Genomic DNA, 228805 nt, shown 5'->3' with positions numbered 1-228805 from the left:
GAAGGGCTTGGCTGGGCTGCTCTTGAGATTAAAAAACCCTTCCCTCTCCAATGCCCCAAGACTGGAAGATGACAACTAGGAAGTTGCTGCTGCTTCCTAAGGATCTGAAGCAACTACTGGTAAAGCAGTTAATAGAGCCTTTGAGGTGTCTGGAGGTTATTACCTTCCCCTTCTTAATCTCACTGGGATGGACAGCATAGAGCCTGGCCTTGGCCTTTCATCAATAAATGTTACTAGACAGGAGCTGGTGCTCTTTAGAAACATGAGCTCATTGGCCAAAATAACCAGATGCTGCCTGGGGTGTACAACCCTCAGCCCCAAAGACAGCAAACTAAATACACACATTAGTCGAGAACTAAAAATAAAGCAAAATAAATGTACAGGGAAACATTAGCAGTGTGAAACAGGAACAGGAAGTACAGGGAAATACCCAGGATGAAAAATATAATGAATGGGATAGAGTGACAGATACAGGTCAAAACAAATCAGCATCCTGAGGATCTTTACCACCAGAAAGCAGGAAAGGAAAAAGACAGCAGTCCAGGGGCAGAACAGAAGTGCCGACATGTGAGTAACTGGGAGTCCTAGAAGGAAATGGAAGAGGTAGAAAAGGAAATATTTGATGTAGTAAGACCAGAATTAAAGAAAGATCAAAGAACTCATGGATAAGTAGGGGAAACGTACTGAAACCAGAAACACTGTAGCAAGACAGCGAGAGATGGTTTTAAAGACCATCTAAGAAAAGCAAAAATTCTGAAAGCTCCCAGAAGAGAAATAGATCGATTACAAAGGGAGAAGAATCAGACTGACATCAGGTTTCTCAACAGTATCCTTATGTGAGAGACAAAGAATCACATTTCCAAAATGCTGAAGAAAAAGAACTTTGAGCTCAAAATTTATATCAAGAAAAACTCATTTGAGAATGTAATAAAAAATATTCTCGGCTGGGACACTTGGGTGGCTCAGTTGGTTGAGCGTCTGGCTTCAGCTCAGGTCATGGTCTCGCGGTTTGTGAGTTCGAGTCCCACGTCGGGCTCTGTGCGGACAGTTCAGAGCCTGGAGCCTGCTTTGGATTCTGTGTCTCCCTCCTTCTCCGCCCCTCCCCTGCTCATGGGCTCGCTCTCTCAAAAATAAACAAACATTTAAAGAAAAAAAAATATTCTTGGAGCACATGGCTCACTCGGTGGAGCATGTGACTCTTGATCTTGGGGTTGTTGAGGCTGAGCCCCACGTTGGGGGTAGAGTTTACTTTACAAAAATTCTCAGGAATATAAACCTTCAAAATTATTTTCACAAAAGATCCATTTAAAAAATATTCTTGGAAGTGGTCAAATACAAAAAATAAATTTAGACATGAGAAGAGATATAGGAAGTAGTGGCGAGCAAATAAAATATTCTGGCAAAGTTTGTAATCTGAAACAGCTAGGGCCAATGGAAAACAAAATGAAGTATATCAACAATACAAAACCAAAATTCCAAAGAATACCAACATGGTATGGTTAGGAAGACCAAGAACATAAGAGTATAATGTCTTGTCAGGAAGACTTAGATGGCAGTTAAACCAACTGGGGTAAACAAATGATTACTATTGAGTAAAATCGAAAAAAAAAACTGGAATGTATTACCACTTTTTATTTTTTAGTAACCTCTACACCCAACACGTGGGGCTTGAACTCACAATCCGACATCAAGAGTCGCATGCTCCCTCAACAAAGCCAGCCAGGTGCCCGTGGCATGTATTATTACTTTTAAGCAGGTAGAAGAAAAATTTCCATTGCTACTCAATGAAAAGCAAGAGGGAAAAAATATAGTAAGTAGAAACTGAAATAATAGCAGAACTAGCTTGGCTGGGAAGATGACAGAGTAGGAGGACTCTAAGCTTACCTTGTCTCACAGATACATAATACATCAACATAAATAACCCAGAAAATGATCTGCAGATTGGCAGAACAAATTCCACTAAAGGTAGAGAAAAGACCACACCCGAAGAAGGTAGGAAGGGTCAAGATGTGGTCCACAGTGGGAACGGAGCCGGTGGTGTGGAGAAGGGCAAAAAACAGACTTTCACACCTGGGAGCCCATGAACAGGGAAGACGTATACCTCGTAATACCTGCCTTTGAAAGCAAGAGGGGCAGAATTTTGTGAGTAACAACTCACAAACCAGCTGGATTTAAAGCCTGGAATTTTTAAATTCTGCAGGCTCTGCTCTAGGAGAACCTGGAGGGCATTAGGAAGCAGAATTCACCCCCCCTAACCCCCATCCCCAAGAAACTACACAGCCAGTGCAGATACAGCAAGGAATCGGTAGTTTGAAAAGCACCAGGGGCAGCTGAGAGATGAATAATTTGCTCATCCTAGAGCATGACCTGGAAAGACAGGGACAACCAGGAAGATGGCTCTAGGAACAAAGGAGCTGACAGGTACCATCTCCCTACTCCACCCCCAAGTATAAAAAACCCAAATAGCGGGGTTCTGGCTCTGACACTTGTTACCTAAATCGCCTGCACCAACACCCTCCACCCCTCCTCACTTCTGTGGACTCATCCTTCCCACTCATCCGCCTTAAGTCGTGGAGTTGTGGGCTGTACCCCAAAAGGTCAGTGTAAACCCTGCCAACACATCTCTTGACTCATGTTTTGCGGGACCTCAGTTCTGGAGGTGGCAGTTGAAGCGGGGGGAAGGTCAGGTCTCACTTCCCAAGCAGACCACTACACACACTGTTAAAATGTGTTCCATCTCTACTGGGGACCAAACACTGCCCACAATAGGCAAAGAAAGCCTCTGCAGACAGCTGGACTGAAGAAAGAAGAGGCTAAGACAAAACCACAGAGAAGATACAACACACATAGAAGACACTCCTTGAAGTGCCAGGCCCTGGGGAACAGGGGACACGGCACTGCAGGACACTGAAGGACCTCTTCTTCATAAGGCTATTCTTGTTAAAAGGAAGAGAAGTAGCTGACTTTCCTAACAGAAACAGACACAGAAAGTTAGACAAAATGTGGAGACAGAAAAATATGCCCCAAATGATAGAACAGGACCAAACCACAGCAAGAGACCTAAGCAAAATGGATATAAGTAATATGCCTGATGTAGAATTTAAAGTAATGATCATAAAGATACTCATTTAACAAGAGTGAATGACATCAATGAAACCCTTAACACAGAGATAAAAAAGAACCATGCAGGGGACACCTGGGTGGCTCAGTCGGTTAACCATCTGACTTTAGTTCAGGTCATGATCTCACGGTCTGTGGGTTCGAGCCCCGCGTCGGGCTCTGTGCTGACAGCTCAGAGCCTGGAGCCTGCTTCGGAATCTGTGTCTCCCTCCCTCTCTGCCCCTCCCCTGCTCATGCTCTGTCTCTCAAAAAATAAACGTACAAAAAAAAAAAAGAACCATGCAGAGATCAAGAACACAATAAATGAAACTTAAAATACACTTGATGGAATAAATAGCAGGATAGATGAAGCAGAGGAATGAATTAACAACCTGGAAAACAGAGTAATGGAAAGTAACCAAGCTGAGCAAAGGAAATAAAATTATGCAAATTGAAAACAGCCTAAGGGAATTCAGTGATACCATCAAGTGTAGTAACATTCACATTATAGGGATCTCAGAAGAAGACAGAGAAAAGGGGGCAGAAAATTTATTTGAAAAAGTAATAGCTGAAAACATCCCTAATCTGAGGAAGGAAACATCCAGATCCAGGAGGCACAGAGATCCCCCCCCCCCAATTCAACCTAAGGAGGTCCACACCAAGAAACATAGTAATTAAAAATAGAAAAAAAAAAGTTCTAAAGAAATTTTCAAAGCAGCAAAAGAAGGCAGTTACATACAAGGGAAACCACAGGAGACACTCAGCAGATCTTTCAGAAAAAACTCTGCAGGCCAGAAGGGAGTGTTATAACATATTCAAAGTTCTGAAAGGGAAAAATCGGCAGCCAATAATACTCTATCCAGCAAGGTTATCATTCAAAATAGAAGGAGAGAGAAAGAGTTTCTCAGACAAAAACTAAAGGGGACTCTGAGTGCAAAGGAAATACCCTGAGGGACAGTATGAAAAGTAAAAAAATCAGAAAAACAGTAAAAACAAGTATTTCTGTAAAAATCACTCAAGGGATTCATAAAAAGATGTAAAATATAGCAACATATACATAAAAAACGGGGAGGAGAGGAATAAAGACTAGGTTCAAACCTAAGTGACCATCAACTTAATACAGATTGTTTTACGCAGAAGATGTTTTATACAAACCTAATGGTAACCACAAATAAAAAAATCAGTAATAGATATGCAAAGAATCAAGAGAAAGAAATCCAAATGTACCATTAAAGAAAGCCAACAAACCAAGACAGAAAGAGAAGGTTCAGAAAAAATCTCTAGAAACAACCACAAAACAAGTGACAAAATGGCAATAAATACATATCAATAATTACTGATTATAAATGGACTAAATGCTTCAATCAAAAGACACAGGATAGGGGTGCCTGGGTGGCTCCGTTAGTTGAGCGACCGACTTCGGCTCAGGTCATGATCTCATGGCTCATGAGTTCAAGCCCTGCATCAGGCTCTGTGCTGACAGCTCAGAGCTTGGAGCCTGCTTTGAATTCTGTGGGTCTCCATCTGTCTCTGCCCCTTCCCTGCTTGTTGTTTCTCTCTCTCCCTTAAAAATAAATGAACATTAAAAAAAAATTTTTAAAAGACACAGGGTAACAGAGTGGATCAAGAAACAAGACCCATCTATATGCTGCCTACAAGACACTCATTTCCAACTGAAAGACATCTACAGATTGAAAGTGAGAAGACGGGAGAAATATTTATCATACAAATGGATGTCAAAAGAAAGCTGAAGTAGCAGTATTTATATTGGACAAAACAGACTTTAAAACAAAGACTGTGGAGCACCTGGGTGGTTCAGTAGGTTAGACTCTTGATTTCAGCTCAGGTCATGACCTCATGGTTTGTGAGTTCGATTTCCATACTGGACTCTGCTGACAGTGTGGAGCCTGCCTGGGATTCTCACTCCCTCTTTCTCTGCTCCTCCCGTGTGTTCTCTTTCTCTCAAAATAAACAAACAAAGACTGTAACAAGAGACAAACAAGGACACTATATAACAATAAAGGAGACAATCCAACAAGAGGATATATTAATTGTAAATATTTACGTACCCAACATGGGAGAACCCACATACATGAAAGAGTTAATAACAAACATAAAGGAAATAATTGATAGCAATAATAGTAGGGGACTTTACCACCAAACTACATTGATGGACACAACATCCAAACAGAAAATCAACTTAGAAGAAATGGATAAATTCCTAGAAACATATAACCAACCAAAACTGAACAGCAGGAGGAAACAGAAATTTTGAATAGATCAATTACCAGCAGCAAAACTGAATCGGTAATCAAAACACTCCCCGAAACAAAAGTCCAGGACCATATGGCTTCAGAGGCAAATTCTACCAAACACATAAAGAAGAGTTAATACCTATTCTTCTCAAATTATTCCAAAAAAATAGAAGAGGAAAGAAAACAGACAAATTCATTCTTTGAGGCCAGTATCACCCTGATACCAAAACCAGATGAAGACACCACAAAAAGAGAACTATAGGCCAAACTATCTCATGAATATAAATGCAAAACTCCTCAACAAAATATTAGCAAACTGAATCCAATAACACATGAAAAACAAAACACACCACAATCCGGTGGGATTTATTCCCAGAATGCAAGGGTGTTTCAATATTTGCAAATCAATCAACATAACTTTATCAATAAGAGAGAGGGTAAAAACTCTGATTTCAACACCTGCAGAAAAAGCATTCAACAAAGTACAACATGCATTCATGATTAAAACAACCTCTGCAAAGTATGTCTAGAGGGAACATACTTCAACATAATAAAAGCCTTTGTATGAAAAACACACAGCCAACATTATATACTCAATGGTGAAATACTGAGAGGTTTTCTCCTAAGGTCAGGAACAAGAGAAAGATGTCCACTTTTATTAAACAGTAATGGATGTCCCAGCCATAGCAATTCAACAACGTAAAAAAATAAAAGGCATCTAAATTGGTAAGGAAGAAGTAAAACTATATTTGCAGATGACAAGATACTATATATAGAAAAACCTAAAGACTCCACCAAAAAACTAATCATGAAGCAGCAAAAGGAGAAATTAAAAAAGCTATCCCATTTAAAAAAAATCTTTTTTAATGTTTATTTATATTTGAGAGAAAGACAGTGTGTGAGCAGAGGAGGGGCAGAGAGACAGAGACAGATTCCGAAGTAGGCTCCAGGCTCCGAGCTGTCAGCACAGGGTCTGATGTGGGGGCTCGAACTCACAAGCCATGATGATCATGACCTGAGTCGAAGTCAGAGGCTTAACTGACTGAGCCACCCAGGTGCCCCAAAACCATCCCATTTTCAACTGCACCAGAAACAATATAGTATCTTAGAATAAACTTAACCAAAGAGGGGAAAGGCCTGTACTCTGAAAACTATAAAATACTGATGAAAGAAATTTAAGACGATGCAAAGAAATGGAAAGAAATTCCATGTTCATGGAATGGAAGAACAAATATTGTTAAAATTTCTACACTACCCAAAGCTATCTACAGATTTAATGTGATCCATATCAAAAATACCAACAGCATTTTTCACAGAACTAGAATAAACAGTACTAAAATTTGTATGGAACCATGATATCTCGAATAGCCAAAGCAATGTTGAAAAGAAAAAGAAAGACAAAACTGTCGGTATCACAATTCCAGATTTCAAGTTATATTACAAAGTGGTACTAATTAAAACAGTATTGTACTGATTAAAAATAAACACACATATCGACTGAGTAGAAACCCCAGAAATGAACCCACAATTATATAGTGAATTCATCCTCGACAAATGAAGAATGAATATTCAATGAGAAAGACAGTCTCTTCAACAAATGGTGTTAGGAAAACTAGACAGAAACATGCAAAAGAATGAAACTGGACCACTTTTATCATACACAAAAATATCCAAAAATGGATCAAAGACCTAAATGTGAGATCTAAAACCATAAAAATCCTTGAACAGAGCACAGGTAGTAATTTCTCTGACACTGTCTGTAGCAACATTTTTCTAGATATATGTCTCCTGAGGCAAGGGAAATAAAAACAAAAACTAACTATTAGGATTACATAAAAAGTTTGTGCACAGTGAAGTAAACAAAACTAAAAGGTAACCTACTAAGTGGGAGAAGACATTTGCAAATGATGTATGCAATAAAGGGTTAGTATCCAAAATCTATAAACAATTGACACAACACCACCCCAAACACAAATAATCCAATTAAAAACTGGGCAGAAGACACGCACAGACATTTCTCAAAAAAAGACATACAGGTGGCCAACAGACACCTGAAAAGATGCTCAATACCATTCATCATCAGAGAAATGCAAATCAAAACTATAATAAGGTATCACCTCACACCTGTTAGAATGGTTAAAATCAAAAACACAAGAAACAACAAGTGTTGGATGTAGAGAAAAAGGAACCTTCATGCACTGCACTGTTGGTAGGAATGCAAACTGGGCAGCCAGTGTGGAAAACAGTATGGAGGTTCCTCAAATTAAAAATACAACTACCCTACAATTCCGTGATAGCACTACTGGGTATTTATCTAAAAAATACAAAAGCACTAATTCCAAGGGATGCACATACTCCTATGCTTATTACAGTATTTACAATAGCCAAACTACAGAAGCAGCCCAAGTGTCCACTAATAGAAGAATAGAATATTATTCAGCCATAAAAAGGAATAAAATCTTGCCACTGGCAACAACATGGATAGATGCAGAGAGTATAATGCTAAGCAAAATAAGTCAAAGAAAGACAAATATCATATGATCTGATATGTGGAACTTAAGAAACAAACAAGCAAAGGAAATAAAGAGACAAATCAAGAAACAGACTCTCGACTATAGAGAACAAACTGATGGTTATCAGAGGTGAGGTTGGTGGGGGATGAGTGAAATATGGGATGAGGATTCAAGAGTACACTTATCATGATGAAAGGAAAAGCAACATCAGAAATAAGTTCTAAAAGCAGTAGTTAAAATGAATATAAACATTTTAAACTTAACTGAAGACAGACTCCCACCCCTCTTTGCCATCTTCACCTGCTCCCCCTGCAGACACATCAGCATTTGAGAAAGTAAACGCATGGAGTAATTGGTGTGCCTGGAGCCCAGGTACAATGGTGAGGGGTGCCACCGTGAAGCAGCCCTACTGCAGAGCAAATGAGGTGGTAACTGGCTGGAATGGTAAGGAGACTGATTACATTGTACAAATAAGTGATTCGGAAATTAAGTACATATACTGAGAATAATGGGAACCAGATTTTTCACTGTTCTGTAAAAGGATTTATGAATATTTAAAGGGAAAAGGCTAGAAAGAACCCCAATGTTTTGAATTGAAATTGGAAGAATTGGTAAGAACTCACAGGCTAAACAGGTAGATGGATAGTTGTATATAGTTATATTTATTTGTTTATGGATTGACTGATTCATAGGAAAAGAAAATTTTCCTTAGTAGCAATGAGCACCAAGTGCTAAGGCATTAGGTTCCACTACTGATTCCAAGATTATGGCAGGGAAGTACACAATCATCTTGGAACATCTTGTTTTGACTAAGTAAATGCTGAAAAAATGATGGGGACATATCAGAAGGACATAGGAGCCAGCCAGAAGAGGCTTCCACCGGTTAAATCTATTTTAAAACAAATAAAGAGAGCATCCGATTATAACCTAATGAATAAAATAGGAATCCATGAGTCTATACTGATATAAACAAGAGAGTAAAAAAGACGACTATAAATTCTTTATAAAATATCTAACAACATGGGGCAAAAATGATGGGAAAATACTACCAAGCAAACATTAACTAAAGGAAAGGTAGGGGATCAATATTTATAGTGACAGAATTCAATGCAAAAAAGAAGGGTTAGGGATTATATACTGATAAGAAAGAGAAATTAATCAAGAAAAATGGATATTAGAATACCTTTTCAAAAACAGCCTGAAAACTCACAAAATTTCAGGCAAGGAAAGGGAGGGTGGATAACGCTTAGGTTAAAAACAGAAATGAGAAAACACCTACAAACAGACTAATGATAAAATCTTGTCTGAAGGTGGGAACACCACTAAAGAACTAAGAAGGAAAAATTGATTTGAAATCATTTTCATGAAATCATTTTTAGCAATAAGAATGATTAATAATGAAGGAAGCAATCATTCAACAATTTAAAGAATGAACTAAAAAACAAAAAGAATGGTAATAAAAATGGTAAAACCAGAAATAAGTAGAAAAGACAAGTCTGACAAAAAAAAAAAAAGGTTCTTTGAAAAGACCCTTAGATAGCAAATACAGAATGGAAGAAGGGAAAAATTACAAACCATGTTAATAAAACTGAACATATAGATGAAACTTATGAAAATTACAGAGAACTAGAAAATTGCAGAGAAAACATAAGATATAAAAATCCAAATTGACATCAAAAATTTGAATAGAACAGTGATCATTAAGTGAATTAAAATGGCAAAGACCTCCCCTTTGAGGGATAAAAAAATTAATAAGAATAGTAATTTTTACAGTTTGAGTATACTTTCAATAACAGAAATTTTCTATACATTCCACACAATGGAAAAGGAATAAAACTTGCTCACTCTTTTTGAGTCTAGTCTAACGGTGATTCCAAAGTCAGTTGACAATTCAAGAAAAAAAAAAAAGTATTTCACCGTGAGTACAAATACAAAAATAAAATACTAGTTACCCAAACCCAAAGGTATGTACATATTTTTAAACTAATAAGGGTTTATCCAGGGAATGCAAAACCACTGATCATAAGAAAATCGATGTGTTTCATAACATTAATAAAGGCAAAAAAAATGACTATTACAATAAATGTCAAAAAAAGCATTTGACAAGTTCAACACTTCTTTATAATTGAAAGAAAAATTCATGGCAAACTAGGAATAAAAAGGAATGTCCTTGGTAAGGGTTATATATCTAATCCAATAGTATATATATAAAATACATGAACAATTAAGATTTCATTAAGGAATGCAAGGATGGTTTGATATCAGAAAAATCCATCAACGTATTTCACTAAGGATACAAATTATATGATTATATAGACACAAAAAATGCATTTGATAACAATCTTTTATTTAATGGATGGAGGGGAGATTTTTTAGTAAAAGCTATCAAAACCTTCTTAACTTGATGTTTAAGATTGCTTTCCAGAATGGATATACAGTTGACCCTCAAAAAAACATGGGTTTGAACTACACAGGTCCACATATACATGGATTTTTTGGTAGTACAGGGCTGTAAATGTATTTTCTCTTCCTCATGATTCTCTTAATAACATTTTCTTTTTTCTACCTTACTTTATTGTAACACAGCATATAATACATAAAACATGCAAAATATGTGTTTAATCAACTTTTTATATTAACAGTAAGGCTTTTTATATCAACAGTAGGCTACTAGTAGTGAAGTTTCTGGAGAGTTAAAACTTATACTTGGATTTCCAACTTGGATTTTCAACTGTGCAGAGATAATTGCCCTAATCCCTGCATCATTCAAGGGTCAACTGTACAGTTCATTTATTCTTGCAATATGTAAGGGTTTTTAAATCCCAACAACAGTACACTTGACATTATCCATTTTTCCAATCTGTCCAGTCTCAAGGACATGAATTGATAGGTCTGAAGAGAAACTCCATGATTACTAATGAGTCTGAACATTTCTTCATATACTTGTTACCCTTTAGGTTTTTCTTCTATGAAGTATTTGTTATTCTTTGTTCAGATTTCTTTACAATTCAGCACTCTGGGGTATATTCTAAATATATATCATTGGGTAGTTTTATGTATACGGATTCCTGCTTTTTGAAGGTTTGTTAGGCCACTTTATTTTTACAAAAGACTTACATTAGCACGTGTTTTTGCTAACCGAAAGATATCAGAAGAGGATTCGCACTCTTACAAAAAAAGGCACAATGCGAAAACAGTGTTGAGTTTATTTTACAGCTAGCCCTTACAGAGGCAGTGCGCATCCCAAGGAATGAGAGTGGCCTGCCAAGCTCCTTTCCCAGGAGCACACTCAGTGGCTCAGCATCAACCATCTAAGTCTCCATAGCTTTGGATGTGTCTGTGAGCATCGGTGCTTTATCTTGATTTATTTTCTGTATCTGTTAGCAAGATGTGCCCTGAAATGTCAGGACAACCTAAGAGAGGTTATTTTGGGGTCTGGGAGTATTAAAAAATTTTCCATTACAAATTAATGGTAATTGCTTCTTCATTCTACACCATTTTGGTTTACTAAAGGTTTCATAGGAACACTTACTTTCAGATAGAGGGAAAACCTGTATCTTCCCTAAGCCTGTTATTTGTCATCTTTTATTGACAAACATCTTTAATTTTGATATAGAATTAATATCTAAGTTTTCTCCATATAGTTTCTGCTTTGGAGTTTATTTAAGAAGCTCTTTCTGTCCCCCAGATCACATTATTCTCCATATTTCTATTAATTTTATAATATTACCTTTCACATTTAAGACCTTTAGTCCATTGAGAGACCATCTTTGGACATGATCCGAGTTAGGTATCCTGTTTTTCTCCATGTAAAAAGCCAGTTTACCAACACCACCTACTAAAACAAACACAGGATATTTGTATATTACTTAATTACTAAATACTTTACAGCTTTCACTGCTACTGTGAATAGTATCTTTTCCTTTTAATTACATTATCTAACTGGCTGCTGCTCTAGTGTTTTTTGTAATACACACATGCACCTGAACCTCTGAAAATACGACTTAAAAATAATGAGTTTCAGGGATGCCCTAGCTGGCTCAGTTGGTGAAGCATCCAACTCTCGATCTCAGGGTCATGAGTTCAAGCCTCGTTTTGGATGTAGAGATAACCTTATAAATATAAATAAGATAAAGTAAAAATGAGTTTTATTTCTCTTCCCAATACTGATATTCTCTTTTTCTTTCCTTATAGTCTAAATCAGAATTTCTAGTTCTATGTTAAGCAGTAACAGGATACTGGGCATAGTAAGTCTTAGTTAGGATACCAGTTTGGTAACCAAACTTTACTAGAGACCAAATAACAATGACTGAGTAAGATGGAAGGTATCTTATTTCTTTTTAAATGTTTTTTTATTTTGAGAAAGTGTGCATGTAAGTGGGGGACGGGCAGAGAGAGGGAGAGAGAAAATCCCAAGCAGGCTCTGTGACGTCAGCGCAGAGCCTGACACAGGGCTCAACCTCACCAACAGTGAGATCATGACCTGAGCCGAAACCAAGAATCTAAGGCTTAACTGACTGAGCCACCCAGGTGACCCAAAAGGTTTCTTTCTTATGTGAAGGACTGAGCTAGCAGGCAGTTCAGGAGATACGTGGCTCTGCCTTATGAAGTTTAATGTGCTTTTGATATTCTGCCCTTTCCCACATAGATGAAACAAGTTTGCCATGAGCACACACACATTCTGGCCCGTGGAAAAGAGGCAATTACAAGACGAAGGCAAGCCCTTTCCTTTTAAGGATGTGGCCTGCTAGTTGTAAACTACTGTTTCTATCCCACTGGTCAAAACTCAGTCCCATGTTCCAGTTGCAAGGTAGCCTGGAAAATACTGTCTCTTACCAATGAAACTACTGCCTAGCTAAAATGTGAGGGAACAGGGTTTCTGTTACTGAAGGAAGAAGTGGGGAGACGTATACTGTACAGCTGTCTTGCTCCCAAGGGATGCTATATAACCATTATCAAGTAAACGAAATTTCATTAGGAGTTTCTCTAATTGAAAAAATGTATACCACATATATCTTCTTTGCAATGTAGTAAGTAGATCAATGGATTTTTGTGATGTTGATTACTATTCGTATGCATATAGGCACATGAGTGAAGAACTTATGACTGTACATAGTATTTAGTTATAACAAATATTTGACTCAAATCATATAGGGAATTCTGTTTTGCAGAACCTGAAGCACCGAAATAGTGAAAATTCAGGCTGCAGGAAGGGGATTAACATCAATTTTAAATCTTGCTATACATGCCTAGCAATCTGCATGTTATAATAAGAAATCCATAACATCTGAAAGCCTACCATGAGCCAAACTTATAAAAGAGTTATTATTATTCCCACTTTATAAGTAAACTGAGGCACACAAAAGTAATTTACTTAAAGCTATACAACCAGTAAGTGAAAAGACTAGGCTCCAAAGCCTCAGCTCTTCCTACTCTGTTAACAATGCCTCTCAGTGATTATTTTTTTCAACAGTGGTAACACATAGGAAGAACTGGGGGAATCAGTGCCTAATTCTTCCCTAAAATTTCAACTCAGTACCACAGGGAACCTTTTTATCTGCATGTAAAATTAAATTCTAATTTCTAGTAGAAAACTGGGATTAATATACAGAAATTCATTTTACTGTAGACTTTTTGGAAAACTCCTGTTTTATAAAATTAGGGATGCCAAAAGGCAGCAGATAGAAACAGTCCGTATGGAATTTGAAGGTGTTTGTACAATACCAAGGCGGAGCAAGAATCTAAGGAAAATGCAAGTTAGTCTGACATTTCCAAAATAAATATATATACATATATATATATATATATATACACACATATATATATATATGTATATATATACACACACACTTAGGAATGAGTACATATTCTTTATTCCAGTCTCTCAAGTTCAAAATCACTCAAGGTAAAGTGATGCAAGCAAGCTTTGTAAATCTCAAAAAAGTTTGCCTGAAATGAAATATATATGTGAAATCTGGGATTACTGGCTATCAAGGCTTTGCATATAGTTAACTAAAAACAGGCACAAGTCTTTTGATGGAAAAAGACAACAAGTGAAAAGACTTTGCAATGAAACAGTCTGTTTACTGGACTTAAGTAAACACCAAATAATTTATTTCCTGAAAACTGCTCTTTCTTTGTAATATACCATCTGTTGGCTCATACCAATAAGGCTAAACAGAAAAAAATATTTAAAATTCGTTCAAGACAAAGAAAAGGAATAACTCACCCATCAAATACAAATATACTATTTTATTCTAAGGGAATATTTCTGTGGTTTCTGCAAGGGGAAAACCCAAAGTGGTTAAAAAACAAAAAAGAACGGAAAGGATAATTTAGATGTTTCTCTCGTTTGTATGATGTTTTCTCCCCTGGAAATAAAAATGCAATTTTACATAATTTTAATAAAATTTTAAAAAGCAAATAGTCTGACACACATATCAACAGCTACGCTTATGAAGAATGACCAATAATTAATCAAAATTTTCTTTTACGAATTTAGGATCTGGACAACTCTGCGGACTAACATGCAATTGAAGTCCTGATACAGTCATTTACCTGGGTATTGGCTGTTCTCAGTTAAAAGATACAGATTTCTTTTTCTCTCTGGTGTTTTATAACAATGTATCTACTATGCCAACAATATTTGTTCTTGATACAACTACAGAAGGGGAAATGTTAGTGTTTATACAAACCATAAAATTTGTATAGTGGGGGCTATTACACCTGATGTTTCTGGATAGTTTATTGGCAGACTTATCAGACAATCCAGTTGTTTTTCCTCCATATCAAACAAGATCTGGAAGTAAGAAGTTTTCCAGTCAGAAATGACAAACACAGATGGAATTAATCATACAGAATTGGGGCAGATTTACTTCTTTCACACAGTTCCTGGTAACCAAAATGAAATTTGTTACAGGCAGAGGGACAGAACCATCAAGTACACAACGCCAAGAGGCCTACTTTAAAATTTTTATTTTACTTAAATGACTTCCATTTATTTTAAAAAACCAAAACACCTGCTACGCCCATCTAAAAAAATGGGACAGATTGAAAAGTTTTCCAAGGTTAAAATTACTAAGAGGGTTTTTGGACTCTTCTCATTTCCATTACAGGGTCAAATTAACCTCAGCTAAAGAAATTCTGTGACTGGCCAACATCAGAAAAGCTTTGAGTCAAAATTTGGGGGGGAAGAAACTGCGAATGGAGATGAGGGAGATGGACTGATATGCCAAACACACCTATGACTTGCAGTCCTCATAGAACTAGTAAAACAGCTAGAGTTTGGAATAATGCTAGAAGCCCTGCTGTGGATATGCAAGACAGTCCATGTCTTTGTATCCTGACCCCAGAATCCCTATTTTCAAGTTTCTTAGGACAACAAGGTCATCTTCCAAATGCTTTATAGGAACGTACTAGGACCTTTTCTACCATAATTCTGATAACTAAGTAATACTGTGTCCTTGTGGAATCATCCACAGGTTTGCCAGAGTGAGAGAGACTTTTCTTTTTGAAATGACAAGGGCCTCCAGAAACTGGTGCAAAAGACAAATAAGAAGATTTGGGAAATAGGAAGATAAAACAATGGGAGAAAAGCTGCCATTTTGGGATAAAATGAAAACAAAAGGAGAACCCCCATTTCTGTGTACCACAGCTCATGCTATGAGACAGCAGCAATAAAGGCTGACACCCAGAGAAGTGGGCATTTTAGTGGGTTTTCTACAAACATTTCAAGACACTTGGGGTCTAATGGGCTCCACAGATTTTCTGTGTGCATAATCAGTTTGTGGAGTATCAGCCCCTTTACCTCAATTTACCCACAGCCAGACCCACAGCTGAGAAGGCTAGACCCAGAAAGTGAAAGGGACATATTACTCTGTGAACAGCAGTGAAGGCCTTTTTCCCTGATGTGAGGGGCCTATGGCAAAAGCACCAGAGGCTTCTATCCTTCACAGAATTGGCTTGGCAGTGAAAATCAAAATCAAGACCACTTCACTCTCTACCTTTTAAAAAAAAAGTTGAGTATTTTTATTGGGTCTTCAAGTCTGGGTCCCACGGTCCTCATCTGATGTCACTCTTAGCTCTGCACTGACGTCTCCCCTGACGTGCACATAGGGCTTGCCTAAGTAGCCTACTGCAGCCAAGGTCTTACTCCAAAGCTACCTCTCTAAGGTCTAAGGTTACTATGGTAGAGTTTTATACAACAGTTTTCCTTAAAAATATTCCACAATTTGTTATTCCCAAACAAAATAAGATTATGCACCACTCAGAGAAATTGGTTAGTCATTCTGAAGATGTCTAAGAACTATATCACTGCCAAAGAACAACATTTCTTGGTTCATATTCTTTCCTTCAATTTTCATTTGTACATCCACACTGTGGTTCACGAGTCATCTGTTTTCCATTATCTTGTAATCAAGTCAAGAGGACTTGTACTTGTACATCGTTTTCCAAAGCTGGATGCATTCACAGTTTGGTGCATACCCACGTGTATGAAAATAGGAACCCCACGTCCACTTTAATCTGATAACTCAACATCAGAGTCTTCTGATTTGGCTTTGGCAAGTTCTTCGTGTACCTCCCTCACCATGAGAATACGTGTTAACATGGTGTCCAGGGTCCCAGGGTCTATTGGGAATGTGGAGTACCACATGGGGCTGTTCGGAACACAGGAGCGCTCAGGTTGCAGGTAAAACACGTCATTCCTCTGCTTCACACTTTCAGAACTATCCACAGGGGATAAAAAAGAAAGAAAGAAAGAAAGAAAGAAACTAAGAAAATTGAGGATCAGAAAGTATAGGAAATACATAACTACTCTTTAATATAATGACTCTCACCTTTTTCCCTACTGTGACTAATGTCCTAGATAAGCAATGTACCCACTGAGATAAATCAGTTTACAGGCATCTTCCCCCCAGGTGCAACCGGTAACTGCACATTTTTTTTCTCCTACGCTCACTGGAGGTGAGTGTAATGTTAACAGAAGACAAAGTGTAAATCGTTCACAAATTGAAAGATTTAAAACATTATTAGGAGTAACAAAAAATTCAACTCACATGTAACACTATGGCTGAGAACCACATATCCTCAGTGCCCAGTATCCTGGAATGACCCCCAAGAGCACTCAATACACATTACCATGGGGCAAACCCAAGCCACTGTATTTCTTTGAGAAAAAAGTGCTTTTGTGTGGATCTTATAACTCTAAAGTCTTAAAGTTTCTGAAAGAAAAAGACCTCAAACATATAAATTCCTTAAAAATAAATTGTTTTTCCATTTATAGGTTTAGGAGTACAACTTCTCCTCTAAATTTTTCTATATAAACAGTAAAATCACAACAGTTTCATTATCACATAAAGGCTGAGCAACAGTTGTAAAGATCAAACTACAGCTGTGATTCTTGATTTTGAAGAGCTTTTCAGGAAAAAAAAAAAATCAAGATAAAGCAATGTGTTTTGGGGTCCAAAATCAGGCAGATATGAGAATAGGGAAAAAAAGGAAATTAAAAGGACATCCTTATCTACAGTCATAAGCTGGCTACATTTCTGATATTCAAGCATCTGAAATCGGAACCATGCTAACTACTGTTTGAAGTGTGCTGGATCTAGTCCAGAGGAAGACTGCTTACCATTTTGACAGGTAAAACTCATAAAGTCGGACTGGGCATCTTAGTGGATTGTCAGTATTCTCTGCCATCTCCACACCCACTGGGACCTCGTCATCTTCATTTCGTTTCCTCTTGCCAATAGCCAGTTTATCTTGAGATGGGAAATAATTATCAAAAGATCAGAAAAATCTTTACTCCCATGCTCAAGACATCCACTGAGCTTTGTCTCCAGTCAGAACTGTCACTCCCTTTCTCCTCCCTTTCACTTAGTCATTCAACAAGCATGACCTATGCAGGTGCTGGAGAGTAATGTAAGTACTAGGTAATAGCACTGAACAAAACAAAGTCCCTGTTCTATAAAATTTATGTTCCCCTGCTTACAAAGTGAGCCAAATGCATGGTACTAGAGAGTTAGGTCTTACTTTTGAGCCTGACTTTGTTACGAAATTTTATCACGTATATCTTAAGCCATAGCAAGGTAAAGCAGGAACAAAAAGGGTTCAGATAGAAGAGATCAAGGTATAAGTTGTCACCTAGTTATCTGAAAATATTTTCACTGTAGAAAACGGTTTTTCAAGTTTCTTTTATTTGTCAGTTTTATGAGAAATGGGATCTTTGCTGGGAAAAGAAATTCTCAGTAAAGTTGGCCATTTGGTAAGAAAGGAGCAAATCCTTTTTCACCAACAGAATTTTGTGGAGGCTAAGGGTTATCAAAAAGAAACCAGGGTGAAAACATGGAAAGTAAGGCTTTTTCTTTCCCACCTTCTCCATTCAGGCTTCAAGAGAATAGCAGTGGGTGGTGGATCTGCTGTGAACCTGAGGAAAAAGGTTTTCTTCTTCTTTTCTTACAGCTGCTCTGAATAGCTGGCAAAGAACTTTCCCCAGCTTCCTGTATTAGTTATTACTTAAAATTCACCCCAGTCTTCTATTTAGAGGATACCTAAATATAAAGAGTTGCTCATTCAGAGAAGAAGCTAAACTTACTACCAATCTTGTCAAGCACCTCAACAGAAAGCAGAAATGTAACCTGAATGCCTCTCCCTCCCACAATATTTATTAAGAGCACAAAATGGGTTATATATGAACAAAATGAAGGAGATAGGACATAGATATAATAATAGAGTTATATTTTCTAAAGAGAAAGGGCAAATGACAAAAAAGTTAACACAAACATGAACATCACAATTATTCTTTATAGATTTTAGTTTCAGTGATTTTAAATGCTCACATTCAAAATATGTATTTCACTCTTATCCCAAGGAAGTAATAACTTGATTTTGGGAATTTTAGAACTTACAATTTTGGTCAAAATTGATACATTTAATTTCTAGTTCCATAATACATTTTTTTTAATGTTAAAAACAAACTATTACTAAATAGGCTTTTTTGGAATGTAAGATAAACCTTCTACGAAAATTGTCACTGCTGGTATTATTCTACTGTGTACAAAAGCAATACAGATCTTCCTTGACCACAATGGTGTTACAACCTGATACAGCCATCCTAAGTCGAAAATGCATTTAATACATGTAACCTACTGAACATCATAGCTTAAACATGCTCAGAACACTTATACAGTCTACAGTTGGGCAAAATCTTCTAATACATATAATAAGCCTATTTCATAATAAAGAACTGACTATCTCATGTAAATGATTAAATACGGTACTGAAAACACAGAATGGTTGAATGGGTGCAGAATGGCTGTAAGCATATGGGTTGTTTACCCTCGTGATCATGGGGCTGACAGGGGGTTGCAGACTGCTGCTGTCAGCACCACAAGAGAGGATCATACTGTATTCCACTAGTTTGAGAAAATATCAAAAGTCAAAATTCAAAGCATAGTTTCTACTGAATGTATATTGTTTTCTCAGGATTGTAAAGTTAAAAAATTATTAAGTCAAACTCCATCTGTATACTCTAGGCCAGGTTCTAAGGTTCTGCAGAAACAGTTAATGTGAACTAAAAAGTGGTGCTCTGGTTAAAAAAAAAAAAAAAAAAAAAAAAAAAAAGATTTAGAAACAGATTTAAAAATTAGGCAAGTTCCTTTTACCTAGCAATTGGCCACTCTGTTGCCTCTAAATCAGTGATTCTGATCCTTAGCTGCAGATTTTAATTCCCTGGGAAGTTGTAAAATGCAAATTATTTGAGGGGCACCTGGGTGGTTCAGTCAGTTATGCGTACGACTTGGATTTAGGTCATGATCTCACGGTTCACAAGTTTGAGCCCCGTGTCAGGTTCTCTGCTGTCAGTGCAGATCCTACGTCAGATCCTCTCTCTCTCTCTGCCCCTCCCCCACTTGCACATTTTCTCTCTCTCTCTCTCTCAAAAATCAACAATTAAAAAAAAGAAAAGGAAAAATGCAAATTATTCGGGCTCTAATCTTGACCAATTAAATCAGAATTTCTAGTTTATTTATTTATTTTTTAATTTTTTTTAACGTTTATTTATTTTTGAGACAGAGAGAGACAGAGCATGAACAGGGGAGGAGCAGAGAGAGAGGGAGACACAGAATCTGAAACAGGCTCCAGGCTCTGAGCTGTCAGCACAGAGCCCGACGCGGGGCTCGAATTCACGGACCGTGAGATCATGACCTGAGCCGAAGTCGGACGCTTAACCGACCAAGCCACCCAGGCTCACCCAGAATTTCTAGTTTAAAAGCCAATAAAAGTATAGGGAGGCAAGTGATTCCTCTCATTTTGTGGCAAGCCTTTAACCTAACGCTGACAATAAAAAAGCATCTAAATTTTAAATTAAAGTTACACTCTTCCATGTCTAGAGTTTACAGTTACTCTTCTGTGATAAGTCTATTTGAATACCAACAGGGCTTCAAACGGAAATCTCACAAACTCCCCCACACACCTGGTTCTGACTCCTGCTTTTGTAAAGGTGGGAAGAACCTCAGATATGTCATCTTGGTGCTGTACTTCAGAGTCCTGGTCCGTCTCATCACATGGGCAAAGGAAAGCTTCAAGTGCTCAGTAACATTCTTGAGTTGAAAGTATTTGGTATTGAAGAAAAGGAGGGTGTTCAAGAGGACAATTGGTGAGTAAGCGCCCAGCTGTTTGCATTCCCACAAATGCTCTTCTTCAATGCGAGAAAACATGTAACCTGCACCAGAAGGAGGACAGAAGTAACAGTACTAAGCTCCTGCTAAACAGGACTAAATAATTTCTCCAGTTCTCAGATAGGAAGATATAAAGGAAATGACCAATTGCTCCCATCTTTCCCCTGCTCCCTTATATGGAAAACCAAAAAAGATACCACAAAAGAAAAAAAGATGTCTGTCTGAGGCAGACAGACACTGGGAGCAACCCCCTGAAACAGTTTTAATCTATTGTTATTTTAGACCAGGGTTTGGCAAACTTTTTCTATAAAGAGCCAGATGTAAATATTTTAAGTACTGTGGGCCATTCAGGCTCTGAACAACTTTGTTGTTATTGAAAATAAGGGGCAGCAGAAAACACATAAACAAATAGCTGTGGCTATATACCAATTAAATTTATTTATACATACAAATATGAATTTTATATAATTTTCATTTACCACAAATTATTATTATCTTTACATTTTGTCCCGACCATTTTTAGCTCATGGACTATCCAAAAACAGGCAGCAGGCCAGATTAAGCAGTTTGTAGACTCCTGTTTCAGAGTATTAGGCTTACTGTTAACTGGTTCAGTTTTATTTTAGCTAAGAACATTAGAAAGCAGATAGTTCCCTCACTCCCTCACACTCCCTCGTATTTTAAATTTACATTAAGAGTAATTACTTCATGATGACTTTTATGGGATTTTTCTCGAAAAGCAGATGTCTTACAGAAGAATTAAGATGAGTATACTGTTAAATGTACACTCCTCATGTCAGCCCTTAAATGCAGGTCTTCCCTTATGTTCTCTGAATAATCCTCTTTGCTGCTGCTTATGCATTCTATTCCTGGGAGCCTAACCATAAACATGAATTTATTACTTCCAACTCTATCTCCCTAGCTGCCTCTTTGGATGCTAACTGCATCAAGCCACCACCCTACTCAGAATCCTTCAAAGTTGCTCTACAACCCAACCAAAGAGGCAAAAATTCCTGAACATCACATTCAACCTCTCCATTCACAGCCAAGGAGCCTAAGACTAGGAGTAAATTAGGGAGCTGTCCAACAACATATGTCAAAGACAATTCACGGATGAAGATTTAACTCTTGTAATAACCCATACAGGGTATTTATAATAAACTGCTGAAGAAGGACCACTGCTAACAGGTACAGTCTACAAGTAAAGTATGTGCCAGCTACTGGTATAGTGTGCAACTACACTACCAATATCGGACCAAAAATGGTTTCTAAGAAGTAAATACAACCTCCAGTTGTTTTTTTTTTATTTTCAATGGTATATACCTATACATACACTATATGGAAGTTATAATTCTACTTAAATAATAAGCCAAAGACTTCCTCCTCAAAACTCCAAATATCTCATGAATCAAGACAGAAACATAAATGAACAGTTTATAAAAAGATAATCATAAAAATTAAGCAATTTAAGAATGCATATCAAGAAAAGAATCAAAATAAAAAATAAGCATCCTACCATTAGGAAGTATTGTAGGTTCCCATATTTTCAAGAGTTTGGTAAGTTCAATCATAAATCTGGAATAGGGCTCAGTAAAAATATTATCTATTCTACCATTTTCAAACAGGTACTACAAGAGAAAAAATGGAAACATATATGTTGATACAAAGAAAACACAAGTTTTTGGTTTTTTTTTTAAGATTATTTTAAGGAATAAAGTTGACCCTTAATTTTTGCCGTTAACGTTATGAACCATTTTAAGAACACATCTTAAAATACCAGGATTCAAGCTATAAAGGTTCTTTTTTTTTTTTTTTTAAGTTTATTTATTTATTTTGAGAGAGATAGAGATAGTATGAATGGGGGACGGGCAGAGAGAGAGAGAGAGAGAGAGAAAGAGAGGGAGAGAGAGAGGCTGCCAGTGTGGAGACCAATGTGGGGCTCAAACCTGTGAAGGCATGAGATCATGACCTGATCTGAAACCAAGAGTCAATGTTTAACCAACTGAGCCACCCAGGTCCCCCTATAAAGGTCCTTTTCATATGAACTGTCCTTGTCTCAAGCACTGAGCTTGCAAGGTAAAATTTTCTCAGTTCATAAAACTGATATACCAAAAATTGGTTCTAGTTTGGGTATTTTCCAAATCCTTTTCGAATTCAAAGGATCTATCTGCAAATGTGTTCTCAGAAGGTTTTGGGTTTTTTAGCACAGTTACAAGATCCCTTCCTGAAATAATATAGTTAGCTAGTGTCAGGTGACCTGAGGATAGCCAAATTTTAAACCACAGCTCTCAACTCTCTACCCCACAACCCAGACTTCAAAAAGTTCAAGTCTAATTATAGGATGTAAAACTATGCTAATTATAACCATCAAGAACCATATCACAGAATGGGGAAACAAGAAACAGTTTGGGTAAACTACTGTTAAAAAACATCTTGAAGGTGCAGGGTAGGTCAGATGAAATCACTCAGGGAAATACAACACAAGGTATAATTACATGCTTAAAATCTTTTGGTGTTTTTTATGATTTGGGATTTCTAATTTATTTATCTATAGATATTTTGGTTTTCTGCTTTTCTAGCCAATGTATGACCTGGAGAAAAATTGTATTGCCAGTCAAATCTTGTTTTGGCTAATAAAAATTATATACCATTTCAACATGCATTTCTATAGGCCTCTTCAAAGGCAATTCATGCCACTGCCAGATTATAGTTTTATTGTTGAGAAGTGTTCATCTTTTTCTTCTTTTAAAGTTATTTTCACAATGTAAATATAATAAATCTTCATTATGGAAAAAGTTTAAAATACAGAAAACGTGGAAGAATGACATGCTCCCAACTCACTAAACATGAGAAACACACAGAGTTGAGTTTTATACATTTACTCAAACATATGAGTACATATAAAATCCATGTTTTTTAAATTACTTCCCCCTTAGATCAGGAACACGACAAAACTGCCTGTTCTTGCCACTTTCATTACTGTACTTGAAGTCCTAGCCAGAGTAAGCAGGCAGGAAAAACAAATAAAAGGCATTCAGACAGGAAAGGTCCTAAGGAGTAAAAATATCTCCATTTACAAATGACATGAGCCTATATAGGGACAATTCTAAAGAACACACACATACACGCGCACACACAAAATTGTTATTAGAGTTAATAAATGAATTCAGCAAAGGATACAAGCAACACAAAAATCACTTGCAATGAATAATCCAAAAAGGAAATTAAGAAAACAATTCAATTTACAATCGTATTGTAAAGAATACTCAAGAATAAATTCAACAAAGGAGGTACATGACTTATACACCTAAAAGTAGAAAAAAACAAAAACAAAAACAAAAAACTGCTAAGAAATTAAAGACCTAAGTAAAACATCTCATATTCATGGATTTGAAGATAATATTGTTAAAATGGAAAAATTCCCCAAAGCACTCTAAAGATTCAGTGCAATCCTAATCAAAATCTCAATGGTTTTTTTTCTTTTCTTGCATAAAGGGAAAGAAAGGCCAATCCCAAAATTCATATGGAATTACAAGGAACCTCAAATCACCAAACAAATCTTGAAGAATCATACTTCCTATTTCAAAATTTATTACAAAGCAACAGTAATCAAAATAGCATGTATCACCATAGGAATAACCATATAGACCAATGTACCAGAATTGAAAAGTCCAAAATAAACACATAAATTTAGTCAAATGTTTTTCAATAAGGATGTCAAGACTGTTCAATAAAGAGACAACAGTCTCTTCAATAAATGGTGGTAGGAAAACTGGATATCCACATATACAGTTATCCCTAAGTGAGATGTATCCCTACCTTACGTGAGATATAAAACTGAATTCAAAATGGATCAGTGACTTAAACATAAGAACTAAAAGCCAAAAACTTAAAAGAACACATAGAGGTAAATCTTTATGAACTTGAATTTGACAATGGATTCTTAGATGATGACACCAAAAGCACAAGCAACAGAAAAAATAAACTGAACTTCATCAAAATCCAAAATTTCTGTGCCTCAAAGTAGAAGACTGAAAACTCAGAGACTAAGAAAAAATATTTGCAAATCACGTATCTGTCAGAGTTTAATATCCAGAATACATAAGGAAATCCTACAACTCAACAACAAAAAAACAAACAACAAATTAAGAAATGGAGCAAAGGACTTAAATATTTATCCAAAGAGGATACACAAATGGCCAACAAATACATGAAAAAATGTTCAGTGACATTAGTCATTAGGAAAATGCAAATCAAAACCATAATGAGATACTACCTCATACCCATCAGATAACTTTAAAAAAAAAAAGGCAATTAACAAACATTGGCGAGAACGGAGAGAACAGACCCTTTGTACACTGCTGCTGGCAACATAAAATGGTGCAGTCACTGTGGAAACTGTTTTGGTGGCTCCTCAACAAGCTTATCATGGAGTTCCTATTTGACCATGTGGTTCCACTGGTAGGCACAGACCCAAAAGAAAACAGATGTTCAAACAAAAATTTGTACATGAATGTTCACAGTATCATTCACTATTTGTAATAACCAAAAGGTAGAAATAACTCAAATGTCCACAAACAGATGGATAAGAAAAATGTGGTATATCCAAAAATGAAATAATTCAGCCATAAAAAGGTACTGATTCATGCTACACAGGTTAAACCTGGAAGAAGCCAGACACAAAAGGCCACATAATTGTATAATCCTGTTTATATGATATATCCAGAACAAGGAAATCCACAGAGATAGAAAGCAGATTCATGGTTGCCAGGGACTAAGCAGAGGAAGTAATAGGGAGTGGCTGCTTAATGGGTTATGAGATTTCCAGTTAGGAAAACACAGTGATATTTTGGAAAAACAGTGATGACAACTGCACACCATCATGAATGCACTTAAGGACACTGAACTGTACATTTTAAAATGGTAAGCTTTATAATATGTGTATTTTGCCACAATATAAATAAATATTGCACAACACATAGTCGTGCAAGTTACTTTAAAAATATGTCTCTTGGGGGCAGGCACCTGGGTGACGCAGTCGGTTAAGGGTCCAACTTCTGCTCAGGTCATGGCCTGATGGTTCACAATTTCCAGCCCCACGTCAGGCTTTTTGCTGATAGCTCAGAGCCTGGAGCCTGCTTCAGCTTCTACGTCTCCCTCTCTGGCCCTCACCCACTCAACACACTCTCTCTCTCTCAAAAGCAAATAAACCTTAAAAAAACTTTTTTCAATGTGTCTCTAAGAGTTTTCCATGCAAAAATGTGTAAGAGCAATTCATTGCTTTTTAACTATTGTATGGTATTTAACAGTACAGACATATTATAGTTGATTGAACATTACTGTTTTAATGAACACATAGGTGGTTTCCAATTTTTTGCTGTTGAAAACAACGTTATAATAAAAATACCAGTCTATGTACATGTGTGCATTTCTTGGGGGAGAAATACTGATCAATGGATTTGCTACACTGAAGAACCTACAAGCATATTTTTTAAATGTTTATTTATTTTTGAGGAAGAGACAGACTGTCTGTGGGGGAGGGGCACAGAGGGAGACACAGAATTAGGAACAGGTTCCAGGCTCTGAGCTGTCAGCACAGAGCCCGATACAGGGCTCGAATCATGAACCGAGAGATCATGACCTGCGCCGAAATCGGATACTTAACCAACTGAACCACCCAGGTGCCCCGAATCTACATGCATTTAATGTTTTATTTGCCACATCAACTTGCCCTCTGAAAAGGCCTCCAACAGTAATATGTTTTCATTAATACTTGGTATTATTGAACTTCTCAACCTTTCAATTTTTAATCAGTTTAATGGGTGACATTTTTCCTTGATTATAGTTAAGTAACCTTTTACATCAGGGAGATAGTCCAACACAGTGATCTTAAGAATGGACTCTGGGGGCGCCTGGGTGGCTCGGTCGGTTAAGCGTCCGACTTCGGCTCAGGTCACGATCTCACGGTCCGTGAGTTCGAGCCCCGCGTCGGGCTCTGTGCTGACAGCTCAGAGTCTGAAGCCTGTTTCAGATTCTGTGTCTCCCTCTCTCTCTGCTCCTCCCTTCTTCATGCTCTTTCTCTCTATGTCTCAAAAATAAATAATCGTTAAAAAAAAAAAATTAAGAATGGACTCTGAAAATAAATTACCTGGATTCACATCCTGGCCCTGCCACTTACTACATTTGAGGCCTTAAACAATACTTTAACTCACTGTGCCTCAACAGAAAATGGTGATGATAACAGTCCTTATGTATCAGAGGGGCACGCTCACAAGTGAATGAGTTAATATATGAAATAAGCTTATATTAATAATACACACAGCATACACAGTAAATGATTGTTAGACATTCTTAACACATTTTGCCTGTTAGCTGTATGTTAATTTTGCTATTTGCCTATTTATTTCTTTTTGCCAATTCCCCTTCTCAGCTAATGTTAACAGTGGTGGTACAGGTGTTGATATTATGGTTGGGTTTAATTTATTTCTTTACACTTTAATGTATTTTCAAAATTCTTTACACTTAGCATAACCATTTTTATAATCAGGAAAGAAAACAAAACAGGAAGCACATCTAAGATGTGAGCTTAAGTTACATTTTAAAATTCCTTATGGTTAAGGAAAGTTTATTTCTTGTCAGAACTGGTAAAAGGTTTATAGTATTTACTTCCTATCACCTATAGGTAAATATTGTTAACTTATAACCTCTTTTTAATAGTATTATTATAAAAATCATTTATTAATATAAACAACAGGATAAATACACTAGAAAAAACTTTTTATAAGGTTATGATTTATCTCACAAATTAGAGTATATTTTATAGATAGCAGAGTATCTGGTATGTAAAGCAGTTTGTGACTGAATTCACAGCAATGACCACACGTTTTGATTATGTTCAAGTCGGAATATGAATCACTGCCACAATATTTCTTACTCCTTGACACCTGCACTGATAAAATATGAGAATGTTTTTAGATCCATAATATCATAAATTCTAAAAGCTCAGAAAGTGTTCAGAATCTTCAAAATTTTTACCTAACCAAAATGCGTGTGTGGTACATAGTAGGTGCCCAATACATTTTCATTGAAAGAGCCTATAAAATTCCTCTCATGTGTTGACTTTCTTTTTTGTTTTCTTTTATTTTTATTTTAGAGACAGAGTGCAAGTGGAGGAGGGGGGAGGGAGGGAGGGAGGGAGGGGGAGAGAGAGAGAGAGAGAGAGAGAGAGAGAGACAGACAGACAATAGGAGAGAGGGAAAGAGGGAAAGAGGGGGAGAAGGGGAGGGGGAGAGGGAGGGAGAGAGGGAGAGGGAGAGAATACCTTAAGTACTGAGCATGGGGCTCAATCCCACAACCCTGGGATCATGACCTGAGCTGAAATGAAGAGTTGTATGTTCAACCAACTGAGCCACCAAGGCACCCCTTGTATGTTGATTTTAAAAACATCTTTTACAATCTAGAAATTGTATCAAAATATAATGGGAACAATATTTTAATAACAAAGGTGCTATTTCGATTCTGTGGGGAAAATGAATGCTACCTGTGTAACTAGATAACCCATCATAAATGTTATTCATCTGAAATAAACGTGTATCATGCACAAAAATGAATTCTGGATGTATTAAAGATATCAATATAAAAAGTATGTATTTTAGAAAGAAATCTATGAGAATTTAAATTTAAACACATAAGTAGGAAGACCATCCTAAGCAACACAGAAAAATCAGGAATTATAAAATAAATGCATATTATTAAACTGTGTAAAAAGGAAAGCTTTCTGAATGGCAAAACAAAACTGAAAGGCAAATATACACTAGAAAAATTTAACTCAAGCACTTAGAGTTCATATCCCCAACATAAAAGAGATCCTACAGAAAGAAAGGAAAATCCAAATGACCAACAGCATACAAAGACATACTACTTCATAAAATTGGAAAATAAAAATTGGAGCCACCAGATGCCATTTTTTTTAATCCATCAGAATAATAAATAGTAAAAAGAGTAGTGGTAAGAATTCAAGAAATGGGCGCACACAACACTGCTGGTAAGACTGTTAATTACTATAATCATTCTGGAAAGTTATCTGAAAACATCTTAAAATTAGAGAAATCTATATATGTTTTAACCTAAAAATAAAAGCCCCAGTTCATCAGGTATGCAAACAAAATATTTACTGAAACACTGTTTATAAGAATAAGGGGGGAATATGGACTTCAAGCTGTACTACAAAGCTGCAATCATCAAGACAGTATGGCACTGGCACAAAAACACACTCAGATCAATGGAACAGAACAGAAACGGACTCACAAACGTATGGCCAACTAATCTTTGACAAAGCAGGAAAGACGAGCCAATGGAATAAAGACAGTCTCTTCAGCAAGCGGGGCTGGGAAAACTGGACAGCGGCATGCAGAAAAATGAACCTGGACCACTTTCTTACACCATACACAAAAATAAACTCAAAATGGAGGAAAGACCTAAATGTAAGACAGGAAGCCATCAAAATCCTCAAGGAGAAAACAGGCAAAAACCTCTTTGACCTTGGCTGCAGCAACTTCTTACTCAACACGTCTCCAGAGGCAAGGGAAACAAAAGCAAAATTGAACTATTGGGACCTACCTCATCAAAATAAAAAGCTTCTGCACAGTAAAGGCAACAATCAGCAAAACTAAAAGGCAACCGACAGAATGGGAGAAGATATTTGCAAATCACATATGAGATAAAGGGTTAGTATCCAAAATCTATAAAGAACTTGTCAAACTCAACATCCAAAAAACAAATAATCCAGTGAACAGATGGGCAAAAGACGTGAATAGACACTTCTCCAAAGAAGACATCCAGATGGCCAACCGACACATGAAAAAATGCTCAACATCACTCATCATCAGGGAAATAAATACAAATCAAAACCACAATGAGATACCACCTCACACCTGTCAGAATGGCTAACATTAACAACTCAGGTAACCACAGATGTTGGCAAGGATGTGGAGAGAGAGGATCTCTTTTGTACTGCTGGTGGGAATGCAAGCTGGTGCCGCCACTCTGGAAAACAGTATGGTGGGTGCCTGAGTGGCTCAGTTGGTTAAATGGAAAACAGTATGGAGATTCCTCAAAAAATTAAAAATATACCCTATGACCCAGCAATTGCACTACTAGGTATTTATCCAAGGGATACAGGTGTGCTATTTCAAAGGGACATATGCACCCCAATGTTTATAGCAGCACTATCAACAGCCAAAGTATGCAAGGAGCCCAAATGTCCATCATGGATAATGAATGGATAAAGAAGATGTGAGATGTATATATATATATATATATATATATATATATATATATATATATACATATACACATATATGTATATACATATACATATACATGTATATATATACATATATGTATATACATATACATGTATATGTATATACATATTTATACACACACACACAAACACACACATGAAGTATTAAATGGCAATCAAAAAGAATGAATTCTTGCCATTTGCAACTACGTGGATGGAACCAGAGGGTATTATGCTAAGCGAAATTAGAGAAAGACAACAATCATGACTTCACTCTTATGAGGGCTTTAAAGATACAAAACAGATGAACATAAGGGAAGGGAATCAAAAATAAAATAAAAACAGGGAAGGGGACAAAACATAAGAGACTCAAATGTGGAGAACAAACAGAGGGTTACTGGAGGGGTTGTGGGAGGGGGGATGCGCTAAATGGGTAAGGGGCATTAAGGAATCTACTCCTGAAATCACTTTTGCACTATATAACTAACTTGAATGTAAATTAAAAAAAAAAAATTTAATTAAAAAAAAAAAAAAAAGAAGGGGGGAATAACCTGAATGTACAAAAGAAAAAATGGTGAATAACTGGTATATTCATACTCTGCAGTATTATGCAGCTTTCTGTATAAAGGAAGAAACTTCATTTATATTCAATTGGAGGGACAAACAGATTGGGAAAAATAAGCTGCAGGGGTGCCTGGGTGATTCAGGAGATTAAGGGTTGGACTCTTGATTTCAGCTCACGTCATGATCTCATGGTTCATGAGATTGAAACCTCCATCAGGCTCTACACTGACAGAGCAGAGCCTGCTTGGGATTCTCTCTCTCTCTCTGTCTCTCTCTCTCTCTCTGCCCCTCCCCTGCTTGTGTGCATACTCTCTCTCAAAATAATAAACATTTAAATTTAAAAAAAAAAGTAAGCTGAAAAAAATGTGTATGGTATGAGCTCTATTTTGCTAAACAGTAAGCAAAACAAGAATAAATGTATAAATGCATAAATGCATAATGCATAAGAATAAATGCATAAATGTATAGCACAGAAGAAGGTACATGAATGACAGATGTTACAATACTGGTTACCTCAGAGACTGGGAATGGAAGTAGATAAAATTTTCCTTAAATGCCTCACTGTTTTAATAATTACAGTGAGCACAAACTACTTGTATAATTAAGAAATAAACTTTAATAAATGCCTAAATAAAAGAACCCACCTCCCCCATCATACAACTGGAAGAAAATTTGGCAAACAGAGAAAAGTCAACAATACCCAAGGCACTACCACCCTAAGACGATAACCACGATAACTGCTGTCAACATTTTTTTGGTGCATTTTATTTTACTATGTATTTATATGATTGGGTTTTAAATCACTATGTGTTAACATGTATTCGTACTCTCATTTTGTTCATTTAGTCCTTTAATACTAATATTTTTATGTTACTAGAAGTTACTTTGTAAACAATTTTTATTGGTTATGTAATATACTTTATAAATATACTATAATTTACTTAAACATAACACTCTATCCACCTTTGATATAAACATAACACTAATATCTAGCTTTGACAGACTCCCAAAAAGGGAATTACTTGGTGAAACAGTATGAACATTTGGTGTGCTAGATGGCTCAGTTGGTTGAGCGTCCTACTTTGGCTCAGGTCATGATCTCGCGGTTCATGGGTTCGAGCCCTGCATCGGGCTCTGTGCTGACAGCTCGGAGCCTGGAGCCTGCTTCACAGTCTCTTCCTCTCTCTGCCCTTCCCTTGCTCACATTCTCTCTCTCTCTCTCTCTCAAAAATGAATAAACGTTAAAAAAATTAAAAAAAAAGAAGTATGAACATTCAAAAATATTCCTGAAACATATGTTCAAGTGTATACTAATTATCACCAGCTATGAAGGCAAATCCCCTCCTCACAGAAGTCCTATCAACAATAAGTGTTATAATTATTTTATTCTTGCTAATGTGATAGACAAAAAATGGTAACCTGTTATTTTAATATGCATTTAAAGTACATACATATATATACATATTCACCTATATTACTTTTTTGTGAATTGGCTATTCTTGCCTTTTTTGTCCATTTAATAATTAAATGCACCATCCTCATTTTCTGTTATTCTACAAAGAGTCTCAATTTGGCTTACAAAAGACTATATAATCAAGACTTTTAAATCAGGGTCAGTGGTTCATTAGAACAGAATATAAAAGTAACACCAAACAACCAATACACACTATAGTTTTTCAGTTTGAATCGTAAGTTCTATGAGAATTATTAAAAATGCAATACATTTTAGAACAATTACTGAATTTGATACCTGCTGAATTCCAAGGCACAAGTATAAGATACTGTCTGGATCATATTTTTCACCATTTGGTCTCCGCACCTCTTGGATAAACTGGCATAAACCCAAACTCAACTCAGCAAAAGTGCAGGACAGAATATCTTCCTTCAGCTTGATAGAACGGACTATGGAAAGGTAGAAAACATCTGAAATATTAACTTATAAGAAACACAGTAACACAACTTTATTCACTAAAAAACACTGACCACTAATGTGCCCCCAGGAATTGCAGTGAACACTGGTGAATACATGGATTACAGACAAATCCAGCTCTCAGGGCTTTTTCAATTAAAGAAATGAAAACAATGTAGTACCAGGTGCTATGACAGAGGTTTTATTTAAGAAGGATTCTAGGAAAGCAAATAAGGAACATCCAACAGGGAAGGGTCAGGTGAGATTCTGGAGGATGTGATACTAATGCCAGACCTTGAAAGGTGAAGAAGAATTAAACAGGTGAATAAAGAATTCCAATCTGAGGATGTAAAAATTTTTCCCAAAGCATATTCCACAAAATACTAGCAATATGAGAGCTGGACAAACCCGGGTTTCTAAGATCTGATAAATTTGGAAAACAGCAGCATATTATATTTGCCTCTAAAGAATTCACAATGGTATATAAAAGGCTTATGAAAGGTTCTGGGAATATCTGCATTAAAATGCTGTTTAACTTTCTCTAACTCAGATTTATGTGCATATAGAACACTTAAATAACATATAAAAATGTCATGTCCTTAGAAATGCTGGAATACACAAAAAATGAAAAGGTTCAGGGGATTTAGATATACCGGAGAAAATCAAGAAAGGCAGATGGCAGCAGATCATGGTAAACCTCACATAGCATATTAAGGCTTTGAAATCAACTAAGAACTGAATTAATTTTGGGAGAGTTACCCAATTTGATTTGTAGAGATACTACTTCAGTAGAGATCCTACTTCAATTCAGATTAGAATTGAAACACTCTTCCTAGTCACTGCTCATCTATATTGAGACAAGACTGCATGTTTCCAAAGATACACTTGAGTTCCCCTGAAATGATTTTGCAAAAGGTAAAAGTGGTGGCTCAGAGGGCAAGGACCATGTTTGACCTTTTCACCAAAGCACCTAACCACTATGTCTGCTAACCACCTAGCACATAAATTCAGTAAGTATTTTTTTGATGAACGAGTAGCAAAAATGAGTAGGCATCCCCTGTGGCTATTGCATTTAGGGCTGGTAGTCTAACATAGTATTACCTCTTCATTCTCATTATCCTTCTTTCTTTTTTAAAACAAAGAGTGCTGTGGCTCAAAGTGGTTGGTAAAGGGACCAATAAACCTCCATAAGAGGAGTATATTTATATAACTCTGTAGAGATTACACTTGATCTGTAGGAACTGAATGAGTCATAGACCACAGCAGCCACTAACTAAAAGCCAGCAGGATACACTGAGGTGAAGCCAAGAGTGCATGCAACTACTAAGTTGTTAGATAGAAGCTATAGTTGGAAAGAGGCAAAAAAAATCTAGTGATAAGGACATACTCATCCATTCCTGCCCTATCTCATTCCACAAAGATTATAGTAAGTATATTACATAAAACAAAGATAATAAAAAAGGAAAATATAAAATGAAAACAAAAGTTTAGAATAGGAATTTCAAAACCAAGGCAGGGGCAATGGGGGAGTTAATGTGGGCTCTAAAATTATACACTGTTGTTCTATGTGAAGTGTTTATTGGGTTCCAAATTTCCCAGCACCCAGTCTCACAGAGCTTGTTATTAGGAAAAATTTCTACAGAAGAGGCAAGGCTTTTCCAGGTACTTTTCTTAACACCAACACCAACAACAGAAGTTCCATGTGGGTTAGGTTACAGATACAGGGCTCAAGAAGGCAGATTTGAGCCACCCTCATAGTGTTGGAAAAAGGAACAAAATTCCTCATATTTGCATAATGAAATCATGCCTGTACAACCTTACCTTTATAGAGCTTGTGCTCTTTATAACTGAGAGTAGGATATTAATTTCTCTCTTTTACCATAAGACTTCAAATATTAAGTATTCCATTTACAAATTTAAAATTGACAATAATATTAAAAGTGATTCAGAAAATTCAGATTACAAGCAGAGAAATGATTTTTACCTCTACAGCCTGGCTCTGAGGATTCTTGAGAGAGTACATGGTCTTGAGCACTTCCTAAAGGGTCAGAACATGGGCTAGATGCAGCATGTTCAACACCTGACAAGGAGAAAAAAGAAATAAGAAGTTAAATAAAAGTGGGAAAAATTTTAAGGCAGGCCAAAACCAAAGTTTTATGGGATTTTTGACCTAGTATGTATCCCTTTTGTGTAGATTAATGACTTGCACTCTATCCTCCCAACCACCTTAAGATACAAATTCATGCTGTGTATTTACCGCCACATTTCAGATCCCCCTGATCTTCCTTGGCATTTTTCCACTGAACCCAGTTCTTCCAGGCATTTACCCCGTACATGTATTTCAGTGTCATCCCAGACACTGAGCACCCCTGAAAGGCTCCTTGAATAAGACTTCTGGGCTCCACAGCCACTATAGACTTCTTCCGTCCCTGTAAGAATTCCAAAAATTTATAAAATGTAAAATTTAGTTTCGAATCTTTAAGAAACAAGCTCTCAAAGAGAGAAGGGAAAAATTTACAGAATATGCAATTTTTATTAGATCCTAAAGATTCAGAATTCTTAAAGCTAGAAAGAAGCTTTAGAGATTAATCCAATCCATATGGGAAAAGAAAAAAAGAGAGTTAAATGCAGAACTGTAATGATTACTAACACTTAAATACTCACTATATTCCAGATACTGGACCCACCCAGTGAGGTATGAACAACCATTTTTACCATTCAGGTCTATTTCATGAAAAACAAGAGTAGATCATATTCTGGGATAAAAAACAAGCCTCCATAAATTCTCTAACTATAATCAAGTTAAACAAGATACCAGTAGTGGAACAATATTAAGAAAATCCTCAAAAATTGGAAATTAACCCACACATTTATAAATACTCATGGTCAAAGAAGAAACCACAAATGCAATTAGAAAATATTTTGAACGTCAGTGAAAACAAAAACCAAGCATTTTTTTCCCACAGTGCTAAAGCTTACAATGACATTTATAGTATTAAAATGTGTCTATGAAAAATAAGTCTAAAATCAATAATCTAAGCTTTATCTTAAGAAACTAGAAAAAGTTGGGGCGCGTGGGTGGCTCAGTCGGTTAAGCGTCCAACTTCAGCTCAGGTCACGATCTCGCGGTCTGTGAGTTCGAGCCCCGCGTCGGGCTCTGTGCTGACTGCTCAGAGCCTGGAGCCTGTTTCACATTCTGTGTCTCCCTCTCTCTCTGACCCTCCCCCATTCATGTTCTGTCTCTCATGCTCTGTCTCTGTCTGTCTCAAAAATAAATAAACGTAAAAAAAAAAAAAGAAACTAGAAAAAGTAGACCACATTAAAACCCAAAGTAAGAAAAATAAAAGAAATAATAAAAAGGCACACACATTATCAGGGAAATACAAATCAAACCACAATGAGATACCACCTTACACCTGTCAAAATGTCTAACATTAACAACTCAGGCAACAACAGATGTTGGCGAGGATGCTGAGAAAGAGGATCTCTTTTGCATGGTCGGTGGGAATGCAAGCTGGTGCAGCCACTCTGGAAAACAGTATGGAGGTTCCTCAAAAAACTAAAAATAGAACTACCTTACAACCCAGGAATTACACTATTGGGTATTTATCCAAGGGATACAGGTGTGCTGTTTTGAAGGGGCACATGCACCCCCATGTTTATAGCAGCACTATCAACAATAGTCAAAGTATACAAAGAGCCCAAATGTCTATCGATGGATGAATGGATAAAGAAGACGTGGTATATATATACAATGGAGTATTACTTGGCAATCAAAAATTATGAAATCTTGCCATTTGCAACTGCATGCATGGAACTGGAGGGTATTAGGCTAAGTGAAATTAGAGAAAGACAAAAATCATATGACTTCATTCACATGAGGACTTTAAGAGACAAAACAGATGAACATAAGGGAAGGGAAACAAAAATAATATAAAAACAGGGAGGCGGACAAAACAAGAGACTCATAAATATGAAGAACAAACTGAGGGTTACTCGAGGGGTTGTGGGAGAGGGGATGGGCTAAATGGGTAAGGGGCACTAAGGAATCTACTCCTGAAATCACTGTTGTACTATATGCTAACTAATTTGGATGTAGATTAAAAAAATAATAAAATTAAAAATATATATATATATATGAATAAATATGTCAGAAGAAAGTAAGGTACATCCCACAAATGCAAACTTAGCTTATCATTCAAAATATTAATACATATCATCATTTTTAAATTTTTTCTTAAGTTTATTTTGAGAGAGAACACATACACAAGCAAGGGGAGGGGCAGAGGAAGCACGAGAGAGAATCCCAAGCAGGTTCTCCACTGTCAGTGTGGAGCTCAGCATGGGGCTTGAACTTACAACTCAAACTCACAAACTGAGATCATGACATGAGCCGAAATCAAGAGTCAGATGCTTAACACACAGAGCCACCCAGGTGCCCCTGTATGTCATCATTTTAATAGACTCAAAAAGAAAAACCAGATGATCATTGCAATAAATACAAGAGAACCACCTGACAAAATTCAACAACACAATCATGATAAAAATTCTCAGCAAATTAAAAACAGAAGAGAACTTCCTGGACCTGACAGAGGACAACTAGGAGAAACCCACAAGTAATATCATACTTAATACTAAGACTGAGGGGCACCTGGCTGGCTCATTTGGTAGAGCGTGTCACTCTCAATCTTGGGATCATGAGTTCGAGCCTCATGTTCAGTATAGAGATTACTTAAAAATAAAATCTTTAAAAAACAACACTGCAAGATTGAACACTTGTCCTAAGATTAAGAATAGACATGAAGATCTGCTTTCACCACTAATATTCAACATTGTACTAAAGAGCCTAGCTAGTGCAATATATCCAAAAATAAATAAATAAATTTAATTTAAAAAAATAAATAAATAAAATAATAGAGGCATTAAGATTAGAAAGGAAAAAGTAAAACAATCTTGTTTGTTTTTTTTTAAACATTTATTCATTTTTGAGAGAGAGATAGAGCATGAGTGGGGATGGGCAGAGAGAGAGGGAGACACAGAATCTGAAGCTGGCTCCAGGCTCTGAGCTGTCACCACAGAGCCAACGCAGGACTCGAACTCACGATTTAGATCATTATCTGAGCCAAAGTCGAATGCATAGCCAACTGAGCCACCCAGGCGCCCCAAGAGTAAAACAATTTTTATTCGCAAATAATATGATTGTCCATGTAGAAAAGCCTAAAGATTTTGATTGAGCAAAATCACAATACATAAACTCTATATAGAAAAAGTAATCTCTATTTTTATATGACAATGAGGAATATTAGAAAATGAAATTAAAAATAATACTGCTTGGGGCACCTGGTGGCTTAGCTGGTTACGTGTCCAACTTTGGTTGAGGTCATAATCTCACAGTTCATGAGTATGAGCCCTGAATCGGGGTCACTGCTGTCTGCACAGAGCCCGTTTTGGATCCTCTCACCCCTCTGTCTCTGCCCCTCCCCTGCTCATGTGCAAGCTCTCTCTCTCTCAAAAATAAACATTAGAAAATTTTTTAATAAAAATAATACTTAACACAGGGTCAAAATAAATTTTAAATACTTATTAGATAAAAAGTATGAGACTTGAACAATATATAAAACATTGCTAAGAAAAATTAAAGATGATCTAAATAAAGGAGAAAAACATAATCTTCATGTATTGAACAGCTCAAAATTGCAATTTTATGCAAATTGATCTTTGGGCTCAGAACAGCCCCAAATTTCCAGCAGTCTTCTTTATAAAAATTGGCAAGTTATTCTAAAATTTATATGGATATACGAATGACAATTTTGAAAATGAACAACAATGTTGGAGGACTTATACTCCTGATTTCAACACTCACTGTAAAGCTACAATAATCGAAACAGCTGGTACTGTATTAAAATAGACACATAAATAGGGGCGCCTGGGTGGCTCAGTCGGTTGAGCGTCTGACTTCAGCTCAGGTCACGATCTCGCGGTCCGTGAGTTCGAGCCCTGCGTCAGGCTCTGGGCTGATGGCTCAGAGCCTGGAGCCTGCTTCCGATTCTGTGTCTCCCTCTCTCTCTGCCCCTCCCCCGTTCATGTTCTGTCTCTCTCTGTCTCAAAAATTAATAAATGTTAAAAAAAAATAAAAAAAAAAATAGACACATAAATCAATGCAGAATACAGTTTCAGAAACAGACAGACATATATACAGTTGGCTGATGTTAACAGAAGTATAATTCAATAAGGGAAAGGACAGCCTTTTCCCAGATGGTACTAAAACAGTGGGACACCACATACAAAAAATAACCTTGACACTTGCCTGAACTCATATATAAAAATCATCTTAAAATGAATCAGAGACACATAAAATCTAAAATATAAAACCAGAAGAAAACATAAGATAGTATCTTAGTTGCCACAAGTTAAGCAAAGACTTTTACATGGAATTCTAAAAAGCATGAATAATAAAAGAATTAAAAATTGATGAAAACGGACTTTCACAAATTCAGAAAGTTCTGTTCTTTACCATTAAGAAAATAAAGAAAAAACAGCATAGAAGCAAAAGTCAGTTTGAGAAAAGAATTACATCCATGATAAAGAACACTTACAACTCAGTAAGAAGGCAAACAACCCAATAAAAGAAATGTGCAAGAGGGGCACCAGGGTGGCTCAGTTGGTTGAGCATCCCGACTCCTGATTTTGATTATGATCTCACAGGTCATGAGATCAAGCCCTGCATTGGGCTTTGCACTGACAGTGAGTAGCCTGCTTGGGATTGTCTCTCCCTCTCTCTCTGCACCCCTACCCCTGCTTGACATACACTGGCTCTTGTTCTCTCTCTTTCAAAATAAATACTTAAAAAAAAATAATAAGGTAGTTTTTTAAAAAAAAATGCACAAAAGTTTTGAATAGACACCATACCAAAGAAAATACAAGAATAACAAATATACACATGGAAAGATATCCAACATCATCAGTCATTAGGTAAGTATAAACTAAAGCCACAGTGAGATACCACTACACATTCACTAGAATGGTTAAAATTAAAAATACCAAGTATTAGCAAAGTCATGGAGCACATTGGAACTCATACACTGCTGGTGGGAATTCAAATCAATACATTTACTACCATGGAAAACAGTTTGATAGCTTTCCTACAAAGTTAAAAATACACATACAATAAGACCCAGCAATCCCACTCCTGGGTATTTTTCCTCAAATGAAAGTATATGTTCACACAGAGATTTCTATTAAAATGTTCACAGTAGTATATCTGAAATAGCACCAAACTGGAAATAACTCAAATTACCATCAACTGTTAAAGAAACTATGGTTTGTCCATTCGATGAAATGCTACTCAGAAATAAAAAGGAATGAATGGCCTTACTGATACATGGAACAACACAGATGAATCTCAAAACCATTATGCTAAGTGAAAGAAGCCAGACAGGGAAGACGACAAATCACAAAACTCCATTTATATGAAATTATAGAAAAAGCAAAGAGGTACCATTTCACATCAATGTGCAAAGTGGATCGGTGGAACTGGAAAGGACAGACTACAAAAGGTCCCAGGGAGTGTTCAGTACAGTGGAAGGGTTATGGTTGTGATGGTAGTTACATACTTAATATATCTGACAGAGCCTCTCAAATATTACACTTAAAATTTATGAACTTTTAGGGGTGTGTGGGTGGCTCAGTTGGTTAATCATCTGACTTCTGCTCAGGACATGATCTCATGATTTGTGAGTTCGAGCCCAGCAACAGGCTCTGCTGACAGCTAAGAGCCTGGAGCCTGCTTCAGATCTGTGTCTCTCTCTCTCTCTCTCTCTCTCTCTGCCCCTCCCCTGCTCACTGTCTCTGTCTCTCTCTCAAAACTAAACATTAAAAAAATTTTTTTTTAAATTTATGAACTTTTAGATGCAATTATAACTCAACAGAGCTAATTAAAAAAACTATAAGGCCATTATTCTTTTAATTTTAGTGTGGGAAAGCCCTGTCAATATGAGAAAATGTCCAAGTGAATTTCACTATTATACTATATTATATAAAATAATAAGGGGTGCCTGGGTGGCTCAGTCGGTTGAGCGGGCCGACTTCGGCTCAGGTCATGATCTCGCAGTCCCTGAGTTTGAGCCCCGCGTCGGGCTCTGTGCTGACAGCTCAGAGCCTGGAGCCTGTTTCGGATTCTGTGTCTCCCTCTCTCTGACCCTTCTCTGTTCATGCTCTGTCTCTCCCTGTCTCAAAAATAAATAAAAAACGTTAAAAAAAATTTTTTTTAATAAAATAATAAACTTCATTATTATATGTAAAAAAGGCTAAATTTAGAGGTTTTTTTAAAAAAGTGTACAATGAGGATTTTAAAAAGCTTTTTAAAGTAAAACAGAACAAAAACATCTCTAATTGTAGAAACAAAGAGAGCCTAGTAGAAGAAATATAAAGTAAAAGATAATGGTTTTTTTTGTAACAGCAGTAGTCTGCCAAATATTATTTATTAATTTAAGTTAATCAAGTGTTAAAACAAATACATTTATAAAGTTTTATAAATCTATAAAAATTTCATGATTATGTAGCACATACACAGGTGTGGTATCATATGCTATTTAGAGAGGCAGGAATGCTGTCTTTTCTTGGGTCTATATGGCTGAAGCATGGGCCATGACTCAAAATATATGCTCAGGAGCTCATCAATCCCTACTGAATCCTGAATGACTTTCTGTAACACAAGTGAGTAACAAAACAGAGTAACAAACAATCCACCAGGAAACTATAAACTTGCCTGGTTACCCTTCTACCAGCTGGAAAAGGTATAATGGTGATAGACACCATGACATTCACAAGAAACATCTGAGCAGCTACATAATAACAACCACATACTAAGCATTTGCCCAGTGCTGTGCTGGGAGACTTGTCTCAGTACCTCTACTACCATAACATGAGGTTTACACATCCCTTTAAAATATCCAAAAGATACAGTTCTTGATTATAAGAAACAAAATAAAGCCATAAAAATACAAGGTTCTGTAAAACAATATACGGAATACTGGGACGATGGCCGTTACAGAGCTTTGTAAACAGCAAGAATTAATAAACACCAAAGAAAACGCTAGAAAAATTAAGCTACTGCTTACTCTTCGTCTGGGCTGAGGGAAGCCATCTCTGTGCCGTCGTCTTGTTCGGGAACGTGCCTGGATTCCCTGTCCTTTATTCAGTGGGTCAAAGGATTCTATTAATAATAAGCAGAAAGCATATTATGATATAAATAACTCAGATTTATATAGAGACTTTGGGGGAGAAAATATCAGGTAATCATCACTATATTATTTTTTTATGATCAAAAAAGGTGGATATAGCATTTAAATAAAAACTTCATTAATGATGAAGGAAACCTCCTGCAAGATTACGGTGTGAAAGGTTAAAAAAAATTAACCACTTTATTATTTAACCTTCAAAGGTAGAGACCATTTGTGCCTTAGGTTATCAGACAGTATAACTGCTTCATGATATCAATTCAGAGTTCTACCAATCTTCTAAAACCAAGAGTATTTTATGTTGCACAAACCTGATGGAAAATCTGCTTCCAGATCCTGCTCAGTTTCCCCTTTTGAGAACTGCTTCAATTCTGAATCTGCCTCTTGCACAGCATTTGACTTTAAGGCATAATGATTCAACTCTTCCTCCCAGCTATGTGGCGTAGATACTGCCTCTGATTCAAGATCACCACTGTATGTACTTCCTTGGTCTGAAATATACAGAAAACAAACAAATGCTCAAAATGAGATGGACCCTATACATGCTCAGAAACCCTCCTGAACCCCTGAATAACAAAACCAAGATACACCTGCTGATTTAAGTAGATACACTCAAAAGATGAAGTAATTTCTTCACCAGCCTCACAAAACTGGCTTCATATTCTTGGTAAACACTTTAAAGCATTATTTTAATTAATCCTTAAAACCAGTATCTGAGTTACCTTTTATTATTCTCATTACACATTAGCATACAATCATAGACATCTGATGCCCCTTATGAATAGCTGAAAATACAAATATTAAATCCAAGAATACTAATACTTTATGGTTTCTATGACTGAGAATAATATTTCTAAGATTTGAAATATATGTAGAATTACAAACCTTTTTCAAAAATCTTGGTATCTAAAAAGAGCTCCTGTTCAGAAGTTTGGGATCCTAAGGGGAAAAAAAGCACATAATTAAAGAACTTACATGAATTCACAAAGCAAACTGCATCTCAAATGAAATGACTACATTATATAAATGAATCATACTAGGGAATGCTAAAAAAATAGCCTTCATATGCAGGGCACCTGCGTGGCTCAGTCGGTTAAGCATCCAACTTTGGCTCAGGTCATGACTTCATGGTTCATGAGTTCAAGCCCCACATTGAGCTCACAGAGCCTACTTAGAATCCTCTGTTCCCCTCTCTCTCTGCCCCTCCCCCACTCATTCTCTCCCTCTCTGAAAATAAATAAACTTAAATAAAAATAGACTTCATATGCAGAAAGAATAATTCATTAATAAAAATAGGCATTAGTGATAAATGCAATTAAATTATGACCCCTAACAGTGTTTATATTTCTAAGGTAGCAGTACAAGAGAAGTCATGTCAAGAGGGACCTTTATTTTAGATTTACAGTCCTGTGCTTTTTTTTTTTTTTAATGTTTATTTATTTCTGAGACAGAGACAGAGCATGAGTGGGGGAGGGGCAGAGAGAGAGGGAAACACAGAATTTGAAGCAGGCTCCAGGCTCTGAGCTATCAGCACAGAGCCCAACGCAGGGTTAAACTCAGAAACCGTGGGATCATGACCTGAGCCGAAGTCGATCGCTCAACCAACTGAGCCACCCAGGCACCCCATACACTCCTGTGCTTTCTGAATTTATTTTTTACCACGAACCACAAACACACATACATAATTTATTTACAAACTGACAAATATGCACTGAATTGCTTTTTCCTCCCAAAACATATCTTAACACTACACTGAGAAGTCACTAGACTTAGAATATAAATACAAGTTACATGAACAATCAGCACATGAATGAAACCGAACACAGTTCTATCAATTAACTATTTTAAAACTAAAATGCTTAAGGTTTTAGGGGCGCCTAGGTGGCTCAGTAGATTAAGCATCTGACTTTGGCTCAGGTCATGGTCTCGCGGCCCATGGGCTTGAGCCCTGCATTGGGCTCTGTGCTGTCAGCTCAGTCTGGAGCCAGCTTCAGACTCTGTCTCCCTCTCCCACTACCATTCTCCCATGCACATGCGCGCTCTCTCTCTCTCTCTCTCTCTCTCTCAAATGTAAATAAACATTAAATTTTTGTTTACTTTTAAAAAATAAAAGTAAAGAGCTTAAGGATTCAAAGTAAAAAACAAAACAAAATGCTTTTTAAAACCCAGGACTACAGCTTCTTTTCTCTGAAATCAAACATAAATTAGCCAGTTCTCTTCAGTAGGAATAAATTTCTCCCTCCTTTATGTTTCTAAACGATTAGATTTTACTTACACTCTAGTGATTACAACTATCTGTCTTAAGGCTTAGTTTTAAAAAGTTTTTTCAGTCTGACTCAATTTTTAGGTTAAGAGAAAGTCACAATATTTGTTCAGAGGAAGCACCTAAAAAATGTTAACTATTTTTTTTTAATGTTTATTATTTTTGAGAGAGACAGAGAGCAAGCAGTGGAGGGGCACAGAGAGAGGGAGACACAGAATCTCCTTCATGATTGTGAGATCATGACCTGAGCCAAAGTTGGATGCTCAACCAACTGAGCCACCCAGGCACCCCAAAATGTAAACTGTTAATGTGAGTGGAAAGCCAACTTAAAATGAGGTTTATTTTCATGAATTGCTAAACTTCCAAATTAACTATCAGAAATTATAAGATCAAGCATAAGGGGCAACATTCTAAGACATTAAAATCTACATATAAATGGGTCAGAATTATGAGATTATACACTAAAGACCAAAATGAGACCAGAAACAGAATAGTAACAAATAACCTTTTTATGCAACTCTGACAATGTTATGATTTTAAAACTTAATGGCATCACTAGAGATGTGGGTACTTTTATTAAAAAAGCGCTACAGTGTTTGGGGTGCCTGGGTGGCTCAGCTGGCTAAGCATTTGACTTTGGCTCAGGTCATGATCTCACAGTTCTTGGGCTCAAGCCCCCATATTGGGCTCTGTGCTGACACTCAGAGCCTGGAGTCTGCTTCGGATTCTGTGTCTTGTCTCTCTGCCCCTCCCCCACTTGTGCACTGTCTCTCTCTCTCTCTCTCTCCCTCTTTCTCTCTCTCTCAAAAATAAATGTTAAAAAAAAAAAGTTACAATGCTCAGAAAATCACCCAGCATTTATTATGCAAAAATCTAAACCTCAGCTTTGTAAAAACCATCAATAAAAAAAGAAAAAAATAATTTCTTGACTCATCAGTGATACAGGAAAAGGCCTTTGTATATTTTGACTATCCAAACACAATTTTCTCTATGTCTTCTTATATCCCAAAATCAAGAAAGTGCTAAGGCCAGAAACCTTTCTGGATATGTCCTGCTAGTATTGGTTACTATCATCAACTTTGGAGGAAGACAGACCTGAATTCAACCTCTAGTTCCGTCACTTCCTGATTGTACAACCAGGGCAAGTAGGATATCCTATTTTTCCAAATGAGGAATCTAAAGTAAACAGTACCTTCCTCATAGGGCTGTTGTAAAGGTTAAATGAGGCAATGCACACAGTGCATTTAGGACATGCCTATGGTATGTAAGCACATAACTACTGTTCTTATTGTTATTCCACCCCACAGAGGGGGATTTATCTACAGGTTATTTTGAGCTGAATGGTTTTCCATCATAATATTCTATTTACCTTCTATGAACATGCTGATTATTATATACTAAGAATTCTTACATGGGGATCACGGCTTTGAATACAGGAATGAAGTCAGAAAATAATCATAAAAATGGATTTACAGGCAATTTTTCTGGAATCATTAAGAACTAAAAACTGTATTGACTATAGATATGTAGTTTCATAAAAAGGAAAAAAGTTTCACAGGTATCAACAAGTTTAACAAATTCGGTATTTAAACACAAATAAAGCTTTTAGAAATATCTTGACTACCCAATACTTAAAATTACTTGAGCTACCTGAAAATTTGTGTGTTTTCTTTCTTTCTTTACTTTACAATTATACCAACCTCCCTGGGATAGAGTCTTCTCCTTCTCTTCATCTTCTGCAATCATTTCTGCCATCTCAAGGAGATCAGCTTCAAATGGATGTGAAGGAAGCTTCTCCTTAATGTCTTCAATACTTTCAGTGACTTTATCTTCATTATCCATTGAGGATGGAATAAGCATAGGGACAGGCATCTAAAAGACCAAGGACAGTTTCTTGGGAACAGGTTTGTCATCAAAACTATTATTTGTGAGATGATTTAAGCACTAAAATAATGAACAAATTCAGATATTTCTATTGCTAATGATTAAAATAGTCTTGCTAGTTTGTTTTTATAAGACAACAGCCATTTAAATCAAAATTCAATTAAGTGCTTTTCTGGATAGTCAACAAAATGTGTTTCTAGCTCATCTAAAATAAGTTATCTAATACACACTAGTTTCTGATTATATTTCTTGCTTAACATTTTCAGTTTCACACAACTATTTTCCTTAAGAATTCACCAAGGAAAGGGGCGCCTGGGTGGCTCAGTCGGTTAAGCGTCCGACTTCGGCTCAAGTCATGATCTCATGGTCCGTGAGTTCGAGCCCCGCGTCGGGCTCTGTGCTGACCGCTCAGAGCCTGGAGCCTGCTTCGGATTCTGTGTCTCCCTCTCTCTCTGACCCTCCCCCGTTCATGCTCTGTCTCTTTCTCTGCCTCAAAAATAAATAAACATTAAAAAGAATTCACCAAGGAAAAATATATTTCCAATACAAAATGAACACATTTTTTAAAATAGTGAGAATAATATAAATCACAGTATTTATTTTTTCATCCTTGTTAGACTCTAGAATTTTAACACACATACACATGTCTGACCTTTTTCTATTTAAGTGGTCTTACTGTGTATGGAACATTATAAAAAGGCTGTATCATAGCATTCTCTGAGAAGGCAGGGTATAAATACAAGCAGCCGTTAATATACTCCATATTAAATAATACAGTAATATGATAAGAGCCAAACACTTTTTTACCAAAAAGTGAAGTTTTTAAATTGAGCTGTAACATTTTAATTGAGGAAAATGTGCACTAAATCAGCCTTCATCTCTACATGATTACTCACGGGAACTGGAATTCCAAACGGGACTGGTGCATACTGAGTATAAAGATGAAGAGGTATGGGCACAAACACTGGTACGGGAACTGGCACCACAATGATCTGGGGCTGACTTGGAGTGTCTTCTAATGAAAAATAAATAAATTAAAAAAAACAAAACAAAGAGGGTTAGAAACATCTTAATATAAATTTTTTAAAAAGCAATGGGGATTTACAGTTCCAAAGAATTATAATTAAAAAAAAACTTTTTAAAGCACACAGACCTATAGTTCAAAAGTGTAATTTATGACACTGGCAGTCAAAAGAAGAAATAACTAAACTAGCAAAGAAAGGTTTGAGTATAGCAAAGATAAAAAGCAGGCAACAAAACAATGAGCAATGATATGAGGATACAATGAATGAAGGATATAATGTGGATTAAGGCATGTAAAGAACTGGAACAATTATCTTAGAAGAGGGTTACAGAAAACTGCTAACATGAATAAGAAAGGTATGTTAAAGATGAGATTAAATAGGGCCATTTTTGTGAAGCTATAATGAACTTTAAAATAAATGTTTATGTATTCTGGAGGGAGGGGACAGAGAGAGAGGCAGACAGAGGATCTAAAGTGGGTTCCACGCTGATAGCAGAGAGCTTGATGTGAGGCCCAAACTCATGAACTGCAAGACCAGGACCTGAGCTAAAGTCGGATGCTTAACCGACTGAGTCACCCCGGCACCCCTATAATGAACTTTTAAAATCATTTCTAGTAGATAGTGTGGAGTTACTGCAGATCTGTTAGCACAGAGTAATATGATGAAAAGGTCACTAAAAAAGATTAATTTGGAGGCCATCTTAGTATGGAATAAAAAGTATATGAAGTGTAAAAGGAGCAGGCAATTGAAGTATGTACATACAATGAAGACGATGAGGACCTGGACTAGGGTGGTTATGATACCTACAAAAATGAATAAATACATACAAGCAGATTTTCTTTTTTTTTTAAACTTTTTTTTTTTTAATGTTTATTTATTTTTGAGAGAAAGAGAGAGAGACAGAGCACGAGCAGGGGAGGGGCAGAGAGGAAGGGAGAGAGAATCTGAAGCAGGCTCCAAGCTCTGAGCTATCAGCAGAGAGCCTGATGCGAGGCTTGAACTGTGAGATCATGACCTGAGCCAAAGTCGGATGCTTAACTAACTGAGCCCCCCAGGCAAGTGAGCCACATACACATATTCTAAGGTATTAAAAAGATGAAACAGAACTTAGAAACCTAAATGAGAATAGGGAAACTAAGTGAGAAGGATGGAGAATTTATCCAATGTTTAACAGGTATCCTACAGGGTCCTTTCTATGTACCAGAAAAATACCCTAGATGATTATAAAACCATTAATATAAGAGAAAGGTAATGCTAGTGAGAAGAAGTGAAAAGCTGACAAGTTGAGTAGGGTTAGAGGTAGGAAATAATATCGGATCAATTTTACCATGGTCTAGTGGACATTAAAAATTACCTGTCAATGGGAATGCAAACTGGTGCAGCCACTCTGGAAAACAGTATGGAGGTTTCTCAAAAAACTAAAAATAGAACTACCCTATGACCCAGCAATTGCACTACTAAGGTATTTATCCAAGGGATACAGATGTGCTGTTTTGAAGGGGCACATGCACCCCCATGTTTATAGCAGTATGTTGTTTTGGCTATCAACAATAGCCAAAGTATGGAAAGAGCCCAAATGTCCATCGATGGATGAATGTATAAAGAAGATGTGTTATATACAGACAATGGAATATTACTTGGAAATCAAAAAGAACGAATCCTTGCCATTTGCAACTACATGCATGGAACTGGAGGGTATTATGCTAAGTGGAATTAGTCAGAGAAAGACAAATATCATATGACTTCACTCATATGAGAACTTTAAGAGACAAAAACAGATGAACATAAGGGAAGGGAAACAAAAATAATATGAAAACAGGGAGGGAGACAAAACATAAGAGACTCATAAGTATGGAGAACAAACAGAAGGTTACTGGAGGGGGTGTGGGAGGGGGGACAGGCTAAATGGGTAAGGAGCACTAAGGACTCTACTCCTGAAATCATTGTTGCACTATATGCTAACTAATTTGGATGTAAATTAAAAAAAAAAAAAAATTTCTTAAATTACCTGTCGATAGGAGTCTGGGCAAAATGGGTGAGGGGGAGAGGGAGACAGAGGTCTCCAAATTATGGAATGAGTAAGTCACAGGAATAAAAAGCAGAGCATAAGTAATACAGTCAATGATACTGTAATAGCGATATGATGGGGACAGATGGTAGCTATACTTGTAGCGAGCACAGCATAATGTATAAACTTGCCAAATCTCTAAGCTGTACACACCAGAAACTAATGTAACTGTGTGTTTCAACTATACGCAAAAAATAAAAATAAAAATAAAATCACCAGGATTAGAGATGTCTGATAACCAAGCTACATAATACTAAGTAAGTCACTATTAACTACAATACAAATATAGGCTGAAGTCATCTGTAACATTACTATTCAATGTGGTCCATGGGGGCTTTAAGAAATGCAAAACCTCAGGGGCGCCTGGATGGCTCAATCAGTTAAGCATTTGACTTCAGCTCAGGTCATGATCCCACAGTTCTTGAGTTTGAGCCCTGCAGTGGGCTCTGTGCTGACAGGGTGGAGCCTGGAGCCTGCTTCAGATTCTGTGTCTCCCCCTCTCTCTGCCCCTCCCCTGCTTGTGCTCTGTCTCTCAAAAAACATTTAAAAAAACAAAAAACAAAAAAAAAAACCCAACCACTTAAATTCTTTACAAATTGTCCTAAGGGAATACAGCAAACAGACATTTATTTGAGAAAATCTACCTAAATACAGTAAGAATAGTGGGAATCTATGACATGTGCTCCACTACTTACTCCATACCCCAGCTCAGCCAGCTCAACTTGACAAAAGCTCTGCTCTGGGTAGGTGTGGCCAGGAGGAATGGGATCCTATTTCTTCAGCTCCCAAACAAGGGTTACCATATCTCACCAGGGGGCTGGCCACCATCATTTCTCATTCCCTCCAACTCCATATTGAAAAGTTTAATTTCCTGGTGAGTACAGCCGACAGGCTGGAGTCTCCCTTTCTCCACCCAGCTGCCACCCATAGGGTAGAAGCCCTACTGCAGGACTGGTAGGCCAAGAATATGAGGTCCCAATCATCCTCAGCCCAGATCATTTGCAGGGCAGAGATTCCAGGCCAGGAGAGGCGAGCTGAGAAGAGCAGAGGACTGCACCACACCAGCATCCAGAAAAGTAGATTAGAGGATTTTGCTTAGGGATGGCAATTCAAAAGAAAAGAAAGCCCCCTGCCCTCACAAAAACCTGACTTTATTTGATACAGAGGGTAGAAAAGTTCTAACATAAGGATCCTCTATGAAACTACAACTCCTATTAAGAGCATGTCTATATAATTCCAAAGTCTACCCTTATTCCATAAAATTACACTGTCATTAACAAAAGAAAATGAAGTGTTCACAGTATGGTATTATCAATTAACTACCTTCTCTTTGGCATAACTTAATTTTTAGAGGGTGAAAATACCTAACTGACAGGAAAAGTCACGAGGATGCAACTGGGTGATGTACATAAGCAATCAAACACATCACCCAGGGCATAGGCACTCAATTAATGTAAGCAAATCTAGCATTCCTTCCCCACTAAAAAAAATATATACATATATATATAAAAATATATACATATAAATATATATACTAAATATATATAAATATATAAATTTATATATGTATAAATTTATTTATATTTATAAATATATATACTAAAAATATATAAATATATATATAAATATATATATATATATATATAGAGAGAGAGAGAGAGAGAGAGAGAGAGAGTATATATAGAGAGAGAGAGAGAGAGAGAGAGGAAGTGCAAGGAACATACCTGTCTGGCATTCTTTGTTTTGGGTATGTGGTTTGCAAGAAGTGGCTTTAGTCTGTGTGATAGGTTTACATAATAAAGCTTTATTCTTCAAAAGTCTTGGGGGCTGGGAAGGTGGCAGTTTCAGAGCATCTGTTTGTGTACTTGCCTAGAAAAAAAATCAGAAACCAAAGAGGTTTCAAAAGCTTATCATTAATTAGAAGAAATACTATAATTTCAAAAGAAACACTATATTGGAATTACATGGAAGACAAAGAACATAAATATTCAACTAAATATGTAAGAAATACAATATTCCTGAAATACCAATAGCTATATAAGAATATTTTGATAACTATATACTGACTCTGAATGTATCTAATTACCAATTCTATTTACCAAGAAAAATGCTATTTCTATTATAAGACATTGCTGGTCAATCTGGCTATGTTTAAAATGAGAACTGTTATTTCCTGACTGAGATGAGTCTTAAAAGACTTAGGTTCAAGATAACTAGAAATAACATAAACACTTATGATCATTTAAGTAACCTAAAAAAAGATGATGTGAAAGTTATCTAACAGACCAGGAAACACTTCAGAACTGCTACTATTCTAGTTGTAAATTTTTCTCCTATTAATTTTCTTCTAAGAAACAAAGCAAAAATTATTGAGGAAAAAAAAAAGAGTGCTTACTTAAGGATAATCTGCTCTGGGTGGAAACAAACTGTATTTTATAAATACTTTATTTACAATCTGACTACATTACAAAATGTCCCAAATACCTTTATGCCTGAATTCTGTAAAATTTTATTATCTACTATTAAAAACAACAAAAACAAACCAACAAAAATAGGCTTCAGTAACTATGCAGAGATAGCAAGTATTCAAAGAAATCAAAGTACATTAAAGACCTAATTAAATAACCACAATATGAATCAATCAATAAACAACCAGAATATCTTATTCCTAAACAAAGGTTATGAGCTTATGAAAATTATTTTACATAATAAAGAATAAAGCATGGAAAGTTAGCACAGACATATTCATACTGTACAAAACTGGAAAATAAACACAGTAGCAAGCAATACCAGTTAAAAGAATAAAACTTACATCCCCAATGATTTTCGCTGTTACTGTTGGAACTGCACCTAATATAAATTAAAATAAATATTTAGGATCTTACACAATTATTTAAACATAAACAGCAGCATTTAAAGCTGATGGTGGGATAACAGACACAAAATCTCCAAATAAAAACAGGTATTATCTTAATTCATGGGAAGACTAGCATCTAAAGTATCACGTGAGAAAAAGGGACAAAAACATTGTTTAGTGCCCAACAGCCCACAGAGAGCCACCACTCATAATATAAATGTGTCAAATATTTGAAAATGACCAGTGATGGAAAAAAGACAGAACCCCTGTACTCAACCTCAAAAGGCTACATAAATGCTTTCAAATCAGACATACCTTGTAAGACACTGTTAGAATTCACTGTGGGCTGAGCAGCAGGAGCACTGGCTAATGATACCACATTGGCTATAACTGGAGTTGAATCTTTTCTTAGAGATGGGGGCCCTGCTGAAGCAGCTGGCACCATGGAAATACTTGCTGATTAAATAAACAAAAATAAAAAGACCTCATGTAATTTATATGCACATACATAGAAACCAACATCTCAAGGAGGTTAAACAATGCTTTCAGTAAAGTTAAATTCTGTCAGAGCAAAGAATCACGTTAGGATTAACTGGGGTTTTTTTTTCCTATTTTTTAATTAGTGAAACTTAGAAGTATTCCATGTATTTTCTCTTGTAAAACTACACACGTGGTGTATTTAAAAGGCCATGTGGGGGCGCCTGGGTGGCTCAGTCGGTTAAGCGTCCGACTTCAGCCCGGGTCGCGATCACGCGGTCCCTGAGTTCGAGCCCCGTGTCGGGCTCTGCGCTGATGGCTCAGAGCCTGGAGCCTGCTTCCGATTCTGTCTCCCTCTCTCTCTGCCCCTCCCCCATTCATGCTCTGTCTCTCTCTGTCTCAAAAATAAATAAATGTTAAAAAAAAAAAATTAAAAAAAAAAAGGCCATGTGATTTATATTCTATGTCCTTTGTTACACTCTCAAATCCTTGTTTAAGGAAGTCAAGGTGTATATACCCATTACAAAATATTAACTGCCATTCTGTCCCATAGTTCTTACAGAGTTTATTTAATTAAAAATGTTCAGAGAAAACTAAATGAACTCCTTTCTACAAAGATTTAATCTGTTAAACAAAAAGGGATTCAAATGTTAATGTCATTTGAACAGAGTGAAATTTGCATTTCATGAAATTATTAACAACTGTTTAAAGTTCCCATTCTGTAGAACAGTAGTTGGTCCCTAGCACTGATCAAAGACTATAAAGTTTAATTTTACCTGCATTGTTTTGTGAAGGTGGGTCACACATACTTTGCTGATTACAGAACATCAAGATACAAAGCAGGTTACAGAAATGTTTCATTTCTCCTCGCCATTTCAAGGACTCACTGAGTTTACCCTGTCGCTTACAACCATCACATTTGGCCATCTAAAAATGAAATAAGATAGTAAAAGAGTAAAATACAAATTATCTCTGGTCTGACAGAATAAAAGGAGTTCACACATAACAAGTGAGGAAATTAACTTAGAATTTAGAACATAAAAATGAAAACCATCCTAAAATGGTAAACATTTATCATTTTTCAAATCATTTACACTACATATTAAAAGTCACATTATAGGGGCGCCTGGGTGGCTCAGTCGGTTAAGCGTCTGACTTCGGCTCAGGTCATGATCTCGCGGTCCGTGAGTTCGAGCCCCGTGTCGGGCTCTGTGCTGACAGCTCAGAGCCTGGAGCCTGTTTCAGATTCTGTGTCTCCCTCTCTCTGACCCTCCCCCGTTCATGCTCTGTCTCTGTCTCAAAAATAAATAAACGTTAAAAAAAAAAAATTTAAAAAAAGTCACATTATAAAGATGCCAATAAAGAGTAATTAAAAAACATAGTGAAATGAAAATAAAACCTATCTTCTTCAAAAACTTCAGAAGACAAATTCATTTTAGTTAAATAATAAATAGATAAAATGCTAATTTTAAACTCTTTAATGTCTTAAGACTGATACGTCTTCTACAAGGAAATTAAAAACAACAAGAACATAACTTCAGTGACATTAAAGTCATCTTAAATCTTACATTAATACCGCAGGACAACATAATACATTTAATACTTAAAAGTTTTAAAATCATTACATTGCCCTTCATGCTACTTTAAAGAATAAAAGAAGGGAATAATGTGTGCCTTAATTTGAAAAACCCCAAGGATATTAATTTTAATTACCTGATAGAATAGAACTGTATATTTGGACATGCATTCTTCACAACAGAACTCTTCTACTTTCCCCCCCAAATTATTCTGTACCAATTTGGGAGATGTCTGTAAACAATAACTGCACATTTTACAGTGATTTCCCCAGCGTTTCGCCAAGTCATGTTTATAAAGCAATTTGCAACCTAAAAACAGGAAAAATAAAATTAACATTAGAAAAAAATTAATTAAGTACCTACATCTTTAAACTTAAATGCTCTAAGACAATGTTTTCACAGTTGGATCCTTACCAGTTAGTAGACCAAGAGATCAATTTATAGAATCTATACTATCATTTTCTTTTTCAAACAAAATAGGACAGGATAGTAAATATTACAGAGCATCACATATAATAAAAGTCAGTTTTGTTTCCTAAAACTTTGTTTTACTTGGGTAGGTGATAACATACTGGGTCACAATGTAAAATGTATTTCTTCTTTTGTGTTGTGGTCAAAAGGTTTGAAAGCCAATAGTCTAGGAGGTTAATCATGCACAGTTTTAGAATAAAACATTTTAAACATACAAAAAAGTCATCGAAATAGACAATCTACCTCATACTGATTTGTCTATTATATTCAGAAATATAATGACTATTTAAAACAATAAAAATATAATTTAGGATGCTACTAAAATGTAAGAAGTTCTATTTATTTATGTTTAAATGTTTGCTTTTATTTATTTATTTACTTACTTACTTATTTATTTAGAGGGTGCGCACAAGCAAGGGGAGGAGCAGACAGAGGGAGACACAGAATCCGAAGCAGGCTCCAGGCTCCACACTGACAGCCAAGAGCCTGATGCAGGGGCTCAAACTCACAAACTGTGAGATCATGACCTGAGTCAAAGTCAGACACTTAACCGACTGAGTCACTCAGGTGCCCCTAAGAAGTTTCTCTTTAGAAATAAGCGCCAATAACTAAAAGAATCCCTATCAACCTAAAAACATGAAATGTTTTTCACATCACCACCATCTTCTGTAATACACTTCAACAATCTTTTCCTTCATTTTAACATCTATATGATATGAAGGACTAGCTCAGTAAAAAGCAAACCAAATGTAAACAAAACAAAAAGCTTTGTTACACAATGGATAAAACAGATAAACTTACAAAGTAACAGCTTAAATTATCAGTTACTTTTAAGAGGACCAACATGATTAGTAGGTAAGATGATCTTGTCTTTACCTTCACTACAGAATGACTTGTCAGCACCTGAGAATCGCACAGTCTCCTTTACAATTTTCTCAATTTTACAATATTCACACATTGCCATTACATTATTTATTTTCTTATATTCATCAGAACAATTCTTGCCACAGAACTGAAACATTTTACCCTGTAAAGAAATAATCATTAAGTACTAATGAAACATTTGGTTTATCTTTTGGAAATCCTTTATTCCCTCTTATTTTAAAACAAGTAGTGTAATTTTTAAAGATGAAAAGCTAGAAATGATTTTATAGATAGACCATTGTACACTCAAACCCTTTATCAGGATCCTATACTTTACCTTATAGTCAAGAAGTTCTGGCTTTGTGGCAAAAAGACGGTTACAGTGCTGACACTTGAGTTTTACAACACTTCGTGCAAACCCAACGTGCTGGGATTGGGCAGCAAGACGCTGGAGGCCAGCTGCAGCAGAGCTACTGATGGAGGTGGGGGAGACAGCAGAGGTATTACTCCCACCTGCTGACACTGTTGAACCTGTGGGAATGCTTACAATTACCTGGCCCTGAGACAAGGGCACTACTGAAGAATTCATTCCTGTTGGTTTGTTGAACAAATTCTGAAAAATGAAACAAAACAAGATAATCAATGTAATCATTTGTTCAGTCAAATGAGCAGCGAGTGCCTAAGTCTGACAAGCACAATTCTAGGTACATAAGATACACCTGTGAACAGGCGACACTCCGTGCCCTCGAACAGCTTAGAAGTGAATGGATAGAGTGTCATTTATATGCAGAAACTAAAATAACTAATGATCTCTTTAAATTTTTTAAACTTTTTTTTTTTTAAGTAATCTCTACATGCAACATGGAGCTCGAACTCAGGACCTTGAGATCAAGAGTTGCATGTCTACTGACTGAGCCAGCCAGAGGCCCCAAACTAATAATCTCCTTTAAAAATAATACCCCCATGGCATGGCCTGGGTGGCTCAGTTAGTTAAGCGTCCGACTCTTGGTTTCAGCTCAGGGCATGACCTCATAGTTCATGGGATAGAGCCCTGCACTGGGCTCAACAATAACAGTGCAGAGTCTGCATGGGATTCTCTCAGTCCCTCCCCTGCTCACACACTCGCTCTCTCCCAAAATAAATAAACATTTAAAAAAAAAAAAGGTAAATTAAATAAAATAAAAATAATATCCTCCCGGGGCACCTGGATGACTCAGTTGGTTAAGCATCCGATTCTTGATTTTGGCTCAGGTCATGACCTCATGGGGGTGAGTTTGAGCCCCATGTCGGGTTCTGTGCTGACAGCACAAAGCCTGCTTGGGATTTTCTCTCTTCCCGCTCTCTCTGCCCCTACCCTGCTCGTTCTCTCTCTCAAAATAAATAAATACACTTTTAAAAAGTTAACAAAAAATAAAAGTAAAATAAAATAATAACATCCTCCCAATAGATAATCTGGGTAGTAACAGTACCATTTAATTTTACAGGAGGCAGTTAAATGACATGCCTCCAAACACATCAAAAATCAAAGAATCCAAGTGTAATAGGACTGAGAGAAAAATTCAGGCAATCCAGGCATTAGCAAACACCTAACAAGTTTATATACGTTATGGTAGGCAACTCACTGACAGGAGAGGAAGATTTCTGAAGCCGTACCTGGAAAGCTACCACACAACTGTAGCTGCAGAAGTTGCGTATACTTCCATCTGACATGGCTAGGTGATACTGAGGGATTGCTGAGGTTTTACAACTGTTACATTGAACTTGTACACCTTAGTAAATCAAAATAAAAACTAATGAGTAATATATACAAACGTATACAAATGTATGAGAAAATAAATATTATCCAATATATGAAATTCAAGGGCCAGGTCAAGTTGCAGCAACTGAAACTAAATCATGTCACATACAGACAAAAACTAACTTAACATTAAAAATATTTCTTTTAATGTGAAGTTGGCATGGTAGATCTACCCTGAAACTACAAAATGAACCCTGAAATAAATCAGGTGTGGATAAAAAAAATACCTTAAAGAAGTCAAATGGAATTCTTTTGGTAAAGGGGAATGCACAAATAGGCAAGCAAATAAATAAACATAAGTTAAGCAATCAAGGCAATAGGTAATATTTTACAACACAGATCTGAAATATTTTAAACTTGCCTTAAAAATCAATTAAATCTGGACAAAAATCTGTACTATACAAAAAGCAATAACCATAATTTTGTCAACTATTATATTTATATAGTTTATGAAACCAGTATTACCTGCAGAAGTAACCATTTTAACTCTGTAAGCAGATAAGCAATTAACAGAACAGAAAAGCTCTGTCTTTCCCAAGCTATTGGTATTTTCAATCATTTCTGCTGAGGATCTCAATGATTTGCAAAGCGCACATGGTGTAATTTTGGCTGATTTCTATTAAGAGAATAAAATAACATTCATTTTTACCAAATGATAAGTAAAAGCATAATTCTTTGAAATGTTTATACTTAACACTGTTGAAATATTTTAAATTAGTGGCTTTCAAACTTTTATGATTACAATCCTCAGTAAGAAATAAATTTTACAAAGTGACCCAGTACATACTTCTGAACTTTTGTGTTTGTGTAGTATACATGTATATAAAACTGAAAAAACTTTCATAAAACAATATAAATCATGATAACATGTGATGCATTTTTATATTTTCCATTATATTCTATCTCATTAAAAAATAATGCTGAACGCCACCTAGCAATTAATTTGGGAATCTACTAATTGATTGTAACTATAGTTTTAAAAATAGTATTTTTAAAAAATTACAAACAGGGAATTCATGCTCTTACACTATGCTAAAAATTAGAAGAACCCCCCTACAAAAGGTGCTATATGTGGCAATAAAATGTGATTTCAATAAAATTAATAAACTTATTAGGAAAGTCACTGCCAACTATTCTATCACTAACAACAACAAAGCACACAAAGCAATAAAGCAAGTAAGCAATAAAGTGGGAGCAAACCTTGGATATCACAAATTTTCAAATATAAGCAATCGAACAGTCTATTATTATCTTAAGTTTGCGCTAAATTAGGCATTCAGCAGGGGTGCCTGGGTGGCTCAGTGAGTTGAGCGTCGTCTGACTTCAGCTCAGGTCATGATCTCACGGCTCGTGAGTTCGAGCCCCGTGGCGGGCACTGTGCTGACAGCTCAGAGCCTGGAGCCTGCCTCTGCTTCTGTGTCTCCCTCTCTCTCTGCCTCTCCCCTGCTCAACACTGTCTCTCTCTCTCTCTCTCAAAAATAAATAAACATTAAAAAAAACTTTTTTTAATTAGGGATTCAGCAGCCAGTAATACTAAATACTACTAGTATATCATACATTCAAGATAACTTGTAAGTATATCCAGCATCCATTATCTCTGTGAAGTTTTTGCTGATAGTCTCATCCTGTCCTACCAACTAGAACTGACCATGTTTCCTCTGTGCCCCACTGAACACCATAATACTTCCACCATAGCATCTCTACTCAGTTTTATGTCTATCTCCCTCAGGAGACATGGAGCCCTTCAAAGCAGGAATCGCATCTAATGTTTCTTGAATGAATTATATATAAGGAAAAAAACAAAACAACAGATACGACCATTTTCAACATGCCAGGTTCTATACTAGGTGCTTTCCCATTCTTCCTTCACATAATCCTAATAGCATCCCAGTGACAGTAGTAGTATAATACCCATTCACAGATAAGAAAAGTTAAACCCAGAGAGTTTAACTGTTTATCCAAGGTAAAATTCTATTTGAATAGAGAATCAAGATATCAAACTGAGATATGCTTTACTTCTAAATCAAATTCTTTCTCTATACCACAGTACATATCAATATGTGAGAAATTTAATAACTAATGGCTAAATTAAATATAGTAAATAAATTAAAATTAAGATGATTCAACCTATTTCTCCTTCTCTTGTGGAATATAAACCATCTTTGAATGGACTGAATCCAAGTAACTTTTAGTACTTGAAACATTTATCAGGAAAACAGTCTTTTGAACAAGGATAAACTCATGAAGATATTGGCTTTTTTTATCCCCTGTGAAAGCAAAAACAAGGAGTTTCTAAAGGAAGGAATAAATAGTAAAGCTAAGCCCCTTTAATGTACTTGAATAATAACAAGAAATAAAAGGAAACACCATATAATGTTTAAAATTCCAAAATCACTGCAAAGTATTCAGAATTTAAAAGGAATTTCTCAATTGACATTATTACATTCATGAATGTTGGTAGACTGTATAAAAAGTCACTATTTTAAGAAAAAGAATGATCAGCTATCATGCTACAAAAGAAAGGCATTGTAAAATAAACAAAAAAGATTATCATATCTTTGGATTTATGAATTCTAAAATCTAATTTTTGATCAAAATTTGCTAACAAATTACAAATATGGTAAAAACGAAGCTGCATTTGTCATACAGAATTCATTCAATTCATCTTCTATAAGCCTCATCTATTCACAAAATAATATATGACCTACATTTATTTTTTTCATATTTCATGAAGAAAAGGAAAAACCCTTATAAACAAATTAATGGTAAGATTTTCAATTTCTGAATTGCAATTTCAACTATATGGATCTGATTCAAGAATATGTACGTAACCTGGACCTTACCTTGTCCAATAAAAAAGTATATTATATGCAAACCAAATATATTTCAAAGAAGGCTACACACCAAAAAGATAAGACTGGGTATCTCTGGGATATGCATTATTTTTCTTCTTTGTGTATTTTCAAAATATTATTCAAAAACATGAATCATATTTGAAATAAAAATGTCATGCCCACAAGCATGTATTTCAAATGCATGAAGAGAAATATGCTATTTACAAAACTCTATACCCGGGTTTTTAATAACATTCATTTGACAAATCCTATTTATATGTAAAGTACATCAATTAAGCTAATAATAAGATCTTAGTATTTCTGCGGCATTTTCATAAGTAAGTACTACCAAAAAACGTAGGTCCTCCTGAAATGAACAAAGACATCGGGGTTAGATACAGTCATGTACCTGCTTATACGCCGTGACACATGCTGAACTACAGAACTTCTTAGACTGGCCCTCTATCTGAAGCACGTGGCACTGCCCAGAGCCACTGTAGCAGTAGCCCCCACAGTTCTCACAACAGTTCATGGTGAGGTTGTTGGCAGAGCGAAACTTAGAGAAGCAGGCATCACTGCAAAGTTTATGTACCACATTCTGGTAATTAACTTCATGTCGAATCTAGGAATTAAAAAACAACAAACAAATCACAAGCACAGACCATCAAAAGCTGTTCTTGGGGTGCCTGGGTGGCTCAACAGGCTGAACGTCTGACTCTTGGTATTGGCTCAGGTCATAAGCTCAAGGGATCAAGCCCCTCATCCGGCTCTGGGCTGACAGCACGGAGCCTGATTGAGATTCTCTGTCTCCCTCTCTCTCTCTCAAAAGAAACAAACATTAAAAAAAAAAAATCTGTTTTAAGCACAAACATTAGATTTCCCCCACACACACCCCAATACAGTAAAAAGATGACTTACAACAGCATTCTTCTGACACATGCTGCATTTGGTTGAAATGCTATTCGTATTTATGGTGACAACAGGTTTCCTTTTCAGTTCGTATGTTGACAGACATGACTGACTGCAAAAATCTTTACTAGCTGTGGTATTTTCAAACTGGGCACTGATCACATCCTTTGGATTTAAAATGTCTCTAAAAATGATAACAAAGATAAAATAAGCCACAGTATCATTTGTATTTTTCCTTTTTTGTGAGTTAATAAGTAACACAGAGGCCATTACAGGTGTATGAAAAGGGCACTGTTACTTAAATGAGAAAGCCTCAGTTTTCCTGGATAAACTGATAAATTGCTCTGATCCTTAAGTTCTGTTCCATAAAACAGAACTTCTAACACATGACTTATTTCATAGAACTGTTGTGAGGATTAATATACTATATTTTAAGACTAACAGACTACACATCAAATAGTTCTCATTCATTATCTCTAGCAGGTGGGATTATAAGAGATAGGAATTTTCTTTTTTAGGCTCTTCTATATTTTCAAAGTACTCTTTAAAAATAATTAAAACTATTTTTAATTTTACATACACTTGAAAAATCAAAAAAGAAAAAAAAACAAAACACTATCATTTAAGAGTAAAAATACAGGGCCGCCTGGCTGGCTCAGTCAGTACAGCATGCAACTCTTGATCTCAGGGTTGTGAGTTCAAGACCCACGTTGAGTGTAGAGATTATTTAAATAAAACCTTTAATGAATGAATGAATGAATGAATGAATGAAAATAAAAGTACATTTCAAGCTACAAAGTGTATATTCTAGCATGGTTATACAAAATAGAGTATTTCCATATCTAAATAATTTAATTTACAAGTATTAGTAGCAAAGGCAATGAATATTAAAACCTTTTAAGGCTCCCTACCACTCCACCCTTTATCTTACCCCTAAACCACTGTTCCTAAATAGTAGTTTATCAGATAGTTTAAGTGTAAAGCATTTTAAAAGCCAATGGGAAAACAATGCCTTGATGAAATTTTCCAAATAGTGTCTCTCTCATGAATACACATACACATAATAGTATATAAGCCATTATATTCATTCTTGCAACTTAAATTATACTAATAGAGCACTTTTTAGAAAAGATGACAAATATCTCTGATTCAATAAAAGATAATAGTAAACATAATGGGAATCATCACCAGGAACACCTCATATGCTGTAATGTATAACTTCATACCTCATCTTCTATACTTAGTAGCTCCAGGCACCTCTAGTTTCTGCATTTTTTTTTTTTGCCTTCAGTTATTTTTTAAGTAGATTTTAATATATTTCATTTATAGGGGTATTTACTGAGCACTTATATTGAGCCAGCCACTAGCTACATCCTGTATAAAAATATGGTACAAGCATGCACTAAAGGCGCTCACACTATATTGGGACAAACAGACAAATGACATAAAATGCCATAACAGAAGCATTCTTAAAATATAAAAGTGAACTAATTATGAAAAAATATAATGCACAACAGAAAGAGAAATGAAGAAACAATTATTTCAGACAATATGTAACATGAAAGGCTATTTTTGCTATGTCTTAAATAGGAGTTTTCCAGAAGGTCAAGGAAATAAGAATTGGGGAGCAGCATTGATCAAAGCAATAGAGTATAAAAGTAGGTATTTCTCACTCGCCTTAGTATGCTTAGCATCCAACTACATTACATCTTATCATAGATTTTATCTGATTCCAAACAGTAAAAATTCAGAAATGATACAGACAATCCCAAAATAGTTACTTCTCTATCATTGTATCAAGTAATTTTATCTAAAAGCATTAAAAAAATTACCCTCCAAATTACCTCTTTTAAGTAGGATTTTGAAACAGATTTTTAAAAACTAAGCATTAGGTCCTTATTACTAAGGAAACCTGAAAATTAAATGATGATTAGCTAAAATATATTTAGAATTTAGGTTAAATTCAAGATGCTAAGAAATATGGTTAATAAAAGATTAAGAAAAATAAAACGTAATTCAAAGAGCTAATGAGTTTTTTTTGTTTCTTTTTTTTTTTTTAAATCAACCTAAGTGCTGCTGCTAGATCTCTACTGGTCTATAAAAATAGCAGTGGCTATCAGGATGGAAATCTTTTCTAGCTCCACCCATTCAAATTAAATTGAAATCCTTCTTGGGCTCCTTCAAGGGATTAACTTACAAATTAAACCTGTTTGATTATATGGAGTGGCAGGGGCAGGCGATGCATTTGCCAAAATTAACCAGCTATGTGACACAGAGGAACTCTTTTAATTTCTTTGAATCCAATTTCCTTATACTTAAGGTACGATCCAATTCAACAATATTATAGTCAGATAAATCAGACCATCCTAAACTTCTGCAGTCTGACTGTGTAAGAGGAAAACAAGGGGAGGAATGGTTAAGTGGTAAAAAGGAGATAAAAGAGTAGTTCAGGAATAAAACAAAATGCAAGGAAAAACAAGACTGATCAGTGGTTGAGGACTGAGCAACAATAGAAAAGATATCCTGTAAAATGAGAAGGGGAGAAAAGAAAGAAAATGGAGAAGATCAGGCAGGTAAGGAGTACCTGAAAGGACAGTAAGAGGCAAATGGAAAAGAACGAGGGATTTAAAAAAAAAAAAAAACAAAAAAGGATAATAGAATACGTGAATGAAGAGGTAGAACAGTTAAGAGTCAAGAAATGACAGGATGCAAAAATGGAAGATTTATGGATAAGACCAAACATAACAAAAGAGAAATGCAATCTTAAAGGATAACCAAACTACATAAGATCAAGATAGGTAAGATATGATATGTAGGTAAAAATGACCTAAAATAAAAATATGTATGCACAAGAATTTAAAAACAAAGAAAGAGGGCACACATCTTAAAACTTCTATGGGTTTCTGGGATGCCTGGGTGGCTCAATCAGTTAAGCATCCAACTCTTGATTTCAGCTTAGGTCATGATTTCATGGTTTCGTTCATGGGTTTGCACCTGCACTGGGCTACCCACTGACAGTGCAGACGCTGCTTGGGATTCTCTCTCTGCCTCTCCCTGCTCACACCGTCTCTCTCAAAATAAATAAAAAACAAAACAAAAAAACAAAAACCCCTTCTGTGAGTTTTCTAAGGTCATTTTGAAATTCACTGATAACATCTCTGAACTATCTAGGGCTATTATTATGAAAGAAGAAATAGAATCAAAATTTCAGAAAGTGCCTATCACTAAAGTAGAATTAAATAAAGAAGCATAAAAGGAAGTTATATGAAATTGTCTCATGGCAAAACAGAAAACAGGAAAAAAAACCCCTATAAATATAATTTTCAAGTTGACTTAATCTTAGAATCTGATGATGAATATACTAGAATATAGAAAAGAGGTACACACTTTCAAAAGCATGCTTTATAATTCAAACAGTATAAATAAAGAAATCTATTTTTGCCAAATCAAACATGAAACATAAAGGGAAGCCCACATAACTAACTTCCAAAAAGACTTCTAACCACGTTCAAATTTCTTTCAAGTCTCTAAAATGCCTTTTTCCATTTAAACCAGAAGAGGGAGCATCTCTTTTCCCTTTCCAGAGAAAGGGAAGGATCCGCGTAAGGCACTATAAACACAAATATCTAAACTAATATATCATGGTTTGAACAGTTTAATAACAGGCCAAAGTGTTTCAGAATGAGAGCATTATTCATCTTTTTCTGACCTATTTAAACAGTTTTAACAATCACCTTACCAAATCAGCCAAAATTAGTTCATATTCTTCAAATATATCAGGATGATCTCATCAAGGTCTAAGGTCATATTCTTTTGATATTAAACACTGAAATGGTACCTCTGAGGCAGTTCAGAGATATTGAGGAGATAAAAATATATATTGGAGTCCTTTTTTCTTTTTTTTACACTGGAGTACTTTTAAAGATAAGAAAGGTATTAAATGAATTCCAATTAGATAACAGGATACATAACTTTAAATAATTTTGGATTTCAGTATCTATTACCTACAAATAAAATATTGTGGTATTATATGACCTAAGTGGTGTAGTTTTTGTTTTATGAAGCATGTCAACTAACATGGATGTGAAAGGCTGGTTTCAAAAACATCTCAATATATAAAAGGCACATTATTTATAATTAAAATAAGCTGAGCACCTAAGATCCAGAAAAACTGAAAGCAACAACATACTGTGGCAATTACCAAAAAATATGGAAATGTAGAAAACTAAACAATACAAAGATAAGAATGAAGTGTTTTAAAAGGAAACAGAAGATAATTTAGAATTCTGCTATACTTTGAGCAACTTGAACAAGTTTTCTTGGTGGGAGGAGGTGGTGGGCGGGCAGGTGGAACTGTATATCCAGTGAGGCACAGTGTAGAACAGAAGAGCTGAGTCGACCCCTTCCTCTGGTAAGCAGTTTGCCCCTTCTGGAGGATTTTTTTACAACCAGAACAGGAAACTCGAACAGCTGTGGCTGGAACTGAAGGAAGCATTTTATTCATGCCAGATGACGCCAGTGAAGGCTGAAAGCCAGTAGTCAACTGTGGAGCTTAAAAAAAATTAAAAGAAAAATGTTTTACTTTTCATCATGAATTTTATGTATATATCCTTTCTTCCTTTTCCATAACCAGTCTTGAAACCCCAAACTAATTATCCAATATAAATGACAGCCATTCTAAATGAGCAGAGAACTGCCTAGCTTACTAATACAAGTAGATACTTCCTCTCACTCATACTGGTCAGAATAAATAAACATGATTCATTTACTCAATTCTGTTTCTTACCAAGAGGACTGCCACTGACTGAAAACACAGCACTAATTTTCAGTTCCCCTTCTTGAGCTTTTTGCTGTTGGCCATGACTATACTCCTTTAAAAAAGAAAATAAATAAATAAATACTTAGAGAAAAGAATAAATATAAAATATCTAAAGAAATCCAGATATTCAATAAGTTTTGTTTTGGCTACATGGGTGGGAAGGTGGGGAGGGGAATTTATACTACATTACCATTAATAAGAAATAATAGCAAGCAAACTATAATTGCAATAAGGGTATAATAGGTTTGTATATGCTGAGAAAGAAATAAAAAAAAAAAAAAATGAAGGAAGCTACCCAATTAGCCTTGTAGCACTACCAGATATTTATTTTTGACAATTATTATTACAGTATTTTAAGTTGCTGTTTATCTATTATAAAAGTAATACACAAACTATATTTTGTATTGTAAAACTATACAAAATTTAGACAAGCAGAAATAAGGAAAAATTCTAATCATATTTCTATCACACCAAAACAACCACCATTTTCTCTTGGTATATTTCTTTCCAGTCTTTTCCCCTCCTGTAGTCAGAGATTTTATTTCTCTACATAGTTGTAATTAAACTGAATATATCATTCTAGTAAAATGATTTCTTGATCACTTGAGTCAGTGAAACATTTGCATATTATTACATTTTACTCCAAAATCACTTCAAGTGGCTAAATGTCCGTGTTTTTTAAGTTGGAGTCCAAGAATCCCTGAGGTCTACAGATGTACTGTAGGGAGTCTGAGAATTCTAAGAGAATATTTTTAAAAACTGCATCTATTTCAATGACTTTTTTGGTGAATGTAAACTTATTTTTAGTCATGAATAACCACATATAACTGAGTTATACTACAAGTTTTCAGTGCTGTTATTTGCTTTAACAATTCTATTATTGCACTGTGAAAACTCTAAGTGCCAGATTTAACTTTTATTTTAATTAATTGCTTATCACAGTGAAATCTGCGAAACCCCAGCAGATCTCTTATTCTTGGAATTCTCAGGCAACTCCAAAATATCCCCCTTTTTTTGTGGTTAAGAGGTTTCTGGTACATTACTCAAGTTTGAGAAGTACTGATAGATGTGTATTATTTAATAGATATACCAGATTACACAGGGATCAGACTGGGATAGGGTGAGTGAGGCATTTGCCTCAGGCACAAAGTTAAGGTACCAAAAATCTCAGTAATCAAGATAAATTAGTGTTTCAATGTGGCATTTTTAAAAATGAAAAAATGCAAAATCCATGAAGAAAATAACAAAACTTAAATAAATAAAGACAGGATCAGTATTACTGATTTTTCCTTTGGCCTCAGTCTCCAATTTGATGGCCCTGCATAACACTATGAGATTATATGACCATAACCCAATGTCAGTCAGTCCATTTGTTTCCTCACATTTGGTATAATTAGAAATGCCATGATGAATATCTTAAGTGAATATTCATACCCTCATACTTAGCATTATCTTCTAAGGAAAGGATTCTTGAAGTGAAATTACTAGGTAGAAAGGCACACAGTAAATGTTCTTGATACACAATGACAGGTTGTTGTTTTTAAACTTCTGATTAGATTTATTCTAGCAATTTGTGAAAAGCCATTGAAAAGTCTTTCCCCACTATTTCATTTCAATCTGCAATTCTTTTTGTAATATCCACTTACAAAAAAGCATTATAATATAACAATATTAACCCTGTATAGCATGTTATCAACATTTCCTCATTATGTACTTTTAAAACTTTTTATAAAGTTTCCATTTCTATGCCAAAAATCTAGTTTTTACCTTTGTGACTCCTTCGATTCTTATAAAGTTCTACTTCCAAAATAAAACACTAAGAAAATGGTTTCATTGTTTCTAAAACAGTCCTTTCATCCAGAGGTCAGCAAACTTTATCTGCAAAGGGCCGGATACTAAATATTTTTTTATTTTGGAGGCCATACTACCACAACTACTCAACTCTGTCCTGGTAGAGCAGAAACACCCATAGGTAATATGTAAATGAAATGAATGTGGCAATGATCCAATAAAACTTCATTTACAAAAACAGTGTGCAGAAAAACAAAAACAAAAGAGAAACACAGAAAGCAGGCTGGATTTGGCATGCTGCTGCTAATTTGCCCAATCCCTAATTTAATCCATCTGGAATTTATTTATTTTGATGTTTAAAGGGCTAGTCTTCTTTTTCTTTCTCTGAGTAGTGAATTCCTTCCATTCACTGTTAACAGATCAGATTGCTTTGAAAATGTCTCTTTTGTGGCAATCTATTCTGTATCATTATCAGCCGTATTTTTTTTTTTTAATAAACTCTACCCCCAGCATGGGGCCCAAACTCAAGGCCCCAAGATCAAGAGTCACATGCTCCACCAACTGAGCCAGCCTATTTTTAGGATATCACACTATCCTAATAAACGTAATCATGAGAGGTTTAACCATTTATACAATAGTCCACCACTATCAACCTATATTTTTAGAACACATGTCTAATGTTTGTGTGGATGCCTATTCTTCAAAACATTAGAACCTACTGATATTGTCATCGGAACTGTTATCAAAACTGTATCTTAATTTAGGAATAACTAATATCTTACATTTTTTTAAAACTCTCCATTCTATCAAATTGTCTTTCACCTGACATAAGTACTTTCTAGTTGCTCTGCCAAGGGGAATACCAAATATTTTCATCATATTCTCTGAGAAACAAGTGATTTACAGAAATATTGCTTTCATATAACTAAAATTCAACTAGCTACTCCACTATACTTTCATGAACTCTATTAATTCTCTAATAAAGATCCTTACCAGTAAACGATGACAATTTTGTCTCCCCTTTTCCATTATTTCTTCTAATTTCTTTAACATGTACTGGGTCGAAAATCCAACAAGAGTTAAATAATAATGCTGACATCAGTAATTTGTGTTCTTTTAGTAATTATTAACAGGTTTCCATCATTTTACTCTTAAATTCAATGATTGTTATTGATCTGAAGTAGATATTTCCTTACCATGACCAAGAGAGTATCTATTACAAGAAATGCACAGTAAATTACGTGAGATGTCTTTCTGCATCTATCTATCCAGTCTTATTTGACCAGTTGAAATTATGTATTAAAAGATTTCCTAACATTGGCTCCTCCTGACATTCTTACATTATACAGTATATTAAAGCAAATTTCAAGTAAAAAAAACTTTTTTTAATCTCAGAAAACTCCCGAAAAAAATCAATACTTATCGACATACTTTAATGGTCTCCAGTCAGCTCTTTTTCACTGTTCATGACAATTATTCCAAACTTCTGATACGTTCCTTAAGCCTCAAGTACATATTACTTATATACTATAGTAAAATAAGTATATCTTAAGTACTCTACTTATAGACCGCACAACGCCTTCAAAGCAGAATCATGTTTATGTTAGTATCCCCCTAATAATGACTAACTTTATAAATATTTAATTATAAACAATGACTAATAACTTAAGTGAAAATCTGATGGCTTCAAAAACTTTCAGAAGGAGAAAAACAGGTTATCAAAACAAAACAAAAAAATCCTTTACCAATAGCTTCACCTTCCCTTTGTTTACCATAAAGGAAGAATTGTATCCGTATCCCAAGACAGTATTTTAGAAACGAAGAACCCAGTACCTATAGCCAAGTTAATCTGATATACCTTAAAAAAGCCCAGCATTTAATTACTGCATTCTACTTTCTAAAACTCTATGACTCACTATTGTGAAAATTTATTTGCTTTCCCATCATAATCCATTTACTTTAACAAGAGATAAAATTAGCTCTTTTAATAAGAGGAAAAAGAAAAGAAAAAAATCATGACGTTAATGTAGTATTCACTGAATTTCCAATTTTTAGAACCAATTGAAAAGGGGAAAAGCAAAAATAGGGTCTCTGACTCTTTAAATTTTCTATTTTAAAAACCTTCTCCAGGCAGTTTTAAACATTAAACAACTTTTATTTATATAAAGATTGTTAGGATAATAATAAAATGACCTTCATTATGGCCCCATAATGGTTCCTTCCAACCTTTATGAACTTCAGTTCCCTCATCTACAAATGGAGTTAATACCACCTATTATGGCCTTCTTATACAGAAAGATGAGGCAACACACTACACACTGTATAGGTACACTGTACCTATAAAACACTACAGAAAATATAGTCACATGCAGGAGGGATCTGAATAAAGAAATGAAACTGCAAGACCAAATGATATTATGCTGATAACAGAGGTAGGAAGATGACAACTGGTGACCCCAGAAAATCATTAACTGATGAAATAATCAAGAACAAATGGGTTGAGTCTTTAAATATATATACACACATTTCAGCACCCCAGGTGATTTGGAAAGTAGAGCAAGTATGGAAAGTAAAGAAATTAAGACCAAAATGAATTGTGTAAAAAGGAGAATTAGGAAGTGAGCTGAAAGTAAAATTACAAGTTAAGCAAAGAGAAAAGCCAAAGGAGGTTTTGATAAGGTGCCATGAACCAAAGCTATGATCTTATTAAATCATGACAAAAGTTACTACTGGTAACTGACAGTCAAAAGTAAAGCCTGACCACAACTGTAAAACCTATCAGTATTTTAAGAGAGTTAGGTTAATAGTACTGTTTTAGAAACTGTTAATATTGGGACTCCTTTCACCAGTCTATGGGAAATGTAAGAGTGAAAGCATTAGTCAGTACTGAACAGCAAAGAATACAGATTTCCAATGGTCACGGGAGAGAAATACCTAAAGGAAGAGGGCAATGAAGGAGAGGAAGTGGGGAGGGAAAGGGGAAGGGAAAGGGAACAGGAAGGAAAGATGAGGGAAAAGAAAAGACCAGGTATCTGTGTCTAACATAAGTTGCCCAGAGGGATATCTAGAAGAATTATGAAAAGGTCTGATCCTACAGAATTGGTGTGGCTGATACAATAGAAATGATTTCTCAGAGAAAACCTAACTTTATCGGGGCACCTGGCTGGCTCAGTCAGTTAAGTGTCCGACTTTGGCTCAGGTCATGATCTCGCAGTTTGTGAGTTCAAGCCCCAGGTCGGGCTCTGTGCTGACAGCTCAGAGCCTGGAGCCTGCTTCGGATTCTGTGTCTCCTCCTCTCTCTGCCCCTCCCATGCTCATGCTCATGCTCTGTCTCTTAATAATAAATAAACATTTTGTTTTGTTTGGTTTGGTTTGGTTTGGTTTTGAAAAACCTAGCTTTATCTACTCACGTGCTCGGACTGCCCCGTTGTAGGGTCAGGGTAAAGAATGTCTCTGGACTGTACGCCCAGGACCTATACACATTCCTGCTTTGTTCTCAAGAGTCCAATCAATCAAGTGCTGGAACTTTTGAGGAATTTCTTCCCCAAAATCATGATGAAACTTCATAATCAGCATTTTATAACATATTACACTTTCAATAGTGTATAAACATGTAGTTGTTTATGACAATTCCATCCTATTGGTATCCCCCCAACCACCGGAAATGCTGATTGCTTTCAAAAAAGTAATATAAATTATCCTTCCTGATGTTCCCTTTCCCCCAAGGTATTTGGTCTTTGCTATAACTGCCTTTTCATCCTAAAGGAAGTGTTACTGGGTCATATACAGAGAGAAAGTAATGCTTTTGGATCCCTGCCAGGATTATGATTTCTTATGAATGTCCCATGTCCACACTGGGGCATGTAAAGAGACAGGAAATCTTCCCTGTATACGGATGTGTTTGTAGTCTTCTGAGGCATGAACTTTCCCTAGGTTACCAAGATATTTCTTTATCCCTAATACCAACAATCAAGATCTCCATTTTGCCTGCTTCTGATAACATGCTTTCAATCTACCTTGTATTTAACTATTTTCATATTCCTGCTCTGCCATCTTCTTTGTTACCTTCACACTCATAACCATCCAGTTCCTACAGTTTTATCATCACTACTCTATACTGCTACCTTCCACTGAGCACCAAGAAATTAACTGAACATCAATGTGACTCATACAAAACATCTATTCTTACATCTCCTTATTGTAAAACAGGTGGTTCTCAACAGCAGACAATTTTGCCCACCCCCCAGGGGACATATGGCAATGTCTGCAGACACTTGGGAGGGTGGAGATACTACTGGTACCAAGAAGGTGGAGGCCAAGGATGTTGCTAAACAAATGTACTACACTGCATAGGACAGCCCCTCACAACAAAGAATTATCTGGACCAAAATGTCAATAGTGCCAAAGTTGGGAAACCGTGCTCAGAGACATGTGAATAAAAAAATCTCTTCCACAGAAGTCTCACACATTCAGCTCCCCAAAATAATAGAAACATATGGAAAAGGAACCTGTCTTTAGATCAACTATCATGTCGAGAAATAGCTAATTCATGGTATCTTTACTTCTCAGCCTCTGAATTCATGCCCTTTGTATAAAACATAGACCACCCTCAAATAATTGATTTTGTGTATTCATCCCTCATTTCCCTTTGTACACTCCAAACTTATTACAGCACATAACTTTTTTCTTACATCCCAACTACTGTAATGTCATTAACTGCATAGATATCTTCACTGATTTCAGAACTTCAGTTACAGGATCTCTGTAAATTTTTCCTCCAGAGGAATCTTCAATAGCAGAGCTGGGTCCTCCCTATTAATTACAGATCTCAAATTTGGAATCCCATTTCACCCATCAAAGCCTCCTTTACCTTCTACCCATTGATCAAATGAACTAGTTCTTCAATCAATTAACCCTTTCAAAGATAACCTGTCCATTACTTCCTCCCCCAAGAAACTTAAATCCACACACGGTGTGTACTTCATTATCAGTAATTGCGCAAGGCTTACTACCTTGTATAAACTCAATCACAACATAAACTCATAAAAACCATAAACCTTCAGCCATGTCTGCTGCATCAATCTCAAATCCTTGAAGACTCCCCTTCCCTAATCCTGCACTGAAATTGTAAAAATCATAGAACAGTGACATTAAGGAACAAAGAGGATTAAAAGCCTAAATTACTACTCAGGAGAATTTTCATGTAACTCTTGATTCCTTAGCATTACTCTCAGAAGATAATTCAAATTGCCTTAACCTTCATGAAGTCTCCTCTCACACTGTCAACAAACTACTCCACTTCTTAATCAAGAATTTCCTCTCTCAAATGAAGAATTCACGTGTGGAACAGAAAAGAAGGGGGGGAAAGTAAAGGTGAAATGTTTACTTGAGCATTGTCAGGTTCATCTTTAATTTTGTCTAGTAGTCCCTGCTGTGGTGCCATTGCTTTGTCATACTCATCATCCAAAGGTTCTTCTTTAATTCTAATATTTGATGCAAAGGAATTCCCCAGTTCCGAACCAATGGATTCTTTATTGGCAAATGGATAGCTGGAATCCTAAAACACAATATAAAGTATTAATAAATATTCAGATTTAAAGATTACTCCTCTTCAGGTGTTAACACCCAAAGATAAGCTCACTGGAAATGAAGAACTCTATGGATACGCATTAGAGTCCCTATGCCTAAAAGTAAATTGGTCTATGTCTAAATATCAAATACAAATAAAGAAACTAAGAGCTGAGGCTTCTCAGAACATCTTCAAAGATGTCCTTACCAAATAATAAAGCAAATTAAAAAAACAATCCGTGCTCTACCTAACACATATAGTTACAGTTTAGAAAATGACACAGAGAAAACTTTGACACTTGCCACAGTTACAGCAGTCTGCATACACACTGAAAACTTACCCTAAAGTTTGTTTCTGGGGTTTGTGGTAAATGGGTATGTAATGTTTCTTCAACTTGATTAGCTATTGAAAGAAAAAAAAAACAAAACAAACACATGTATATGAATAACAAATCTTATAAAGAGTGACCTAAAAAGCTATCATTCGATAATCACCTCTCTTGTCAAATAAAGATGCTTATTAGAGTGAAGTGGGTCCCCAAAAATACCCAAAAGATAGTTTCACTCAAACAAAAGTCTAGCCCCACTTTCCTTTTAGCCTCACCTTACACATTTCCTTGCTCAAACCTAAATAACGTGGTTATCTTATTCACTATACTCTGCAAATTACTTGTGTTTGTTCCTCCCCATTTCTGCTTATATCATTCCAAGACCCCTCTATCTATCCATCCATCTATCTATCTATCTATCTATCTATCTATCTATCTATCTATCTCTATACAGACTTCTGATTCTGCTCAGTTCAAAATTCACCTCTCCTCTATAAACCTTCCCTGGCCACTGAGTTAAAAAGCAGCTCTTTTCTAAGAATACCTAAAATACACTGTTTCAGTTACCTGAAAGAAATCTTCTTGTATGGCCTATGACAAATTCTTCTACCACTGTATTTAATTATAAATTAAATCTTACACTATTTAACAGGTCATTGATACTTCTACTACTTGACTTTTCCCTTCTACTATTAGACATTATGCTCCTTGGGCATAAATGCCCTCATAATTTATCCCCCATAGAGATATCAAAAATATAAATTTAATAATATATATTTAAAAATATAGTATACCCTGTTCAGCCTGGTACATAATGGATATGTAAATTAATTGCTCTTTTTAATAATACTGACCTAGTCTTTCTACTATATTTTTCCAGCATTGACAGAAGAAATGTAAGGGTTGATATATGGCACCTTGCTTTCCTTCACATCTATTGAGCATTTATTGAAATATTACAATTTTCACTGCACCAAGTTAGGCCCTAAGAATGCAAAGATGAATATGATACAACCTGGCCCTCAATAAACTACACTGGTAGGTACAACAAAACAAATATAGAAGTATAATAAGTAATGTAAGTACTATAAATAATGAGGTATGAACAAAATGTTATGTAAATATAGAGAAGGAAACAATTCATTCTTCAGGTAGAGAGGTTAGAGATGACTACAGAGTAGAAGAGGTTTATGTGTTAGGCATTGTTGGATAAGAAGTACTTTATAGGCATATATAAAAGAAAGAAAAGGACATGCAGACAAATGGAACAGCAGAGGTAAAAGAAGGCAAAGAAACAAGAAAATATGTGACATATTCAAGAATGGAACTGAAGCTAAAGTATAGGGTACTCTGGGCAAAGAGGCTCAAGAAGGGCCTCAAGAAACCTCTAGAACATAAAAGAGAAATGTTATCAAATAGAAAAACCCTCCCTAATTTGGACTAATTGGTGGGACAGCAGTTTGAATTAGTGCTTACAGCACAAAGAAGTTAAATCCAACTTGAGGTTCCAATGTTCAACCAAAGAAAATGAACAGGTGACTTGAGTATCTTGCCTTCTCATCAAAATATTGCAACCAGGGGAGGGAGAAATGAGGTTTAGAACTATTTTTCAATCATTTTTACCATTACCAAAAGTTACTGGGAGAAATTCAGTCACTCTGCAAAGAACAAGGATAAAAGAAAAATGACAAGCTTACAATGAATTTAACTGTTCATATTTTGCTTAGAATCAGAACTAATAAAAGCTATATTATTATCAGTACGTAGTTATTTATTGTGTTTTGTGGCTCTATTCCAACAATTATTACCTGCTTTATCAAAAAAACTGCTTTTCAACCTTGAATCCAACTCTTTATGGGGTTTATCCAATCGTTTTTCACGTTCATGATAAGTTAGGTCTCTATTTTTCTCCTTTCCAGAAAATGTCTCTTTGCTGTTTTCTCTTACTAGACTAAAATCTTTCCGTATTGATTTAAAGACAGAAACCTGATCAAACTGTTTAGGAAAGTCTTTTTTTAATTTATTTTGAATCTGTATTTCATTTTCATTGTCTGATTCATGCTGTGTGACTCTTCTCTCTACTTCCAAGCTATCATCAGTATGAATTGAAGAAACAAGATTGTCCTTTGAACTAAAATCCTGTTCATCCTCATTGTCACTACCAACGACTGGAATTCCTGCAAGATCCCCAGAGTTCAAAAAATAATCATCTTCATCCAGCAATGAATTTTCAGATCCTGTTTGATTCGGCATTCCATAAGGCATGCTGTCAAGAGTAGGAGTTAAGTTGTGGTCTATATCTTCAGACATTTCTGTATCCATGATACCACCACCTTAAAAAGTAAAATACTGTTTAGACAAACGATAGTGCTAAAGATGACCACATTTATAAGGTCTGTCTGGTATTTAACCAAATATATAATTTCTCTTTTCAAACAAAATATAGATAATAATACCACAGCATTCAATGAGCAATTTGATATAGGTGTGATAGGACTATCCTAATGTGACAGATAAGGAAATAGGGATCTACAACTTGAGAAGCTATTTGAGGTTAGAAAGGAGGCAATGTGATGCAGAAAAAAAAGAGTACCAACTTCAGAAACAGACATATCTGTGCTGGAATCATAGTATGATCGCTAAAAATCTATGTGATCCTGAAAGGTAAACTCTCAGGTTTCTTTATTTGTAAAACAGTGTAATACTCACCTTAGAGATTAATTTGTGGTGAGGATTAATGATAGTATGTATAAAAGGCCTATTAACACAGTGACTAACACACAGAAGAGAATATAAAACTTCATTTTAATTACTACAGTGATTATTCTGGGGAACTGAGATTAGAACACAGGTCTCTGCTCTTAAAGTCTCACTATCTCTGTACTAACTCTAATAAACACAGCAGTTAATGTTTACAATGCTAAATATTTAAACATAAAGAATAAAATGTATCCAAGCCAGAAAAAATTTAAAAACTATTTACTGTTTGAAACTACAATGCTCACATCTCTTCCATTCCAAAATAAAATTTAAAAAACCTCCCAGCTCTCATTTCACCATCCCTTCACAGTCAAACCTCTAGAAAAAAAGTCTACATCGGTTTATATCTACTTCATCTCCCAGTTATTAATCCTCCAAACTTAATGCAACCTGGGTCCCAACTTCTCATTGGAACTGCTCTCATTAAGATCATCAAGAATTTCCTAATGGTCAAATCCAATTGATTTTTTTCAATCCCTATGTGGCATATATGTCCTGAATAAAAGGCCTTTGGTTTCTTTGACACTATACTTCTTCCTACCTTTCTAATTAGTCTATTAATTTATTTCATATTCCTCTTCCTCTGTTTATGCTCTCAATATTCCAATTCTCTTATTTTATACACTCAGACTATTTTACTCACCACCATAGCTTTCACCATTGCTGTGAATTTCCTAAGCACTTTCTTCCAAGATTCAAATCTCCATATTCAACAAGCTCCTATAAGTCCCTAGGGATCTCCAACTTAGTACTTTTAAAACCAAGTTCATCATGTTCCCATTCCAAGCATACTCTTCTTGTATTTCCGTCACCTGATTAACAGCATCAGCAAGCCAGCAGTTTGCTCATGAAAAGAGAAATCAGTCCAATTCTCTTTCCCTCTGGACAAATTCTGTAAACTGTCCTACTTAATATCTCTCGAATCCATCTCCTCCACAAGGCACCACTCTAACACTCCACATCTCTTACTGTGGACACTGTACTAATTAAATCTACATGGACATCTAGGAAGCAATCATATTCTTACAAACCCTACCCCTAAACCACATTTAATTGATCCATGAGCAGGCAAACTGAACCTAATAAAAACACAGAATGAAGGAAAGACTAAAAATATTGGTGGTACCAACAGCCTTGTTTTTATTTGTTCCTGAAGCCCAGATCAACCGTTCGTGAGACTGGTTGGTTCTTCAAGTCATTCCCTGGATTCCATGATCCAGGATAAATTCCTTTTTTTGTTTAAGTTTGTTTGAGTTGGATTACTTATAATCAAATCCTAATTGATACAAAGTCTAAATAAAAGCATTCCTCAAGTTGCCCCCCTCCAGAAAGACACTAGATTATCTTTCTAAACCATAAATCATTCCATATTATATCCCTTGAAATCCTTCCACAGCTTCCTACTGCCTAAAGTACTCATTCATTCAGCATGTATTTATTAGGAAACCACTCTGTGGTTAAGTATTGTGATAAGTTCAAGGGATAAAATGATTAAAAAGATAGCTATGGTTCCCCCTCCTCAAGAACTAGAAAGACAAACAGAATAATAAAACAAGAAAATCATCATTTACTTAATTAAATAATAATCAAACAATAGATGCTAAAATCTTAGGAATGTCTACAGCTTACATTCACACAGTATATATATAACACAGAGAGAGCAGCAGGGAGGAATCAGAGAGCATGCACTACATTACAGATATTCAATATACTATTCCTTCAATTGTTCTGTGTACTTGAAAATTCTTACAGTAATAGAAAGTTAAGGAGAAAATATAAATAAAGAAGTGTAGGGTGTTGCACACACACATGCATATGGTGTGATAAATCTACCAGACTGTAAGCAACTAAAGGCCAGGGATCCTTAGTACCAGGCCATACAGCACATGCTCAGTAACTGTTTCATGAATGAATACGCCTTTCATGTGGTCAGCAGCTTAATCTAAATTTTACAGTATATGAGAAGTAAACACTAAAAAGTAATATTGCAAGCAATTTTCAAAACCTCTACATTTAAATTCAGGATATGGTATTGAGAGAAAAGGCTAGCCACTTGGGAAAAGTAGATCCTTAACTCCTATCAAAATAATTTCCAGATGTTTTCAAAGTTTAAACATAAAAAATAAAACACTAATATAAAAAATATGGAAAAATTATTTTTAAGTCTTAATAAAGTGGGGAAAAGCCTTTCTAAAAATGACACAAAATCTAGAATAAAAGACTAATTTATTGAGTAAAACAATAACAGGTCAAATGTGACCCAAAAACTGCTACAGAGAAGACACAAACCAAACCAGAGATTAAAGATTAACCAGCTAAAAAGATTTTATTGTATTTGATATCACAAAGGGTCATTTTGGATACAGATAAGATTCGTATGCCTCAATAAAAATACAAACAACAAAATACATGTACAAAAGAAAAGGATTTGAACAAACATTCCAGGAAAGGACACATGAAGGATGAGCTTTGTTCATAAGTGAAATGAAAATTAATAATGCAGTGAGATACCATGTTCACAAGCAGGTTGGTAAGGACAAAAGGTTTTGATAACAGCCTGACAGCCATGCTACAGGCCAAAGCTGCCAGAACTATGGCCCAAGGCCAAAACATATATACAAAAAACAAAACAAAACAAACAAAAAAAACTTGTGACATGGACTATATGTGAGCTGCAAAGCCTAAAATATTTACTCTAGCCCTTGAAAGAAGAAAAGTTCACCAACTGCTATAGTCAAATACTACTAGTAGGAATATAAACTGGTACAACTCTAATAAAGAATAGACAGTGATATTTATGATACTTTAAATACACATACCTCTTGAGCCAGCATTTCAACTTCTAAGATTTTATTCTAGAGATATAATATTCTTTTTATTTTTTAATTCGACCATAGTTAATATACAGCGTTTTATTCTATGTCTTGCAAGGGAACTATGAAAAAAGAACAGTTACAGCAGCAAAGTCTGGAAACAGCCTATCTATTCATCAGTGAGGCTAAATTAATTATAGTACATACCTACAACAGAGCATTATGCAGTTATAAAAAAAGAATGAGGTAGCTTTATATGAATTTCCAAGGTTAATTAAGTAAAAATACCTAAGTGACAAAGAATAAATACATTAGGCTATCACTAATGTATTTTTTAAAATTTATGAGTATAAAAAATATCTTCCATTGATCTTCTATGAAAATCATAACTGGGTAGCTAGAACAGAAACACAACTTTTCAAAGCATATTTTTTATATATTTTGAGTTTTGAAGCACATGTATCTATTGTTTTTTGAAAACGAATTTTTTATCCTTATTTGAAAATGCACTTGAGATTTAAAGCTTTTTCAGAGATGGCAATTTCTAACAAAGCATCTAATTTGAATTTGAAATTTTGCTAGTGGGGTGCCTAGGTGGCTCAGTTGCTCAAGCGTCTGGGTAAATGTCTAACTCTTGATTTCAGCTCAGGTCATGATGCAGCAGTTCATGAGTTTTAGCCCTGCATCAGGCTCCACGCTGTCAGTGTGGAGTCCGCTTGGGATTCTCTTTCTCTCCTTTCTCTTTGCCCCTCCCTCACTTGCTCTCTCTCAAAAATAAACTTAAAAGATTTTTTAAATGAAATTTTGCTTGTTATCCCACAAGAAATATACAGGCTGAACAAATCTTAATGTAAGTACTAGTTACATTAAGATACATAATTAACAGGGTGCCTGGGTGGCTCAGTTGATTAAACCTCCGACTTTGGCTCAGCTCATGATCTCTCAGCCCATGAGTTGGACCCCACGTCGGGCTCTGTGCTGACAGCTCAGAGCCTGGAGCCTGCTTCAGATTCTGTGTCTCCCTCTCTCTCTGCCCCTCTCCTACTTGTGCTCTCTCTCTCTCTCAAAAATAAGAAACATTAAAAACAATTTTTTTAACAGATAATCAACCGGACAAGAATTCTCATCCTTGAGGCCCATTTAATCAAACAAAAGAAATAGCTCGTGTTTCTCAAAGCCTAGATATACAAAACAAAGCAGGACACTGCATTTATTGGGGATCCCAGTAGCCAGTGAAACACTTGAAAGTACCAATTTCTCATGGAAGACTCCTGGCTGTTAGACACTGTGAACAGGATTGGCATATGTGAGGAAAAGGAAGGACAAATGACTGGACCTGAATGAGTGAGAGGAAGAGTGCTAAAAAATGAGAAAAGAGAAAAAGCCAGAGAATAGGTCTATTACAAATTTGCAGACCATAGGGAAAATGCAATATATTTAAGTGTGAAAGGAAGTCATTAAAAGATCCTGATGAGGATTAACATGATTTATATTTTACAAGGATCACCCTAGCTTCTATAGGACTCCTTTAAGACTGTTAAATGTTACAGGGAATGTGACGCCTAAGTGGCTCACAGTCAGTTAAGCGTCAAACTTTGGCTCAGTTCTTGATCTCATTGCTCCTGAGTTTGAGCTCTCCATCGGGCTCTGTGCTGACAGCTCGGAGCCTGGAGCATGGAGCCTGCTTCAGATTCTGTCTCCATCTCTCTCTGCCCCTCCCCCATTTTCTTGCTCTCTCAAATATAAAATAAAACATAAAGTTTTTAATGTTAAGGGAATGAAGAATGGAATGGAAGTGGGAAGAACAATTAGAGGAGATTATTGCAATAATCCAAGGAAACATTGGTGGCTAAGGCCAGGATAGTAATGGTGGATGTAAAGGAGAAACAGTCTGATTTGGGTTTAGAGGCATTCCCTGATATATAAGAAGCTGGATATGAAAGAAGCAAAGGATAATACAACAGGGTATCATTGCTTGAGATGGGAACACTAAGAGAGGAGCAGACAGGAAAGAGGTAACTTGGTTTTGGGCCTGTTAATTTTGAGAACTTTATTAAATCTTCAACTGGAGATAATAAGATGGCAATTAGATATATTAATAAAGAGGAATTAAAAAGGAGACTCTTGCCAAGCAATGACATACATATTGGGGAGTCAATGAAGAGATGGCACTTAAAATTAATGCGGCAAGATGAGATCACCTAGCAAATTTATTTACTACTGATGGAAGAGAGCTAAAGAGTCCTCTGCACCATTTGGAAATCTGATAGAAAGGAAGGAATAAGGAAAAGAGACTAAGATACAACAGCCAATGAGGCAAGAGGAAAACTAGGTGACTGATGTCAAACAAGCTATGTAAAGAAAGAATTTCAGCAAGGATAGACTGACCAACCAAAACAAACATTGCTGAGCTGACACAGAAGATGAAGACTGAGAAGGATCAGTAACATTTGCAAAGCTGAAATGATCTTCTAACTTGACAAGAGTATTACCAGTGAACAAATGAGTGTACAAAAGCTGGAGTGGGGTGATCCCAAAAGACAGAACTGAGGAACCTTAAGTACAGACAACTCTCTGTAAGAGTTTTGCTCTAAATTAAAGAAAATGAGCAGAAACAGGGTTAAAATCTGCAGTGAAGTCTTTTTCCGACCTGGTATTTTTGTTTTGTTTTCCTCATTGTTTTACTTTTTTGGTGAGGTGTTTTTTTGCTTGTTTTTATGATGGAGAATATTGCAGCTTGTAGTCTGCTTATGAGAATGATCCAACAAAGAGGGAACAACTAAGGAGTTTAAAAGGAAAATCTATGTGCAACAGTGGATGTGGTCAGTACATAAATAAACTTCCTCAGTACAAGAATGAAAGGAGTACATGTGTTAAATGCAAGTAAGTTGTAAGATTTTGTGAACGGAGAACAATGGTATCTTAAGCAGTTTTAAGTACAGTATTTGTATTCGACAATGAAAGCAAATTTCATGGTAGGTCAACTTTTACTCCAGGTCTTCCTGCTGAGGCTTTGCTTTAAGAGGCAGACTGATGTTTCTATACTATACCCAAGGATCATTTTAAGGCACAAACATCAACTAAGAAGTCCAATAAACACATAAATGAACACTGTGAAAGGGCTGTTAGCTACTTTCATTGCCAATACATTACTTGATTCCTCCCATACTTCTTTGTTTTTAATCAAAGCATAATTTTCAGATATTAAATAATATCAGTTATAATTTTAACTTTAGAAATCTTAGTTCTCAAACAATTCTGAAGTTGCTTTTCTCTCTTATATAAAATAAAGAATCAAAAAAGAAAAGGAAACATAAACTCTGAAGAATGCAAAACCAAGTAATAACAAGCATAAAAATGAGGTAATCTATGGGGTGCCTGGGTGGCTCAGTCGGTTAAGTGTCCAACTTTGGCTCAGGTCATGATCTCGTGGTTCACAGGTTTGAGCCCCACGTCAGGCTCTGTGCTGACAGCTCAGAGCCTGGAGCCTGCTTCATGGATTCTGTCTCCCTCTCTCTCTGTCCCTCCCCCACTCGTACTCTGTCTCTCTCTGTCTCTGTCTCTCTCTCAAAAATAAATAAAACATTAAAAAAAATTTTTTAAATGAGGTAATCTTGTTCATTTTAAGTGAGGTTCATTTTAAATAAAAGCTTACAACATTAGAATTTTGTCACTGATATATTTCTAAGATGATTTAGTGTTATTCAATAAAATGCAATTTGCTGAATAATAAAAGCCTCTTCGAACTAGATTAGGAATACAGTTTAATAGTTAAAACTCCAATAAAGCCAGGAATCATTAACAAATGAAACATACATGTCTTACACATTTATTTTTATTTGGGATATATAAAAGCATACTGACCATTTGAGATCAACCAAATCTTGCAGAATGTGCATGCTAATTTGAGTTCTTTCTTGAACAAATTACACCCATAATGTAAACTCCATGACTGCAACTGTGGTTTCTTTAAAGTGGAATGACAAAATACAGACACCTGCACCTCCATGTTTTTACTGATTTACGTAGTAAGTATTTCCAAAGCATTCAAATTATTCATAGAAACAAGTCACTTGGAGTGCATAGGTGGCTCAGTCAGTTAAGCATCCAACTCTTCATTTTGGCTCACATCATGGTCTCATGGTTGGTGAGACTAAGTCCCATGTTAGGCTCTGAGCTGACACAGAGATTGGGATTCTCTCTCACTCTCAGCCCCTACCCCACTCAGCGTTCTATCTCTCTCAAAATAAGTAAATAAATATTTTTAAAAATTTAAAAGAAAGAAACAACTCACTTTCCAGAGTAAATTCCATTAGTGTAAAAACAATTTAAATTATACAATTACAATGACAAGTAGTACTAAAAGAAACAGGTTTGGAAACAACGGACTCTTGGTAAACATACAATTCATCAACAGCTGAACTTATGTGGCTTTGTCTTAAACTAGTAGACGCTTTTCAACAGCCATTCTAGCTTCTGCCTTTATTGACAGACCCCGATTCTCATCAGGACACACTTACAGTAATAGAAAGAATGATAATTTGTATTTATGATCCTAAGATGAAAAGGAATCTTTGCTATTAACAGGCCAGTAACCAACAGAAAACTTTTCATGGAAATGGGATAATAATTAGAATACAACAATCCAGTGTTCTTTCAAACTGCAGGTATCACCCATTAGTGAGCCAGGGCCAGGAAATTGTTTTTTAATAAGACAGGGTAGAAGGGGCACCTGGCTGGCTTAGTCGGTAGAGAATGCGAATCTTGATCCCAGGGTCATGAGTCTGAGCCCTGTGTTTGATGTGGAGATTACTTAAAAAAAAAAAAAAAAAAAAAAAAAACTATACTAGAAAGCAAAGTGCATTAGTCAGAGTAACAATAAGCAATGCTATAAAAAATGTCTGTACACACATAGGTCTCTGTAAAATATATTTCTATCAGTGTTTCAAAGTTACAGTGAATAAGTGGTGATGGGTATTAACGAAACTAATTGTAGTAATCACTTTGCAATACATACATACAGCAAATCATTATGTTGTACATCTAAAAAAATTATGCAATGCTGTAGGTCAATTTTACCTCACTTTTAAAAATTTTAAAACAAAAACAAAAACCCCTAGATAATTTTGCTTCTGATACACAATAATTCTTGAGGATCACTGAACTAAAGCAATGCTTTCTCAATGATTACCGGCCATCAGAATCTCTTGGTGAGCTTGTTGGAAACAGATACCTGAGTTCCACACCACACCCAAAGATTCTGGTTCTGCAGGTAAAGGATGACAGCTAGAATCTGATTTCTAACATACTCCCAGGTGATGCTAATATTGCTGATCCACAGACCACACCTTGAGTAATAGGCTCTAGTTTTTTGTGAACCAGGCATAAATCACCACACCCAGAGGCTGAAAGCAATCTTCAGATTCATCAAGTCTAACTTCTTATCAGATGGTTGAATTTCTTTCACAAAATCCCCCTGAATGTTCTACCAACAAAGACAAACCACTGAATGCCCTACCATACCAGAGATGAACCATTTACTTAAGTCAGGTCAATCATCAACGATCCATGGTAAGTACTAACAAAGATGAATGAGCTTCCTCAGGAAGTCACGACTACAGACTATAGCTCTCTTATTTTCATTCAAATATGTGTTGTTATTGTAGAACTATTCAAGTATGCCATTGTAACCTCTACACATTCAATAAAGAGAGATGAGATTCATAGGTGATAGTCACAGGACTTACTTTCACTAATTTTTGCTTTTATTTGTTCCCATAGGAAAAAAAAATAGCTCGAAACCAGTGGAATATTCACAACAATTTGATTTTATAACTAATAGATTTTATTACTAAAAGGTGACCAACAAATGTTGACACTTGAAATACCTCTGATAGAAATAAGTTACAATTTCAATAATCCATTTGAACACGATTAAGACTAAAAAAAAGTGATTTTAAAGAACAGATAACAACCGTTTGTTATAAAACAACCATTTGTTCTTCACTATGAGGACAACTAAAGACAACAGACTTTACTTTTTTGAAGGTTCACTGGTATTTATACTACTCTAAAAGTAATGATCAAGAAGAACAGCGAAATCCATAAATTGATACATTTGGCATGTACCTAAAAACTGTCCAGGGTCTATTAAAGTTGAAACATATCACTATAACAGAATATCATACACTTTAATGAAATAAAACATTTATGTATTTTTATAATATTTCAATATTTCAGGGCATATTATTTTCATAAGCAAAATAAAATGAAATTTTAACAAAATAATAAAAGTGGAAGTAACTTATGCCAATAGTTCCAGAAGCACAATGCCACAGAGATACAAGGAAACAGTCCCAAATCTGTCCCAATCTACACTTTCAAATCTTCTATCCTTCCAATTCTAAAATCTCTGTAACATGGTTATATTATTTATAAAGTGAAACCTTTAATTTTCATCTTCTCTCCCATCTTGCCTCACCAGATATAGCTGATATCCCTTTCTATTCAGATAAACAAGGATCTGTTCAAGTCCTGAATCTAATTTATCCTACCCCTTATAACTAGAAAGAATTGCAATGCTAAAGGAAATCATTTTAAGGGCTATAAAACTGTAGAAAACAGAGTAAGCTGCACTTTTTTCCCCTCAATGGCATCAGTAAAATTATAATAATTTCACTTGTTATTCTTATGAGATCATTAAACATAAGATACCAATCCTAATATTTGCAAAAAAAGCAAATTCTGGCACAGGCTACAACCTTATGTTATGTGAAATAAGTTAGTCACAAAAAAAAAACCAGTATGATTCCACTTATACGAGGTACCCAGAGTAGTCAAATTCATAGAGGCAGAAAGTAGAAGGGTGGATGACACAGCTAGAGGGAGAAGGAATGGGGAATTATTATTTAAAAGGTATAGAGTTTCAGTTTTGCAAGATGGAAAGCGTTACAGAGATTGGTTGCACAGCAATGCCAGCTTACTTAATGTTACTGAATTGTACACTTAAATATGGCTCAGATAGTAAATTTAAGTTTATGTATATTTCAGTTAAAGTATTTTTTTAAAAATTTATATGAAGAAGTTGAGAGACAGAATACAAAATTAATAATATCAGGAATGAAAGGTATAGCACTAAAGACTTCATAGAAATTAAATACAAAGTGAGAAAATATAAACATTAATAAATTTTAAAATGCTATGAACAACATCATGACAGTACACTTAAAAATTATTAAGAAGTTTATAGAAATAAATTTGACAGCTTAGACCTTCAATGTCCAACATGGGAAGCCACCAGTCACCTATGTCTATTTAAATTAATCAAAATGAAAACTTCAGTTCAGCACTTGTTACATTTCAAGTGCTCAACTGCCAAGGGTAGCTACCTAGTGGCTACTATATTTTAATAGTATACATACAAAACATTTCCATCATCACGCAAAAATTCTATTCAACTGTGCTGACTTAAAGGAAATGCCTTGAAAGGTGCAAATTACCAAACCAGACACAAAAGATAAAGAAAATCTGAACGCACCAGGACCAGATGACTTGCTAGTAAATTAAATATTTAAGGAAATAACACCCATCTTATATGTATTCTTTCAGCAAATATAGGAGAAAGGAATATTTCTTAACCAATTTTCTGAGGCCAGTATTACTCTGCCACCAGAACCAGAGAAAGATACAACAAAAGACAACTTTACACCAATATCCTTCATAAACATAGGCGCTTAAAGTATTAGCATACTTAAAATACTAGCAAACTGAATAAAAATATAAAAAACAAATAATAAGTCATGACAAAGTAGGATTTATCCCATGAATATAAGATGGGTTGAATATTCAAAAATGAATTTACCACATAACACAATAAAGGAAAACACAGGACTATCTCAATAATGAAGAAAAATAATTTGACAAAATTTAATATTCATGCATGAAAAAAATCTTTCAGCAAACAAGAGAAAATCCTCAATCTGAGGGAAGATATCTACAAAGATAGTAAAGAACATATGGAGACTGAAAAAAACAATTTTCTATTTATAAGGTAATAAAAAATAGAAATAAGGGATACTACATTTCAAGTAAGTAAAGAAAGCATGATTATTCACTGACCTGGGAAGGAATAATTGGCTATCTCTATGGGGGGAAATTGTCCATCAATTTATCCACGAACAAAAAATCCAGACAAAATATTGGAAAGAAAAAAAATACATATATATATATATATATATGTATGCTAAATTTTATAAAATATGCGCAAACTCTATAAACTAGGAACTACAACAGATTTAGAAATTTAGTAATAATTTAGAAATTAGAGATTTAATATACCTACATTGTGTAGGTATGATTCAATATATTTAAGATATCAATTCTTCCTGAAATTAATCTATAGAATATGCAATTCCAATCAAAGTCCCAGTAGCTTATTTGTATAAATTTACATGTAAATCTAAAATATATATACATAAATGCAAAGGACTTATACAGACAAAACAATTTTTAGGAACAGAGTTGGACGACTTGTACTAACTCACTTTGTAAATCAATAATCATTTCAAAATGAAAAGTTAGGGGCACCTGAGTGACTCAGTCAGTTAAGCATCCAAATCTTGATTTCGTCTCGAGCTGGAAGTCAGGGGCTGTTAGCACAGAACCTGCTTTGGATTCTTTCTCCCTCTCTCTCTGCCCCTCCCCTGTTCACACTTCCTCACTCACACACTCTCTCTCAAAATAAATAAGCATAAAAAAAAAATTTAAACTAATTTTTCAAATATGGTAAATTTTGCTATCTGTACATTATACCTCAACAAATTTAATTTTTAATCATTTCACTTACAATAGCATAAGAAATTTAAAATATATAGGAATAACAAAATATGTACAAGACCTCTACTTTGAAAACTACAGATCATTGCTGAGAGAAATGAAATAAATAAATAAATAAACCTAAATAAACTGACAGGCATATCATATTCATGAATTGGAAAACACTGTTAATTAGATGTCAATTCTCCCCACACTGATCTACAGACCCAACAGAATCACAATAAAAACCCCAGGAAGCTTTTTAATAGAAGTTGACAAGCTGCTTCTAAGAAATTGCATGAAAATGCAAAAGATCTAGTACAGTAAAACAACATTGGAAAATATGACTTAGAATATCTGATTTAATATAAAATTAAAAGAATCGAGACAGAGTGATATTGGCCTCAGAACAGATATATGTATATATAGATCCATGGAACTTATAATGAGTCTGGAAATAGACTCAATATACAGATCAACTAATTTTCAACAAATGTACCAAGGTGTATCAATCAGAATAAATAATCTTTTCAATAAATGCTGCTGACTCAACAGATATCCACACACAAAAATTATACATTTGACTTTTACATTACACTATATACAAAAACTAAAATGACATGGATGAGGACCCTAATTGTAAAAGCTAAGGCTAAAAATATAAAGTTTCTAGGAAAAAACAAGTGTAAATATTCATGATCTTGGGACTGGTATCTTAGAACACAAAGAACAGACCACACAAATACAGTAGTAGTAATAATAGTAACAATAATAATAATATGAGACTTCATCAAAATTAAAAACTTGTGCTACTCAAGGACACCACTGAGATCATAAAAAGGCAAGCCACAAAATGGATGGATGGATATGAAGGGATTTATAGACACAGATACATGGAGATGGATATCCCCACTGATTTCAATCTACTGATCCACATGACAGAAGACTTGTATCCAAAATATATAAAGAACCTTTATCCTAATAACAAAAAGACAAACAACCAAAATGAAAAGTGGGCAATAATTTGAACAGACACTTCACAAAAGAACATTAAGAATGGCCAATACACACAATAAAAAGTTGTTCCACATCATTAATAGGGAAATGCAAATTAAAACAATGAGATGCCACTGTCCTTCCCACTAAGTTACCTCTAATTCAAAAGACAAAGAGACCACTTAAATGAAATGGACAACTTCCTTGAAAAATACAACTTACCAGAACTGACAAAAGATGAAACATAAGGGGCACCTACATGGCTCAGTCGATTGAGCATCTGACTTCCGCTCAGGTCACGATCTCGCAGTTCGCGAGTTCGAGCCCCACACTGCGCTCTCTGCTGTCAGCACAGAGCCCACTTTGGATCTGCAGAGCCTGCTTTGGATCCTCTGTCCCCTTCTCTCTGCCCCTGCCCTGCTTGTGCTCTCTCTCTCATAAAAAAAAAATAACAAACATTAAAAAAAAATTATTTTAAGACTGTTTCTTGGTTTGTCTCTCTCTACCTTAAAAAAAAGGGGGGGGGGACATAAAATATGAAAAACCTTATATTCCTATTTGAAAACTTTACTTATAACTTACAATCTCACACCAAGAAATCTCCAAGCCCGGATGGTTTCTCTAGTGAATTGTAGACAACATTTAATAAAGCTACATACAACTCCAATAGTAAACAAACTTTACCAGGAAAATCCTTAACAAAATATTAACAAACTAAATCCAGTAATACATAAACACAAATATTCTTCAACCATTCCACAAGGTAAGATAGGAATATTTTTTTTAAATGTAATAAAGACTAAGCTTATGTGACAAAAACTAACAATTGGCCCTAAATTAACAAAATATTACAACTAATTAACTAGAATTAGAAATTAGTCAAAGGTGACAACTACCACGATTGTTTATTATAATCCCACAATTTATAGTAAAAGAAATTAATTACATAATTTGGGCAGTCACTGTGAAAAAGAAAATATTTTCAGTTGATATGGCTTCATGTCTGGATAACTACAGTCTCAAATTTTAAAAGTCTACTATATTTAATAAGGGATTTCAGTAACATAGCTAAGCTATTCTTGCAATAAGAACCTACAAATAAAAAAAAATACTTTCTTTTTTAAATGTTTATTTTTGAGAAAGAGAGAGCGACTGGGGGAGAGGCAGAGAGAGAGGGAGACACAATTCGAACCAGGCTCCAGACTCTAGCTGTCAGCACAAAGCCCAATGCAGGGCTTGAACTCATGGACCATGAGATCATGACATGAGCTGAAGTCAAATGCTGGACCAACTGAGCCACTCAGGCATCCCTGAAAAATAGACTCCATTTGCAAAGGTGACAAATAAGATACTTAACAAATGACACACAAAAAAACACAATACATACTACTTGACAACCATAAAATTTAAGTAAATAGCATAAAACAAAATCTGTATAACAATAAAAATTGATTCTTCCAAAAGTAATAAATAAATGCATGATTTTTATAATTTTCTTTAAAAATTTTTTTAATGTTTTTATTTATTTTTGAGACAGAGAGAGACAGAGCATGAGCAGGGGAGGGGCAGAGAGAGAGGGAGACACAGAATCCGAAGCAAGCTCCAGGCTCTGAGCTCTCAGCACAGAGCCTGACGCGGGGCTCGAACTCATGGACTGTGAGATCATGACCTGAGCTGAAGTCGGACACTTAACCGACTGAGCCATCCAGGCGCCCCATTTTTATAATTTTCTTTAAGAGAGTGTGTGCACATACACATGGGAAGGAGGGGCAGAGGGAGAGACAGAATCCCAAGGAGGCTCCATGCCCAGCACAGAGCCCACAGCAGGGTTCAACCTCACAACCCCGGGATGATAACCTGGGTCAAAATCAAGAGTCGGACACTTAACCGACTGAGCCACCCAGGTGCCCCTTAAATGCATGCATTTTTAATTAGAATTGCAACAGAGTAAATTTGGGAAACTGAATAAAATCATATTAAAATTTAGTAGAGCCATTAGCAATGACATGGATGGAGCTAGAGAGTATAATGCTAAGTGAAATAATTAAGTCAGAGAAAGACAAATATCACGTGATTTCAATCACATGCAGAATTTAAGAAACAAAACAAGGGAAAAACAATAAGAGAGAGACAAAGCAAGAAACACACTCTAATTTATTATAGACAACAAACTAATGGTTACCAGAGGGGAGGGGCAGGGAGGGGTAAAACAGGTGAAGATTAAGGAGTATACCTGTGATGAGCACATGGTGATATATGGAAGTGCTGATTACTATACTGTACACCTGAAACTAATATAATGCTGTATGTTAACTAGAATTAAATTAAAAACTTAAAAAAAAAGATAAACTTGGTACATCCAACCATTTCAACCCTATGTATTTACACAAGAGAAATAAAAACCTTTCTGCAAGAATACAAAGTAAAATTTAATGGAAGGATAGTTTAAAGAAAAGCTTTACTTTAAAATTTTTTTATGTTAATTCATTTTTGAGAGACAGAAAAAGGTCATGATCTCACAGTTTTATGAGTTCAAGCCCCACATCAGTGCAGAGCCTGCTTAGGATTCTTCCTCTCTCTCTCTCTCCCTCCCTCTGTCCCCCCCTCCTCCCCGTTCTGTCTCTGTGTCTCTCAAAATAAATAAACTTAAAAAAATTAAATACTGCTAATGCAAAAACTTTAAAAAGACAAGTCATAAATTAGGAGAAGTTATTTGCAATAGCTATAACTGACAAATTTATTCGTCGGGATATTTAGAGAACTCCAACATTTCAGTTAAGAAAACACCAACAACCCAACAGCAAGTGGGCAACAGATTTAATTAGGCATTTTGCCAAAGAGGTAGCAGAAATAGCTAATAAACATGAAAAATATTCAAATTATTAACGAAGGAAATAAAAAAATTAAGTATTAAGTCCATGTTATACCTACCAAACTGACAAAATTTAAGTCTGATAACGTCAAGTGTTGGCCAGATGCCAAAACTCTAGTTAGTGACGCTAGACAGTGACCAAAACTCTAACCACAATGTGTCAATGTATACAGATAAAACTTAGGAAAATAAGTTTTGGAATTCTGATAAAGTTGAGAATGTACATAGCCTAGGCCTGAGCAATAACCTTCCCATATATACCTTACAAGAATAGGTAAACTATGCCTGCATGCCAAATGCAGAAGCCACCTGTTTTTTGCGGGGGCACTGGGGAGGAGGGCTTATACAACCCATGAGCTAAGAATAGTTTCCACATCTTTAAATTGTAGGAAAAAGCCATCAAAAGAAAAGCATTTCTTTATACATGGAAAATTATGTTGAATTCAAAATTCAGTGTCCATGGTTTTATTGCAAACACATTAATTCCTTTACATACATGCTACAAACGCAAAGTTGAGTTGTTGCAACATAAACAGTATGATCTGTGACTACATTAAGACACAAGTTATGTTTTCATCACAGCAAATTTATTGCAGTGTTGACAAAGAGACCTGTAACATTTTCTACTAGGCTCGTGGAGTAAAGTGGAAGTAACAGACTTTTCAATACTATAAACAATTAACGAATAACAATTTTAGATCATTTTCCAAAATAACAATCAATGTACTTTCTACAATTTGACTTCTAGGGCCCTAAAATAAAGAAACTGGATCCCAACAATTACAGGTATGGAATTTTTGAAGTATGTTCATATTCAAGTGGAGATCAAAGAAGCCCAATTGAAAGAACTGGACTGACAGTGACAATTGTGGACTCAACAGAAGTTCTTGTAAAAGGGCTATTTTGAGGGGCACATGGATGCCTCAGTCGGTTGAGCATCCAACTTTGGCTCAGGTCATGATCTCATGGTTCACTGAGTTCGAGCACCTGCACTGGTTTCATTGCTGTCAGCCTGGAGCCCGCTTTGGATCCTCTGTCCCTGTCTCTCTCTGTCCCCTCCCCTACTGATGCGCTCTCTATCAAAAGTAAATAAACATTTAAAAAAAAAAACAACCCGGTTATTTTGAAGATTATGATTATGACTTTGGAGAACTACAATGACTGGCAGGGGAAGGAATCATATGTAAAATTCCTTAAATAAAAATTTATTGGGGTGTCTAGGTGGCTCAGTTGGTTAAGCATCCAACTCTTGATTTTGGCTCAGGTCATGATCTCATGGTTCATGAGTTCGAGCCCCACACTGGGCTCTGTGCTGACAGCACAGAGCCTGCTTGAGATTATGTCTCCCTCTCTCTTTGCCCCTCCCCCACTCACACTCTCTCAAAAGAAAGAAAATAAAATACAACAAAATAAAATAAAAATACCGACTTTAAATAAATTTGAAAACAAAACAAAACAAAAAACAGCATGACCTATAAAGCCTAAAATATTTTCTGTCTGACCTGTCAGAGAAAACCGTTTGCCAATCCCTGACTTAAGAAATAGATTCTGGGGGCACCTGGGTGGCTCATTTGGTTGAGCATCCACCTTCAGCTCAGGTTACGATCTCATAGTTTGTAAGCTGAACCCCCACATCAGGCTTAATTGCTGTCAACCTGTCAGTGCAGAGCCTGCTTCAGATCCTCTGTTCCCCTCTCTCAGTCCCTCCCCGACTTGTGCTCTCCCAAAAAATAAACAAATATTAAAAAAAAAAAAAAAAGAAAGAAACAGATTTTAAACTTGTTTCTAACAGGGGCACCTGGGTGGCTCAGTTGGTGAAAGGTCCCACTCTTGAGTTTGCTCAGGTCATGCATGATCTTACATTTCATGAGATCAAGCCCCCATGTCAGGCTCTGCACTGACAGTGTGGAGCCTGCTGGGACTCATTCTCTCTCCTAATCTCTCTGTCCCTCCCCTGCTTATGCTTTGTCTCTGAATAAATAAACATTTTTAAAAAAATAATAAGCTACTTTTTGACAGAGACCCACCATAATAAATACATTTTACATTGAATTCCATACATGGCACTTTCTTGTATATATCCTGAAATATATAATGTTCATAAAGAAAAAACAGAAGAATGAGGAACAACGAGAAGTATATAGACATTAGAATGATTTTAAAGTTCTGATATATTTTAAGCAGAAGACCTAAAAACTCCTGAACGAACACACACACACACACACACACACACACACACACACACACACACATATATATACCACAGCTTCATGTCACTGAATTTGGCAACAATTTCTTGGATATGACACCACCAAAAGCACATGCAACAAAAGCAAAACTAAACAAATTGGCCACCAAATTTGAAAAACGTCTGTGCATCAAAAGGAACCATCAACAGAGTGAAAAGGCAATGTACAGAATGGGAAAAAAACTTTCGTAAATCATATATCCGATAAGGAGTTAATATCCAGAATATATAAAGAACTAGAAATCAACACGAACAAAAGAATCAAATAACCCAAGTCAAGAACAGGCAAAGGACTTTCAACAAGCCTATGAAAAGATGCTCAACATCACTAATCATTAGAGAAAGGAAAACCAAAACTACAATGAGGTTATCATCACCTCACAACCTCTAGGGTGGCTACTATCAAAAACACAGAAAAGTAGCAGTGTTGGCAAAGATGTAAAGAAATTGTAACCCTGTGCACTACTGGTGCAAATTTAAAATGGTACAAATCACAACTGAAAATAATATGGCAGTTCCTCAAAAACTTGAAAACAGTATTATATAAACCAGCAATCTCCATTTCTGGGTATACAGCCAAGAAAAACAAAAGCAAGATCTTGAAGAGATATTTACACACTCATACTCACTGCATCAACACAAGAATGGATAAACAAAATGGTCTAACCATACAATGGAATATTATTCGGCCTTAAAAAGGAAGGACATTCTGACATGACATTCTGACATGTTACAACACAGATAAACCTTAAGGGGGAAACAGAATTTTTATTCAAGAGCTATTAAAAATTTGTTTTGCAAGATAAAAAGTTCTAGAGATCTGTTGCACAACAATGTGAATGTACTTAAAATACTGAATTATACACTTAAAAATAATTAAAGTGGTAAATTTTACATTATATACTTTTTACTACCATTTTAAAAAATAAATAAATTGTAATGTATTTAATGAATAAATACACATCAGTGATGAATGAATGAGAGCTACATGCAACACTACATTCAAATCTCAGGAATATACGGTTAAAAAAAAGAAAGTGGTAACATATACAGTGTAATTCAAAAACAATACAAAATCTATTAATAAGCAAAACTAAATAATCTCTTGATTAATAATGTAAATGTGGTAAAAACTATTAAGAAATGCAAGGAATTAAGCAAAATTGAGGATAATGGCTGTGTAAAGAGAAGAACAAAATGGGACCGAGGGATTGGCACGAAAGGCATGATCGTGCACATTTTTCTACAGCTGGGTGGTGGTGAAGTCAGAGGTTTTATTTTTAATATATCTCACATGTTTTAAATATTTTTTTGTGTTTAACACTTTTTAAAAATATTTTTCTAAATACTCCAATAAACTCTAGGATAACATATATTCAAAGGGTGAGGAAAACTTTTTTAAACCAAAACTGAAAACCATGATGTTAAAAAAGACCAAAATTTTTTATATTAAAAACATTTGTTTAGGGGCGCCTGGGTGGCTGTCGGTTGAGCGTCTGACTTCAGCTCAGGTCATGATCTCATGGTCTGGTCCATGAGTTCAAGCCCCGCATCGGGCTCTGTGCTGACTGCTCAGAGCCTGGAGCCTGTTTCGGATTCTGTGTCTCCCTCTCTCTCTGACCCTCCCCCGTTCATGCTCTGTCTCTCTCTGTCTCAAAAATAAATAAATGTTAAAAAAAAAAATTAAAAAAAAAAACATTTGTTTAGGAAAAGATGACACAAGCAAAAAGAAACAAAACAAAGGAAATCAACCCCCTCTACTTCATTATTAAAAGAACTTTAAGTTATCTTTTCTAAAAGTTAAATTTCCTGAGTGAATGTCTATCTTTTTAAAAGTATACCTGAACCTTCTTTCAGTTTTATCCTTTACCATGCCTACTATCACTCCCCTTAACAACTATGATTATGATATTACAAAAAGCCTGTAATGTGTCATGAAAAAAAACTTTAAAAAATGGGCAAAGGGTATTCATTTATTTAACAAATATTTACAATTCGACAATACAGAGGAGCCAGTCCAAATGTTGAAATTATTAAAAACTGCTTAAATTCAAATTCAATAGGAGTTAAGAAAATGCAGAATAAAGTTAACACTGTGCTATTTCACATCCATCAGACTGCTAAACATGGAGAAGAGCTATAATGGACATTAATGGGGTGAGGAGGTATTCTTATACATTTCTGATGGAAATGTAAGACAGTCAAGTTTTGAAAAGCAGGACAGAAACATCTATTAAAATTACACATACCCTTTACCAAACAATACCCACTCTCTGTAATCTATGCACACATATAAAACTAATATATAAGGATATTCTTAAAGGATTTTTCATACTTCATTGGTTATCATGGTAAAAAAAAACAACTAAAATAACATCAGTGTCTGAAAGGGGAAAGGGGAAAGGGGAAACGGGAAAAGTTGACTTGCACATCTAAACCCTGTGATGTTGAAGCTATTCCAGTCAAGATGGAAGGAGATCATAAAGTACTCCTGAATGAAAGAAGCTAGGTAGAGAAATCTATGTATATGATGATCTCACCTGTTAAACAAAAAATAAAAATCTTCAAAACCCTTACATATACACATATAAATATGTATATTTGCATATATTATATATATATTTATACATGTATATGTTGTATATACATGTATATATATTATGTGTCTATATATGTATATATATGATAATGATTTTAGGAACACTGGAGAAAAACGTGAAAGGCTACCTACAAAGGTACAGGGTAGGGGGCAATAGGGACAATGATGATATGGAAAGGAATGACTAAGTCAAAAAAAAAAGACAAAATGTTACTCATAAAATATCATGCATGATCAGCTTCATCAGTTTCTGTTTCTGTATTACAGGAGTGGTTAATGTTATGAATATCCACATACAGACCTAAAGAATGAATTTCTTTTTTAAGCCATTTTCTAGTTTAGAATAAAATATCATGTGAATAAAATATCATGTGACAGCATTATATCCTGTGAATGCAGACTGGATTTTCCAAATACGGCTGCAACAATATCTCCCATCTACATTGTTTTCTACAATGTGACCTTGACCCTTCTATCAAGAAGTAAGGTCTAGGGGCGCCTGGGTGGCTCAGTTGGTTAAGTGTCTGACTTCAGCTCAGGTCATGATTTCACGGTCCCTGAGTTCAAGCCCTGCATTGGGTTCTGTGCTGACATCTCAGGGCCTGGAGCCTGCTTCAGATTCTGTGTCTCCTTCTCTATCTGCCCTTCCCCCACTTACACTCTGTTTCTCTCTCAAAAATAAATAAACAAAACAATTTAATTAAAAAAAAAAAAAAAAAAAGGTGAGGTCTGAATATCCTCTTCTCCTAAATCTGAGCAGGCTTGTGACTCCCTCATACCCAAAGGATGTAGTAGAAAGGACACTGTGTGACTTCTGAAGGTAGCTCAGAAAAGATGCTCATTCTGCTTTCTTCACTGAATTACTCTTTTGCTTGGAGCCTGAGCCACCATGAGAGAAGTCTACCTGGAGGCTGCCATGCTATAAGGAAGGCAACACAACAGGGAGAACATGTACAGGGGCTCAAGTCAGCAGTTCCTGTCTTTGTGCTCTCAATAGCCCAGCCTAGACATGAATGAACTCCAGATTATTCCAAGACCATTAAAGATCAAGAGAGCTAGCTACCTCTCAATATGTACTCTATAAAAACCTGTTCTCTCTCAAAAAATGTTAACAAACTAATTCCAAAGAAGGTACTCACAGATCCTACTACTGGGACTTAAGAAAAAATTAAAAAAGAAATGCATATTTTCCTTGACTTACTAGCTCTAGATGACAAAATTTATTCTTCATGAACAAGCACACAAACATCCTTTGATGATTCAGCAGTTCAATTCTTAGAATTTATTCTACAGAAAAGGATACAGTCCCTTTGTCTATTTCAATAGAAGTAGACAAAAATGTGTACAGGAATACATACTAAATATTGTTTGTAATACTGAAAAACTGAAAAGAATACATACATATATAAAAGAGGAAGATGGCTAAATTATAATACACCCATACAATAAAATACCGAGTAGCCACCAGAAATGATGCAAAAGGTCAAAATCCATTGACATACAGAGATGTTAAGGCAGTTGAATGAAAAAAGCAAGAACAGTATCCACAGGATCCCTACAAACATATATAAATCCCCACCTGTCATACATAGATCTATATACATCCACAGAAAAAAAGTCTGGAAAGATATATATTAAACTTTTAGAAGTGGTTATCTTTAGAGAATAAAAAACACAAAGGCTTTCATTTTCTGCTTTTTTCATTTTTGTATTGTAAAATTGAATGTATTACTTTTATAATCATAAGAAACAAAAAAAAATTTTTCAGAGAATCATGTAACATAGAAAGAATACAAACAGAAAATTAAGAAGCCCTGTAAACAAAGTAGAAATCTTTACTGAATGGTTAAGTCTAAACTTCTATATGGTTAATACATACACAAAGCTTAGCTATATTTCAACGTTAATATCTGTGAGAATAAAATATTTACTAAAAAAAGGAAAAACTCTTAAAATTAAGATTAACTTGCTGAAAATACTAACAGAGTGATGATTTCTAAACTATATCAAATTGGACCATCGCATTAATCAGCCCAAACTAAACCCTGTTAAATGTTAAGCACTGATAAATGCTCTATCTAGACTCAATTATTATCTACATAAAGACATGAGTGGTTTTTTTCTAAAGTGGTACTTACAGTTCTCTACAATTTCATCAAAAACTGCACCAGTTTTCTGCTCAAACTGAAAAAGCAAAAAAGCAAAGAGAAAAGTAACATTATTGTCACATTCTATCATACTTTCTGGTATCCCTCCTCACTCCCCCAAAAGCTGTAATTTTCAACCCAAAGTACACAAAATCACAAGATAAACAAAATACTGCCAAGTAGACTAGAATATAATTTATAATGAATAAAATAAACTCTCACGTGAAAACCCCCAAACCAAAAACAAAGAGACAAATACATGCCCTAATATAAACTTATTTTTAAATCACTTTTGCAGCACAAAATATAGTCCTATGTATTTATAATAATAATAATAAAGACAGCCAACACTTACTGAGAACTTACTAACACTGATAACTATATAAAACTTCTAATCAAAATTAAACAGAACAATCAGCATCAAATAGGTTTTTAGCTGTCCTTCAAAAGAAAGTTAGTCCTGTTATAGAAATGGTTCCTATTTCGGTATGTTAGGGCCTAGGACAGAAGCAGAGCCAAGTCTGAGGTAATTTTGGATCTTTAAAACACAGGTGCAGGGGGAATGGTAACTGGCTCAGTTAGTAGAGAATGCAATCTCCGGGTCATGAGTTTGAACCCTACGATGGGTGTAGAGATTAGTTTAAAAAAAGGTACACACACACACACACACACACATATGTATATGTGTATGTATAAATAAAAAAATAAATAGGGGCACCTGGGTGGCTCAGGCTCAGATGGTTAAGCCCCCAACTCTTGTTTTCAACTCAGGTCATGATCTCACAGTTCATGAGTTCAAGCCCCACGCCAAGCTCTACACTGGCAAGAGTGGAGCCTGCTTGAGATTCTGTCTCCCTCTCGGCCCTCCCCTGCTCTCTCTTCCTCTCTCAAAAATAAATAAATATTCTTTAAAAATAAAATATAAATAAATAAATAAGACAGAAATGGGGGGGAAGGGGGGAATGGAGTACAGCAAAAGCAACTCTATCCAGGAGCTAGAAACACTCACATGCTCCACCCCTAGTATGTAAAGAGCTCCTCATTTTGGCAAGTGTGAGCATTCCAGCCTCATGCTTTCCCACCTACTTCTCATCAATGAGACAAGAACACAAGGAAGGCTGCTTCTTGATAAACCTTACCCACTAAAAGCCAGAGTATGTCTCCCCATTCAAGGAGAAACTTTTAAGGAAAAAACAACCACCTAGATACCTATGTAACTACAGAGGAAACACAACAGCTGGCTATAGTAATTAACAGTATCTGAGGATGCCTGGGTGGCTCAGTCATTGAGCATCTGACTTAGGCTCAGGTCATGATCTCACATTTCTTGAGTTCAAGTCCCACTTCGAGTGAGTCTCACATCTCTCCTCTCTCTCTCTTCGCTCACTTGCACCCTCTCTCTCTCTCAAAAAAAAAAAAAAAGATAGTATCTGATATGTATAAATGTGAAGAGACAACCAATGACCCCCAGGTTTCTGAAATAAACCGTGTGAAGGAGAGAGTTCAAGGTGAATAAACAGAACCACTCAGAAGGCAACAATTTACAGAAAGAAAACTTCTAAAAAGTATTTTAAGTGGTATCTGAGATATGAGAGGATAGAGATGCAAAAAAAGAAAAAAAAACACTAAAAACCAAGAAAAGGTGACAAGAGACAGGAAAATGACTACAAAAATTAAAATTTTATTGGAAAGGGTAGTGATAAAATTCTCAGGTGGAAAAACAAACAAAAATAAATATAACAGTCAAAAAGCTAGAAAAGATATTCTATATGATGCCCTGTTAAGACTGAACTAGCAGGGAGGCACCTGGATGGCTCGGTCGGTTAAGCTTTTTTGACTTTGGCTCAGGCCATGATCTCACAGTTCGTGAGTTTGAACCCTGCATCGGGCTCTGTGCTGACAGCTCAGAGCCTGGAGCCTGTTTCAGATTCTGTCTCTCTCTCTCTCTACCCCTCCCTGGCTCGCACTCTCTCTCAAAACTAAATAAACATTAAAAAAAAAATTTTTTTTTAAAAAAAGACTGAACCAGCAGGTCAAAGAGCAATCTCAAAGGCATCCCAAAGGAGAGAACAATGGAAAGGTGAAATGATAGAAGAAAATTTTCCTAAAAAACTATTTGAGACTGAAAGGGCCCACTATCTCCAAGAGGATATGGAAAAAAGATACATCCTGGTGAAATTTCAGAATTTCAAACAAAAACTGATGAGGAATAAAAAGAATTATAGCCTACGTGATTCATAAAACACATTAAACATACTGATTTCAACCATATAAAAATGAAAAAGAAAGCAAAACAGTAAAGGCCAACCAACCACCCAACAAGTTATGCTCCAGAATAAAAGAGAAATTGGGACATGTGACTTGGCAAGCCAAAGACTGAAATAGTACTTGCCTGCACTGAGGGGTTCCCAAGTGTTTAAAGATAATGTACATTTTGTACAATACCACCCTGGACACTTTGCATGCACAGCCAAAGAAACTATAATCTTACTCAATGATAGAAAATAAAAATATAGTAGTGACATTACCAAGGGTGACATACCTATACTTTATGGGTGACTTAAAGAGATTTTCTAAGGTAATTTGGATTATGTACCATTTCATTTTGTGAACTGATTATAAAACCCAAGAAGGGATAATCCAATATTATAATTTAGTCTCCTAACTAAGATAAGACTGTGTTCTATAAGAAACAAGAATCAAGCTGATACCATACTTCTCTGCAAGATGAACACAAAAGATAAATGATTTTCACATTCTAAAAGGAAAAAAAAAAAACCTTGGAGTTTAGACCAAATTTTATTATGAAAAATATATAACAAAATGGAAATTAAGTACACTAATTAAAATTATACTGGACATGAGAAACAGGAGCCAACGGATTATGACGCCAAAGAAATGAAAACAATGGAAAGAACATAAGAAGACACTCTTCAGAAGACACTCTTTTGCAAGGCAACAATTCTAGGATTCAGTGATCTTCTCTATGGCTCAGAACAAAACCTTTGTTTTCTTACTTCCCCCTCTCCCTCCCTCTCAAACAGAAAACAGAAACAAAGACTAAATATATTGCCACTGATGCCAAACAATTTATAGGTTTGTTTACAACAGATACGGTATCGGTCAGCAAGTCCTTTGTTGACAATGGGTACACATTTCAAAACCATAGGACAAAATGGATTAGTGCCCACCTAAGACTAAGGAGAAAGATCTGAGAATACTGCTAATGAGTAAAGGATTGCTTTCTTTTTTTTTTTAATAATGAAGTATAGCTGACACATGATGCTATTATTAGCTTCAGGTGTACAACACAGTGATTCAACAACTCTAAGTTATACATTATGCTATTCTCAGCATAAGTGTAGCTATTGAAGTCAATAATATGATACGATTAAAATACCTACTAACTGTATTCTGTTGGCTGTACCTTTCATCTCCATGACTTATTCATTCCACAACTGGAAGCCTATACCTCCCGCTCCCCTTCACTGCTTTTTCCCAAATCCACCCCCTCTGACAATCACCAGTTTGTACTCTGTGTTTATGGGTCTGTTTCTTTTTGTTTGTTCATTTGTTTTATCAGATTCCACACATTAAGTGGGGTGCCTGGGTGGCTCAGTCGGTTAAGTGTCTGAATCTGGATTTCGGCTCAGGTCATGATCTCATAGTTTGTGAGATGGAACCCTGTATTGGGCTCTGCGCCATCAGCTACTTGGCATTCTCTCTACCTCTCCCAAACTTGTGTACACACGTGCTCTGTCAAAATATATAAACTTTAAAAAAAAAGATTCCACATGTAGGTGAAATCATATGGTATTTGTCTTTCTCAGACATATTTCACTTAGAATACTCTCTAGGTCCTTCCATGTTGTCACAAAATGGCAAGATCTCATTCTTTCCTACAGCTGAGTAATATTCCATTGTGTATGTGTACATCTTCTTTATCCACTCAACTATCAACGGACATTAAGGTTGCTTCCATATCTTGGCTACTGTAAATATGCTGCAATAGACATAAGGTACATATATCTTCTCAAAGTAGTGTTTTCATTTTCTTTGGGTGAAGACCCAGTAGTGGAATTACTAGATCCCATGGTACTTCTATTTTTAGTTTTCTGAGGAACCTCTATATTGTTTTCCAGAGTGGCTGCACCAACTTACATCCCCAAAAACAGTGCACAAGGGTTCCTTTTCCTCCACAACCTCACCAATGCTTGTTTCTTGTGTGTTTTATTTCAGCCATTCTGACAGGTGTGAGGTAATATCTCATTGTAATTTTGATTTGTATTTCCCTTGTGATTAGTGATATTGTGTATCTTTTCATGGGTCTGGTTGGCTATTTGTATGTCTTTAGAAAAATGTTCAGGTCCTCTGTCCATTTTTTAATCGAATTATTTGTTTTTGTTTTTTCATGTTGTTATATAAGTTCATTATATATCAGAGGTATTAACCCTTGTCAGGTATATCATTTATAATATCTTCTCCCATTCACTGGTGTCTTTTCATTTTGTTTGTTTCCTTCACTGTGCAAAAAGCTTCTTATTTTGGTGTGTTTTATTTTTGTTTCCCTTTTCTGAAGAGACACATCTAGAAAAATGTTGCTAGGGTCTAAGTCAGAGATTACTGCTTATACTTTCTTCTAGGAGTTTTATGGTTTCAGGTCTCACGTTTAGGTCCTTAATTCATTTTGAGTTCATTTTTGTGTATGGTGAAAGAAAGTGGTACAGTTTCATCTTTTTGCATGTAGCTGTCCAGTTTTCCCGGCACCATTAATCTAAGAAACTTTTTTCCCCCATTGTATATTGTTGCTTGCTTTGTCATAGGTTAACTCACCAAAGTGTAGACTGGTTTCTGGACTCTCTATTTTGTTCCACTGACCTATGGGTCTATTTTTGTGCCAGTAGCATACTGTTTTACTACAGCTTTGTAGTAGATCTGGGTACAGGGCTTCCTTTTCCAGGTGATGAAAATGTTCTAAAATTGATTCTGGCTGCACAATTACGAAAATATTAAAAACCACTGAATTGTGTGACTACTCAACAATGTGCAGGCAGGTAACATTAACACTGCTTTCAATTAAATGACAGGCAGGACTCCAAAACACCTATCTGGCCTATAATCTCACCAACTGGTTAACAAAAAATTTAGACAAAACACTTAGTTTTGTGATAATATAATGGTTTCACTAAACGTGTTTTCAGTGCTTCTTGTCCAATCAGTATATTTACAAATAAGAAATTAAATCTAAGCAGTCACAAATTTACCTTTGAAATTAATGACCTACTAGTCAGCCCTCAGGTTTCATGAAAGATTTAACTGAATTCAAAAGCCAAGCCAATTTTATTTTTAAGAGTCTGTAATAACTATTATATATATGCAAGGATTTTCTCAATACTATGAAACCAAAATTAAACCAAATGAAACCAATGAAACGAAAAATCAAAAAAATAAATTAACATGCATGGTACTGACAAAAAAAAATACCAGTTCCTTTTTAATTGTTGAAATAGTCTTGTGGGTTCTGCCCATTAACTTTAAAACATGTAACCATTAGGGGCGCATGGGTAGCTCAGTCCATCAAGCGTCCAACTTCGGCTCAGGTCATGATCTCATGGTCTAAGGGTTCAAACCCTGCATCAGGCTCTGTGCTGTCAGCTCGGAGCCTGGAGCCTGCTTCGGATTCCGTGTCTCCTTCTCGCTCTGCCCCAGCCCCACTTGTGCTCTGTCTCTCTCTGTCTCTCAAAAATAAATGTAAAATTAAAAAAAAAATTTTTTTAATAAAAATAAATAAATAAAAGAAAACCTCTGGGCAAATGACTCAGCCCCCTATATTCCAAAAATTAAGCACTGGGGATAAAGTACATTTTTACTTATAAAACAAAATACTCACATTCCCTAACCCTGGAAAGAGAAAAAAATTCCAAATATACTGTGAATTGGCAAGCATACCACCCACACCCACCTGCAAAAAAAAAAAAAAAAAAAAAAAAAAAAAAAAAATCACAATAGCCAAATCAATAAATTTAATTTTTAAAAAGTTAATGTCCTTGGGGCGCCTGGGTGGCTCAGTCGGTTGAGCTTCGGCTCAGGTCATGATCTCGCGGTCCGTGAGTTTGAGCCCCGCGTCAGGCTCTGTGCTGACCGCTCAGAGCCTGGAGCCTGTTTCGGATTCTGTGTCTCCCTCTCTCTCTGACCCTCCCCCATTCATGCTCTGTCTCTCTCTGTCTCAAAAATAAGTAAACGTTAAAAAAAAATTAAAAAAAAAAGTTAATGTCCAATTTTCTATCCTTCATACATAATGACATAACTGATAGGATAAACATAATACCATAACGTACATGAGGACAGAATGACTAATACCATAAACATTCTCCAACTGTGATAAGTTTAATAATTTGAGAGTTTATATGATAAACTTATTCAATGACAACTAAGTAATAAACCAAGAGCTCTAAAACTGTTTAGGGAACTGAGGCAAGGTTTTCAATAATTAAGTAGAGACTGGGGCGCCTGAGTGGCTCACTCGGTTGGGCGTCTGACTTCAGCTCAGGTCATGATCTCGTGGTTTATGAGTTCGAGCCCCATGTCGGTCTCTGTTCTGAGAGAACAGAGCCCCAACACCCTAAAAGTCAAATGAGAACTCCCAAAATTAGAGGTTTTCCCCCATTTCTTTCAACTGGTCAATAGTAAGAACCTTCATTTCTATTTCTAAAACATCTCTACCATGATGAGCTATCCGATATAAGAGGTCAGGAAAAGCAAAGGAACTGCTCCTTAATTTAAGATCTGAAGGATGACTAAGAATCAAAACAGGTGAAAAGGGGGGTGCCCAGGTGGCTCAGCTGGAAGAGCATGTGACTCGATCTTGGGATTGTATTTTGAGTCCGAGCCCTGTGTTCGGTGTATAGACTACTAAAAAACAAAAATAAGTTAACTTTAAAATAGGTAAAAGTGGAAGGGAAGATTCAAGAAAAGAACAACTAATGTTCAAGGTTCTTAGCAGGAACAAGAAGAAAGAATCCAAGAAATAGAAAGGCTAGGTGAATTAATAGAATTCTGTGAGTAAAGCAGGCCAGACTGTAAGATAAAGCTCATGACATGTATAGAACCAGAAAAGACCCCGACTAGCCAAAGAAATCTTGAAAAAGAAAACCAAAGTAGGAGGCAACACAATCCCAGACTTCGGGCTGTATTACAAAGCTGTAATCATCAAGACAGTATGGTACTGGCACAAAAACAGACACTCAGATCAATGGAACAGAATAGAGAATCCAGAAATGGACCCACAAACGTATGGCCAACTAATCTCTGACAAAGCAAGAAAGAATATCCAATGGAATAAAGACAGTCTCTTCAGCAAGTAGGGCTGGGAAAACTGGGCAGCAGCATGCAGAAAAATGAACCTGGACCACTTTCTTACACCATACACAAAAATAAACTCAAAATGGATGAAAGACCTAAATGTAAGACAGGAAGCCATCAAAATCCTCGAGGAGAAAGCAGGCAAAAACCTCTTTGCCCTTGGCCGCAGCAACTTCTTACTCAACACGTCGCCGGAGGCAAGGGAAACACAAGCAAAAATGAACTATTGGGACCTCATCAAAATAAAAAGCTTCTGCACGGTAAAGGAAACAATCAGCAAAACTAAAAGGCAACTGACGGAATGGGAGAAGATATTTGCAAATGACATATCAGATAAAGGGTTAGTATCCAAAATCTACAAAGAATTTATCAAACTCAACACCCAAAAAACAAATAATCCAGTGAACAGATGGGCTAAAGACGTGAATAGACACTTCTCCAAAGACATCCAGATGGCCAACCGACACATGAAAAAACGCTCAACATCACTTACCATCAGGGAAGTAAATACAAATCAAAACCACAATGAGATACCAACTCACGCCCTTCAGAAAGGCTAACATTAACAACTCAGGCAACAACAGATGTTGGCGAGGATGTGGAAAGAGAGGATCTCTTTTGCACTGCTGGTGGGAATGCAAACTGATGCAGCCACTCTAGAAAACAGTATGTAAGTTCCTCAAAAAATTAAAAATAGAACTACTCTACAATTGCTCTACTAGGTATTTATCCAAGGGATACAGGTATGCTGTTTCAAAGGGGCACAGGCACCTCAATGTTTATATGGCAGCAGTATCAACAATAGCCAAAGTATGGAAAGAGCCCGAATGTCCATCAATGGATGAATGGATAAAGATGTGGGGAGTGTGTGTGTGTGTGTGTGTGTGTGTGTGTGTGTGTGTGTATGGAGTATTACTCGGCAATCAAAAAGAATGAAATCTTGCCATTTGCAACTACGTGCATGGAACTGGAGGGTATTATGCTAAATGAAATTAGTCGGTCAGAGAAAGACAAATTATCATTATGACTTCACTCATATGAGGACTTTGAGACAAAACAGATGAACATAAGGGAAGGGAAGCAAAAATAATATAAAAACAGGGATGGGGACAAAACATAAGAGACTCTTAAATATGGAGAACAAACAGAGGGTTACTGGAGGGGTTGTGGGAGGGGGGATGGGCTAAATGGGTAAGGGGCATTAAGGCATCCACTGCTGAAATCATTGTTGCACTATATGCTTAAATAAAATAAAAATAAAATTTAAAAATAATAATAATAAAGCTAATGACAAATCATAGGCCAAACACTGCAGGACATTCTTAATACACAGGGTGACCACATATTCCAATTAGCTGAAAGCACCTCTATTTACACCTATCATATCCATGTAATTGTTAATGTGCTCCCCTTTGCTCTCAAAACTGTCTCAGCTTCTCAGTTTTGTCACCCCTAAGTATTAGTCATGTTTAGATACTAACTTTATCCTAAGAAAAACCACTGAAGGAGATGGCAGGAAACAATTCCTGTGGCTACAGAATAAAAGTCATTTCTCACTCCCACCCAAAGTTCTAATCGTACCATTCTCCTATAGTTTTCTCCCTACTGGGAATAGACGTCTACCTGATGAAATGCCACTGCTTCTTCAAAGTGTAGCTCTTCAGGGAGTACTTTTCTGACAACCCATTTAGAATTCATGACTCCTCTGTAGCACTTAGATTTAATTTCATTTACAGTCACTTGTGGCACAGTTAACTTATGTATATGTCAGTATTACCTTCTAGATAAATCTTTTTTCATCCTGGGATACCAACAGACCCTACCATATTGTATGGACTTATTGTAATGTATTAGCTCTTTTTTATTAACTGAATGCCATAATTTTCCACTTCTCAATATCTGTTATGCAAAACCTGAAAGATGAACTAAGATAAAAAGACTCCTGTGACCAAATAAATATAGCAAATACACATCTCTTTTCAGTGTAACAATACTTGTTAATTTACTAATTTCTTTTTTTTTTTAAGTTTATTTATTTATTTTTTGAGAGAGAGAGGGCACATGCAAGCAAGGGAGGAGCAGAGAAAGAGGGAGAGAATCCCAAGCAGGCTCAGCGCTGTCAGCATGGAGCACGATGCGGGGCTCCATCTCACAAACCGTGAAATCATGACCTGAGTTAAGCATCAAGAGTCAGATGCTTAACTGACTGAGCTACTCCATGCCCCTTAATTTCTAACTAAAGAAACCTGTACTGTTTTGTTTCGCCCATCGTTTTCCAAATGTACTTTGACCACAGAACCCTTTTGAAGGATAACACTAACATATTACAGCACAACTGTGGGAAATGAGCCTAACTGCTGCTAGCATTAGAAGTTTGTATATTTCTATGCACTTTAATACAAGATCATGTTTTAATTAAGTAATACACTCCAAAATAACAGTTTTTACGTTTCTTCTTTAATCTTGCCATTTGACCATCTGCAGTTTTCACACCTATTGTATGAGGACTTTTCCACTTCATAGTTTAACAAATACATAAAACAGAATGTAATTAACATAAAACAGAATGTAATTATTTAACGTGCTAAAGAATCTCAAATTATCAGCTAAATTTAATAAAGAAATGTTAAAGACAGTAAATACTCCATTCCTAATACTCTCTTCCTTCTAAACATCTCCTTCTACCACTAATCAATCACAGCAATCTTTCCATAAAATATAAACATGTTATCAGAATTGTTCTCAATTCAAAATTCAGGTGTCCTTAATAGTCAATTGAAATTGGCAGGCAAGATCAATATTTACTAATTACCATTAAAGTGGTAATATTACCAATATCATACCTTGCTCTAGAAGTACTAGTCAATGCAATCAGAAAAAAAAATGTAAAGTGTAAAATAGTAAAAAGCAAACAAAGTTATTTACAATTCGCTTGTCTACTTGAAAAGTACAAGATAGCAGAAAACGTTTTAGGAATCAGAATACAGGTCAATAGAGTAACTCTTTACAAGACTGAACATTCAAGAAATCAGTAGCATTCCTGAGAAACAACAACAATTAGTTAAAATATAACAGAAAAAAAAGGATCCAATTTACAATAATGACACATAAAATATCATAAGAATAAACTTTGAGAAATGTATAAAATCATTGTTTAAAAACTTACAAAATTTTCTGGAGAATAAACAGGTGATATACCATTTTTACCAAAGGGAAAAAAAAATCAATACTATGAAGAATACAATTTCCTCACAAAAAAGAGTGGGGTGAATAGATAGAACTAAACAAAACAATCATCAAGTACATCTGGAAAAATAAAGATAAAAAGAATATCAAACAAAATGTTGAATTATATTAGTAACAAGAAGAAAAATGTGCCCTACCATATATCAAAGGTACAATAACTAAAATATGGGGTACTGGCATGGCAATTAATAGCTTAATGAAACAATAGAAAACACAAAGTCCCAAGTATACTTAAGAATTAGACTATGACCAGTAACCACTTTGGAGGAGAAATCTTGGATCACTACCTCACACTTTACACCAAAATAAATTCCAGATAGATTATAGACAAATTGGCAAAATAAATTCCAGATAGATTACAGACAAATTGGAAAAAATGAAAACAATAGAAGACACGAAAATCTTTTAACCAGAAAAAGAAACAAATCCTTATGGGACCTTGATGACACTAAAAACAGAAATTGGAGAGATGCCCAGGTCGCTCAGTGGGTTAAGAGTCTGACTTCGACTCAGGTCATATCTCTCGGTTCGGGAGTTCGAGCCCAGTATCCAGCTCCATGCTGACAGCTCAGAGCCTGGAACCTACTTCAGATCTCCTGTCTTCCTTTCTCTCTGTGCCCCTCCCCCGCTGGTGCATGCGCTCTCTCTCTCTCTCAAAAATGAATAAACATTAAAAAAAAAAACTGGAAAAACTTAAAGACAATCTGGGGGGAAGGATGTATTAATAATATGACAATGTTAATATCCTACTTATAAAGCAGTCTTAGACTCTATTAGCAGCATCCTAATAAAAAATGACTGAAGACCAGAAATAAGCACAAAACATTCAATCTCACCTGAAGTCAAAACTAAAATAAAATCCAATTTTCTCTCAGATCAGCAAAAATACAAACAAAAGGACAAATAGAAATTCCCCTCCAATTTTTTTTAAACCTAAATATATCTAGGAAATTTCTCATTAAGCAGAGACTTAATTCACTTTTTAGTCACTACATAATCTTTTGTTATATTATAGTAATGGACATTTAGGTTGCTTTGAGCCTCTTTTTCAAATGCAGTATTATAGCTGTCATCTTTATACATATAAACTGGCTTGTGTGTGTGTGTGTGTGTGTGTGTGTGTGTGTGTATAATCAGTTCCTAAAAGTGGAATGAGATTAAAGGGCATAGGTGAATATGGTAAATTTTTAATAGATGTTACTCAATTGCACACTAAAGCATTCCACCAATATATACAAATACCAATATGGTGAGTCCCTGTTTCTTTTTTTTTTTAAGGTTTATTTATTTATTTTTAAAATGTTTATTTATATTTGAGAAAGAGACAGAGTGCAAGAGGGGGAGGAGCAGAGAGAGGGAGACACAGAATCTGAAGCAGGCTCCAGGCTCCAAGCTGTCTGCACAGAGCCTGACATGGGGCTCGAGCTCACAAACCACGAGATCATCACCTGGGCCAAAGTTGGACGCGTAACTGACTGAGCCAACCAGGTGCCCCCAAAGGTTTCTTTATTCTTGAGAGAGAGTGCAAGCAGGGTACGGGCAGAGAGAGGGAGGGACAAAGGATCCAAAGTGGGCTCTGCGATGACAGCAGCCACCCCAATGTGGGGCTCAAACTCACAAACCATGATATCATGACCTGAGCTGAAGTCAGACACTCAATTGACTGACCTACCTGTGCCTGGGTTCCTGTTTCTTAAGAACTTCTCCACCGGGGTGCCAGGGTGGCTGGGTCGGTTAAATGTCTGACTCTCTATCTCGGCTCAGGTAATGATATATATACATATACATACAAAGAGCTCTGAAAAAGTCTCCCTAGAAAAATGTCCAAACTTCTGACTCTGCAAAATCTGGCCCTACCTTCCTCTACTGCTTCACCTTTTCCTACCTGCATGTTCTCACTGCATCTTCATCCCCAAAGCAAATGCTCTAGTTATTACTAGATGACCAGTAATTACTAGATGTATTACTGTATTACCAGTATTACTAGATGACCATAACTAAATGACCAGTAGCTCACCCAACCTTTCAGGTACTTTCATGCCTCTGAACCATTATACACAGTGCTTCAGCTTTTCCAGTCATATTTCAATAGTAAACACCTATTCAGCTTTCATGACTAAGCTAAAGTTACAAATCTTTAATGATGTCATAATCTCACACAATGCACATACACCCAACTTTCTAAACAAGAAGAATTCACAACTTTCTTTCCTAGCACTACCACAGTAGATGTATCTATGATAGCAACTATAAAAAATTTACTCTAAAGTTGGGGATGCTATAAGGAATGAAGTAACCATACACCTTTCTGAAGCTATACCATGAAATGTCCCATTCTTTCCGTAGACCTACTGACAAATAACAGGGGTTATACAAACCTGGAGTTTTTTACCCCATTTTGGAGACTATCTCAAACAATTCAGTAAAAGTAAACACTGCTTTTATACAAAATCCTTTAGAATTATACAAAAATTAAAAATAATCTAGTTTCTTTCAACCTAAATGAAATCCAGATTCTAAAGAATTAGAGATTCCACATTTCTCAAAGCAGGGAGCAGATTAAAGTATATCATCGTTTAGAGAGTTTTTTTTGTCTGTTCCATACTGCTGTAAGCCGACCTCCTACTATATAACAGAAGCTCAATAAATGTTTGCTGAATAACAGAATTATCTTTATTACAATAAAAACTTATACACCCTAAGAGTATACTTTAAAAATTACAAGACTCTTAAAGATTAAACAGAAGCTTCAAATATTTTTTTATGCTGGCCCCAGACCTCTCCAAATTAAATATCCAATCCTCTCCCTTCAACCTGAAATGGTAATGTCTGTCTCTCCCTATTGCTATTCCAATGAACATCTTGTACTTTAACTTTCAAATTTATTCATACTGACAATCTTTATAATCATTCTATCAAGTGAGAAAATATACAAACTTGTTATGGAAAAAACATATTATTTATACAGGCAGTACTCACTTTGAACTGTAGCACAGAACCATGAAAAAGACCTTGATAGCTGAGCAATCTTATTAATCAAAGGGAAAAAAATCACAATTGTTCTGTAAACTTTAAATTTTTACGTAATATTTAAAAACATTTAAGACCCATTTACTGTCAATTATAGCACAAGAAAATGAAAAATACTGTGTGACTAGTATTTACTATTTTGGAATAGTAAGAACATACGGACATAAAACATAAGAAACCTTGAGAATCAGAATGTTCTGTTTCTTTCGAAAAATACTTACCAAGAGTAAACAGTTCTTGCCTTCTCATTTTCCTCATATAATTTATGACACAGAATAAGCATATTTTCTATGCCTTGGCAAACTGTCTCAATCCTTTCAAAGTTTGGTTCAGGTTCCAACATTTTTATACCCTTTGCCCTATCCATCTTATCAAATATTTCCAAGAGTTTCTTTAATGCAAAATTTTGCTGGAGTCACTTCCTTTGAGATATCTTGATCCTTTCTGTCACAACCTTCCTCATTTGTTGATAAACTCACCTTTACTAACTTCCTAGGGCTTCATACGTATACCGTTCCCTTTATGACCGCTTCACAATCTTATGTCTTTCATCACATTAAGTTATTGATGGGATTGCATTAAAAAACAGACCTATCTCACATTAAATTGTTGGTTACCATAATTACTTGCTCAATTAATCTTTGGAATCTGGGCGCAACATTCATAGCATTATCCCTACCTGCTCTAGCAGCTTCATCCTGGCAGCTGATTCTGAAGAGAAACCAACCTACACTAGCAATAAAAAGCTCTTCATTCTCTTTGTACTTAATTTGTTTTTATGTAGCAATTAACTTCAACACTTATGAATGCTACCCAAACTGATTTGAGTTCTGTTCCTGTTACAATGTAAAATTGATGATGTTAGGGGCACCTGGGTGGCTCAAGCTGGTTGAGCGTCAAACTCTTGATTTTGGCTTAGTCGCGATCTCACAGGTTTGTGGGTTCAAACCCCATGTTGGGCTCTGCATTGACAGCACAGAGCCTACTTGGGATTCTGTCTCTCCATCTCTCTCTGCTCCTCCCCCATGCTCTCTCTCAAAATAAATAAACTTACAAAAAATTTTTTTTACTAAATAAAATTAATGTTAAAGCAATTTTACCTTGTTTTTCTATTCTTCCCATTGATTTATTCATTCATTCATTCATTCATTCATTCATTCATTCATTCATAGACAGTGCACATATGAGCAGGAGAGGGGTAGAGAGAGAGGGAGAAAGAATCCCAAGCAGGCTCCTCACTGTCAGCACAGAGCCCAACACAGGGATCGATCCCACAAACTGCGAGATCATGACCTGAGCCAAATTCAAAAGTTTGGATGCTTAACCAACTGAGACACCCAGGTGTTCCTTTTTCCAAATTCATACGTACCTTCATGCAGGCCTAGCTCTTATCCTATCTTCACTTGCCTGACACTATTTTCAAATCTTCACGACATCCAATTATTCAGATTTAGTGCTACCACTTTTCATTTCTTTGCTGCACTTCCATCTTTGTTAGTCAATTCTGTTCTTTGATTATGCAGATTATGTCTTTGTAAAATGACAAAGGCATTTGTCATCTTTGTAAAATGGCAATTATGATTATGTCCTTTGCAAAATGTCACACAGATTTACCACTGGACGACAAGGAAGTAACACAACTGCATACTATGCTGTCTGTGCAAGAATTGAATTAACAGACACACAGTGACCAATCTCCAACAGACTCTGAGAGAAGTAATGTGACTGGTCACTGATCATGACGGACGTCTGTTAATTACATACTGATTTGTAACTCAAGAGCTAGCACAGACTGAGAGTTCACATACCATGCGAACTGACATCTGAAATGTGCTGTTAGCAGATTGGTATTATTTAACAAAACCATGGCAACAGAAATCCAAGCAAAGTGATGACTAAACAAAGAAAAAAATTTAAGTAGCTACATGTGGGAAAAACTGATGTCAAATACATGATAGGTCTCAAGAAAGGCTGTAAACATCGGTACGTTCCATTCTAGTCACTGATATGCTAAGAATTCATAACAGACTTCAAACAAGAAATGTAACTCCTTTGGGCCTCAAATTCTTCAAACCATATAATTAATGAAATGGGTCTATAAAATCCTAAAAGTTCTCTCCAAACTTTGAAACTTAATGCTAGCAATTCACTTCAAGTAAGGCACAAAGAAGAACTCAAATTGGTATAATGGAGATTGAAAACGTCTTAAGAACACAATAAAAGTAGATTTCATTCTCTCTCTGTAAGTGCATTTCCTAACTAAATAATTTTTTTAATACAATAACAACTCCTTCCTATAAAATAGAATCATATCGGGGCACCTAGGTGGCTTAGTCAGTTAAGATCTGACACTTGATTTTGGCTCAGGTCATGATCTCAGGGCTTGTGAGATCGAGCCCTGTGGCAGGCTCTGTGCTGACACCACAGAGTATGCTTGGGATTCTCTCTCTCTCTCCTTCTGCCCCTCTCCCCTTCTTGTATGCTCTCTCTCCCAAAATAAATAAACATTTTAAAATAATAAAAACTAAAATGGAATCAAATCTATCTTCTTTTCACATTGTTATTCATTGAAAAATGTAAATTAAACAAAATTATTCCCAATAAAATTGCTTTGACATAAACTAAAAATTAAATAGACTTGACTTCTCCATAAAAATAAGACTCTCAATCTAGTGTAGACATACTTAGCATTTCTGACTCATATTTCATGTGCTACCAGCATGCTTTATTAGTGTTTCTTAAATGCTATACAGAATTGGGGCGCCTGAGTGGCTCAGTCAGTTAAGCATCCAACTTCAGCTTAGGTCATGATCTCACAGTTCGTGGGTTCGAGACTCACATCCAGCTCTTTGCTGACAGCTCAGAGCCTGGAGCCTGCTTCAGATTCTGTGTCTCCCTCTCTCTCTGCCCCTTCCCCACTAGCACTCTTTCAAAAATGAATAAAACCGTTAAAAAATTTTTTTTTAATGTTATGTACAATAAAAACCAAAGTTCTAAGTAGAAGCAGTTGAGGTAAGTTGGATTTTACAAATTTATAATTCCATAAAATGAAGCAACTGAATTAATTTCAAGTTCAGAAATACACTGAACAACTCAGCCATTAGAAATGTATTATTAGGGGGGCACCTTGGTGGCTCAGTCAGCTAAGCGTCTGACTTTGGCTCAGGTCATGATGTCATGGTTTATGAGTTTGAGCCCCACGTTGGGCTCTGTGCTCTCAGTGCTAAGATCCTCTGTCCTCTCCCTCTCTGCAGCACCCCACCTGCTCTCTCTCTCAAAAATAAGTAAAACATTAAAAAAAAACCTGTATTATTAGGGGTGTCCTGCTGGCTCAGTCGGTAAAGCATGCAACTCATGATATTAGGGTCATGAGTTCAAGTCCCATGTTGGGTACAGAGCTTACTTAAAAAAAGTTAAAGTTAAAATTTAAAATAAATAAATAACAAAAGCTTTAAGAAAATTTTTAAAAAAAGAAATGTATTATTAAGACTCACACTTACCAATAAATGGTGTTGGGAAAAGTGGACAACTGCATGCAAAATAATTAAAATGGACCACTATCTTACACCATACAGAAAAATAAATTCAAAATGCATTAAAGACTTGCATGTAAGACCTGAAACCATGAAACTATTGGAAGAAAAATAGACAGTAAGCCCTTGACATCAGTCTTTGTGGTATTTTTCTGGATCAGTATCCTCAGGCAGGGGCAACAAACACATAAAATAAACAAATGGCTATACATCAAACTAAAAAGCTTTTGCAAAGCAAAGGAAACCATCAACGAAACAAAAAGGCAACCTACTAAATGGGAGTAGATATTTGCAAATTATACATCTGAAAAAGGGTTAATCTCTAAAACATATATGTCTCATACTCATATTACACTATACACCCAATATTTTAAAAAACCAATTTAAATAATAGAAGACTTAAACAGACATTTTTCAAAAGAAGACATGCAGATGGCCAACAGGCACATGAAAACATAGTGAACAACACTAATCACCAGGGAAGTGCAAATCAAAACTAAAAAGTGCTATCACCTCGCATCTGTCAGATTGGTTATTATCAAAAATACAGAAAATAACAAGTGCTGGCAAGGACACAGAGAAAAGGGAACCCTTGTACACTGTCAGTAGAAATGTAAATTGGCAGGGCGCCTGGATGGTTCGTCAGTTGAGCATCTGACTTCAGCTCACGTCATGATATTGTAGTTCATGAGTTTGAGCCATACATGAGCTGCTTAGGATTCTGTCTCTCCTTCTCTCTGCCCCTCCCCCACTTGTGCTTTCTCTCACACATGTGTGCTCTCTCAAAATAAATAAACTTAAAAAAAAAAGAAAAAGAAACTAATCAGAACAAGAGAGGGAAAAAAAGATTTAAAAAAAAAAAAAGAACAGAGCCTCAGAAACCCATACGACAATATCAAAAGGAATAGTGTTCATGTCATCAGAGTCCCAAAAGGAGAGAAAAACTATAGTGCATAAAGAGTACCTAAAGAAACAATAGCTGAAAACTTTCCAAGTTTGGAAAATGATATATATCTGCAAATTCAAGCTATCTGCAAATCCCAAATAGGATAAATCTAAAGATATCCACACCAACACACTCACAATGAAACTGCTGAAAACTAAAAACAAAGAAAAAAATCTTTAAAACAGCCAGAGAAAAAGGACATATTACTTATCACTGCAAATTTCTCATCAGGAATCTTGGCTATCAAAAGAAAAGAAAACACTTTTAAAGGGCTGAAAGAAATGTCAACCCACAAAGCTACATACAATGAAAATACTCTTTAGAAATAAAGATATTCTCTGAAGAAGCATTCACTGTCTGCAAACCTCCTCTAAAAGAACTGTTAAGAAAGGTTTTTTATACAAAAGTGGAATAACAAAAGAAAATTTAGAATATTAGGAAGAAAGAACAAAATTGGTAACAATCTGAATAAATGTAACGATTTATTAAATGCAGTCCATTCTTCTACACTTGAGTTCTTTTACATACGTTTGACAGCTAAATGTAAAAATTATAACATTATGAGACGAATTTGTTATGTATATATGACGACAATACCAACATAAAGGTAAAGGGTAAAATAACCTATATGGTGGGATCCAAATTTCCATGAAATGATAAAACACTGATTCTAAGAAGCTAGTCTCAAAATGTTAAATACTTTATTAATCCATTTATGACATTCTGAAAAAGACAAAACTACAGTGACAGAAAACAAAACTGTGGTGGCCAGTGGTTAAGAGGAAATGAAGAATATGACAAAAAGGATAGCATGTAGGAGTTTCCTGGGGTGACAGAATTGTTATTAATCCTGTTTGTGATGGTGCTTACAGGAATCTATAATTGTGCTTAATATTATACAACTATGTACCAAATTATAAAAAAAGGAATGTTAGCTAGTGTATGTTCATTTCTAAAATAAAATACGTATAGGGGTGCCCAGGTGACTCAGTTGGTTAAGCGTCCCACTTCAAATTCAGTCAAGATTTCACAGTTTGTGAATTTGAACCCAACGTTGGGCTCTGTGCTGACAACTTGGAGCCTGGAGCCTGCTTCAGATTCTCTGTCTCCCTCTCTCTCTCTGCCCCTCCCCAACTTGCGCACGCACTCGCATTCTCTCTCTTAAAAATAAACAAATAGTAAAAACAAATTTTTAAGTACATATATGCATGCAAGATAAATGTACACATAATTATAAATAAATACACTAAGTAGTGGTATTACAAGAGATTTTTATCTTTCCTTTATACTTTTTAAAATCTTTCAAATCATCTATAATGTCTAAATGCTGCCTTTAGAATAAAAATAAGATATTCAAAAATAACTACAATATACTTAATTAAGCTAAAAATATGCCACTTCAATACAGTTTCCTAATACTACTATTTGGAAACGATAAATGAGAACTTTGCAAAGTATTCTGAGATCTCCAAGTGTAATCACTTGGATTACATAATCATAATAGCAGGCAGCTGCAATCCCCTTCCTTGACTCTCTCTCACACCCAATCTCTCTCAAAATTTACTAACAGATATGGCTGATCCTTGAACAACTTGAGGGTTGGGGTATTGACTGTCCCAACAGTCAAAACCCACATATAATTTTTGACTCCCCAAAAACTTAACTACTAATAGCCTACTATACTAGAAGCCTTGTCAATAACATTATCATCCCATTAACACATATTGTATATATGCACTATATACTGTATTCTTACAATAAAGTAATGTAGATAAAAGAAAATATTAAGAAAATACAAGGAAGGGAAATTACATTTACAGAATTATACTCTATTTATCAGATAAATTCTGAGTATAAGTGGACCCATGAAGTACAAACCCACATTGTTCAGAGGTCAACTTTACTGAGATTCTGAGAAGATGGAAGAGTAAGGAAGCCCCAGGATTCTGTCCCTCCACCTAGAGAATAATGACACAAGCATAATCTGTCTGATATAACTGGTTTTTGGAACTCAAGTGTCCACTGAAAGCTTGCAATTTCCAGGGAGTAGGTTTGGAAGGGAAATTTTTCATCAGTTGGTTAAGCTTTTAGCAGGGGAGCAGCTACACATCCTCCACCTCCAACTACATGGCAGTTAGTTGTACATATCTTCTATAAGCAGTTTGTGAGAGCTTAGGGTGGGCAAAAATGACTGTGTCCTCCATGTATTGGAGATCTGTGCCCTAATTCCTCATTGCTGCTTCTGATCACAGAAATGAAGACAAAGAGGCATAAGTCCATTTTTTTTAAGGCCATTTTTGTTGCACCAACTCCCACTGCTACAGTTCCCTCCCTTTTTGCTTGTACTCTTCCGTTCCCCTTCATTTTTCTCAATTTTCCCCTTTGGGAGCCAGACATTAAAGACTAGGACATTCAAAAGCAACTGCCCATACAGAAGAAATTAGAAATCAGAAACTCACCATACATATCCAGGGAAAAGCAGTAACTGAGAAAAGACCTGAGAACTTAAACTGACACCTCAGGTTGATCCTAATCACAAAGATAGGCTACAACAGTCAAAAAACCAAAATATTGTGGGGAAGGAAGAATCTGATTTTCAGAATTACCATATTATTATATTGAAATGTCCAATTTTCAGCAAGAAAAAAAATCACAGGAAAACAGGAAAACATAGCCTACACAAAGGAAAAAACAGGAACTATTCCCTGAAAAAGACCTGATGGTAGACATACTAAACGAGACATTAAAAAAATTTGTTTTAATGTTTACTTATTCATTTTGAGAGAGATTTAGAGCACCAGTAGAGGAGGGGCAGAGATAGAGGGAGAGAGAGAATCCCAAGCAGGCTCCACACTGTCAGCGCAGAGCCAGACGCAGGGGCTTGAATTCACTGTGAGATCATGATCTGAGCCAAGAGCTGGACCCTTAGCCGACTGAGCCACCCAGGCGTCCCTAAAATAACCGTCTAAAAGGAGTGCCTGAGCGGCTCAGTTGGTTATGTGTCCAAATCTTGATTTTAGTTCAGGTCATGATCTCACGGTCATGAGACTGAGCCCCGCATTGGGTGTAGAGCACTGGGTGTAGAGCCTGCTTGAGATTCTCTCTCTCCCTCTTCCTATCTCTTTGCTCTTATTCCACTTGGGCCTACATGCTCTCTCTCTAAAAAACATAATAAATAAATGTCAACAAAGCAAAGGAAGATATGGATAAAGTCAAGAAAACAATATAGAAACAAAACAGAAATATCAACAGATAGAAAACCTGTAAGGAAACCAAAAAGAAATTCTACGGATGAAAAGTAGAAGAACTGAAATGAAAAATTCAGTATAGAGATTCAAAGGCAGAAAGGGGCAGGCAGAAGAAATAATGAGCAAGCTTGAAGATAGGACGATAAAAATTACCAAGTCTGTAGGACAAAAAGAAAAATGACAGAAGCAAAATGAACAGAGCAAGATACCCAAGGGACACCAATAAGCAGACTAACATGGAAGTCCCAGAAGGAGAAGAGAAAGGGGCAGGGAGTATATTTGAAAAAATAATAAATTGGAAACTTCCCCAAACTTAATGAAAGACATGAATATAAACATCCAAGAAGCTCAATAAACCCCATATAAGAATTTGAAGAAATTCAGAGACACTTTGGACAGCCACAAAGAATCTTGAAAGTAGTGAGAAGTGATTCACATACCATGGATCTTCAATAAGTATATGAGCAGATTTCTCATCACAAATGTTGGAAGCCAGAAGCCAGTGAGCTAATGTACTCAAAGTCCTAAAAAGAAACAATCAAGCAAGGTTCCTGTATCTGGCAAAACTGTCCTTCAAAAGTTAGGGAGAAATTAAGACCCTCTCAGATAAACAAGAATGCTCAAGGGTGTACAGGAGTGTGAAATGAAAGGACAGTAAACAGCAATTCAAAGCCATACTGAAGAAATAAGGATCTCAATAAAGGCGGCAATTATAAAAGCTAATATTATTCCAACACTGTTTTATAATTCTAAATGCTGTTTTCTACAGGATTTAAGAGACTAAATGCAACTTAAAGAATGTTGCTTACTTTATGATTTTGAGTACACAATGTATAAAGATGTTACCAACAACCAAAGGGGTGGGGTTGGAGCTGTTAAAAAGCGGTTATTCTACATTACTAAAGTAAAGGTGCTATAAATTCAAATTTGAATGTTATAACTTTAGGATGTTAAATGCAATCCCCAGGGTAACCACAAAGAAATTAGCTCTAGAATATACACAGTATGAAATGAGAAAGGTGTTTAAACATTTCACTACAAAAAATATCAACTAAACACAAAAAAATAATGCACAAAATCAAGAACAAAAGGCTACAAAACATAGAAAACAATTCATGGGTGCCTGGGTGGCTCAGATTATGATCAGGTCATGTGAGTTCAAGCCCCACCTGAGGCTCTCTGCTGTCAATACAGAGACAGCTTCAGACCCTGTGTCTCCCTCTCTCTCTCTGCCCCTCCCCGCTCACACTCTCTCCCTCAAAAATAAATGAACATTTAAAAAAATTTTTTTAAAAAGAACATGCCCATAAAAACAAAAAAATGGGATGCAGCAAAAGCAGTGCTGGGAGAAATTTATAGCTATAATCAGCTTATACAATAAGGAAGATCTCCTATCAACAACGTAATGTTGAGGCGCCTGGGTGGCTCAGTCAGTTAAGCGTCCGACTTCAGCTCAGGTCATGATCTTGCAGTTCATGAGTTCAAGCCCTGCATCAGGCTCTGTGCTGGCAACTCAGAGCCTGGAGCCTGCTTCGGATTCTGTGTCTCCTCTCTCTCTGCCCCTCCCCTCCCTGCTCACACACTGTCTCTCTCAAGAATAAACATTAAAAAAAAAAAAAAATTTAAAAAAAAAAACAATAATGTAATGTTACACCTTGTAGAACTAGAAAAAGAACAAACTAAACCCAAAGCAAGCAGGAAGGAAATTTTAAAAATTAGAGAATTTTTAAAAATAGAGAATAGAAAACAAAGAAAAATTAATGGAACCAAAAGTTGATACTTTAAAATACCAGCAAAACTGAAAAAACTTTAGCTACACGGACTAAGAAAAAAGAAAAACACTCAAATTACTAAAATAAAAAGTGAAAGTGGAGACATTACTGGTTTTACAGAAATGAAAAGTACTATAACAGAGTACTATGAATAATTTTACATCAACAAATTGGATAATCTAGATAAAATAGACAATTTCCTAGAAATACAAAACCTACCAAGACTAACTTATAAAGAAATACAAAGTCTGAATAGACCTATAACTAGTAAGAAGATTGAATCAGTAAACAAAACTCTCCTAAAAAAGAAAAGTCCGGGGCACCTGGGTGGCTCAGTCGGTTAAGTGTCAGACTTCGGCTCAGGTCATGATCTCACAGTTTGTGAGTTTGAGCCCCACATCAGGCTCTGTGCTGACAGCTCGGAGCCTGGAGCCTGCTTCAGATTCTGTGTCTCCTTCTCTCTATGCCCCTCCCCAACTTGTGCTCTGTCTCTCTATGTCTCTCAAAAAATAAATAAACGTTAAAAAAAAAAAAAAGTCCTGGACTTGATGACTTCATTGGTGAATTCCAAAAAACATTTAAAGAAAAATACCAATCCTTCTCAAACTTTTCCCAAAAAAAACAAAAATTAGGGAACAACTTCCTAATACATTCTCTGAGGGCAGGAGTACTCTGATACCAAAGCCAGACAAAGGCACCACAAAGTACTAGCAAATCAAATTCAGCAACATATTAAAAAAAATTATATACCATGACCAGTAAAATTTCTTTCTAAAATGCAAGGATGCTCAGTCGGTTGAGTGTCTGACTTTGGCCCAGGTCATGATACCGCGCTTTGTGGGTTCGAGTCCCGCATCGGGTTCTGTGCTGACAGGCTCAGAGCCTGGAGACTGCTTGAGATTCTGTGTCTCCCTCTCTCTCTCTCTCTCTCTCTCTGCCCCTCCCCCACTCCATCTCCCCAAAAAAATTAAACATTTCAAAAAATAAATAAAATAGGGGCGCCTGGTGGCTCAGTCGGTAAGCATCAGACTTCGGCTCAGGTCATGATCTCACAGTTTGTGAGTTTGAGTCCCCCGTTGGGCTCTGTGCTGACAGCTCAGAGCCTGGAGCCTGTTTCAGATTCTGTCTCTCCCTCTCTCTCTGACCTTCCCCCGTTCATACTCTGTCTCTCTCTGTCTCAAAAATAAATAAAATGCAAGGCTGGTTCAACATATGAAAACCAATCAACAGGGGCATGTGAGTAGCTCACAGTTGGTTAAGTGTCTGACTCTTGATTTTGGTTCACAGTTGTGAGATCCAGCCCCATGTAGGATTCTGTACTAAATGTGGAGCCTGATTAAAATTTTCTCTCTCTCAAAAAAAAAAACAACAACAATTTTCTCTCTCCCCCTCGGTCCCCTCCCCTGCTCATGTGCACACAGGTGTGCTCTCTCACTCAAAAAACAGATAAATAATGTACACTTAAAAAGGGGTAAAATGGAGGACCTGGCTAGCTCAGTTTCATACAACTCTTGATCTCGGGGTCATGAGTTCAAGCCCCATGTTGGGTGGTATTTATTTACTTGAACTTAAAAAAAAAAAAACAGGTAAGATGGTAAATTTTAGGTTATGCGTACTCTACCACTATTTTATTTTTTAAAAAGGCAAAATAAAGAATTTTCCAGATGTACAAAAGCTGGAAGAATTCATCACCAGCATATTGGCCTAATAAGAAGTTATTAAAGGTATCTGAAGAAAAAAAAATGACACCACATGGAAATCAGGGACTACCCAAAGAAATGAAGGGTACTAGAAATGTAAATATCTGACATTACCAATTATAAATATATTGCCTCTCAACTCCAAATCCACTCCTCTCTGCCCTGCTTTGCAATAATGAAGCTGGTACCTGTAAACATTTCTTCTCTGCCAGCTGGCAAAATGTTAACCTTCTCAGCAGATGGCACTCGAGGAAGACTCCAGACAGAAGTAGGTTCTCTTCCAATTAGTGTGCTCTAACCTGCTGGTTCCAGTGGAGAACAATGGTATGCAAAACACCCAACAGCCCTCTCCCCAAGCTCCAACTTCCCATCAAGTCTCAGCGACACATATGCAACCCCATGAGTAGTTTCCCGGCAAGTTTTGTCAGCACCCTGCACTGACAGCTGTGCAGCAAGTTTCTGCAGCACTCTTATGGGCCAAACACTTCCCAAAGAATTATGCCATGTTCCAGCTGGCTTCTTAGATTGAGAAAGGGGCTTCCTAGTAACTTTTCTCAGTCCCCCAAAAGGGGGTTTCTTGCTTGATAATGAAAATTTGCAGCACTTCACACTTCTCCAGCATCCAGTGTAACACACCCTTTCCAACAAGATCTGAAAGTCTCAGCCTTCAAACTGGAAAATTCGGCATCTTCCAGATTTGTTCCATCCATCCTTGCTACCATGCCCCAGCCCTAGAGGTAGTGGTTGCTCATTCTATTGTGTATACTTCACAGTTCTCTTTGCCCTCTAGGGTTAACTCTCTGTTACTGGTTAATAATTTTTTTTTTTTTTTTTTGGTTAGTAATTCTTTATATTAAACTTCCCTGTTCAAATTAATGTGTGGTTTCTGAGTTGGTACTGCAATGGTCACAGTAAACATACCTACAAAGATGGGATTTGAAGATTGGCTTGGTTGTGGCCTCTGCCTCAAACAGGAAATAGGATGCTAATAACCCCCAGCATGCAGTGGCATCACAGTTAATCAAGCTATCAACTGTGGTTGACTGTGATGAGGTGCCAACAGAAGCAAGTGCCTTAGGACCCCAAATGGCTATTGTACTGAACTGTTAAGGCAGTACAGATGACTACAAGGTCTGCTATATGAGATGGATTCTCTAAATGCTCTTGAACAGGTACACAAAAAATAAGTTCAAGTCCGTTAACTGTCAGATTAAATCACAGTCTGAAAAACAGTACTGTCATGACAGTATTAAAGAAATCTCAGGAGCGCCTAATTGGCTCAGTTGTTTGAGCATCTGACTTTGACTCAGGTCATGATCTCGAGATTAGTGACTTTGAGCCCCACATCAGGCCCTCTACTATCAACACTGACCCTGCTTTGGATCCTCTGTCTCCTTCTCTCTCTGCTCCTCCCCTGCTCACACGCACGTGCACGCTCTCTCTCTCAAAAATATACATTTAAAAAATCTCAACACCTCTTTATTCTTATAACCTCAGATTCATATTGCTAAAAATCAAATGCAAAATTTGATTCTGCAAGTAGCTGAATTATAACAGGTGAATTCATAGCCTAAGTTTCTCATGTGAAAGTAAGAGCAATGACTAGGGGAAAAAAAATGGAACCCTGAAACTTAGACATGTGGTCGAATCAGAATGAAAAAAACAACTTCATACCTCCAGTGGCACTAACTTACTCTTCTGTATATAGAGAGCAGCTTTCCTTTGCTGAAAATCCTGTGATATTGTTACGTTCTGCAAATGACTTGGAAGAGGATGCTCATTCTCCTCAAGACCAACTACAACCAACCCTGTTGACACTACACCCATAACTAGGTTCAAATCTCAGCACGTTCTAGAGGAACAGATATACGTATTCATGACTCAAGAGAAAATAGCTTAAGCACTAAAAAAATGCCAAAATTCTGTTAATATATAAAGGAAAAAACCTGAGGAATATGTGTGAAAATCGATGCTAAGGGTATTAAACCAAGGAGATTAGAATTCATCAATATGAGTGAGCTTACCACAGATTCTATGATAACTTGTGCAGTTGGAGATGGCTCTAATAGCCTACTTGTTGACTGAAACTTACACTCAACAATATAGCTGTAATCATTAAGGAAATGTAAATCAAAATTAGTCTAACACTGCCAATGAATATTAAATGAGGTTTAATGAGGCTGAAATACTAGAGCTCCACTGGCATTATGTGGAAGAGAAAATCCAAAGGTTTAAGGAGACAGGAATATTGAAGTGGATTTATCCTCTGCAACCTACTACCCAACTACATACCCTGAGAAGGCCCAGAAGACACTATAATTAGTGAGGGAAGCACCACATACTTGAAAAGGCTGTGTGGCTGCTCTCTTTTAAGTCAGGTACGACTTCAGGGAATGTCACCACTGAGATGAGCTCCCTGATCTCACTGAGGATGATGGGATCCCAAAGTAGCAGAGGCCAAGTGGCAGTACTTAACCCCAAAGATAAGGGCAGCGAGGACGTACCGGTAATCAGAACGCTTTGGCCCGCAGGGATCTTTGGCAGTGGCTAATTGATCACGATGTTCCTAGGAATGAAATAGATGGGCAGTTTAATCTATATAACAGAAAAATGCCTAAATCTGGTGGCCAAAAACCGACTTGAATCATCATAGTGGAAGTCATGGGCATTTGCCCACTTTCCAGACCTGGTCAATTCACAGACCCACAGCCTTTTGTAACTGAGGAGAGACTGGGTCCACCTGAGGAAAAGCTCTGCACCATTACAGCAAGGACACACCATAAATATTCCTCCAAAGCCTTCCTCAAAGGGACTACAGCCATTTAGTAGAGCAGTGGTTTTTAAGCAAGGGCAATGTTGCTTCCCAAATCTAGAAAATTTGGTGAAATCTGGAGGCATTTTTGGTTATTACAACTAGGGAGCTCTACTGACATCTAGTGGGTATAGGCCAGGGATGCTGTGAACCATCCAGCAATGTATACTATAACCCCTACAACAAAGAATTACCTGGTCTTAAAAACCTCTCCAAGATTTAGTTACCTCCCTGATCTCATCTCCTACTACTCACTACCTTACTCACCTACCTTCAGCTACCACCACTTTGCTGTTCATAAAATATACACAGCATTCTCCTGCGTCACAAACTTTGGATTTCTTGTTCCCTCTACCTGGAATGTTCTTCCTCTTAAGATACCCCTGTGGCTGGCTTTCTCATTTCCTTCAGATTTTGCTTAAATGCCTCTATCTAAAACTGCAATGCCACTTCCACAACAGCACAATGTATACCCTTTTTCTGCTTTATGATTCTCTATAGAAGTGTCCCATTTTAAATGTTCTGCATTAATTGACTAATAGTTCTCTCTCCCATCAACAGAATATAAACTACGTAAGAGCAGAGATTTTCTCCATTTTATTCACTACTGTATCCTCATTCCTACAATGGCTCCTTGTGTGTAACAGACACTCAAACATTTGTTGAATGGAAGCATGAATGGTGACTGGATGGAAATTAGGGATGTGGAGCACTGAGGAATTCTAAGATGACTCCTAAAGTGGTTATCTGCTTTTATCTGCTGAGTACCCCATTCTTCTGAAAACAGTCACTTCTGATTGTCAGATATTTTGAACACTTTTTCCTTTTTAAAAATGTGACAATTTTTTCAATGTAGTCAAATCAATTATTCTTTGAATTACCTTTTTTTGGTTTATGCTTAAAAAGGCATTCCCCGTATCAAGATGTTGTATTTACCTGTATTTTCTTTGGGGAATACCTTTATTTTCTTATATCCATATATTCAATCCCTCTAGAATTTGTTTTGGTATCTGGAGGAAAAGAGCTAACTTTATCTTTTGCCCAAATGACCAGAAAACTATCCAAACACAATTTAAAGAATAACTTACAACTATATTCTTATACACAGAAATGAATCTCTTTATTTGTAATAATTTGAGCATACCTATGTCAGTATTATATTCAAAATCCTATAAAACAAGGTACTCACTTCCTCTACTCCTCCACTCCCCCAATACTCTTCTAATTCAAAACTGTTTTGGCTATCTTTCACCTACTTATAATTCCTAGTGAAGTTCATCACTGTTTTCTCAAATTCTACCCTCCTTACCATGAAAAAGAAAAACAAAATCCTGTTGGGACACCGATATAATAATATTAATTTTATGAGACATATATTTTGATTATATTGGATTTTCCCATCCAGGAATATGGTATATCACTTATTTTTTTCAAGAGCCATCAAAGCATAATGGTTACAGATTCTCTGGAGTTTGGAGTGACACAGCCTGAATGGGTTCCAATCCCATCATTCCTTATCCTAGCATCTAAATTACCCTGACAAGGCATTTTACTTCTCTGTTACCCTCAAACATAACACTGTATTATAAGGTCACTTTGAGAATTAAATGAATTGAGTGTTTAAAACAATGTTCATAAAGATTACTTGTGTTGTGACTATTATTTTTTTATTACCATGTCCTTAGGTAAACTCTTGTCATTTTAAGTCTCATACTTTTTAGGTTTATCCCAAGGAATTTAATTTTTTATTGCTTTTTGAATCACTTTTTAAAAATATTTTCCAACTACTTACAGTCAAAGTTACTAAGTTTCATGGGATTTTTAAAAATATTTTAATGTTGTAACTAGACATTTTACAATTCCCTGTTACAACTCTAATACATTTTCTCTTTTCCTCCAGATTGCTTTCACTTTTGAATTTTTACTTCTTAGCCCTAAAATATTTTCTACTGATACTCTTGAGAATTCCAGGCAAATAAGTGTGTCATCAGAAAATAATCCTAATTATGTTCTCCAACTTTCCAAGATTTATGCCTTTTTTCCCTCATCTAACTATATTGCCCTAGAACTTCCAGAACAGTCATAGCCATGGTAATAGCAGGCATCCTTCCTAAATCTCAAGGAATGACTGCTGGATTCTAACACATATGTTTTATTATGTAAAGGAAAGAACCCTCTATTTTTAGTTTTATAAAAAAGAGACTTTATTGCTAGGAAATGAATACTAAATATAAAAAGATCTTTAAAAAAAAAACCTTTTTAATGTTTGTTTATTTTTGAGAGAGAGAGAGACAGAGCACGAGCAGCAGAAGGACAGAGAGGGAGACAGAATCTGAAGCAGGCTCCAGGCTCTGAGCTGTCAGCACCAACTGAGGTACCAAGGCGCCCCTAAAAAGGTCTCTTTTTTATTTATCTTGAGAGAGAGCGCATGTGTGCTGGAGCAGGGGAAGGGCAGAGGGAGTGGGGGGGTGGGTAAGAATCCCAAGCAGGCTCCACGCTGTCAGTGCAGAGCCCAACGCAGGGCTCAATCTCATAAAGCATTAGACCATAACCTGAGCCAAAATCAAGAGCCAGATGCTTAACCAACTGAACCAACCCATGCACCCCTATATCAAGATCTTTATTAGCATCTTGGTATGAGACCTTTTCTATTTTGGTATATATTATTAAAAACATGGAAATGGACTACTCCTCAATGGTACAAAGAAAGATTAGAAACGGGGGGAGGGGGGCAGGGAATGGCTGTTCTTTGACATTAACTGCCATTTCTTAAATGGTTACTGGCCTATTCAGGTGTTCTATCTTTTGAATCAGTTTTGGCAACTTATTTCAGAAAATCTTCCATTTCATCTAAAGGATCGTGTTAATTATATCTTAAAAAGTTTAGGGCACCTGGGTGGCTCAGTCAGTTAAGGAACCGGCTCTTGATTTCAGCTCAGGTCATGATCTCACAGTTCATGAGTTTGAGCCCCACAGTGGACTCTGCACTAACAGTGCAGAGCCTGCTTGGGATTCTCTGTCTCTGCCTGTCCCACATGCTTTGTCTCTCTCTCTCCCTCTCTCTCTCTCAAAAAATAAACTTAAAAAAAAAATTTCAACATATTATCCCCAAACTATTTATGGTTACAGCCTTTATTTCAACACTATTTGTTTTCTTTTCTTCAATTAGACTTGTCAGTAACTTGTTTATTGGTCACTTCACAAAGAATCTGATCCTTTTTCAGTCTATACATTTTCTACTTAATTCATTTTTTCTCACATATTATTTTTTCTTGTCACATATTTTTGACTTTATTAATTCTTCCCTTGTGCTTTCCTCAGGTTTATTTCATTGTTCAAACATATACAGCTAATACACACTTTTTTTTTTTTAACTAAAAGCATTTAATGCAAAATATTCTCTTTGCAGTATAGCTCTGCTTGTATCCCAAGATATGGTTTGCTCTCATTGTTACATTCTTTTGCTGTTATTATTCAGGTATAACTGACATACTCGTCATATACTCAACTGTCTGTAACTGAAGTTAGCTTCAACTTGTTTAACCCAAGAAATGCTTAGAAGTTCTAAAATTTCCAAGTGGTAGGGCTGTGTGAATTATGTGTCACTTATGATTAAATTTTATAAATGTTCCATGAAAATGTTTGCATGAAAATGTAAAGATGGTCATGTTTTTCTCAAAGTGTACTAAGTTCAGTTGAACTTCAGTTCCTCTAAACTATTAAAACTTTTGATTTATATATGCCAATACAAAGGTTTTCGATACATAATGATTCATGGCAGTTATATCTTCAGTGTGAATTACAGCTTCTACAAAGTCAGAAAGTACTGATAGTTAATTACTTTTGCCATGAATAATTTTATTTTAATATTAAAATTCGATTTTTTGCTGTATTTGCAACTTTGACACATTGGCATACTTTTATTTTTAACTTTTATTAGTTTTATTTCAGTTTAGATTTTTCTTATAAATAACCTAAATATCATATTCAATATAAGAATCTTTGTCATTTAACCTTTTTAAATGGTCCTCAAATGAATCTAATTATGAACATGAAAAATACTTAAGTCCCTACCTAAATACTTAGGACACTTCCTACATAGACAGAAACTTAAGATGGTACAACTTTAAAAAGTTGTCAAGTGTTAGGGGGCCTGGGTGGCTCAGTCGGTTAAGCGTCCGACTTCGGCTCTGGTCATGATCTCGTGGTTCACAAGTTTGAACCCCAGGGCTGGGCTCTGAGCTGGAGCTGACTGACAGCTTAGAGCCTGGAGCCTGCTTCGGATCCTGTGTCTCCCTCTCTCTCTGCTGCTCCCTTGTTTATGTAAACACTCACGTGCTCTCTCTCTCTCAAAAATAAACATTAAAAAAAAAATTTTTTTTTTTTTAAGTGGTCAAGTGTTACAGTCTCTTAATACCATTTCCCACTAAAAGGAACCAGACCTCCTGGAAGATATGGCTGATTTCAGGTCTGGAGTAGGGATTATACAGATGAGTTTGATTTATCTTGCACCAGAAAGCAAGGAAATTATCAAAGACTACGGCAGTCATGACAAAATGACAGAAGAGCTAATCTGAAGAGGCTTTTATCTACCAAAGATGGCATAATAGACTACAATTATAAATAAATCTATTTATAGTAATTTACCATGACACTGCCTTTATCCCCCTTACTTCAAAAAATAACTCTCACTGGTCATTTGTGAAGGCTGTATCACTTCATCAACTCATTCTTAAAAACAAAAAAAGAGGGGCGCCTGGGTGGCGCAGTCGGTTAAGCGTCCGACTTCAGCCAGGTCACGATCTCGCGGTCCGGGAGTTCGAGCCCCGCGTCAGGCTCTGGGCTGATGGCTCAGAGCCTGGAGCCTGTTTCCGATTCTGTGTCTCCCTCTCTCTCTGCCCCTCCCCCGTTCATGCTCTGTCTCTCTCTGTCCCAAAAATAAAAAATAAACGTTGAAAAAAAAAAACAAAAACAAAAAAAGAATCCAGCATTTATCTTTTCTTCTTGTTTTGGGGCTTTTTTTTTATATATCTTGTCTTGTCTTTGTTTTATATTAATGATATTTTACGGTTACAAAGAAACCAAATGTTAGTTGATAAGGCAAAGTTCTTCTCTATAAAATAATCATAGCTAATAGACACTGGAGAAATAAAAGATTTAGGAAATCATCATTTTATAACCCCTAACGAAACGGTGAATCAAGAAATAATTATTGGGCGCCCGGTTGGCTCACTCAGTGGAGTGTGTGACTCTGGATCTCATAGTTGGGGGTTCAAGCCCTGCACTGGGTATAAAGATTACTTATGGAATAAAATCTTTTAAAAAAAGAATTAGTTAATGAATGTTAAAACCATTCAGGTAAAAACTGAAGGGGAACTTTTAAATATATGGTTTACGCTGACATCCCCTGAACTAAGATGAATGCGATGGTTCCACTAGCGGTGTCATACCAATAAAGAATTCTTTCCAAAAAAGACGAAAAATTTAGAGTGCATGGCTGGCTCAGTGAGTGAAGTGTGCAACTCTTGATTTTGGGGTTGTGAGTTCAAGCCCCACACTGGGTGCAGAGACTACTTAAACTAAAAAAAAAAAAAAAAAAAATTTAAGACAAGAAAAAAAAATTTTGAACCTAAATCTAATCACACTTCTACCAGTTACAGGAAACATGAAGAACAGAGTAATATGTCCAATGACACCAGGATATAATCAACAAAGCCCAGAATGTGGGAAATGCTGCAGAACAAATCAGCTAGTGTTTTCTAAAAATAAACAGTTTTTAAAATGGGGAGATTTACTGATTAAAAGAGGCTGCAGATACATAACGCACAAACCTTATTTTATTTTATTTTAATTTTTTTTAATGTTTATTTATTTTTGAGAGACAGATCATGAGCAGGGGAGGGACAGAAAGAGAGGGAGACACAGAATACAAATAGGCTCCAGGCTCTGAACTGTCAAGTCAACACAGAGCTAGATGCAGGGCTTGAACCCATGAACCATGAGATTATGACCTGAGCCGAAGTCAGATTCTTAACCGACTGAGCCACCCAGGCGTCCCCACAAACCTTGTTTTAGCTACCGACTTTGTGAAACAAATAAGAAAGTTGTACAAATATCAGGTGACATTAAGGAAGCCTGTTGATTTTGTTCCATGTGATAATGTTATTTTGATTTTTTTTTTTTAAAAAAGAGACTGTGTATGTTAGAAATGTATACTTGTGTATTAAGAAGTAAAACAAGGGCCACCTGAGTGGCTCAGTCAGTTAAGCGCCTGACTCCTGGTTCCAGCTCAGGTCATGATCTCATGGCTCTTAAGATCAAGCCCTGTGTTGGGGCTCTGCATGGACAGCACAGAGCCTGCTTGGGATTCTCTCTCTCTCTGCACCTCTCCTGGCTCACACTCTCTCTCTCTTTCTCAAAATAAACAAACTTAAAAAAAAAAATGAAATGAAATATGTCTACAATTAGCATTAAAATGCTATAGAGACTGGCACAAAAACAGACACTCAGATCAATGGAATAGAGAACCCAGAAATGGACCCACAAACGTAGGGCCAACTAATCTTTGACAAAGCAGGAAAGAATATCCAATGGAATAAAGACAGTCTCTTCAGCAAGCGGGGCTGGGAAAACTGGACAGCAGCACGCAGAAAAATGAACCTGGACCACTTTCTTACACCATACACAAAAATAAACTCAAAATGGATAAAAGACCTAAATGTAAGACAGGAAGCCATCAAAATCCTCGAGGAGAAAGCAGGCAAAAACCTCTTTGACCTTGCCCGCAGCAACTTCTTACTCAACACGTCCCCAGAGGCAAGGGAAACAAAAGCAAAAATGAACTATTGGGACCTACCTCATCAAAATAAAAAGCTTCTACAAAGTAAAGGCAACAATCAGCAAAACTAAAAGGGAACCAACAGAATGGGAGAAGATATTTGCAAATGACATATCAGATAAAGGGTTAGTATCCAAAATCTATAAAGAACTTCTCAAACTCAACACCCAAAAAACAAATAATCCAGTGAAAAAATGGGCAAAATACATGAACAGACACTTCTCCAAAGAAGACATCCAGATGGCCAACCGACACATGAAAAAATGCTCAACATCACTCATCATCAGGGAAATACAAATCAAAACCACAAGAGATACCACCTCACGCCTGTCAGAAAGGCTAACATTAACAACTCAGGCAACAACAGATGTTGGCGAGGATGCGGAGACAGAGGATCTCTTTTGCACTGCTGGTGGGAATGCAAGCTGGTGCGGCCATTCTGGAAAACGGTACTGAGGTTCCTCAAAAAATTAAAAATAGAACTACCCTACGACCCAGTAATTGCACTACTAGGTATTTATCTAAGGGATACAGGTTTGCTGTTTCGAAGGGGTACATGCACACTTATGTTCATAGCAGCACTATCAACAATAACCAAAGTATGGAAACAGCCCAAATGTCCATAGATGGATGATGACTGGATAAAGAAGATGTGGTATATATACATATATATACATATATATACACACACACACAACAGAGTATTACTCAGCAATCAAAAAGAATGAAATCTTGCCATTTGCAAGATGGATGGTATTATGCTAAGCGAAATTAGAGAAAGACAAGTATCATATGACACTCATATAAGGACTTTAAGACACAGAACAGATGAACAGAAAGGAAGGGAAACAAAAATAATATAAAAAACAGGGAGGGTGACAAAACGTAAAAGACTCTTAAATATGGAGAACAAATAGAGGGTTACTGGAGGGGTTGTAAGAGGGGGGATGGTCCAAATGGGTAAGGGGCATTAAGGCATCTACTCCTGAAATCACTGTTGCACTATATGCTAACTAACTTGAATGTAAATGAAAAAAAGAAAGAGACATAAAAATAAAATAAAATAAAATAAAATAAAATAAAATAAAATAAAATAAAATAAAATAAAATAAAAATAAAATGTTACAGGGAAAGACGTGAGAGGAACGAATAAAACAGGCAGAAAGTTGATTACTGTTTAAAGAAGATGAATGACAAATACAGGACCATTAGTCGAACTATTTGCTCAACATTTATATTTTAAAATGTCCATTATCAAAGGTTTTAAAAAAGTAGTGATCAACTAGAAACATCTTAAATACAGAGTTGTATTCCTCACACTAAACAAGAAGCTTTTTTCCTAATATAATTTATTATTTAACGACCCTGAAAATAACTCATTATTTTGGGGCCTGTGTTACTTTCTTCCAACAAATGACAACTAAACAAACAAAGTAAATCCTTCTTTGATGCTAGATGCAGCACTTTTTTTTCTTGTTCATAATTATTGAATGCTGCTTCATTTAAATTAATTTTAGATGGAGCGCCTGGGTGGCTCAGTCGATTGAGTATCTGACTTCGGCTCAGGTCATTATCTCACAGTTCTGCTCTCTCTGCTCTGCCCCTGCTTGTGCTGTCTCCTCTGTCTCTCAAAAATGAATGTTAAAAAACATTTTTTTTAAATTAATTTTTCGGGCACCTGGGAGGCACAATCAGTTAACCGTCCAACTCTTGATCTTAGCTCAGGTCATAATTTCACAGTTTGTGGGTTCAAGCCCTGAATCAGGCACAGGGCTTGCTTGGGATTCTGTCTCTCCTCTCTGCCCCTCCCCCACTTTGTGCGTGTGCATGTGTGTGCACACATGCTCTCTCTCTCTCAAAATACATTAATTTTAAAAAGATGTAAAAAAATTAATTTTCCATATACAAAAACACAGGAAAATATTTACTTCTCTTTTATGTTAAGACATCAATGGGAATGCAAGCTGGTGCAACCACTTTGGAAAACAGTATGGAGGTTCCTCAATTAAAAATAATTAAAATTATATTTTAAATTTAAAATACTATTAAATTAAAAATAGAACTACCCTACGACCCAGCAATTGCACTACTAGGTATTTATCCAAGGGATACAGGTGTGCTGTTTCAAAGGGACACATGTACCCCAATGTTTATAGCAGCACTATCAACAAGCAAAAGTATGGAAACAGCCCAAATGTCCATCAATGGATAAATGGATAAAGAAGATGTGGTGTATAAATATATATATACAATGAAGTATTACTCAGCAATCAAAAAGAATGAATTCTTGCCATTTGCAACTACGTGGATGGAACTGGAAGGTATTATGCTAAGTGAAATTAGTCATTCAGAGAAAGACAAAAATGATATGACTTCACTCATATGAGGACTTTAAGAGACAAAACAGATGAACATAAGGGAAGGGAAACAAAAATAATATAAAAACAGGGAGGGGGGTAAACACAAGAGACTCAAAACTGGAGAACAAACTGAGGGTTACTGGAGGGGGTGTGGGATGGGGGAATGGGCTAAATGGGTGAGGGGCATTAAGAAATCTACTCCTGAAATCACTGTTGCACTATATACTAACTAATTTGGATGTAAATTTAAAAAAATAAAAAGTAAAATTTTTAAAAATAATAAAATAAATAAAATTAAATTAAATAAATAAAAAAACATCAAACATGAAGAAAAACCGAAGGACAGTAAGTATGCATATTTTCTATAACTATCTTGAGAGAAATACTTCAACTGACATAAATTCTATGAACAATCCTATGACGATCATATTAAAAAGCAAGGAAGTTACTATGATATAACGGAATTCAAGATCAGAAAACATCATATTCAATTTCAGGGGAACAAAAAGGTTGAATGAAAAGAAAACTTGGAGCCAACGTTTACTTCTTTTTTTTTTTTTTTTAACATTTATTTATTTTTGAGACAGAGAGAGACAAAGCATGAACGGGGGAGGGTCAGAGAGAGGGAGACACAGAATGTGAAACAGGCTCCAGGCTCTGAGCTGTCAGCACAGAGCCCAACGCGGGGCTCGAACTCACAGACCGTGAGATCATGACCTGAGCTGAAGTCGGCCACTTAACCGACTGAGCCACCCAGGCGCCCCCGTTTACTTCTTAAATAATTCAAGTGTTACATAGAAAGGAAAGCAAGAACAAAGTAATGTTCACTCTCACTTCTAGGCAATGACTTCGAAGGTTTCCATGACATTATCCTTGGCTCCAGGTCCTTCCCCCTTTGCCTCTAGAAATTACCACCTAGTATATGCTAGTATTTCCTGTGCACTAACCCACTCAAACCCACTAAGAGTTAGATTTATCTCTTTTTATTTTATCCTTAAGGAAACAAAAACCAGGTTACTGTTAAAGACCAAGGTCAAATTCTGTGACGGTGGCTCCTACTCTGCAATCCCCCACCTAATCTATTTCAGAAGGTCTGGGATAGATAAGGACTACACATTTGTGTATTACACAGGAGCAGGGATGGAATTCCCCCAGGGGATTCTGAAGCATATTGCTAATTAAAAACAAATACACCATGATATGTTTTCTCCTGGGTACTCTGCTGTTATCTATCTGATTTCTACAAAATTAAGTTTGTGTCTCTGTATATGGGTATATTCATCAGCCTCAATCTCAATTTCTGCTGTTTGAAGAAAACAATGTTAAGAAAATGAAGATGAGTCATAGTCCAGGAGAAAATATTTGCAAAACACATATCTAAGGATTTGTATCCAAAATACATAAATAACTCAAAACACAATATGAGAAAACTTCTATCACCCAGCAATCCCACTCCTAATTATTTACCCAAAGGATATAAAGACACGTTTACACAAAAACCTAGACACGAGAAATTGAGACTACTTTCTTCTGTTAGAAAGAAAATGTTACTGAAGACATTGTTCATTACTCTGTCTCCTACTAAAGATTCACATCTGTAACTACTTTTAGAATCAGTGCTAGAAAATGCTGTTTCTTCACAGTACAGTAATATTTGCTCTATGTGATATGGGCCATATTTAACTAACTCTGATCAATCACAACATTAGAATTATCATATCTATATTTTCCTTTACCATGGTCCTTAATTCTTTTAATCTTCTTTTGTATATCTTTTTGTAAAACTACCCCAAATTCTTTGTGGAAACAGCTAAATCTGGACAAATACACATAAAGAAATTGTAACCAACATAATAAGCTTTCTCCTTCTATTAATCCTTCTTGGAAATGAAGGGGTTTTTTTCCCTTTTTTTTTTTTTGTTTAAAGTTTTTATTTAGTTAAGTAATCTCTATTTCCCACGTGAGGCTCAAATTCACAACCCTGAGATCAAGAGTAGCATGCTCTTCCAACTGAGCCAGCCAGGTACCCCTTTTATTTTCCTTTTGTATATGCTATTTTAAAATTTTGGAAATAGTAAATTATTACAAGTAGTGCAGCTGACCTTTGAACAACATAGGTTTGAACTGCACAGATCCACTTATCCACTTTTATCAATAAATATGGTACAATACTGTGGATGTATTTTCTCTACCATAGGATTTTGTTTTCTTTTTCTTTAAGTAGGTTCCATGCCCAGCATGGAGCCCAAGCCCAGCATGGAATCCAACACAGAGCTTGAACCCACAACCCTGAGATCAAGACCTGAGTTGAGATCAAGAATTGAACATTTAACCAACTGAGCCACCCAGGCACCCCTCTCTACCTTATGATATTTTTAAAAACATTTTCTTTTCTTGGAGCGCCTGGGTGGCTCAGTCGGTTGAGCATCCGACTTCGGCTCAGGTCATCATCTCACAGTTCGTGGGTTCCAACCCCACGTCGGGCTCTGTGCTGACAGCTCAGAGCCTGGAGCCTGTTTCAGATTCTGTGTCTCCCTCTCTCTCTGCCCCTCCCCTGTTCACGCTCTGTCTCTGTCTCAAGAATAAGTAAACATTAAAAAAAAATTTTTTTTCTTTTCTCCAGCTTACTTTATTGTTAAGTGTATAGTAGATAATACATATAACATAAAAAATATGTTAATCAACTGTTTATGTTATCAATAAAGCTTCCAGTTAAAATTGGGTATTAAGTTAATTAAGTTCTGGGGGAGTCAAAAGTTATAGGCAGAGGTGCTTGACTGGTTCAGTCAGCAAAGCACATGATTCTTGATCTTGGGGCTGGGAGTTTGAGCCCCATTTTGGGTAAAGATATTATTTAATACTAGATAAAATTTAAAAAATTTTTTTAATGTTTACTTATTTTTGAGAGAGACCGGAGTGTGAGCAGGGGAGGGGCAGAGAGCGAGGGAGACACAGAATCCGAAGCAGGCTCCAGGCTCTGGGCTGTCAGCATAGAGCACGACGCAGGGCTCAAACTCACAAACCACGAGATCATGACCTGAGCCTAAATCGGAAGCTTAACCGACTGAATCACCCAGGCGTCTCTAAAATTTTTAAAAAGTTATAGGCAGATATGACCAGGGGGTTGGGGGACAGTGCCCTTAACCCCCATGTTGTTCAAGGACCAACCATACACACATATGGTAACGCTGAGCTTATAAATTAGAGTAAGAGACTAACAACAATAAAACGATTATAGCACTATACTGCAATAAAAGTTAATGTGGTCTCTCAAAATATCTCACAGTACTGTATTCACCCTTCTTGTGTTGACATGAGATGATAAAATGCCTATGTGATGAGATGAAAGGTGAATCTAGGCACTGTAACTTAGCGTTATACCACTGACCTTCCAACAATGCAACAGGAGGATCATCTACTTCCGGAAGGACCGTGGTTGACTGTGGGTAACTGAAACCACAGGAAAAAAACCACAGATTTTTTTTTTGGGGGGGGGGGGGGCAGGGGGAAGATGGAGAAAATACTGTATTGGTTTATAATTCCCTCCTACTATACTCAACTTTTGATAGTCTTTAAAAGTCATAACCTGAGGGGCACCTGGCTGGCTGATTCAGTAGAGTATGTAACTCTTAAACTCAGGGTTATAAATCTGAGCCCCATGCTGGGTGTAGAGATTGCTTAAAAAAAAGTCTTTAAAAGTCACAACCTGATCTCAGCTGTGCTGGGTGGAATTAAGCGAAGATTCTATCTCTACATCAGGCTTATAGGGCCAAGCAGGACCCCTACCAAGACTAGCATGACAGTAGCAGAGAAAATCAGAAAAAAAACTTTCCCGTGAAGGAAAAGTACATTTCTAGGAGAGAGAGTCAGAGCTGTGAGGCAACCTGCCTCTCGCCACAGGAAGAGAATGTGAACAGTACCTACCTTGGGGAATTGAAATATTATTAAGGGAACCAAATTGTTACCATATAGATGAAGAGATTTTCATTTCTGAAGATAAATCAGTCTCCATTGAATAAAATGAATGGGGGAAAGGAACACTAGAAAAGGGAGGGAAAAGAAGAGTGTTTAAAGGCAAGGAAAGCAAGAAGACAAAGCAAGCAAAATGAGTACCATAACCAGGCTGCTGGCAATAGAAATAAAGTTTTACAAATCATGTGTGAAGTTACCTCAATAAGACTCACCAGTTAAAATTGGATTGATAAGGTAAAGAGGAAAAAAAATGACTGAGCAGTTTCTAACCAGGGTGACTAGAAGAGGGTTAACTAAGAGAATACAGAAAGAACAACAGGTAGGGAAGGAATGGGGCACTATTTGTGAGAGCAAGTGCTTACAAGGGGAATAAAGAGTCCATTGTAGGCACACTAAATTAGCAGTATTTGTTAGCACAAGTCAAAGCATACATCTGAAAACACAGATTTTGAGTTTTAGACACACACATGCAAAAGAAGCAAAGAAGTACAAGGGAAAATCACATATGTATTTAATGGGTAGTGGTTAAAACTACTGTAGGTGATTACCCAAGAAAAACAGAGACCAAGGAAACATTTATTGGGCATGCAGAAAGAGTCAAAGATGACTGAAAAGAAACAATTCAAGAAAACAACCATGAGAATGCCACCTTATAAGTAAGGGAAAAGTTTCAAGGAGGAAATGGACAACAGAGTAAGATGTGTAAGAGATCAAGTAAGAAAAGCTCTGAAAAGCATCCATTAGACGTGGTAATTCTTAGGTTATTTCAGTGATCTTAAAGAGAATTTCAGTGGAGAAACAGATGGAAAAGCCAGATGTGGGTTGAGGAGTAAATGTGAAAAACACAAGCAACAGAGTCTCAAAAAGACTCTAACTTCAAAAAGCTTATCTCAGTTCAGACTATAGTCTGAAATTACCATTTCCTACTGAAAAGGTACCAGGGCTTCCTGGGAGTTAATTCCAAATATGAGATAGTAACGTATAGCATGAGCCTAGGTAGATCTTTTTGGCCAAAAAGGGAAGAAACTTTCAAGAACTACTGATGTTAAGTTATAAGGATAAAGATAAGGGGCACCTGGGTGGCTCAGTAGGTTAAGCGTCGGCCCTTCAGCTCAGATCATGATTCTCACAGTCCATGAGTTCAAGCCCCACGTTGGGCTCCACGCTGTCACTGTGGAGCCTGCTTGGGTTTCTCTGTCTCCCTCTCTCTCTGCCCCTGCCCACTCACACTCTCTCTCTCAAAATAAATACATTAAAAAAAAAAAAAAAGACACATGTCTAAGTATTTTATTTTTATTCTTTTCAATGCTAATATAAGTGAAATAATATCCTTGATTTCCTTTCAGGATTATTCACTGACAGTGTGAAGAAACACAACTGATTTTTGGGTGATTTTTTTATTCTGAACTCTGCTGAACTTGTTATTACCTCTCACAGGGTTTGGGATTTTTTTGGTGGATTTGTAAGGGTTTCCTATATGAACAATTGTATCATCTGTAAATAAGAGATAGTTTTACCTTTCTTTCCAATTTGGACGCCTTTTCTTTCTTGTCTGACTGCTCTGGCTAGAACTTCAAATACACTGATTAGAAGTACCAAAGAGGGCATCCTTATCTTATTCCTGATCTTAGGAGAAAGCCTTACAGTCTTTCACCATCAAATATGATGTTAGCTATGGTTTTTCATATATAGCTTTTATTATATTGAGGAAGTTCCCTTCTATTCCTAATTTATTAAGTGCTTTTATAATGAAAGTATGATGGAATTTTTCAAATTTTTTTTCTCCACCAACTGAGATGATATGTAAGTTTTTTCTTTCATTCTATTAATATGGTGTATTACACTGAGACTTAGAAAAAAGTTTAACCAAGGAAGTACAAGACTTGTACACTGAGGAGACTTGCACAAAACACTGTTGAAAGAAATTTTAAAGGATGGGGGCACCTGGTTGGCTCAGTCAATAGAACATACAACTCTTGATCTTGGAGCTGTTGAGTTAGAGCCCCACATTGGGGATAGAGTTTACTTAATAAAAAAAAGTTTTTAAAGGACAAAAATAAAAGGAAAAACATTGCATTCACTGATTGGGAGACTTAATAGTAGGATGACAATACTACCCTAGAGATTTACAAATTCAATTCAATCCCTACCCAAATCCCAGTGGCATTTTTTGTAGAAATGGTAAAAAATTCGGAGCACCTGGGTGGCTCAATCAGTTAAGCATCCGACTTCAGCTCAGGTCATGATCTCACAGTCTGTGAGTTCAAGCCCCGCGTTGGGCTCTGTGCTGACAGTCAGAGCCTGGAGTCTGCTTTGGATTCTGAGTCTGTCTGTCTCTCTCTCTCTCTCTCTCTCTCTCTCTCTCTCTCTCTCTCTCTTCTCTCCCCCCTCCCCCACTCACACTTGGTCTCTCTCTCAAAAATAAATAAACATTTAAAAAAATTTAAGAAAGAGGGGTGCCTGGGTGGCTCAGTCAGATGAGCATCCAACTTCGGCTCAGGTCACAATCTCATAGTTGGCAGGTTCGAGCACCATGTCGGGTTCTGTGTTGACAGCTCAGAGCCTGGAGCCTGCTTTGGATTCTGTGTCTCCCTCTCTCTCTGCCCCTCCCATGCTTGTACTCTGTTTCTCTCTCTCAAAAATAAACATTAAAAAAAAAATTAAGAAATAGGAAAAGACTCCTAAATTTCATATGGAATTTTAAGGGATGCCAAATAGCCAAAAACAATCTTTTGTTTGTTTGTTTGTTTGTTTGTTTACCTGGGCAGGAGGGGGAGGGTGTGAAGCAGAGAGAGAGGGAGAGAATCCCAAGCAGACTCCAAGCTGTCAGCACAGAACCCAACATGGGGCCTGAACTCATAAACCGCAAGATCATTATCTGAGCCAAAATCAAGAATTGGACACTTAACCAACTGAGCCACACAGGTGCCCCAAAACAATCTTGAAAAGTAAAAACAGGGGTGCCTGGGTGGCTCAGTCAGTTGAGCAGCCGACTTCGGCTCAGGTCATGATCTCGCAGTCCGTGAGTTTGAGCCCCGCGTCGGGCTCTGTGCTGACAGCTCAGAGTCTGAAGCCTGTTTCACATTCTGTGTCTCCCTCTCTCTGACCCTCCCCTGTTCATGCTCTGTCTCTCCCTGTCTCAAAAATAAATAAAAAACGTTAAAAAAAAAAAAAAGTAAAGTAAAAACAAAGTTAGAGGACTCACACTTTCCAACTTCAAACTTCTACAAAGCTACAGTAATCAAATTGTAGTACCATCACAAGGCGATACATAGACCAATGGAACAAAATTGAGAATCCAGAAATAAGCCCTTACATATATGTTTATATACTGAGTAGGTGTGTCCCCAAAATATATATTTTGAAGACTGAAACACCAATGTTATGATATTTAAAGATGGGACCCTGGGTAGGTAACTAGGATTAGAGGAGGTCATGAGGGTAGGGCTCTCATGATGAGATTAGTGCCCTTCTAAAAAGAGACCAGGGAGCTTGCTCACTCTGTCTCAGAACACACAAAGAGATCATGGGGACACAAAGCAAAGACGGCAGCTGCCAACAAGCCAAGTGAAGAGGCCTCAGAATGAAATCTACCTTGCCAGCTCTTTGATCTTAGACTTCCCAGCCTCCAGAACTGTGAGAAATAAATTTCTGTGGTGTAAATCATCCAAACTATGGTATTTTGTTACAGCAGCCCAAACTGATTAATACAAAGGCCAAATGATTTTGGACAAGGGTGCCAAGATCATTCAATGGGAAAAGAACAGACTTCAAATATGGTGCTGGAAAAACTAGATATCCACATGCAAAAGAACAAAATTGTACACATACCTTATGCCACAAACAAAAACTAACTTAAAATTAATTAAAGACCGAATTTAAAGAGGTAAACTAGGAGTGCCTGGGTGGCTTAGTCGACTAAGCATCCGACTCTTGATTTTGGCTCAGGTCCTATCCTTGCTGTTATGAGATAGAGGCCCTCTATCAGTCTCTGTGTGGAGCAAGGAGCCTGCTTGGATTCTCTCTCTCCCTCTCTCCCTCCCTCCCTCTCTCTCTCTCTCTCTCTCTCTCAAAAATAAATAAACGTTAAAAAAACAACGGACTTTATTTAAAAAAAAGATAAACTACAAAACTCTTAGAAGAAAACATATGGGAAAAACTATATGATCTTAGATTTGGCAATGATTTCTTAAATATGACAACAAAAGCACAAGCTACAAAAGGAAAACATAAATTAGACCTCATCAAAACTGACAACTTTTGTGGATCAAGGGACACTATCAAGAATGAGAAGAAAACCCCCAGAATGAGAGAATATATTTCCAAATCACGTATCTGATCAGTTTAACATCCAGTATGTAGAACTCCTACAACTCAACAACAAAAAAACAAACTACCCAATTAAAAATGGGCTAAGGATTTAAACACACATTTCTCCAAGGAAGATCGACAAATGGCCAAAAAACGCAAGAACAGATACTCAACGTCATTAGTCATTAAAAAAAATATCAATCAAGGGGCACCTGGGTTGCTCAGTCAGTTAAGCATCTGACTCTTGATTTCAGCTCGGGAGAGATGGAGCCCCAAGTCATGTCAGGCTCTGTACTGGGCATCAAGCCTGCTTAAGATTCTCTCTCTCCCTCTTCCTCTACCCCTGCCCCGCTCTCACGCGCGCTCTCGCCCTCTCAAAAGAATTCAAGGGGCGCCTGGGTGGCTCAGTCGATTAAGTGTCCGACTTCGGCTCAGGTCATGATCTCATGGTTCATGGGTTCGAGCCCCACGTTGGGCTCTGTGCAGACAGCTCAGAGCCTGCAGCCTGCTTCAGATTCTGTGTCTCCCTCTCTCTGCCCCTTCCCCAGCTCACACTCTGTCTGTCTCTCTCTCTCTCAAAAACAAATAAACATTAAAAATTAATTTATAAAAAAAAGAATTCAAATCCAAACCACAAGATACTGCTTCACATCCACTAGGACAGCTTTATCAAAAAAAAAAAAAAAAGAAGAAGAAGAAGAAGAAGAAAAAGGAGGAGGAGGAAAACAGAACAAATGTTGGAGAGGATAGGAGAAATCAGAAGAAGAAGAAGAAGAAGAAGAAAAAAGAGGAGGAGGAGAACAGAACAAATGTTGGAGAGGACAGGAGAAATCAGAATCCTCTTGCATTGCTAGTGCACCTCTGTGGAAAAGTTTGGTGATTCCTCAAAAAAGATAAAACATAAAATTTCTATTTGTCCCAACAAATCCATTTCTAGGCATATACCCAAAAGAAGTGAAAACACAGACTCAAACAGATATTGTACAGCACTATTTATAACAGCATTTTTCACAACAGCCAAAAGACAAAAATTTGTGTCCATCAACAGATGAATGGACAAATGTGTTATATACATACAAATAAGATTATTATTCAGCCATAAAATAGAATGAAGCTCTGATATATTATGCTGAATGAAATAAGCCAGACATCAAAGGTCAAATACTGTATGATTCCACTTACATGAAATATTCAGGATAGGCAAATTCATTGAGACATAAAGTAAATTAAAGCATAACAAAGACTGGAAGGAACTGCAATGGGGAGTTATTCCTTAATGTGTACAGTCTTCTGTCTGGCATGAAAAAGACAATGGTAATAGTTGCACAACACTATTAAAATGTACTTAATGCCATTCAAATATACACTTCTAATAAAAATTTAAGGTAACTTTTAATATAATAATTTTTTTAAAAGCATTGAGATGCAAACCTTAAAGACCTTGCTGCAGGCTGAACTGTGGCCCCCAAAGATATGTCCTCCCAGATATTCAGAATGTGAGCTTTCTGGAATAACCTTTGCAGATGTAATTAGTATAAGGATCTTGAAATGAAATGACCCTGAATTAGGATGGGCCGTAAATCCAATGAAGACTGCCCTTAAAAGAGACAGAAACACAGAAAGAAGGCCATGTGAAGGCAGAGGTAAAGAGAGGAGTTAATGCTGCCACAAATTAAGGAATACCTAAGGCCACCAGAAGCAAGAAGAGACAAAGAGAAGGTTCTTCTCTAGAGCCTTCAGAGAGAGGATGGCCCTGCTGACCCCTTGATTTTGGACTTCTAGCCTCCAGAACTATACGAGAATAAATTTGTTGTTTTAAGCCACCAAGTTTGTGGTGATTTCTTATGGCAAACCTAGGAAACTTATATATATTTTAGTATAGCGAAGTGGTATGTTGCTGTAATAAATATCTAAATACGTGCAAACAGTTTTGGAATTGAATAACGGACAGATGCTGGATGAATTTTAAGAAGCATGATAGAAAAAAAAATCTAGATTACCTTCAAGAGATGGTTGGTACAAACATGGATACAAAAGGCAGTTCTATCAAAACCACAATGAGACACCACCTCATACCTTTCAGAATGGCTAACATTAACAACTCAGGCAACAACAGGTGCTGGCGAGGATGCAGACAAAGACTATCTCTTTTGCACTGCTGGTGGGAATGCAATTGGTGCAGTCACTCTAGAAAACAGTATGGAGGTTCCTCAAAAAATTAAAATAGAACTACTCTACGACCCAGCAATTGCACCACCAGGTGTATTCAAGGGATACAGGTGTGCTGTTTCAAAGGGGCACATGCACTCCAATGTTTATAGGAGCACTATCGACAACAGCCAAAGTATGAAAAGAGCCCAAATGTCCATCAACTGATGAATGGATAAAGAAGATGTGGAGAACATATATACACACAATGGAGTATTACTCAGCAATCAAAAAGAATGAAATCTTGCCATTTGCAACTACGTGGATGGAACTGTAGGGTATTATGGTAAGAGAAATTAGAGAAAGACAAATACCATATGACTTCACTCATATGAGTAATTTAAGAGACAAACAGATGAACATAAGGGAAGGGAAGCAAAATAATATAAAAACACAGAGGGGGACAAAACATAAAAGACTCTTAAATACAGAGGACAGAGGGTTGCTGGAGTGGTTGTGGGAGGGGTGATGGTCTAAATGAGTAAGGGGCAAAAAGGCACCTACTCCTGAAATCATTGTTGCACCATATGGTAACTAACTTGGATGTAAATTAAACAATAAATTATAAAAAATAAAAATAAAAAAATAAAATAAAGGCAGTTCTGGTGAAGGTTCAGAAGAAAGTGAGGAACAGAGAAGAAAAAGCTTATAACATCTTAAGAATAGGTATACCATAAACAAAATGTTGGGGAAAATATGAATGTTAAAGGTGCTTCTGGTGAGATCTCAAAAGGAAATGAAGAATATGTTATTGGGAACTAGAAAGTGATCTTTGTTATAAAATAGGAGAAAACTTGACTGAATTGTGTTCTACTATTGGATAGAAGGCACAACTTGGAAGTGATGAACTTATTTATTTACTAAGGAGATTTCTAAGCAAAGCACTGAAAGCGCAACCTGGTTTCTTCTTGTTGCTAAGAGTAAAAAATGAGGGAAAAGAGATAAACTGAGGAAATATTAAGCAAAAAGGAAGTAACTCTTGATGGTCTGGGAGATTCTCAGCCCATCCAGATGGCAGAGGATGCTAAAATTAGGGAATTCACTATTATAAAAATGTGCTCTCTAAAGAAAGGGCCAAGGGTATGGCTGGACAACTACTAGCTGAAGATATCAGATATATGACACATGGGTCCAATCTATCACCTCAATTTAAGTCAGGAATACAAATGGGGTTATCAATGATTTATGAAGAACCTTCTTGTCTAATTGTGTGGATCCCCTTTACACACAGAGAAGACTCACAAGGCTTGTGAACATATTATACCAACAAAAACACTGCCAGCCTATACTTCAAAGAACAGAAACTAGACAAAAATTTTAAAAAGCTGTCTGACTTCTGGAATTCTATGGTCAAGAAAAAGCTAGTAAAGCCACTCATGTGTGAACTTGTGCTACCCTTCAAGAAAAAGAAAGGTACACAGAAGTGGAAACCAGAGAAGTAGGCTCAAAGCAAGAGTCTACAGTGTCTCCATAAACCCAGAGGGCAGGGGATCAAGCCACAGAGAATTATTCTCAGGCCGTGAAATCTAATAAAACTGGTCCTGCTGGGTTTTGAACTTGACTGGGGCAAGTGATCCCTTTATTCCTTCCATTTCCTTCCTTTTGGAATGGGAATATCTACCCTATGTCTGTCTCACAATTGTATGTTAGAAGCAAAACATTTGTTTTCTGGTTTCGCAGGGCCACAGATAAAGAGGAATTTTACCCCAGATGGAATCACACTCATACCTCATGCAGATGATTTAGATGCTGAGATTTGGTTAGTCTGAGCTAAGGATATTTAGAAGAGATTTATTAAGTCTTAAGAATTCATGTTGTATGGGGCACCTGGGTGGCTCCGTCGGTTGAGCGTCCGACTTCAGCTCAGGTCACGATCTCACGGTCCGTGAGTTCGAGCCCCACGTCGGGCTCTGGGCTGACGGCTCGGAGCCCGGAGCCGGCTTCCGTTTCTGTGTCTCCCTCTCTCTCTCTGCCCCTCCCCCGTTCATGCTCTGTCTCTCTCTGTCTCAAAAATAAATAAACGTTAAAAAAAATTATTTTAAAGAATTCATGTTGCAATGGGTTGAAACTTTGGGGAATGTTGAGATAGGGATGAATGTATTTTGCATATTGGATGGTTAAGTTGCATATGGGATGGTCTTAAAGGACAAGGGGGGGGGACTGTAGTGACTTGAATTGTGACCCCTAAAATATATGTGCACCCAGAACCTCAGATAGTGAGCAGAACAGGTTCTTGCATATGTAATTAAGGTAAAGATCTTGAAATGAGATCATCCTGGGTTAGGATGGACCCTAAATCCAATAAAGAGTATCCTTAGAAAAGACAGAACACACAAAGAGAATGACAGGTGAAGAGGGAGGTGGACTGGAGTTATACTGCCACAAATCAAGGAACACAAATCAATCCACCAGAAGCTTCCAGAATTCTTCCAAAAGCTGGAAGTGAGAAAGGATTCTTCCCTAGAGTCTTCAAAGAGAACATGGCCTTGCTGACACTCTGACTTCAGACATCTAGCCTCCAGAACTGAGAGAGAATAAAATTCCTGCCATTTTAAGCCACCAAGTTGGTAATAATTTGTTACGGCAGCCTTAGGATACTATTACAAATAGCCATTAATAAAATATATACCAAATTTAAACATCAAAAAGAATACTGACCACAGTAAATTTAAATATATCAAATATATTAAAAATCCATGTGTTCATAATGATATCACCTCCCAAGTCTCACCTTTAGGATTTGTAGGGACATCAATTCATTCTTCTGAAAGTTGGCAAATAAAGGGGAAAAAAAATAAGCATTTACTCTGTGCTTTTCCTGTATAAATATTATGAGGTAACCAAATAATGGTTATTTGGTGAATAATAATCAAATTGTTGGTTGAAGGAATCCAACCAATGAAGGAATTCTTTATGGAAAAATTCCAGTGAATAAATACAGAAGAAATGATTTAAAAAAAAAAAAATCATTCCTCAAAGGAAATTATGGATCTAGACAACAATTATCTATGGCTGATAAATTCATTAGGTGAAAGGTTAAGAAGTTGTAATGTTTGGACTCCACTGACAGAAAGAATGTAAACGGATCAATATTAGTATCACGAAAGTGTGACAACCATTTAGATGCCTCCTAGAATGATGTAACCATCTAACAGGGTGATTATATATCCTAATTTGTCCAGGATACTCCCTGTTTATGGCTATTGTCCCACTATAATTATAAAACAGCACACCCTTTATTTCTAAAACTTATTGGAAATAAATTATATAATTACTCTATGAATTTTTCTTTCCAAAAAAACTGAATCTAAATCTAATAAAGCTCTACCAATTCAAGTTCTCAATTCTGGCTACAGACTGAATCACTTGGGAAAATTTTTAAAAATACTCATGCCTAGAATCCACCCATGAATTCTGATTTAAGTCATCTGAGATGTAACCTGAGAATCAGGATATTTAAAAGCTCTCCAGGTAATTCTCAAGTTTCAGCCAAAGTTGAGAACTACTGCTCCATATGTAACTACTAATTTGTGGGAAATATGAAGGGTAATTGAACATGTTAAGACACCACAAGAATTCAAGCAGCCAAATCCAGAATGTGGGAAATTCTCCTGAACAAATGACCTAGTTTTTACAACAAAGAAATAGCATGGGGAAAAGTTCAGGGTGTATACAGTAGGGAGGAAGATGGTTGAAGTTAAGAGAAATTTAAGAGGCAGATAAACCAAATCAAATGGTAAATCTTATATGGATAGTGATTTAAAAACAAACCAACTATAAGAAAACATTTAGAGAATCAAAGAAATCTGAACAGACTGGATTAAGGAACTCTTAACTTTACTAGGTATGGTAGTATTGGAGTTGTTTCATTTTTTTTTAATTCTTACTTATTAAATATACATACATAAGTATGTATAGATTAAATGATGTGATTCTCGAGATTTCTTTAAAAATATTTCAACTAGGGCACCTGGGTGGCTCAGTCAGTTAAGCATCTGACTCTTGATTTCATCTCAGGTCATGATCTCACAGTTCATGGGTTTAAGCCCAACACAGGACTCTGCACTGACAGTGTAGAGCCTGCTTGGGATTCTCTCTCTCCCCTCTCTCTCTGCCCCTACCCTGCTCTCTCTCAAAATGAATAAACTTGAAAAATTAAAATATTAAAAATAAATAATTTTTAAAAATTTAATAAAAATTAAATAAAATTATCTCAATAAAAAAAACAGGCAGGGGCACATGGGTGGCTCAGTCAGTTTAGCAACCAACTTCAGCTCAGGTCATGATCTCACGGTTCATGAGACCCTCTGTCCCCCTCTCTCTGCTCTTCCCCCATTTATGCTTTCTCTCTCTCAAAAATACACATTAAAGGGGCGCCTGGGTGGCTTGGTCGGTTAAGCATCCGACTTCGGCTCAGGTCATGATCTCACAGTCCGTGAGTTCAAGCCCCGCATCGGGCTCTGTGCTGACAGCTCAGAGCCTGGAGCCTGTTTCAGATTCTGTGTCTCCCTCTCTCTCTGCCCCTCCCCTTTACATGCTCTGTCTCTCTCTGTCTCAAAAATAAAAACGTTAAAAAAAAAATTTTTTTTAAAAATACACATTGAAAAAAAAGTTGGATGACACAGGAATAGCAAAATGTTGATAACTGTTCAGTTGTCAAAGCTGAGTAATAGGAATATGGGGTTTCACTGTACCAATCTATATTTTATATTCTATATTAATATCAAATTATGAAACAGAATAAAAGGGTTTTGTTTTTTGTTTGGTTTTTTGTTTTGTTTTTTTTTTGCCTGTAAATGTGCAGTATGCATGTGACAGCATATATATATGTGTGTATATACACGTATATGTGTGTATGTATATATGTGTATATACGTATATGTGTGTGTATATATATGTAACTTAAAACATCTTAAACCAACACGTTGGGAGATGTAAAGAAAGATAAACATATACGATCCTTGGCCTCCAAGAGTATTGGGTAGTCCACGTTCGATAGAAAAGGGTTGCTCAGGTACTATCTTTGGTCAAGGAAGATAGATAACTTAAGCTTCCAGGAGGCCAGAAAAATAATAAGAATGAAATTAAAATACCACTATGCATATTCCCTAAGTATAAATGTGTGTGGGTGTTATTATCCCAATATTGCTCAACACCAGAGATTGTACCATAACCTGACTTTGAGAAGCCCATGCTCTATTAGATTGAGGCATATGAAAATGCATTTTTGGCTCTTTGAGAAAGACATGGTCACAGCTACAACGGAGCTCCAGGCACCCAGCTCCTGTTCCTGACTCACCACTGCTCACTTCTGCCCAAGAACAAATCAGTCAGAAGCCACGCCACAGCCATGGCTTTTCAAGACACCGGGAAGACACGTGGAACCAGAAGTGGCAATTCACTGAATCAGAATCACTCTAACCAGCTGCAATGTAAAATCTTTGGAGAAGGTATGTGCTGACTTGATTAGAGATGCAAAGGAAAAGAATCTAAAAGTGAAAGGACAAGTTCGGATGCCTACCAAGACCCTGAGAATCACTACGGAGAAAAACTCTTTGTAGTAAAGGTTCTAAGACTTGTGTCTGGGGGCGCCTGGGTGGTTCAGTCAGTTGAGCATCCAACTTCGGCTCAGGTCATGATCTCACAGTTCGTGAGTTCGAGCCCGTCATCGGGCTCTGTGCTGACAGGTCATAGCCTGGAGCCTGCTTCTGCTTCTGTGTCTCCCTCTTTCTCTGCCCCTAACCCACTCACATTCTGTCTCTGTCTCTCTCAAAAATAAATAAACATTAAAAAAAAAAAAAAAAAAAGACTTGTGTCTGTTTTCAGATGAGGATCCACAAGCGACTCACTGATTTGCACACAGTGCTTCTGAGATTATTAAAGCAGATTAAGATTACTTCCATCAGTATTAAGACAGACGGTGAGGTTGAAGTCACCATTGTAGATGCTTAAATCAACCTTTTTAATAAAGTGATTATTCATTGTTTGAAAAAAAAAAAGAAAATGTGTTTTTGTAAGTCAAATGGTCAAATATTAGCAATTTCATATAGTTCAACCTAATACTATAATGCTCTCCTTTCTCTTTCCTTTACTAAAATAATTACATAGTTAATGCACAGTAAAATAATCAGAATACTTAACGGAAATGTTATTCTTCTTTAAAGAGTGGTTGATCTAATGTAGAATTCAAAAATATCCACTAAATACCATAGAAATTGCAATTTTACATTTATCTCCTTATACTGTCTTTAGCAAAATAAGAAAATAAGTCCATATTCAAAGGAAGCACAAACTTTAAAATATATCATAGTTTTAAAATATTTAGTGTCTACTTTATTAAAAATAAACTTGTGAGTTGTGAAGATATGTTTTAAGGTTACCTCAAACTGGAATGTATTTTGATGCTTCCTAAGAAGTAGTTTATACATCAATTTAAATATAATTCAATTGATTTTAATCATCAAAAATTCCACATAATGAATTCGGGACCTAGACCATTTTACACATATTATTATATACATGTATTCTATGTTACATATATTACATTTAATTAGTAGACATATTAACTCTTACATGTTATAATAAATTCTAACCTAAACTTTATCAAACAGTATAATTTTTCACGTAGTACTTGATACTGGTTTAACTTATTATATTAGGACCCTGAGCAAAAAAACCCCAGAAAACAAAAAACAACTCTTTGCCCCAGTTTCTTCATTTATAAAATGGGACAGTAACAGTGACCACTGTTTATGGAATTGGAATTGATAAGGACTGGAGGATATATTACATATAAAATAATCAGAATAATGACTAGAACTTAAATGTCTATAAATATCAAGTATTATTTATAGAAACCTCTGCTAGTTATAAGATGGGCACTGTGAAAACAATTCACTAGATTGGGCTCTTCAAATGCTCTCTATACAGAACCAATGCATTCTTCAAGCAGATGCTTTACATTCTAGACACGTGAACTGCAAATATTTTTAATAATACGTACCGCTGTGATTTTTTTCTTTTAATGTTTATTTATCTTTGACAAAGAGAGCAAGCAAGCAAGTGCAAGCGGGAAAAGGGGCAGAGATGGAGGGAAACAGAGAATCCAAAGCATGCGCCGTGCTGAGAGCAAAGAGCCGACATGGGGCTCAAACCCACAAACTGGGAGTTCATGACTTGAACCAAAGTCAGACGCTTAACTGACTGAGCCACCAGGCTCTCCTGTGACATCACGCTTTTGTGCTTTTAAGTAAAACATTTAGCAAAAAGACAAAAGATAAAAAGTTCATCAAGGCACTAAGAAGGATCAACCTTTTGCAATTATTGCAAATATTTAATAAAATATTAAAATAACAGAAATCCAAAACAAAACTCCATAATCCCATCACGTGATAAAATCAATGTTTTCATTTGTTCATATTATTTTCTATTCCTTGTCTATATGCATGTTCAGTGTTTACATATTTACAATAATAATATGGATAATATTTTACAGTCTACATTTTCACTTAATATTATACCATGAGTATTTTCCATTTTGCAAAAATCTTCCCCTATTCTCCCTTTCCCTTATCTCAAACCCTTGAAGATAATCAACGGTAACATGTAGCCTGAAATGTATCCTCCACAACTTTCTCCAAGCTCATACATATATACACATGTATGTAGGGAGGGGAATATGGTCAGTTTTTACAAAAATTGAAGCATACTACTTCTACATATGTTTATCTTTAAGTATACCAAACATATATGTCCCAAATTTAATATACAGAGAAGTTTAAGAACGGATACAACTTACTAGACCACTTAATAACATATACATTTACAAAAATCATCATTCTGTATGTAAACTCTGAAAAGATATAGGGGGGCACCTGGGTGGCTCAGTCCGTTGAACATCCGACTTCAGCTCAGGTCATGATCTCGCGGCTTGTGAGTTCAAGCCCCACAACCCCTGCGACGGGCTCTGTGCTGACAGCTCAGAGCCTGGAGCCTGCTTCTGATTCTGTCTCCCTCTCTCTCTGCCCCTCCCCCACTCACACTCCGTCTCTCTCTCCTTCAAAAATAAACATAAAAAAAATATATACAGGGATTTCACAAAAAAAATATGGCCACCAGATTTAGATTGCCTGCTTCATAGGTTTACTATAATAGCCACATATAAAATAATTCCACTATTTACAACAAACCTACCTAATGAATTTTAAAACTTATTTAAGAAAATAAAAATTTTGCAATCTTAAAAAAAATTCATAAACGTTATCTCAAAAATATCCTAACTTTAAAATGAGAAAGAGTGTATGTGTATATAATACTGGCCATCATGTGAACTTGTTCTTAGCACAGATGATAGATGGATATAGTGCCGACACACCCACATACTCAGCTTCCCCAAGTTCACAAATTGAGAGACTGGCATTCCAATATAGTCAGAATACAATCGAATCAACCTTATCTAATGAATACCTATTGTTCTAATTGCCCACAAGCATAAAAGACACCAGGCAGGCCTACACAAAACTTAAGGTTGTTTACACTCTTCCATCTAACCAAAATCCCGAACAATCAGAAGATCCCTAAATCTGGATCCATAGGAGAGAATTACTGAGTATAAAGATGGTATGAAACATTTACAAAAGCTTCCAAAATTACAAAACAGATAACTTGGTACCCACGCCATACACACTACTATAACAACTGAACTTTCTTACCAAAAACCAAGTCTTTTGAGTTCTATTATGTGGAAGTCTTAGGTGTTGGAGATGCAAAATGCTGTACAATGGTCCCTCCTCTAAAGGAGTTGGCAATTTAGCAGGAGAGCCAGAATGTATTATTCTAGCTGATCATAAATACCATAGCATAATGCATAGCATAAGGTACATCAACTAACATAGGTGCTCAACAACTTATGACTTAGAATTATAAAAGTCAAAGCAGTATCATAAATATAATACCATGTCATATCAATGCAATTTGAGATGAAATAACCTAAATTTATTACTTAGGCTTGTGCAATTTTTTTTAGCTACCTCAAAGCAAACAACCAAATTATTTAAAAAGATCTTGTACTTTTGCACATAGTTCTCACTAACCTGTTTAGAATATACATATGGAATCCATATGGAGTTTAGCATACCAAAAAGTGAGTGAAAAAAAAAAAGTGCATATACCATGTGTACAGTTCGGGATAACCCTACTGAACATTTTGTTTTGATATCAAAATAAAATGGATGGGCACCTGGTCGGCTCAGTCGGTAGAGCATGTGACTCTTGATCTCAAGGGCCATGATTTTGAGCCCCACATTGGGTGTAGAGATTACTTTAAAAAAAAAAAAAAAAAAATTAAATAACAACTTTAAAATGGATTATGGAATCTAAAAAATAATGAATGTAAACCTTCCTCCACAATGAAATTGGTAAAATAATGGTAAAACCTGTGGAAGCGCTACATATATTACATATTAAAAAATAATAATTTAGATTACCACCAGTGCAGCACCGTTTAAGCATATTAGAAGAGCAAGAAGTATTTAAAATCCAGTTGAAATTGTTACCAAAGCACGCAGATGTTTTTCTAGAACATTCCATCTTATAAGATGAATGACAACAGCAATAATAGCAACTGGATTCAGCAATCTCCTTGAAAGAACATTACACAACTAAAGTAATTTACCCTATATATTTTAATGGTGGATCACATGCCATCTGCCTTCACTCAAATATGAGGATCGACTTTAAAATTGACTCACAACTGGAAGAGTAATTTAAGATTTCAAGACATGCATTCTATACCCAATATTTACATTAAATGTACTACTTGGTACACTATCATTATACAGCTTAACTTGTTCTCTAGCTATGACTAATTATTGCATGAAGAGCTAAACTTTTATAAACCTAAGACTGTCAACATTAAATTGTAATTACTCCAAATACGACAATGAAATGCATTAAAATAACTGATATAAGGATAAAGGACTAAATAGATGAATAAATATGTAATAAAACCAGTAAAATGTCAATAGAACAATCTAAGTAGTGGGTATATGAACGCCACCTGTAAAATTTTTCAATTTTGCTGTGTAGTTGAAAATATTTCCTAATAAATTGTTGGAAAAAACTATTCGACACTTCTTTGGCTATTTATAATTTAAGCTTTTAAGGAAAGAAACATAGATTGGCAACCTACACAAGTACTGTAGTTGGGACAAACCTGAATTCAAATCCAAACTCAACCTCTTAAATAGCTATCTGATCTTAATTACTTAACCTCTCTATATTTCTCTATAAGCCTATATTTCCTCACCTGCAAAATGGGTTTTACATAGCTAATGGAAAGGTAAATTCTTCCTAAAAAGCACAATGCCAGACACATAGTAAGCACTCAAGTGACTATCCCTAATATCATAAAGAGATTGCTAACTCTGCTAAATCAAAAAAGGCACTATCAGTAAAAATCTAGTAATTTTTTTACATAATTGACTTAACACTAATTTGATCATTTTGTGATCATTCCCAAAAGCAAGATTCCTGATAAGAAACTTACTGCTCAACATGCTAAGGGGGGGGGGGGGGGGGTAGGAAGTTAAAAAAAAAAAATCTGAAAAATATTGCTCAATCGATAGTACAGTATGGTTCTCCGTCTGAAAAAAAAAACATTCAGAATTAAATAAAAGTTTCAAGACAAACTTTAAAAGCACTCAACAACTCCTATGCAGAACTGGCTTCACCTCTGCAGGTTGGTTGGGTGCATTCCTGTTATGACAAAACTTGTCATACTCTTCCACGTTCCTAATTGTTGGTAAAGAGGCTAGACTAGAACATGACATTTAGAGTTGCCAAAATCTTTCTCCTAAATCAGGACATGCCAACGACCCCACTTCTTCACAGGTAAGAGCACCACCTCCACCTTAGTCTTGATAACGGTTATGGGGGGGGGGGGAGGGGAAAGGAGGCAGGAGCATGAATTCGCGACGGTGTTACTGAAGAACCCTCCAGGTTATTCCTCTTGAGACCCGTCCACGACTTATTCCCGCCACCACCACCCCCACCTGACCTCTCCCCAGTTAAACTTCCAGACTCTGATTTACTAAAGATGCACTTAACAATCTGACACCTTCCCTCCCCTGGCCCAGATAAGCCACCCCCAATGCAGGAAAAATAAAAAAAAGCAAAGAACCCCCCGCCCCTCCCCCTCCTAACCAGCAGCAAATCTTTGTCCCACCTGCCGAAGGACCACTCTCCAGCACGCTCCAGACCCAAGGTTGCCTCAGTCCTGCCCGCAGCCTCTCTCCAACGGGGCCTCCGCGACCCCTCCACGAGCCTGCGCTTGGCCCATTCCCGGCCCCGGGACGCGGCTCCCGCCCCGCCCCCCGCCGCCCGCCGCCCGCCGCCCGAGTTCTGCCTCACCTCACCTACCCTCTTTCGGGGGCCGGACTCCACCTCTCTCTCCGCCATGTTGGGCCCCGCTCGGAACCGCTGCGGCTCCCGGCGCGGTGGCGGCGGAACCTCTCGGGCCCCCGGCCCCCGCCCACACTGCAGGCACGGCCGCCTCGCGGCAGCTTCCCTAGACCCAACCGGGCCCGGCGCTGAGAGTGGGGAGGGGGCGGATGCCGCGCGCCGGGTCTGAGATCCTGAGATCCCACGGGTGCGCGCGTGGGCGGTAGGGCCTGCCCGGGAAAAGGGGGGGCCGGGACTCGGGGGGTTAATGGCCTCCAAGGGGCCCCGTGAGTAGGATTATTTTCTCTCAGAGAAATTCCTCCGCCTGCGGTTTCTTAAAGGGATCACCAAACCAGCCCCTTGCGCGCGCCCCAGTTGCGCAGGCGCACCTTAAGCCCCTCCTTCCTTTCCCACCAAGCCCCCGGTCCTGAGCGTGCGCTGTGACTGGCCAAGGGTAGGCCAAATCCTGCAAGTCTCTTTGCTGCCAGCAGCTGCTCCCACCACTCAACTATGGCCGCTGCCTTAAAGGGACCATGATGCAGTGATGAAGGAGGAATGAAAGAAATTAATGAAAGGACTGTCTGGAGAATTGGGTGAAATGTCAGTGAGGGGTCCAGATCACCATCTTACACCTGACTGCGGAGATACCATTGTATAGGGGAAATGATGGTGAACTGAAGTTCCCAGTGGACCTCTGAACATGAAGAATCCCAACCAATGAGGAAACAAGCCAGTCATCCCAAAGAGACCCAGCTTTCCTTCCTTTAGACAGCCAGATCTGAAGCCCAGAGCATAGACTATTAAGGGCCAACTCTGAGAGCCTAACCTCAAAATTAGATCCTATAGTGATTTTGAAGACCGAACCAACAACTGGAGATAATTTCCTCTATAGTAATTTGTCCTTAGAATATCTAAATCGAGAAGGATCTCAGAAAGCATCTACTCCAATATCCCAATAGTAAAATAGCAGCCTAGTCCAGAAAGTAATTTGCCCCAAGGCACCTAAATGCTGGTGTGAAATTAGAATCAAGATTTGAGTGACAGCCTCCCAGGCTTTTCAATGCACCAAACAGTTTTCAAAGCAAAAGATAAATCAGCTTTCATCTAGAAGATCAGAAATGAAAGTTCCATGATGTTTCAAGAATACTGTAATTCTTCTCTGAAGATGGGTGATGATTTGCAGGTATTGTATGTCCTCATTCACCTCCATTGAAGGAGCTTTGAGGATCTGACTTAAAGGATGCTCATCTTATTTCCAAGCAGAAAACTGGGAAGTAGATTTGGGTCTATCTTGCCCTAAAACAGAAACTGAGGAAGACTGAAGAGAATGGAGGCTTGATTTAGTCCCCTTCGTACAGTTCCCTAGCCTCAGGTGGAGAAAAATTGCTCTAATGGAGTTCATGATAGCTGAGAGACAATCAGGTAAATACAAAGAAGTTGCCTCCTGAAGGTCATTCCCACCCAGCAAGAAACATTGAAATGCAAATGAGCAATTCCTAAAGTCACAGGATAAAAAGAGACCATTTGTGACTTTTGCATGTCACTTGGTAGCTGTTTTGAAACTGAGAAGTTTCTTAATCTGTCACATTTTGCTGAAAACTGTGGAATCACTGGATGTATCCATGTTTGTCCTTGCTTAGGCCTCTTCACTTCTGCGTAGGAAAGAGGAAAGGACAAAAGAATGTATATTTCAGATGGAATTTTTAAAACATGTCAGATCTTTTAGTTCCATGTTTAGAACAAAAAGGAAACCAAAAGAGAAACCAAAAAAAAAGAGATTGTTTTAGAGAATATGGGTACATGAAAGGTCTAGTGGTTTCCACCTGTTTTATTGGCAGTAGAATATTCCCTTCTAATAAAATCTGAGCTTAAAATGGAGTTGCTAAATTTGAAGTGGAGATGGGGAACCCATCCGCTCATCCATCCTTCCCCTTGCCCTCTCTCTTCTTCTTTCATGACACTTCCCACCATTAGAGAAATGTGGCATTTCTCAAGACACATCTGAAGGCCATTTGATTCAGTCCAACACCACATTTTAAAGATGGAGTCATTGAGGTTCAGAAACTTGTGTGAGATCACACAAGCGATTCATAACAGCATCAGGACTGGAACAAGCATATTGACCTCAAGTCTAGCACTGTCTATCATATCAGATTATTTCTGGAAGTATTGGGAATATATTGGGTCTTGAACAATAGACAAGATTTGTGCATTGCAGATAATATACAAACATATCATGAATGTTCAGTGCTAGCATCCACATAGGAGGAGAAAAGAGAAAACCAACACTTAGTGAGCACTGCAAAGTTAATCATATTATGCTTATTTTACAGAGGGATTTACAGAGGTTAAGTGACCACTACATGGTCATTCAGCAGAGAAGCCAAGCCAGAATCCAAAGGTTTTTTCTTTCTAGCTTATTCCAATATATCATGAACTAGAGGTTGCATATTGGTTGCCTTGCAGACAAATCTTCCCCATAGACATGTATTTGGTTTGCATCACATATAGCTATGTGATCTTGGTCAAGTAACTTGCTCTATGCCTCAGTATCCTCCTCTGTAAAATGCATTGTTGGGAGAATTAGTTAATATCTTTAAATCTCTTAGAACCCTTTGGTTCCTAGCACTAGAAGAGTATATTATTTTATACATTCTACATTTTTAAATTTTTTAATTATTTGCCAACATTTAAAATGGGATTATGTCATGTACAAATCCAATCTTCTGACTTCTCAAAAAAAAAAAAGTAAAATATAATAGTATAATACTTTAACAAATATCAAGCTGATTCATTTTAATTTTTTTCTTTAAATCATGTTCTATCCTAGACTCTGGCCTGAAGTAGAGCTCTGAGACTTATTTCCATAATCAGGAGAGAGTAGAATAGGCTTAGTGGAGAGAAAAAGAATTTGCTAAATTTCCTTAATTCCATTTAACTTATAAAATTTGGTACATAGTAAGAATCTCATTTCTCCCCAGACTCCAGAGGAGATGCTCCTTTCATCTAGGACAGCTAAGCCATGAAAATGTGACATAGGAAAGTAAAAGAAAAGCCTGGCTCTTAGTTAAATGGCAGAAGGAATAAGAAGGAAAAGAGAGGCAGTGATTGAAAGACACACACCTCTGTCTTTCTACTCTAGCCTTTCCGAATAGAAAGCATTTTTGCTTTGCTTCTGTTTGGAATTCCAGGTAAAGATGATTTGCAGACTATATCCACACCCACAGGCAAGCAGCTACATTACTTTAGTAAAAGTAATGGCCTTGTGTAGTTGGGAAGAGAAAGAAAGCCTGCATTTAGCCCCTCAGAGTGCCTTTTAGTTAGGGGTGAATCCATATTTTGTGGGTATTAAAGCTTATGTGATGAGGACAGGGAGGAAATTTTTAAAGAACTAGAACACAACTTCTTCCATATACAAAATTAGACACAGAATCTTGGAAGAAGTTCTACAAGTGAGTGGTCCTTATCCCCACTGAGGTATAGAATGTATCTAGAAGTTCCCACATATCCTGTGGAGACATAGGGAAGATAGCCAAGAGACTAACTGACAACTCTAGGGGGAAGTAGCTCTGTAGAGCTCACTGGACCTAGAACAAAAAGTAGTAACAACCAGACTTCAGAAAGAGTTGTGGTTCCTCCAGACAATTAGCAAGCTTAGAGAGGCCAGGCTACAAGATACACCACTCACTGACCAATAGGTTGCTGAACATCTAGACAAGTCAAAGTATAGCACAAGGACACCAAATAGATCCAAGGTTTCAGGCTTCCTCAGCACATTAACGCTTCATACATGTGGACGCCATCTTAGGGATATGTGCAGAGAGCAGCTATAAAAGACTTGGAGTTTCTTCCCCAAAGAAGTTATTACCTAGAGGAATTCTATCCCTTAGATTCAAATATGTTTTAATGAAAATCAGACATTTATATCTATTAGGTAAAATCTGAGGATGTTCAGAAGAAAGTAAGACAGGGAGTTGGGACAAAAAGTGGAGGAGGACTACTTTAGTTCGTTGGTTAGTTAGTTAGTTGGCTGGTTAGTTTCTGAAGAACTCTTAAACTCTGGTTGTGAGAACCTGAACAAATAGAACAAATAGAGTTGAGTGTCCCCTCTTGTGGGATGCTGCTTGTAGAGGAACATCATCCTTCTTTCCCTACTACCTGGTGGGATACTTTCAAGAATTACACAATTATGAGGCTTATGGAAGGATCTTCATTTTCCTCCTCATTAACCTCTGCCTTCTCCCTGGGGTAGGAGGAGGAACATCAATATTCTGCTCCCTGTCCCTTGCTGCCCCCTTGGATTTCTTAATGCCATAGGAAACTGTCTTCCTAGATAGAAATGATCCACCCTATATAGATTTTCATGTGCCCTTGCTGGTTTCTGGGGCATTGTTAACTGATTCAAATCTCAAAAGAAAACAGATTTTACATTATACAGAATAAGTGTTCTCTGTCAGCCAGTGAATGACCTTTGGCCAGTCCCCTTACATTTATGGTCCTCAGTGTTCTCACAATGTTAAATGATTAGAATACCTTAGGTAGGGCCTCATTGGCAGCTCCAATTACCTGGTAATGGCTGCTGGGGCATTGTGTAGAAAACATCTATTGAATCACATGTAGGTTCAATAACTTATTAGTGATATCTAACACAGATGAGGTGTAGAAGCTATATCACGCATCATGCCATCCCTTGGCTAAATCTATTATGTCCAATTCTAGATTTATTTGCTTCTGTCATCTTTTATGACTGCTATTGAGAACTACCCCAATTTAATTTCACTGTCTTTTTTAATTTTTTTAATGTCTATTTTTATTTTTGAGAGAGAGAGACAGAGTAGAAGTGGTGAGAGAGAAAAGGAGACACAGAATCTGAAGCAGGCTCCAGACTCTAAGCTGTCAGCACAGAGTCTGATGCAGGGCTTGAACTCATGGACCCCAAGATCACGACCTGAGCCAAAGTCGGACACTAAACTGACTGAGCCACACAGGTGCCCCAGGATAAGTTCCTAGATGTAGAATTCCTGAGACAAAGGTTATAGCTTTATAGCCATGTAGCTAGATTGTCTTCCAGAAATTATAAGTTACACTTTCACCAGCAGTGATTGCTTACTGCAGACTCCCATCCTATTACTATATTTTTTAATAATTAAAATATAAGTAATATACATAAAAGTGCACAAATTATAAATATATAGTTGAATAAACTTTTAAAATTGTAGTGAAATACACACAGTATAAAATTTTTCATCTTTTTTAAAAGTTTATTTATCTTGAGAGAGAGAGAGTGAGGAGGGTAGGGGCAGAGAGAGAGAGGGAGTGAGAGAGAATCACAAGCAGGGTCCACACTCCCAGCACATAGCCAAATGTGGGGCTTGAACTCACAAACCGTGAGATCATGACCTGAGCTGAAATCCAGAGTCCAACGCTTAACTGACCAAGCCACCCAGGCATCCCTAAAATTTATCATCTTATCATTTTTTTAAGTAGGCTTCATGCCCAGCGCAGAGCCCAATGTGGGGCTTGAACTCATGACTCTGAGAGCAAGACCTGAGCTGAGATTGCAAGTCAAATGTTTAACCTTCTGAGCCACCCAGTCACCCCCATCTTACCATTTTTAAGTGTACAATTCATTGACATTAAGGACATTCAAATAGTTCCGAAACCATCAACACCATCCAATTCAGGAATTCTTTATTGAGTATAGGAAATTCTTTATTGGGTACAGAAGATGCTATACCCTATAAACAATAACTCCCCATTGCTTGATGAATTTTTAAAACATCAAACCAGCTCCAAGGTCAATGAAAAAATATTACCAATGTCCCTGAAGCCCCCCTAAGTGTCTCCTTTTAGTAACTAAACCCACACACAAGGTGTTGACTCCTGGCTGGGTTCTGTTTCTAACTATGATGATTTGATAAAATGGTGTCTTACTGTTAACTCAATTTTTTTGAATTATTTGAAGAAGCTGAACTCTTTAAAATATGACTCTTGACCATTTGTATTTCTTCTTTAGGAATTGGTATCACATCATCTTATTTAATCTTCACAAAAACCTGGTGAGATAAAATCAACAAAGCCAAGAGTTAGTTCTTGGAAAATATCAACAAAATTGACAAACCTTTAGCTAGATTGACCAAGAAAAACAAGATTAGGCTCAAACAACTAAAATCAGAAATGAATGTAGAGACATAACTACCAATTCTACAGGAATAAAAAGGATCATAAAAGAGTGAACAATTATCTGCCAACAAATTGGATAATCTAGCTGAAATGGACAAATTGCTACCAAGACTAAATAATGAATAGAAAATCTGATAGAATGCCTGGCTGACTCAGTCAGTAGAGCGTGTGACTCTTGATCTCAAGTATGGGTTCAAGCCCTGTGTCGGGTGTGGACATTACTTAAAAATAAAATATTTAGGGGTGCCTGGATGGCTCAGTTGGTTAAAAGTCAGACTCTTGGTTTCAGCCCAGGTCATGATCTCATGGTTCATGAGTTTAAGCCCCATGTAGGGCTCTGGGCTGACATCATGGAGCCCACTTGGGATTAGCTCTGTCCCTCTCTTTCTGCCCCTCGCCTGCTCACAAGCTCTCTCTTGAAATAAAGAAATAAACAGTTTTTAAAAATAAGTAAATGAAATACGGGCACCTGAGTGGCTCAGTCAGTTTGGCGTCCAACTCTTGATTTTGGCTCAGGTCATTATTTCACAGTCTGTGAGATCAAGCCCCAAGTCAGGTTCTGCGCTGACAGTACAGAACCTGCTTAAGATTCTCTCTCTCCCTCTCTTTCTCGGCCCCTCCCTCCCCCTGCTTGTGCTCTGTCTCTCAAAACAAATAAATAAACTTAAAAGAAATAGAAACAAAGAAAGGCCCAGGACCTGATGTCATCACTGGCGAATTCCACCAAACATTTAAGAACTAATATCTGTTCTGTTCAAATTCTTCCAAAAAATTGAAAAGGAAAGACTACTTCCTAACTCATTGTATTAGGTTAGCATTGCCCTGATTCCCAAGCCAAAGACACTACAAAAAAAGAAAGCTATAGATCATTATCCCTTATGAACACTGAAGCAAAAATCCTCAACAAAAATACAAGTAAACTGAATTCAACTGCATGTTAACAGGATTATGTGTATGACCAAGTGAGATTTATTTCTGAAATGCAGCGATGGTTCAACGTATGAAATCAATCAATGTAATAGATCACATTAATAGAATGAAGGAAAAAGAACCACGTGATCATATCAACTGATACAGAAAAAGCATTTGACAAATAAAATACCCTTTCATGATAAAAACACTCAACAAACTAAGAATAGCAGGACACTATCCCAACATAACAAAGGCTGCATATGAAAACCCACAGCAAACATCATACTCAATGGTAAAAGACTAAAACATTTTCCTCAACGATCAGAAACATAGCAAGCATCCCCACTTTTACTACTTATATACAATGTAGTGATGGAAATCATAGAGCAATTAGGCAAGAAAAAAAATCAAAAGCATCCAAATTGGAAAGGAAGTTCTTTGTTCACAGATGATATGATCTTATTTGTAGAAAACCCTAAAGATTCCACAAATAATTGTTAGAACAAATGAGTCAATTTAGCAAAGTAACAGGATACAAAGTCAACATGCAAAAATAAGTTGCATTTCTATATACTAATACTGGACAATATGAAAAGGAAATTACATTATACATATAATTCCATTTATAATAGCATCAAAAAGAATATAATAACTAAAAATCAATTTAACCAAGGAAGTAAAAGACTTGTACAATGAAAACTACAAAACATTTCTGAAAGAAATTAAATAAGACACAAATAAAAGGACATACATCCCACATTCATGGATTTAATGTCTTAATATTGTTAAGATGTCAATATTATCCAAAGTGATGTACAGATTCAGTGCAATCCCTATCAAAAGTTTCATACATAGTTAGTATGCAGAACTAGTATAATCCAACCTAAAATTCATATAGCATCTTCAAGGGACCCCAAATAGCCAAAAGAGACTTGAAAAAGTAAATCAAACCTGGAGGACTCATACTGTCTGATTTTAAAACTTATTATGAAGCTACAATAATTGAAATAGTGGGGTACTGGGACAAATCAGACATACAGAACAATGAAATAGATTGGAGAGCTCAGAAAGAAACCTCCATATATGGTTGAGGGTGTGTGCCAAGACCGTTCAATGGGAAAAGGACAGTCTTTTCAACAAATGGTGTTGAGAAACCTGTATAACTACACACAGAGGAATGAAGTTGGACCCTTACCTTATAACCATATACACAAATTTGGATCAAAATGGACCAAAGATCTAAATGCAAGAACTAAAACTATAAAACTCTTAGAATAAAACATAAGGGAAATTTTTCATGACAATAGATTTGGAATCATTTTTTAGATATGACACCAAAAGGATAGCCAACAAAAGAAAAAAATAGCTAAGTTGGAGTTCATCAAAATTAAGACTTGTGGGGGAGCCTGGGTGTTTCAGTTAGTTAAGAGTCCAACTCTTGATCTCAGCTCAGGTCATGATATCACTGTTCATGAGATCAAGCCCCGAGATGGGCTCAGCACTGGCAGCATGGAGTCTGCTTGTGATTCTCTCTCTCTCTCTTTCTCTCTGCCCCTTTCTCTCTCACATTCTCTCTTTCTCTGAAAAAATAAAAAAATAAAACTTGGGACACCTGGGTGGCTCAATCAGTTAAGTGTCCAGCTTTGGTTCAGGTCATGATCTGAATTTGATGAATTTAAGCACCACATCAGGTTCTCTGTTGTCAGCATGGAGCCCACTTAGGATCCTCTGTCCCCCTCTTTTTCTGCCCCTCCTCCACTCGCATGTGCTCTCTCTCTCTCTATCTCAAAAATAAACATTAAAAACATTTTTTAAGTAAATAAAAATAAATAATAAAACAAAAAATTTAAAAAAACAAAATCAAAATCAAAATCAAACAAACAAAAAACCTTGTGCATCAAAGGCTATCAACAGACTGAAAAGGCAACCCACAGAATGGGATAAAATATTTGCAAATCATATATCTGATAAGTGATGGATATCCAGAATATATAAAGAACTCTTACAACTCAACAACAACAAAAAACAACCAATTAAAAAATGAGCAAAGGTCTTGAACAGACAATTCTCCAAAGAAGATAAATGGCCAATAAGCTTAAGAACAGGTGCTCAGCATCACTAGTCATTGGAATATGTAAATCAAAAACACAATCAAATACCACTTTACCCACATTAGGATGGCTATTATAAAAACAAAACAAAACAGAAAATGAATATTGGTGAGGATGTGGAGAAAATGGAACACATGTACATTGCTGGTGAGAATGTAAATGATGCAGCCATTGTGGAAAAGTGTTTGGCAGGTAATTCCTCAAAAAATTAAACATAGAATTATCATATGATCCAGCATATATGCTTCTGGATATATACCCAAAAGAAGTGAAAGCAGGGGCTTAAACAGATATTTGTATACCTGCGTTCAGAACATTATTCATAATAGCAAAAAAGTGAAGCAACCTAAGTGTCCATCAACAGATGAATGGATAAAAAACATGTAGTACATCCACATAATGGAATAGTCATCAGCCTTTAAAAGGAAGGAAATTTTGACACACATCACAACATGGATGAATCTTGAAGAACAATACTATGTGAAAAAAAGCCATTCACCGAAGGACAAATATTGTATGATTCTACCTATATAAGATATCAAGAATAGTCCCATTCATACAAACAGGAAATAGAAGTGTAGATGCCAGAGGCTAGGGGAGAAGAGAACCAAAACTTAGTATTTAATGGGTACAATGCTTTGGTTGGGAAAGATAAAAAAAGTTATGGAGCTGGATACTGGTGATGGTTGCAGAACAGTATTAGATGTATTTAATGCTATAAAACTGTACACTTTAAAATCATTAAGCTGAGCCTGGGTGTCTCAGTCAGTTAAGCGTGCAACTCTTGATTTCAACTCAGGTCATGATTTCACGATTTGTGAGTTCGAGCCCTGCATTGGGCTCCTTGATGATGGTGGGGAGCTTGCTTGGGATTCTTTTTCTCTCCCTCTCTCTCTGCCCCTCCCCTGCTCATGCTCTCTGTCTCTCAAAAAATAAATGCACTAAATAAATAAATAAATAAATAAATAAATAAATAATTTTTTTTTAACGTTTATTTATTTTTGAGACAGAGAGAGACAGAGCATGAATGGGGGAGGGTCAGAGAGAGAGAAAGGGAGACACAGAATCTGAAACAGGCTCCAGGTTCTGAACTGTCAGCACAGAGCCCGACGTGGGGCTTGAACTCACGAACCGCGAGATCATGACCTGAGCCAAAGTCGGACGCTTAACCGACTGAGCCACCCAGGCACCCCAATAAATAAAAATTTTAAAATGAGGAGCGCCTGGCTGGCTCAGTCAGTGTACCATTGCAACTGTTGAACTTGGAGTTGTGAGCTCAAGCCCCACATTGGGTGTAGAGATTACTAAAAAAAAACAATCTTTTTAAAAAATCTGTAAAATGATAAATTTATGTTATGTATATTTTACCACCACCACAACAACAAAGTATACAACTTTTGCATTTTGTACATGAAAAAAATTAAGCTCTATCAAAAGTAAGCGACTTTACACAGCTGGGAAGTAAAAATGGTATTTAAATTCGAAGATTGGGCATCTGGGTAGCTCAGTTGCTTGACCATCTGACTCTTGATTTCAGCTCAGGTCCTGATCCCAGAGTCCTGGGATTGAGCCCTGCGTCAAGCTCTGCACATGTGAAGCCTGCTCAAGCATCTCTCTCTCTCTCTCTCCCCCTCTGCCCCTCTCCCCTGCTTGCTCTCTCTCTAAAATAAATAAATAAATAAATAAATAAATAAATAAATTCAAGACTTTTTAACATCAACACTTATATTCTTTCCACTAAATCTTTGTTTGTTTTGTTTTTAAGGTAAAATTTAGGTATAATAAATATAGGTATATTAAATATAATAAATATAAAAAATTTAGGAATAAACGCATAGATCTAAAGTGTACAATTTAACAAATTTTGGTTTTTTTAATTTTTTTTTAATGTTCATTCATTTTTTTGAGAGACAGAGAGAGAGCGAGCTGAGGAGGGGCAGAGAGAGAGACACACACACAGAGAATCCGGAGCAGGTTCAAGGCTCTGAGCTGTTAGCACAGAGCCCGATGCAGGGCTCAAACTCACAAACTCTGAGATCATGACCTGAGCCGAAGTCCGTAGCTTAACCAACTGAGCCACGCAGGTGCCCCAATTTAATGAATTCTGATAAATTCATATACCTGTGTAATCACCACCCCAATCAAGATAAAGCACATTTGCCCTAGAGAGTGCCCTCATGCCACCTTCCACTCAACTCCTATCCCCTTTAAACAACCATTATTTTGATTTCTATCCCATGGATTAGCTTTATCTTTGTTTTTCAATGTCTTATAAATGGAATTATTCAGATACACTCTTTTGTGTCTCACCCTTTGGCTCAACACAATGGTTTTTTTTTTTTTAATGTTTATTTTTTGAGAGAGACAGAGAGTAAGAGCAGGGGAGGAAGAGAAAGAGAAGGGGACAGAGGATCTGAAGCAGGCTCTGTGCTGACAGCAGAGAGCCTGATGCGGGGCTCAAATTGACAAACTGTGAGATCATGACCTGAGCCAAAGGCAGACACTCAAATGACTGAGCCACCCAGGCACCCCTCAACACAATGGTTTTGATGTTCATCTACACTGTTGCTTACGTCAGTAATTCACTCTTCTATTGCTGAATTACATTCCATTTTGTGAGAATGCCACAATTTGTTTATTCTTTCTATTATTGATGAACATTTCAATTGTTTCCAGTTGTTGACTCTTAAAAATAAAACTACTATGAACACTTTTTCACACGTCTTTGTGTGGGCATATTTTCATTTCTCATCTCATGGGACTTACTTCAGTCAATGAGACAGTAAAAAACTTCATTCAAGCAATTGAACAATTGCTTATATGGTTTCTCTTCTTCTCTTTAACATTGACACTACCATGACAACAAACACACCTAGCCTTCTGGGAGATGAGAGACCATGTGGAGTGGAGCCAAGTCCATTCTAGACTAACCAACCCCCAGCAAACCCAGCAAGTATTTATGGATTCATGAAAAAGTTCAGGTGAGATTAGCCTTGCCCAGCCCATCGAAAGAACTGCCCAGCTGACCAACAGAGTCATAACAAATAAACGGTGGTTCCTTTAAACCACTGAGTTTTGGAAAGGTTTATTAAATAGAATTCTTGTGGTAATAGCTAATTTACACACATTTGTACCAGTTTTCTACTGCTGCATAATAAATTGTGTGGACTAAACACAAATTTAATATCTCATAGTTTCTGTAGGTCAGAAATATGGGCATGGGTTAGCTGGGTCCTCTGTTCTGTTTCTTATCAAGCTGAAATCAAGGTATCATCTAGAACTTCAATCTCATCTTTGGCTTGGAATCCTCTTCCAAGCTCATTGGTTATTGGCTGAATTCAATTCCTTTGTCATAGGACTGAGGCCCTTGGTTTGTAGAGGCCATCCACCATTTCCTACCACATGGCTCTCTCTAAGACCTGGCAGTTTTCTTCTTCAAGGTCAACAGATGAGCATCTGATGTTTCAAATCTCTGTGACTTCTTCTATCTGTGACATCTAGGCCCCTTCATAAAAAGTCAAGCTGATTAATCAGGCCCACCCAAGGCTATCTCCCTTTTGATTACCTTGAAGTCAACTGATTAGGGACCTCGTTATATCTCTAAAATGTCCTTACTGCTGCTGTATAAAATAACTTAATCACAAAACTATATCCTATCATATTACAGGTCCCACCTATAACTTAAGGGGATGGGATCTTATAGAGTGTGTACACCAGGGGATGGAAATCTTGGGAGCCAATTTAGAAACCAAGGTATATAAATAATTTTTAAAGGTAAAGAAATCTATTTATTAAGCAGTTAAAATAAATATTAAGCAATGAAATAGATTCATGTATTATATAATGGTATAACTTACATAATAATTTATAAGTTATTATTTTCTTAAGTTTATTTATTTAAGTAATCTCTACACTGAAAGTGGAGCTCAAACTCGTGACCCTGAGATCAGGAGTTACATGCTCCTCTGATGGAGGCATCCAGGCACCCCAATAATTTATAATTTATAATAGGTTATAATATATAATAAGAGATTATAATATATAACATATATCATTATATAAAGGTATATAGTAAAAATAAAATCATAATATGGTATATATCATAATCATAATGTTATAGATCATATTGTATAACTGTAATTATATATCATATACTATACATTATAATATATAGTATATTATATATGTGAATATACGAATCTGTTTCATTGCTTAACATTTATTTTCATTGCTTAATAAATAGATTTCTTTACGTTTAAAAATTATTTGTATACTTGAGGTCTAAGTTGGCTCTCAAGTTTTCCATCTTCCTGTTTACACACTCTATAGTATCAATTACATTATAGGTGGGACCCATAAATATGATGGGATATAGTTTTGTAATTAAGTTATTTTATACAGCAGGGGCACCTGGGTGGCTCAGTTGGTTAAGCGTCTGACTTCAGCTCAGGTCATGATCTCGTGGTTCATGAGTTCAAGCCCCACATCAGGCTCTGTGCTGTCAGCTCAGAGCCTGGAGCCTGTTTTGGATTCTGTGTCTCCCTCTCTCTCTGCTCCTCCCCCGCTTGTGCTCTGTCTCTCTCTGTCTCTCAAAAATAAATAAAAACTTCAAAAAAAAATTTTTTAAGTTATTTTATACAGCAGCAGTAAGGAGATTTATATGCCATAATATAATATAAATATATACCATTATATGGTATATTACATTATATGTCTTATATATTATAATATATGAGCATATAACATATACCATTATATATAATGGTTTGTGTATATAATGTGTACTATGTAATATACCATACTAACCTTCAAATAAACAGCTCTTAGAAGGTTAATATCTTTGTCCATAAAATGTAATTAATTATATTCAATATTCAAGTAATTATATTCAACTCATCAAAGAAAGAAGACTTGATTATGAGATGTGGTTAGTGGAGTAAGGGAGCAAGGAAGTTACTTTTTAGGAGGTACATTCTCTTTTTGACCATTTTCACCAGTTTTTCCATCTTTTCAGGCTCATGGTTATCTTGCACTTAAATTGAGCTTAAAAATAAATTTATAACATGGAAAAACACTCCTAGAGTAAAATAAAGGCTACATACAAAAGTGCTTTGAAAAATGAAAATGACTTAACAATAGAGAACACACAGAGGGCTGCAGGAGGGAGGAGGACAGGCGGATGGGTTAAATGGGTGATGGGGATTAAGGAGGGCACTTCTTGTGATAAGCACTAGGTGTTATATGTTAAGTGTTGAATTACTAAATTCTATTCCTGAAACTAATATTACATTATATGTTAACTAACTGGAATTTAAATAAAAACTTGAAAAGTGCCTGGGTAGCTCAGTGGGTTAAGTGTCTGACTCTTGGTTTCATCTCAGGTCATGACCTCACCATTTGTGAGTTTGAGCCTCGCATTGGGCTCTACACTGCAGGTGCAGAGCCTGCTTGGGATTCTCTCTCTCATTCTGTCTCTGCCTTTCCCACCCTCAAAATAAATAAATAAACTTAAAAAAAAATTTAAATATGGAGTGCCTGGGTGGCTCAGTAGGTTGAGTGTCAGACTCTTGATTTCAGCTCAGGTCATGATCTCACAGTTCATAAGTTCGAGCCCTGCATTTGAGCTCTGTGCTGACAGTGCAGAGCCTGCTTGGGGTTCTCTCTCTTTCTCTCTCTCTCTCTTTCTCTCTCTCTCTCTCTCTCTCTCTCTCTCTCCTCCCCCCATGATCTCTCTTTCAAAGTAAATAAATATGCTTTAAGAAAAAAAATAAGTAAATACATACATACATACACACATACATACTGGGGAAAAAAAAGAAAAATGTAGATGACATACACAAACAACTAACTGCAGGATCCTAAAAGATATCTCATTTTTCTCACTTGGTATCCATATGCAAAAGAAAAAAAAATTGTGTTCATCTAAATCTGGAGCACAATTCAAATTTTTTCAAATGATATTCTCTGAGTAAATCTATTGTGCCAAGTAAAGTGGTGTCTTTGCCCAAAACTACAGCATTGAAAAATTACGGTATAAAAATAGATTATATTTTTACTATTTTTTAAGTGAAAAACTTGTCATACTGAAGAAAAAGTAGAACAGTTTTTATGGCAAACGCTAAGTGAATGATCATTACATGAGGTAAATCCGTACTCCTTCCTTAACTCCAGAGCTAAAGTTCTTATTGGCAATTTGCTGACTGATGTGTCTCATGTCCAATCAATATGACAGTTGAGCTGCCCTAGTGTAAACAACTATGTGTCTGCCGAAGGCTGTAGATATATCATCTAATTTAAATCTCATTACTAGATACTGAGGGAGAAAGTGATGTTTGAAAGGTGAAGTAACTTGCTTAAGGTCATACGGCTAGGAATTAACAGAGTTGGTATTTGAATCCAAGTTTGTTCAAGTCCAAAGCCTGTTCTCTTAGCTGCTTCCTCTGCCAGTCAAAGCCTGGCATTTGGTATATGAGGGGAAAAACGTTCTTGGAGTACAAGACCAGCTTTCATTCAAGTCCAGCCTCTGCCACTTCAGAGCTGTTCAGGGTTATGCAAGATTCGTCACATCAATAAGGCTATTTTATTACTATAAAATAGGGATAGTAATTCCTACCTCTTATAGTTTTGTTTGTTTGTTGTTTGTTTGAATTCAAGAGACTATATTTGTGAAAATATATTTAGCAGCTTTTAGTAAATTATAAGTGCATCTCCCATAAATGATAGGAGCATCTAGGCCTAACACTCACTGTCTCTTACCCCTCTCCCCACTGCCACCCATAAACCTCTCCTTTTGCTTTTCTTCAGGGTTCTGGCACCATAAATCATTCTGTCTGGGAAACCAAATCATCTTTTTAAAAATTTTTTTCTTAATTTTCAAATTTTATTTGAGATAGAGAGAGTGAGGAAGCAGGGGACAGGGCCAGAGGGAAAGAAAGAGAATCTCAAGCAGGTTCCACACTCAGCATAGAGCCCGACCTTGGGTTCAAACCATGACCCTGGGACCATGACCCTGGTGGAAATCAAGAGTGGGACACAATTGACTGAGCCACCCAGGTGCCCCTATATCATCTTTAATTCTTCTTTGTCTTTCCTTTTAGCCCTATCACCATCCAAACCCTCAAAATCAAATCAGTTATCAAGACCAATTGATTCCACTTTGGCAATATTTATCATATTCGTCCATTTTGCTGTAAGATCCTCACCAATTGTTGTTGGAACTATTTTACTTTTTTAATTACTTATGTAAAAATTGTGAACAATAAAACCTAATCCTAATGTGAATTTTTTATTAAAAAAATTTTTTTTAATGCTTATGTTATTTTTGAGGGAGAGAGACAGACAGACAGAGTGTGAGTGGGGTAGGGTCAGAGAGAGAGGGAGACTCAGAATCCAAAGCAGTCTCCAGGCTCTGAGCTGTCAGTGCAGAACCTGACGCAAGGCTTGAATTCACAAACTGCGAGATCACGACCTGAGCCAAAGTCTAATGCTTAACCCACTAAGCCACCCAGGCTGATGTGAATTTTTTAAAAGACATAAAGTAAAAAGAAAAAAGGACATAAAAGATCATATAGTGAAAAGTAAGTCTCCCTTCCATGATTGTCTTCCAGCAACCTAATTCTCCACCTCAGAGGCAGCCACTGTTACAAGTTTCTTTTTTTTTTCTTTATTTTTTTAAAGCTAATTTAGGGGCACCTGGGCGGCTCAGTCGGTTGGGCGGCCGACTTCGGATCGGGTCATGATCTTGCGGTCCGTGAGTTCGAGCCCCGCGTCGGGGTCTGTGCTGACAGCTCGGGGCCTGGAGCCTGTTTCAGATTCTGTGTCTCCCTCTCTCTGACCCTCCCCCGTTCATGCTCTGTCTCTCTCTGTCTCAAAGATAAATAAACGTTAAAAAAAAATTTTTTTTAAAGCTAATTTATTTATTTTGAAAGAAACAGGGAAAGCATGAGCAGGGGAGGGGCAGAGAAAGGGGGAGAATCTCAAGGAGCTCTGTACCACCAGTACAGAGTCCATGCAAGGCTCAAACTCACAAAAACGTGAGACCATAACCTGAGCTGAAATCAACAGATGGATGCTTAACCAACTGAGTCACCCAGACACCCCTTTCTTTATTTTTAAATTTTTATTATTTAAACAAAATTGTTTGTTCAAACTTCACTTACTGTACTTTATTATATATATTATATACATACATATATATATATATATATAATATATATATTTGAGTATAGTTGACCCTCAATGTGACATTAGTTTCAGGTGTACAACATAGTGATCCAACAAGTTTATATAAGTTTCTTGTATACGTTTTCAGAGGCTGCACATCCACAAGCCCCCCCCCAACACACACACATTTTTCATAGATGACAGCAAACTGTGTATATTGTTCTCAACCTTGTTTTTTCATTAACAACATATTTTAGAGATAATTACGTACTAAGCCCATAAAACTGATCAATTCTTTTCAATGGCTTCATACTATGCCATTATATGGATAGCTTAATTTATTTAACCATCCTCTATGGGCACTTAGAGTCTTTCCATTCCCTGTATATATAATTTTAAACAAATGTGCATATGTTTGTAGTATAAATTCCTAAAAGTGGAATTTCTGGGTCAACATACACATATATTTTATTTTATTTTATTTTATTTTATTTTATTTTATTTTATTTTATTTTAACCAACTTTCTTTCTTCCTTCTTCTCTCCCTTTCTTCATTTCTCCCTTCCTTCCTTCCTTCCTTCTATGTATCTCTACACCCAACATGGCACTTAAACTCACAACCTCAAGATCAAGAGTTGCATACTCTACCAACTGAGCCAGCCAGGTGCCCCATACACATATATTTTAAATATTAATAGATATTAATGTTTTATAAAAGTCTGTTCCTTCAGAAGCTATGTGTCAAAGTGACTGTTTCTTTGTACCTTTTCTCTGTACCAACTAAGCATCTTTACTAGACTTCTTAAGCATTGCGGATTAATTACATGAAAAATGGTATCTTGTAGTGCTTTTTCCTTTTTTTAAAGTTTATTTATTTATTTATTTTGGGCAGGGCAGGGGGGCGGCAGAGAGAGAGAGAATCCCAGGCAGGCTTTGCATGCACAGAGCTCGATGCAGGGCTGGAACCGTGAACCGTGAGATCATAACCTGAGCTGAAGTCCAACGTTTAACCAATTGAATCACTTAGGTGCCCCAAGTGTCTGACACTTGATTTCAGTTCAGTTCACAATTGCATGGTTCTTGGGTTTGAGCCCTGAGCTGACATTGCAGAGGCTACTTGGGATTCTCTCTCTCTACCTCCCTCTCCCTCCTTCTCCCTCACTCTTCCTCTCTCTTTGCCCCTCTCCAGTGATCATTTCCCCAGGGAGCCACCCAGGCGCCCTAGTAGCTTGTAGTTTTAAGCACTCTTTTTTTTTTTTTATGTATATTTATTTTTTTGAGAGAGAGAGCGAGCACGAGTAGGGGAGGGCCAGAGAGAGAGGGGCAACAGGGTATTTGAAGCAGTCTCTGCATGACAGCAGAAGGCCCAATTCACGGCTCAAACTCATGAACTGTGAGATCATGACCTGAGCCGAAGTTGGACACTTAACCAACTGAGTCACCCAGGCGCCCCTGGTTTTAAGCATCCTTAAAGTCTCCACTGTATTGAAACCTCTTGTCTGTACTTTTGATACATCTTTTGCATTGAGATTAAAGAATATTTGTTACAACTATTTTTAATTAATTAGTTAACTTTTTAAGCTTATTTATTTATTTTGAGAGAGAGAGTGCATGAGTGGGGGAGTGACAGAGAGAAGGAGAGAGAATTACAAGCAGGTTCCACACTGTCAGCACAGAGCCCAATGTGGGATTCAAACTCACAAACTGCAAGATCATGACCTGAGCTGAAATCAAGAGTTGGATGCTCAATGAACTGAGCCACTCAGACACCCCAAGTATTTTAAAAGCCTTTCTGGATGTGGATATTCTTTGGTATTATATTAATAATCAACACATAGGAGTTTATTAAAGTTTAGTTTCAGTGTGGAGTTTATTAAAGGTTAGTTTTAGTGAATTTTTTATTCTGTTACATTAAAATCCATTGGTCTATCTTGTATCTTAAATAGATGTTCTACCCATGAAGAGTTAAAACCTTTTTTTTTTATAAGTAATCTCTATATCCAACATGGGGCTTCAACTCACAACCCCAAGATTAAGAGTCACACACTCCACTGACTGATCCAGCCAGGACCCTAACTCATAAATAATTTTAGGACACCATACATTGGTTGTTTGGAAAATATTGATTCACTACATTATGCTGATCTTCCAAATACTCACATGTTTCATTATAAAACATCAAAGATCTCATTCATGAATGTCACCACCCATCTCATCATAAAAGATTTGAAGTATTTCAAAACTGTCAAGGTCCTGATGACAGATGCAAGTTTTCCAAAATTCTAGTTTCATGTGAAAGCTTGAATTTTATTATTGGCAACAAATACCGTCCGTTGTTTTCCTTGAAGTAATAGTCTCATTTTATTCACTTTTGAGAAAATGCCTGCCAAATACCCAAGTCTGTATAACCATCATTTGTCAATCATTCTTTCAAGTAAAAATGACATCCCCTAATAAAAGCAGCTAGATTTGCTCCAAACTTAAATGACTGCACAGGTGCCTTCCCTTGGAATAAACCTCATACTTTGATGTGCAGTTTAAAGGCTTTATGATTTCACCACATTTCGTCACACAGAATATTAAAAAGATATGTACTCAAGATTGAGATTTCATAAAATTAAAACTAATAATTTTTACTGCTTCAAGAACATTTGTTTTACTGTGATTGTGTGGCAGTAAAGAATACATTTGCGATTTGGGGCCACTGTGCTATGGGGATAGCAGATCAACCTACCAGGGATTTGTAACATCAGTGCAAATATCAACACAGTTAGAAAGGCAAATAACAGAATGTACAATGAATGGTACCGCCATCATGCAAAACAGTATGACAGTTCACCAAAAAATTAATAGAATTACAATATGATCTAGCAACACCACTTTTGGGTATATATCTGAAAGAATCAAAAGCAGGCTCTCAAAGAGATATTTGCACACCCATGTTCGTAGCATTATTCACAATAGCTAAGAGGTAGAAGCAACCCAAGTGTCCATCAATGGATGAATGGATAAACAAAGCGTGGCCCATATATACAATGGAATATTATTAAACATTAAAAAGGAAGGGAATTCTGACACACACTGTGACATGGATCAACTATGAAGAATGATGCTAAGTGAAACAGACCAGTCACAGAAAGACAAATGCTATATGTTTCCATTTATGTGAGGTATCTAAAGTTGTCCAATTCATAGCAACAGGAAGTGGAATAGTGGTTGGCAGGGGCTATTGGAAGGGTGAGTAGGCAAGCTATTGTTTAATTGGTGTATGGTTTCAGTTTTGCATGATGAAAAAGTTCTGGAAATGGATCACGATGATGGCAGCACAATAATGTGAATGTGCTTAGCACTATTGAACTGTACGCTTAAAAATGGTTAAGACATGGGGCGCCTGAATGTCTCAGAAGGTTAAGCATCCAACTTCAGCTCAGGTCATGATCTCAAGGTTAGTGAGCTGGAGCCCCGCTTTGGGCTCCTCGCTGACAGTGCAGAGTCTGCTTGGGATTCCCTCTTTCTCTCTCTGCCCCTCCCCACTTGAGGCCCCATGCTGACACTGTAAAACCTACATGGGATTCTCTCTCTCTTTTCTCTCACTCTGCCTCTTGTGGGATTCTCTCTCTCTGCCCCTCGCTCACTTATGCGCTCTCTCTCTCAGAAAAAAAAAAATGGTTAAAATAGCTAGGGCACCTGGGGAGCCTGGGTGGTTCAGTCGGTTAAGCGTCTGTCTTTGGCTCAGGTCACAATCTCACTGTTGGGGCTTTGAGGCCCGTGGCCAGCTCTGTGCTGACAGCTCAGAGCCTGGAGTTTCCTTGGAGTCCTCGTCTACCTCTCTGCCCCTCCCCCACTTGCGCGCCCGTAGGCGCGCGCGTTCTATCTCAAAAATAAATAAACAAAAAAAAAAAAAAAAAGAAGGACAGCTAGGGCACCAGGCTGGCTCGGTCAGAAGACCATGTGATTCCTGCGGGGGGGGGGGGGGGGTGTGCCTGGGTGGCTCAGTAGGTTAAGCATCCACTTCAGCTCAGGTCATGATCTCAAGGTTAGTGAGCTGGAGCCCCGTTTTGGGCTCCTTGCTGACAGCGCACAGTCTGCTTGGAATTCCCTCTTTTTCCCTCTCTCTCTGCCCCTCTCCCAATGACACACACTCACACACACACACACTCTCTCTCTCAAAATAAATAAATTAACTTAAAAAAAATCCTATTATGATGCCTGGCTGGCTCAGTCAGTTGAGTGTGCAACTTTTTATCTCGGTGGGGTTGGGGGGTTGGGCGGTGAGTTCAAGCCCTACATACAGCAGTAGAGCTTACTTAAAAAAAAAAAAAAATCCTAATTATCTTTCAGGGCCTAGCTCAAACACCTGTCACTCACTGCCAGATTAGAACAAAATTCTCCTTCTTATGTGCTCTCTGAACATTTTACTTGCAACTTTTTTAAAATAATTTTTTAATGTTTATTTTTGAGTGAGAGAGAGTGCGAGTGGGGAAGGGGCAGAGAGTGAGAGGGAGACACAGAATCCTAACCAGGCTCCAGGCTCTAAGCTGTCAGCCCTGAACCTGATGCAGGGCTCGAACTCACAAACTGTGAGATCATGATCTGAGCAGAAGTTAACCAACTGGGCTACCCTGGTGCCCCACCTTTTTTGTTTGCATGTTTATTTATTATTGAGAGAGGGAGAGAGCAAGAATGGGGGAGGGACAGAGAGAAGAGGGGACAGAGAATCCCAAGCAGGCTGTGTGCTGACAGAAGAGAGCCCAACGTGGGGTTCAAACTCATGAACTGTAAGATCATAGCCTGAGCCTAAGACACTTAACTGACTGAGCCACCGAGGCACCCATTACTTGTACCTTTACATTCCCATTTATTTGCATTATTTTATATCATAGTCATTTGTGTTTCTGTTTTGCCATTAGACTGTAAAACTTCCAAAGTAAGAATTTGTTTCCCTCACGACCTATTCAGCACAGAGCCTTCTTGGGTGAACCTGGGCAAGTTACCTGTCCTCCTAACTTCAGTTTCCTTATCGGTAAAATAGAAATAATGACACCCAGGGGCACCTGAGTGTCTCAGTCGGTTGAGCGTCCGACTTCAGCTCAGGTCATGATCTCACGGTTTGTGGGTTCGAGCCCCATGTCAGGCTCTGTGCTGGCAGCTCAGAGCCTGAGGCCTGCTTCAGATTCTGTGCCTCCCTGTCTCTGCCCCTCCCCAACTCACACTGTGTCTTTCTGTCTCTCAAGAATGAATAAATGTTAAAAAAAAATGTTTTAAACAGAAAGAAAGAAAGAAAGAAAGAAAGAAAGAAAGAAAGAAAGATACCTGGGGGACCTGGCTGGCTCAGTTGATAGAACATGGGACTCTTGATCTTGGGGTTGTGAGTTTGAACCCCATATCAGGTGCAGAGATTACTTAAAAATAAAATTTTGGGGGCGCCTGGGTGGCTCAGTCGGTTGAGCGGCCGACTTCAGCTCAGGTCATGATCTCGCGGTCTGTGAGTTCGAGCCCCGCGTCGGGCTCTGTGCTGACAGCTCGGAGCCTGGAGCCTGTTTTGGATTCTGTGTCTTCCTCTCTCTGACCCTCCCCCGTTCATGCTCTGTCTCAAAAAAATAAATAAACGTTAAAAAAAAAGTTAAAAAAAATAAATAAAATAAATAAATAAAATTTTGGGGCACCTGGGTGGCTCAGTCAGTTAAGCGTCCATCTTCGGCTCAGGTTATGATCTCACGGTTCATGAGTTCAAGCCCCACTTCAGGCTCTGTGCTGACAGCTCAGAGCCTGGATCCCACTTCAGATTCTGTGTCTGCCTCTGTCTGCCCCTCCACCGCTTGCACTCTGTCTCTCACATTGTCTCAAAAATAAATAAACATTAAAAAAAATTTTTTTTAATTCAGTGGTTTTAGGAATTAGGAAGAAATGGGGGTGCCTGGCTGGCTCAGTTGGGAGAACATGTGACTCAATCTCAAGGTTCAATCTCAGGATTCATACCCCATGTTTGGTGCAGAGATTGCTTAAAAAAATAAATTTTAAAAAAAGAATTAGGAATCAATGACATATACATATCTCAAGAACGAAAGAAATGCAAAATTCTATCAACCCAAACTGAGTAGAATGTGAGAAGGAAAAGTTAGGTAATGTGTATAAATGGGGCACCTGGATTGTTCAGTCGGAAGAGTGTGCAACTCTTAATTTCAGGGTTGTGAATTTGAGCCCCACATTGGGCATAGAGATTACTTAAAAATAAAATCTTAAGGGGCACCTGGGTGGCTCAGTCAGTTGAGCGTCCAACTTCAGCTCAGGTCATGATCTCACGGTCTGTGGGTTCAAGCCCTGCATTGGGCTCTGTGCTGACAGCTCGGAGCCTGGAGCCTGCTTCGGATTCTGTGTCTCCTCCTCTCTCTACCCCCCTCCTCTGCTCATGCTCTGTCACTCTGTCTCTCAATAATAAATAAACATTAAAAAATTTTTTTTTAATCTTAAGAAAAAAAGGAAGTATGTATATTTAACATGGGCTGGATTTTCATCCTCCACTTGAAGTTAATGAGTCATTGATATAATAAGTTTAAAGAGGGTTCAGTATGTCTGTGGCCATTCATAATCTCAGTAAATGTCTCCCTTTCTGGTCTGCATCTTATAACTCTGGGGAGTTTGAGAATTTAATACAGAAAAATTGAAGAGAATCAAACTATATTATTACTGTTTGTGTTTTAAGAAGGAATCCATGCACAATTGATATTTGACATACTTTTATATTAAGAGAAATTGTCTCCAGATGGAAAAAGCCTACCAACATGCCCAGCACAATGAATAAAAAGAATAAAATTATCTTAAAATTTCAGATTACAAACTATAAGAAGAAATTCTTGGAAGTTTCCAGAGAAGGGAAAAACTGATGACATTCTGAAATCAGAATGTAACACTAGAAGCTAGAACAACTAAGTAAGACTTTTTAAATTCTGAGGGGAGAAAAATGGGATATCAACCTAGTTTTGTTCACTTCAACACAATATTACATGTAAGGGTAGAATTAAGATGTTTCTGATCCACAAGGATTCATTAGTTTTTTAAAAAATGTTTATTTATTTTTAAGAGAGAGAAAGTTAGCATGGGAGGGGCAGAGAGAGAGAGGGAGACAGAGGATCTAAAGCAGGCTCCATGCTAACAGCAGTGAACCCAATGTAGGGCTTGAACTCATGGATTGTTAGATCATGACCTGAGCCAACGTCAGATGCTTAACCGACTAAGCCACCCAGGCGCCTCAAAGATTCAGTAGATTTACCTAACAGGCCCCCTTAATAGAGAAACTTCTGGAGGATGTTCTCCAGTAAAATAAGGGAATAAGCCTAGAAAGAGAAAGAAATAAGATGAAGGAGACAGAAGACACAACACAGGAAAATGGTGAAAAGACGTTAGATGATATTAGCTTGTGACAGATCCAGAAATCTAGCTGACACTCCAAAATGGAGAAACAAAAGGCTCTGGAACAGAGATGTCTGGGGAAAAAAATGAAATTGATAGGGGGCGCCTGGTTAAGCGTCCGACCTCAGCTCATGTCATGATCCCTTGGTTCATGAGTTTGGGCCCTGCATCGGGCTCTGCCCTGACAGCTCAGAGTCTGCAGCCTGCTTCAGATCCTGTGTCTCCCTCTCTCTCTGCGCCTCTCCCACTTGCACTCTCTCTCTCTCTCAAAAATATAAACATTAAAAAAAATTTTATTTAAAAAAATTTTAATGAAATTGATAGAACATCTGCTATATCTGGCCATTTGAAAAACAATATTGATAGGGGCATCTGACTGGCTCAGTCAGTACAGCATGTGACTCTTAATCTCAGTGCCATGCGTTCAAGCCCCACATTGGGCATGGAGCCTCTAAAAATAATAATAATAAATAAATAAATAAAAACAAGCAATCCCTATCAAAATAACACAAGCATTCTTCACAGAGCTAGAACAAACAATCCTAAAATTTGTATGGAATAAGAAAAGACTCCGAATAGCCAAAGAAATCTTGAAAAAGAAAACCAAAGTTGGAGGCATCACAATTCTGGACTTCAAGCTGTCTTACAAAGCTGTAACCATCAAGACAGTATGGTACTGGCACAAAAACAGACACATAGATCAATGGGACAGAATAAAGAACCCAGAAATGGACCCACAAATGTATAGCCAACTAATCTTTGACAAAGCAGGAAAGAGTATCCAATGGAAAAAAGACAGTCTCTTCAGCAAATGATGTTGGGAAAACTGGACAGCGACATGCAGAAGAATGAACCTGGACCACTTTCTTACACCATACACAAAAATAAAATGGATGAAAGACCTAACCATAAGACAGAAAGCATCAAGTTCCTAGAGGAGGAAACAAGCAACAACCTCTTTGACCTCAGCTGCAGCAACTTCTTACTTGACATGTCTCCAGAGACAAGGTAAACAAAAACAAAAATGAACTATTGGGACTTCATCAAGATAAAATCTTCTTCACAGCAAAGGAAACACTCAGCAAAACTAAAAGGCAACCAATGGAATGGGAGAAGATATTGGCAAATGACATATCAGATAAAGGGTTAGTATCCAAAATCTATAAGAACTTATCAAATTCAACACCAAAAAAAACCCCCAAATAATCCAGTGAAGAAATGAATGCACAGGCAAAAGATATCAATAGACACTTTTCCAAAGAAGACATCCAGATGGCTATCAGACACAGGAAAAAAATGCTCATTATTACCTGTCATCAGGGGAATACAGATCAAAACCACTATGAGATACCACCTCACACCTCTCAGAAAGGCTAACATTAACAACTCTGGCAACAACAGAAGTTGGGGAGGATGCAGGGAGAGGATCTCTTTTGCACTGCTGGTGGAATGCAAAGTGGTGCAGCCACTCTGGAAAACAGTATGGAGATTCCTCAAAAAATTAAAAATAGAACTACCCTATGACCCAGCAATTGTACTACTAGGTATTTATCCAAGGGATACAGGTGTGTTGTTTCGAAGGGACACATGCACCTCAATGTTTATAGCAACACTATCAACAATAGCCAAAGTATGGAAAGAGCCCAAATGTCCATTGACAGATAAATGGATAAAAAAGATGTGGTATATATATTCAATGGAATATTACTCAATGATCACAAAGAATGAAATCTTGCCAATAGCAACAACATGGATGGAACTAGAGTGTATTATGCCAAGCAAAATTAGTCAGTTAGAGAAACACAAATATCATATGGCTTCACTCGTATGTGGAATTTAAGATATAAAACAAATGAACATAAGGGAAGGGAAGCAAAATAATATAAAAACCTAGAGAGGGAGAGATACCATAAGAGACTCTTAAATACAGAGAACAAGCAGGCTTGCTGGCAGGGTGTTGAGTGGGGGCAAGAGCTAAAGGGGTAAGGAGGACACTGGTTAGGATGAGTGCTTGGTGTTATATGTAAGTGATGAATCACAAAATTCTATTCCTGAGAAAAAGAAAATCAACATATTTTAATTTAAAAAAAGGAAGCAGAAAAATAATAGACATGTAGCAGACCCCACAGAACACACAAGGAAAGCTAATTTTATGAATACTGAAAACTAAGCAAATGGAAAAATGAGGCAAGAGCCACAGGAAAAACAACAATAACAACAACAGAACGATAGAAACTCAATTGCAATCAGAGTGTTCCACACAGTGCAGAAGTGAGTAACTCTTGTAAAATCACAAGAATGGATTATTGATGGAACAAACAATTGTGATACTGGAAAAATGAAGAGAACCAGTGGGAAAGGAGAGTGTGAGGAGCTAAATCCTCACTTACCATAATAAGGAATCAATGAATAATGTCTGAAATTGAAAAGTCAAGAAATAGCAGTATGAGCATATGGTTGAGACATGAAGGTAGATACTAGGAAAAAAATACAGGCAACGTAGGCCACAGTCTGGCCAGTGGAAATAGCGAGTAGAGGGAATGATAGGAAAGGGATCATTATGTTTCATGATAAGACTGTTCCTACTGAAATTTTAATTATGTGTATATATCAAATTTTATATTAATTTCTTTTTTTAATGTTTATTTATTTATTTTTGAGAAAGAGAGCGAGGGAGCACACAAGTGGGGGAGGGGCAGAGAGAGCGAGGGAGACCTAGAATCCGAAGAAGTCTCCAGGCTCTGAGCTGTCATCACAGAGCACCAGCAGGACTCAAACCCACGAAAGGTGAGATCACCACTCAAGTTGAAGTCAGACACTTAACCGAGACACCCAGGCGCCCCTATGTTAATTTCTTAAGTTATAAATGATGCTGCAGTAAGTGTATATATATGTATGTATGTATATATATATATATATATATATATATATATATATATATATATTTGCACTTACTTCTGATTATACCCTTGTAATTAATTCTGAGAGGTAGAATTCCAGGAGCAGGGACTGGGGCATGTATATATTCAAGGCTCTTGACACTGTCTGCCAAATAACCCTGCAGCTGTCCCAGGCTGGTTTGTACACCTCCCATCAGAGAGCTAGCCTGGCCCACCATCTCCTCACCAGGTTGTCAGCAGCTCCAAACCCAATTTAACAGGTTCATGTTATTTGCCTTCTGGGTCATTCCTCTGCCTTCTGTTAGAAACAGATTTCAGTCAAAGAGAAGCCCAGACCGGAAATTCTATTCTGGCTCTGCTACTGCCTGACTATGGTTTTTAATACATCTCTTCCACTTTCTGGACTCAGTTTTAGCATCTGTAAAGGGAGGATTTGGAGCAGAATGGTACTCCTCATTTTTATCATTAAAGCCCTTCCTTTGAACACCATGTATTTATCCATCAAACAAATTGCATTTGCTAAGAAATTATTGATTCTCTTTCCTGGTGTGTATTACCCATACCAGGGGAGGGTCAGTGAGGATTTCTAAATAGCGGGGAAGAAATACCTCTTGCAACCTAAGTGAATTAATAAATTCAAGTCCAAAGGATTTTATTAACCAGCTTGCACAGCCTGGCTGAAGTAAATACCTAAACTATGTTGGGATGTCCGCAGGTCCCCTTTGCTGTTTTCAGATTCCCTAGGAAGAATGAAGAGGGTATAACTCAGATCCAATAATCCATTTTTTCTACCTGTAACTTCACCACATCAGAATTTATTCTGTGAAGATTACTCCCAGCTAAATCAGTTTAACTGGCCTTGTGCATATTTGCTGGAGTTAGCCTACAGCAAAGGCCACTGGAGTCAAGATTAGCACTTTGCCTTATAAGGAAAGAAGGAAGGAAGAAGAATTTATTGTGAAGTCGGTGAGGATTAAATTTCAGGGCCCCTCATTCGCAGGGGCCCTTGGGAGAGCTAGGGGCTGCTGGGAGTTGTAGTCTGGTAGTTGAGAGGAAGCAGTTTGCAATCAAGAAGCATTTCTATAAAATTGCCTAAAGGTCTCAGAAAAGACGGATCAGAATCTTAGCCTTTTATAATCTGTCTTGATTTCTTTTCTCATTCTAAACAAATGTTTATGTTCATACTTAATATTGCACTCATCATTCTTTTTCTTGGAGAGGGCCTCCAGAATTTAAAAGCTCGGGTCCTACAAAATCTGAATCTGCTGCATATATGGAAATGAATACCTTCCCAGCTAGATAAAAGCTAACCATCTGGCTTCTCCACTAGAAACGGTGGAGACTGTTTGACCAGCATATCTGGACAGGCATGCTTCAGTCCTGTAACATGAGAACACACAGGTAACTCCTGTATAATAGTCCCCGATTATTGCAGCCACCTCTTTGGGGACACCAAAAGTCTGTGTGAGTGATCAACCATTCAAATAATTTCGCGCTTTCTTCTTGACCATTGCTCTCACACCCCTCCCTCACCCCTCACCCCAGTGTTTTGCCCACGTTTCTAAAACATTTCAAAAGCAATGTGTTTGCTTTCCTATGCCTGGCATATTTAAAAGCATGCAATAAATAATTGTTAAATGAATAATTTAGAAGAATGAATTCTAGACTTTCTGGTTCCCAGCCTCTCAAGAATGCTAACAAGCTATAAAATTACAAAAATATGGGCAGTCTTGGAAGGAGGACAACAGCTTTTCTTTTCTGTTTATTCACTAAACCAGTGATTTGCAACCTTAATGCACTTTGGAGAATCTTATTTAAAATGCAGATTCCAAACCTATGTCCCTAGAGGTTAGAATCAGTAATTTAGGAAGGGATTCAGAAGGCCACATTTTTATAAGGGCCTTTGGTGATTCCAATGCAAGCCAGTCCTTGAGAAACACCACAAAAGGGACTTGGTCTGGCTGGGTATACTATTTACTCATCTTTTACAACCACTCCCTATGTTGCTGATTCTGTTCCAAGATCTGTTTGGGGGTAATTCCAGAGAAGATTTTGGCCCCTTGAGATTGGGCAATCCTTCATTTGTCTTCTTCAGGAAAACAGTCACAACTGCTATATTAGAGACCACATAGATTTGGGAAATCGGACAGATCTGGGTTCAAATGGTTACATCTCTCTGAACCTCAGTTTATCTGTGAAATATGGATAATAATGCCGCTCATGATTACTGTGTGGATTAAACACACTGACTTATGTGGAAGAGTTGTATACAATGCTTAGTACAAACCAGCTGTTCCATAAAAGTTTGTTTTGGAGCACCTGGGTGCCTCAGTCGGTTGAGCGTCCGACTTCGGCTCAGGTCATGCATGATCTCACGGTCTGTGGGTTCAAGCCCCATGTCCGGCTCTGTGCTGACAGCTCAGAGCCTGGAGCCTGCTTCGGATTCTGTGTCCCCCTCTCTCTCTGCCCCTCCCCTGCTCGCACTCTGTCTCTCTGTCTCTCAAAAATAGACATTAAAAAAATAATAATAAAAGTTTGTTTTTATCTCATTCTTTTGCCTGAATGATATCAAGGATAAAGGGTTTCCCTTGTACACTATGAGATACTTGAAATTCTATCATTTACACATTTGCTGCTTAGGCTTCAGCTTTTAGTTTCTGTTAAAATGTAAACGGCCCTGAATTAGTAATTAGTAATTAGTAATTAGATACCTCACTGTTATTTATACCTTAGTCAAATGTGGTTCATGAATTTTTTTGAAAAACCAAAGGCAGGAGGAAGGCTTGAGAGAGCTGTGAAGGGGAAGGAAGGAGAGGAGAAACTAAGGGAAAGGGGAAGAGTATAGGGAAAGACTGAAGTCACTGGAGAGCAAAATTTTTCAGCATTATAGTCCTACATGGGGCCAGGGAGTTTGCTGTGAACAGTGATTTTCAGGTTATAGTCCTGGTTGCCATATGAAGAAATGTTCAGGTAGAGCCAGACATAAGGGAATTTTACCTCACCTATAGGTGGGAAAGATGTCTTAGCATAAAGGTGCTGAAGTTTTAATTTTTTTCGAAGAGTAGGTCTTGGGAAAACATGTTTTTTTTTTTTAAGTTTATGTATTTATTTTGAGAGAGAGAGAGAGAGAGAGAGAGAGAGAGGGAGAGAGAGAGAGAGGGAGAGAGAGAGACTCCCAAGCAAGCTCCATACTCAGCATGGAACTTGATGCAGGGCTCAATCTCATGAACTGTAAGACCATGACCTGAGCCGGAATCAAAAGTCAGAGACTCAACTGACTGAGCCACCCAGGCACCCTGGGAAAATATCTTGCAAAACCTCTTGAAGTAGAAGGAGAAACCATATGGTCATGACTGTGGCTGGATAAACAACTTCAACTGAAGAGTTTGGTTTTGCTTCTGAGAGGGAGAGGAAAGGAGAACGGCATGGGACAGAGAATTGTGGAGGTAGCATGAGCTTGGGTACCATGTGGAGTGACAATAGCTAAATGACATTGGAAAAAAATATCTTGTGTTCACATTGAAATTTTTGGTGGCAATGTAACAAAGGTAATGAATAATAGCTAATAAAGTGTTGGATTTTCCATACCCATCTTTTGCCCTTAGTATGCTTGCTTTCCAGCTTTGACAGAGACTGCTGATTGCTTCCCCCCAAAACCAGCCTCCCTTTCTTTAATCATTATAGAAGTTCTGGCTGAGTACAGAGCTGCCCACTAAAAGACTACACTTCCCAGTCCCCCTTGCAGCTGGGTATGGCCATGTGACTATGTTCTGGCCAATGGAATATGAGCAAAATAATGAAATGTGCAACTTCCAGGTACATCTTGAAAAGAGCGCAGAGGCACCTGGCTGGCTCAGTCTGTGGAACGTGCAACTCTTGATCTTAGGGTTGTGAGTTCAAGCCCCACGTTGGGTATACAAATAACTTAAAAATAAAACATTTAAGAATAATAATAGTTAATAAATAAAACAGTATATTGTCCCCTTCCCACATGATGTTGATGTGATGGCAGGCTCTAGAGCACCCACCATAGCCATGCAACCAGGGAAGCTTCCATTGTAGCCCTGGAATCTATTTGTTAAGGAAGACAGAACCATGAGATAGAAGGAAACTGTGTCGGGGCCCCTGGGTGGCTCAGTCGGTTAAGCATCTGACTTTGGCTCGACTTTGGCTCAGGTCACGATCTCATGGTCCATGAGTTCGAGCCCCGCTTCGGGCTCTGTGCTGACAGCTCAGAGCCTGGAGCCTGCTTCGGATTCTGTGTCTCCTTCTCTCTCTCTGTTCCTCCCCCGTTCATGCTCTGTCTCTCTCTGTCTCGAAAATAAATGAACATTTTAAAAAAAAGAAGGAAACTGCATCTTTTACCAACCTTGTTAAACATATTGCCCTAGTAGCTCTGGATTGCTTTGTCTAGATCTTTTGAGAGAAAGAAATTAATTTCTATCATGTTTTAATATTTTTGTTTCTTTCTGTTATAGCAGCCAAACTTACATCCTAAACTAACGTATAAGAAAATACATTACAGTTGTTCTTAGTCAAAACTTTAAGGGGCGCCTGGGTGGCTCAGTCAGTTAAGCATCCAACTCTAGCTCAGGTCATGATCCCATGGTTCATCAGGCTCTGTGCTGACAGTGAGAAGCCTGCCTGGGATTCTCTCTCTCTCTCCCTGTCTCTCTGCCCCTCCCCCACTTGGACACATGCACTCTTCCTCAAAATAAACTTAAAAAAACACAGTTATTTTTTCATTTTAAAATTAAAATGCCAACGGGCGCCTGGGTGGCACAGTCGGTTAAGCGTCCGACTTCAGCCAGGTCACGATCTCGCGGTCCGTGAGTTCGAGCCCCGCGTCGGGCTCTGGGCTGATGGCTCAGAGCCTGGAGCCTGTTTCCGATTCTGTGTCTCCCTCTCTCTCTGCCCCTCCCCCGTTCATGCTCTGTCTCTCTCTGTCCCAAAAATAAATAAACGTTGAAAAAAAAATAAAATTAAATTAAATTAAAATGCCAACAAGTGAAATGAGTACTCTTGATATGATGTGATAAGAATGGTACTCTATTTCTGTGGTCTTCATACCAAAAACCTGTAACTCCAGTTCAATCATGAGAAAGACATCAGACAAATCACTTCAAGGGTATCCTACAAAATACCTGACCAGTGCTCCCCCAAACAATCAAAGCCATTAAAAGTAAGGAAAGCCTGAGAAACTTTCACAACCAAGAGGAAGAGCCTAAGGAGACTAACAACTAAATATATGCAGTATTTTGGATGGGACCCTGTCACAGAAAAAGGACATTAGGTAAAAACTAGGGAAATCTGAATAAGTACAGACTTTCATTCATAATAATGACTGATATTGATTCATTAATTGTGATAAAAGATGCTAATAATAGAGGAAACCAAGTGTGGGGAATAAGGAAGCTCTCTGTTCTTTGTTTACAACTTTTCTAAAATCGAAAATAAAAGTTTGCCTAAAAGGTAATAAGAAATAATCATTTCAGAAAATTTGGAATACAAATTGAAATTTTAAAAATCACCCCAAATGTCATAATTCAACCTTTTGCTGTATCTGTGTGTGTGTGCATGTGTGTGCGTGCGTGTGTGTGTGTGTGTTTAATTTACATCCAAATTAGTTAGCATATAGTGCAACAATGATTTCAGGAGTAGATTCCTTAGTGCCCCTTACCCATTTAGCCCATCCCCCCTTCCACACTCCCTCCAGTAACCCTCTGTTGGTTCTCCATATTTGAGAGTCTCTTATGTTTTGTCCCCCTCCCTGTTTTCATATTATTTTTGCTTCCCTTCCTTATGTTCTTCTGTTCTGTGTCTTAAAGTCCTCATATGAGTGAAGTCATATGATATTTGTCTTTCTCTGATTAATTTCGCCTAGTATAATGCCCTCTAGTTCCATTCACGTTGTTGCAAATTGTCTGTGTGGTTTTATTTATTTGTTTGTTTGTTTATTTATTTATTTATTTATTTATTTATTTATGTTTTTATTTATTTTTGAGACAGAGAGAGACAGAGCATGAGAAGGGGAGGGGCAGAGAGACAGGGAGACACAGAATCTGAGGCTCCAGGCTCTGAGCTGTCAGTACAGAGCCTGATGCGGGGTTCGAACTCACAGACTGTGAGATCATGACCTGAGCTGAAGTCAGATGCTTAACTGACTGAGCCACCCAGGCGCCCCTATGTGTGTTTTTAATGAAAACTGCCATACTATATGTAAATTTTGTCTTGATTATTTTACTTAACATTTATCATTAAGCATTTTTACATACATTTTCTAGCCTTTCAAGAGAACCTAAAATAAATGACACTTATTGTAATATATAGATATATTATATTAATGATTAAATAATTAGTAAGTGACATATTATATACATGTATAATAACATTGAATACACTTGTTTTCTATAAGGAGCCAGGACCCCTTAGAGAAATGACTGATTACAGGGCTGGGATAGAATGAACCTGAAAATATTTTGTTGTGCCAGAAAGTAAGCAGTGCTCAAAGAACAATGGAACATGTCAAAAGGACACATGTGCCAGTTTGAAGGAGTGTCCTCTGGTCAAATCTGGGACAATTAAAAAAAATTTTAATGTTTATTTTTATTTTGAGATAGAAAGGGGGGGGAGGGGCAGAAAGAGGGAAAGAAAGCATCCCAAGCAGGCTTTGCACTGTCAGTGCAGAGTCCAATGCTGGGCTCGGTCTCACAAACTGTGAGATCATGACCTGAGCCAAAATCAAGAGTTGGACGCTTAATGGACTGAGCCACCCAGTTATACCCACGAGTATTAATTTTTAAATTGTCCCAGATTGGGGCGCTTGGGTGGCTCAGTGGATTAAGCATCCGACTTCAACTCAAGTCATGATCTCACGGTTTGTGAGTTTGAGCCCCCTATTGGGCTTTGTGCTAACAGCTCAGATCCTGGAGGCTGCTTCAGATTCTGTGTCTCCCTCTCTCTCTGCCCCTCTCCCACTTGTGCTGTCTCTCTCTCTCAAAAATAAATAACTATTAAAAAAATAATAAACACTTATTGATTGGCCAATCAGTATTGATTAGCCAATCATTCATGAGAGTAATGACAAATAACCTATTAAATAAAACAGGAGGGTAGCCTGGGTGGCTCAGTTGGTTGAGCTTCTGACTTTGGCTCAGATCATGTTCTTAGGGTTAACGAGTTTGAGCCCCGCATCCGGCTTTGTGCAGACAGCTCAGAGCCTGGAGCCTCCTTTGGATTCTGTGTCTCCCTCTCTCTATGTTCCTCCCCCATTCACACTCTGTCTCTGTCGCTCTCAAAAATAAATAAACATTTAAAAATTAAAACAACAAAAACAGGAAAGTAGTTTAACTGGTTTACTCTTTCTATTTCCTCCCACCCTTGCTAATCCTGGATACTTGCAATATTTTACTTTTTGTCCATCTAAAGAGTAAAAAGTAGAAGCTCCTATTGTTATTGTTTTACAAACCACTATGTACTGTTGAGGAATATTTATTGACCATTTGTATTTCTTTCTTTTTTTTTTTAATTTTTTTTTCAACGTTTATTTATTTTGGGGACAGAGAGAGACAGAGCATGAACGGGGGAGGGGCAGAGAGAGAGGGAGACACAGAATCGGAAACAGGCTCCAGGCTCTGAGCCATCAGCCCAGAGCCTGACACGGGGCTCGAACTCCCGGACCGCGAGATTGTGACCTGGCTGAAGTCGAACGCTTAACCGATTGCGCCACCCAGGCACCCCTGTATTTATTTCTTTAGTGTATTTTTTGTTCATATTCTCTGCCAATATTTCAACTGGATTATCTGTATTTTTCTCATTGAGTTTCAGAAACTCACATACTATGACTACTAAGTCCTTGTCTACAATATATTTTGTAAAAATTTTCTCCCTATCTTTTGCTTGTTTTTAAAATTTTGCTATCATTTCTTCCAGGAGCAACTGCAATGTAGTGGCTGAGAGCAAGGACCCTGGAACTGGATTGCATGAGTTCAAATCTGTATTCCACCATTTAGTAGCCGATCTTAAGCAAAGTATTTAATCTTTTTGGGTCTCATTTCCCTTATCTGTAAAAGGGTGATGGTAATAAGATTATTAGGATGCTTAAATGAATTAAGATGTATAAAATGCTTAGAACAGAAACTGGTCTATATAAAGGGACAAACAGTTGGTAGTTATTATTATTCTTCAGGCAGAATTTTTTAATTTAAATTTCTTTCTTTTTTAAGTTTATTTTTGAGGAAGAGAGAGAGAAAGAACATGAGCAAGAAAGAGGCAGGGAACAAGGGAGACAGAGAATCCCCAGCAGGCCCCATGCTGTCAGCACAGAGCCCTATGTGGGGCTTGAACTCACAAACCTTGAAATCGTGACCTGAGCCAAAGTCAAGAGTTGGACACTTAAGTGACTGAGCCACCCAGGCGCCCCCAGAATTTTTATTTTATGTAGTTAGATCTACTAATTTTTTTCTTCATGGCTTCTTGATCTTCTCTCTGGTTTAGGAAGGTTTTATGTCCCCAAGAACATAACAATAAATGTTTTCCAAGATCTTCTAATATTTTTATCGCTTGTTTCCTATCTTAGAACCTGTGACAATATGCCGGGCATTGTGTTGGTTGCTGGGGATACAAGAATCAGCAAGACTGTGGGCCTGTTCCTTGCCCTCATGGAACTTACATTGTAGTGGGATAAGAGAAAAATACAAGAAACCAATTAATAAAAAGATAAATTAGGTAAGTACGATGAAAGAAAGAAAACCATTATTAACTATTCACATCCTGGTATCTCCTCCCAAGAAAAGTCTCTCCTCTCCTATTGTAATGTACTTTATACTTAGCATTAGGAAAGCAAGTAGAGGGGCACCTGGATGGTTCAGTCGGTTAAGCACCTGACTTCAGCTCAGGTCATGATCTCACAGTCTGTGAGTTCAAGCCTGGCCTCCGGCTCAGTGCTGACAGCTCAGAGCCTGGAGCCTGGAGCCTGCTTTGGATTCTGTGTCTTCCTCTCTCTCTCTACCCCTCCCCTGCTCATGCTTTGTCTCTCTCTGTCTCAGAAGTAAATAAACATATAAAAAAAAAAAAAAAGGAAGAAGGTAGTACAGCTTTTGGTGCTGCTACATCCCATAACCTCCATCTTTCCATCTTTTCTGGCCTATGTATTTGCACCATTCTGTTTTGGTGCAGTTTCCTCATAAACTTTTTTTCTGGTAATTTTTCACAGAGATAAAATTTATGTATAATATTAATTTTTTTAACTTTTTTTTTGTTTATTATTTGAGAGAGAGAGAGAGAGAGAAAGAAAGAAAAGGGGAGGGGCAGAGAGAGAGGGAGAGAGAGAGAATCCCAAGCAGTGCAGAGCCTGACACGGGGCTGGAATTCATGAACCATGAGATCATGATCTGAGCTGAAATCAAGAGTTGCAGGCTTAACCCACTGGGCCACCCAGGCACCGTTTATATTGTTTCTGGTGTACAACATAACAATTGTATTTTTGTGTAAAATGTGAAGTGATCATCAACCACACAGTGACAATCTTTTTACTTGTGATGGGAATTGTAATCTTTTGACAGTGTCCTTGCCACTGTTCCGATGTGCATTCCTCTAGGAACATGAAGGCTTTGGTGCAGAGCCAAGAAGGAATTATAAAGACTCAGGAAGGATGAGAACTGAAGAAAGACCTGGACTGGCTCAAAAGAGACATCAGTGACCTTTCAGAGTACAGCTGTAGTCCTATGGTTGTGACAGGAGCTGCATTTCAAGGCATTGAAATTCATCTTTTATTGTCTATGATTATGGACTGGGCTGATCCTTTTAACTCGTGCAGTCCTGGGTCTCCTTTTGGGGGCTGCTCTTCTTCCACTCAACTCTGCAGCCTTGTTTCCATGAGTTGAAATCTCTTCAACCTAGAAATTGAGCCACTACAGTTTCACCAAAGCAGAACTTCTGACCAGGTGGGTTCATTCTCTTAAGGATAGGAGTTATTTTATCCTTGTCAGAACAAGCATTCAGAGGGCCAAGTAGGAGAATGGTAGAAGGTTGGAGCAGGGTTTAAATGGACTGGGAATGGTGGTTTGTCAACATGTACCAGAGTAGCTGAGCTATTAAAGACCTAGGATAAGGGTGCCTTGGTGACTCAGTCAGTTAAGCGTCCAACTTCAGCTCAGGCCACGATATCATAGCTTGTGAGTTCAAGCCTCACGTTGGGCTCTGTGCTGACAGCTCAGGGCCTGGAGCCTGCTTCAGATTCTGTGTCTCCCTCTCTCTCTGAACCCTCCTGCCCCACCCCCCGCTTGTGTTCTGTCTCTCAAAAATAAATAACGGTTGGGGCGCCTGGGTGGCTCAGTTGGTTAAGCGGCCGACTTCGGCTCAGGTCATGATCTCGCGGTCCGTGAGTTCGAGCCCCGCGTTGGGCTCTGTGCTGACAGCTCAGAGCCTGGAGCCTGTTTCAGATTCTGTGTCTCCCTCTCTCTGACCCTCCCCTGTTCATGCTCTGTCTCTCCCTGTCTCAAAAATAAATAAAACGTTAAAAAAACCTAACTAAATAAATAAATAAATAACGGTTAAAAAAATAAATAAAATGAAGACCTAGGATATAAGTTCTAGTTGCTATCTACATAGTGGCATTCAAATCTGCATTCTAGTAATTTAATAGTATATATATTAATTTTTAACATCATAAATTATTATTATTATATTATTGCTATTGTATTATTACTATTATATATGTTATTTATATAAATAGTTCATTTTTTAAGTTTATTTTTTTAGTAATCTCTACTCAACATGGGGCTCAAACCCACAATCCCAAGATCAAGAGTCTCATGTTCCAATGACTGAGCCAGCCAGGAACACTCCAAAAGTATATATTTTTATAGCATGTCTCATGTGCTGAATGTTGTTATATATGCTTAATTTTTTTAAGTTTATTTATTTGAGAGAGAGAGAGAGCATGCGCTCTAGCATGCATGAGCGGGGTAGGGGCAGAGAGAGAGAGAGAGAAAGAGAGAAAGACAATCAGAAGCAGATTCCACGATGTCAGCACAGAGCCTGATGTGGGGCTCCATCTCATGAACAGTGATGTCAAAAGCTGAGCTGAAATCAAGAGATGCTTAACTGACTGAGTCAACCAGGTGCCCCTACATGTGCTTTAGTCATTTAATCTTCCTAATGCTACAAGTAAGTACTATTAGTATCATCCCCATATTAAGGGTGAGGAAACTTCTCTGAAGGCCCAGAGATGTTACCAGAATTGACAAAGCCATATAACTAGTAAGTAGCAGACCCAGGATTCAAACCTAGACAGTGGACTTTTTAAAAACTATGCATGCTACCTCTCAGGAATGAGTTTGTTTCTACTTTGTGAAACATTTTTGCTTTTGTTGTTTTTGTTTTATAAAAAAGAAACTAATTCAAGACATCTAGGGGTAGACAACTCCTTGAGAATTTTGAAAGGATGGGAAACATAGCATAGGGCAATTTTCTTATGGAATTGGATAAAATATACCAAGAAAAGAGGTTGGAGGTGTTAATGTTTCAGAAGTAAGGGGCTTTTAAAAAAAATTTTTTTTGGGGGGGGGGCGCCTGGGTGGCTCAGTCAGTTAAGCGTCCGACTTCGGCTCAGGTCATGATCTCACAGTTTGTGAGTTCGAGCCCCGCATCGGGCTCTGTGCTGACAGCTCAGAGCCTGGAGCCTGCTTCACATTCTGTGTCTCCCTCTCTCTCTGCCCCTTCCCTGCTCATGCTGTGTCTCTCTCTGTCTCAAAAATAAATAAACATTAAAAAAATTTTTTAAAAAAATTAAAAAAAATTTTTTTTAATGTTTATTTATTTTTGAGAGAGAGAAACAAAGCATGTTCGGAGGAGGAGCAAAGAAAGAGGGAGACACAGAATCCGAAGCAGACTCTAGGCTCTGAGCTATCAGCACAGAGCCTGATGCCAGGGTTAAACTCAGGAACCATGAGATCATGACCTGAGCCGAAGTCAGACACTTAACCGACTGAGCCACCCAGGAGCCCCCAGAAGTAAGGGTTTTGAGTTTTTTTCAAAATCATTGTTTCAGGCTTGTGAGCCTGAGGTAATTTTTCAAAACCATTTTTTTAGTTTTTTTAATTTATTTTTGAGAGAGGGAGAGCACAAGCTGGGGAGAGTTAGAGCAAGAAGGAGACACAGATTCTAAAGCAGGTTCTATGCTCTGTGCTGTCAGCACAGACCCCGACTTGGGGCTCAAACCACCATCTGTGAGATCATGACCTGAGCTGAAATCGGACCCTCAACTGACTGAGCCACCCAGCTGCCCCTACTGAAGAAGGTTTTTAACTCAGGGAAGAAGTGGGGGCAGAAGAGGCCATTGTGCACTGAATAGGCCAAAGCAGGAAGGCAACGTAGAAATGATAGGAGGCAGTGAACAGTGGTGGGTGGATGGTAAAATGGTAACTCAAAAGGGCTGTGGACAGATGATGGTTTTCATTCAGTTTTGTGAATATGCTGTTCAGAATTTTAGGCCATTGACTCCTAGAGTCATCTATTGTGTTTCCTCCCAAATAACTGGGGCCAACTGTGAAAAACAGAAGGAGCGGGCTGTTTGACTTAGTGCCCTGGATCACTGGGCTGCTTCACAAGCATCAGATTCTCACTCCCAGGAAGGCTCTGAAGAGGCAGCAGGCCCGTGGTTTGTGGTCTAAATTCAGCCAGCAGCGAAAAGGCAGTGCAGGAGGGGTGGGGTGGGTGGGTAATGCAGGACCTGGAGGAGGAGCTACTACAGTACAACCTCGGAATCTGGCTTATGTGGGCATTCCTGGAAAATCTCTTCATTTACCCCTTTGGTTTACCTCCCCCTGTCATCATCTCTTACCATGTTCCAGTCAGATTTGTTTTTTAAAATCCTACCCTCTCTGTCAGACTCAGCCCTCCCTCCCCCATCCCGTCAGTCATCCATGAGGTCTGATGAATCCTGAGGCCTTGGGTGATTTACAAAGCGGCCCCAGAGGAGCAGGAGGACTCACTTAGGTGGGGGTATGGAGCCGGGGCCCCTGACTCCTGCACCCTCCTACCCCAGACTTTCCCTCCTGTGAGTAGTGTTCCTTGAATTAACCCCAAGGACAATGTGTTTTCTTCCATTATGGTAGAATGTCAAGGAAGACTTAATTTATACCCAGGAATGGGGCACCTGGGTGGCTCAGTGGGTTAAGCATCCAACTCTTGAATTCGGCTCAGGTCATGGTCTCACAGATCGTGAGTTTGAGCTCCGAGTGGGGTTATGCGCTAATAGTATGAAGCCTCCTTGGGATTCTCTCTCCCTCTCTCTCTGCCCCTCCCCCGCTAGCATACATATTCCATCTCTCTCAAAAATAGGTAGGTAGGGGAGCCTGAGTGGCTCAGTCGGTTGAGCGTCCGACTTCAGCTCTGGTCATGATCTCGCAGTCCGTGAGTTCGAGCCCCGCATCGGGCTCTGTGCTGACAGGCCAGAGCCTGGAGCCTGTTTCAGATTCTGTGTCTCCCTCTCTCTGACCCTCCCCTGTTCATGCTCTGTCTCTCTCTGTCTCAAAAATAAATAAACGTTAAAAAAAAATTTTTTTTTAAATAGGTAGGTAAACATCTAAATGAAAATTATATACAGGGCGCCCAAGGAGGCGCCTACATCCACATACAGCATCATAAACCACAATTGCTTATTTCATATCAGACAGCAAAAACAAACCTAGAATAGGGGCGCCTGGGTGGCTGAGTCGTTTAAGCGTCCAACTTCAGCTCGGGCCATGATTTCACAGTTCGTGAGTTCAAGCTCCAAGTCAGTTTCTGTGCTGACAGCTCAGAGCCTAGACATTGCTTCGGATTCTTTCTCCCTCTCTCTCTGCACCTCCCCACTTGCTCTCTTTCTCTCTCTCAAAAATAAACATTAAAAAGAAATTATTTTAAAAAATTACACCCAGTAATAATAACACATTGAACTTTTCCTTCAGCTAAGATAACCCATTGGTTAGCCAAAGACATCTGAGTACTTGACATTTACCTCATGTATTCTTACTCCATGAGAATTTCATAAATGAAGAAAAGTCAGAGTCCAGGAGATTTGTATTTTCATTTTTTTAGCTTATTAGAAGTTCTGAGAGGAGGAAGGGAACCAATTTACTGAGCACCTAAAACTGATGGGGGGTGGGGGGTCATGCTTTCCTACATTATCCTATTTAACATTTCTCACAGCAATGTTAGGGGGGAGTTCTTATCATCCCTGTTTTCAGTGAGGAAACAAAGACGCTGAAGTAACCTACTAGGGACATGCAGCTTTAATGATGAGGTTGGGATTCAAGTTGGGTATAAAAATTCCAAAATGCATACTGCTTTCAATATATTTTGCTTTATTTAACAGTCATTGAACATTCCCCAAGCAACGAAGATATGAATTCACAGATGAAGGCTGTGGTGTATGCCTTCGAAGAATTCCCAGTCTTGTGGAGGAGCCATGCAAATCAGGAGACAATAGAAATGAAACGCAGGGTGGTAAGTACGATGACATACCAAGAAGAGGGTGTTTTGAAGCCCAGACAAGGTAGTGGCAGGACTTGTGTAAGGAGGGAAGATCATCCGGGAGGATGATTGTTAATCAACTGTGCCCACTGCATTCCAGGTCATGTGGAGCATGAAGGTAAAGAGGACTAACAGCCCACATTGTGTGGTGGGTGCTGTACTAAATATGCCTTATCCCATTCAATCCTTAAAACCTTGATCCTAAGTTGGACTTTGAAAAGATGGAAAAGGGGTTTCCAGGCATGCTGCCTCCTGTGTTGTTCCTGTTCCCCCACTGGTGTGTGGTACTGTGTTCATGGAGTCTCTAGCCATGTTGTGCAGTGATCATGAGAACCTCGAGTGCTAGCACTTAATCTGGAGCTAAGACCCCATGCTGGGCATGTCTGAGGAGAGGTAGATGTGACAAAGGCTCTTTGCTGTTTTTGCTACAGTCCCACTAACTAGGAGGGAGGACAGCACCCAAACTGGTTTTCACTGCAGTGTCAGGAGGACAGGAAGCCTATCCCCTTTGTGGTCCAAAGGATATTAAAATTCAACCCAGCTTGGGGTGCCTGGGTGGCTCAGTCAAACATCTGACTTTGGCTCAGGTCATGATCTTGTGGTTCACAGGTTTGAGCCCCACGTTGGGCTCTGTGCTGACAGTTCAGACCTGGAACCTGCTTCGTGGATTCTGTGTCTCCCTTTCTCTTTGCCTCTCCCCCGCTCATACTCTGTCTCTCTCTCTCTCTCTCTCTCTCTCTCTCAAAAATAAATAAAACATTAAAAAAATTTAAATTCAACCCAGCTTGCCCCAGATACTCCCACTGCAGTGCCTAGCATGCCTGCCAAAAACCAACCAGCCTTGATATACTTGCCTGTTTTGCCCTACCCTTCTAGTTTGTTCCCTATGTTCTCTTGGGAAATGTCACTCAAACTGTATTTCCATGTGTCCTTCCTTGCTGAAGCCAGTGAAGTTATTTTCAAACCTGATTCCATCCAACCAGAGTCACCACATAAGAGCCCTAGTTGGGTTCCCAGAACTTGACTGTCATAATGGCAATAATAACTAACGTTAACTGAGAACTTACTAGAAGCCACACCCTATGTTAGGTGCTTAGTATAACCAACCCATTTCACTTAATCCTCAAGCCAACACCAGGAGATATTATTAGCCTTATCATTTTACAAATGAGAAAGTTGAAGCTCAGAGAGGTTCAGAAACTTGCCCAAGGACAGTCTGAGATGGAGCTGGGATGGGAACCTGAATCTGTTTCATTCCAATAGCCAACCTATGCTGTTTCTGAGACTGAAACTCAGAGATGTCAACATGTAATGGATGAGACATTTATAGCCAACCTTCAACATGATCTGTGAATCTATAACCAAGGAGGCTTGTGAAACCCATGAAAGGGAATTTGATTGATTGGTACCAGCATAGTATGATTCAGATAGGTAAGGGGATGCTGAAATATACCAGGATTTCTTTTAGGGAAATAATTTAAATTTTGCCCTTCTGTAATGCATGATTTAAAAAAAGAGATTTTTAAGTTAAATGATGTATTTTAGATTGACATATAACTAAAAATAGCATTATACAGTTATTCTTTTTTTAATGTTTTTAAAAAATTTTTTTTAATGTTTATTTATTTTTGAGAGAGAGAGAGACAGAGCATGAACAGCAGAGGGTCAGAGAGAGAGGGAGACACAGAATTGGAAGCAGGCTCCAGGCTCCGAGCTGTCAGCACAGAGCCCCACACGGGGCTCGAACTCGCAGACCGTGAGATCATGACCTGAGTCGAAGTCAGACGCTTAACCGACTGAGCCACCCAGGCGCCCCTTAATGTTTTATTTTTGAGAGAGAATATGAGCAGGGGAGGGGCAGAGAGAGAGGGGGACAGATGATCAGAAGCAGGCTCTGTGCTTGATACAGTGAGCTTGATACAGGGCTCAAACTCACAAACCGCGAGATCATGACCTGAGCTGAAGTTGGACGCTCAACCGACTAAGCCACCCAGGTGCCCCTACAGTTATTCTTATAAATCTTTAATAACACTCATAAAGTATACATTTTTTACACTTCCTTACTTAAATAGTAATGCATATTACTTCACTTTAAATGAATGATATAAGAAAAATGTTATACCAATACATTTATATTTTTTAAAGATTTTGTTTTTAAATAATCACTACACCCAACATGGGACTCAAACCTACAATCCCAAGATCAAGAGCTGCATGCTCCACCAACATGCCAGCCAGGCATGCCTAAAACAGCTTTTTTTTTTTTTTTAATTTTACAGAGAGTAAGAGAGAGAGCACATGTGGGGGAGAGAGGCAGAGGGAGAGAGAGAGAGAGAGAGAGAGAGAGAGAGAGAGAGAGAGAGAGAGAGAGAATCCCAAGCAGACCCCACACTCACCATGGAGCCTGACTTGGAGCTGGATCCCACAACACTGGGATCATGACCCTGGCTGAAATCAAGTCAGACATTCAACTGACTGAGCCACTCAGGCACCCTTAAAACAGCTATTTTTAATATACTTTTTCAAGTAAGCTCTAAGCCCAATGTGGGGCTCAAACTCACCACCCTGAGATCAAGAGTCGCATGCCCCACCAACTGAGCCAGCCAGGTGGCCCTTTAATTTTTTTTTAAGTTTATTTATTTAAGTAATCTCTACACCCAATGTGGGTCTTAAACTCACACCCCAGAGGTCAAGAGTTACATGCTTTTCTGACTGAGCCAGCCAAGCACCCCAAAACAGATATTTTTATCATGTGTATTTAATGTATGTTGAAATTTAAACATAAATATAAACATATATCAAAAAGAGACATTCATAATGTGGTGCTTGGGATTCTTACAGTTTACTTAATTCCTTATGAACATTTTTGCCTCATGTTTCTTGAAAATCAATTCTTTTTTTTTTTAAATCAATTCTTTATAATGTGTTTCTAATTGGTGGATTTAAAATATTTTGTTTCTATGAGATAAAGAGAGACCTTTTTAGGTATCATTTGTAAGCACTTTTCAAATAACGTTTATGAGCATAGGTTGTCTTTATTCCCCCATGAATGAATTACAAGCACAATTGGATATAGTTATCACTATGGGCAGGATACCTTGGTGTTTAAATGTATGAAGATAAGGCACCTGGGCGGCTCAGTCAGGTAGGCATCTGACTCTTGATCTGGGCTTAGAGTATAATCTCAGTTCATGAGTTCAAGCCCCGCATTGGGCTCTGTGCTGACGGCCCAGTGCCTGCTTGGGCTTCTGTCTCTCCTGGTCTCTACCCCTCCCCTGCTTGTGCACGCTCTGTCTCTAAAAATAGTAAGTAAACTTAAAAATAAAGGTATGGAGATAGACTGCATATAATTCCTGGTTCCACCACCTAATAACTGTGACTCTAGTTACGTAACTTAATCTTTCCGTATTCCAATTTCCCAATTAAAAAAAAAAAAAGCAGTGACATTAGAAAAAAGAACATAGGGTTGTGAAAATGAAATGAATTAATTCATGTAAAGCCCATATGCATATAAAGTCTATTTTAGAAAATCTGGAAATTATAGAAAAATAGATATAAAACCAGAAATCACCCAACCTCAGTAACTTGATGAGCAGCAGCTAATCTCAGTAGCGATTTTATACAAATTAGAAATGTTGACCCTGCCTCAAGATACTTGACTGCTATCAAATCAGAAAGTTGTCCTAACAGGGGGCACCATTTATGCATTACACGGAGACATCAGGCATGAACCAAGATTGTCCTGAGCAAAATAAGACATTTTGTCACCTTGTCTGTAGATGACAACATAGGATGTTTTCGATTTGAGGCTATTACTGATAATGTTGAGACAAATAAATTTGTATATAAAGTTTTTCCTTTATTTAGAATTTAGGCTAGGTTCCAGCACCTAGCAAGCAGGCATACAGAGGGTATTTGTTGAATAAAAATGAATGAATGAAGGGCGGGGGGATGGGGGAGGCAGCTGGAAGGAGACAGAGACTGAGGGGGAGGGAGGAGACAGAATGAATTTGCTGAAAGGAATGCTAAATTAGTTTCCAAAAGTGCTGTATCAGTAGCGGCTGTTTCAATTTGTGTTAACCTAGATGAAAAACGGTATCCCAATTTAATTTGCATTTCTGTAATTATCAGTGAAGTTAAATATTTTCCTTATGTTTGTTCGTTTATTTTGGCTGTTTATTGGAATCTTGGCTTATAAAATAGTTTGGTTAGGTAGTTTGGTAATTTTATTTATTTTTTTATGCACAAGTTGTTCCAATACCATTTGTTGAATATTTCTTTCGTTTTTCATCAATTTCTGATGTCATCTTATGGTAAATATTCATATATACGGGCTCTGTCTCTATGTTATCTTCCTCCATTTAGTGATTCTTTAAATTCTTTTTTCATTTTTAAAATCAGTCCACGTGGTCAATTTAGCCGCAAAGAGTGACAAATGTCTTCGAGGCTATATATAGTACCTGTGTGGAGGAAGCCTGGAAGGACATTTAGCTCACTATGGGAGTGAGAGGTGATCAAGATCAGGTAGAACATAATAATCATTTCAGGCTAAGACTCTTCTCCAAATAAATAAATAAATAAATAAATAAATAGAAAAATAATTAAATAAATAAATGTACTACCAACACAGCTTATCTTGTCACCCCTAAACAAAGGAAAGAAAGAAGAGTGAGGCACTGCGATTAATCCAGTATTTCTATTATTGAGAGAGGCGATCTAGTTGCTTATGAGATCTGCTGGAAATTTTACCAAGTATTGAAATCAACCCTTCGGAAATTTCTTTGCTTGGAGGCTCAATAACAATAGAGTAATGGAGTGTGTGCAGCTAGCTGCTTTCCAAGGAGATGGAGGAAGTGGCACGGCCACTGAGACACCTAGTGGTGAGGATCTTTACTGCACCGTTAGAGTTTGCCAGTTGGACCCATCTAGAAGCCACTTATTCCAGGGGAGTGTGCATTTGAGGAGCTTAGGTGCCCTCTTTTTTCCTCCCCAACAACATAATTTGAGGCCTCTGTTGCATGCATGAAGCTATAGAGACAAGTCCCAAAAGATCCAGAAACTGAATAGCCTCTGCAAGGTTGAAACCATCAAGCTAATTAACCCAAATTAAGCTGACCAACATGGCTTCTCAGGCCCTGGGATACAGTTTAAGATGTAAATTTAGTCAATTCAATTAATATTCATTAGGGAGCAGCAATGCGTTTCAGCAAGCATATTATCTCCATCTCCTACCCTTCTAGGCTCACAAAAAGTTGAACCAGAGGATAATTATACTTGTTATTTATTGTAGTTATAATTTTGAATTGTAAGTTCACCCACATCCAGAGTATTACAAGGTGACGATTGTTCCACATGCCATCCAGGATAATTTACATTTGAACTATGGAATTGTGCCTAATATCTGAAATTAGTCATTTATGACTGGGGGCATTCTTCAATGATTCTGAAAAGGAAAGATTAATGGATTGATTCATTCACTCATCTTTTAATTCATTCAAATACATATTGAGTGTCCCAGCACTAGGCTCTGGGGCTATGATGATTAAAAGAGAATCTAGGTCATTGCCCTCATGATCTTACAACCTAGAGGGTACAATTCAGAAAGTCTCCACAATCAGTGAAATGATGTTAGGAGAATAAAGTACAGGGTGACAAGTGATGCAACTTGGTCTCTGGGGTCACAGAAAGCCTTCAGAGAAGGGCAGGTATTAGTTTAAGTCCTGAAAGACAGGTGGGAGCTACTCAAAAAGTGGGAAGAAAGTGGCCAGAGGGAGACTATTTCAGGTGAGAACATGATAAAGAACTCAAAAGTGGTCAGTGTGACTACAGCAAAGAACAGAAGAGGGAGAGATAAGGGAAAAAGAATGAGATGGCTGGGGGACGGAGGGCCACCTCAGGAATTTTGGATTTGTGTGTTTCTCCTAAGGGCAATGTGAAGACAATAAGGAGTTTTAAAGAGGAGCGTAAGAAGTATCAGATTTGCTTTTTTTAAAGATAAATTTTGGCTGCTGCCTGGAAAATAGGAAGAAGGAGGGCAATTGTGGCACCATTTAAGAAGCTTTTGCAAAGGTCTAGGTGAGAAATCAGGTTAGTGTATTCGCTGAGGTTACAGTGGTGGTGGTGGTGGTGTTTTAATCTGTAAAATGAAGGAAACAATACCATCAATCTCATAGTTGTAATGAAAATTTAATATTAAGGGTTTATGACAGTGTCTGGCATATAAAATGATCAATTAAGTTTGGCTATTGTTATGATATTGGCTATTATTTGAGGCAGCTCTTTCCTACTATATTAAAGTATTTTCCTTAAAAAGAAAAGAATAAAAGATTTTCCTCTGGGAAAATAAAACTTTTGACATTAGAGTGGGAGTGAGTGAATGAGGGTCAGAATTTATTCTAGAAGTGTATTCATTACCTTTTACGGTTAACACATGTGTAGTGTACTATTCGTGTAATTTTAAAAAACTGATAACTAAGGCTATAATCGAACGTAAGCATCAACATCTGGAATGAAAGGAGGATGTCTAGCAGAAGGCGAAGAGTTTGAAATGTTTAATTAGAGAGAGCTGGATTCAAATCCCAGCTCATGTATTAGCTGTGTAATGCTGGGAAAGTTACTAAACTTCTGTAAGCCCCAGTCTCCTCATCTGTAAAATGGAAATAATCCTAGTATCAAGATCATAGCATTGTTGTTAAGATTAATGGAGATAATAGAATGCCCAGCGTAAAGCTAATGGTCACTAAGTGGCAGCTATTCCCATTATATGGAATGGAGGAAATGACCACTTTTCCATTTCCTAATGTGTTTGGTATAATCTGAAAATTTTTTCATCCAATATAATAAAGATTTTTTTAGAATAATCATCCTCCTGTTTCAAAATTTTAAAAAAATGTAAAACTCAGAGTGTGGAATTTTATTAATTGCCTTTCAGCATCCATGCACTTTTCATTTATTGATGAGATATATTAGCTTAATACTTCATTAAAATTTTTTTTTAATGGTTATTTTTGAGAGAGAGACAGAGAGACACAGAGCATGAGCACGGGAGGGGCAGAGAGAGAGAGGGAGACACAGAATGTGAAGCAGGCTCCAGGCTCTGACCTGTCAGCACAGGGCCCGGCACAGGGCTCAAACTCATGAGCCATGAGATCATGACCTGACCCAAAGTCAGACGCTTAACCTACTGAGCCACCCAGGCACCCCAGTACTTTTCTTCTAATACCTTAATGTTAAGACATCCCACTATTCATAAGAAAAACTACTTAGTTGTAGTGGATCATTCTTTTAATCTACTATTAAACTCAGGAATAGACTTTCTTCAAAAATATATTACAGGGGTCCTGGCTGTCTCAGTCAGTAGAGCACGCAACTCTTGACCTCGGGGTCATGAGCTCAAGCCCCATTTTGGGTGTGTACAGCTTGCTTTAAAATGAATGAATGAGTAAATAAATACAGTTCAAATAAAAATGTATTACAAATTTCCTTGCCTTTTTAAATAATACACTAACCAGACTTTTTTGTACTGAACTCCAAATATTTGTCTTCAATACTCAAGCGCCTTTAGGGGTTTTTGATTTTCTCATAACAATAGCTAGTGTTTACTGAGCACTTGGAAACTACAAAGCACTTTGCATAATCCTCACAAGTTCCCTAAGGAGTATGTACACCTTAGGGAGTGTGTTAGAAAAGTAAAGGACCTTGGTATGCAGCCCTTGAGATGGAACCAAAGCCCATTCTTCAGAGTTATGCTTTCATTCATTCATTCAACACATATTTATGAAGCATTTCTGTGTTAGTGTCTGTGTTAGCTACCAGTGGTACAGTCTTAAAGAACTCAGACTCAGAATCCCAGTCTAACAGGAGATCGACAGTAAACAAGTAAAGAAATACACAAGTACAATGTGTGAAGAGAGCTATTCTATACATTACACCGATGTACAGGATGGCATAACAGAGGCTTATTTCAGATGTGGTGATTGGCAGTGAAGGCTTTTTGAGGTGCCATTCAAGCTGAGATAGAAGAATGAAGAAAGCTATAACTGCAGAAAGTTGTGGGGGAACAGTGCTTCAGGCTGAGTAAGCAGCAAGTCCAAATACCCCGGGGCAAAAAGCATAAAGACGAAGTAACTTGATAAATCCTAAGAACAACAAGTGAAAGGAGTCAGAGAACTAGAGAGATAAGACTGGGTTGGGGCAGTCACTGGCTGGCTCAGTGAGTACAGCATGCAACTCTTGATCTCAGGGTTGTGAGTTCTTGATCCCTACCAATGTTGGGGGTAGAATTTAATTTTAAAAAATATTAAAAAAAAAAAACAACTGGGAAAGCAAACAGGGGTCAGACCAAGTCAGGCCTTGTAATCTTGGTAAGGTGTTTAGATTTTATTCTAAGAGCAATGGAAACCACTGGAGGGCCTTTAAGGGAGGAAAATGACATCTGAATTATGTTTTTTAAAAGATCACCCTAGCTGCCACATGGAAAATGGATTAGAGGGGGCGCCTAGGTGGCTCAGTCAGTTAAGCGTTCAGCTCTTGATTTCAACTCAGGTCATGATTTTATGTGTAAGATAGAGCCCCAAGTCAGGCTCTGTGCTGACAGCACAAAGCCTACTTGGGATTCTCTCCCTCTTTCTCTCTGCCCCTTCCCCACTTTCTCTCTCTCTCAAAATAAAATAAACATTATAAAAAAGAAGAAGAAGAAGAAAATGGATCAGAGAGCACCCAGAAAGAGAGGAAGAAGACAAGTTGAAAAGTGGTTGAGTTAATTTTAGGTATGAGATGGAGGTGAAAAAAATTAGGTTGTAGTGGTAGAGATGGAGAGAGGTAAATGGATTCAAGATATACTTTGTAGGTAGAACAGATTTGGGGGTTTTATGAAGAGGATGAATACTTGTTGTTTTTTAACAACTAGACGATGCTAATTACTATGCTGGGGAAGATTGTGGTGAGGAACTGGTTAGGTTGATAAAAATCAAGAGCTCCAGCTTACATATACTAAATCGGACATGCCAGCAACACCTCCAAGTTGACTATCTGACTTGGGAACTCAGAGGACAGATCTACTCTACTATGGAAATATAAATTTAGATGGTATTTGGTCTTGAAAAGGTTATCTACATAAGTAGAGAACAGTTGTTAAAGAGTACCCAGAAATGAATGCCAAAATATCTCAGCATTTAGAAGTCCTATGAGTGAGGAGTCAGCAACGGAGAGGGATCACTGAAGCAGGAGAAAAATCATGAGTGTGGTGTCACAGAGGCCAGTGACAGGTGTTTCACGAAAGACAGAGGGCCATCTATGTGGAAGGTTGCTAATAGGTAAGAAGAGATGAGTATAGATTTTTTAAATTTTTATTAAAAAAATTTTTAATGTTTATTTTTGAAAGAGAGAGACAGAGTGTGGGCAGGGGAGGGGGACAGAGAGGGAGACAAAGAATCCAAAGCAGACTCCAGGCTCTGAGCTGTCAGCACAGAGCTCGTCACGGGGCTTGAACTCACAAGCTGTGAGATCATGACCTGAACCAAAGTTGGATGCTTAACCAACTGAGCCACCCAGGCGCCCCTAGATTTTTTTTAAATTAAAGTTTATTTATTTATGTATTTATAGAGGAGGGAGGGAGGGGCAGAGAGAGAGACAGAGAGAGAGACAGAGAGAGAGAGAGAGAGAGAGAGAGAATCCTAAACAGGCTCTGTGCTGTCAATGCAGAGTCTGACGTGGGGCTCGAACCCACAAACCATAAGATCATGTCCTGAGCCGAACTCAGGAGTCAGACACTCAACCGACAGAGCCGCCCAGGTGCCCCAGTATAGATTTTTTTAAATGTTTATTTATTTGTTTTGAGAGAGCGAGCGAGCAGGGGAAAGACAGAGAGGGAAAGAGAGAGAGAATCCCAAGTAGGCTCTGTGCTGCCAGCGCAGAACCCAACTCAGGGCTTGAACCCACGAACCACGAGATCATGACCTGAGCCAAAATCAAGAGTCAGATGTCCAATCGACTGAGCCACCCAGGTGCCCCGAGATTAGTATAGAGAAGTGTTTATTGGATTTTGCAACATGTGGATCACTGGCATCCTTGGCAAGGAATCCTTAAAGGAGAAGAGTGGGCCAATTGGGGTGGATTTAAGAGGAAACTGAGGTGAGGAACTGGAGACCTCTAGTGTAGATTTGTTTTAGTTTTGTTGTAAAGAGGAATGAAGTAATGAGATGACAGACTAAAAGGAAGGTTTTGTTTATTTTGAAAATGGCAATGTTCCAGGGGCGCTTGGGTGGCTCAGTTGGTTAAATGACTGAGTCGATTTGGGCTCAGGTCATGATCTCCTAGTGGTGACATTGAGCCTGGCATCGGGCTCTGTGCTGGGAGTGGAGCCTGCTGAAGATTGTCTCTCTCTCCCTCTGTCCCTCCCTCACTCATGCTCTAGCTCTCTCTCTCTCAAAAAATAAAAAATTAATTTAAAAAATTTTAAAGGTGGTAATATTCCAATAGAAGTAATGATACAGCAAGGAAAAATCCTTGAGAAGACATGAGGGGGTGGGATCCATATACTAGAAGGGGGAGTCTGCCCTTTGATAGGGGCAAAGACACATCTTTCATGGTATCAGGAAGGAAGACAGAAAAGATAGGTATAAATGCAAGTAGGCCTTGGGTGGCTCAGTTGGTTAAGTGTCTGACTTCAGATCAGGTCATTATCTCATGGTTTGTGAGTTTGAGCCCCGAGTTGGGCTTGCTGGTGTCAGCTTGGAACCTGCAGCCTGCTTTGGATTGTGTCTCCTACTCTCTCTGCCCCTCCCCTGCTCATGCTCTGTCTCTCGCTCTCTTAAAAATAAATAAACATTAAAAAAAAGAAATGCAAGTAGGCTTGAGGCTTTCCAGCTGGATGAGAATGTTGCTCTCTGATGATTTTTATTTTCCCCCAAAAATAGGAGAATTCATTATGGTGGAGTGAGAGAAGAATGTGTAGGAGTTTGAAGAGAGAAAGCATGAAATACTCTATCTCTGAAAGAAGGGAAGTGAGAAAGTAAATTTACTAGTGAAATTCAGTAAGATGCCAGAAAAAGTCTAATGCCCTTTTGAGGTTTGTGGTCAAGAACTTAAATTGAAAGCCTCAGCTCTCATTAAGAAGGTGAGGATTGGGATTAGTGTAATGGAGAAAGAGGAAAACAAGACAATCATGACATCTAAACCTGGTGACACAAGTTATGACCATAAGAACGTGAGAGATAGTGAAAAAGCAGTACATTTAATGATTTGGAGGTTTTGAGGAAGTCAAAGAATCAAGAGGTACTGATTGGACAGTTACAGTTACTGATCAGACAATTGAGATTCTTGAAAAGGAGATTTTAGAGATGGTGTAGTTACTGGCAATAACAAACACAGGGCGACTATGATGGGGGTTGGGTAGCTACTATAGGATAGAAGATTGTTGGAGGTAAAGAATTGACAGAGTATTGGGTATTCATCCACCTAGATGTTGAATGATGAGCAGAAATAGAGATGGAGAGGAGGACAATGAGCCATGGCCTAGTATTAATTGAGGGAGGAATGATCGATCCATCAAAAGGTCCATAGATGACAGTAACTAGGAAGGGTGTTAAGGGATACTGTTAGAAGATGCTGTACGAAGGAAGAAGGATGGTGCCCATTGGTTGATTCCATACAGATATTTTAACGTTGTAATTTGGAAATATCTTAATCTGTCCACAAAGTATTGAGTGCTAGGAATTAAGGAAAATGTTATATTCCTCCTGTGACTTGTGCTTGTAAATTACTAGTCTACACACACGCTCACACACAGTCAAAACTTCCTTTTTTAACAAAGAGTTCACTAACTTAAGCCTATTCCCAAATTTATACTGCTAGAACAAACCTGTACTCCAATGAGGTTCCAAAATGAAATCAGTAAGCTTGGGTGTGTGAAATCGGTAAGATTTTAGTTCTCAAGTTTAATTGGCCCAGAACAAGGTAGAGTAGATAGTAGATACACGTAATTTATGCTTTTGAACCCGAGAACGGAGAACAGCTGTTCTTTCAGGGCAAGGGTACCCGGAGGCGGCTCTTGGGAGTAATCAACAAAGAGAAGGGTCTTTTAACATCTCTACCCAGGAGCTGATAGGGCCGTGGCTTATCAGGGAAAACTGCTCTGGCGAACCCATTCAAATTTCTCACAGCAAATCACAGTGGCCTGCAGCCAACTCCTTTTCTGCTCATTGGCCAACTGGAAACTTCAGCCCCTCCAAGCCTCCCTCCTCTCATCCGGAAGCCAATCGGAAAGATTAGCGTTCCGTAACTTTGTGTCATCAAGTACCGTACTTGCAATTGGCTATTGGAGCTACAGATCGAGAAGTAGGCGGGGCCAAGCCAGCTGGCCTATATAAGAGGAGGACAAAGGCGGCGCGCCGCCTGTGTCATCCGCCATCTTGTGCGAAGCAAGGTGGCCTCCACGTTCCCAGAGCGTCTTCTCCGCTTCTGCCTCGACCGCCCCTTGATTACAGACATGTCTCGGGATCGGTTCCGGAGCCGTGGCGGTGGCGGTGGCGGCTTCCACCGGCGCGGAGGAGGCGGCGGCCGCGGCGGCCTCCACGACTTCCGCTCCCCGCCGCCCGGCATGGGCCTCAATCAGAACCGCGGACCCATGGGGCCCGGCCCGGGCCAGGGTGGCCCCAAGCCCCCAATCCCACCACCGCCTCCGCACCAGCAACAGCAGCAGCCACCACCGCAGCAGCCGCCGCCACAGCAGCCGCCGCCACTTCAGCCACCGCCGCATCAGCCGCCGCATCAGCAGCCGCCGCCGCCGCCACAGGACTCGTCCAAGCCCGTCGTTCCTCAGGGACCCGGCCCGGCTCCTGGAGTGGGCAGCGCTCCGCCGGCCTCCGGCTCGGCACCGCCCGCCACTCCCCCGACCTCTGGGGCCCCTACGGGCCCAGGCCCCACCCCGACTCCGCCGCCCGCTGTCACCTCGGCGCCCCCCGGGGCGCCCCCGCCCGCTCCGCCGAGCAGCGGTGTCCCCACCACCCCACCTCAGGCCGGGGGCCCCCCGCCTCCACCCGCAGGGGGCCCGGGGCCCGGTCCTAAGCAGGGCCCAGGACCCGGAGGCCCGAAAGGCGGCAAAATGCCAGGCGGGCCGAAGCCCGGCGGCGGCCCGGGCCTAAGTACTCCTGGCGGCCACCCCAAGCCGCCACACCGAGGCGGCGGGGAGCCCCGAGGGGGCCGGCAGCACCACCCACCCTACCACCAGCAGCACCACCAGGGGCCCCCACCCGGCGGGCCTGGTGGCCGCAGCGAGGAGAAGATCTCCGACTCGGAGGTGAGTGTCTCCCGGAGCTACGCGTCGGTTTCCCTAAGATGGCGGCGGCCCCCTCCTCCTTCCTTTCCCGGCCTCCATTTTGTCGGAGACCGGAAAGAGCGCGTGCGCGCGGGCGGCCGAGGGCGGGGCCGCTGCCGGAGTAGGACGGCCCGAGGGAGGCTGGCCTGGGGAGGCAGGCGATGACAAGCTGCCCTGGGCCATGTTAAAGCTAGCGGGTCCTGGGAACCAGACTAGAGCGTGCTGTGTAGGGTTGGAGAGATCTGGGAACTTCGGCCTTACAGGAGCAGGCACAAGTCATGTGGGTGACAGCAGGGTTTTGGTCATTTTTTTTCATGTAATACTTGATTTGACTTAACGTCTGCTACGATGTAGATTTGTTAGCGACACTAAGCATATACAGCTGACGAGGTTGCTCATGTAGAGTCGAGTCTAGAGAGGGCTGTAGGTCTATTCTCGAGTGTTCTGGATGGTTTGGGCTGTTTGATGTTCGGATAGTTAATTGCATTGGAAATCCGCAAATAAGTAAAATTTTGTTTTGATTTTAAACGGCATTGAAGAATAACTCCGTTGGTGATGTTACCCAGGCTGGGAAAAGCGAACATTGTTACTGAATTTTCCTACTTGATGAGGTGACTGGTGTCTGAAAAATTTCCTTCCTTTTTCATTAGGGGTTTAAAGCCAACTTGTCTCTCTTGAGGAGGCCTGGAGAGAAAACTTACACTCAGCGTTGTCGGTTATTTGTTGGGAATCTACCTGCTGATATCACAGAGGATGAATTCAAAAGACTATTTGCTAAATATGGAGAACCAGGAGAAGTTTTTATCAACAAAGGCAAAGGATTTGGATTTATTAAACTTGTGAGTTTTTTTTTAATTTAATGTGGATTTAGAAGAGTGTTTTCATTTTTTGCTACTGCAGACGCTAGCATTCAAACCAACAGCAATAAGTTGGTTTTTAAATTTTTCACCTTTTTTACAAACAAGATGCCACTTATATAGCGAATAATTGTTGGTACCTAAGAAAAGGGGAGAGTGGGTGGATAAGACATTTAACTACCTACCCTGAGTGGTGTCTGGGAGGGTTGCTTGAACTGAGCCTGAGGAAGAATAGGAGTGGGAGTTAAGCTTTTAACAGTTTCAGAGTGGACATTAGCCAATAGGAGGTTATTAACATGAGCATGTCTGATAACTTTCAGGAATCTAGAGCACTGGCTGAAATTGCCAAAGCTGAACTTGATGATACACCGATGAGAGGTAGACAGCTTCGGGTTCGCTTTGCCACACATGCTGCCGCCCTTTCTGTTCGAAACCTTTCACCTTATGTTTCCAATGAACTGTTGGAAGAAGCTTTTAGCCAGTTTGGTCCTATTGAAAGGGCTGTTGTAATTGTGGATGATCGCGGGAGATCTACAGGGAAAGGCATTGTTGAGTTTGCTTCCAAACCAGCAGCAAGGAAAGCATTTGAAAGATGCAGTGAAGGTGTTTTCTTACTAACAACGTAAGTTCTTGTGCTTATCCTAATTTTTATTTGTTAACTTGGATGAGGAAGTTGAAACAAAACTGAAACGAAGTTAAGACAGAACCATTTTTGTTACTAGAACTCCTCGTCCAGTCATTGTGGAACCACTTGAACAATTAGATGATGAAGATGGCCTTCCTGAAAAACTTGCACAGAAGAATCCAATGTATCAAAAGTAAGATTGATTTAAATTTTAAGCATTTTTCTTATTTAAGTCCAAACAATTTGCAGTAATTTTTCACTTTTGCTTAGAAAATGCAAAATTCTTCAAATGCATATATGCTTGATAGAAATCTAAGGCTCAGGAAGTTTAGAGGTTTTGAAGCAGAGATCTTCAAATGCCTAGTATTCATTGTTGAGATAGGTGTAGTTTACACGCAATTTTGTTTTGTCTTTAGAACAGTTGTATGATGAATAGGTATCTTCCTTTTTAAGAATGGAAAAAAATATACTCCTTGATTAGGTATTTGGTTAGAGGAAACAGAATTAGGAAATGAGGAAGGTAGGATTGCTTTTCAGTGCCCATTATTTTCTGTTACCATAGAATTTTGGGACATGTATTACTTTTTTACATAAAGGTTTAAAAATTTTAAAATGTTTATTCATTTTTGAGAGAGTGGGGAGGGGCAGAGAGAGAGGGAGACACGGAATCTGAAGCAGGCTCCAGGCTCTGAGCTGTCAGCACAAACTGCAAGATAACAACCTGAAGTGAAGTTGGGCGCTTAACTGACTGAGCCACTCAGGCGACCCAAAGATTTTATTTTTAAGTAATCTCTACACCCCATACGGGGCTCAAATTCATAAGGCTCAGATGCACAACCGCAAAATCAAGAGTCATGTGCTTCTGACTGAGCCAGCCAGGCATCTTGGGACATGTATTATTTTTGATGTAAAGCTATTTTCTAAAATTTATTTATTTTGAGAAAGAATGCGAGTGGGGAGGAGCAGAAAGAGAGAACCCAAGCAGACTCCATGTTGTCATGATGCGCAGAGCCCAACTCAGGGCTTGATCTCATGACACTGAGATGACCTGAGCCAAAACCAGAAGTTGGACGATTAACCGGCTGAGCCACCCTGGCGCCCCTGCCATCCCCTGCCTTTGGGTATTTCTTAGAGTCGATAGGCCAGGGGCAAAATCAGTGTTTTTAGGGTAATTGAGTAGTCTTTCTTATGTGCATCCACAAATCGGTTCATGTTGAAATATTGTCAGGGAGAGAGAAACCCCTCCTCGTTTTGCCCAGCATGGCACATTTGAGTATGAATATTCTCAGCGATGGAAGTCCCTGGATGAAATGGAGAAACAGCAAAGGGAGCAAGTTGAAAAAAACATGAAAGATGCAAAGGACAAATTGGAAAGTGAAATGGAAGATGCTTATCATGAACATCAGGCAAATCTTTTGCGTCAAGGTAAAAAAAAAAAAAAAAAAGATCCTGTTGTGTAAATTTCACTGATAGGCTGAATTGCGTTTTGAACTTTTTAGAACCCCGTTAATGTGAATTCACAACAAAATTTTCTAATGTTTAGATCTGATGAGACGCCAGGAAGAATTAAGACGCATGGAAGAACTTCATAATCAAGAAATGCAGAAACGTAAAGAAATGCAGCTAAGGTAAAATTTTGTTAAACTAAATTAAGCCTTCTGCATAAACATTTAGAGGAAAAGATACATCTAAGTCTTGCAGGTGAGTGTGTTGGCATACAGAGGTTAAATACTGACATATGTCAGTGTTGGTTTGACACTAAATCAGAGTAGAGTGTAAGGTTTTCATTTAGGACACCAGTTTTCTTTGCCAGAATGCTTCTAGGTCTAGACTCTCTTCAGGCTTTCCTGTGTGTTTGCTCTAATCTAGACTTTGTAATTTTTTTTTTTAATGTTTATTTTTGAGAGAGAGGGTGAGCGAGCCAGGGAGGCGGCAGAGAGGGAGGGAGACAGAATCCAGAGTGGGCTTTCTTTTTTAAAAAAATTTTTTTTCTCCACGTTTTTATTTATTTTGGGGACACAGAGAGACAGAGCATGAACGGGGGAGGGGCAGAGAGAGAGGGAGACACACAATCGGAAACAGGCTCCAGGCTCCGAGCCATCAGCCCAGAGCCTGACGCAGGGCTCGAACTCACGGACCGTGAGATCGTGACCTGGCTGAAGTCGGACGCTTAACCGACTGCGCCACCCAGGCGCCCCCAGAGTGGGCTTTCTACTCAGAAGAGTGCCTGGCTCAAACCCATGAACTGCCATGAACTTGGAGAAGCCGAAGTCAGGTGACTAATCGGCTAAGCCACCCAGGTGTTCCTCTAACCTAGACTTTGTAAAGCTCTGAGGCGGACCACTAGCTTTTTCCAAGTTGACTTATTTATTTTAAAGTTCATTAATTTTGAGATAACATAGCATGGGAGAGCACAGGTAGGGAGGGGCAGAGAGAATCTCAAGCAGGCTCTAACTCACAAACTGAGATCATGACCTGAGCCGAAGTCACATGCCCAACTGACAGAGCCACCCAGGCACCCCTTCAAATTAACTTTTAAAAGATGTGGGTGACCGTTCATGTGCTTGATGAATATTTCCAGGCAAGAAGAAGAACGACGTAGAAGGGAAGAAGAGATGATGATTCGTCAACGTGAAATGGAAGAACAAATGAGGCGCCAAAGAGAGGAAAGTTATAGCCGGATGGGCTACATGGATCCAGTAAGTAAAATTCTATTGCAGTCTAGTTGGAGTTGTCTACAAAACTTGTAGGTACCAAAAATATGAAGTCTTACTAAGTTAAATATAACATTTCACTTTATAGTTTTTGTTTTTACAAGTGTATTATGATACGCTTTGAGTTTTATCTTCTTGGCTGGGCCTAAAGATTTCATTGGTTAGGAAGAAGCTCTGTCGGTTTTTGGATAATTGAATTTCAACAAGTGGTTTCAGAATACTGATTTTAAAAATAGTCTTCATCTTTGAGTTTTAGAGATTTTTTTTGTCTAAGAATTCTTGGTATGGACATATGAAAGGGATTTTTTTGTTTCAGAGAGAAAGAGACATGAGAATGGGTGGAGGAGGAGCAATGAACATGGGAGGTAAGCATGAAAATAATATTAGCAGTACCATTCAAGAGCTGTATTCTGGTTGAGTTGTAACCAGCATTTTTGTTTCCTAGATCCCTATGGTTCAGGAGGCCAGAAATTTCCACCTCTAGGTGGTGGTGGTGGCATAGGTTATGAAGCTAATCCTGGAGTTCCACCAGCAACCATGAGTGGTTCCATGATGGGAAGCGACATGGTAATGTATCCTGTGTGACGTAGTACAAAGGAAATTCTCATTTTTCACAACTTACGTGTGTGTGTTTTGTTTTCTGTTTTTTTTCTTTTGTTTTGTTTTTTTAAGTAGGTAACTGAACCTCTTTTTAGTTCCCGTATCATGTAAATCATAATATTGAGGAAAACTTTGGCAACATAGAAGAACTCAGTATGCGGTAACCTAAACAGAAACGGTTGCCAACAAGAAGTCAATGCTGTCAGTAGTATGTTGGAGTTCTCTTCGGCAATAAGTAGACATAGGTGCTTTCCATTATATTGCTTGTGTACTTTTGCACTGTAGCACATGGCAAATCCAAATTCTAAATGTTAGATGATGTACCTGATTATTCTACATCCACGTGAGAGTAATCAAATGGCAAACTGTCATTCATTAAGCTGATATTTGCCATAAGTATGAATCAGACTTGCAGTTTATAGTTTTAGGCATGTTTTAGTGATGTGTAGGACTTTGACCTATATTTGGTGTGGTTTCTACCCATGAGAAGGGAGTTGTTTACTGTTTTGACTCGTCGTTTCCCACTTGTTGGGCCTGTCAATAGGTGCACCTTCTAAAACACTGACATCTCTATATTGCTACAGGATAGCAACAATCCATGACCATTTTAAGCATACTAGTTGTGTGCATTTGATCTGAACCTTCTTGATGCTTTCATATTTTAACTGTACAGGTAGTCTGTCAGGATGCTTTAGAAACAACCAAGTGAATTGGTCTGAGTGGCTGTGTTAGGGCTTTACAAATCCATAGGAAATTTGAATATTGGATTTAGAGGTGGGTTTAGAGAAGTGTGCATTTTCATAACTGAGTTGAATATGATTGGTTCACCTACAGGCTTTTGGCAAAGGAGAGGGAAGCTGCAACACATAGCTCATTAGGTTTATTTTACAAATAGGAATGTAAGGATTTATCATGGGGTCTAATCCATTTAAAGCCTACTTGAGGTTTTTTGAGAATTAGAATCATAAATAGCTGGTTGGGTAAACGTAGTGTTGTTTTCTTCAAAATGAATTTAAAAAATAACGTGGGTAACATTTTGGTTTATACGCTTCCTAAAAGGCAGATTGTAGGTCTGTATCAAATTTGTAAAATATAATTTGGCATGATGTTCCCACAATTGAGATTTTTTCTGTCTCCTATAACAGGTAGCGTTCTAAGATGTAATAACGTAACCGTGAAACCCCCAAATTTTCTCATAGCTTTTGAGAAACACTGTACAATGTGTTAAAACCCTGACATTTTTAGGTTTTTGAGAAATAGTTTAAAGAATTGAGATTTAGTTTAAGTAGCCCTGTAGTATATAGTAGAAAACATGTTTGAACTATGTATAGGAAGTTAAACACTGCTTTTTTCCCTCCCTTTTGGAGTGATGTTCTCTGTAACTGATTTATTTTGAATAGAATTTGTAAGGCTTTTGTGCTTTGCATATCAATAGGATTTTTCTGTTTGGGAACATAGGTTTCTAAGATTAAAGTACTTAAAACTAGATGGAATAACGAAGTCCTGCTTTACTGCAGTCACTTAAGCTTGGTGTTAAGCTGTTTGGGAGATCCCCAAAACATGGAATCATAGCTAAGTGTTCGTAGACTTTCAAAGACCCGAAGGAAAAGCTGGGCTGGTGTGGGGGTGGGCTGTATATTTAGTCAATTTGCAACTATACTACTGTGAACATAATTGTCTCTGCTTATTTAGTGATGGTTCTGAAGGTGGTATACCTGTGAGAATATGGCAACACTTTTAATGAAGTTACTGTGCCGGTTAAGTGACTAAATCTGTTAGTCTTTTATGCTTTTTCTTTTTGTAGTCTGGTAGCATTTTATTAAAACTTTGAACGTTTTAAGATTCTGCAACTTAGCAGATGTGTCTTAAGATCTTGAAAAGCACAAGGTTTCTTATGCAGCTCATGCCACTAACTGGTGAGTAGGTCTTTGTCACTTCATTGAGTGAATTGAATCTGTCTGGTTGGGCTTGTTAGGCTTACTTGGAAATTAAATTTCCTGTTCAGACCTTGAAAGTGAGAAGTTTGCAAGCTTTTGCAGTGGGTTAATCTGATGTGAAATTTCTTAAAACTCATTTTGGAATGGGTTTTCACATCTGCACTAATTCTTAAATTTTTTAGCACTACAGGGAAGACCTATTCTTTGAAACAGGTGTATGAGAATGGCTCAAGTGGGAACATACCACAAGGCATGTATTATCGTAAACTAATTTTCAAATTACCCTTTTTTCCTTTCTATGTTCCCGGTACCTGTGGATCGACTCATTGGTGATTGTATCGACGAACGTTGACTACGGAACCTTCTAAAATATTTACTTAACACACATGGACATCAACTACATATAATGAACTGTTAATTACTGTTCCAATAGCGTACTGAGCGCTTTGGGCAGGGAGGTGCGGGACCTGTGGGTGGACAGGGTCCTAGAGGAATGGGGCCTGGAACTCCAGCAGGATATGGTAGAGGGAGAGAAGAGTATGAAGGCCCAAACAAAAAGCCCCGATTTTAGATGTGATATCTAGGTTTTCATTCCAGTTTGTTTTTGTCTTTTCTTGTTTAGATACCAATCTTTTAAATTCTTGCATTTTAGTAAGAAAGCTACCTTTTTATGGATGTTAGCAGTTTATTGACCTAATATTTGTAAATGGTCTGTTTGGGCAGGTAAAATTATGTAATGCAGTGTTTCAAACAGGGGAATTCTTTTTCCTTTTTATTTCCTTTTTTTTTTTTTTTTTTTTTAACTGTATAATGTCCCTCAAGTTATGGCAGTGTACCTTGTGCCACTGAATTTCCAAAGTGTACCAATTTTTTTTTTACTGTGCTTCGAATAAATAGAAAAAATAGTTATAATATTGATCTTCAACTTTGCCATTCATGCTTCTATGCACATTAGGCTAGGTATTCCACTTCGAAAGCATGAGCGTGTCTAGGCCTTTGAATGGCATATGCCATTTCTGGGAAATGTATCTGTAGGCTAAGCATTGCTTTCTACAAATAAGTACCCCCCCCCCCCCTTGTTTTAAAAAGAAGAAATGCATATTGAAGTAGTTTCATGATTTGTTTGGCATTATAGGAAGCAAGCTGGTGCTAAGTATTTTTAAATGGTTATGTAAGCAAGCTGAACTGTAACTCTTCCTTCAGGAATGTGTATTAAGATTATGGAATGGGTGAAAGACTTGGTAGGGGGAGAAAGTGGGTATGACTAAATGGATCTTTATGGCCCTATGATCTATCCTTTCCTTGAAAGTTTCTGAAGAAAAAAGTGGAAAGATCATTTTGTTGCATTCCTCCATTCTTGTTTTTAAAAGAACAAGTCCCAAGCCCTACAAATGGCTTGTATTGAACTTTCATATTTGAATTAAAGATTGTTAAACATGAAGCCTTTTCATGTATTACTTCAAGCGATTTATGAAGATGGGGTTTAGTGTGAAAAATTCAACTTGCAAGTAAGAAGCGTAGTAACCATGAAGTAGGTTTAGCTATGTATACATTTGTACTCTGTAACTTTTACATCTCCTTGTGCTACTTCTGGTGGACAAAATCTATAGGGCTATGAAAACTTGTTCTCTTTTCTCAGAACTAGTGGTGACTGTTAATGACCAGTAGCGTTGTAGATCACGATTCTTATTGTAAACTATTTGTTAACCTGCTTTTCTATAGTTTACTTTTGATGTAGCACTAAATCTGGAGAGAGTTGCTCATGCTACACAGTACAAATACCCCTTTCTCCCACCATAAAGTTTTGGAGTGTTTCGATGGTGTTGTCAGCTGATTGTCAACTTCATTGAATCTCCTTCCATTAGGATAAGACATTCTGACTTAACATTAAAGTAGATTGTTACTGTTGTCTGATAGTACGATGGGAACCTGTTTTCCCAGCGTATGTATGTTAGCAGAGGAACAGCTTCCTAAAAGTAGGTAAAGTAATTGAATTGGTTTGGCTTTGTTCTTAGTTCCATTCAAATTTGTACATTACAGAACTCTTACTATGGAATGTGTCTTCCTCCTTTTCACCTCTGTTCTTGGTGCTAATTGGCAAAAGTAAAATTCTAAATCAAATCTTCGTTAAATGCTGAAGTTTAGTATTGTGCCTGAGTACAAAGGGAAACCTCTTGTTGAAACTCTGAGCACTTTCTGCATAGGAAACTGGATAATACTAAAGGTAAAACACTAGTGGAGTATAAAGGCATGTCACTCAATTCTGGTTGTGTGACTTGACAGGTACATGGTGTGCTAATTAAGGAAGAGAATCTCCTTAGAATATGTTTATTATTTCTTCCCCAAGACACTTGGAAGTGGGTAGTAGTTCCACCATAATTCTATCCATGAGGAAGTTTTGTCCCAAGTCATTAATTGGTGATATGTATGAGGTTTTCTGTATGGAAACAAGGGTCTGGATTTGAAAGGAATCCATTACAATTTGATTGAATTGTATGGTAGGGACTCCACTAATGATAAATTAAGGGGTGTTCATGGGACACCCACAGAGGGTGAACGTGAATGTGTGTGGGCGGGGGCTGGTGGGGAAGTGGGAAAATCTGCCTATAAAATTAATGTTTCAGTTTATTTTTCAGATTACATGCCTTTCTTTATAAGGGATGCTGGCACAGACCCCTAAAATAAGCTTTTGTTAGTACTGTACCTTTGAAGAGTGGTGAAGGATGCTAATGGATAATCTCCTGAAAGTTGTGGTTTTCTAGCCTTACTGTGGGCTGTAGAATTGCTAAACGTTGTTTAGCAAATAATGTTGCTTAGTTTCCACTAAGTTTTGCCTTTTCCTTACTGAAACAGCAGTGTACCAAGGGTTGTAAGCTACTCAAAGAGACTTTCAATAAGTCTTGGAATGCATATGGTAGTTTTTAGCTTAATGTGAATTTAAATCCTCTTAAAAAGGAGTTTGCTAAAAGCTGATATGAAATGGGTGGGAAAGGGAATGTAGTACTTTTGAAGTATTTCAGCCATTTTTCTTATTTAAAGAAACCAGCTGCCCCCATTTCCTCTTCTCTACTTTCTCTCGTAATTTTATTTTAAGAGGAACACTGATCATTTTAAGCTTATTACTCCTAATCTTTAAACTGCATTCTCTACGAGATCCCAGTGTATTCAATAGGTACCTTATAAGATTAACTGAATGGCTCACATTATTTAGTGAAACCATAATCCTCTGCTTAGAACACTAATTAAAACTCCTAAGAAGTCCTATAAACCCCACCACTCTTTATATAGATGTATTATACCACTAATACAAACAGATAATAATTTGGGAAATTGTAACGTTACGCCTGTGCAATTTTTATAAGTGGCATATTATGGCAGACAAAAATTTAGATACTTGGCTTTTCTCGGGCAAGCCACTACGTTGTGGCGGGATGTTTTCTGGTGTTCTTGGACTGCAATTGTGCACTATTAAAGTAGTGGCCTGCTACATAACTGCATTTAGCCAGCATTTCTGCAGTGCGTAACTGTGAGGAACGTAGTACCGCAAATGGCAATGGACATTAGGACCCGGATGTAGTATTCCTGCTTGCTCCAAGATTCTCATTGCCGACTGCATACAGGTAGGTAACAAGCAATATAATCTAACTTGGTGACTTGCTATGTACTTTTATTCCGTGGGCATTCTGACATCACACTTCTGACCATGAAATTACAGTGCAGCACCTAACACTTGGATGGTAAAGCTAGCTGCTATCAAAACTGCGTGGGTTTGGGTTTCAAGCTGTAATTTGTCAGGCAGAAATCAGTGCTGTTGCAGTTCTCAGATAAAAAGTGCAAACTTGATTCTTTGGTACATCTGATGCAGTTGTGTGGTTTCCTTTAGTTGCATTGTAACTGAAGAGAACGTGGAACACGTCAGTGGTGTGGGGGAGAGGGAATCAAACCATACTTGGAAAGTAGAGTGCTTTTAGCATCTTGACATGGACTGTATAGCATGTGATACTGAGTCTCTGTTGTAGCAAACTGACCTGCCCATAGGTCAGCAATATCCATTTCAGAATGCAATCTTGGTAATCATTCTGCAGGTTGGAGTGAATAAGACTAAAAAGTACAGTGGTTTTTTTTTTTTTTTTTTTGTAATGTGACTTAAATTTTTTTTTAATGGGCTTCATGGGAATACCTTTGTTACTAACGTGGGCTTAGATGGGAATCTAATGTGAATAGTTCCAAGTTATGTGACTTGTCTAAATATGTCTATGCTCTAAACCTGGGGGAAAGTGGTGTGGCATGTTGACTTGCCTGCAGTTGAATACATGTTGGGAATCATTTCCCAATCCTAAGACTTCTTCGTCGTATTCTGTAGGATGACTGCAAATGTTCAGAGTAGATTTTTGAATTTGGTTCCCTTAGCTTTAGGGATGTGATGTTATAATCCAAAATGCTTACCAAAAATAAAAAAATAAAAAGTCTTCAAAAGCAGCTTTGGTTGCTTAGGACTTCAGCTTTGTAAGCTTTGCATCGACTGTTGTTCCAGACCTCAATTCAACTTAACTTTGGTCTCCGAGCTGGTTTTTAGCTAGCATGCATGGAAACAGCTTTCATGTATAATGCTTTCTGCTCTGTAACTGGAAGTTTGGTTTATTTTGCATAAATGCCGGTGAAAACTCTTCGTGACTATGAGAATTTTCTTCCATTGTATCAAGAAAAATGGCTTGCTCTTTGGCAAGCAATTCACAAGGTGGGGACAAATTTGTACTTTAATACGTAGTCTATTCAAACAAATACCTTGACTCTCCTGTTAGGTGAAAAAGCAAATGGCGACTAGTTTAGCTCTTTGTTAATAATACAATGCAGTTCAAACATAATGCTCAATATTAGTGACAATAGTGTCGCTAAATTGACATACAACCCCGATGGGATTTTCCTGTGGCATAATCCATTAAATCGGTGGCCAACACTTGCTACCGTGATTTAGTGATTCAAGTGTTTAGAAATAAAAGCTCAGGTTCATTTCTTAACAGTCAATAACAATTTTGAGAGAACGTACTTGTTATAATATATGGACTTGAGGAACATCATTGGGGTGGGGGGTTAATTTTGCTTCATTTCTGCTTATTTCAAGATGAGTAGGCTTTTGCACTTTGAAATGAGAAACCTGTGACTTAAGTCAATTCTAAACTAGTTTCGATTTGTATGTAGCTATAATTTGTGAATCTTAGTGTAGAGGATCTTAAAATCACTCACTCAAAAAGCTGGGAATAAATGGGCTTCAGTAACACCACTATACCGAGGTGCTTGCATTGTATTTCATAGTGTTTCCTTGTTGCAAACCAGAATTATTCTTTTTAATGAGAATGGTCTAAAGTTCAGAGGTGTGATGCCAGAATGCATTTTCGTACTGTTAGGCCCTTGGAACAGATACCGGTGCTTTCTGAAAGATGAAAGAAATGGAATGGGTGCTCTTCACACAAGGTTGCAAAACCTACCAAGAATGTATAATAGTCTCATTTTTCCCCAAGAAAAGAGATGCGTGTGACTAGTTTCGGACTTTTAACCTTAATGGGGGTTGCATGTCTCCTATTGTTAATCATTGTCAGCTGCAGTGACATGATCAACAGTCCTGCATTTTTATTGCCTTTCCCTTAATGATTTTGGACAGGTTTGAGAGAGCCAGGATGCTTGTTCTGGGCCTTTATTTGGTTTTGGCTTTAGCTGATAATGTTTCAGTGTCTGTCAGCTAGTGCAGTTCTCAAATGGCTGCCTATTAGGGAAAGAATTCCGAGGATTTGACTGCTCCTAATCATCTGTCATTGCTGCTAGATAATGATTGGCAATTTTTAAGACTCAACTGTGGAACTCTCACAGTTGTATACCATCAACCATAAAAATGTTGCTTTTGAACACCAGTGCTGAAAAGATTTTATTTGGAGGGTGAGAAGGGGGCTGGATGCAGAGTACTAGGATAATCTGGAGAATGGGGGAGAATGCAAAACGATATAGTATCCCTTATGGATGGTACATGTGCAACAGGGAACTCTTATTTTTTATACCCTTGGCAGTAACTGATAATCAGGGAGGAAGAAAAACCTGGAACTTGAATTAAGGCTGATCTTTCTGGTTTTTGTGCACTGCGGCCCTACCAGGCATATATATAGTGAAGGTGAATGTCTTCTCCCTCAGAAAAACGCAGGTTCCTTGCTGTCCCGAATAAGGCATAGCTTTCCTGCCCCAACTTAAAACTCAGTGAGGACTTGGAGGGAAAGAACGAGGCAAATACATAGGATTGCAGGATAACAGCTGCAGTGTTGTGTACTGTGGAGTGGGGAGGGCACTCTTCTTGGAGGACTCCTGCTGAAGGTGGTCAGTCCACCTGAGAATGGAAGACATACTTGAATGGGGGGCAGGGTATGTGCTTTTATATGAAAAGAGAGCTGATGTTAAAACTCATTTGGTAAGGTAAACGTTGTCACATACCTTCACATAAGGGATAGTATATTTTGGGTTGCAGTCAAACTGGATTGTGCTCAGACTGGTGAAAATAGCAGTTAGGCTTTTGTATTTCAATTAAGATACAATTTTTATTTGAATTCAGCTGTCTACTTTATTACTTTACATAAGAATAATTTTAGATTTTTTCCCCCCATCAAGTTTCTTCCTGTTGTTTTTTTATTCCGTAACTTGCCCCCAATCTTTTGTCTCTGGAATTTACTCTTTAAATTTTGAAGTTAACTAGCATTTTCAAAACCTTTATACCCTTGTCTTTTATATTAACTTTCCTTTATTATTCTTTAGGTAAGAATGATTGATGTTGGCTGATATTGGAGTACTCATTCACTTCAAGTAAGTTTCTTTGGAAGTCCTAACCTGTAGAAGAGTTTGAGTTTGATTTGTAAAAAGGTTAAATAATTTGATTTAGCTATGTGGGGCAAAACATGTTTGATTTTTAAGATGTTTACCTCTCCTAAGATAATGTCCAAGTGTTTTGTTTCTGAAAATAGTTGTTTGCATGTGAACGTGAGTGGGAAAGAGAAAGTGGGGAGTATTTTATTATAAAAGTGTCAAACAGTAGGAGAATTGAAAAAAATGGTTGAATCTGTACCTGAAACTAATAGAACTTTGTGTGTCAATTATACTTTGTATGTTATTAACGTTGTATGTTAACGTTGTATGTTACTTTTACAACTATAGAAAAAGATACATGGTTATGTAGAGAAAATGGACAAAGAAGGCTTGGATTAGTGGAGAACTGCCATCTTTTTAGTACTCTAATTCCGCTTTTGGCCCATTCAGAATGGGTCATTGGTAGAGGAGGAAAAATTCTGAAGTGTTATGTGAAGAAAATTTAGAATGTCACCTTGGTGTGGGCCAGGTCCTTCCTAAGTAAAAACAGCAAGAGAAAATACAAACCACTGATTGGAACTCAGACCTGTACCCCAGAATGTGCCTCTTGTTGATGTGAGAATACAGTGTACATACTAACAATTAATTTAAAAAAATGTAATATGCTATATAAATTCTATTTTTAATGATAGGTGGATAAGCTATTAATCTCAAGACGATATCCCACAACATGAGCCAAGAAGGAAAGCCACAACTTGTTAGATTCAGGAAGTGTCTGGGTAAGTGGAATCATTCTTACTTTGTAAACTGCCTTCCGGACAACTCTTGGGTGTTCCAAACATGATTATTTACGTGTGAATATTTCATTTTAACTTACTCTGTGTTAAAACTTCCTTGTAGGGAATATGTTTTTATAGTACATATTTATAATCATTTTAACAGCCTCCTTGAGGTTGTAGGCCTTGTTTGTTGGTTTGGCTCAAGCCTCAGGAAAACAGGGACTTCAGTTTTCTCTAAGAGTATGTATGTATATCTACCTTTGTCCATTGAACTATGCAGAGGAGAGTTTGGAAAATTTAAAGTTCCTTGGTTGTTTTTGTATTTTTATTTTAATGTTTATTTTGAGAGGGTGTGTGTGTGAGCCAGGGAGGGTTGGGGGAGGAGAGAGAGAATCCCAGGCAGGCTTTGAATTGTCAGCACAGAGCCTGACACGGGCTTGATCTCATGAACCAGGAGATCATGACCTGAGCCAAAATCAAGAGTTGGGTGCTTAACTGAGCCACCCAGGTGCCCCAGAGTTCCCGGTTTTTTAGCCACATAGTCACTTGATGGGATCTCCTATAGTTGATCTCATCTGGTTGATGTATTAGAAGGGTTGGCAATTTTGGGGTTTGTGTTTGTTTGGTTTTGTGAGATTTTTTTTTTTTTTTTTTTGAGAGCAAGTGTAAGCGGGGGAAGGGCAAAGAGAGACAATATCTTAAGCATGTTCCATGCCCAGTGAGGACTCCCATCTCATGACCATGAAGTCATGACCTGAACTGAAATCAAGAGTCAGATAGATGCTTAAGCGACTGAGCCACCCAGACCCCCCCCCCCGGGTTGGCAATTTTAAAGAAAACTCAGCTCAACTCTGCTATTCTAGCTGGGAAAGCCATCATAGACAGTAGGTAAACAAATGGACATAACTTTGTGCCAGTATTTTACAGAAAGGTAGTAGGTGGACAATAGCTTACTGTCTTCTCATCTAATACAAATTGCATAAATAGATAAGTAGATAAACACTCAGGTTTAAAGGGCTGTCATAATCGTAGTTTGAAAAGAGAATAAGGTAGAAATAGCAATAATTAATTGACTATATCTTAAACCTAGGGAAGGTGCCAATTAATGGAGTATCTTATATCTTCCTTCCAAGAGTGGTTGCTACTTAAGTTGTAGTGAATGGAAGTAAACTTGAATCAACTAGCTGGTGACAAAGTCTGGTGTTAAAATCATCTGCCTCTTAAAGAATCCTTAATTATATAGGTCATTAAATATTGTTAATACCACATTCCTTGATTAGTATTGTTTGGTGTTAGGAAGTTTACTTGGTGCGAAATGGTAAATGTTTGAGAACTCTGATTCTTAACATATTTTGGAGTAATTGTTTCTTTTAATTGGCAGGATCAGGTGAACTGTGTCCAGAAAACCAGTGAGGAAGAGGGCAAAGAGGAATGAGCAACCTAATTGTTGTTAATAAAGACATTTTAAAATCAGATTGTGCTTTTATGTGTTTTGGTTTTTGTTTTTAAGTTAGGACCTTTTGTTTCCTAGAATTCTCCTTATATGTCATCACCTTGTTTCTAGGTGATATAAAAAGATGCTCCATATTGTGGGCATAGAACTGGTTATAATTCAGGACTCATTCTTGGACCTTTTTGGCAGAGCTATTTCAACATTAACTACTGATCAACCTAACGGCCCTTCCTCACTGTCCTACCTAACCTGATGTAGCCATCGATAGTTTAAAATTGCCTTCATTCTTTATAGGTTTTATTCCTAAAATTAGCGTATGGTGAATACAGCAATTAACTACATGCCCCTCCTTCATTGGGTTTCAGGCATTAA

At 37.5% G+C, this 228805-nt stretch overlaps 2 protein-coding genes, 1 long non-coding RNA gene and 2 pseudogenes across 17 annotated transcripts; 4 read left to right on the top strand and 1 right to left on the bottom strand.

Annotated features, from left to right (window-relative positions):
• Positions 1-14099: 14099 nt before the first annotated feature.
• On the bottom strand, positions 14100-157504 carry ZMYM4 (zinc finger MYM-type containing 4). Of its 12 annotated transcripts, none has more exons than XM_027059703.2 (32): positions 157097-157504; positions 125682-125743; positions 98332-98377; positions 74900-75424; positions 73104-73165; positions 72581-72751; positions 68188-68250; positions 65371-65455; positions 64880-65135; positions 60594-60768; positions 60085-60297; positions 57307-57457; positions 56697-56812; positions 55381-55656; positions 55056-55206; positions 53845-54017; positions 52908-53058; positions 51970-52110; positions 51610-51647; positions 50522-50666; positions 46601-46719; positions 45521-45692; positions 42443-42496; positions 41869-42048; positions 41438-41532; positions 34576-34747; positions 34303-34398; positions 32160-32311; positions 22058-22169; positions 20337-20585; positions 17496-17625; positions 14100-16593 (listed from the first exon to the last, which is right to left on the bottom strand). In XM_027059703.2, exons 4-32 carry the CDS (start codon positions 75411-75413, stop codon positions 16386-16388), a joined length of 4620 nt encoding a protein of 1539 aa, XP_026915504.1. In that variant the 5' UTR covers positions 75414-75424; positions 98332-98377; positions 125682-125743; positions 157097-157504; the 3' UTR covers positions 14100-16385. The 12 variants fall into 12 exon arrangements, with proteins under 12 accessions (XP_026915504.1, XP_053067221.1, XP_053067204.1 ...); XM_053211246.1 differs by lacking the exon at positions 157097-157504 and adding an exon at positions 156903-156923; XM_053211229.1 differs by lacking the exon at positions 125682-125743 and having other exon boundaries at positions 157088-157504.
• LOC113599689 (uncharacterized) lies at positions 91866-91968 on the top strand (annotated as a pseudogene).
• LOC106973203 (40S ribosomal protein S20-like) lies at positions 151029-151630 on the top strand (annotated as a pseudogene).
• A 36861-nt stretch (positions 157505-194365) lies between the features above and the next one.
• Positions 194366-200050, top strand: LOC128313318 (uncharacterized). Its single transcript, XR_008293847.1, has 2 exons — positions 194366-194740; positions 199156-200050. It is a non-coding gene; the product is annotated as an uncharacterized LOC128313318 (long non-coding RNA).
• Positions 200051-211691: 11641 nt separating this feature from the next.
• On the top strand, positions 211692-228455 carry SFPQ (splicing factor proline and glutamine rich). 4 transcript variants are annotated; one of them, XM_027059724.2, is made up of 12 exons: positions 211692-212610; positions 213279-213467; positions 213806-214107; positions 214208-214303; positions 215339-215535; positions 215654-215738; positions 216692-216809; positions 217141-217189; positions 217270-217391; positions 226154-226201; positions 226894-226980; positions 228362-228455. In XM_027059724.2, the coding sequence occupies exons 1-10, from the start codon at positions 211801-211803 to the stop codon at positions 226175-226177; spliced, it is 1992 nt and encodes a 663-aa protein (XP_026915525.1). In that variant the 5' UTR covers positions 211692-211800; the 3' UTR covers positions 226178-226201; positions 226894-226980; positions 228362-228455. The 4 variants fall into 4 exon arrangements, with proteins under 4 accessions (XP_026915525.1, XP_053067169.1, XP_026915523.1 ...); XM_053211194.1 differs by having other exon boundaries at positions 227639-228455; XM_027059722.2 differs by having other exon boundaries at positions 219795-226201.
• The last annotated feature ends 350 nt before the right edge of the window (positions 228456-228805 follow it).

This window comes from Acinonyx jubatus, chromosome C1 (assembly GCF_027475565.1).
Source record: "Acinonyx jubatus isolate Ajub_Pintada_27869175 chromosome C1, VMU_Ajub_asm_v1.0, whole genome shotgun sequence".
In the NCBI taxonomy this organism is placed as follows: Eukaryota; Metazoa; Chordata; class Mammalia; order Carnivora; family Felidae; genus Acinonyx; species Acinonyx jubatus.
This window is presented reverse-complemented; position numbering and strand designations above follow the sequence as displayed.

Bases quoted from the DNA above. Each gene is read 5' to 3' on its own strand.
- ZMYM4 (XM_053211229.1), bottom strand. From the start codon at position 157,135: ATGGCGGAGAGAGAGGTGGAGTCCGGCCCCCGAAAGAGGGTAGGTGAG. The intron at 55,657-56,696 runs GTACGGCTTCAG...TTCATTTTTCAG, and splicing joins GTTGTGTGGTAGCTTTCCAG to AATTTGTTCAACAAACCAAC. The intron at 55,207-55,380 runs GTAAAGTATAGG...ATTTCTTTACAG, and splicing joins CAGAACTTCTTGACTATAAG to GGTAAAATGTTTCAGTTCTG.
- SFPQ (XM_027059722.2), top strand. From the start codon at position 211,801: ATGTCTCGGGATCGGTTCCGGAGCCGTGGCGGTGGCGGTGGCGGCTTC. The intron at 214,108-214,207 runs GTAAGTTCTTGT...TTTTGTTACTAG, and splicing joins GGTGTTTTCTTACTAACAAC to AACTCCTCGTCCAGTCATTG. The intron at 214,304-215,338 runs GTAAGATTGATT...AAATATTGTCAG, and splicing joins AAGAATCCAATGTATCAAAA to GGAGAGAGAAACCCCTCCTC.